At 46.7% G+C, this 276322-nt stretch overlaps 20 protein-coding genes across 34 annotated transcripts in view; 13 read left to right on the top strand and 7 right to left on the bottom strand.

Annotated features, from left to right (window-relative positions):
* ZDHHC9 (zDHHC palmitoyltransferase 9) overlaps window positions 1–4300 on the bottom strand; it is a 14803-nt gene extending 10503 nt beyond the window's left edge. The window contains exons 1-2 of one of the 3 annotated variants that reach the window (XM_081336736.1): window positions 4140–4300; window positions 1774–2039 (exon numbers count right to left, since the gene is read on the bottom strand). In XM_081336736.1, the coding sequence (XP_081192862.1) occupies window positions 1774–1940 (167 nt within the window). In that variant the 5' untranslated portion in view covers window positions 1941–2039; window positions 4140–4300. Of the gene's footprint in view, window positions 1–1773; window positions 2260–3957 lie in introns of those variants that run through there. The other 2 variants (XM_081336734.1, XM_081336735.1) reach the window with 2 other exon arrangements.
* Window positions 4301–4658: 358 nt separating this feature from the next.
* Window positions 4659–21645, top strand: UTP14A (UTP14A small subunit processome component). 2 transcript variants are annotated; one of them, XM_081336368.1, is made up of 16 exons: window positions 4677–4729; window positions 4970–5128; window positions 6860–6933; window positions 7041–7105; window positions 8579–8721; window positions 9289–9444; window positions 10586–10705; window positions 10829–10923; window positions 11910–12033; window positions 12164–12241; window positions 12508–12856; window positions 13826–14163; window positions 17393–17583; window positions 17817–17916; window positions 19167–19450; window positions 20390–21645. In XM_081336368.1, the coding sequence occupies exons 2-16, from the start codon at window positions 5057–5059 to the stop codon at window positions 20514–20516; spliced, it is 2316 nt and encodes a 771-aa protein (XP_081192494.1). In that variant the 5' UTR covers window positions 4677–4729; window positions 4970–5056; the 3' UTR covers window positions 20517–21645. The 2 variants fall into 2 exon arrangements, with proteins under 2 accessions (XP_081192493.1, XP_081192494.1); XM_081336367.1 differs by having other exon boundaries at window positions 4659–5128.
* A 26426-nt stretch (window positions 21646–48071) lies between these two features.
* BCORL1 (BCL6 corepressor like 1) lies at window positions 48072–79104 on the top strand. Of its 2 annotated transcripts, none has more exons than XM_081336927.1 (14): window positions 48072–48293; window positions 59255–59387; window positions 61898–61982; window positions 62107–64428; window positions 66276–66414; window positions 66684–66764; window positions 68042–68449; window positions 70013–70233; window positions 71540–71725; window positions 72198–72364; window positions 74307–74452; window positions 74944–75021; window positions 75932–76085; window positions 77537–79104. In XM_081336927.1, exons 2-14 carry the CDS (start codon window positions 59302–59304, stop codon window positions 77817–77819), a joined length of 4356 nt encoding a protein of 1451 aa, XP_081193053.1. In that variant the 5' UTR covers window positions 48072–48293; window positions 59255–59301; the 3' UTR covers window positions 77820–79104. The 2 variants fall into 2 exon arrangements, with proteins under 2 accessions (XP_081193053.1, XP_081193052.1); XM_081336926.1 differs by lacking the exon at window positions 48072–48293 and adding an exon at window positions 49416–49553.
* A 1920-nt stretch (window positions 79105–81024) lies between these two features.
* AIFM1 (apoptosis inducing factor mitochondria associated 1) lies at window positions 81025–97327 on the bottom strand (the record flags this gene model as incomplete). Its single annotated transcript, XM_081336363.1, has 17 exons — window positions 81025–81273; window positions 82455–82651; window positions 83771–83895; window positions 84694–84836; window positions 85868–86008; window positions 86369–86457; window positions 87372–87479; window positions 87950–88058; window positions 88444–88520; window positions 89554–89638; window positions 90139–90229; window positions 90818–90948; window positions 91044–91162; window positions 92180–92209; window positions 93044–93134; window positions 94334–94473; window positions 97144–97327. The coding sequence occupies 17 exons, from the start codon at window positions 97325–97327 to the stop codon at window positions 81202–81204; spliced, it is 1932 nt and encodes a 643-aa protein (XP_081192489.1). The 3' UTR covers window positions 81025–81201.
* Window positions 97328–98758: 1431 nt separating this feature from the next.
* LOC308673343 (uncharacterized protein) lies at window positions 98759–102642 on the bottom strand. Its single transcript, XM_081336957.1, has 4 exons — window positions 102424–102642; window positions 100801–100940; window positions 99709–99805; window positions 98759–99008 (listed from the first exon to the last, which is right to left on the bottom strand). Exons 1-3 carry the CDS (start codon window positions 102494–102496, stop codon window positions 99710–99712), a joined length of 309 nt encoding a protein of 102 aa, XP_081193083.1. The 5' UTR covers window positions 102497–102642; the 3' UTR covers window positions 98759–99008; window position 99709.
* Window positions 102643–102718: 76 nt separating this feature from the next.
* MARS2 (methionyl-tRNA synthetase 2, mitochondrial) lies at window positions 102719–109611 on the top strand. The gene is made up of 3 exons (XM_081336870.1): window positions 102719–102989; window positions 104219–104553; window positions 107420–109611. Exons 1-3 carry the CDS (start codon window positions 102737–102739, stop codon window positions 108560–108562), a joined length of 1731 nt encoding a protein of 576 aa, XP_081192996.1. The 5' UTR covers window positions 102719–102736; the 3' UTR covers window positions 108563–109611.
* Window positions 109612–111703: 2092 nt separating this feature from the next.
* Window positions 111704–118928, top strand: RAB33A (RAB33A, member RAS oncogene family). Its single transcript, XM_081336297.1, has 2 exons — window positions 111704–112253; window positions 118348–118928. Exons 1-2 carry the CDS (start codon window positions 112059–112061, stop codon window positions 118801–118803), a joined length of 651 nt encoding a protein of 216 aa, XP_081192423.1. The 5' UTR covers window positions 111704–112058; the 3' UTR covers window positions 118804–118928.
* Window positions 118929–120967: 2039 nt separating this feature from the next.
* On the top strand, window positions 120968–126824 carry RBMX2 (RNA binding motif protein X-linked 2). 2 transcript variants are annotated; one of them, XM_081336642.1, is made up of 6 exons: window positions 120968–121024; window positions 121897–122012; window positions 122134–122185; window positions 122971–123100; window positions 123454–123634; window positions 124432–126824. In XM_081336642.1, the coding sequence occupies exons 1-6, from the start codon at window positions 121020–121022 to the stop codon at window positions 124842–124844; spliced, it is 897 nt and encodes a 298-aa protein (XP_081192768.1). In that variant the 5' UTR covers window positions 120968–121019; the 3' UTR covers window positions 124845–126824. The 2 variants fall into 2 exon arrangements, with proteins under 2 accessions (XP_081192768.1, XP_081192767.1); XM_081336641.1 differs by lacking the exon at window positions 120968–121024 and having other exon boundaries at window positions 121633–122012.
* Window positions 126825–128027: 1203 nt separating this feature from the next.
* Window positions 128028–141994, top strand: SLC25A14 (solute carrier family 25 member 14). 2 transcript variants are annotated; one of them, XM_081336790.1, is made up of 9 exons: window positions 128028–128250; window positions 130547–130694; window positions 131472–131566; window positions 134091–134176; window positions 135418–135513; window positions 139241–139365; window positions 139977–140112; window positions 140416–140496; window positions 141543–141994. In XM_081336790.1, the coding sequence occupies exons 1-9, from the start codon at window positions 128187–128189 to the stop codon at window positions 141582–141584; spliced, it is 873 nt and encodes a 290-aa protein (XP_081192916.1). In that variant the 5' UTR covers window positions 128028–128186; the 3' UTR covers window positions 141585–141994. The 2 variants fall into 2 exon arrangements, with proteins under 2 accessions (XP_081192916.1, XP_081192917.1); XM_081336791.1 differs by lacking the exon at window positions 128028–128250 and adding an exon at window positions 128724–128826.
* A 3411-nt stretch (window positions 141995–145405) lies between these two features.
* On the bottom strand, window positions 145406–146398 carry GPR119 (G protein-coupled receptor 119; the record flags this gene model as incomplete). The annotated part of the gene is made up of 1 exon (XM_081336859.1): window positions 145406–146398. One exon carries the CDS (start codon window positions 146396–146398, stop codon window positions 145406–145408), a length of 993 nt encoding a protein of 330 aa, XP_081192985.1.
* Window positions 146399–148210: 1812 nt separating this feature from the next.
* On the top strand, window positions 148211–176204 carry ENOX2 (ecto-NOX disulfide-thiol exchanger 2). Of its 3 annotated transcripts, none has more exons than XM_081336923.1 (15): window positions 148211–148310; window positions 156386–156508; window positions 157894–158025; window positions 159792–159947; window positions 160241–160447; window positions 161532–161765; window positions 163222–163434; window positions 167107–167213; window positions 169989–170100; window positions 170315–170496; window positions 171486–171593; window positions 172549–172605; window positions 173165–173273; window positions 173640–173725; window positions 175258–176204. In XM_081336923.1, the coding sequence occupies exons 1-15, from the start codon at window positions 148247–148249 to the stop codon at window positions 175390–175392; spliced, it is 2025 nt and encodes a 674-aa protein (XP_081193049.1). In that variant the 5' UTR covers window positions 148211–148246; the 3' UTR covers window positions 175393–176204. The 3 variants fall into 3 exon arrangements, with proteins under 3 accessions (XP_081193049.1, XP_081193048.1, XP_081193050.1); XM_081336922.1 differs by having other exon boundaries at window positions 172549–172632; XM_081336924.1 differs by lacking the exon at window positions 148211–148310 and adding an exon at window positions 151336–151451 and having other exon boundaries at window positions 172549–172632.
* A 125-nt stretch (window positions 176205–176329) lies between these two features.
* Window positions 176330–178519, top strand: PIN4 (peptidylprolyl cis/trans isomerase, NIMA-interacting 4). Its single transcript, XM_081336925.1, has 4 exons — window positions 176330–176465; window positions 177062–177135; window positions 177955–178074; window positions 178339–178519. Exons 1-4 carry the CDS (start codon window positions 176426–176428, stop codon window positions 178495–178497), a joined length of 393 nt encoding a protein of 130 aa, XP_081193051.1. The 5' UTR covers window positions 176330–176425; the 3' UTR covers window positions 178498–178519.
* Window positions 178520–179436: 917 nt separating this feature from the next.
* Window positions 179437–188626, top strand: GLA (galactosidase alpha). The gene is made up of 7 exons (XM_081336732.1): window positions 179437–179628; window positions 181979–182153; window positions 183304–183481; window positions 184280–184371; window positions 184994–185155; window positions 186343–186540; window positions 187137–188626. Exons 1-7 carry the CDS (start codon window positions 179444–179446, stop codon window positions 187419–187421), a joined length of 1275 nt encoding a protein of 424 aa, XP_081192858.1. The 5' UTR covers window positions 179437–179443; the 3' UTR covers window positions 187422–188626.
* Window positions 188627–188748: 122 nt separating this feature from the next.
* RPL36A (ribosomal protein L36a) lies at window positions 188749–193814 on the bottom strand. The gene is given in 6 exon segments (XM_081336733.1): window positions 188749–188901; window positions 189610–189732; window positions 190291–190358; window positions 191564–191669; window positions 193691–193769; window positions 193771–193814. Coding segments are annotated over 6 exon segments (426 nt in total). The 5' UTR covers window positions 193800–193814; the 3' UTR covers window positions 188749–188880.
* A 2407-nt stretch (window positions 193815–196221) lies between these two features.
* Window positions 196222–213542, top strand: BTK (Bruton tyrosine kinase). Its single transcript, XM_081336878.1, has 19 exons — window positions 196222–196438; window positions 198878–199070; window positions 199608–199706; window positions 200136–200201; window positions 201272–201353; window positions 202571–202699; window positions 203427–203494; window positions 203619–203800; window positions 204574–204636; window positions 205192–205246; window positions 205889–205971; window positions 206542–206669; window positions 207498–207572; window positions 208325–208496; window positions 209150–209366; window positions 210071–210135; window positions 210284–210402; window positions 211234–211391; window positions 211878–213542. Exons 2-19 carry the CDS (start codon window positions 198930–198932, stop codon window positions 211947–211949), a joined length of 1974 nt encoding a protein of 657 aa, XP_081193004.1. The 5' UTR covers window positions 196222–196438; window positions 198878–198929; the 3' UTR covers window positions 211950–213542.
* A 1062-nt stretch (window positions 213543–214604) lies between these two features.
* TIMM8A (translocase of inner mitochondrial membrane 8A) lies at window positions 214605–217786 on the top strand. The gene is made up of 2 exons (XM_081336366.1): window positions 214605–214842; window positions 216809–217786. Exons 1-2 carry the CDS (start codon window positions 214711–214713, stop codon window positions 216968–216970), a joined length of 294 nt encoding a protein of 97 aa, XP_081192492.1. The 5' UTR covers window positions 214605–214710; the 3' UTR covers window positions 216971–217786.
* A 1569-nt stretch (window positions 217787–219355) lies between these two features.
* LOC308673005 (magnesium transporter NIPA2-like) lies at window positions 219356–225348 on the bottom strand. 2 transcript variants are annotated; one of them, XM_081336365.1, is made up of 6 exons: window positions 225265–225348; window positions 223127–223265; window positions 222453–222509; window positions 221957–222047; window positions 221544–221704; window positions 219356–220656 (listed from the first exon to the last, which is right to left on the bottom strand). In XM_081336365.1, exons 2-6 carry the CDS (start codon window positions 223263–223265, stop codon window positions 220052–220054), a joined length of 1053 nt encoding a protein of 350 aa, XP_081192491.1. In that variant the 5' UTR covers window positions 225265–225348; the 3' UTR covers window positions 219356–220051. The 2 variants fall into 2 exon arrangements, with proteins under 2 accessions (XP_081192491.1, XP_081192490.1); XM_081336364.1 differs by lacking the exon at window positions 225265–225348 and adding an exon at window positions 224049–224158.
* Window positions 225349–225881: 533 nt separating this feature from the next.
* On the top strand, window positions 225882–238139 carry TAF7L (TATA-box binding protein associated factor 7 like). Of its 4 annotated transcripts, none has more exons than XM_081336920.1 (12): window positions 225882–226927; window positions 227873–227946; window positions 228063–228141; window positions 229293–229426; window positions 230586–230712; window positions 230952–231010; window positions 232327–232399; window positions 233148–233264; window positions 233544–233735; window positions 233848–233957; window positions 235458–235517; window positions 236874–238139. In XM_081336920.1, the coding sequence occupies exons 1-12, from the start codon at window positions 226915–226917 to the stop codon at window positions 236916–236918; spliced, it is 1083 nt and encodes a 360-aa protein (XP_081193046.1). In that variant the 5' UTR covers window positions 225882–226914; the 3' UTR covers window positions 236919–238139. The 4 variants fall into 4 exon arrangements, with proteins under 4 accessions (XP_081193046.1, XP_081193047.1, XP_081193045.1 ...); XM_081336921.1 differs by having other exon boundaries at window positions 225890–226927; window positions 233547–233735; XM_081336919.1 differs by having other exon boundaries at window positions 225894–226927; window positions 233845–233957.
* Window positions 238140–239715: 1576 nt separating this feature from the next.
* Window positions 239716–247290, top strand: LOC308673036 (uncharacterized protein; the record flags this gene model as incomplete). 2 transcript variants are annotated; one of them, XM_081336413.1, is made up of 6 exons in its annotated part: window positions 239716–239811; window positions 240820–240999; window positions 241484–241672; window positions 241992–242168; window positions 243597–243738; window positions 245361–247290. In XM_081336413.1, the coding sequence occupies 6 exons, from the start codon at window positions 239716–239718 to the stop codon at window positions 246767–246769; spliced, it is 2193 nt and encodes a 730-aa protein (XP_081192539.1). In that variant the 3' UTR covers window positions 246770–247290. The 2 variants fall into 2 exon arrangements, with proteins under 2 accessions (XP_081192539.1, XP_081192540.1); XM_081336414.1 differs by lacking the exon at window positions 239716–239811 and having other exon boundaries at window positions 240983–241003; window positions 241491–241672.
* A 5446-nt stretch (window positions 247291–252736) lies between these two features.
* On the bottom strand, window positions 252737–273511 carry DRP2 (dystrophin related protein 2; the record flags this gene model as incomplete). Of its 2 annotated transcripts, none has more annotated exons than XM_081336361.1 (22): window positions 273378–273511; window positions 272611–272767; window positions 271237–271357; window positions 269345–269613; window positions 268250–268396; window positions 267828–267906; window positions 267441–267501; window positions 266429–266490; window positions 265756–265830; window positions 263703–263904; window positions 262740–262825; window positions 261617–261774; window positions 260739–260905; window positions 260553–260664; window positions 259379–259515; window positions 258869–258934; window positions 257776–257841; window positions 256997–257140; window positions 255952–256180; window positions 255097–255217; window positions 254544–254630; window positions 252737–252929 (listed from the first exon to the last, which is right to left on the bottom strand). In XM_081336361.1, exons 1-22 carry the CDS (start codon window positions 273434–273436, stop codon window positions 252910–252912), a joined length of 2625 nt encoding a protein of 874 aa, XP_081192487.1. In that variant the 5' UTR covers window positions 273437–273511. The 2 variants fall into 2 exon arrangements, with proteins under 2 accessions (XP_081192487.1, XP_081192486.1); XM_081336360.1 differs by lacking the exon at window positions 252737–252929 and adding an exon at window positions 253502–253554.
* Window positions 273512–276322: the final 2811 nt, after the last annotated feature.

The raw sequence follows: 276322 nt of genomic DNA, 5'->3' as shown, positions 1-276322 counted from the left end.
CAAAAGAAATTAAATGGCCAAATGCTGAATCTTGAGATTCAATTTTCACGGATGAGAAGCGGGCACTCAGATCAGTCTGCCCCCCCCCTCACCAGCAAATGCTTGAATGCTCATCAAAGTGAGTTGAAAGGCATGAGTGCCAACATATAAACATTTGTGTAACAAGACTGATCAATCACTCTATTAATCTCATGAACGCAACAGTCATAAAACCCTAAGGAACCCGTTGCAAATTGAGGTAGCCAAGATTGGGAAGAGTGATGCAGTGTCACTAAAGGAGATGGAGGTAGACAATGTCAGAATCAAGATATATAAGATTGGCCTTGGATATACACACCAAGCACCCAAAGGAACATAAAGGATACTACGCTTCTATAAGTCCCCTTCACATTCAACAAGCTATCTTATTACAGAATGCCAGGAGAACTAGCAGCAAAGTCTGTATTTATATATTAAAAATGAACAAATAAAAAAAAATAATAGTCCAAAGCAACAGGTGAAAATAGGCATGGCAAGATGATCTAAAATATTAGAAGTAAATCTTCTTTAAAAAGCATGTAGATTTTTTTTTCAAAAAAATCTTTTGGTAGAACTCTAGATAACTGTTCCAAAACAGAGGCTGTGGGAAAAGATACTGAAAATAAATACCTGTTCCTACTAACCACAACTGCAGCTGTGGATTTCAGATATGCTCAGAGCTTTAACAGAAAATATGAGAAAAGGTATTCATTAGATACTGTAGTTCCAAAGGATGAAGATATGGGGGGCAGTGCCATACAAGCCAGTTCCCTCTGGTGTCCACATTCCTTCATATCAGATTTAGTTCCAAAAAAATAATAATCCTGAGCCAATGAAGACAGCAGTCTACCAGTATAACTAGAATTCCCCTTCATCTGCAAAAAAATGACCCCTGCATATGCTTGTTTCTATATAATATGCATTAAGCCACATCCTTTTCCAAAAATGGTCTTCCTTTGACCAGCTGACCAGGTTACGAACCTGAGAAGCAGAAGTGCATAAATTTCAGAAAAACACACAAAAGCGTACGGGCCTCACAACTAAGCAGTTCCAAAAAAGGTTCCTGCAAAGTATGCTACAAACATTATTGGCAGAAGACAACCAACATCCTTTTATTATGCCATTTCCTAGTTCTGTAAGCCACTCCTATCAGAATAGTCTCCCAAAGGTGAACCATATTCTGGGAAACACATACTGGTCAATAACAAATCCTGCCCAATCCACAATGGAACTCGCATTTCTCTAACAAGGCAAATGCATCCAGTCTCTACTATTCAAATATTCAAATATTCCATACCGGGAAAGGATCCAAGAATTTTCTTCACTTTTTAAAAGGGATTAAACATTACTGTATTAAATTCCTTCATTTGATTCAGCTCTTTCAAATAAGAAACCACCAGAATGAAAGCAAGTTTTAAGCAGAGTACGTTTCCAAACAGAATTCTGACATCGTTTAGCAAATCTTTCTTTAAAAACAAATAAACAATGGAGATCGATTGTTGGTACGTTCTGCTTTGACCATTTGACCTTTGGTAGGTTCTTTGAAGTATGTACTGGTGGGGGGGGGGGAAGAGACAACTTCACTGCTTTCATCCAAAGCGATCAAGGGGAAAAAAAGCATATTCATCTCTACAAGAAGCCAAATGGACTGTAGCACGCTAGAGCAACTATAATCTATAAGAATGTGGGCCGTTAATGAACTCCAGTCTTGTGAATAAAACATTCAAGCAAACAGGCCAATCTTTATGAACTTACTCAAAAGCAAAGAAGAGAGCACACGTCCCCACAATGAGGAAGAGTGTCAAATAGAAGATGCCTTTCTGACGGGCCATCATAATGCGCCCATCGCAGCAGAATGTATTCCTTCCTGGCAGCTTCTCCCATTTCCGCGTCACCTTCTTCCTTGCTATCATCACAGACATGGCTGCACCTTCACCAAAGGTGGGATAACTCGGTAATGGCCTGTCTCCACTCCGGCCACTGGGAAGCACACACCATCCTCAGCAATCCAGCCTCAGCCCCTGGAAAGATAAGCAATAAGGAAAGGTCAACACAATTCCTCACAAGGCACTTAGATTAGGAAATTGTCCAAGCTATTATTACTGGAAGCAAATCCTTTCTGGCACACCCACATCCTACATTTAGCTTTAGTCACCGTACAATTTCCTTAAGCAAGAGAAATGCCTGACAAAGGAGGAAAGAATATGTGCCGTGATTCTCGGAATGAAAGAAACCTGCCTGATCCAGGACTAATTGATCATGAGTTCCTCTGGCAAATGAGACTAGTTTGAAACCATCCAAACTCACTTCGACTTCAGTGCATTCCTGACAAACCTTTCCCCTTATTCAGAGGATAAACAGAACCGCACCGCAGTGTTTTATGCAAGGTTTGTTTTCCCTCCTCTTGACATGTCAAGTGTCTGTGCTATTCCATCCAATCAAAATAATATTTCATCACTTACATTCCACCTGTAACCACAAAATGCTACATGGATTTCCGGGCACTCGTCACGAAGTTAACACCCTGCTGCATCAGAGAGTATTCGCTAGCACAAAGCCTTTGGACCAAGCCCAGACGTCCGCACGCTGGCCTTAGTATGACTCCAAAGTTATCCAGTGACCAAACCCACCTCTTTCCTTACTGAATCTGGATCCAGAATTGTTAATAATTCAGCTCGCTCTCTCTCCTCTGTCTCTCTCTGCCCCACCTTTCCTCCCACTTGCTTTAAGCCGCACAGACTGACAATGAGAATAAATCATTTTTTAAAAACAAAACAAAACAAAACATCTTTTCTCCCCCCCAGCTTTCCTTTTGCAAAGCGTCAACCGCCCACAAGTCTCCTGACTCTTCCCCAACCAGGATCCTGAACTGGTGGTAAGCAAGGGATGCGCTTGACCGGGGCAAGCCGTCACAAGACCCACTCAAATTGGGAAGTCGAGGCTCAAAATAAAGGGGGCTGGGCTGAAAAACAAGCACGAGATCCCACTTTTTTTTCCTTTTTTTTTTAAAAAAGGCTCGTCTGGGCGACCCTTCCAAGAAAAGGAGGGTTAACCCGCGAGAGAAAAACGACACCCGCTTGGTTAAGATGAAAATCAAAACCGGGCAGGACCGAGTCTGCATTTTTTTTTATTTTTCAACAGCGAGGAGGTTCTTTTGTTTGCTTGCTTGCTTGCTTGCTTGCTTTGGGGGGGGGGAATGAAGGGTCTGGATCCAGGCGCCTCCATCCAGACGGGCATCCTCCCCGCCACCCTCCAAGCAAGCCCAGACAGACGAGACAAAAACACGGGGTCAATTCAGCCTCTCCCTTCCTTGGTTGGCACATCTTTCTTTCTTTCTTTCTTTCTTCCCGGAGGATAAAAGGTCCCCTCCAGGTTGCCTCTTTTTTCCTGCAGGAGGAGCCCCAGCCTGCCCGGCTTCTTCTCCATTATAATTTTTTATAATGTTCCGAGAAGCCAACATTATAAAAAAATAAAAGAAAATAAAATAAAACCCTCCCCAGGGCAGACAAAGGCAGGCGGGCGCCCCCCACCCCAACGCCCGAGACAACAGCCCCGCAATAACAGCCCCACACACGGACACACAGATCGCGATTTCCTGCGCTCCGCCAACCAGACCAATCCCCCAAAAGCCCCGCTCGACACGCGTCCGGGCATTCTCACGTGCAGCGCGGAAGGCGCGCCCTGGGTTCCCGCGGGAGGGGTGTGTGTGTGTGGGGGGGTTGTCCTCTCGCAAGGGAAGGGAGGCCGGGCGGGCGGGCGCCCCCACGTGCGGCCGGGCAGCCACACCCCCAGGCGGGCGACAGCGCGGCCGGAGGTCGGAGAAGGGTCCGCACGACCACCACCACCACCCTCCCGCTCCAGCCAGCCACCCCCTGGCAAGGGCAGAGACGGCAGCGCCGCCTCTCCTTGGCTTCCCACCCCGGGCGGCGCGGCTCTCACCTGCCGCTCGGCGCTGCCGGGGCCGAGAGCGGGTCTGGCCGGGGCCTGGCTGCTCTGTCGCGGCGCGGCTCCGAGGGAGGGGGAAAGAGAGAGAGACGCACTGCTTATTGGCCCAGCCGCGCCTCCGCACCGCCTCCTGGCCGAGCTGGGGGCTGCGATTGGCCGAGCCGCCCCTCACTCACGCTGAAGAAACGCAGCGGGCGGGGGCAGGAAAGAGGGCGAGGCTGTTTTTCTTCGGCTGGCTTCGTTCCCGCTCGGTGGGATTCTGGGCGAGGGAAGAAACAGGGGCCGCCTGACTCAGGCGACCCTCCCGGAGACCGAGAAGGCCGCTTCTTCTCCAAACGGGAGCGGGATAAAAAGGTGGACTTCGTCCCCTTAGGCAGCAGCTGATGTTCTGTGGAGACGCCTTCTCGGTCCCAAGCCAGCCTTTCTATTGGTCAGCTGGCCCGTCTGTCGGGAAGAGCGGCGGGGCGACCTGTCAAGTGGGCGGGGACAGCGGGCAAGAGCTGTCCATTTTTCCTTGCGCCAATTAATCGAAATGGATGGGCGGGCCGACGTTGAATTCCTACCGTTCATTGGATCTGGTAAGCCGCGCCCACGCGGTGGCCTAGATTCTAAAGGAGGCGGGGTCAGCTGTCGCCCCACCCACCTGGTTTAAATGGCCAGGCACCTCGCCTTGCTTCTGCAGAATGCCGGAGGAAGCCGGTGGGGGGAAGCGGATCTTGGCTCCCGCCCGCCGTTATCGGAACCCTTTCCAAAGGCGTGAGATTGGGTAATAAATAAATAAATAAATAAATGCCGATTTGCATAAATTTTAAAATAATCAGCATAGGTAAACACCCGTGAGGCATCCCCGCACACGGGACGAGAACAGCCCCCTGAACTGTATAATTCCAGCCCAGGAATGGGTTTCAATTGGGGAAAAGGGCGGAACTGCTGCAAAAGGCTGGCTTCAAAGGCGGAACTGCGGGCGTGCTTTACGGCTGAGAGGGCTCTCGCACGTGTTCCCTAGCCTGTTCGGAGGAGGAGGAGGCGGCGGTTCCCGTGTTTGGCTGGAAGTGGAGAGAAAGAGAGGAGACTTTCGGTGACTTCGCCCCCAATGGCGGCTGTCGGAGAGGAAGATCCCTCCGAGCGGGAGCTGATCCCGAGTGAGGAGGACGAGGGGGAAGAGGTGAGCTTCTCAAAGAAATTTATTTATTTATTTTATTTTAATTCCATTTATATCCCGCCCTTCTCCGAAGACTCAGGGCGGCTTACAAGCTTAGCAGTAGAAATGATCCCTTGGTCCCTTCCGGCTTCAGCAATCGGTCCCGACCCTCTTCCTAATTCTGGAAGTTTTGATTTGTAATCATTCTCGAAGGGACGCGGTGGCTCAGTGGGTTAGGACGCTGAGCTTGTCGATCAGAAGGTCGGCAGTTTGGCGGGTCGAATCCCGAGTGCCGCATAGCAGAGTGAGCGCCTGTTACTCGTCCCAGCTCCTGCCAACCTAGCAGTTCGAAAGCACGTAAAAATGCAAGTAGAAAAATAGGGACCACTACGGTGGCCACTACTGAAGCAGTAGGCGTGAGCTTAGATGGACTCCAGAAGATGATAGAAGACAGGAAGGCCTGGAAGAACATTGTCCATAGGGTCGCGATGGGTTGGACACGACTTCGCATCTAACAACAACAACGGTGGGAAGATAACAGCGTTCCGTGCGCCTTTGGCGTCTAGTCATGCCACCCACATGACCACGGAGACGTTCTCAGACAAGTGCCGGCTCTTCGGCTTTGAAATGGAGATGAGCACCCGCTGGTAGAGGACAGGAAGGCCTGGAGGAACGTTGTCCAGGGGGTCGTAGCTAACAACAACAACAAATCATTCTCTGCACGGGATCAGCAAGGATGCATTCCCACGACCGGCGGCAGAGGGCTTGCCTTTTCGTGCATTTTGTTGTTGGTTAGTTGCAAAGTCGTGTCCGACCCATTGCGACCCCATGGACAACGTTCCTCCAGGCCTTCCTGTCCTCTACCATCTTCTGGAATCCATTTCGTGCATTTAATTGAGTTTAATTGGGAAGTTTTGCAACTTTTGAGTTAATTGGGAAAGGCTCTGCAACTGTAGCGTGTTTGGAGGGGGGGGAGAAATGTCCTATTACATAAAAGTTAGAAAGGCACTTCCGTATAGCGGTTTTAAATAGACCCTCTTCTGTTTTGTTTCTCTGTGTCATAGAATATATGTGGGTATATGCAAAAAAGTTTTTGTCATATTTATGTATGTAGTGTATGTTGGAGGTGGTGACCCTTTCAGAGCTGTATGCAAAGCAATTTTGTTTTAAGTATGCCAGTTGGTGTACATTTAAAGTGACAAAGTTATTCTATTCTGGCATAATTTGACTTCTCCTTCTCTTTCCTCTTTTCCATTCTGGTTTTGGATCTACAGTAAATGCTGGATTTGGAACAACTTATGAATCCGTTTGCTTTCCTAGCAGTTGCTTTTTTCCCCCTTGAGGTAGCCTGTTAATGTTAACTCCAGAAGAGAGGTGGGGGGGAATGCTGGCGTGCTATGGTCGGTGGGGTTGCAAAGAGTGGGACACAACTTAGTGACTGAACAACAATGGACAACAAAAGCCTGTTGATGCAGGGATAATTTTCCACAACTTGTTACAATGGACAACAAAAGCCTGTTGATGGGGAGTTAATTTAGGGTTTTAAATATTTGTATATTTTATTGTTTTATTTCGGGCATTAATTTAATTCTATTTTAACTTTTGTATTTTTGTATTTTTATTATATGCCCTGTTCACCGCCCTGAGTCCTTCGGGAGAAGGGCGGTATAAAAATTTAATAAAACTAAACTAAAACTAACTAAACTTTCGTCTGGATTTATGAGTTTTTGCTTATTGGGAGTCTTTGTTCCCCAGGTGGACCAGGAAGGGGCAGCCAAAAAGCACCAGCAACTGGTAGATGCCCTCACCGCCTTGGTTGGTGGGAAGCGGTAAGAGAAAAAGTCCTTGGTGGGGGAGAAGAAGAACGAGCCACCTTCAAAGGGTGTCGTGTAATAATCCTTTTCCACTAACAAGTTGGTTACTGTCATTCCCGCAGACGGCGAAAGGCTGAACGGACTGAGGCCAGCGCGCAGATTTCAGAATTCGATGTGGGTGGCGGAGGTGAGATTTGGGGGTGGCTTCTCGCTGTTAAGTCCATACAAGACCTTTTGATTAGGTGCTATCAAGTCGTTTTTGACTCCTAGGGACCACATGGTAAAATTTTCTCTGCAACATTATTCCCGTGGTGGGGAACCTATGGCATGAGTGCCACTGGTGGCACGCAGAGCCCTCTCTGTGAGCACGCGTGCCGTCACCCCAGTCCTAGGCCTTCAGCTGGGTTTTATAAAGCCTTTTCGCTTTAGGCCTCCGCCACCATGTGCCAAAAAAAAAGGTTCAATCAATTTCACCTTCTCGCGGGGAAAAAAAAATCTCACAAAGTTAGAACTGATTGATTGAACTTGCTAGTCCCACTCAGTCTGCCGTTACCACCGCAGCCACGCCGACCCAATGGGCCCACCCGGCACATGATACGTGTGTTTTGGGTTGCAGTTTGGGCACTTGGTCTCTAAAAGGTTCGCCATCACTGGGTTGTTGTTTTTTTAAATCTCCCAGCAGCATCCCCATTGCCACTGTAACAGAGACCCTCCGCCTTGCTGCCCATCGTCCTCTGTCCTTCCACCTTTCCCAGCATTAAAAGCTTTTTCCAGAGAGCCGAGTCTTCATATGATGTGTCCCAAGTAGGATCATTTGAGCCTGGTCATTTGTGCCTTGAGGGGGAACTATGGGTTGGCCTCTTTGGTGATCCTTTGGTTTGTTCCTTGGCTATCCTCTGTATTCTCCAACACCAAAGTTCAAAGGCATCGCTGCTCTTCCTGTCTTGCCCTGCAACATCTTTATCCCTACAGTAGGTAGTCCTTGACTTAACTTGTTTAGTGACCATTCAAAGTTACAACAACACTGGGGGGAAAAAGCAGCACGGCCATTTTTCACACTTAGGACGGTCACGTGATTAAAATTTGGACGCTTGGCCACTGGCATGTCTTTATTTTTATTTTATTTATTTTAATTCCATTTATATCCCGCCCTTCTCCGAAGACTCAGGGCGGCTTACAAGCTTAGCAGTAGCCTTCATTTATGACGGTTGCAGTGCCCCCGGGGAAGGGGTAGGCAACCTCGGCTCTTTTATGACTCATAGACTTCAACTCCCAGAATTCCTGAGCCAGCTATGCCGAGATTGCCTACCCCTGCCCCAGGCTCATCTGATCACCTTCTGTGATCTTCTGACAAGCCAAGTCAGTGGGGAAGGCAGATTCGCTTCATAACCAACTTAACAGCTGCAGCGACTCACTTAACAATTGGGGCAAGAAAGGTCATAAAGTGGGTCCAAACTCACTTAACAATTGTTTTACTTAGCAAGAGAAATTCTGCGCTCAATTGTGGTCATAATCAGCGAAGGTAACTCCTCTTTGCTCAGTTAAGACTATTTTCTGCGTTTCCAATGCAAACTTACCTGGGCCAATTGCGTGTGGAAGAACAATGCGAGGTTCCATAGTCCCTCTAGTCCAGACTCCGAAATGTCATTTTCTTCTGCAGGTGCCAGTGAGAAAGTCCAGCTCTCGGACTTGCTGCAACCGGTTTCTGCCGTGTCAGCTCTGCGCCCTGTTCAGAAACAGCTGAAGAAAGCCCAGCAGAAAAAACCAACTGAAATTCCACTTAGCAAGGAGGAGACTGAACGGGTAAGTTCAGAAGGAAAGATTGGATGAGTTATCATTAGTTGGAGTATGTATCCTTGGTAGGATTTTGCATTCTGCTTGAGAGTTTCAACCCTATCTTCGTTATAGGGCACTTCTAAAGAGTTATTTTTTCTGTGCCTTAGGAATTGTCGCCACGTTTAAACAGATTAGATCCTTTCTTGCTGCTCTCTCAAAAGCCTTTCTAGACTAGCATCTGCCCTGAATTGTGACTGTCCTTCCCATTGCGTCATTTATTTATTGATCTCATGTTTGAAGACCACCCGTCTCCCTTACAGAGCGATCCTGGGGCAGTGTACACATGGATTTTAAAAAAAAACATTAAAAGCTATGAATAAATAAATATTACAAAGCTAAAACTAATGTAAACAATATAAGGAAAACAAAAACAAGAATAAAAATAACTAAAATTCAGAATTTTTTTTTAAAAAAGGCAATCAAGGGCCTTTGGTCTGTAAAGTGTTATCGGAAATGAGTTTCTGTCATTGATAACTGTCTCCTTGATGGGATGTTTTGAAAATTGGGACTCGTGGTGATGCGTTTTCTCTGCAGGTGGTGAGGGAAGCAGCTTACACTCAGACAGCCGAAGCGCTGAACAAATGGGAGCCCGTCGTGAAGCAGAATCGACGGGCTGAGCAACTGATCTTCCCACTGCAGCAGGAGAGTGTGAGCATTATGCCCATTGAGGAAGTGATGTCAGCTTGGCAGGTCAGTGTTATCTGGACTCTATGGTAGTTGAAGTTGGCCTGGTCTAGCTGCACCAGTGTGCTACTCTCCGAAGTGTATATAGGCTGTGCTGTATGGACCATTTACTCATGCTTTTCCTAGCCCAGGGGTAGGCAACCTTGGCTCTTTTATGACTCGTGGACTTCAACTCCCAGAATTCCTGAGCCAGCCATGGTGAGGGGAAAGGGAGAAGTTTCCAAGCTGAGCCATGCTGGCTCAGGAATTCTGGGAGTTGAAGTCCACGAGTCATAAAAGAGCCAAGGTTGCCTACCCCTGTATCTAGCCCATGACCCAGGCAATTAGAGAGGCTGGCGGCTCTATTCACACAGGATGTGTGATTGTGCTTCTTCTTTCTTCTTCATTCTTTTTTTCTTCAAGTCACATTGACTCCAGGTAACTACCTGGAAAAGTTCCTGCATTTGGGGGGCAACATTTTGGAAATGGCTTGTTCTTGCCTTCTGCCAAAGAGAGAATGACCGGCTCACAGTCACCCACATAGCTTCCATGTCTCAGCCAATATTAGAACTCCCAATCGTCTGTTTTTAATCACAGAATATTTTACCACTTGGCTGGATTTTCCCATCATATTAATCCATGTTGCCAAAGTGCCCGAAGTTCGGTTGCGTGTGTGTGTGTGAGAGAGAGAGAGAAACCATTAACCATTGGCACTTAAAATCCGGTTCATAAGTAGCCCCAAGGTACATGTTCAACTTTGAACGGTCGCAAGTCAAGGCCTATAGTTGTAATATTTTGATTGCCTCCAACTTTATTAATTTCAGTCAATTTAAGGCAGGGGTGTCAAACTGCCGGCCCGCGGACCAGTTTCATCATACCGAAGCAGCACCCACCCCAATGCAAAAAGAGTTGCGATGCGTCATGACATGTCACATGACGTGGCGAGTTTGACACCCATGATTTAAGGGAACAGACGTACTTCTTCATCCCTCAAGTCATCTCCCAGTGCATCCTGACTCCTACTTTAAGCTAATTTTAAACCACCAAGATGGTCCCCACCATTCTGTAGTCTGCCTTCAACCATAGCAGCCACCTTGCTGGTTTCATCAGCCTCCCTCAAACCTAGCCTGAACTTACGTGGCTTATCTCCTACACGTCCACTTTGCAGGCACGGACCCCCTTGGAGCAAGAGATCTTCAGCCTTCTCCACAAAGGTCAGCAGCCAGTGAAGGATCCACTTTTGACCCCACAGGAAAAAGTCTCCTTGAAGGCCATGAGCCTGGAAGAGGTAAATCTTGACCTCGCTGAGCCCATTCCATTCCTTACCTTGCCTGCCTTGCCGTGCTTGACTCTAGCGTGACCTGAACAAAACTTCCAGCCAGCTGTTCTTCGCTTCTTCCATGTATTCCAGGCTAAGCTGCGCAGAATGGAGCTCCAGAGAGCCCGGGCCATACAGTCTTATTATGAAGCAAAAGCCCGACGGCAACGAAAAATTAAGAGTAAAAAGTAAGCAGTATTGGAATGCCACGGATGGGAATGTGTCATAATGTAAGAAACAGGTGCTTCCCTTGAACGGGGTGGGTAAAATTGAAGGTTTCCCCTGCCCAGTCATTTCCAGTCAGTGGGACCCTCCACTTCTTAGCTGAAGGAGCCAGTGTTGTCCAGAAGATATTTCCATGCTCATGTGCCCAGCATGACTACATGACGAGCAGATGGAACACTGTTACCTTCTCACCAAAGTGATACCTATTTATCTACTCGCATTGGCAGGCTTTCAAGCTGCTAAGTGGGAAGTAGCTGAGGCAAGGAACGGGAGCTCACCCCATCGCGTAGCACTCAGGACTCAAACCTGGGCTGTCAGCTTTGCCGGCTGACAAGCTCAGTATCTTTAATCGCTGAACCACTGCATCCCTTGAATGGTGGGGTAAATCATGGGCAATTGTGTTCTCCCTCCCCTTTTCCCAAAGGTTTGGGAAGGAGTGGAACACGTGACTCACTCATTTAACTGAGCACGAGTTGAGCGCAAAGATCTACTAGGGCTTAAATAGGGGAGAAATCCAGAGATTCCTCAGCAGTGGAAGAGATCCTTTTGGTAGCCCTTGACTTAGGACCAATCATTTAGCAACTGTTCAGCTACGATGGATTCCCTGCCGAAGGAACTTAAGACCTGGTTCCATTGGCCAGGGCCCGTGATCACATTTCTGGTGCTTGGACATCCGGCCTGCATTTGTGATTGTTTTCAGCATCCCACAGCCACACAATGGTTTTGTAGGCTCCGTTGTGGTTGTAATTGAAGACTTACCCGTAGGATGGGAGATGTAATATGAAAACATCTGGAGGATGAGCGGTTCCTGGCTCTTCTCCAGTGCTTTGTTCTCTTGGCTTGTGTTGCCTTCCTTGAATCCAGAAGTGGCTGCAACTCTTCCTTTCTTTTTTTTCCTTCGGAACCTGGGTGATTACATCCATGGCCTTTCTCTCCTTCTCACCCCAAGGTTTCACAAAGTGCTTAGGAAGGGGAAGAGTCGGAAAGTGCTACAGGAGTTTGAGACGCTACGGAAATGCAATCCCGAGGCTGCCCTGGAGCAGCTGGAGCAGATTGAGAAAGCACGGATCGAGGTGAGGCTGGTCTTCTTCCAAATGAAGCTGAAACGACGCCTCTCTGCTTTGAGATGAACATACCGACATCCTTGCTTTGGGGGGCACCCAGTGTTCCGTTGTGTTGACAGTTCTGTCTTTCTTTCTACAGGAGAGGATGAGCCTCAAACACCAGAACAAGGGCAGGTGGGCCAAGTCAACTGTCATCATGGCAAAGTACGACCTCCAGGTGAGAGAGCATTGGAGGAGGCTCCCCCTTAACATCTTAAGCTGTTAAGCTGTGGTGGTGCAGGAGTTAGACTGCAGTATTGCAAACTAACTCTGCCGACTGTCAGCAGTTTGATTCTCACTGGCTCCAGGTTGACTCGGCCTTCTATCCTTCTTGTTCCTGGCTTTGATCGGTGGTGATCTCTCAAGGTTTAGATAAAAATAAGTCAAAGGGAGACCTGTTTTGCGTTCGGCCGCTACATGGCGATTCCTACTTTGGTTCCCCAGGCTAGGCAAGCAATGCAAGAGCAGCTGGCTCAGAACAAAGAACTAACCAAGAAGGTCTGTCCTGCCTCAGAAAGCGAAGAGGAAGACCTCGGCAGCCCGGAAGCACAGAAGGATCTTGTTCCAGAGGTTGTCAATGAGAGGCATATAGGAATGGATTCCAGCAACCCCTGGATGTTAGGAAAAGGTCCCGCAGAAGCCAAGGAGAAGTTAAATCTTCCAGCAGAAGACAGCGGAGAGAGTGAGGGAGAAGGAGAAGAACCACTCGTGTCCAGCGAGAAGGATCTGCCTCAAGGTTCTGATGGACCATGGCAGAGCCTAAAATGTCAGCGAGGCACTGCTGGGCTTCAAGGTGAGCTGCCAAAGTATCCAGAAAAGCTTTAATCATAGTTGGGGCGGGGTGGAGGTGTCCTTTATTTCAGGAGTCTCCAAAGTTGGCAACTTTTAAGACTTGTGAACCTCAACTCCCAGAATTCCTCAGCCAGCCACGCACCATCAACTTGTAACTGGGCTGGAGAATCCTTTGCCCTGCAGATATTGGTGAACTAAAATTGTTATGGTGGGTGAGGAGTGTTAGATGACAACTAGAAACCTACAGATTCCCCTTCACTGATACTTGTGCACTCTTCGGTTTGGTTTGGATATTGTATAACACACACACACACACAGTTTACCTGCAGAACTTGAGCCAGTTGGGTTGCTACATAGAGCCATTAATCAGAGCTATGCTGACTGTAATCCGCTTAGGGCTGCAAAGCACTATGAAGCTGTATATAAATCTAAGTGCTATTGCCATTGCTATTTTGACTAACTTTGCATGGCACAATAGGCTAAAAATGTTGGCTAGTCTGGGTGTTTGAGTGTTTGCACATCCAGGTAATGCATTTGTGTCAGCCTTGAGAGGTAGTCCAGACAGGAAGCACACCCAGATGAAGTATGTCTGCTCTGTTGCATAAGGTTAGCTTAACAGAATCTTGCAGGTCCCCTCACCTTTACAGCCTGAGAAACTAAAGGGGGGTCCCTTCTGAGATGCTTACCACGCCCCTATTCTTTTTGTGGGCACAGCTGCCTCTTATCTGACTATCATGTAGTCTTCCCTTCTGTCTCCCAAGGTTCATTCTACATGCCATTAGGAACCCTGCCGGATGAACCCAACTCAGACAATCGAGGTGATTTTGGCTAATTAGGGGGGTGTCTATCATGCAAACACAGGCCATTTCCCATTTTATCCTAGCATGTGTGAACCTGTCTGAAACGGAGCTTTGCTTTAGTCCACCCTGGCTCTTCTCCTATCACGCACACTCTCTTGATTCTGGCGCAGAACCTGGCAAAGAAGAGGTCCCACCAGACGCTCCGCCGAGCCCCCCCTCAGGGGAGCAGCCTTTCCTGAGTGAGAAGCTGAAACGGGTCCGCACCCTGGAGGACCTGGAGGAGGAGGGGGTCCTGGAGCTGGAAGACGTTTCACAAGAAGACGAGATGCTGCAAGCCAAAGAGACCCAGTCTTCCCAGTCGGTGGGAGAGGAATCCCTGCTACATCCCCAGATCAGCAAGTCCAAGAAGTCAGCCAAGCAACAGAGCCTGATTGATCTCAAGGCGGTCCTTGCAGGAGCACCACGGGTCACACAGTGCCCGCTTGTGCCTGCTGCCGTGCAGGATGAGGTGAGCGCCATCAGGGAAAGAGGGCGACCTATTCGGGTAGAGGGCAAGGAAGAAGAAGCACCCATTTGGTAGATCTTTTTCCAATAAAGAAGAATATTTGTAGCTCAGGGTTGAAATGAGGGATCCTTGGTGCTCTCTGAGCTTGGTGGCTTTCTTGTAAACGTTTCATGGCCCAAACTAGGCAACCTCGTCTGTACTCATTGGGGAGCACCGATGATGTTACCTAGTTTGGGTCATGAAACGTCTGCAAGAAAACCACCAAGCTCAGAGAGCACCAAGGACCCCACAGTCCTCCTCCTCCTCCTCCTCCTCTCCACAAACCGCACTCCCTTCTATCACTGATGATGTTACCTAGTTTGGGTCATGAAACATCTGCAAGAAAACCACCAAGCTCAGAGAGCACCAGGGACCCCACAATTATCCTCCTCCTCCACTTCCTCCTCCTCTCCACAAACCCCACTCCCTTCTAGCATTGATGATGTCACCTAGTTTGGATAATGAAATGTCTGCAAGAAAACCACCAAGCTTGGAGAGCACCAAGGACCCCACAGTCCTCCTCCTCCCTTCTCCTTCATGCCATAAACCACATTCCCTCTAACACTGGTGGTGTTACCTAGTTGGGTAATGAAATGTCTGCAAGCTTAGCACCCTATATAGTCCTTCTCCTATCTCCTCCTCCTTCCTCCCTTCCATAAATCACATTCCCTTCTAACACCGATGATGTTACCTAGTTTGGGTCATAAAACGTCTGCGAGAAAACCACCAAGCTCAGAGGGCACCAAGGACCGCTCATATTATTTTCTTGACGTGCTTAATGCTCTTACCCTCGCTTATCTCCACAACAGTCCAGTAGAGTAGGCTGAACTGAGAGAGCAGGACTGGTCCAAAGTCATCTGGGTAACTTTCTATGGCTTGGCCATTTCATCCTCCTTATCTTTCACACCAGCTTGCTAGGGCTGCTATAAAGTTTTGGGGCCCTTCTGGAACTGCTGTCAAGTTGGCGGAGATGGGACATCTCTGCGTAAGAATTCATTGTTTTGGAAGACCATCGCTCCCCCTCCTGTGTTGTGTGTTAAGCCTATTTTATATCTTTGCCCTACAAACCTTGATAGTCTCTTTCTTCCCTCACAGTGGCCAAAACCTACATTCCCTGCGTTCAGCAGCTCCAGCAGAGTGGCTTTGAGGACTCTTTTTTTTAAATTCCATTTATATCCGGCCCTTCTCCGAAGACTCAGGGCGGCTTACAAGCTTAGCAGTAGCCTTCATTCTATGTATATGCCTGCTTATTAGGGCTTTCACACACACACCCCCAAGCGGCATTATTACAAAGTCAGCTTAATTGCCCCCAACAATCTGGGTCCTCATTTTACCTACCTCGGAAGGATGGAAGGCTGAGTCAACCTTGAGCCTGGTGGGACTCGAACCTGAACTAATTGCAGGCAGCTGGTGTTACTTAGGGTGGCCTTAGCCCACTGCTCCACCAATCCTCTCTTGAAGGGGATTGGAGGACTTCCTTTTGTCTTTGGGGGGGGGGGTTTGATAGGATGTCCATCTCTCTTGCACATTCCACTTCACTACTTTTTGTTTTAAGTTTCCTTCCGGTTTGGAGGAAACCTCTCTTGGTCGAGGGAAGAAGCGTGGGATGGAGAAAGCTGGGCTGTGCTCTCCAAGATGTTTGCTTCGTTACGGTGGAGGCCTCGTCCCAAGTCACCCTACTTTACAGAAAGGGTTAGTGGTGGATTGTGGGCTTCAGACAGAGAGGAGCATCCTAAATCTGCTCCTTGTTTTAACTCCTGTCCAAAATGGATCGGAGCAGTAAGAAAAAGAAGAAACCCTTGACTGAATCTTTTAAGAGTTCCACTCTTGTCTTCTTCTGACAGAGCTGACCAAGCAAACTCTGATCAACCGTTTTAACATCTGAACCAGAAGTCCTGAATTGGTCTTCCTTTAACAAGTCATAGGATAAAAGATCCTCAATGGTCTCTGGCTATGGTACACTGGAAGAACCACGGATGGACGCTACTTGGCTTATTTAACTGATCTCGCTAGTGGCAGGAACCATCCAGAACCCCCCCGATGCTTGTTTGCTTGGGTCTAGCAACTGGGGCATAAGCTCAGCTGAAACCGGTCAGAGTGGGCAGTAACAACTCCTCCATCTGAGCTTGCTCCTTTCGCTCATTTAAACGTTGAGTCCAGATCACACTGACCCAAATTAGAAAGACAGGACAGGTCAGAACCCGGCAGCTGCTGTGGGCTTCTTTCGTGCAGGCACGAGTGGAAGCTGCGCTTTTGTTCTTGAACTGCCCACATTCCTCAAGTTTCTTCTCGGCTGTGGAATACTAGTACAGGGGTCTTCAAACCTGGCCCTTTTATGACTTGTGGACTTCAACTCCCAGAATTCCTCAGCCAGGCACGTGTGCCTGGCTGAGGAATTCTGGGAGTTGAAGTCCACAAGTCATAAAAGGGCCAGGTTTGAAGACCCCCTGCCCTAGTATGAGGTGCATTCAGGACAGCTCAAAGCACAGCTCTCTGAGACTGGATTCGCCAGGAAAGCAAGTTCTAAGAGTTGCATGGAGCCACCTTGGGGTTGGTGATGAAAACACCTGACTCCAAGCCAAGAGACGGTGAGTTTTAGTCTACCCTCCTAGGCCCACCTCTGACAGTTGAAGCCAGCTGAGTGACCTTGGGCCGCTCACACACACTCCCTGCTTTAGGAAGTGGGGAGGCAAGGACAAACCACTTTGGAAATCTTGCCAAGAAAACGGCAGGGATTAATGCTGACATTCCAAGGAGCTGATGCTCATTCAAAGGCGCACCAAAGGAAGGAAGGAAAGAGTAAGAATCTGGGCTGGTCCTCAGAATAGAACCAGATTAAAGATTTGCCCCCAAGATGAATTAGCACGGGCTTTTTTAATGTGTTTTTTTTGTGTGTGTGTGTGTGTGTTTTTTAGCTTACGCGGGGCAGAGGCATTGGGAGAGACAAGTTGCAAAGCCGCTGTTAGCTTCTGCATTCCATACAGTTCTGTCTCCTTTTAGGGCCCAGCAAAGATCTTTCAAGCGAGGTCTAAGCTTCCTGTAACGCAGTCCTTGACCTTTTTTTTTTAAAGAATTCACATTTAAAATAGCTCGGGAGAGCCACGCTTATCCTCTTCACCTGCCACCTTGCCTGTGGAACCGAAAACCTATCGGGTTCTTCCTCACCAGAGCCTGTTTTGATTTCCTTGGGTAGCTGGAGTCCGCCGTGAGCCAGCGGCAGATGATCCAGGAGGCTTTTGCCAGCGACAACGTCCTTGATGACTTCCTGAAAGAGAAGCGAGCAGCTGAAGAAGCCGGCAAACCCAAAGCCATTGACCTGGTGCTTCCCGGATGGGGTGAATGGGGAGGCGTAGGGCTGCAGCCAAGCAAAAAAAAAAGGAAAAGGTACTTTGGGGGATGAGGTGGGATGATGGCTGTCAAGGCCCCTGCCTTGTTCTCTGCTTAATCTCTTGCTTCTCTTAACAATTCACTCGTGGAACGGCTTGCCTCCAGAAGCTGCAGGTGCTCCATCCAAGGAGGTTTTTAAGAGACTAGACAGCCTCATCTCCGGCTTGCACAGAGGGTTAGTAAGACTAGAAGAGCTCCAAAATCCCTTCCAACTCTTGTTATTTTCTTAGGTTCCTTATCAAGCCAGCACCCGGACCGCCGAGGAAAGACCGGCACTTGCCCCACGTCTTGCTGAACGAACAGCGGAATATTTTACTTGCAGCTCATCAGGTGAGATCCAACGTTCCTTTTCAGGATGGTTCTTCCCGGTCAATTTTGTGCGTTTAATTGTATTTATTGATTTGATTGATGCAGCCACCCTTCTCCCAACAGAGGCTCCCATTTTAAAAACAAGCTGGGATTGGCAGGTCAGCAACGCAGAGCTAAGCAGAAAGATTCACAAACCACACTAACTCCAAATCAAATAAAACCACGCGTTCGCTGGTTTTACCCAAAGCACTTAATTTGGTCTTTGAACTAACCTGCTTCCTAGGTTCAACCAATACAGTGAATTGTAAAAGAATTGAATGGCCTGAGTTTAACCAACATGAAAAGCTACCAAAAATATAACCACATTTAGAATAAGAATGCCGTTACTCCATTTTTAACCTGGTTTAAATGAATTGTGCATGCCCAGCCAGTGGTATGCAAGGAACAGGAACGGCGCCTATGATATGCTTACGTAAAAGCCATAGGAATCCAATATTATAGGAAAAAAAATACATTTAAAAGCTTTTTTTATTTCTGAGAATCTTATATAATTTTCAGAAATCATACTAAAATCATACTGAAGATTGCATGGGTGAGTGTTTTGAAATATTGCAAGATTCTGGTCATTTTCTTTTTTTTTCTTTTAGATTTTGGCTGAGCAACTACCTGAAACAATTTCTAAATCTTAATAGCCTGTATAAATCAGGCCATTATTTTATATGTTGCTGAGTATCCATGTTTTACAAATTGTGAACTTGGGAAAGTAAATGAAGACACTTAAGTTTCAACAATAATCACTAACTCAGAAGGCAGATATGCCTCTTCTGCCTTTCCTGATGTTGCGGTGGCTTGAATGAGCCCTGGTGGCTTAGTGGTTAAAGTGTATTGCAGGCTAACTCTGCCCACAGCCTGGAGTTCGATCCTGACAGGGCTAGCGTATAAGTCTAGTGCAGATTGCTAGTGCCAATTCAGACAATGTGATGCTCTGCTTTTCAATCTTACCTTTCGGGGCCGACCGTGATACTATCAGCCTTCCCAGATAGACCAGCTAGGAAACATGACCAGATAAATTAATTCTGTTGTGTTTTTTATTGCAAAGCTACATTAAGATAATCTTGCCAGTCTGAAATGACACCGTCTCTTTTGCAGCCTGAGCGTCTGTTGCCCCACCCCACTATCCAGGTGGGGACTGTGCTGTCTAGACAGCATCTGAGCCTCCCTTCTCCCAGTGTCTGTCTCACCTACCGTGACGGATCCCTTTCTTCCCACAGGTGAACCAGCTCCCCTTCCCCTTTGAGAACAGCCAACAATTTGAACGGAGCGTCCAAGTGCCGGTGGGCTCCACCTGGAACACGCAGCGGGCTTTTCAACAGCTGACAGCCCCCCGGGTCATCACTCAGCCCGGCCAGATCATCCATCCCATCACTGCAGAAGACACCAACCTGATCCATCAGAAGGACAGGTCAACAGCCACGGCTGGACAGAAGCCAGATTTGGAGTTAACCCTTCCTCTTCGCCAGCCTCATCCCCGCCATATCCCAAAGAAGAAAGGCCGGTAGGAGTGAATTTGTGCTTATTCGACCATGGGCCACATTGGCATCTTCTTGGCAATGTCCAGAACTGGACACTGCCCTTCTTTGAGGCTCATCCTATTTATATGAGGATCATACGTACCGAGGCTGCGTCTACAGAAATGGAAGGCATAACTGCTTCCTTTCAAACGATTTGGTTTTCTTCCCTATTCCCTCACCCACCCCTCCCCTTTTTATAAAAAAAATGCTAAAGAAGCTAGTTAAAACTCTTTTCAACTCGTCCCTTCTTGATGAGTGAGCTCCCTCAGGGGACAAGCAGTCTTATAACCATGAGCCTTTTGCAAGGCACCCTAATAAAGTCTGAAACGTGCCTTAGATCAGGGGTAGGCAACCTCGGCTCTTTTATGACTCATGGACTTCAACTCCCAGAATTCCTGAGTCAGCTATGCTGACTCAGGAATTCTGGGAGTTGAAGTCCATGAGTCATAAAAGAGCCGAGGTTGCCTACCCCTGCCTTAGATCTTACAGAAGGTTAACACACCCTTGTCACCAGTTAAAAACCTCAGCCCTTGTCTCGGAATAATTCGGTTGATTCTTCCTTTTTTTTGGGGGGGGGAGTGGAGGTTAAGGCGCAAGCCCCTTCAGGCACCCCCAACTCTGTCTGGGGGAAAGAAAAAAAAAAGACAAACTTTTACTCCACTGCCAATTTGAGACATCTGTATTATTGTTCACAATTCCATTGTCCTTAAGCAGGGCAGAGGAGAAAAATGTAACGCGCACCCACGCCAAAAGCAAAACAGTGCAGTTTAGATGGAGGAAGAGAAGGGGGAGTTTTCTTGCAGAAAGCCAGGTCTTTTTATAGCAGGTAACCAACAAATAGCAAAAATGACCAGAAACAGCCAACTAATAAAAGGATCTGTGTATTTTGGAAAAATGTCCTATTTTTCTTCATTCTTTCTAAGGCAGGACCGTGTTTTTTGTACCAAGGGTGAATCTGTGATTGCCTTCTCTTTCCTCCTAATTTTCTCAACAAGATGCAAAGAAAAAGGACAACGAACGCCCTTCAAAATTTGCAGGCGTAACTTTTAAAAATGGTGTGTGTGTGTGTGTGTGTGTGTGTTTGCCAGAGCTTGAGTACCTAGACATCAGAAATAAATTAGGCTGCTTGCTTAAATGAGTTGTCTTCTAAAGTTGTCACTATTTCCCTGCTTGGTTATCTTCTTGATCCACAATTCAACATTGTGAGAACCGTTTTGTTTTTCTAAGTTTCCAGTCCTTATGACTGAAAAGATGATTTAGGCACTGCTGATTTTTCAGAGGCTTAGGAAGGTGAGTGGGTAAGACTGAACAACATTTTTAGGAATCCGCAGGCAACGTTTTCACATCTTTAGATGCTTCCCCCTTCTCGGTGACAGGAAGAGGATAAATTTTGCAAACAAAACAGTTGCATATAAATTGACTGTATTGCATCATTTTATGTGTCTTGCTTCATCAAAATAACATATTTTGGTTAAAGTCTAATAGCTTCAACGATGGTTAAATAGATGGGTGGTCCTGCCTCCATGGGGGGGGCAGGAAAGCATTTCCTCCATTTCTCCTTGTTTTCTCCCCATTTTGAAGAACATCAACGAAACATATCAAGCCATTGCTAAGCACATCAAAAAGACCACCTCTGTGGACAAGGATGCTAAAAATGGATTCAAAGTAAATCCACCTTCAAGCAAATGAAAATACTACCGGGTCTCCTAAATGAGTCACAGATGAACCCCACAGAGGTGTGGGGCTTAATTCTGCCTTCCTCCAACCCAAGGATCCTGAGAGAGGGTGGGGTTACAATACTCATAATGCCCAGCAAACATTGCTAGCTAAAGCTAAGATTAGCCAAAAACATCCACCAAGTAAATCAGGTTGTAAAATTTGTGCCAGACTCATTTTATTTGTTTTCCCCCTATGAGAAAGCTCCGAATACAGGGAATCCTGGACTTATAACCATTCTTTTAGTGCCGAAGTTACAAAAGCGCTGGAAAAGTGACTGACAACCGTTTTTCAGACTTAACGATCGTTTTTCAGACTTATGACCACTGCAGTACACACACACGCCCATGGTCACATGATCAAAATTCAGCCACTTGACAACTGACTCATGTTCATGACGGTCACAGTGTCCCAAGGTCATGTGATTCCCCTTTAGCAACCTTCTGACAAGCAAAATCAAAAGGAGAAGCCAAACTCACTTAAGAACCGTGTTACTAATTGTTAACAACTGCAGTGATTCCTTTAACGACTTAGCGAGACAGGTTGCACAACGGAGCAAAACTCACTTGACTTTAGTCTCACACTAGCAAGGGAAATTTTGGGGTCCCTGGTGATCGTAAACCGAGGAGTGCTTGTGTTTTCCAAATACACTTGCAGACTTGCTTCCCAAGGCTATTTTTCACATGACTTATGAACCCTAAGGGAAGCACATCCGTGGATCATGAATCCAGAAGGCAGAAACATGGGTTCAAATGCTTGACTGTGCATTGGATAGAGCCTGGAGAAAGACTTAGGATTTACCTTTGTTCCTGGCCAGGATTAGATTAGTACAGGGGTCCCCGACCCCCGGGTCCGTGGACCAGTAGTGGGCTGCTGCATGCTAGCAACTGGTCTGCACAAACAAGCAAAGCCCCATCTGCGGGATGCAGGCAGCACAAAACCACGCACCCTCCGGTCCATGGAAAAACCTCTCTCCACGGAACCGGTCCGTGGCGGTGCCCAAAAGGTTGGGGGACCTCTGGATTAGTAGATGGTGAGAAAACGTGCTTAGAGACCCTAAGAACCGCTGCCTGAACGTCCCTGTCGAACAGCATTGGATAAGCGACTGACTGACATCTTAAACTAGGTTGAAACGTAGGTGGCTAGCTTGTGGCTTAGTCTGACACAGCATCTCATGCCAGCACAGTCAGGGAGCACACATCTGGTTAAATGGACCACCAGTACACCTTTGACCACAAATGGACCACAGGTACCAGCATGGGCTTTGAGGTGATCACCACAAAGCCCATGCTGGCTTTTGTGCAGCAGTCCTCCACTTAACGGCCACAATTGGGACTGGAATTTCCATTGTGAGTCATTGCGGTCATACTATGTGCTTTGCTTAACAAGTGTCGTGAAATTATGTCTAATTTTACAACAGTTGTTAAGCAAAGAGCATCGTCGTTAAACAAACGCTGCTTCCCCCGGAGTGGGCTTGGGTTTTTTTTGCCGGAAACCGGCAAAAAAAGGTAAGAAATTGCAATTCTGCAGCCTCGGGACGCTGCAAGCCGGTTGCCAAGCACCCAAATTGCGATCAAATGACTGGTCCAACAGTCGGGTGTGAGTGCAGGTTATAGGTCACATTTTCCAAGGCCATTTTATAACTGAATCACCGTTAAAACGGTCGTAAGTTGAGAACTACCCATATGCTAGAGGCTGCCTTTCAAAAGTGCGCTTGGCCCTTAATTCCCCCCCCCCCACACACTTTCCCTTTCATTTTGTGGTTTAGTTAAATAAGTGTGTTACTTTTCAGGGGTGGGATTGTCATAGCCACTCGCCCTACATGGTTGTTGTCGTCTCCTTTGCCATCCTTCCAAACAGAAGGTTTAAACGGATGATTTAAATCTGTAGCCAGACAGATTGCAAGTGATCCTTGACTCCACTCCAATGTCTCGTCCCCCCTCTCTGCCCCCCACCCCGTCTAAATCTGTTCAGACCTCTGATAAATCTACTGCAGCTGGCTACTCAAAAGCCTGATGACCACACCGCCTCCCCCCCCCTTACTTGTTCCTGTCTCATCCACCAGGAATTATCTCGACTGAAAAATGGACGTTGACCTAATTGCTTACATCTCACCCAGATCCATTTGGGGCAGTATCTCTCTCTCTCTGTCTCTGTCTCTGTCTCTCTCTCTGTCTCACTCTCTCTCTCTTTCTCTCTCCCTCCCTCCCTCCCTCCCTCCCTCTCTTTCTTCCCCCCCCCTTGCTTTGATCTGGGGGTAGCCCCGCCTGGCAGTCACTGCTGCTGTTGAATTGCAAGGGCAGAAATTTTGTGCTCAGTTGTGGCCGTAAATTGAGGACTACCTATAGTTTTAAATTGCCCAACGATTTCAGAGGATTAGATCCAAAAAGGGTTGGATCTGCTCATCGGTCAGAGAAGGGAGACTCTGGAAAGAGTGCAGAGAAGAGCTACAAAGATGATCAGGGGATTGCAGGCTAAAACATATAAAGAACGGTTGCTGGAACTGGGGATGTCTAGTTTAACGAAGAGAAGGACGAGGGGGGACAGGATAGCAACCTTCCAATATCTCAGGGGTTGCCGCAGAAAAGGGGGGTGTCAAGCTATTCTCCAAAGCCCCTGAAGGCGGGACAAGAAGCAAACGGACGGAAATTAACCCAAAAGGGAAAGGCAGGATAGTAACCAAACAGCTGGGAAGCTTCACTTTACCAATGCACTACGGGTAGTCCTGAATTTACGACCACAACTTTAGCCCAAAATTTCTGTTGCTAAGCAAACAATGGTTAAGTGAGTTTTGTCCCATTTCACGATCATTCTTGCCACGGTTATTAAGTGAATAGCTTAAAAACTAGACTGGAAGGCTGGACTAGAAGACCTCCGAGGTCCCTTCCAGCTCTTATTCCGATTGAATCACTGCGGTTGTTAAGTTAGTCACCCGGTTGTTAAGTGAATCCGGCTTCCCTATTGACTTTGCTTGTCAGAAGGTCGCAAAAGGGGATCACGGGACCGCAGGGAACGCGGCGGCCGTCATAGGTATGAACCGGTTGCCAAGCATCGCGTGATCGTGGGAGTGCTACGACGGTCATACGAAAATCGGTCACAACTTTTTCTCAACGCGGTCACTGAATGAACGCTTTAAGTCGAGGACCACCTGTACTCTTTCAACTTGACCCCTCTGGAGGGAGCGTGATGTGAATCCGAGCAAGCTGGCTAGCGCATGGCTTAATGCACTGAACGGGAAGCTGTTGCCCCTTGCCCCACTCTTCCGCCGAAGAGCAGTTCCGAGGTAGACTGTTGCAAGCTAGGGAAGCTCCCCTCATCTAAACAGCCCTAATAATAGCCCGCAATACAGGGGCCGACTTCGTCTCTTCCAGACGTTGAGAGTTGCAACACATCCAGCCCAAGCATCAATCCTCATCTGGACGGTATATGGTGGTTGAAAAAGGATGGGACTGGGTCCCACGCACCTTATGACTGGGTATGGCTCTTTCCTGCCCCCCCTCCCCCCACGTGCAAGGAAGATACCCCCAAACACCGTTTTGTTCTACCTGCCCGAAGGTATTTTAGAATTAAAGGTTCCATTTTTTTTCTGGATTCGGGTTTTTCCCCCCCTATCTATGCCACCTTTTCTGCAGGAGAAGCCGGCCTCAACTTCTCAACGGAACTGGCACGGCTAAGGCTGGGCCAGAGGCTGTATCCCCCAGGGCTCTAACCACTACACCACCCGGCCTCTCCCAAGATCGGGATTTCCGGAGCCCGTGACGTCGCTTCCAAGTTTTTTTCCCCCTCGCCTTCGCCCAGGCGGGCTCTATTGCGCCGGAGCTCCAAATGCGGAGCTCGCCTTTGGCACCGTCTCGGCCCGGAGCGAGCCAAAGGCGGCGGCCGCGGCTCCGGCCTCTTCCCCCGCTTGCTTTTCAACGGTGCCGGGAGCCGAGCTGGGCTTTCGGCGTCACGAGCCTCCTTCCTTCCTTCCTTCCCCGGTGCAAAGACCGGAGCGGCGAGCGCCCTGCAGCCGGCGACGACGGAGGAATCGTCCCCGCAGCGAGGGAGCCCCGGAGGCAGAGGCCAGCGGGCCGGCCAGGAGGCGAGTGGCCGGAGCGGCGCCTTTCGCGCCGGCCGGCCTACTTTCCGCCAGCCAGGTGGGGCTGCCCAACTCCGCCGAGCAGCGCCGGGGAAGCGAGAGGCGACCAGCGCCGGCTCCCGGGCCAAGCCGAAGGACGCGCCTCCACGACTTATTAGGGACATTCGCCCGACACGCATCTCCCCAACCCGGGTCTCTGCCTTCACACGTGCAGTCTCGTCCAGCCTCTTGGCTGCTGCAAAGGAAAAGGGAATGTGTGCGTGTGTGGGGGGGTGAAACCCGCGTTCTGGACGCCAGCTTTGCAACGCGCGGGGAGGCTAGTGGTGGTAATGGTGATCAAAGTGACCGTTCCGAAGACCATCTCTCTCTCTCTCTCTCCCTTGCCCGAAGGGGTCTCCTCCCACTGGGTGGTAAGAAACCCGTGCGAATCAGCTCTCCGCCCCCGCCCCCCCCCCATCTCCCCTCCCCCGGTTCTTCCTGTCTTCAGGCCTGGCCTGGCCGCTTCATCGATTATACACGTGTCTGGGGACGAAAAGGCTTCCAACGTGCACGTGCAGACGCGGATCGCCAGAGCTTGGCGCCAACACGCAAGGGGAGGGAAGTTTTCCACCCGCCGGGTGGGCTTAACCCCCGCTCGGGGAGATTCCCCGGAGCGTCTGAAGATCGTTACGGCCACTTCCGGGATGAGGCTGTCGGAGGCAAGGAAATCGCAACAGCCCTCGTGCGTCGAGCAGGCTCGGTCTGGGTGGGGAGCCGAACACGCGTCGGTTTCCTTCCAGGCCGGTTCGGCTCCCTTAGCGGCGGCGGCGGCGGCGTCTCCAGCAGGTCGAGCGAGCCGCCCGTCCGCCCGCCTTTGGAATCTGCCGGCCTCTTTCTTGTCCCGCGAGCGCTTAGCGAGCGAATGTCGAACGTGTGAAACCAACCCCGGTTCTCTAAATAGGGTCAAACTCCGGAGTGGGGGGGGTGTGGGGAAAAAAAAAACCAAACCTCATTTGGCGACGAGTGTCCCAAATCGGGACGATCGACGTGCATGAAACGCCTGTGTTTTCCAAGGATGATTATGGCGTGGCTGGCTGCTTTGAAATTGCTGGAGCAGGGTAGGATGTAAATATTCATGCGTATGTAAATAAATCAGCTAATAAATAAATGAAAACTGAGCAAGCAGATGGAAGGGTATGGGATTTTTTTTTTATTTTTTTTTTAAAGAGCTGCATCGAAGAGCCCTTCCTGTCTCATAAACTCATTCCGTGGCCCCAATCGGTTGTGTGAACTGAAAAAAAAAAGATGTTAGAACTGCTTGTGAGCTTGGTAGATCTTCTGTACCTGCCTAGACAGATACAGGTTGTCTGGGAGGAGGCAATTAATAAATAAAAGCAAGGGCTGAGTACTTCTGGCCTTGTCATATTGGGGGGTGTTGCATGCTGGCACCGCCCCACTTCAACCAGTAAGGCGTTCCCCGGAGAATATTCTGTCTGGACTCTGCCATCTATCTACCTGTTTTCTAACTGGTTTGCAAAATATTTCCAAGCAAAGCCTCTTTTAAGAAAATGGCTTTGGAGTTGCTGTTGTTTAAAAAAAGAAAAAAAAAGTTGTTTGTTGCTGCTTTAGAAGAAGAAACACACATGCCTAACACATATACGCTGCTTATTTCTGCTGGTTATGACCACAAGGGGAAAAATAATTCTGTCTGCAACATATTTTAGAGGCTAGTCCAGATGGAACACCAAATCATCCTTGTTGCTATAAAGGTCTGGACCTGGAAATTATGAATGAGAGAATCTGGAAGTTTCTCTCTGGATAAATTAGCCTTCCCCTCCCCCCCTTCCCCTCCCCCCCTCCCCCCAAATTGTGCCTGCTTGAAGAAGGACAGTGAATGCTCAAGTTAGGGGTATTAAGGTCCTTAGATCTTATTTCCTGTGCCTCTGACGGCTTGAGAACTGATGATGGCTTTCTAAAACACCTCTTTTCTAACTGGACGCCTTTCCCCGTTTGCAGCCAAAATAGCCACGGATGGCAGCCATCTTCCCAGGTACTCTGGAAACACTTATTTAAGTCTTTCGGACTTAAATCTGTTTAATCTCCTGGAGCGTTGGCCTCGCTTTTCAACATTCTCCAGTTCAAGGTCTGTGACAATTGAGGAAGGTGATAACTAGGGCCAAACACACCTGGCAGGCCATTGGCTAGAGGAGACGGTATTGAACGGAGGTGGATTGAACTGAATACTTGATTAGACGCACAAGGAATTTGTCTCCCGGTACAAAAGCACTCCGTGCGCACGCAAAGCAACAGAATAATCATTGTTATTGTTGATCATCACACAGTCAGCCAGATGTTCAGATGGGCTTTGGCATTTTTGTCTACCTATCGAGCCCCTACCAAGGACCCTTGATAGGCAGATCCGGAGGTTTGGGGTATTACAGATATTGTCACAGGATGGAAGCTGTTGCTAGTAAGGCTGCCTTTTGCAATTGACACGTGGTGAATTTGTCAATGCCAATGGTGTTCCAGTGGTGCTCCAGTTGTTTGTTTATTTATTATTATTATTATTATTATTATTATTATTATTATTATTATTATTATTATTATTATTACTATTACTATTATTATTATTAATTGCACAGTCAGCCAGATGTTCAGACTGGCATTGGCATTTTTGTCTTCCTACCTTACCAAGGACCTGGGATAGGCAGATGTGGGTGTTTGATGGTATCACAGATATCGTCACAGGATGGAAGCAGTTCGTAGTAAGGCCGCCTTTTGCAATTGACTAATGGCGAATTTGTCAATGCCAGTTGTGTTCAAGTGGTGCTCCAGTTGTTTTGGGATATTATTATCATTATCATTATTTTACTTCATTACAAACCAAAGATATCCTTGGTCATGATTTCTGACTCCAAAAACCATATGTAAAATCTTCCCCAATCTTCCCTTAGGCTAAAATAATTGAGAGTCATCCACAATCTGAAGAAGATTGAATACAGACTTTCCAACTGTGAGATTCTTAGCCTGGAGTAGGGGCCATAATTCCAGCCGTTATAGGCCAGATGTTTTTAGCAAGTAGTGCTTTGAAGAAGGAATAGTCCTATCAGAGTCCAGAATCTTCTTTCTTAACTTCTCCATGAGCACATGAGGTTCTAGCTGCAGACCTGTCCATCTAGTAGTTCATCATCAGCCACATTAATCTTCTCCAGGTTGGTGTGTTGGCCAAGCGGATATAATATGTAGGAACTTTTCGACTCCCAGGCAAAGAGACAGGATGTGCAGATTTATTTATTTTTGATCAACATAACAACCATGTGAGATGGGCACAGCTGAGAACAAGTGGGCCAAATCACTCAGAAAGCTCCATACTCAGGTAGAGATCTGAATCTGCATCTCCCTTAATCACTACACTGTATTGGTTCTGCAGACCTACACTGCAAGGAGGGCTGGTCGCTTCTTCTGATCTTGCCTTTATTACCCCCTCAACTGGAAGGCAGTGCAGCCCACAATGGATAACTGGTCTTGTAGGATTCAGCCTTCAAAAGAGGAGCAAGACGCCACTTGCATTTTAGGATAAATTTCTCTGAACTTTTAGGGAAAGATAGAACGAATCCTTCTCTAGACAAGATGGGCAGCACATACATCTAATGAATAAATTCACTAAGGGAAGCATTTTTGCAGAAAAGTATCTTCCGCAATATACTTTTTAAGAGACTCCTGAGAGCCCTCCGTGGGTTATGGTTGCGTCTCTGGAGTTTCCTGCATTGGACGGAAAGGCTGTGATGCTTACAAGATCGCCTTGGATATAGATTCTACAGAACTGATCTGCCTTCCATGATTTTATTAGATCATGTTGCGTGCTAATCGTGCCTGCTAGTGAGGCTGCAGAAATATTTCAAAAGCAAGGTGTTTTGAGTTGTGTAAATTTATTTGTATTTATTTTTAAATTTATTTGTCTTCTCAAAACTCCTGCTGGGTCTGGTGCACATAATTTCAGCGGGGAAAGCAACCGCTGTTTATAAAACCTTTCTTTTTTAAAAAATATACTTTGCATGAAAGTAGTCATAATCAGTAAGCCAAATTCAGGACTCCCCTGCTAAATGAATTTTGCACATTTTGCAGATGTGATACAAAGCTCAATGGCTTATCAAAGCCACGGAATGAATCATTCTGAGGCTGGATTACATGTTGTGGGTCTTAAGGAACTGAAGTTCAACAGATGCTGTTTTTAACCTAGTGGCAACACTTTCAAGACAACACCAGTTGAATTTCTCTCTCTCTCTGGCCACAGCTAAAGGCCCAGCACTCTGACCTTCTCCTGGGAGAACAGCTGAAAATATATATTGTGGTCCCTCAATAGATAAGAGGTGTCTTTGCATAGGTTCCCAACAACCCTGATTATCCTGATCAACTCACCTTGGCCAAGGCTGTGCACCTTGCTGTGTGAAAGACTTTATTAATCTTCTGCGCCTAAGGATGCTGTTTATGTGGCACTTGGACATTCAGTCAGATTTTCTCAATTATTGCATACTCTTGCAGGTAGGCAGGATGCTCACCTGCAGAATCACCTGTCATTTAGCTGCTAAAACAAGAACGGGCAGTCTTGAACCCTTAGGTTGCTCAAAGTCCCCATGCTAATTGCAGAATCTTTCTGCAAGTCATCTGTTCAGCTATCCGGCATCTTTCCATTCCTTAATACCTGCTGTGTTGAAGGTATTAAGGAAGGAAAAATGGACACCGAGTGTCCAAAAGAAGGGGGTGGGAAGGAGATGTGAAGGAGAAAGGAGGTTTGAATCCATTTGACTCCAGCCTCACCCACTGCTTGCTTCAGCACGGCTCATGGATACAGATGTGTGCCCCCTCCCCATAATTAATCCAGGATGGAATGGCCTGAACCGGACCAGGTTGCCCCCTTTTCAAGAAGGAGGACCCATAGCTGTAAACTGGTGGTGTGTGAAGCCCCTTTTCTGCACTAGGGACATCCCTTGTTGTGTGGTTTGCAGAATCATGGTTATGGGTGGCCACAATTTGATTGTTGGCATCCCAAGCAGGCCAAGAATGCTCTTCGGTATCTCGCAAGGTGGCTTGGCCAAGGAGATGCTGACACAGAGAAGACAACCTGGAAAAGGTGGCTGTAACTCAAAGCCCACCCTGGTTCCCTCTTGGGTGCCACCAGTGTGTGTGTTTGTGTGTGTGTGTGAGGGGGGGGAGGAGTTTCGTTTTTTAAAAGGCCTTTCCTTCCCAGAGATTTCAACTTCTGACAGTGTTAGCCCATCCTTCCGGACTTGTCACCTCGCGTTCCTCCGAGAATGCCTTCCCACGGCCTTGGGTCTTCAAAGTAGCCTTTCACTCCGCCCTCCCGCCTCCCCTTTGAATCTTGGTGTGGGTGGGGGGAAGGGAGTCAAATTAAAATGAGGGAATCTCCCTTCTTAAATCTGCATTTCCAAAGCCGAGGCGACATGGGGGGACGGTGGATCAAGCTTGCTTGCCCTGGAGCCCAGCTGAGCAAAGATCCCTGGCCAGGAAGGGAGGCGTCCCTGCCGGGGACGATGGGCGCGGTAGTCCAACGCCTCTTTAAAAGAGCACCGGCTGGGCGGAAGGCCAGCTCGAAGCGCTCCTCTGGCCGGGGGGCGCAGGAAAGGCTGGCCGTCTCCACGCTCTTCTTCTTCTTCTTCTTCTTCTTCTTCTTCTTCTTCTTCTTCTTCTTCTTCTTCTTCTTCTTCTTCTTCTTCTTCTTCTTCTTCTTCTTCTTCTTCTTCTTCTTCTTCTTCTTCTTCTTCTTCTTCTTCTTCTTCTTCTTCTCCTTCTCCTTCTCCTTCTTCTTCTTCTCCTTCTCCTTCTCCTTCTCCTCCTCCTCCTCCTCCTCCTCCCGTTCCCCTCCCGCAGCGGTGTAACTTGAGAACTAGCGCCTTGGATCCCCTTCGGCTCTGTCCGGCCGTCCTTTTGTTCTCTACCCTGGGGTCCACGAGCGACCGGGCGCCCACCCACCCACCCACCCACCCCCGGGGCTCGGGAGAACTTCGCAGGCTGGCCGGGCGACCCTGGGGGGGGGGCGGAGAGAGAGAGCCCCGGCCAGGCTCGCCGCCTCCAGCCGGAGCCGGCCGTGCAGCCCAGCCCAGCCCAGCCCAGCCTCTCTGGTGGCAGCTGCCCCCACGGCTCTTCTCGGCCTCCCGGGAGGGGGGAACGTCAAAGGCCCCGCGGCTCTCCCCCCCCCCCGCGCCCTCCTTTCACACGTTGCCTCGGTCCGCAGACCCCTCCCCGGCCGTCGTCCCCCGATCTCCCACAATCCTTTCTCCGAAAGCCAATCGCGCGGAGCTTGCTTGCGTACAAGGCTGCCCCAAACTCCGCCTCCTTCCCGCTTCGTGCTCCGAGCCTTACTGGCGTCCAGGATGCCGCCGAGCCCGGCGGAGCTCGCCCGAGGGGCGCCTTCCCGTGTCAACGGCGGGCCAGCCTGAGAGGACACGTGTCGGCCCTTCGCTCGCCCTGCGCCGCGCCAGGTAGAAGCCCCGCTCGACCGCCTCCGCCCGCCTGCCTGCTCGCTCCGCGGGCATCGGCTGGGCTGGGGACCCCGCTCGGCGTCATCCCGAGCAAGCCGAGGCAACTTTGCGGGGTTGGACGGGGAGGGGGACGGGAAGGGAGGAGGAAAAGTTTCCGGGCACGGGGGGCGCAAGGCGCAGAGCCGAGCGATCCAGCCCTCTCGTCCCGCGTCGCGCTAAGCCGGGCTTTTCTCAAGCCGGGATTTGGTGGGAAAGGTAGTCGTGACACGCGGAGCCCCCGGCCGGGACTGCGGTTTGCTAGCCCCCCGCGGGGAGCTTTGAGTTCACACAAACAATACGGCCAAGCCGAAGCGCGTTATGTTTCTTGGGGCGCCGTCTTACAGGGCTCCCCCCCCCCGCCCCAGCCCTAGTGTGGATCGCTGAGTGGGCTTTAGCTGAGCTTCAACCCGACGGGCTGGAGAATGAGGGGGTGCCTTCTAATTATATACTGTAGCAGGATCTGATATGCCTGCCCACTGGAAAGTAAAACTCGCTAAGCTTAATGAGATGCATTTTTTTTTAAAAAAAAAAAGTGTGTGTGTTCGGACTGCAGCCTGCCAGGGCAAGCCTGGCAGGGTTGTTGTTGTTGTTGTTTACAAGAGAATAAGCCCCCTTGGACTCTCCCCGTTTTAATCCGGGGGTGGGGGGCAAACCAAAGGCGTTTGGATGCCAGGTCATGTTATGCGCAGAGTGGCCCTCTTCCTTTCATTCCCTTTACAAGCCTTTCTCTCTGGCCTGGCTGGGAGAAGCGCTTGGGTTTTCATTCCTGTCTCTGGGAATGCAGGGCTCAGAAAACTGTGCTGGAGAGGGATGGATTTGACGAGAGAGAGAGAGAGAGAGAGAGAGAGAGAGAGAGAGAGAGAGAGAGAGAGAGAGAGAGAGAGAGAGAGAGACAGAGAGAGAGAGACAGAGAGACAGAGAGAGAGAGAGAGAGAGAGAGACAGAGACAGAGACAGAGACAGAGACAGAGACAGAGACAGACAGACAGACATCCCAGCGGGAGGGAAGCAAAACCTGTCAGGGTCGGCCAGCTTTCACAGATTCTGCTTCAAAGGCTTTCGCCGAGGCAAAGGGGGCTTCTAGGCAAAAATCGAGCCCCGGCAAGTGAGTTGGGGGGAACCACCACTGAGAAGGCCCCCCCCCCCGGCCCTGCCGATGTGCTGTCCGTTATGGGAGACAGCTGGAATCAAACCTGGCAATTTGGATGCATGGTAAAATTCGGCTTCCTTGCTTCCCCAAGGTGTGTGTGTGTGGGTTTGGGGGGGGGTCCTCAGTCAGTAGACCGAGATGGACAGAATACACAATAACAGAGTTGGAAGGGACCTTGGAAATTTTCTACTCCAGCCCCCTGCTCAGGCAGGAGACCCTATACCATTCCACACCGCCAAGGTTGGAGCAAACCACAGCTTCTGGAGGGGAGCCGCTCCACTGTTTAATTGTTCTCACCGTCAGGAAGTTTCTCCTAAAGTTCTAGGTTGGGTCTCTCCTTGATTTCTTTCCGTTACTTCTTCTCCTGCCTTCAGATGCTTTGGAAAATAGGTCAACTCCCTCTTCTCTGTGACAGCCCCTCAAATATTGGAAGAGAGACTCGTGGACTTCAACTCCCAGAATTCCTGAGCCAGCTGGCTGAGGAATTCTGGGAGTTGAAATCCACGGGTCATAAAAGAGCCAAGGTTGCCTACCTCTGGACTAGTCCCTTCTCTTTGTTAGACTAGACCACGGGTAGGCAACCTCGGCTCTTTTATGACTCATGGGACTTCAACTCCCAGAATTCCTGAGCCAGCCAAGCTGGCTCAGGAATTCTGGGAGTTGAAGTCCATGAGTCATAAAAGAGCCGAGGTTGCCTACCTCTGGACTAGACATATCTGGTTCCTGCAACCGTTCATCATATACACTTGTGGGAGTAGTGCTGAGAAATTGGTTCAGGTTGTGGGTAGGCAGCAGAAGCAACAGGGCCAAGCATGGGGGTTTCTGGGCCAGGTGTAATGCCCCCTTCCCTCATACATGCGTGACCAGAGCCACCCAGTTAATTTCTCCTTTAATAATAGCCAGCAGCATCCATTGCTGAAATGGCCGTCATAATAAATGAAACAGCCATTGGCTTCCGGTTCAAAGCAATCTGCTGCCTGGCTGTGCCTCATTTCCCCCAATGGTAAAGCTAGCCAGGAGAGAAAAGGGTTATTTATCCCAGATTATTTAAATCAGAGGGCCCCAATCTTTTGGGCACCAGGGACTGGTTCCATGGAGAGACGTTTTTCTGCGGACCGGAGACTGTGTCGTTTTGTCTGCTGCCTGCATCCCGCAGATGGGGCTTTGCTTGTTTGTGTGGACCGGTTGCTGGCATGCCGGGGGTTGGGGACCCCTGATTTAAATCACCTGTTCACCACTAAAACAGAAATGTTAGCCGAGCAGATCGCATACCTGAGTTTTGTCTCCCTACACAAGCCGGCAATTCATCTTCTTTACAATCTTCTTCGCTCACTCAGGTGGGTGATGCCACTGACTGCTAGTGAGCTGAAACACGCCTGCGGAGGTAGCGCCTTGCACGGACCGGACCGGGATAAATCACCTGGGGCAATTGTGCATCATCATAATTGTAAGTACCAATGAAGGGCGTTCAAAAGGTGAAGGAATGTTGGGAGGAGAGGTCTGGAAAACGGGGTTTAGGAGAAGTTAGACCGTGTGTCTCAGTAGGATCCTGGCCTCTGCGTGGAGATCTGTAACGGATTGAAGCATCTCAGCTGCAAGGAAGCATGGCTGGAACTTTTAACGCGTTTCTATCATCTCTGCTGCTCAGAGCAGTGTTGCTCAACCTTGGCAACTTTCAGATGTGTGGACTTCAAGTCCCAGAATTGCCTAGCCAGCCATGCTGGCTTAGAGATTCATGCCAGTTCTGTTTTTCTGGGCCAAACCCATTTGGTGATTGAGGTTTGGAGTTCAAATCCCTAACTACCTAATTCTACTTCTAGCTCAGGTGTATAGTTCCAATCCTGCCCTTCAGCCAGACTACACAACTTCCCAAGATTGGAAGACATAAAAATTAGAGAAGGACTATTAGAGACTTTTTATTAACCAACGGAGGAAACAGTAGTTAAAATATCATGAACGGGTTTACCAGATGTCGGCATTTATTTATAGGGATAAAAGTAACACTTGTACATTAAAATCCTCCTCTCTCCAATATTCAGGGGGGAAATTAGCCAAACAAACCAATAAATAAATAAATAAATAAATAAATAAATAAATAAATAAATAAATAAATAAATAAATAAATGCAACAGAGTTTTCAGTCCAAGGCTGCTTTGCCTAAATGTGACAATTAACCACCTCTCCACTGAAAATGGGGGAAAAATTAAAGTACTGATGAATTCCCACCCTCCTCCATGGAGATATGATTTCTATTTGGGTCTTCTTTAGCACTCTACACTTTCATAAACCTCCAGACATGGTGGATTACAACTCCCATCACCCCAGACAGTATGGTGGAAGGGGAGAATGGATGCTGCAGTCCAACTTATCTTATGGGCCAGGTGATGTTGTGTAGGTCTCTGGTCCATAATCTTTAGCATTTGTTCAAACTCATCAAAATAATTGCTTCTATCCAGGAATGTCTTTTCCCATTTAATGTCTTTTCTTAATGGCTTGGTTGCAATCTCCATAGTGTAGTTTCAGCCATTATTAATATTTGCTACATGTTACTTTTTATTTTGGAAATAAAAAACAATAAGAATCTAGTTTTTTAAAAAACAAAAGTTCCAATAGTGTGGCAGGTGCTTCTTTATAATATTAAAGTAAGAATTTAGAACAGGGCAACCCCAAATAGAATAGAATAGAATAGAATAGAATAGAATAGAATAGAATAGAATAGAATAGAATAGACGGGACCTTGGAGGTCTTCTAGTCTGGCCCCCTGCTCAAGCAGAAGAACCTATACCATCTCAGTCAAATGATTGTCCAGTCTCTTCTTAAAAATCTCCAGTGATGGATCGCCCACGACTTCTGGAGGCAAGCTGTTCCACTGGTTGATTGTCCTCACTCTCATGAAGTTTCTCCTTAATTCCAGGTTGCTTCTCTCCTTGATCAGTTTCCAACCATTGTTTCTCGTCCTTCCCTCTGGTGCTCTGGTGAACAAAGTGACCCCCTCTTCCTTGTGGCAGCCCCTCAGATACTGGAATACTGCTGTCATGTCTCCCCTATTTCTTCTTTTCTTTAGACTAGCGGCTAGCCAAACCCAAGTCCCGCAGCCGTTCTTCATATGTTTTAGCCTCCAGGCCTTTGATCATCATAGTTGCTCTTCTCTGAATTTTTTCCAAACTCTCAACATCTTTTTTGTGATATGGTGACCAAAATTGGCTGTAGTATTCCAGGTGTGGTCTTACTAGGGTTTTATAAAGCGGTACTAATGCTAAAGGGGTTCTTATCTATTGTACTTTCTTACAACATGCAGGCTCCTGTTTGCCATAAGAATAAATTCACAAATTCAGTTGGAAATCTTATTCTGGTTGAAAAAGCATTTCCCTATTCACTAGGCAGCAGAGAGAATTTGAAAGAATCAGGTTTTTTCTGAACATGAAAAATGGTTTCCTTGTACAGAGGTAGCACTATGTCTCTAACATGCACGCTGGGGCAATATTTTCTTAAGTCAACTCAAACTTTACACAAACCTTTCATGATCAAACAAGCAAAGCAGAATCAATCTCTGGTACGAAGCATAATTATTTTTTTCTTTTTAGCCCTCTTATTGAGAATGACCTTTTTCAGTGTGTAATTTCCTTCTCAGCAATTGGTAAACCTGCCAAATGAAGAGTGTCTGTCTCCCCACAGTATGCTGGCCTATGTGGTTAATTAAACCATGGTTTATTGAACAAACCCAATTGCTTGGATTTGCAACATGCAGTAAACAAGAAAGTAACAACATTGGGCAGATTTGCCCAGTGAGGTGCAAAATAGCTTACCATATTTTAACATGTTGTGCGAAACTAATCCCAGCGTAAGTATGGAATTCCAGATTCAAGTTCCCACTTTATTTTGGGGCTCCTCCAGCTGCTGTTTCTCCCCCCAGGTTTATATCCAGAGTGGCTGTTGTGGGAATACCAAATAAGAAAATCATTGCAAATCCCACATTCATTTCCAAGAGGAAACACGTTTTATAAACATCGTGTGTCTTTATTTAAAATGTCAGGGATCACATTGGCAAGGTGTAACCCAGCTCCCATTTTTTAAAATATGAGGAATTAATTCAAACTTATTCCTTGGAAATCAAAGCATCTTTGAATAATGTTAAAACTTTTGCTGAAGTGGGTGGTCTGGGACTTCATCTGACCTTCAGGAGAAGAAAAATGGTTAATTAATTTGTCCTGCAGAGTGGCAGAAACATAATACCCTCAAGGCTGGGGACTTGCAGCTCTGCTGAATTTTGAAATCACCTGAAAGATACCCAGATGATGAAGATGGTCTTAAATATTATTCCTAGTTTTTGCCTTTATATTATGTGCGTTCTTTGGCTCTGATTCTGCCGCCCCCCCCAAATCTCTTTCATTTCTAAAAAAAAACAACACACCAAACCCTGTTATGGTACCATGGGCAATTTTCTAGAGTCGACCAGTGTTTCTCAACATTGACAACTTGAAGATGTGTGAACTTTTAACTCCCAGAATTTCTGGGAGTTGAAGTCCACCCATCTGCAAGTTGCCAAGAGAAAGAAACGCTAGTCTAGAATCTGCCGCTAAATTTTAAAGCCCGCTTTTAGAATAGTCTGATCTGACTGGCGTTCAATTGCTGTTTTCTTGTAGCAAGATTTAGGGGTTGGGAGATTTCCCTCTGTCTAAATGTTAAAGTGGGGGCACTTTGTTTTCTAAACATGCTTTTCTCAGTTTGAGTTTAAGACGCTTCGATTTAACTCTTTAAAAAGCCGCTTGGAGAGGCCCATGAGGCATGCTCTGTGGCATTCTTGCCCTTCGTGCAATTTTAACCTTTTTTTTTTTGGCTGGGCTTTCATTTTGCATGACGGAAGACCGCAAGCGGAGTCGGCAACCCAATTAATGAAATAGGAACTTTAGCTCCTGTTTCAGTAGATCATGATTCTCATCTCGTTTCTAGCTTTTCCCCCTGCTCTGATTTTGGTCTTATACGATATTGCAAGAAGGAACCGCCGCAAAATATTGCTGTATAGATGTAGCACCTGCGTACCATTTGACTGAAACGGTGAATTGAATTGAGACTCACGTGAATTGAGCGTGCCTTCTCGTTATGTGAGGTTTAAGTTCCCATATCCTTCTGTTCTTCCTTTCTGCCCCATATCATCAGCCAGATTCTATGACGACTGGACATCCTCGTTTTTTTATTACTTTTACGACTGGCTTTTATGACTGTTTTATAACTTTAGGGCTAGCAAAGAGAGCCAGTTTGATGTTGTGGTTAAGGCGTCGGGCTAGAAAACAGGAGACTGTGAATTCTAGTCCTGTCTTAGGCACAGAGCCAACTGGGTGACCCTGGGCCAGTCTCTCTCTCTCAGCCCTAGGAAGGAGGCAATGGCAAACCCACTTCTGAAATCTCGCCAAGAAAACAGCAGTGACTCGTGCAGGCAATCTCCATGAGTTAACCTTGACATGGAGACACCCCAAACAATTTATTCTTAGGGGGGGTTTCTACTTCTTTTATTATTTCTGTTATTTCTGAAGCCATCTCCTGTTCTCAGCAAAATGATTGTCCTTCTTTGCCATTCTTTCAAGTTACAGGGAACTATGCTTGAACTTCACAAATAAAATAATAGTGGAATCTGTCCTTCTGACACTTCCGTCCTATTCTTCCTGCAAGGAATCAAAGCAGCTGTCGTGGACCTGTTCATCTGTCTTCATTCACACACAACATCTTTGTCCTAGATTCACTTTATCATGCCAAGCTGTGACATGTCTCGTTTCATCTTAGCATGTTGTAAGAACTCAGCCATTTTATAAACCGTATTTATAAATCAAGCCCTTTGGGACTGATTTATAAATGATTGTTTTTGAAGTCCACTTGTTTAAAGAAAAATCTTCTGTCTTTTAATATATCTAATGCCAGAATCTCTTATTAGATGCTATCTAAAATATATGCAGGGACGCGGTGGCTCAGTGGGTTAGGACGCTGAGCTTGTCGATCAGAAGGTTGGCAGTTCGGTGGGTCGAATTCTGAGTGCCGCGTAACAGAGTGAGTGCCTGTTACTCGTCCCAGCTTCTGCCCACCTAGCAGTTCGAAAGCACGTAAAAATGCAAGTAGAAAAATAGGGACCACTACGGTGGGAAGGTAACAGCGTTCCGTGCACCTCTGGCGTCTAGTCATGCCAGCCACATGACCACGGAGACGTCCTCGGACAAGCGCTGGCTCTTCGGCTTTGAAACGGAGATGAGCACTGGCCCCTAGAGTTGGAAACGACTAGCACGCATGTGCGGGGGAACCTTTACCTTTACCTAAAATATATGCTGATGCACAAAGTTCCTCCAGAAGGATAGAAGAGAAAAATTAATTTTTCCAAGCAGATAAAGTTAAGAGCACATGAAAGATCTTGGCAAGGAGGTCTAGAACTGACACAGTTTAAATTTGGGATATGAGCAAAAATGACGGGATTTCCTCCAATGTACATTTGCTTCTGCTTTTCCTTTAAATGGAAAAACAAAACAAAAACCTTTATATTATTGGAAGCCCAAAGCAGGTATCCATTAGCTTGGTGATGTAGGCGGAGGTTGCCAGAGCTCCAGATAATAGCATGAGAACAAAAAAAATTGTGGCGTCCTTGAGGGTACGTTCTTAGTTTGTCAGAAGGGATGCTTTTCACCTTTCCCACAGTATAAAAGAAATATTTTGGCTCTCCAGACACAAGTATTCTCCTCTCTGCTGGTTGCGTATTTTCTTTTCAGCATCAGAGAAAGTTCCTGGAAGCATAATCTTGCTTTCAAGCTGAGAAAAATTTACTCTGCTTCTTTATAGCCCACAGTAAGATGGGACATGTACCAAATTTGGCTGATCCCTTGAAATTAACATATTAACAGAGTTGGAAGGAACCTTGGAGGTCTTCTAGTCCAACCCCCTGATCAAGCAGGAAACCCTGTACCCTTCCAGACAAAGGGTTGTCCAATCTCTTCCAGTATTTGAGGGGCTGCCATAAAAAAAGAGGTGGTCACGTTATTCATCAAAGAACCAGAGGGCAGGACAAGAAACAATGTGTTGGAGACTGATCAAAGAGAGCAGCAACCTGGAATTAAGGAGAAACTTCCTACAGTGAGGACAATTAACCAGTGGAACAGCTTTCCTCCAGGAATCACTGGAGATTTTTAAGAAGAGGCTAGACAGTCACTTGTCCGAAATGGTATAGGTACTCCTGCTTGAGCAGGGGGCTGGACTAGAAGACCTCCAATGTCCCTTCCAGTTCTATTCTATTCTATTCTATTCTATTCTATTCTATTCTATTCTATTCTATTCTATTCTATTCTATTCTATTCTATTCTATTCTATTCTATTCTAATTTCCTGTTTCTGTTATTCTATTCTATTCTATTCTATTCTATTCTATTCTAATTTCCTGTTTCTGTTATTCTATTCTATTCTATTCTATTCTATTCTATTCTATTTCTATTTCTATTTCTATTTCTATTTCTATTTCTATTTCTATTTCTATTATTTCCTGTTTCTGTTATCCTATCCTATCCTATCCTATCCTATCCTATCCTATCCTATCCTATTCTATCCTATTCTATTCTATGTGAAACACCTACAGCCTCTGAAGGCAAGCTTTTTTGTTGATTAATTGTTGCAACTGTCAGGAAATTTCTCCTTAGTTCTAGATTGCCCCTCCCCTTGATTCGCTTCTATCCGTTTCTTCTTGTCAATTGAGCAAATCCAGATGTGATTTAATACTTGGATGGAAGACCAAGAGGAAATCCTTCAGTTATAGCTCAACTGGGAAGTCCAAACAGACATAGATACACACACAAACCCCCGTCCTGGAAGAAGACACTTCCTATTCTTAACCAAGTAGCTTTGCCTGGATGTAACTGCGTAATCACCATGAGTCACACTGGAGTCATTTTTACTAACTGGTTACAAGAAGCTCTGGAAGGAGGACAGGCTATAAGTATGGAGTTCATATTACAGGTAGTCCTCGACTGACGGCCACAACTGAGCCCACAATTTTCTGTTGTTAAGTGTGACATTTCTTAAGTGACTTTTGCTCCATTTTGCGACTTTCCTTGCCACGTTTGTTAAGTGAATCGCTGCAGTTCACAAGTTAGTCATCTAACTGGTTGATAAATCAACCTTGGCTTCCCCCGTTGACTTTGCTTATCGGGTCACAAAAGGAGATCACGTGATCTTGGGACGCAGCGACGGCCATAAAGATGAAACCGTTCCCAAGCCCGCTGGCTGAGGAATTCTGGGAGTTGAAGTCCACAAGTCATAAAAGGAAGGGCCAGGTTTGAAGACCCCTGCGCTAAACGAACTGCTGTAAGTCAAGGACTGCCTGTGTTTGAAAGAGGACTGGGGGAAGCATTTGAGGAGAACGGCAAGGCCTCTCTTTCCCATTTCAGCTTTGGGCGGAGGCTTTGAGAGGCTTTCCGCTTCGCTGGGTTTGAACCCAGGAGCTCAAATCGGCTATCCCCATCGGGATCGAGATGGGTTCTTCCGCTTGGAATAGATCCCCTGCTTTGGGTTCTGGCCGAGCAGGATCGGTTCCTCAGGGAGTGCTCAACCGGCTCAGGAGGGGCGAAAGTCTTTGGCTGCTTAAGCACAGGATGCTGCGGAGGCCATGTTGCTAGCCAGCCTTAGGGAAGCAGGCACTGGAGGATGGCTTCAGAAATGGGGCGGCAGGAACCCAGCGCATGTCAGAACACGCAGGAGAGCGAGGGACACCTGCAGCGAAGAGCTCCAGCTCGGGCTGATCCCCTGGAGAATGCCAGCCGCTTGTGGTGCCCTCTCTCAGATCACTCCATTCGAGTTGCCTCTTTCTTTTCCTTTCCTTTCCTTTCTTTTCCTCTTTTTTCTTTTCTTTTCCTTTCCCCTTTTCCTCTTTTCCTTTCCCTTTCCTTTCCTCTTTTCCTCTTTTTCTTTTCCTTTCTTTTCCTCTTTTTTCTTTTCCTTTCTTTTCCTTTCCTTTCCTTTCCTTTCGTTTCCTTTCCTTTCTTTTTATAAAAAAGGTGTCATCTGTTCATTTTCTACTCAGTAGATTGAGTTCTCATTAGGCATTTCAAGTCTTCTCTCTCTCTCTCTCTCTCTCTCTCTCTCTCTCTCTCTCTCCCCACACACCGCCCGCCCGCCCTTTAGAGAAGCACAACCTGGGTCCTTCGTGTGACTTGAAAACTGCCTTCCACCTGTCCGCCGTAGCATCGAGGCCACACTTTCCAACAGTTGTTACGGGGGAACATATTTTAAATGGACAAGTGGAGACTACAGGTAGTTCTCGACGTACCACAATTGAGCCCCAAATTTCTGTCGCTAAGTGAGGCAGCTGTTAAGTGAGTTTTGCTCCATTTTGCGACCTTTCTTGCCACCAGTTGTTAAGTGAGCCATTGCATTTGTTAAGTTAGTAACACGGCTGTTAAATGAATCTGGCTTTCCCCCCCCCCATGACTTTGCTGTTCAGAAGGTTACAAAAGGGGATCCACGTGACCTCGGGACACTGCCACCGTCATAAATACGAGGCAGCCGTCAAGCATATGAATTTCGATCACGTGGCCCTGGGGATGCTGCAGCGGTCTTCAGGGTGAAAAACGGCTGCAGGTCACTTTTTTCCAGTGCCGTTGTAACTTTGTAGCAGTCACTAAATGAACTGCTGTTAAGTCAAGGATTACCTGGACTGTAAGCGTATTAACCAGATGAAATTTAGCTGTAAATGTGTAACATTGATTGTGGCTGCTGCCCTCATCCCAAACATTGCTTAACCTTCAGCCCGGAAGATTGCACATCCAGGACCCAAAGATAGTCCTCAACTTACGACAGGTTGCTTAGTGACCTTTATGAAGGACCTTCCCTGGGGTATTTATAATCCAGTTGTGAAGTTCTGGTGGTCACCCCCTCTGCGCAGTCACGTGACTGCATTTTGGGTGCTCAGCAACCAGCCTGTGTTTATGGTCATTTGCCCTGTCTTCGGGTCCCTTGAATGCATTTTACGTTTTTTGCCAAAAACTGGCACTTACTTCGATACCAAAGAATTGTTTCGCATAACAACTGGGGTGTCACCTAATGACTGCTGCAAAAGAAAGGTTGTCGCATGAGTCACCTGCTTTGTGTCTGTCATAGGCTGGCTCCATTGCATTCGTAAGTCAGTTGTAATTGTATTTCTGCAAAAAGTCAGACTTCCCCAGCTCGGCACCGCTTTGCACCTTGCGTGTGTGAATGGTTCCATCTTGGCAATAGGAGTCATACTTGGCTAATTGATTTTTGCTGTTACCTTAAAGGATGATGGTCATAATGCACCGGAGGTTAAGTAACACCAGCTGCCTGCAATTAGTGCAGGTTCAAGTCCCACCAGGCTCAAGGTTGACTCAGCCTTCCATCCTTCCGAGGTAGGTAAAATGAGGACCCAGATTGTTGGGGGCAATAAGCTGACTTTGTAATAATGCCGCTGGGGGGGGCAAAAGCCCTAATAAGCAGGCATATACATAGAATGAAGGCTATTGCTAAGCACATTGATTTGTGCTTTAAATTGTAAGCCGCCCTGAGTCTTCGGAGAAGGGCGGGATATAAATGGGATTAAAATAAAAAATAAATAAATATGGGATTCAGATCCTTGCCATCCGGATCTCTGCCAACAAGGAACTGCAGAAAACCATTTCCCTTCCTTTCTCAAACGAACGGTACCCAAAGATGCTTTTTCCAAAAGGTAACTGGGCTTTCTTTCTTGTTTTTTCCCTTTGAAAATGTTTCGCTTCTCATCCAAGAAGCTTCTAGAACTGAAAAGTCTTCTTGGATGAGAAGCAAAATGTTTTTAAAGGGGGGAAAAAACCCCAAGAGATTTCCACTTGCCTTTTGGGGCAACTATGACCTGGATGATGGAGAATCTCCGCAGACTTTCAGAATTCACCTGTTTGAAATCTTGGTCTCCATCTCCCTGGCCTAAACTCTTGGAACCTGTGTAGCACTGTGGGAGAAACTCTTTGCACATGCTCAGAGGCACTTTTCAACTCAGATGAGCCTTAGCTCAAACTCAGCTAAAGGTTTCTTACCACAAACCATGCTGCTCCTCTCCTAAAGGAAATAGTTCTCCAAAATGTCCCTCCCCCAATTCTTTCTTGCTTCCAGCATGCAGAGCCAGATTCCAGCAGCCCTCAATTGGAGACTGACACACACACACAGATCCTTTTTTTTTTTTTGCCTTTGCGTAGACAGGCAAGGAGCGATGCGAAATGTATGCAGCTTTGTTCTCTGCAAGACTTCGCCTCCATGCCAGGAAGATGGTGCCTTGGTTATCCCGCAGGATAACTAAAAAGGCCGTAACTGGGGTCACAAACCCCCAAGGCAGGAGAAGGGGGAAGAGGGAACTTTGTTTCCAACAACAAAAAACCCACAATGCTTTATAAGTCCGCTCCATCCAGTAGCCCTTGAACTGCGAAATTTAAGTGGCATTTTCTGATCAGCTAAAAGTATACATCATCACCAGCAACTCCCCTCTGCTCCAGGTCAGGAAAAGTGCTGCCCTTCGCCAGAATCTAAGAACTGGAAGTAAACCAGGCTAAATGTAAATTTAACAGAAACCCTCCCTTGAAACTCAAAAGAGGATGGGCTGGAATCACCCATGCCCAGTTCTAAAAAGATGCAAAATTTGGAAGAAAATGGTTCTTGATTACACGGTTATGCCGATCATTCAGATCTCTTACAGGGCTGGGTTCGTATCATGTGCTTTGTTAGATTTGGAACCGGTATGCGGTGGGTGAACCTGGTCAGTGGAGCTTGTTAAGCAAACCGTGGCTTGTTGGGATGTTGAACTGAGTTGATCTAATCACCTACCTGGCATCTGCTCTGCTGCCTTAAAAGATGGGCATCTGATGGGAGAAACAGTCTGCGTTTGCATACAGCCTCCCTGTCTGTTCGGCCCTTCTAGAAGCGAAATCTAAATGAAAGGCAGGCTTATGAATTGAAAAGCAGTGCCATGGGTTGATAACCCTATCACCCTGCCTGCAAACTGCATGCGCTAATAATTGGATATTGCAGATAGTGAGCCAATGTAATTATTACATACCTGCTTGTTGTTTTTTTTCTCCTGTCCCTGGCGTCTCCACTTTCAGAGGAAAACTAGGAAAATATTTTCCTGAAAGACCCACTGCCCATTTGGGCACCCTATCGGCCGAGAAACAGTCCTTTTTCAAATGCGTCTCCTACTCCGGATTATTAGGATATATATCTTTCCAGAGGCTTTGCATCTTTACATTCTGTTAAAACCATTCGGTTGTCCTGTGTTTTTGGTCTAGATTTTTCCAGCCTCCTGAACCAATCCGGGCAGTGTGATAGGTGAACCAAATCGCCACGTTTTAGCTGCTGCTTCTTTTCCAAGTAACGGTGAGTTAACCTTTTTAGCGATGGCAGTTCGTACCTTCAACAGTCCACTGTGACCTTGTGTTTCTATGCTTTTCGCTTGTCGCCTGGATCCTGCAGTCATAGGAAGCGTCTACCTTAGAGCTCTTAACCAAAGGATACCAGAATTCTGCTGGTGCCATCTGATCCATTGTGCCTATTCACACGTGCAAGCTGATGAGGGGGTGTCATAGATCTCAAGTCGAGTGTAAGATTTTCTCAGCTCAGAAAATAAATTGGAGAATGCCAGTGCAAGGATTTCTACCAAAGAATTAAGTTCTTAAGACACTTGCAGACCTGTCGCTGATGGAAGTTAAATGATCACCTTCCCAGAATCAGTACTATTATTCATCCAGGACACTTTTTAACAACCAGGTGACGTTGCTAATTGGGACCCCTCATTTTCTTTTGCTTGCAACTTATCCATCCTGAGCTGTTCTCACAAACTTAAGCGAGAGGCATACCAAATTGGGGTTTACGTGGGCTGGGCACTTAACAATTTCATTACCTATTGTGCAGTGGCAGAGTGGTCAGGTCTTTTAAAAACATCTTTTAATGCAGCCAGGGTTTCCTGCATGGAATCTTGCAGACTCTCAGTGAGTAATACAAGTCCCAGGTTGGGATCACCAGGCCAAAACTGTGGACCTCAGATTCTTATATGAACCAGCCCATGCCATTAACTTAAGATTCGGTGCAATTGTGCACATAGTTCATTAACCGATATTATTGAATTAAATGGAATTGTTCGGATCCACATAAATTTAATGGTATGGGTTGGATTCACCCAATAGGTTGATGCACAGACTAACCAATGGCAGTTTGGCCTAATAAATTGGGACTCACGTCCATTTTGTGTGTTGTGCAAGCAAGGTGAGTTGGGCGTTGGTTTAACGTGTTGAGTTGATCCAGCTGGCTGTAGTCTGTAAACTAACAGTGTGTGTGTCTTAGTGCACTGGAAATATCCAAACGGCTGTGGGTATATTGTTATGGAATACAAGTTAAAGAGGTTTTGCCTTAATGCAGTATGGGAATTGGGTCAGTCAGTACAAAGGACACAGGAGATATTCTTCACGGTAGGAATCCATAGATAATTAAGTACTTGACTCTTCTTGTGATTTGCAGTAATGGGAAGAAAAAGATTTCTTTTAATAGTTTCGTGTCTATAGCTCTTACAACCACTTGGTGAGGTATATGAAACTACTTCCCTGCAAATGGCATAGGGAAGACAGCAGCAAAAACGCTTTGGAGTTTTCAAGATTCTCACTTTAGACTAAGTTTCTTCCCCCCTCTGTCGTGAATTCAGCCAGGCGGTCTGTAAGCCACAGTTTATGGATGAGTGACATGCACAAGGCTGCCAGGGCCTGTTTGCTGGATCGTGGCTTAAAACAAGCCTCCGTCTAGCTAGCCCATGGTGTAAATCCAGATGATGTATGTGGGCGGTGGGGGGGGGCGGGCAGAAGGGATAGGATTTGGTGTGGAAGTAATCAACCTGTTCTCTGAGGCTTGGCATCGGACATCCCAATCCAACTTATTTAAGGAAGCTGAAAAACACGGTGAAGGGGATATGTCTGAATTGGCCATTCCCCGCCTAAACCAGCTGGCAGCCCACATCCAGGACCAGGAGTCGGAAGCCAGGACTTCTTGCATTTTGACAGCCACGGTTGCTTAGTGCTCCTTCTTCCGCTCCAGGAAGTAGTTCTGTGCTTTTGAAAGGAGCGGCAAGGAAAGCGTAAAAACCATTTTGAAAACCCCTGGTTCCTCCCCCCCCTCCCGCCCCGTCCATTAGGAACCTCGACCCAGACTCCAGGTTGGGACTCTTCATGCAAAGCCTCCCTGGATGGACCGTCTGAAGGGAACCCAGCTAGGATGCTTCCCGATCCAGGCCTGCTGGGTAGCTTAGCGATCTCTTCCTCCAGCACGCACTGCCCGCCCCCCCCGCCCCCGCCCGTTACCGTTAAATGGCCGAGCCAGGGTCCCCGAAACCCTCCCCCCTCCCTCCCTCCCCGTTAGAAAAAGTGCCGCCGAAGCCGCGGGAGAGCGTGGCAGCCCGGGGGGTCCGCGATGTAACCCCCCTTCTTCTTGGTTTCAGGGCCCGCTGGAAGAAGGCAGGAGGCCGAGAAAGTCGCTCTCTTCGAGTCGCCACCGCCTGTAGGAAGTCACGCCGCGTCGAGGTGGTTGATCCGGCGGGGCGGGGAGCGGGAAGGACCGGGCACACACACACACACACACACACACACAAACACACAGACAACCCCCCCCCACACACACACAGAGAGACACACCGCCGCCACCCCTTCCCCTCCCGCCAGCCTCGGGGCGGAATCGAGGCGGCAGGAAGAACGGCCGCGGGGCGGGCGAGGTAGAGGGGAGCCGCCGGTTGAAAAGCCCCGAGCATCGGCGCGGGGAGGGGAGGGGGCGGGAAACGCAGCAGGAAAAAGGCGGAGGGCGCCCCCGCCCCGTCCTAGACGGTCGGCCAGCCGGAGCCCGAGGGCGGGGGGGGGGTGGGCGAGGGCAGGGGGCAAGACGCCGCCCGCGGTCGAGCTGGGCAGGCACCGTGGGGAGGGGGGAGGAGAGGAGGGTCCCAGCCCGGCCGAGGGGAGGGCCTTGGGCAGTGGCGAAGACGGGCCCAGGGGAGGGGAAGCCGGACTCGATCGCGGCCGAGACGGCCCACAGGGGGGCCGGGCTGAGCAGGGCGGCGCGCCGCGGCGTGCTGGGGGCGCTCGGCTTCTGCTCTGCCGCCGCTGCCGCCGCCGCCGCGAGTGGCAGCAGGCCGGGCCGGCGATCGGGGCCTTCGAAGCAACTTCTGCGGTGCGGCGTGGCCGCCCTGCCCGGACGGCGTCGGGAGGAGCGTGGCCGGCCAGGCGAGGCGGGCGACGGAAACGGCCGGCCGGCGGGGGGTCAGCCCGAGAGGCGATCCTCCGGCCGAGCTGGGGCGCCTCCCTCCGGCTGCATCCCCGAGAGGAGGCGACGGAAGGCGGTAAGCAGGCCAGCCAACCGCTCCCTGGGGAGCGCCGCCGGTGCCGAGCAGGACTCGCGCCGCCTGGAAAGGGCAAGCCATTGGGAGGCAGCCAGGCTCGGGCGCCGCGCTGCGCCACGGATCCGAGGGTGCGCCCAGACAACGCAGGTGCGGAGCGAAAACCGCGCGCAGCAGCAGCTGCTCCGGCCGGGCCTGGCGGGGGGCGGCGGGGAGGAAAGGAGGCGACCTCGGGCCGCGCCAGGTAACGCCGACCCGGGGCTGCCTGTCCGCGCAGGGCGACCCCGCGGAGTGCCCGGCGGGCTCTCTCCGTCGGTGCAGCGGGACCTCCGCGCCGGGCTCGGCCGCCCTGCCCTGCGCCAGGCGGTGCGCTGCCGGAGCCCGCGCCGTCCCGTGGGCGAAGGCTCCGGGGCGCGCACCTGGCTGGCTCCTCGCCCGTCCCCTCTGCCTGCCTGCTCGGCTGCCCTGCGCGCCCCCTCCCCATCTTTTTATTTCCGATCTGCAGCCTTCTCTTTCCCCCCCCCTCCCCACCCGCCCGTGCACGCTCCGGCCCCCTCCCGCTGCCTCCGCTCGGGTCCCGTGACCTTATCGATGGGGAGAAGCCGGCGCCCCGCTTAGGGATGGGTGCGCGACCCCCCTCCCACCCGAGCTTTGCGCCGTGCGTGGGAACAGAGAAAACCCCCCCCCGGGTCGGGGGGTCGCGCGGAGCCCGAGCGTCACGGCTGCCCCCAACGCTGATCCCTCGACCCACCCCTTCTTATCGCTCCCTCCCCTCGGGTGGAGGACGGCCCCGCCCTTGCCCGGCCCCTCCCCCTCCCCGGGCAGGGCGCAAAGCCCCTCCTCTCTCCTCTGGCTTCCCCCCTTCTTTCCCTCGCCGGACTCGGCTGGCTCAGAATAACCCCCCCCCTTCCCCTTCCCATACGGGCAGGGCCTGCCGCGGTGCAGCCTGGGAGCAGTAGTCCGCAGGGCAGGGCCGGGTGCGGTGTGGGCGTGGGGGGCCTCCGGGCGGCCGGACTACACTTCCCGGCAGGCCCTGCAGCGGCAGCGGCAGCAGCAGGACTCGGCAGCAGCCGTGCCTGGCTTTTCGTCCTCGCACTCTCCGGCTGCCAGTGCCGCCGCCGCCGCGGCTGGAGAGCGAAGAGGAGCCGGCCAGCTCGCCCGCCGCGCCGTCCGGCCCTCCCGCTCCGGCTCCGCTCGGCTGGCTTCTCCGGGGCTCCACCCGGACGTCGCCGGTCCCTCGGAGGGGGCCCGCCCCGGGAGCAGGTGCGTCTGAACGCTCTCCGCCGCTTCCCTTCCTCAGGCCCGCCGCGCTCGCCCGCCTCCCCCCTCCGCGCCTCCGCCGCCATCGGGGAGGGAGAGGGGGGGCGCGGCGTGTGAGTGAGGTTTCCATGGAAACAGGGAGCGGGCCTTGGACCGCGGCCCTTTCCTCGCGCGCGGCCCCCCCGCCTCGTCTCACCCCCCCTCCCGCCCGTCCGTCCGTCCGTCCTCCCGGCCGGGGAAGGTCCCGTGCGAGACCGACGGGCTGACAGCAGCGCCCGCGACTCTTGGAGGGGGGGGGAGAAGCGATCCCCGGCCGGGAGGAGTGCGGGGAGCCCCTTCCGTCCAGCAGGAAGCAGGTCGACTTTCCAGCGCGGAGGGGGGGGGAGAGCAGCTCTGCCCGGACGGCTGCCCCCCTTGCCCGGCTCTGGCTTCCCTCGACGGGGCGGGCGCAGCGGCGATCCGGGAAGAGCCTCCCCCATCTCTCCCTCTTTGCCCCCCCCACCTCCAGTTTCTCTCCGCTGCCGCCTCCGGCACGTCGAAGGTGCGGAAAGGGGGGGCATTTCTCCCCGGGGGCAGCTGCCCGGGCCCAGGTCCTGCGGGGTACGAAGCGCCGTCGGAGCCCTCTCCGTCCCTTCTCATCCCTCCTTCCCAACCCCAGTCCGGGCAGCTTCTCCTCTGCCCCCGTTCCCCCCCCCCCAAGGAGAGGAAGGAGCCGTCGGAAGGCCCGGGACCGTTTCCCTTTCGTTTCTGGGAGACTTGGCGGCTCGGGGCCAGGAGGGAGAGAAGGGAGGCTCGTTGGCTGGGCCGGCTTTCCCCTCCCTCCCCCCCGCCCCCCCCAATAGCAGAGACGAGGGCGATGCCCGCGACGGCCCCGAGGGAGCGGGCAGCCTGGCGGGGAGGCGGGCGGGCGAGCGAGCTGGAAGGCAGCGGTCGGTGCGCGCGGGCGGAGGCGGAGCCCATCCGCCCGGAGGCGATGCCGCCGAGCTCCGGCGCAGACCCTGAGCGGGGAGCGGGCGAGGCGGAGGGGAAGGAAGGAGGAGGAAGAGGAGGAGGAGGTTCGCTGCTCCGGGGCCTCCGAGCAGGGCGGGCGAGGCAACTTTGGCTGGCTGGCTGGCTGGCTGGCTTGGCCGGCCCGGGATGGCCAGGGAGTTTGGCGGGGGAGGGCCGCCTGGGCTGGCTGGCGGAGGAAGGTTGCAACCTGGCCGGCTGCTTTGCGGGAAGAGGGTCCGTTGAGCCCAGGCCTGCCGGGGCTTTGAAAGGAAGCAGCGGGGGGGGGGAGGAGGAGGAGGAGGAGGAAGCGGCCCTCGGGGAGGGATTGCACAGCGGTGCAAAGGGACGGGGCACTTGGCGAGGAGTTGCAGAAGCCGGGCCCAGCCCGAAGTGGCTGGCCGCCAGGCGGGGAGGAAAGGTCGGCTGCACCGGGCAGGCTGGAGCCGGAGGTCCCTCCCTGGCAGGTAGGCATTTCCCTGCCTCCCAGATGCCAGCCTCGGCTTGTTTACTGGCCTTCCTTGCCCTGCTGCCTGGAGAACCACAGCCTGGTGGCAGAAGCCAGAGAAAGAAGGGGAGAAACGATGCTCCTTCTGCCAGCCCCCACCCACCCCCCCATCGGTGATGGCTGGAGGCATCCTGGCTTCTCGGGGACAAAGTCAGCCTTCCAAACCCAGAGGCCGGGGAAGGCTGGGGGCAGGTTTGATTTCTCCCCAGTTCTTCCAAAGGGTCTGGGAGAGAGGCTCCCTTCCTCTCTCACCCCCACCCCCCCTTTCACCGCCTGTGTTTTTCGAATCATGATGCTAATTTGCAGCTGCGACAGGTTTCCACAGTGAGGTTCCTGCAGATGGAGAAAGGGACACTAGCTGTGCCCGTTTGCAGAGAGAGAGAGAGAGAGAGGCCTCGGAGGGCCCGAAAGTTTGTGTGGGGTACTTGCGGGGGAGGGGGGGGCGTTGTGAACGGGAGAAAGGAAACACCCCGCTGCATTTTCTTGGAGTAGGAAGCACGTTGAGCAGGACCTAGCTGGCGTGCAACTGCAAGTGAAGATCAGTCGTTGTGTACACACGGTTGTTGTTGCCTCCTTAGTAGGGAAGGATGGGCTGAACTGGGCAATTCTACCGCTGGAGAGGCCTTGCGGCTGTTAAGCCTGCCTTCGATGACATCTGGCAGATCCCTCGTCCTGCCGCCGCTGCCGCCGTTGTGCTTGCTGAATCGGTTGTTTTCCGGAAGAGAAGTTGGCAACTTCCAAACCTTGGAAACTGGCTTTTTTATTTGTTATTATTATTATTATTATTGCAGCAGCCTGCCTCGGCTTCTTAAATGTAAAGAGCAATCCGTGCCCTTTCCCCCTTGGTGAGGGCTATGCCTTAGCGCGACTTAAGCTCCCAGCACCCGCCTTTGTGAATCAGTAGAGGAAGTCACATCAGCACATAGGACTGCATTGTCTGCCTTTCGCGTATTCCTAAAGTTTTGGGAGCACGTCAGCTGCTCGATTTATTGCAGCGCTGTGACGAGGTGATGTCGCTTTTTTTTCTGGGGGTGGGGAAGAAGGGGGGGCTCCTCCTTGAGGCTGGTTTATATGCAGCGTGTCTCTGCTTAAGAAATTGTAAATGAGGAATGAACTTGGCTTTAGTGACAGATCTGAAAACTTGCGAAGGACTGTCAGTCTCTAGCTTTCAGCTTGTGTTAAAAAGCTGAGGTATCGTCGATGTCATCTTTTGGGGGGCAGCCATTGAAATTCTCAAGCACCGAAGTATTTCCGGCGGGATCTTTTTCTTTCTCCTTTTAATTTAACATGCTAAAATGCGATTTATTTCCTTACTGAATTTCTAGGCTGCCCAGTTCCAGAATGGCTCGGGGCAGTTTCACAAAATGTAAAAAAAAAATAAAAAATTAAAACAAGCATTTTATGAAAAGGGAAAAAAAGACAACACTCGTTTGAAGAAACAAACAGCTCTCTGGAAGCACACAGTGGCTAGCAGATGCTCATTTTCATGCATTCAAAGAAAGAGTGTTGGATCGCTGGGAAGAAAATTCTATTCTTCTTGTTGGCTTAAGTTGTTCTTCAAGGGTATGTCCACACTGGCATGCAAGCTGACCTTCCTTTTGGAGACTGCTCCACAGATATCGTCCTACCTGAACTGAATGATCATTTTGGTTGACCTGTTCAGTACCTACCTGTAGTCCTTGACTTTCAACTACAGTGGAGCCCCAAATTTCTGTTGCTCAGTCAGACAGTTGAATTTTGCCTCATCTTACGACCTTTCTTGTCACAGCTCTTAAGTGAATCGCCACAGTTGCTAAGTTAGTGATGGGGCTGTTAATGAATCTGGCTTCCTCCTCGACTTTGCTTGCCACTGCAACCATCCTAAAGGCATGCGCATTGCAGTGGCCAAACATCCAAATTTTGATCATGGGACTGGGGATGCTGCAGTGGTCATAAGTATGGGGGAAACAGTCATGAGTCATTTTTTCCAGCGCCGTTGTAAGTTCGAACAGTCTCTAAACAAACCTGTAAGTCGAGGACCACCTGTGTCACATCCTGTTCATGTTGGTTCTTCCTTCCTTGCTTTGTTTTTCCCTGCCCTTATTGAGGCGAGACCCCCTTGACTTCTGAAGGAAGAGTAAGTGATATTTCTTCACCCACAAAAGGCCACTTGTCTGCCTCTGGAATCCGGTATCCAGAAGACTCAAGCGACATGTGTCAGGTCCTCCTCCACCTGTTTACCCCGTTCAAAATTTGTCTGGATCCCTTTGATAACAAAGAATCCATGTCAGAATGTGCAAGAAGCCCCTAGGGGGGGGGGAAAGCCCCTTTCTCCAAAATTTAGATCAGAGGCATCCACCCAGGTACTTGCAGATACCTTGCCTTGATTGTGAGTCCATAAGTCTTGTCCCTTGGTAGATATGCACGCATTGTTTAGTTGTGTGTGTGTGTATCCAATTGTGAAGTATCATAGGATTAAGCCTTTTAAAGATTTCAATATCCAATTTTCAGTAAACACCTCACATATTTGTGCGATAGTTGGGTTAAATACAGCAGGAGCATCTTGATGTTTGAAATGGGTGGCCTGCCAGACTCATTTTAGTCTGTTAGGATGTAGCTAAATGGAACTCAGCATTTGGAAATCTAGCCATGAATGTTGGGTTAGCAGTTTGTGATCTTTTGAACAATGCCTTCAAAAGCTTATCTAAGGATGAGGATTTGTTCGCAATTACCATTTGATCATATGCTGCCTTGACTTGAAGGTATTTGGAGACAGGAGCACGAAATTGTCCCATTTCATCTTTCCGGGTTACTTAGAAAGATGCCCAAGATGTTTTGGGGGGCTGAGCAGAGATGCCAAGCCCAGATGCCCAGCTATAATAATAATAATAATAATAATAAATTTGGAAGGGACCTTGGAGGCCATCTAGTCCAACCCCCTGCTCAGGCAGGAAACCCTATACCAGACAAATGGCTGTCCAGTCTCTTCTTAAAAACTTCCAGCGTTGGAGCATTCACAGCTTCTGGAGGCAGGCTGTTCCACTGGTTAATTGTTCTAACAGGAAGTTTCTCCTTAGTTCTAGGTTGCTTCCCTCCTTGATTAGTTTCCATCCGTTGCTTCTTGTCCTGCCTTCAGGCGCTTTGGAGAATAGCTTGACTCCCTCTTCTTTGGGGCAGCCCCTCAAATATTGGAACACTGCTCTCATGTCACCCCTCGCCCTTCTCTTCGTTAAACTAGACATACCCAATTCCAGCAACCGTTCCTTATATGTTTTAGCCTCCAGCCCCCTAATCATCTTTGTTGCTCTTCTCTGTACTCTTTCTAGAGTCCCGACATCTTTTTTACATCGTGGCGACCAAAACTGGGTGCAGCATTCCAAGTGTGGCCTTACCAAGGCATCGTAAAGTAGTATTAACACTTCATGTGATCTTGATTCTATCCCTCTGTTAATGCAGCCTAGCACTGTGCTGGCTTTTTTGGCAGCTGCAGTACACGGCTGGCTCATATTGAAGTGATTGTCCACTAGGACTCTAAGATCCCTCCCACAGTTCCTACTATTGAACAAGGTACCACCTATACTATACCTGTGCATATACCTGTGGTTAGAACTCTTACAAATCCTCCAGGCCTAGATGACCCACTGAGTTCTTGCTAGTTCTTGGCAAGAATTCTGGCCTTACGGGCCTTTGCCTCCCTGTGGATTATTTCGCTTCGGAAGTGTGGACTCGTGACCCACCGCAGTTGCGTTTGGAGCCCCCTCTTGAGGAAATGCTTGCTTTAAGAGCATCTTGCTGTTCTGTCAACAACTCACCCAGCCGTGTGGGGTTGCAGAACTGGACTTGGTTGCTCGGCTGGGTGAAATTGGGGCAGGGGGCCCGCTGGGCTATTCGTAGTGCCGTCTGGAATGTGGCTGTAGGAGTGGCTGTATTCAGCAACACCTGGCATGGTAAAGTATAGGCAGTATATATGGGCTATATGGGCCTTGGCTGATCCACCAGGAGGATCTTCTAGCCTAACGAGGAGTTGGGAGATCAAAGGTGGAGAAGTTTTCTGGGCTGTGTAGGCATCTCCCCTCGCCCTTCAGACTTTGCTTTCAGACCTGGCGGGAGCAGCTGAAATTAGGTAAAGTGGAGATGTTTCTCCATTCGGCTTTGAAAAATCTATACGTCCATACTGTCTGCACCTCTCCCAGTCTTTCGGAAGAGGGTGGGCGTAATTGCTTTGCTGTGCAGCAAAGCTATCTCCACCTCCCATTCATTAGCCTCAGATAAGCCCATGTGGGGCTGTTGCCTTTCAGTTGGGACTTTGGCAGCCCTTCTTCCATTGAAGTCAGACCCGCGGCCAGCTAGCTCAAGAGCCTCGGTGCCCGCTTTCTCCACCCAGGTGGCTTCTCAGGAATTCTAGGCGCCTTTTCCTCCCTCGTCCCTCCCCACCTGGTGCATTGGGAAGCTCTCGGTTTGAAGTCTGAGCGGCACTTGCAACCCCTTGAAAGAATTTTGAACCAGAGCTTTGCCCTTCTTCGCTGAAGCCAGTCCCTCGCCTTGTTTTTATTTGTTTGTTGTTGGTTTGTTTGCCTACCCTGTTTTAAACCTCACCTGTCTGTTCAGCCGGCATTATCCCTTCTGGTGATGTTTGTAAGACAGGCTTCCGGCAGGATGAACTGAACTGTGGCTTGGGAGTTTGTACAACAGGCAGGCTGGCTCCATATATCTGGCACGGCTAATATTGGGAGGCTAGCTAGCTTGTGGTTCCCGCTGTCCTGTCAAAGCAGGCTCTGAGTCACGCCTGGGTGTTCTTCCACCTGCCTCTCTGGATCAACTACTTCAATCCCTTTTGTTCCTCCCGATCTCTTCCTTGCAAGCGTTTTGCACCAGAGACGTAGCTTAGGTGACGGGCTTTCAGATATTCTTAATAGAACGGCTCTGCCAGCTTACTGTCTAGACCAGGGGTCTTCAAACCTGGCAACTTCAAGACTTGTGGACTTCAAGACTTGTGGAATTCTGGGAGTTGAAGTCCACAAGTCTTAAAGTTGCCACGCTTGAGGACCCCTGGTCTTAGACTGAAACGGGGATGGAGAACACTGGGAAAGCCAACTTCCGTTGATGATGAGGGATGAGTTAGATGCAGCCTGGTCTGGGAAAGCCCCTGAAAAGATAAATAAGAAAAATGCACATGGACAACCAGCAAATAATCCTCTCTCTCTGTGTGTGTGTAATCCTGAAGTACGTAGAATACAGAATACTAGAGTTGGAAAGGACCTTGCAGGTCTTGGGGACCTTGGAGTCCCACCCACCCCTGCTCAACCCTGCTATACCATTCTGGATAACAAGTGGTTCCACTGACGGTTTTCATTGACAGAAAATTTCTCCTTCGTTCTAGGTTGGCTCCTCTCTTTAATGATCTTTCACCTATTATTTACGGTCCTGCCCTCAGGTGCTTGGGGAATAGATCAACCCCCTCCTCTCTGTGATGGCCTCTCCAATATTGGAAGGATTAGGTCACCCCTAGCTCTTCCCTCTACTTCTCTTTAGCTTCCCTTCCCTTCCCTTCCCTTTCCTTTCCTTTTTAAATTCTTTCCTTTCCTTTCCTTTCCTTTCCTTTCCTTTCCTTTCCTTTCCTTTCCTTTCCTTTCTGACTTCAGCTTTGGTTGAAGTCATCTTCTGCATCCTGAAATGAATCTGGCTGAAATCTCCCCAGCCTTGTTCTAACAGGAGAGGTGCCAACTCAAGGGGATTCCTTGCAAAAACCATGATTTGTTCAATTCAGGGGGTGATGTTGACCCTTGCAAAAGAATCAAGGAGTTGGTTCATTCCCCTCTCCCCAAGAACAAAGATTTCTTAAACTCATCTTTCTTAAGTCCAAAGCACTTGAGCTCTTCTCTTCTCTCCTCTCCTCTCTTCTCCTCTCCTCTCCTCTCCTCTCCTCTCCTCTCCTCTCCTCTCCTCTCCTCTCCTCTCCTCTCCTCTCCTCCTCTCCTCCTCCTCTCCGTTTTTCATGTGGGCACCATCCATGCCTTCCTCCCTGAAAAGATTGGGCAAGGGACATCTGGCTCCTCTGACCTCTTGCTCAGCCATGTGACTGACCCCAGGAAAAGAGGAGGGTCCACAGGTGGTGGGCATTCCCCAGAGGGTCTCCCCCTCTCTCCCAGTTGCGACGAGAGCCTCTCTCTCATTGGGGTGTCTTCTCAGCGGCCTTGGTCCTCTGCAAATTCCTTTGGGGGAGCCTCCGGGCTGGGCACCTCCCATTCCTGCTGCCCGCTTCCCAGGAAACTCCACCACCCCCCCCGCCCCGAGTCTTCTTAAAAACATGCCCTTGTGATGCCATAGCTTTGTGCACCCATGTGCACACTCTCGGCTGTGTGCGTGTGTGTTCTTCCCTCTCGCCACGGCCCGCCCCCTTTCAGATGTTTGGATTCTGCTCAGCTTGGGAGGGCTGCTGCGCTGCTGCTGCTGCTGCTGCTGCTTCTTTCGCAGCTTCCTGGGAACGCTTCTGTCTGGCTCATTCCCTGGGAGAAACGAAAGAAGAATGCGCTGCTGCTACCATCTCCGTTTTTGGTGCATGCCTTACTAACCAACGTGTCTCGGTGCAGCTGGTGAGGCGGCTTCCCTTTTCTGCTTCTAGCGGCCTCTCTTTTTTTTTTAGGGGGGGGTGTCTGCCAGGGACCCCCCTTTTGCTGCCCCCCACCACCCCTCTCCAGACTGTGGGTTAGGGTTCTGCTGGGGCTGGAGCTGTGCCTTCATCTGATGCTGTTCCCCTCTTCCTTCTGGTAAGACCTTGCCTTTCCACGGGGGCCTCATGAAAGGACCGGGTCATGCGTCAGAGGGAGGGTCTGCCTCGGTTCGCCCTCCCCTCTCCCTGTTTTATTTCTATTTTTGAGGTTTCGTAGTCTCGTAGTCTCGACCCACCGGTCTCCGGAGGGGCAGAAGGGAGGGCCGAGGGGAGGATTCTCCTGTAAGGTCAGTTGGGCTAAAAGAGGGGTCTCCAAACGTGGCAGTCTTAAGCTGGCTGAGGAATTCTGGGAATTGGAAGTCCACAAGTCTTAAAAGTTGCCAGGTTTGGACACACACACACACACACACACACACACACACACACACGGGTTAAAGGAATAGCTGGCCCAAAGCTACCACTGGGATGCCTTTCCCTGGGCCAGTAAAATAGACTGGTTTTCCTTCATTCTTTTATTTACCATAACAATACACACTTCACATCTGTTCCGAACTAATGAAGGAAACATGCCTGATGCTCTCTTTTGTCATTTGGTTTTCTTTTGTAGCAAAATCACCCCACTTATCCCAGCCTCTGCCCCCTTAGCTCCAAGCTGACATCCATAAACCGTCTCTAGCATTTCCCAGCCTGGCGCTCTCCAGATATGTTAAAACCCTCAATGCTGGTTATTCCCAGGCAGGGAAAAAGAAGTACATGTGAAGCCATGCCGGATGTCCCTGGGTCTGAATTCCTTGTGAGTCTTGAAGCAGCGCCAGCTCTCCATCTCGGGAGAACCAAGTGGCTTTTAATCGGTTCCCAGAGCTGCTCCGAGTTGCAGATTTGACAGCTCAGATCTTGCACAGCTCAAATCTTCAGCTGCTCGGATAGTTTCTTCCCTGAAGTGAATTTCAGTTGAAGAATGTGCGGTCCAAATGCAATTCCTGATTTCCCAGGGCCTGTTTTAGCATTGGAGGGGCCGGGATGCCTTCAGTGTTTGGCTGCACTGCAGATAATCCCCGCCTTAATGACCACAACAGAGCCCAAAATTTCTGTTGTTAAGTGAGACATTTAAGTTGAGTTTTACCACCTTTCTTGCCACGGTCGTGAAGTGAATTGCGGAAGTTCTTAATAATCTGGCTTTCCCCGTTGACTCGGCTTGTCCAAAGGGTCGCAAAAGCGGATCACGTGACCTTGAGACACAGCAACGGTCATAAATATGAGCCGGTCGCCAAGCGTCTGAATTTTGATCACGCAATCCTGGGGACGCTGCAACGGTCGTCCCTTGTGAAGAACGGTCCTACGTCACGTTTTTTCAGTGCCGCCGTAACTTTGAACAGTCGCTAAACCAACGGGCAGTTCACTGTTTTGCTTCCACCCTTCTCTGGGTGCAGAGCAGCGTCTCCGCCTAGCTGGCGGGGTGTTGCAAATGGGCTTCCCTTTGCTTTGGGAACTGCCGATCCAGCAGGCAGCAACGCTGGAATCCGAGCCCGACAACGGTGTGTGTTTATTTTGCCATTCCAGGCGGAGCCCCTGACTGAACCGGACGTGCTTGGTGTGGAGCGGCTGTCATGATCTCTGCGGCACCTCTGTACAGCGGGGTGCACAACTGGACGGGTGCCGAGCGGCTTCACACGTGCAGCCTCAACGAAGAAAGGTGGGGCCGGGCGTTCTGCAAAGCACTCGTTTCTCGTTTCTCTTCGGGGATGTTGCCTCCCATGGCCTCCTCTCCTTCCCACTGAATTCATCTGTGAACCAGAATCCCAGGGTCTGCGGCAACTCGCCCCGGGACAAGAGTTACACTAATAGCAAAGAAATAGCGGGGGGGGGGGAATAGAATCATTAAAGAAAGGAGGCAGAAGGAGGGACAGAATGAAACGCGAATGGCACAAATTAAAATGATTTTAAATCATTAAATTGAATTGCTGGCCACGGTGAAGATGGCTGCATCGAGTTGTCCCATTCGGGAGATGCCAAATACTGTCAAGCTGCTTGCAAAATAATTGGGGTTTTTCGTTGACGTGTGTTCGTGCGCATTGGCCTTCTCAAGCAGAAGCTTTTTAAAACTGGTGGGCAATTAATTTTCCCAAGGAGCTGCATGAGAAACTGGGACTGTGTTGGAAGGCAAAACCAACAGGTCTGTGAAGGTGCGAAGGTGCACATGCACACATATAATGTAAATTGGGGGGAAAAAAATCCCGGTATAGTAGTCCTCAACTTACGACCACAAATGAGCTCAAAATTTCTGTTGTTAAGCGAATTTTGCCCCATTTTACGACCTTCCTTGCCCAGTTATTCAGTGAAATCACGGCAATTGTTACATTAGTAACATGGTTGTTAAGTGAATCTGGCTTCCCCATTGCTTGTCAGAAGGTCGTAAAAAGGAGATCACCTGACACTGCCACTGTCATAAATATGAGTCAGATGCCAAGCGGCTGAATATTGATTACGTGGCCATGGGGATGTTGCAACAGTCACTAAGTGTGAAAAATTGTCTTAAAGTCACTTTTTTTCAGTCATGTCGTAACTTCAGACAGTCACTAAGTAAGCTATTGTAAGTTGAGGATTATTTGCAGCTGCCCATCTCACTAAAAGCGACGACAATGGTTGCTCTGTTTCTCTTCCGTTTCCCTTACTCTCACAGCAACCCTGCAATGTAGGCGAAGCTTCAGCTGCCTGGCTGAGTCAGGATTTGAACTAAGGCCACACACACACACAGACACACCCCTACCTCCTTTGATGTTCCACCCCACAAGAATCATCATGCTTTAAAGTAACGTTTAATATTCCACTCTTCAAAATGCGTGAGCATCCCTGCCTTCCCAAACGCCTGTGCGCCCTGACAAAATAGCACTTCTAAAATTGGATCTAAACATTAGAAACCCCAAGTGGCCGTTGTGGAGGCTGCAGAAGCGCCAGAGTTTGCGGAAGGTAACTTTTGCGGAGGCAAAGGGATGTTTTGCGCCTGTTTAAACTCTCCAGGGTGCGGCGAACTTTTGAGGAATACGTTTCTTTATTTTATGACCCATTTTACAAGCCACATAAGCTCAGGCTGGCTGAAATGACTTTTGAAATGGTCTTCCCCAATCTGTAGCCATTCCCAATCTGGCACACCTTTCAGGAGCCTGAGAAAGTTGTTGGACGCTCTGGCTTAAGAACGGCTTTCTATTCAGAATGGTTTATAAAAGGGAGGAGGAGGACTGTGGGGTACTAGGTTTCAATATCAAACCAGTGCACTGAGGATGTTACCTAGTTAGGTAACAAAACACCTGCAAGCTCAGAGAGCACTATGGACCCCACAGTCTCCATCTCCTCCTCCTCCTCCTCCTCCTCCTCCTCCTCCTCCTTCTCCTCCTCCTCCTCCGTTCTATAAATCATATTCCTTTCTAACACTGATGTTACCTATTTGGGTAACGAAAAACCTGCAAGCTCAGAGAGCACCATGGACCCCACAGTCTCCTCCTCCTCCTTCTCCTCCTCCTCCTCCGTTCTATAAATCATATTCCTTTCTAACACTGATGTTACCTATTTGGGTAACGAAACACCTGCAAGCTCAGAGAGCACCATGGACCCCACAGTCTCCTCCTCCTCCTTCTCCTCCTCCTCCTCCGTTCTATAAATCATATTCCTTTCTAACACTGATGTTACCTATTTGGGTAACGAAACACCTGCAAGCTCAGAGAGCACCATGGACCCCACAGTCTCCTCCTCCTCCTCCTCCTCCTCCTCCGTTCTATAAATCATATTCCTTTCTAACACTGATGTTACCTATTTGGGTAACGAAACACCTGCAAGCTCAGAGAGCACCATGGACCCCACAGTCTCCGTCTCCTCCTCCCTCCTCCTCTCACAAAGCCCACTCCCTTGTAGCACTGATGATGTTCCCTAGTTGGGTCGTGAAACACCTGCAAGAAAAACACCCAGCTCAGAGAGCACCCAGGATCCCTCATTTCAATCCTGAGCTACAAATATTCTATCAGCCAGAGACTATTTCTTCCTGACTTGATCCCCTTTTAAGATAAGGCGGTTGAAAAGCTTGTGGCTCCGGATGCGACTTTGGCCCCGGACATACTACACCGGCCAGATCAGTGACTTCAGCCCCACCGCTCTGGATAATTTTTCCAGGTTTCTCTCTTCTTTTTCTTTCTCCCCCTCCCCCCACCGTAGGAGAGCCCCACTTTCTGATGAAGAATCTGACACCAGCAGTTCCCAGCACCTGGGCTCGCCTGAGTTCTGCAACAGTTTTCCCAAGGTGAGATGGTGGGTCGGGGAAGGAAGAGGGAAGGAGGCTGGGAATGCTCAGAGAATGCCCTCTGCCCTCCTCTACCCGAAGGGGGCTGAACTGCCACGGTCCTCATCCTCTCTCGCCTTCCCAGGTGGAGATCACAGCAGTTTCGGGAAGCGGTGGGGGCGCCGAAGGGTTTGAACCGGAGGGCACCGTGGAGGAAGAACCCGGCCCCCAACTTCGGGAGCAGGCTCACGAGCCGGACGGTGCTCAGAAGGCCTTGAAGGGCAGCGATGCCAAGACTGGCAAGCTTCAAGAGCCAGAAGCGCCCCAGCCGGACAACGGCAGTAGCCGCAGCCTGGACGGCCCGTGGCCCTCTGCTGGAGAGGCGAGGGAGGTGACCCCGTTTTGCCCCAAAACTCTGGAGAGTGAACAGATGGGAAAAGAGAAGGCTCTGCCAGCGCCCGGTGCCTCCGTCAACCCCATAACTGCTACCAGCACCAGCAGTTGCAGTACGGCGGCCCCGGCTCCCACCACCTACACCCTGAAGAGCGTCTGTTTTTCGACCTCCCAGGCCCCCCCTATGCAAAAAATGTCCCTCTCTCTGCCCCCAGGAGCCACCGTCCTCGCTCCCAGCCAGCCCCTGGTTTACGTTCCTTCTCTTTCCAACACGCTGGGGGTCTCGCCCGCCCTTGCCCTCCCGGTCTTATCTTCCTTCCAACAAGACCCTTGCCTGCCCGGTCTTCACCCCTATCCGTACGCTTTCTCCGTGAGCAGACCCCTGGCTGCTGACCCCAAAGCAGCCTGTGTCGAGGCTGCTCAGTTAAGCTGCCCTCCATCTTCCGGAGAAAACAGTAGCACCCCTGCGACCCCAGGCTCGGGCCCTCCTGCCATCGGCCCAGAACTGGCCTCCAGCACCCCTGCCTTGGCAGCCCCCTGTGCCAGCGCTGTCCCCCTCTCAGGTCCTGCCACTGTGCTGCCCCGCGTCCCCGAGCGGCTTGCGGCGGGGGTCCTGGCATCCATCTCCCCGCTGAAGTCCCCCCCGCAGCTGGAACGTGAGATGGTCTCTTCCCCGGAATGCAGCGAGATGCCTCTGGATCTGTCCTCCAAGTCGAACCGCCAGAAGCTGCCTCCGCCGAGCCAGCGCAAGACGCCCCCCATGCCCGTGCTGACCCCGGTGCACCCCAGTGGCAAAGCTCTGCTCACGCCGGTCTTCTCCAAGAGTCAACGGGTGGCCCAGGCCGCCACCTCACCCTTTGTCATCTTCCCAGAGCTGCTGCGCAATGGGGAGCAGAGCACGTGGGTGAAGAACCCCACGGCCTTCATTGGCACCATCCCAGGCACCTACATGGGGGTGGCCAACCCAGTGCCAGCGTCGGTCTTGTTGAGCAAGGATTCCGGGGCCGACTTAAGCAGCAGGGACCCCCGCCATCTTCCGAAGCAGGAGCCCATCTGCATTATCGATCAGGGAGAGCCCCGGAGCGCCGGGCTACCTTCTGGGGAAAAAGGTGGGGCAGAGGGACAAGCCGACCCCGTGAGGTGCACTCTGGCTGCCCCGTTACGCCCTTCCAAAGAACTCTCCGTCTGGAATCCCAGCCAAGCAAACATTTACTCTCGGTGTTCGGTCAACAGGAAGCCTGCCAGCCCCCAACTCCTGCCCATCGGGTGGTCCCATTACCACCCGGGCACCCTGCTTTCCATTGGCATCTCGGCGCTCCCTAATCCGGTCAGGCCCGCTAAGACCCCTGGCCCCAGTGAACCAGCTGTGTGCCCTGCTGGGCAGCTGGCAGAAGCTACCCCGGTGGTCCAGAAGCCCCCCGAAGCCCCCTCCCAGGGCAAGGGCTGTAAGGCAGCCCTGCCCAGCACTGAAAGCCCTTTGTGCGTCTCGCCAGCTCTCCAGGCCAGCCCGCCCGAGGCAAAGGGCCTCGACCGACGAGAGGTGGGTTCGGCCGCCGAGAGCGCTCTGCCCCCACCCGAAGCTCTCCCGGAGGGTTGCGCCCACAAGCACTCCGGGGACTCCAAAGCGAAGAGCCCATTCTTGACTGCCCATCTGCCCCATGGCCTGCCCTTAGCTAGCCAGGCAAGCCTCCGGGTCACCGCGGAGTCGGCCTCCCCTGCCGAGCAGCAGTGCCGAGAGCGGCGAGGCGAGGCTTCCCGCAACCCACTGAGTGCCGAGATGCCCCCCTGCCCCGGGCATCAGGTGGACCTCAGCCGGATCAAGAAGGAGCGGGGGGAGCTTGAGCCCCCCTTTGCCTCGGCCACTTGCCTGCACGCGGGGTCCACCCTGAGGGACCCTCCGAAAGCCAAGCTCAAGGGGATGGCCCACATCAAGGTCGAGGGGGGCTTCCCGTGCAAATCTAAGCGGCATCACGAGGGGCCAGATCGGCCGGCCCACAAGAAGCCGAAGAGCCGCGCGGGAGAAGAACTGGGGCCTCCCTGCAAGGCGAGCAGCCAGAATCAGCACAGCCGCAAGGTGGGTGGCAGGGCTGGCGCAAGAGGGGAGTCGGAGGCAGAGGGGTTGGGGGCCTGCAGGATGGACTGGGGGCGGGAGTGGGGGGAGAACAATGGCAGGGCCAGAAAGGAAACAGAAGTTCTTGGAGGTTTGGCACCGTTTTTTTCTTAAATGAAAAATGGACACAGTGCTCCTCGCTTGTTCGCCACGCAGCTGGGCTGATGTTTATAGTTCACCGTTCTTGCTCAGCTCCTCTACGTTGGGCCATTTAGCCCGACTTTCCAAGAAGGAGGATCCTCAGGCTGTGATTTAATTAACAGTGTACAGGTAGGCCTCGACTTACGAGCACAACTGAGTCCAGAATTTACGTTGCTGAGCGAGAAATTCGTTATGCAAGTTTTGGGACTTTCCTTGTCAGGTTTGTTAAGGGAATGACTGCAGTTGCCAAATTGGTTACCCCGTTGTTAAGTCAATCTGGCTTCCCCCTCTGACTTTGCTGGTCAGAAGGTGGCAGAAAGGGATCGCGTGACCCCGGGACACTGCAACAGTCATAAGTACGAGCCGGTGGCCAGGCGTCTGAATTTTGATCACGCGAGCCTGGGGGATGCTGCAACGGTCGTAAGTGTGAAAAACGGTCATAGGTTGCATGTTTCAGTGTCCGTTGTAAAATCAAACGGTCCGTAAGCAAACGTTCGTAAGTCAAGGACGGCCTGTATTGCCCTGAGGCGGCATGCGATTCTAAGCATGACCTTAGGGCCCTTGGGGAAGGGTGCCGCTGTGTTGTGCGAAGTTTATTTTATTTTTATTTAATTATTTAATTAGTTTTCTATACCGCCCTATTCCCGAAGGACTCAGGGCGGTTTACAGGGCAGCATATAAAAGACAATATAAAAAGATTATATAAAATTAAAATGAATTAAATTAATTAAAGCCCAACAATTAAAAACAATATTAAAAAGCTAAAACCCCTTCAGTCCAGGCCTGATAGATCGAAAAGCCAGGTTTTCAGGTCCCGGCGAAATGAACGCAGATCGGGGGTGGTCCGGAGTTCCACAAGTAAATCATTCCAAAGGGCAGGCGCGCCCACAAAAATGCCCTCCCTCTGGGGATCACCCGACGGCACTCCCTAACCGGCGGCACCCTAAGGAGGCCCTCTCTATGGGAGCGCACAGGACGATGGGAAGTTGATGCTGGCAGCAAGTTGTGGGATTTCTGTACAGAATGGGAATGTATAGGTTGGGTAGGCAACCTTGGCTCGTTTATGACTCGTGGACTTCAACTCCCAGAATTCCTGAGCCAGCATGGCTCAGCTTGGAAACCCCTCTCTTTCCCCTCAGCGTAGCTGACTCATGAATTCTGGGAGTTGAAGTCCACCAGTCATAAAAGAGCCAAGGTTGCCTACCCCTGGTATAGGTAATCCTCAACTTAAAACTGTTTATTGACCGTTCAAAGTTACTACAGCATTTAATAACTGGCATCCCCATGGTCACGTGAGCAAAATTCAAGCGCTTGGCAGCTGGCTCATGTTTATGACGGTCACAGCGTCCCGCCATCCTGCGACCCCCTTTTGACGCCTTCTGATGAGCAAAGTCCATGGGGAAGCCAGATTATCACTTAACATCCATGTTGCTAACTTAGCACCTGCAGTCATTGACTTAACAACTTGTGGCAAGGAAGATGGCAAAAGGAGGCAAAGCTCACTTCCCAACTGTCTCGCTTAGCGACAAAAATTTTGGTCGTAAGCCGAGGACCACCTGTAGTTAAAGAACATCCGGGGTGCAAAAGAATTCAAACCGATTTAAAAACCCACAGAGCGAGGAACTTGCCCAGGCTCACAGCTGGCTGGTCTCTTCTGTTTGCACCCACAGTGGCGGAAGCATCACGGGCACCTTCACGAGGTGGCGGATGAGGGCCGGCTGGGCTGTCTGAAGGAGCGGGGGAACCTCCGTGCCAAGCGCAAACGCCGGAAGTTGTCCCCAGGCCACCGGGGGCACATCTGCGAGGAAGGTATGGGGGTCTCAAAAGCTGGGGAGTGGCCGTTCCTTCTCCTATCCAGGCCTGTCCCGTCCATCCGAGGAGCCCCTTGGAAGATCGAGCCAGCTTCTCCAGTAGATTGCTAGAGGGATCCCTTTGGGCACCCGGAGCTCTTTCTTGGGATTTTGGACGGGGCAGAGAATAACCGAACTTTCCAGGTCCCCAAACGAAGCCCCCTCTCCAGTGGCCGTTTCCTGAGACCTCTTGCGCTTGTATTCATTTTTTTTTTATTATTCCTTCAGCTTACGTGGAGAAGAAAGCCAAGAACAATTTCAGAGACTTCATCCCCATCGTGCTGAGCAGTCGGACACGCAGCCAGTCAGGTTGGTGGCTGACCCAGGAGATGCCTGGGTCAAAGGCCAAGGGATCCCTGGCGACTGTGGAGGAGAGGGAGAAGGGCAGGATTAGGATTAGGATCCGGCCACCCTGACTTGGGGGTTGGTGGAAGGCAACGTTTCGCTTCTCATCCAAGAAGCTGCTTCAGTTCTTCTTTCGCTTCTTGGATGAGGAGCAAAAGGTTTTTGAAGGGGGGAAAAAACAACCCAAGAAAGTTCAGTTGCCTTTTGGAAAAAGCAACTTTGGGACAACCACGACCTGGATGGCAGAGAATCTCCACAGAGATAGGGCCTCGCTTGGTCCCCTGGCAAAGCTACCAAACAAAACAGCCAGTAATGGGATTTAAGCTTGCCCTAAACCGTGGTTTGCTTAAGCATAGTCTGCTGGAGAAACTGCAGTAGTTGTGTTCACGCTTTACAAACCACAGCGGTTATGTTCCCACAAGACACTTGAGTCAAAACCAAGCAAGCGTCATTACAGTTGAGGATGATGTGCAAGCCAGAGAAGTAACTTGATTTGAGGGTCTTTCATTCTTAACTGGAGCACGCTGCCTTTTGAATTGGACATCCTTCCATAGGTTGGATTTCGAAAGAAACCATACATTTTCTTCTCCCTCCCCCCCCCTAGGATTTTAGCCAATTTGTGCGTTTGGGAAGCATGATGGTACCAGAAGAAGAGAATTTTTGTAGCTCAAGGTTGAACTCCGAGCTTGGTTGTTTTCTTGCAGAGGCTTCATGACCCAACTAGGGAACACCATCCATCCTATAAGGGGTTTATGAAGAAGGGGGAGGAGGACTGTGGGGTCCTTGGTGCTCTCTGAACTTGGTTGTTTCCTTGCAGACATTTCATGATCCAAGTAGGTAACAACATCAGTGCGTTAAGGGCAGGGGGTTTACAAGTCACTTGTATATAAAGAGAAAGCAAACCCCTCTCCCTTTTAACACTAATGACGTTACCTAGTTGGGTAGTGAGATGTCTCCAAAGAAACAACCAAGCTCAGAGAACACCAAGGACCCCACAGCCTTCCTCCTCCTCCTCCTCCTCTCCTTCCCTGCACACCTCATTCCCTTCTAACACTGATAATGTTACCTAGTTGGGTAATGAAACGTCTGCAAGGAAACAACAAAGCTCGGGGAGCACTAACAATGCTGTTAGCCAAATAAAGCCGCCCCAGAGTGGAGCAGGGATGAAGCTCACATCCTCTGGGTGTAGTGTGTGCTTCCAGTTTGACAGTTTTTCCTTTTCCCCACCCCACCCCCTGCAGGGAGCATGGGGGGCTCTTCCACCAGCATGCTAGGAGACTGTGATGGAGCCGGGCAGGAGATGGTGCCGCTGCTGGAGGAGGCGAACGACGAAGACGAGGAGTTTCCCCCAAAGCATCACCGGCTACGCAAGTCCCACCGCCTCTCGCCTCACTCCGGCTGCAAGGAGCGCTCTCGGTCGGAAAGGGGCATTTTTCACCCGAGTAAGAATCAGGGACTGCTCTGGCCAGGAGAGGCCAGCAGGCAGCTGTGGAGCCGCAAGGAAGTCGAAGAGGAGAGCAGCCACGTCAAGAGGAAGAAACGGAGGCGGCAGAAAAGCTGGAAGTACCAAACCGGAGAATATCTGATCGAAAGGGACAAAGGAGACCACTTGAGCTGCTGCCGCCATAAGAGACGAAAATCCAAAGCAGGTGAAGGGGTGGGCCACGGGGGGGGAGGCGGCCGCGCTCGTTTGCCCATCTGTGCTGGATTGCAGCTCCCATCGTCCCCGGCCTTCCAGCCTCTGGTCAGGCTGGCCAGTCGGAAGAAGAGGGCCAAGCAAGGGACGGTTGGCGGCTCCTAACTCGCCGCCGGCTGGGGAAGGCGCAAGCAGCGGCACAAAGGAGATTCTCTTGGCCAGCTGGAGAACAAAACCATCCACTTCCTGAATTGGCTAAGCTGTGCAGGAGATTGCAACACGCCTCCAGGCCTCAGCACCCCAGAGATGCCCACCCCAGCTCCCTCTGCAGAGCCTCTCTGGAGGTCGATCTGCCTCAGCAGCCACCAAGGATTGAGGGGGGGCCCCCTCCTCCTTCCCTCCCCTTCCCCCACCACGTTGGAACATTTCATTCTGTCTCAGCCTCCTTCCTGCCGTTGAAAAGCAGCAGCGGCGGCAACAGGGTTTTTAGAAAGTTGAAAAAGAGTCCCCGTTTCCCCCCCCCCCCAACTCTCTCTCTCTCCCTTCCTCCCTTGTGGCGTTGCTGTTCTTATTCTTTTCAAACCGTAAGGATCTTGGGCAGGAGGGAGATGGCGGCTTTTACAGATCGGCTCAGGCAACCCAGGTCGGGCTACCGCAGGGCCTGGCTCTGCCGCTTTGCGCTCAGTCCGAAAATAGAAGCCCGCAGCCTCCCGGTTGGCAAGAGCCACCAGGGGGCAGGCTTCTCCCGCACAAGTTCCGCGACAGCCGCAGGCAGAAGAGGCTGCAGCGGGGGAGACAGAGAGGAAGGGCTGCGGGGATTCGGGGGGGGGGGGAGAGAGGGAATGGGGAAACGGGGATCCATGGAAGGTGCAAGCTTAGGAAGGTGGAAAATGGGCGGGATGACGTCCGTCTTCTTCATCTTCTGCGCGGGAGACAGATTCCTTGTGTGTCAATCACACTGGGCCAAATGAAGTATTCCGATTCTGATCCTGATTTCTGAAGAGTCCTCGAGGAACTTCTGGGTTGTAGTTTTTCCTCCTCTCTATTTCTTGCAGGGTGCTTTAGTCAGAAGGCGGAAGTTGCTTTTTTTCCCCCCCAGAATCCTTTGCTCCTGGGCCTTTACTTGAAGGGAGCATCCCTGTTTTCCCAGAACCCTTTGCTTTGGAATCACATTCCTTTTGCATTCAGTGAATGCAGATGTAAAAGTCTGAAATTTAGCCCTTGACCTACATGTATGCTATAATTCAACCACTATTTGTGTGTGTGTGTGTGTGTGTGTGTGTGTGTGTGTGTGTATAGTATACCGTATGTAGGAGTGTACATCACAGCACACGGTCAGGGTTCTTCCAAAGATTAGGATTTATTTCACGCCCAAAGTGGGCCGCTATACAAGTCAGCCGCTGAGCCCAAGGAGCAAATTTTCAAAAAAAAGGCAGCCTGGTCTTTGTTTTCTGCTGTTGCTGCTCCCTTCCTTCTTTTTCTTGACCCTCCCTCTCTTTATGAGACAAATTTTGGAGGGCAGAACCTTTTCTTCGAGGGCACCTGTAACCTTTCTCTCTTTGTGGTCTGCCTGTAGACTTCCGGTACAGAAAGCACAAAAGCTCAACTCTGGGCAAAGGCTCTGAGCTCTGCTTGAGGAGCAGGCTCTCCCCGTCTCTCCAAGGCCACCTGGACTTCCAGAATGGCTTCCTGTTGGATCACTCCGATGTGGCTCCAATGCAAGAAGGGCTGGAGAAGCCTTCCGGGAAACGCAAGTGCAAAACCAAACACCTGTCAGGCATTTGCGAAGAGGGGAAGGTAAGGAGAGGTGTCTCTGGAGAGCCTCAGTCGTCTCCAGGCCATGCTTGTCCCAACGATGCTTTTTCGAAAGGCAACTGGACTTTCTTGGTTTTTCCTTAAAAGATCTTTCGCTTCTCATGCAAGAAGCTTCTTCAGTGCTGGCTGAAAAGTTTCAGAACTGAAGAAGCTTCTTGCATGAGAAGCGAAACGCCTTCACAACCTGTTTTCCTTGTTCCCTTCTGGGAGGAGGGGGCTTCGTGGTACCCGTAGCAGAACATCCAGATTCAGCCACAGTTTCATTCCATACAACATTGACCTTGTGAACTCTCAAGCTTCTTCCTTCTGTTATATATTCAAGATGGACAGTACTTAATATTTATTTGTTACGTATATGTAGGGGTGTGGGTCTGTACATATGTTGTATATAGTATGTTTTAGGTGTGCGTCATGTATGTGTTTCACTTTGAGAGCGGGCAACTAAATTTCATTTTTGATGTGTGCCGTTGTGCCCACAGTAAAAAAAATAACAATAAAGATTATCTCATCTTATCAAAGAAAGTCCAGTTACCTTTTGAAAAAGCACCTTTGAGGTAAAGAGAGGTGTTGGGAGCGGGGCGGTCAGTGGGACCAAGTTGGGGATTGATATCCTTTGAGGGCTGTATTTATTCATTTGCTATATTTCTATATGGCTACTCTTCCAAATACTTCAGGTTACTTTACCCTATAAATACAGAATAAAAACCATTCCAAAAGAGAGCCAGTATGGTCTAGTAGTGATTAAAGCATCAGGCTAGAAAGTGGGAGACCGTGAGTTCTAGTCCCACCATAGCCAGCTGGGTGACCTTGGGCCAGTCTCTCTCTTTCTAAGCCACAGGATTGTGGTTGTGGAAAAATAGGAGGAGAAAGGCATGCTGGATATGTTTGCTGCCTTGATTATTTGTAAAAATAATAAAGGTGGCAAAGAAGAAAAGGGAAAGAAAGAGAGAGAGAGAGAAGAAAGAAAAAGAAAGAGAGAGAGAGAGACAGAAGGAAAGAAAAAATGAAAGAAGAAATATATATCAGAGCAATTAAGAATGTTAACTAAAGTTGTTATTTGCACATGGAAATTGGTTCTCTGAAATGCAATGACCACTTAGCAAGGCACTGCAAGGAGGACAAGCAGCCTTGACGTACATTTATTTCAGGTTCATAATTTATTCTGCCTGTTACTATTCAGAAGGGATGGTTGGGCACACAAGGCAACATCCTGCTGTTCTTCCTCCGTGAAAGCAAGCCTCTTTTGACTTGTCTGCTCCAACCAAATTCCATGTCTTCCCGTGCCCAGGCCAAGTCCCGCTCTCCAAAGAAGTCCCGGGAGCACAGCCCCTTTGGCAAAGCTCGGCAGCACAATGTGGAGAGGGCCCCCGAGACCCCCGCAAGTCCGCCCGTGCCCCCCGAAGCTCGACGTCTGATCGTGAACAAAAACGCTGGGGAAACGTTGCTGCAGAGAGCAGCCCGGCTTGGTTACAAGGTAGGCGCCATGGGGAGATGAAAGCCAACAAGGTGGCAGGGCAGCGTTTACAGGTAGTCCTCGACTTATAACCATTTTCACGACCGTTTGACGGGACAACGGCACTGAAAAAAGTGACTTGCAACCGTTCCTCACACTTACGACCATTTCAACATTCCTACCGGTCCTGTGATCAAATTTGGGTGCTTGGCAACCAGCATGCGTTTACGACCGTCGTAGCACCCTGAGGCCATTTGCAACTTTCCCGGCCAGCTTCTGACAAGTCAAGTCTTATGCGGGAAGCTGGATTCGCTTAACAGCCACAGATTCACTTAACAACGGCAGCCATTTGCTTGACAACTGTGGCCAAAAAAAACAACCCTCATAAAATCGGGTGCAATTCACTTGACAGCCATCTAGCCAGGCCGTGGAAATTCTCATCCAGTTATGTCTTTGTGTTTAGCTGTTCAAATGGTGGGTCTTCCATTCCCAGGACGTGGTGATGTACTGCCTGCGGAAACCGAACAACGACGTCAACCACCGAGACAACGCCGGCTACACTGCTCTGCACGAGGCCTGTGCCCGGGGCTGGGTCGACATCCTGCAGATCTTGCTGGAACACGGCGCGAACGTGAACTGCAGTGCACAAGATGGCACCAGGCAAGTTGGCATCCTCCTGGGGGAAGCGGGGGAGGGGGGGAGGTTTTCATTCGTCAGATGGCACCTGAGATCCACGATTGCCACCTTTGAATCTGTAGAGCCCACCCTGGTTAAGCCTATTGAACTTGGGTAGCTGGGAGGAGGTTTTACTTTGCCTCCAGACCCCTGGGTGAATTTGGTATAATCTGAGAGTGAACATCATCCACGTCTAATCCGTTGTACTGGCCCAATTCTGGAGAACCCATGTGACCGTCAAGGGCAGGAAATCAGGAATCCGGGCAGTTCAGATGAATATATAGGCTTATTGCATGCTAACGCACTCTGTAAGAATCCGAACTACTAACCATCAAGGCAAACCTGGCGGTAAAACAGAGTCAAAGGAATTCGAGGGGGCAGGGGCTGGACTTGGATCTCTTGTGGGCGTGAAGGTAATTCGAGACGGATGACGTGCTTGACCCCCTCCCCTCGGGCTCAGCCTGGTCATCTCCTACAATGGCACAATGTTTGCGAGATCGGAGCTTGGCTTGAGAAGACACAAGTTCAAATCCCCAGCCGGTCCTGAAGACTGCTGAAAGGCCTTGTTGACGCAAGGATACAGATGCTGCTTTGAATTCTTTTAAGGAACCGCAGGCCGTAGGTGGAGCCGAATAAGTCAGCTTCGGAATTATTTCATCCCCAGAGTGTGAACAGTTTCTGCTGAATTGCACCTGCTTAGACTTGAGCTGGATATTTTTTCTTTCTTTCCTTTATGACACAAACTTTTCAGCCTGTGTTTAGAAGTGGTGTACTCCTGGTTCCTCTGACTCTGGAGACGATGAATGAGAAAGTGTTTCCCAGCAAACCTCAGATCAGGCCACGATCCACGCATGTCACCTCCTTATGTGTAGAAGGAGAGCAACTCCTGTAACTGTTCTTCCTAACTAGCTATTGCTCTCCCCCTCCCCCAAGAGATGGACACGGCTGCTTGAATTCTGATTTCTAAGCCCTGCGTTGAATCTGTGTACAACACCTACTTTTCTCCCAATCCCAATTCATTGTCCTATTATTTTACTTCTGTTTACACTCCGTTCACTTTTCTTCCTTTTTATTATCGCAAACCACCTAGACCAGGGGTAGGCAACCTTGGCTCTTTTATGACTCGTGGACTTCAACTCCCAGAATTCCTGAGCCAGCCATGCTGAGGGAAAAGGGAGAGGTTTCCAAGCTGAGCCAGGCTGGCTCAGGAATTCTGGGAGTTGAAGTCCACGAGTCATAAAAGAGCCAAGGTTGCCTACCACTGGCCTAGGCCTAGGCCGCTTTATAACTCGTGGACTTCAACTCCCAGAATTCCTGAGCCAGCCATGCTGAGGGGAAAGGGAGAGGTTTCCAAGCTGAGCCAAGCTGGCTCAGGAATTCTGGGAGTTGAAGTCCACGAGTCATAAAAGAGCCAGGGTTGCCTACCCCTGGCCTAGACTAACCTCACAGTGAGATAGGCGGCAAATAAATTTAACAAATAAATAAGTAAACATCCCTGCAACCCAGTATTTCTTAAGAATTCAGCAATTGCTCAATTACCAAGGACAGAATCACATCTCTTTCTTCACTCAAGAGCAGGGGTCTCCCCTCTTGACAACTAAGACTCGTGGACTTCAACTCCCAGAATTCCTCATGCTGGCTGGGGAATTCTGGGAGTTGAAATCCACAAGTCTTAAAAGTTGCCAAATTTAGAGAGCTCCCGTGTTAGAAGCAATGTTTAGAAAGGAGTTTTGCCAAAGGAGAACGAAAACCAAGAATATTCAGAATGTGAATTTCTTTCACGGTGTAAAAATGTTAGCCAGAGGGAACCAAGTTGCCGGTGATACTCTGCTACTTGTGCTACAAAAGAGGAAGTCTGCAAAATGTTTGAGCTGTTCTAAGGAGCGGAGGCCATGAAATTTATTTTAAAGTTTTCCCCTGCCACCAGGCCGGTACACGACGCAGTCGCAAACGACAACCTGAAGATTTTGTGGCTGCTTCTCTCCTATGGTGCTGACCCAACCCTGGCCACCTATTCGGGGCAGACGGCCTTGAAGTTGGCCAACAGCGAGGTGATGAAAAGCTTCCTGACTGGTGAGTTGCTTCCTCCTAAAAGCGAAACCCGTCGGGTTTTTTAGCTGTTTATTTATCCACCCTCCGTCCATCCATCCTCCCATCGGGATGGAGAAGGCACCCAGAGACTGCATTGAAATGGAAAATCTATTTCAATTTTGTGGGAAGGATGACTGATTTCTAGGAGATGAACGCTTGGACTCTGAACTAGCTAGGACGTCTTGTTGTTGTTGTTTTTCTCTCCGAAGAAGGCCTGAGATGGGTTTGAACGCAAAGTCTGCGCGGTGGGTTTTGCAGGAAAGCTTCTGGAGCAAGAAACATAAAATCCAGCAAGAAAGCAACTTGCAAAATTGTGCTGGATTTATCATGCCAGCCTGATTTTGTTTTGTTTTGTTTTGTTTTTAAAATATATATATATATATATATAGCTATATTGCAGGGCTCTTTCCCATGACCCTCGGATCAAGAGAATCCACCTCAGCTTGCTTCTTCCTGTATGGTCTTTCTTGTAGATTATCTCTTGGACCTGCAGGGGCGACTTGATGGGGACCCCCATTTTGCCTGGGATTTTTACAGCAGCTCGGTACTAGGTGAGTAGAACTAGCCCCTGCCTACTTTACCCTGTGGGCAACACAAGTAGTTGTGGTCTGTGTCAATTATCCTTGAGCAAGAGGAGAGGAAGCAAAGATGGGGTTCTCCCCTTTCCTTCCACGGCTTCCTAATTCAGGTCGTTTCCTTTCCTTTCCTTCTTTCCTTTCTCCTTCCCTTCCCTTTCCTTTCCTTTCTCCTTCCCTTCCCTTCCCTTCTTTTCTTTCTTCCTTTCCTTTCCTTTCCTTTCCCTTCTTTTCCTTTCCTTTCTCCTTCCCTTCTTTCCTTTCTTCCTTTCCCTTCCCTTCCATTTCCTTACCCTTACCTTCTTTCCTTTCCTTTCCTTTCCTTTCCTTTCCTTTCCTTTCCTTTCCTTTCCTTTCCTTTCCTTTCCTTTCCTTTCCTTTCCTTCTTTCCTTTCTTCCTTTCCTTTCCCTTCTTTTCCTTTCCTTTTCCTTTCTCCTTCCTCTGTCTTCTGCATGCAGACTTCACTGTCCTGCAGAAACACAGATGGGGCAGATGTGCAAAAATTTCTCTTCCTTCTGTTTCTTGAGCTTTTTTTTTCATTTACAGATGTTGTTACTAGTATTGCTAGTCGAATAGGAGACTATTCCTCAAGTCCCCCCACCACCACCGCAGGGGGAAAAAGGGGGTGTGTGTTGCTTGTCCACCCTGCAGCCAGAATTAGGGAATGAGTTGCTTTTCTTTTAAGCCAGCTTCAAAGCAATGTGAGCCTGTAATTTGGGCTCCGCCGGCTTCCTGCCACGGTTCTTGCCGATTCTCACTCTCTGCTTCTGCCTTGTCCGCCGTGGCGCTTCTGCTGCAGCCACTAAGAGTGGTAGTGGGCCAGGCATCTGCAGACTCGCTGCCTTCATCTTCCCCCCCCACCACCGTCCGGCTCTTTTTTTTCAGAGACGAAAGAGGAACTCGGCTGCGACCTTTTGCTCGACCCTCCTGGGGGCTCTGATCAGGACGAGGAGGAGTGGGACTCGGACCACTTAATGTTTGAGTTCTCGGAGAAGCCTCTGCTTCCCTGCTACAACCTGCAAGTTTCCGTCTCCCAAGGGTAAGTCTGGGGCAGGAAGGTGGAGACGCACGCTCTGCTGGTTTGAAAGCGGAGCCGCGTCTAGCGAGGACGCTCCGGAAACAAAGAAGAGCCGCTGAGAGCATCTTTGGAGAAGGTCCCGTATTCGAGAGCCATTTCTCTCCCTCTGCCCGATTTCTGAGCTTTCGGGCAGAGCCGGTTGGGGCTTGCCAGCTGCTTTTGAGAGGGAAAGGGCTGTCGGGCAACCCGCTGTGGCAAATGACAGGCTGGCAAAAACCTGACACAAAAGAGTGGGATTGATTGGGGGTGGGCGACGGAGGCCCGTTCTTACGCACTGAGGGAAAGCGGTACAGCGATTCCCAAAGGACTTTAGCGGGGCTTGGGGAGATTAAGGCAGGCAGGGCAAATGCACAGCCGGATCCAAGCTCTGAGTCTTACGGCCTTAACCACAACCTGCACGCGTCTTTTGAACCTCGGACACCCGCCCACCCACCCCGTTCATTTAGCTTAGCCTGCCAGATGCATTTAACTTCCCAAATCTTCCAGCTGGCATCTCAATGAAGAGGAAAGACCAAGCCAAAGCTGGGGAGAGGTGGGCCCCACCTCCCCCAACAGGTGCAGTTGTGAAGGTAACAGCCTCAGTGTCATCTCAGAGGGAGCTTGGCAGCTGTTTGCTGTCTGCATTGGCAGCCTCAGAGATGGGAGACAAGGGGGGGCGGCTGAGGGGGGTCTAACAAAGTAGGCACCAAAGTCCCATAGTTCTCTGACGAAAGGATTTGCACGGTGAGCACTAGAAACACAGGTAGTCCTTGAGTTTACAGCGGTTCGTTTAAGAAATGTAAGAGTGGTGCTAAAAAGTAGTGCTAAAAAGAAACTAGACCGATGATCCTTTTTCACACGACGGTTGCACACACCCCAGTGGTCACCTGATCAAAATTCAGACGTTTGCCCATCGACTCCCATTTATTGACAGTTGCAGTGACCGGGGGACATGTGATCCCCTTTGGCGACCTTCTGCCAAGCAAAGTCACTGGGGAAGCCAGAGGCACGTAACCACCCTGTTACTAACTTAAAACAACCACAGGGCTTCACTTAACGGCTGTGGCGAGAAAGCACTGCCTCGCTTAGCAATAGAAATAATTGGGCTCCGTTGTGGTCGTAAGTCAAGGACTGCCTGTAAACAAAGGGGGTCCTCAGACTTGGCCACAGCCTGGCTGGGGAATTCTGGGCGTTGAAGTCCACAAGTCTTTAAAGTGGCCAAGTTTGATGTCCCCTGCTGAAACAACGAAGGGGACATCATTCCCTTTGAAAGTGGATCCGAATCGCAACTCCCGACAAGGAGAGAGGAGGAAGCTTTTTCCTTGTCGGAGAAGATTCTGGAAGCAAATGGCGGAGCCAGACCTCAGGGTTTCTCTCCCTCCCTCCCCCAACCGGGGCCGCTGACCGCCATGTCCCTTTTGTCCCCTCGCCAGGCCCTGCAACTGGTTTCTCTTCTCGGACGTCCTCAAGCGCCTGAAATTCTCCTCCCGCATCTTTCAAGCTCGCTTCCCGCACTTTGAGGTGACGACTCTGCCCCGAGCAGAGTTCCAGCACCAGATCTCGCTCAGCCAGGTCCTGGCTCCCGAAGAAAGCCAGCAACACGTGTCTCCCTCCGCGGCTCCGGGGGCTGTAGAGACGGTGGAGCTGGTGCGCTACCAGCCGGAGCTGGTCCGGTTGCTGGGCTCCGAAGTGGCGTTCGAAGCCTGGAGCAGCTGACGGGGGGATCCGACAGGCCAGCCGGAGAAGCCCCCGCCACCGTCAGACTGCACCGCGAGGCAATAACGGACCAACGAGGCGGCCTTCTCCAGGCCAAGCTGGGGGGGGGCACACAGCCCTTCTATTGACTTGTGGCGGCTGGTTGCTCTCTTCCTGTTTTGCGTGGGGGGGGGGAGAGGGCCAGGAGCTGACTCCTCTCTCGCCTTCCTCCCGGACTTGAAGTTTGCTGCCCCCCCCCCCCCCGGCCCTTTCCTGCAGGCCTTGGTGGTTTTGAAGTGGAACCCGTCTCTTCCCCCCCCTCCTCACTAAACCCTGTCCCCAAGTTCTTCCAGGGTATTTATTTAATTAGTATTTAATTTGTGGTGTTCCTTTTGAGTGGGGGTGGGGGAGGGGCAAGGGAGGGGATTTCTGCTAGGTCTGTATCACTGTGATTCTTGGGAAGAGTTGAGTTGCGAGAGAAGGAAGCGGGGGGGGGTTCGTCTTCCGGTAGCCGCCCCATCCCGGCTGGACCAGACCGCTGCTTCCCTCCCCTAACCTGGATTTCAAGGAAACGGGAGGAGGGAAGGATGGGGTGCCCCACACAGCATTCCTTCTTTCATTTGGAGGGACATTTCAGTTTCTGTTGGGGCAGGGAGGGAACGATTCCCTCTTTGGCTGCCCTCCCCCCCCCCAAAAAAAGATTTTTCTCTTCTCTGCTGTTTTGGAGAGACGAACAGGGACTGAATTGGGATGGAGCCGAAGGAGTTTCAGTATTCCGGGCTAACTTTTTCTCCCTATTTTTTTTTTAAAAAACTCTTCCCTTGGTTCCATCCGTGATCCAGCTAAGCCAAGCCGTGGAGAAGCAGCGCAGCCGGGGGCAGGGAAGGGGCACAGATGGTACAGTTTTAATGTACAGGTGCTAACCAAGGACTGGACAATCCATTTTACTGGCTCTCCCCCTGTAAGGAGATGGGGTGTTTGGGTGCTTTTTCATTCTTTTGTGTTGCAGTTCACCTCATCCCACCCTCCCAGTTGGGGAAGCTGCATTTCCTTCTGCTTCTCTCTCTCTCCCTCCCCCCCCCCTCTTTTCCAAGGAGGCTGCCTCTTCAACAAACCCCCCCCTCCTGGTCCCTAATAAGCAAAATCATTCTGTTTTTCCCTCCCCTCCCTCTTTCTCATGTCGAGGCATCAGCCTTTGGGTGTTTATTCTGGCTGCTGGCTCCACCCTTTCTCTTGATTTGTTTTATTCTTGAACAATGCTTTGGTGTCAAAAACACTTCTGTACAGAAAAACCTGCATCAGGGCCCCCCAGTCTCCTGTGTCTCATTTTTTGGGCGTGGTGTGGTGTGTCTTGCACGCAAAGTTTGGTCGGAGAGCATGGCCTACCAGGCTACACGGCGATTCGGAAGGCAGAGGGTGGGCTGCGAATCCCCCTGGTGAACGGCAGCCTTCTGTAGCTTTATCCTGGCCACGGAGAAATTGGGGAAAGGGGTGTTCTCTCCTTGGTCAGAATTCAGCCTCCTTTCTCTCTACACCAGACATGTGGATCCGGCCCGCAAAGTGGTTTCATGCGGCCCGCGAAGCCATCCTGGAAACAGTGAGGGAACGGCCCCCACTGCCTTGGCCCTGGCCCAGAGACCCTCCTCCTGCCAGAGACCCCCAGATCTGTCCCACTCCTGCCCAGGCCCCCATAGGCACCCTTGATGCAAACGATGTAGAGTTGGCCATGCCCACCCAGCAGGCCATGTGCACTTTAGCCATGCCCACCCGGCCCCTTGAGGGCAACCGCAATGCTGATGCGGCCCTCAATGAAATTAAGTTTGACACCCCTGCTCTACACGCTGGTGTCGAGCCCGTCTGGGGTGGTAGGGAGGGGGGGGGAGGAACGAGCAGGTCCTTCCGAGGGACTGGGCTGAATTTTGCTCTGCTTTGCAAACAGAGAAGGGTGGAAGGGAAATAAGTCAAAGGCAAACAGAAAGGTTGGTCAAGGAAAATGGGACCGATCCATGCTTCCAGCTTTCTCGCATAGGCAGCCTAAGCAGTTGGCGCCTTTTGATTCTGCCCTTCCCACCAGCCGAAGGGAATTATAGTAAAAAAACCTTTGGGGGCTCCCGTTTAGAGCAGCCTTTAACTCTTGTGTTTCCTGCCTATTCTTTTAGAAGTGTCTACTCCACAAAGATCGCGAAATTCCAAGCCAGAGCAACCTGACAGCAGTTCTAACCATTTAAGCCAGGGCTCTCCCACTTTGGCAACTTTTAAGATTGGTGGACTTCAACTCCCAGAATTCCCCAGCCAGCCACCAGACTTAAAAGTTGCCAAGGTGGGTGACCTCCAATTTAAACAATGCCAGAGAGCAGTTTCAGCTGCGGAGCTGCCGTTTTTAAGACACCCTGCCGAGACCCTTTGCATTCTTAAGAATCCAGACGCGCTAGTCGGTTGAATTTACAATGTCCTGGCCATCTTTAAAATGAAGTTATTAAGGGACCGCTGTAGAAGCAGCCTCAGCCAGATGAGAAAACTTCATTAAAACAGTCGTCTTTTGGTCTGAACAGATTTGACAAAAGGAAGGCAGGGGGAGGCGTTGTTTCTAGCCACTGGAAATGTACTCAACAGGAAGCCACAGAGGTGGCTTCAACCTAGCTTACTCCCTCAGCACATCAAAGGGTTTCTCCAGGACCTAAGGCAGAGGTCTCCAACCTTGGCAACTTTGTGGACTTCCAACTCCCAGAATTCCTCAGCCACAATTGTAGGAGTTGAAACCCACAAGTCTTGGGAGACCCCTGCCCAAGAAGGCCATAGGTGGGAAAGTTGCCCTTGTGACTGCGCGTGGCTTACAGAAGTGTTTCCCCCTGTGGTTCTCATCATTGCAGCGTTGTTGGTTGCCGCAATGCACATATGGGCAGATAGCACGGATAACCTCAGATATGTTGCTTTTAAGCGGGGGGCGCGTGTTCCCTCAACCTGTGCAAATTTTCCCTGTCGCTTTTTGATACTGAAAAACGAACCTCGTCTCGAGATGAATTTTCAGCATCTCGGCAGTACCAGGAAATTGTCCAAAATAAAAGTTCCTAGTTGGCATCTCTTAACCTGCTACTCTGCCCTAAAAGGTCTCAGTAGCGGGGAAAGATTGTACACCTGGTTTTGATGAGCGCAAACCACTTAGCTGTAATCGCCGCACCGCTTAATGCCCAATTAAGAGCAAAGAAGTGGTAATCCAAGCCGGCTGGATCTTTGTAATAGCAAAGTTAATCTCATTTAATTCAGGGTGCAAAAAAGGGCTGGGAGCCCAATATTCACATTTGCCCAGAGTGGGAGGAAGACCCACAAACTGAGACCATACAGGCTGTGCCCCACTCTTGGCACTCCACTTGCAAAATGCAATCCAGACTGCCCCACCAGACGTTCATTCTTCATGGATGTTGAAAAGTTTGGCAACTTCGTTCAGGTCAGCGTGTTCTTCCCCGTCCTTGATAATCTGCAGGAGAAAAGGAAGCATTTTTCAGTAAAAGCCTTCGGGGGTAGGCCTATCTCTCTGTTGGATCTGTTTTGCCTCACCCGGCCAAAGAACCAAAGACCAGTTAGAAGCTGGACCATCTGGTTATCGGCTGCTTCCTTTATCCGCGAAGGGCAAGAAACGAGAGAAGAAATACGCTGCACTTCGCTGTATCTCACTCGTCCTTCAAACTCTGCATTTTTAGAACAGTTTTAGGTTGCCTACTACTCAAAATGGCTTTAGTTATGGATTCTTTGCCACTGATGAATCGTGGAGTAAGGGCAGAGACAGGATGAAGTCAGGGGGAAAAAAAAGAATTAACCCAATCCATAATTATAAGGTCAAAGACTTGGTATTATGAGGTGGAAGAGGAATTTGCTACTGGAGCACTGTTCAGATTTTCACTAAAATAGTCTCTCCACTTCATCTGCAAACCCTACCTGCCAACATCTGTATTTCCCACTGCCAGCCTATCACAAGATTGGGCAAATATTTCATTCTCCCTTACCATCATCTCTAGGCTGGAGCTGACTTCCTTGGTCTATTACTATGCTCCTCTCAAATAAAGCAAATGGAGATTTTTGACCAAGCTAATAACCTCTATCCCAGCGGCTCCCAACCTTTTCTATACCCGGCACCCCTAGAACGCTTCTGATATATTCTCGCACCCCTTACAAAAGTTCGAAATAACGGCAATGAATTACGCGCACACACTTGAAAATCAAGTTTTCGCATCCCCTGGAATATCATCTCACACCACCAAGGGGTGCAAGCATGCACGGTTGGCAATCCCAGCTCTATCCTGAGGACTAGAAATTTTCTACAATTGTGTCCGATTTTTACAGATTGCACGGACTAGTCCCTTCAGAAGTGGTTTGTCATTGCCTCTTTCCTAGGGCTAAGGGAAAGGGACTGGCCCAAGGTCACCCAGCTAGTTTTGTGCCTAAGGCGGGACTAGATCTTACCATCTTGCAGTTTCTAGCCTGATGCCTTAACTGTTACACACACACACACACACACACACACACACACACACACAGTAAATCAGCATGCTAAAGAACTCCAAACAAGAGTAAACTGAACGCATTCATGCTCCTCTTCCTCAAACCCAGCTGATTGTGTGCATGCACCCTCTTCCCAGAGCAGAGCTCGTGCAAGCTGACCTTCCGAGCGATTGGCATCCGGTTGAAGATGTTCCACAGAACGATTCCTACCACCACTTTATCCCGGAGGTAGAAAATTACTCCTTTCCCGTAATCCTCTCCCTGCTGTGGAGCTTGCGGAGCGGAAAGGGAGGCTGCTGAGACTCTGAGTTCCGAGGCTTCCATTTCGGTTTCACTCTCCGAACGGATTCCAGTTCCTAGGTGCAAGTCAGTCGGGGTCAACATTTGGCTCCTCGGAGGTCTTGGAGCCCCTTCCATCTCTCACCATATCGGGGAGGCCCTGTGCTTTCAAAAGAAAGCGGTTTCCCTTCCACCGAGTAGAAACAAGTCTCTTGTTCAGGCCTAGAGATGCCGCGGCTACGCCCCAAACCTAACGAAATCCCACTGACCGGAGTGTGTCCAGAGGACAGCGCTAAAGGCTGTAAGGGCCTCGGCAGGAATACCTACTGGCAACGGCTGACATAATTGGGCATATTCAGTCTGAAGATAAAACCAGGATGATGGCAATGTTGAAGCACATAAAAAAGTCAAATATGAAAAACCGTATGTGCAGGAGGCTGAGTGGCAGAACCTGGCGGTGGAGTTAAAAGAGGGCTCAGCCTAGAATCTTTATGTAGTCATAAGCAGACTTAAGTCTGACCCTGGAATTCCACTGATCCTTATCTAACTCCAAGCAAGGTGCTGACGGTTAATCAGGAAGATTCCTGTGCACAGGCACAGAGTATAGGCATAAATCAGTTTAACTGGACTTTCACGTGCGAACTTGGTCTTTAGTGCCCGACAGGTGGCAAAAATTATTCACAGTGGCTTCCAAAGATAGGACAAAACGGGAAGTAGACATTGGCTAGGGACCGGGTTAAAATTCCTCATGGTGAGAAGATTGAGCCACAAAGGAAGAGATTGCTTTAGGATGGGTAGGCAACCTTGGCTCTTTTGTGACTCGACTTCAACGCCCAGAATTCCTGAGCCAGCATGGCTCAGCTTGGAAACCTCTCCCTTTCCCCTCAGCATGGCTGGCTCAGGAATTCTGGGCGTTGAAGTCCATGTCATAAAAGAGCCAAGGTTGCCTACCCCTGCTTTAGGAGATGGTAGCCTCTCTGCTGAGGGGGCTTCAACAAAAGTCGGATAACCATCTGCCTGAAATGGACTGGCAGGGTCAATGAGGTTCCCTCCCAATGCTTACGCTCCATGATTTGGGATTTCTGGGTTCATGCATGAAGGAAGGCTTACCCAAGGAAACCAGGGTATGACCTACCCGGGTAGCCTGCTGCACACAATGGAGTACAACACCCATAGCACAATTTAGGAGTCTTAACCTGATTCCTCTGTGGCAGATTTTGGGGTGTCCCTTGCTGTCCCTTTAGCAAACACCCCAACGGTGGGCAAGCTGCTGTCCACAAGGCCAATAGCTTCGTATCCAACATCTGGACCCAGGTCGCTCCTAAAATGAAAGCAGGAGAGTATACAATGTTGGAATTAGCTTAGAAAGGGATGATGAAATAATGGGCATCTTGCTATTGACACCAAGGGAGGGGGTCTTGTTTTTGAACCTATGGACTTAAAATGAACATATCCTGGAACACCATCCTCTTTTGGTGCCACGAAAAAAGAAAAAAAAACCTTCCACAGATACAGAAACACTCAAAATATTGATAGTTTTTTCTGACCATCTACTGACAAAAGGCAGGGGGAACCAAAAGTCCAGATCACTGAAAAGTGAATCATTCAAGTATAATTAAGTTGATTAAACATAATTAATATGATTCCTTTGTTACGTTTAGTGTTTACAAGCAGAGCAGAGCCAGACAGAAACAAGACTGGCAAAGCGCATCCACTAGGGCCTCTGGAATTCTTTCCAGCCTTTCACAGCTGTGGCCAGAGGTGTCTGCGTTTTCTTCCGTGCTGCCTGGGAAGCACATGTTAGGCTACATATATGTTCTGTTCTGGCTCATGGGTCTAGGAAGGGAGGGGTGAAGTCACCAAATTGTGACCTGTTGCCCAGCTGCCTCCCCAGTGTGTAAGAAAGGACTGGTGAATTTTTTTTCCTGGACTTCTTTTTCTGCAGCCCTTGGCTGGATACAATCCCCCTTTGAGTTCCCGTCTTTGGTAGCTTCTCTCTGCCACTATTACTTCCCTCTCTGCAGAGTATTCTCCTGCTGCCAGGCACCAGCCCGTCCGCACTGTTTTCCCCAACAATCCAATCCCTGGGACTGAAAGAATGAAAAGGAATTAAAATTACCAAAACATGGACTGGTGCCAATATGGCTTTGAAGCTCCCGTCATATTTTCCCCTGCCAACCTTCCGCTCACGACCGCGTGATCATGATGCTCCACTCGCCTCCTGCCTAACTTGATGTCATAAAAACACGCGGCATCTCCCGCCTGCATGGGGGGGGGAAAGAACAAGAAACGTGAGCCGAGACATTCAAGAGCAAAAATGCATTTCCCCCCTCACTTTTAGCTTGCTGGGATGGCTTCACTTTGGTTTTTTTTTCTTTTCTCCCCACTTGGGAAAAGGAGCAGAAGACTGACAAATTTATGGTGCAAGGATGGAGGACAGAAATCCTTTACAGCCATTTTTTTCCCCCTGCTGGCTTTGCTTGTTTGTAGGGGGCAACAGAGTGAGCGGGTCGAATCCCGAGTGCCATGTAGCAGAGTGAGCACCTGTTATTCGTCCCAGCTTCTGCCAACCTAGCAGTTCGAAAGCACGTAAAAATGCAAGTAGAAAAATAGGGACCACTACGGTGGGAAGGTAACAGCGTTCCGTGCGCCTTTGGCGTCTAGTCATGCCGGCCACATGACCACGGAGACGTCCTCGGACAAGCGCTGGCTCTTCGGCTTTGAAACAGAGATGAGCACCGGCCCCTAGAGTCGGAAACGACTAGCACGCATGTGCGGGGAACCTTTACCTTTACCTTTACCTTTAGGGGGCAAATAGGAAAGGAGCACAGGCAATCCTCGACTTACAATTCATTTAGTGACCGTTCCAAGTTACAACGGTGCTGGGGGGAAAAAAGGACTTATGACCACTGCAACATCCCCAGGGTCACCTGATCAAAATTCAGACGCTTGGCAACTGACTGCTACTTATGACGGTTGCCGTGTCCCGGGGTCACGTGATCCCCTTTGGTGATCTTCTGACGAGCAAACTCAACAGGGAAGCCAGATTTACTTAACCGTGTTACCAAACAACTGCAGTGATTCACTTAGCAGCTGTGGCAAGAAAAGTCGTAAAATGGGGTAAAACTCACTCAACAACTGTTTGGCTTAGCGAGAGAAATTCTGGGATCCGTTGCGGTCATTAAGTCCAACGGCTAGCTATTGAAGCTTGACGGTGGATCTGAGATGCTCCTACCAGATTCCCCCGACTGATCCACAGGCTTGTGGGTCTCTGGGATGCCATCCAGACTTACCACCCAGATATTGGAGCGGGCCTGCAGCTCAGCGTTAACTCTAAAGCCCCCGAAATCAGAATCCACCTCCAAGCCAGCTGACTTTGCCAGCTCCACGTTGGGCTCCAAGCCCACAGCTGCCACAATGTGGTCCGTCTCCACCTAAGCAGAAAAAAAAACCAGACATCACTGTTTGTACTACCCATTTCGAAGGGGATTTTACGAGGCAATGAGAACAAAGAGACGTCTCTGCCCCGGGGGGCAGGTTACCCAGCGGAACAATAGTAAGATACATGGAAGGTGACCGGAGAATATGAATTCCTGTCCATTTCACATGCTTGGACCTGCGGAAGAGAGCCCTGTTCTCTAAGCTGGGTCCCTTTAGAAGTTTTACAGCTTCCTCAAAGACGCTGCAGAACAAGCCCCCCCCCACCCCCCAGAACTCCACGAATTTCACAGCAAATGGAATTAACAGGCATTTAACCCTAGAGAAATATGCAAGCCTTATTTTGCCTTACTCACTTTCCTTCCATCCTTCAACTGTATTAGCAGCCGATTCCCAGCTAAAGATACCGACTTCACAACGGCGTTGGGTATTACGTTGACTCCCTCTGAAAACGGAAAGGCAGAAGAAGTACAGTCTTAGGATTGAGGAGAAGCAGGGTTGACATCGTCAACAACTGCAAGCTCTCTACAAGGAGAAACAGGGAGCCTTTGTGCTCTCCAGCTAGCGTGGCAGCAATGTTCAAGAGTCTGACTGTACCCAGCTCCTCCTAAGACGACAAAACGAAGACGGTTGGGCCTAACTCGCCCTTCATTTAATGCCACCAGTCATCAAAAGATACGTTGGCAGCTTACCCAATACATGTTTGCTTAGCAAAGAATAGTCAACCGTTCTTTTCCAGGGGCAAGACTTTTAGATTTTATTTTTTAAAATCTTTTGAGACATGCAGGAGCACAGCCATGGTGCATTAAGGACATCTATGTGGGCAGACCCCCAATTTTTAGGTTTGCCATCTCGGTGCAGTGATTATTTCCCTTAGAAAACATTAGCTCAGGGGTCTTCAAACTTAGCCCTATGTCTCGTGGACCAGTGTGCCACACTGGCTGAGGAATTCTGGGAGTTGAAGTCCACAAGTCATAAAAGGGCCAAGTTTGAAGACCCCTGCATTAGCTGTCTGTGCTAGGAAAACACAGAAGATATTTTACACATGGCATTGTGGTTCACTCTAGCCACCTTTGCTGTTTTCAACAGCTCTATTGCAGATGGAGCTGGAGGATTGCTATGGTCCACCGACTCTAAGGTCTCCAGATGAAACCAGCCTGGAATCTTGGCTAAGCTTTCCAGAGATGACCTGTCACTCAGCGGGTAAAGGAGAGCGCAAGGTGGTGGAGACAACTCTTTACCAAGAGCAGAGAGCAGCTTCGAAAAGAAGGCCACGCCAGCTGAGCCCCCCGATTGCAAAAAAATAGCCCCCAGCAGTGCTAAAGCAGTAGTGGAAAAGACAGTGGTTGACAGTCTCACCTTGTTTGACTTTGTTGGTGGTCCAGTTGCTCAGATATTCAGGAAGGACTCTGCCCATGTTGCCATTCTCTGGGAACATTTGGATGACCTCAAGGCCCCTCGACTGCGCTGCAAAGGGAAGGGAGAGCTTAGGCTGCCTACTTGATTTTTCAAGGAATGATTCGTTCAATCTGGAATTTGGGTGCCAGGGGCCTCTGTGGGCCCTGCAAACATGCCTGTTTTAAAAGATGGCCATTGATGGCTCCTTTCCAGTTTTCCTACTAGGCAGAAAGTAACCAGGAAAACAGCACATCTGTTTGTTCCTATTATTATTATTATTATTATTATTATTATTATTATTATTATTATTATTATTATTATTATTATTATTATTATTATACACAATCCTGACAATTCATAGAAAACAAGAAGAGCTGTCTTCATTAATATAACCAATGTTCTACTGATAGATGTGTTGAAATTTCATGAGGTAAAAGAAGGATCTGGATACGTTTGAGGTTACTGGTTCCAACGTCTTAATAAAAGAAAACCTAACCGCCACTTAAATTCAGGTCTTACAACTGATATTTCACACTCACCTTTTCGCCCCAAAGCACAGGCCAACTCACTTCCTAAGAAGCCCCCACCAATAATAGTAATTGACTTGACTTCTCTGGAAATTTTCTCCAGCGAACGGAAATCCTCAATCTGCAATGAGATTGTGCAAATTTGTATTAGTTTTTCTTTTTCATTGTAATGTTTAATAAAATTCCTATTTTTTTTTAAAAAAAAAGCAAGACCAGAAACTTGCCACAGAAACAAATTTGTCTTCTATAGTAGGAGAGTGAGACCTCTGAAAAACCTGCTGTTTATCCCAAGTTTTGGCTGAACATCGAATAGAAGAGTTGTATTTTTTTCTCTTGCCGCTCATTTAAATGCAGCGATCAGCCAAATAACATAGAAACGAAACAGAATCAACTAAATTTTAATAAGATTTTTTTTTAAAAAAATCATCCAATACTCTGTTAATTATAGGCTTATCCAATTAAAGAGGTGGATGACCCCAAACAATAAAGGTACCTCGTCAGATTACCTTTCTGAACAGCGTGAGTCTTTTTTCCACCTCTTGACCTCCCTTCTCAAGCACGGAAAGATTCCTTGGAGAACCACCTAAGAACAGAAAGTAGAATAAACTTCCATCTGGACTAGTAAACTAGATCAAAGCTAGTAAACTAGATCAAAGCTCTCCAGGACTTGGGTCAGTTGGCCGTCACCCAAGAGCGTCTTTAGCAAATGGCGGTGAAACCGGAACAATTACACACAATGATGTCATCGCACAAATGTCATTATAGGAAGTCTTCGGCTTTACCACTCGTTCGAGATGTCTCGAAGGGACGACAGCCTCGGAAAAAGGGACTCGCAACGTGAGGCCCCTTCGAACCCCTGCAGGGTCACGTGGTCGCCACTGAGGCAATTGGCCACTGGCTTGCACTATGCTGCTTGCAGCATCTCATGGTCACCTCAAGTCGCGCTTGGCGACTTTCCTAGCCAGTTACCAGCAAACCGAGTCAATTGGGGAAGCTAGATTCATTAGCAATCCTGTAATTCTCTGAACGAACACAGCGGCTTGTTTAACAACCTTGGCAAAAAAATAAGTCATTTTAAAATTGGGTCTGATCAGGTGACGACTCGCCTTACCACACACATTGACTTACGACAGAAATCACGGTCCCAGTTGTGGAGGATCATCTGTATGCATATAATAGCATTTGTCCCTATTGGGGTGCTCTTGTTATCACACACCCCTTCTTCCCCCCTGAAAATGGAAAGTCCTGCTGGACTGCAGTGCCTTAGACCACGGGTCCTCAACCTTGGCAACTTTTAAGACTTGTGGACTTCAACTCCCAGAATTCCTGGGAGTTGGTCCACAAGCCTCAAAGTTGCCAAGGTTGAGGACTCCTGCCTTAGACCAGCAGCCCCCAACCTTTTGGGTACCATGGACCGGTTCCATGGAGAAAGGTTTTCCCCGCAGATCGGAGGGGCCGTGGCTTTGCATGTTGCCTGCATCCGGTGGGTGGGGCTTCACTTGTTTGCGTGGCCTGGTTGATGGCATGCTGTGCCGGTCCATGGATCGGGGGTTGGGGACCCCTGCTTTAGAAGCTCAAGTGGATGAGGAAATAAAGTCAGCCTAGCAGGCCCTCACCTGTAGCAATTAAGCATTTGTCATAGGAGATCTGCAGGTCGTTATCCAGCTTCACAATGTTGCCTCTGACATCCATGTGGACCACCTGCAAAGTCAAAGGCGTCTTGTGTGTTCAGAATCACTCTGGGCACCTCTGGTCCAATAAATCTAGGCATCCAAGTCGAAGCTAAAAAGAGCGTCAACCCCACCTCTATCGAAAACATTACGCTGGCAAAGTCATGCCCACGCACAGCCATAACTGCTTTAGCTTTGACTGAATTATCGGGGGGGAGGGGGATACCAGCTGCTGAGATTTATGCAAAATAGTCCAACGTTCAGCACCAGGCTACCATGGCTTGCTCAAACGAATTCTGGTTTACAGCAAGCGCTGCTCTTTTTTTCCACCAAGTCGGAACAACGGCCCATCTGGATCGCGTTACTAGGGGATGGCCAGAAAGCATTTATTTATTTATTTACGGCACACCTTGAATGTTTTGGCTGTCCTGGCATCCAGAAAGAAGAATGAGTGGGGACAGAGGAAAAATCGGTTACAAACCAAAGGCAGCTGGAGCTAAGATTAACCGTTCTGATTCCCGTTCCACTCACCTTCCTTCCGCTGAGGACGGCAATTCCACCGTTCTCTACGAACATCAGGTCGCGCGGGGATGTGTAGAAAGACGGCGGCTGAAAGTACACGCTGCAGGAAGAGGGAGAGGAAGGAAGGTCAGCAAGGAGAAGGAAAGGAGGACTTTGTGAGGAACTGCCATGGCTTCCTTCAGGGAAGCTGAATGCTTCCTTGGGGTGCAGCCGTGTCTTCTCCGTGGACCCCTGGGTGAAGGTTTTAACCTTGGGCAGCCTCAGCTTACAGCCACAACTGAGCACAAAATGTCCGTTGCTAAGTGAGACGCCGAAGGAGGTTTGGCCCCATTTTACAACTTTCCTTGCCACAGCTGTTAAGCGCATCGCGGCAGCGGTTAAGTTAGAAGCACGGCTGTGAAGTGAATCTGGCCTCCCCCTGGATTTTGTTTGTCCAAAGGTGGCAAAAGGGGATCAGGCACGTGACACCCCCCCACCCACCACTGGGACGCCGTGACCATCATCAATACGAAGCAGCTGCCAAGCGTCCAAATTTTGATGATTTGACGCTGCAACGGTTAGGAGAAAAATGCTCATAAGTCACTTTTCGCTGTAACTTCAAACGGTCGCTAAACGAATGTTTGTGAGCCGAGGGCTGCCTGCATCATTTTTGATCGATGGGGGGGGGAGGGAAAAGCCAAAAGCCCACCTCCGCTCCTTGCCATTCCACTGCTTGAACCGCAGAGTTTCGGTGACATCCGCATCTTCCGAAAACCACAGCTCCTTGGAGAGAGGAGGGCGCATGTAGGGAAGTTCCGGGTCTTCAGACACAATCAGCACCTGAAGCGCAGGAGCAGAGGGACGCACCACTCAGCGCCTCAACAGGCCACAGAAAAGCCACCAGGTAAAAAGAGGGAGAAACTCGGGGCGCTTACCTGAGCCCCAGGATCTCGAGCCCGGATGGATCGGGCAGCAGCAAATGCCGCGGTGCCTCCCCCGATCAGCAGGAAAGGAACGTGGGGTGGGACGTCTGGACGAGGACCTGCTGGCAAGGCTGCGTGCAACAGCAAGGCATAAAAAAATATCCTGAACAAAACTTAATTCCTCACTTTCCAAAAAAAAAAAATAAGGAAGGAAAGGAAGGAAGGAAGGAAGGAAGGAAGGAAGGAAGGAAGGAAGGAAGGAAGGAAGGAAGGAAGGAAGGAAGGAAGGAAGGCAGGCAGACTGAAATGTAGGAGCGCTGAGCCTTATTCTTTTCTTCCTGCTGCCAATGAGTTCCGTTCTAGGAAGCAGCTAAACATGCTTTTGTTTTGAAATAATGGGAAAAGTTCATTCAGCGGAGACTTCTGCTTCCTAAGTCAGCGGCATGGACAGCAGACTAATTGGCCAACAGCAGTGGCAAAACCCAGGTAAGATGGGTCGGCAGGCAGGCAGGCAGGCTGGCTGGCAGGCAAGTGGCTCAACATATACGTACCAAATATGGGACACAACATGCACAAAACTGCAGTCAGACTTTCTCCATATCTACAAAAAATGCCCCTTGGATTTAACCGACATTGGATAAAGAGAATTCCTCCCCTCAAAATAGTTCATTAAAGCAGCGATTTAGCCCAGTGACACATTTTATTTATTTATTTTTTATTTTAATTCCATTTATATCCCGCCCTTCTCCGAAGACTCAGGGCGGCTTACAAGCTTATACACCCCGTGTGTGTATAATTCTTTTATCTTCTGACGACATTCTTAGTTTAGTAGCAACTTGTAAAGGGACTCTGAAAGGATCAAAGCCACGAAGCTGGGAGGCCCAATGAACTTATGCAATATTAGGCATTTCCCGAATTCCCCAGTGGGTCCAAAATCTCCCAAACGATCAGCTACCAATCCCACAGAAGCAAAATGTAAAATTCCCAACTGCCCTTTTTCCTCCCCCCCACCTTTGCTGGATCAATCTTCATCACAGTGGAAGAAGAATTGTTTTGTTATCGCCAGGTCTTATAGGACAAAAAGGCTAAACTTAGTCGAGGTGGTGGGGGGGACGCACGTTATCTTGCTTTTAAGGACTCTTGCTTACCTTTAGTGGCCGGGGAGGAACCATCGCCTTCTGAAAAGAGAGAATGTACCATTTGGTAGGATATCAAGGGCAGGTCCACAGGATGCATCTTACGACACAGAACATACAATTTGCTTGTTATTTACAGCTGTCTGGTGCAGCTGTTAAGTGCGGAGTCCTAATACCGTGATACTTGACTCCATTTCCTTTGCTGCCATGAAGAGTTTCTCTCCATTAGTTTCCTTCATTCCATGAGCTTCCCAGAGTTGCTCAGCGGTGAGCTGGGTGGCATATAAATGGAATTCAATAAGGGGAAACCAGTCTCCGTGCATCCCATGACTGCATCGAGATGAGCTGCACAACCACGTCTGAAACTTTTGCCTCACGTTCTTTCCTCAGGCTGTGAGTAAATTTAGCTTCCGTGTCTTCCAACATGTTTCTAGTCCTCTTTTGTTCTGATGCTTACAGTGCAGTGTGTTGCATTGCCAGGAGTTCGATCCTGACCGGCTCAAGGCTGACTCAGCCTTCGGTAAAATGAGGATCCGGGTTGTTGGGGGCAAATGTGCTGACTCGGTAAAGCGCTTAGAGAGTGCTGTAAAGCACTGGGAAGCAGCAGATAAGTCTAAATACTATTGCTACGGCTGCTTTGTTTAGTATTTTAAGAACTTCAACATTTTGTCTTCTCTGATCCTCCAGTAAGTCCAGTCAGGGTCTATTGCTCCAATTTCTGAACCTACATTTGTGGACAACTAGGGCTACCTTAAGATTTCCACTGAAATTTCCTGCATTCTCCAGGGCTTAAAAGCCAGTAAGAATTCTTCCTTAAAATAGAAAACCTACAGATCTTAGCTATAAAAAGACTGTCCGCCACAATTTGGCTCCTACCTAAAAGCGATTTCATCTGGCTATCCATACGTGCGTTCCTCTCCGCACGGTCTACGTCTCGCTGCCGAGCCCTCTTCAAAATCACGTATGCCTGTACAACAAAAAGGTAACATTTTTCACAACCCCACAGGGGCACCGGGGAGCACCGTTCCCCCCCCCCAATTTTGCATTTTGCTATAGCTTAGCTGAGCCTGCTTGCTATCCTATCGGCTAAAGCAGCAGCTGGGAAGACTTTTCCTACAACTCTTGAGAAGCTGAGAGCTTCTTTCGGAAATAGCTAAATTGGACATCAGCAACTATCGAGTTGTGGGATCCAGGTTCATAAAACCAGAGTCATTTTTTTATCTTTTTAATGCAACTGGAGAAATCCATGCTATGGTTTTAGGACACTGGACCATTTGGGATGGGGAGGAGTCCTTGCGGATTTTACTTCACTAGTCTTTGCTGATTCCAGGGGACGGTGCTCGTCTGTTTCAAGGCCACTAAGCCAGCGCTGTCCGAAGACATTTCCACATTCACGTGGCCAGCGTGATGTCACGGAGCGCTGTTGCCTTCCCACCGAAGTGATACCTATTTATCTACTTGCGTTTGCATGCTTTCAAACAGCTTGACTGGCAAGAGCTGGGACAGGAGCTCACCCTCTCACGTGGCACTTGGGTCTCAAACCTGGACTGCTGGATTTCCAGCCAACGAGCCCAGCACCTTAACTACAGAGCCACCGCGCTGCTCATTTGGGATATGGCAGCAGAGGGGGTTTTTCCCCCAATCATTCCAATATTCCCAATTTGTCCTCAATATTTCTAACTTCCCGCGGGGGGAGGGGGGGGAAAGAACCACGGGAAGCAAGATTACAAGCTAGGATAGCTACCTTGTTAAGAGCAGATTGGGTTCCTTTTCTTGCTCACCCAGAGTCTACTTAAAAAAAGGTAAAGGTTCCCCCGCACATGCGTGCTAGTCGTTTCCGACTCTAGGGGCTGGTGCTCGTCTCCGTTTCAAAGCCAAAGACATCCTCGCTTGTCCGAGGACGTCTCCATGGTCATGTGGCCGGCATGACTAGACGCCAAAGGTGCACAGAACGCTGTTACCTTCCCACCGGAGTGGTCCCTATTTTTCTACTTGCATTTTTAAGTGCTTTCAAACTGCTAGGTTGGCAGAAGCTAGGACGAATAACAGGTGCTCACTCTGCTACATGGCACTCGGGATTCGACCCGCCAAACTGCCGACCTTCTGATGAACAAGCTCAGCGTCCTAACCCACTGAGCCACCGCGTCCCATTTAGAGTCTACTTACATAGTACGCATTTCCAACTGCGAAGATGCTCAATGCCACGGAGGTATAGAGAGTTTTGTTGTGCTGCCATGAATAATTGGAGGTGGTCATTTGTCTGCAGGGTTGTCTTTGTGAGGGAGGTTTCCATCGCTGAAAAAGGCCTGGAACCACAATTTATTAGGAAGGGAGGTTGTCAATAATGCACTTTTATTAAACCATTGATGAAGAGAAGGCCAAGCCTCCCACAAGAAGGCTTTGCTCCCATTACAGCCAGTTGACTGGCCAAAGATGACAGTGCCTGACATCACAGGCTTCCAGCATGCTGGCTGGGGAATTCTGAGAGTTGAAGTCCACAATTCTTGAAAGTATTCAAGGTTGAACACCCTTTTTTTTGGAATCACTTAAAATTGGTCCCAAACACTGGCTGACAACGGTAGCCCTCTTTTCAGAAATATGGTCAGAATAAAAATTCACACATCCATTTTCATTCACTTCCGATTAATCTGTGCATCTATAAGTCACTAAATGTATTATGAAACAGACGGTCTCACGCCAGCAGGTCCAAAAGTGCTTAAGCTACAGTTCCCAGAATGCCATGTGCAAGCAGGAACACGCCATAGCAAACCTCAGGTTCATGCTCTCTCCCAAATTTTTCACATGGTTAGAGTTTAGAATGTTTAGATTAACTGGTCTATTATGCTCAATGAAAACTAGAAAGAAGAACTTTAATTCTTTTGGGTTGCCTGCAAGAAGCAAAGTGCATAAGGTGGGCTAAAAAAACTGTTTAATGCAATGCAGGACGGCAATCTTCATGCTGGGTTCAGAGTTCTAATAAAATAGAATTTAGACAGGAGGAGCCTTTGACCCTCTTATTATTTTAATTATATTAATGTGGCTTCTTTAATACTTAAATGCTGCATTTCACCAATTTCTTGCTGGGTAACAGTTTTAACTTGGTAGCTTATTATTACAAGTAACAGCTTTATTATAACTTGTTCCATATAAGACATAGAGGGAAAATAACTGAAATGATATCCGGATGGTTTTATATGCAATAGTAAGTTTTATCCATTTCTTTCTCAACTGGCGACACTTGGCAAACACACTGCTCTGGGAGATAGTAGTTTTAACTGTAAAATCTAAACACTTAGACATGTAAACCACATGTGCAACATTCCCTATGCACCGAGACTTAACTCAAGAGGTCAGTATAACCGATGAGAACAAGCATTGATAGAATATACAACTCACAAATACCAACAAAGGCCTTTAAGGAATAAGCTTTAAAAACCCCAAACTACAATTACAAACAGCTTTGATGTCCCTTTAGGATCTCTGTTCTGAAACTTCTAAAGAAGTTTGGCTTCTCTTGATTGGAAAACTGGCATTTTGCAAAGACGAGGCAGAGCAACAGCTGGAAGTTTTTAACAACCCCTGGATTTCAGTCCCAAAGGTGCTTTTTCAAAAGGCAACTGGACTTTCTTGGGGGTTTTTCCTTGAAAACATTTCGTTTTTCATCCAAGAAGCTTTTTGCAAGGGAAGCCAAATGTTTTCAAGGAACCCCCCCCCAAAGAAAGTCCACTTGCCTTTTGGAAAAGCACCTTTGAGACAAACCTGACCGGGATGATTGAGAACCTCCATAGACATTTAGCCATGAATTTCAGCCTAGGCGATCTAGCAAACAAGCCCAGCCTGTGGACAAAGCCTGGACGTTCACCTGACACTGACACACACACACACACACACAGAGGTTGTGCCAGGAGGCTCCTCCAAACTGTCGCCCAGCAGGGCTACTGTCTCCCCTCCTCTGGGACAGCGTTCAGACGTCCCTTCTTCCCCATCCTCCCAAATGTAGGGAGGTCACAGCTCTTTCATCAAGTATTGGGGGGAGGGGTCCGTTGGGACGTTGCTCGGAATGAGCAGTCACCTTAATTTTTGGAAAACATACAACTTGAGCCTTGGTGGAGCAGTGGGCTAATGCCTCCTTAAGTAACACCAGCTGCCTGCAATTAGTGCAGGTTCGAGTCCCACCAGGCTCAAGGTTGACTCAGCCTTCCATCCTTCCGAGGTAGGTAAAATGAGGACCCAGATTGTTGGGGGCAATTAAGCTGACTTTGTAATAATGCCGCTTGGGGTGTGTGTGTGTGTGAAAGCCCTAATAAGCAGGCATATACATAGAATGAAGGCTACTGCTAAGCACATTGGTTTGTGCTTAAATTGTAAGCCGCCCTGAGTCTTCGGAGAAGGGCGGGATATAAATGGGATTAAAATTAAATTAAAATTAAATTATTATTTTTTTTAAAAAGGGCGGTATATAAATCTAATAAGATCTAAATCTAAATCTAAATTTTACTTAAGGTCAGACCAGGACGTCCCGTTGTGCAAGGAGTCACACACACACACACACACACCTCCAACCTGGCGCCCTCCGGGGCTGCTCCACTGCCCCCCCCTCCGGCCATCCGCAAAGCCCCCGCCCAAAGCGGGCTTCCCCCCCCCCCGCCGCCTTCCCCCAGCTTCCTCCCCGGGAAGGGCGCGGGATCGGCGGGGCGAAGCTGCCCCGTCCGGACGGGCTCCCGCTTCCGTCCCTGCGCCCGTCACGACCTTGGCGCCGAGCGGCGGGCGGCCCTTCAGCGGCTCCTGCGGAACTGGCGGCCACGGGAGGCTCGGCGCCCCTCTCGGGCTTCGCTCGGGACGGGGGGGGGGAATCCCTGCGGGCGGGGGGGGGCTGGGACGAGCAGACGAGGAGCGCTAAAGACGGCGATGGAGCTGCCGCGCTAGCGAATCCCCCCCCGCCCCGGTGAGCCCCCTCCCAGCAGAGCTCCCCTCACCTGGCCCCGCCACAAAACGCGACCTTCGGCCGAGCACCTGCGCCACTCGCGCGCCGAGACGGCAGCGGAACATGACGGCCGGGGCTGCGGGCTCCCAGCGTGCTCCAGCGGCCACCCCCGGCTCGCCCTCCCCGTCCCTCCAGGAGGACTTTTTTTTCCCTTTTCCCCTTCTGCGCACGCGCATCGCCGCCTGTGGCCTGCGCACGCCCGGCCGCGCGCGCGACGCCCGGCTAGCGGCAGCGGACGTTCTAGGCCCTCGTACTCTACGCCCGAGGGGGGGGTGTGGCGTGGCGAAGGGGCGTGGCTGGCTCGGGCTACAGCCCGTTTGTCCTCCCGCGGCGATGCCGCCCGGCGCTTGGCCGAACCGGGCGAGGCTCCGCGCCCGGAGTTCCTACGGGAGCTCTAGGTGAACGAGCCGCTCCACAACGGTCATCTCTCTCTCTCTCTACTCGGCGGTGCTGGCTGACGCTCTGCAGCGGCGCCGGGAGCTGCTGGGTTGCGAGGAAGCGCCGGGGAGTCGTGTGGACGAGAGTTCAGGGCTTTTGCAGACGCGTGTCTGTATTTGGAAGCAAGGGAGCCGTAGGGAGTCGGCTAGACACTCCTGGGTCAAAGGTAGACCGACGTGGATGAAGCCTTAGGGAACTTGGTAAGCGTGTTTGCTTGAAGCGCGGGGCTTGCAAAAATAGCATCCTTTCTAACAGATTTGATTTGTGCTTAGATTGTAAGCCGCCCTGAGTCTTTGGAGAAGGGCGGGATATAAATGGGATTAAAATAAATAAAAATAAAATAAAAGAGCTATAAATGGAGAAGCAAAGACCTCATTTTCCTTGGTCCACTTGGTAGAACGCAGTTGTATACAGTCCTGGGGCGTGGGCGGTGGTGAATTTTGGTGCAAAGAAAAAAGGACTTCAGATCATCAAGCTTCTGTTCTTTGCAATACTGTAATCCGATTGTAATTGAAGGCAAGCCTGATTGACGAACATCCATTCAGGACACCTTGCTGGTGCACTTTTGACATTTGGCCCTGAAAGGACTGGGTTTTTTCGGGGTGGGTGGGTGGAAGAAATGTTTAATCTGGATTAAATTGATCGGAATGTGGAAGAAACTGATTCACCGCTGATTTGATTTTGGTTTAGTGTGTGTTGTATGAATGGTTATGGTTTAGCATGTAATATGATCCCATCTGGTTATGTTGCATCAGTAAAAAAAAAGTGGTCAAACAAACCTCAGCTTAATACATCAAATAAACCTTTTTCAGAAATGCTCTGTAACTTCCCCAACTCTCCCAAAGAAACTGGTGAGTGGAGAATATTTTGTTAGAAATATCAAGCATTATATCAAGGAGAAAAAAAATCTCCATAATGATTCATTTCATATGAACGAAACAACAGAGCTAAAGGAAGATGCTAAAGTTAATTCTTTTGACAGTGGGATTAAAAGCCAAGTAGCCATTTTTCCCCTACTGCTGTACAAGAGGCTTTTCTGTCCTTTGTATTCATAGATATTTATGTCTCCATCTTTATAGACGACAGAATATAGAGGCTAAGAGAGAAAAACAATCCACAATTACTGCCACATCTTCTTGCACTGTAACATACCACAGGATTCTTTGTTCTTTCCACATGTTTTTATTACTCGACACTGCTTCTAAATATAACTGTGTCACTGTGAAAAGTTTTATGTTTAAAGTAAGGAAACTGCCACCAAATCTTTGATTGCAGTACTCAACTGATCTTCATGGCTGTTTCTGTATTCTGGAGTTACGTTCCCCATATTAATTGATTTATTTACCACTGTGAAGAGCCAGGGGAGATGAGTAATTGGATGTGGCTTTAGTCGATATTACTTCTGGTGCCGTCAAGCTCCTGGAAGAAGATTAGAAAGTCAACAAACCTGCAACTAGTAAGAGAATATATTAACTGATCAAATGCCAGTTTTACTTACGTGTCTTTAGGTTTTTGAAAGCCATAAAATTCTTGGCTCTTGATTGTTTTTGCTCACAAGGAATGATAAAATTTCACAAAAAGTATTTGCCTGACAGCGGATAATTTGTACAGGCAGGTTCTTTAAACTTTTATTAAAAACTCAGACATATAAATATTGCACAGAGGGAGATGGAGAAAAAAGAATAGGACAAATGAGATTAAAAAAAAAGATAAACATACTGCATTTGAAAACTATGGTTGTAAATTAATTGGTAACATAGCATGCAGAAATTAAATAATTCTACATGAACTTCCACAGGAGTAATCGCAGAGAAAGAAAATACTTTGCCATTGAACGATTTGGATGAGGTGCTTGGCCTCTAATTGTTGGACATCCTTGACCTTTCTGAGCTCAATAAATGGCACATGCAGTATGGCAAAGCTCCAAAGCACTAAATATTTCACACCTAAATCCCTGGGTGTTAATTCTTCCAGAACCACTCCAAAGGTTGGTCCTCGCCCTATTACAGTTAGAGATCGCCAGTCCCTAGAAATTTGCATACTTAGTCTATTAAAGGCCATTTAAGAGTTCCTCCTCTAAGTATACGTAAAAGCCAATCTGCTACAACTTCACTTTTACCTTAATAGTGGCGTGCCTTCATCTGGGCATCCATGCGTGCGTATCTCTCTGCACGGTCCACATCACGCTGTCGAGCCCTCCTCATAATTTCATATCCCTGTGTAACCAAAAAGGTAATATTTAACATAACAATATAGGGGGCGGGGTGGGGAACTCCCATTTTTCCAAGTTTTCATTTTGCTATAGCTAAAGTAGCTCTATTTTACAAATAAAAATATTTCAATCTCTTAACAAATAAGCAGTCATCAGATGGAGAAGAAAGCACAATAATTTCTATAAACAGAAACTGTTCTTAAGCTGCTTCAAACAGATGGCAAATTTATGATCTGAAAGGTAGAAATTTTTCCAGTGTGGTTGTGTGAACACGTGTTCATCCTCCATTCCCTTGCCTACGCAGAGTGTGATGGACAGTTTGAAAAAGTAATGGTCACTTTGGGTTTGCCAATCCATACCAATTTCTCTTAAGTTAAAAACAGTTTTGGGTTGAATGGCAACCAGCAATAAACTCAGTTGGGATAAAGAAGCCTGCCATAAGCCTACAGCAATCCTGTAAAAATCTGCTTCGACCTGAGCTTGAGTTAGATGATGAGAATACAACTTCCTTGGTGGACAGGAAAAGGCCAGTGTCGACAAAACCATGCCATCACCCTTCCAGACTCAGTCTGTGACATTCTCTAGGTGGCTGCCTCCATGAACACTCCTTGCATAATGGAGTAGCCCACTTGGATTCTCATTGCCAATGTCAGGGCCACAGCCAGCTGAGATTTCCAAAGTGCACAACACCAGAGTCTAAAAACAATGAAAACTTGATTATTCTAGTGTCTCTGATATCCGGGGATCTGGTGTCTGCAAACATCTAGGACTGCAAGTTGGTTTTTGTACACCAAATGGTGAGAAGGCATCATTTCATTTTCTGCATGTCTTCCAGGAAATTAATCGAAACGACGAGAGGAGAAAGTGTAAGTCTGAGCCAAGCCTACCCCTGGCTTCTTAGGTTTTAAGCTTCCTCTTAATATTCTGCAGAGAAACAGGGGCACCCATAGTAAGTAGGAGTACAGGTTATGGCGTGAGACCGGATTTCTCTCAACTTACATAGTACCCATTTCCAGCTGCAAAGATGCTCAATGCCACGGTGGTATAGAGTGTTTTGTTGTACCGCCATGCAAGACTAGAGGTGGCCATTTGTCTGCAGGGTTGTCCTTCTGAGGGAGCCTTCCATTGCTGAAAGAGGCCTGGGAACACAATTTATGAGGAGGGAAGAGTGTCAGTGATGCACTTTAACAAGCCACAGGTGAGAACAAAGCCAGGCCACCCGTGAGCAGACTCTGCTCCCATTACAACCAGTTGACAGGCCAGGTGACAGTGGTTGACACCACAGTGGTCAGATAGGCACCAGGTTATTCTGGGTAATATCTTCCTGTCTTTTAGTGTTCAGAAAAGTCAACGGTTCTGGACAGTAAGTAAAGCTTGGGGTCCTAAAGGAGAAGCTGCTGCCTGGATGGATTGATACACTAATAGAGGAGGCAGAGACACAAACACAACTTCCCCTCCAAACCCTTGTTTTTTAGCTCACTTTAATTTTTGTAAGTCTGATTCATTTTTATATTTACAATCATTGTTATACAGTATATCTTTTCATCCTGATGTAAGCCGCTCAGTCGCCTGAATCGCAAGATGGGCGGTAAATAAATGTGATCAATATCAGCCCTCCAGTTAGATCTAGTAGGGGAGGCTCTTCCTATGTCCCCTTGATCAGAGGCTGCCAGCCAAAGGGCCAGGGAAACGTGCTTTTTCAGGCACTGTCTCCCCTCCTCTTTTCAGGCACTGTCTCCCCTCCTCTGGGACAGCGTTCAGACGTCCCTTCTTCCCCATCCTCCCAAATGTAGGGAGGTCACAGCTCTTTCATCAAGTATTGGGGGAGGGACCATTAGGACGTTGCTCGGAATGAGCAGTCACCTTAATTTTTGGAAAACATACAATTTTAATTTGTTTTAAAATTAAAATTTAATTTTAAAGGTCAGACCAGGACGTCCCGTTCTGCAAGGAGTCACACACACACCTCCAACCTGGCGCCCTCCGGGGCTGCTCCACTGCCTCCCCCCTCCGGCCATCCGCAAAGCCCCCGCCCAAAGCGGCCTTCCCCCCCCCCCGCCGCCTTCCCCCAGCTTCCTCCCCGGGAAGGGCGCGGGATCGGCGGGGCGAAGCTGCCCCGTCCGGACGGGCTCCCGCTTCCGTCCCTGCGCCCGTCACGACCTTGGCGCCGAGCAGCCAGGCCCTTCAGCGGCTCCTGCGGAACTGGCGGCCACGGGAGGCTTGGGAGGGTCCCTGCGTGGGGGGGGACGGGCGGTATAGAAATTAAATTAATAAATAAATAAATAAATCGGGCAATGAAAGAAGGGGAAGGGGCTCCCAGACGACCCCCCCCCACACACACACACACACAGAGGGGAGGACACGGGGGGGTTGTCCAGGCCAGCGTTTCCCAACCTTAGGAACTTGAAGATGCGTGGACTTCAACTCCCAGAATTCCCCAGCCAGCTATGCTGGCTGGGGAATTCTGGGAGTTGAAGTCCACGCATCTTCAAGTTCCTAAGGTTGGGAAACGCTGGTCCAGGCTTCCCCATAAGCCCCTCCCCCTGGACAAGCCCCACCCCCTCGATCCCTTTCCAGGTTTCTCTCCCCACCCCCACCCCCGCCCGGCGAGGCTCCGCTCACCTGGCCCCTGCAGGAAACGCGACCTCGGGCCCAACGCCCGCAGCAGGGTGGCTCCCAAGCGGTAGCGGGACATGACGACGGCGGCGGCGGCGGCGGCCCGCGCGAGCTCCGAAGCGGATCACCTCACCTTCCTTTCCTCCTCCTCACCGTCCGCTTCCAGGGACGGACCTCTCCCTCTCTTCTGCGCACGCGCGCCAACGCTCGCCCGCTTTGCCCTTGGGCGCGCGCCGCCGCGGCGCCGCCGCTCTAGGCATCCGCACTCTATCTTCCCCCGCTGGGATGGAGGGGCGGGGCCGTCCCGGGAGCCGCTGCCATGCCGGCGTGGAGGTCTCGCGCCGCGCGCGCTTTCCTCCGCTGGGCGCTTCCCCGGCGCTTGGCGGAGCCCGGCGGGGGTCTCCGGCGGAGTTCGTGCGGGTCCCGGCGGCGGCGGCGGCTGCTCCTCTCCACGCCCATCTTCTACGTGAACGGCCCGCCCCACATCGGGCACCTCTACTCGGCCGTGCTGGCTGATGCTCTGCACCGGCACCGGGAGCTGCTGGGCTGCGAGGGAGGGCGGCTGGCTACAGGTCGGCACGGGGGAGCCGTGCGCACGAGGGTTTTAGGGGCTTTTGCAGACGCGTGTTCTGCGTTTGGAAGCCAGGGAGTCGTAGGGAGCCGTCTAGAAACTCCCGCGTGAAACTGGTATTAACGTGGAGGAAGCTTTAGGGCAGGGGTCTTCAAACTTGGCTCTTTTATGACTTGCGGACTTCAACTCCCAGAATTCCTCAGCCAGGCACGCTGGCTGAGGAATTTTGGGAGTTGAAGTCCACAAGTCATAAAAGGGCCAAGTTTGAAGACCCCTGCTTTAGGGAATCCCAGTGTTTGCTTTCACGAGTGGAAGTGCGGGGCTTGCAAGGATAGAGAAGTTTCTTTCTAGCGAGGATGCCTAAAAGGTGCTATAAACGGAGAAGCCAGCACTTCATCCTTCTTTCCAGCAACCTATGGTCCAGGTGCAGTGTTTTTCAGCCTGGCCAACTTGGAAGATGTGCGGTGTGGGGAATTCTGGGAGTTGAAGTCCACTCAGCTTAATTGCCCAGGTTGAAAAACACAGAGCTAGCATAATATTATTGCAGTACAATGCATTATGCACAGTGTTGGAGTGGTGAATATTGGCCCAAAGAAAAGTGGGCAACAGATTATCATCTTCCTGTCCTTTGCAATAGTCCTGTTGTATAGATGGAGAATAGGTTGATTGATGAAAATCCATGCATGACTCTCTTAACATTGCACCCCTGGTTTTTGATTAATTTGGACAGCAAAAATGTAATAGGGGGGGCTCTCTAAAGTTTTAGGAATGAATTTTTGCTGGAGGGAGTGATTTTTTTTAAAAAAAAATAGAATACAAAACAAGCTTGCTTTTCCAGAGTGTCTCATTTCCCCCAGAAAATTGGCAAATATCTCTTTTTGTAACCTCACTTTTCTGATGAGCTTTTCCATCCTGGCTGATCACATTACATGTGAACAAAGCTGCTAGGATTATTTCAATAAACCGTGCATTTGTGTGGAAAAACTCTCAAAGTTTTCATCCATTATTAGCTTCCACAACCTCTATAAAGATTCTGGAAGCAGTGTTTGCAGGAATGGCTGCGAATGCTTGCTGGGAATGAACGCATTTATGTGTTATTCAAATTTATATAGCTGCCCATCTCATCCTTATTAATCTTGGAGTAGCCCTGCCAGCACAGGGGTGGCAGGGGTTGGAGAAGGCTACCGCTCAGCTTCTTAACCAGTTCACTTGTCCTGTTTTCCTTGCCAGGAACGGATGAACACGGCTTGAAAATCCAGACAGCAGCGGCAGCCGCAGGTATTTCTCCGAAAGAGTTCTGTGACGGTGTGTCGGCCGAATTCCGGGAGCTCTTTACACAGGCCGGCATCTCCTACACCCATTTTATCCGCACTACAGAGCTACGGCACCGGCAGGCTGTGGAGTTCTTCTGGGCTGCCTTGCACGATGGAGGCTGGCTGTATCAAGCTGACTACGAAGGATGGTATTGCACAGCAGAAGAGAGCTTCTTGGCAGCGTCTCAGTTGACAGAGTCTCCTGATGCCCAAGGGAACAAGCAGATGGTTTCCATAGAGAGCGGGCACCAGGTACAGTATGGTGAAGCCTGGCAAATTCTGTCGGGGCTTCAGTCACTCAGCTTGCTATGCCTTCGCACGTGGTTTGGTCGTAGTTAGGTTTTGTGAATCCGGCTGTTCTAGGCTGTGCTTTTAACATTCAGCCAATAATATGCAAATGCCCAACAGTATCATATTGTGGTTATTTATTAATTAGATGTATTAATTTATAGGTAATTCATACCTAATACTCCTTCCTCCTCCTATTTATTTATTTATTTATTTATTTATTGATGGGATTTATATCCCGCCCTATCTCCTGAAGGACTCAGGGCGGCTCACAATAAAACATATAATAAGTGCATAAATCAAGATAAATGAAATTGAGAACATCAGTGCAATAAAAAATTAGAGAATTTAAAAATGAATTAAAAATACTAAATATAAATTAATTAAGATGCCTGTCAGTCTAGGTCAGCTTGGTGGAACAGGTGTGTTTTGAGGCCGCGGTGAAAGGATTGGAGGTTTTGGGCTATCCGAAGCTCAGGGGGGAGCTGATTCCATAGGGTTGGTGCTCCCACAGAGAAGGCCCTCCCCCTGGGGGTCGCCAGCCGACATTGCCTAGCTGACGGTACCCTGAGGAGGCCTTCTCTGTGTGAGCGTACTGGACGATGGGAATTTGTTCCCGGCAGCAGATGGTCCTGCAAGTATCCCGGACCTAAGCCATGTAGGGCTTTAAAGGTAAGTACCAGCACCTTAAATCTCACCCGGAGGGCAACTGGTAGCCAATGCAGCTCCCGCAGGAGGGGTGTAATATGGGAGTATCGGGAAGCTCCCATCACAACCCGCGCAGCTGCATTCTGCACCAGCTGAAGCCTCCGGGTGGTCTTTAAGGGCAGCCCCATGTAGAGAGCATTAGAGTAATCAATACGGGAGGTAACGAGTGCATGGGTGACTGTACGTAGGGCATCTCGGTCCAAAAAGGGGCGTAATTGGTATATAAGACGAATCTGGGCAAATGCCCCCCTAGCCACGGTTCCAATGTGATCTTCAAAACTGAGTCGTGAATCTAGGAGGACGCCCAGATTGCGTGCTTTATCAATGGGAGGTAACATCTCTCCTCCTATAGTCAGAGATGGAACCTCTTGGACTAAACGAGATGACGGTATGTACAGCCACTCAGTCTTGGCCGGGTTGAGTCGAAGCCTGTTTTCTCCCATCCAAATCTGTACCGCTTCCAGACAACGGGACATCACATCGAGGGCATCACTGGGTTGGTTCGGGGTGGAGATGAATAGCTGGGTATCATCAGCATATTGATGATATTTCACCCCGAAGCTACGGATGATCTCTCCCAGCGGCTTCATATAGATGTTGAACAGGAGGGGCGAGAGCACCGAACCCTGAGGCACTCCACAATTAAGAGGCCTAGGGCTTGACCTCTGCCCTCCTGCCAACACCGTCTGCGAACGGTCCGAGAGGTAGGAGGAGAACCAACGCAGAACGGTGCCTCCCACTCCCAGCCCCTCAAGACGACGCAGTAAGATACCATGGTCGATGGTATCAAAAGCCGCTGATAGATCTAATAGGACCAGGACAGAAGAATAACCTCTATCTCGGGCCCGCCAGAGATTTACCCCCCAGTATCATCCCCTGTCAGGTGGGCTGGGTAATGGTCCAAAACACTCAGCTGGCTTTCATGCCTAAGCTGAGACTAGAACTCACTTTCTCCTGGTTTCTAGGCCTACGCCTTAACCACTGCACCAAACTGTCTGTAATAATATAATGTGTCTCATGTCTACAGTACATTCCGATTGGAGAAGCCACCTCTAAATAATCTACAGAGTCTCTGTATTATTATATTATTATTGTTAGATGCTTATTTCAGTTACTTATTATTATTATTATTATTATTATTATTATTATTATTATTATTATTATTATTATTATTATTATTTAAATTTATATACCGCCCTATTCCCGTAGGACTCAGGGCGGTTTACAGGGAAAATTAAAAAAACATAGCATACAAAAATTAAAATCAGTTAAAACTATTAATTAAATTCCAGTCCCTGAAATTAAAACTAAAACCCAATTAAATTAAATTAAATTAAAACCCCTCAGTCTGGGCCAAACAGCTTGAAGAGCCAAGTTTTCAAGTCCCGGCGAAATGAGCGAAGGTCGGGGGCAGTCCTGAGTTCCGTGGGAAGTTGGTTCCATAGGGCCGGCGCGCCCACAGAGAACGCCCTTCCCCTGGGAATAACCCGCCGGCATTCTTTAACCGGCGGTATCCTGAGAAGGCCCTCCCTGTGGGAGCGCACAGGACGATGGGAAGTTGATGCCGGCAGCAGGTGTTCCCTTAGATAATCCGGACCCAAGCCATTTAGGGCTTTATAGGTCATTACCAGCATATACATATGTAGGTCAGCTCGAGGTGGTGAACTTTCCAAATACTCCCGCTTCCTCTTTTTCCCACAACCGCCATGTGAGGTAGGTTGAACTGAGAAAATGACAGGCTCAAATTCACCCAGCTGGCTTTCAGCCTAAGGGAGGTCTAGAACTCAGTGTCTCCTGAATTCTAAGCTGACACCTTTGGCATCACGTCAGACTCATAAGCAAGGATCGCCAAAATAGAAAAGGGCAACAGCGAGAACAAAAGATGTAGCCCCAGAAAACTGGGGAAAAGCAGACTGAAGGCCCGGGATGCTGCTAGCTTTCTGAAGCTAAGATGATGTGATCCTTGGTGGGAGGCAAGTTTTCTGATGCATGCATGCGGCCTTCAGCTGTAAAGAAGGAAAACTAGACATTAATATAAACGCTTGGGTAAATATATCTTGTTTTGGAGAGGTTGATGAAACCAGAAAAAAACCCTTGTGATAACTTCTCTCCTGCATCTTAGGTGCACTGGACCAGGGAGAAAAACTACATGTTCAAGCTGTCCAAGTTCCAGGAGCCATTGCAGCGATGGCTCTACAAGAATAAGGACGCCATAAGCCCTGAGCCCTTCTATCAGCAGGTCCTCCAATGGCTGGAAGGGGACCTCCCAGATCTCTCTGTATCCCGTGACCGAAACCGGCTGCATTGGGGCATCCCTGTCCCTGGGGACTCGACACAAACCATCTATGTCTGGGTGGATGCTCTGGTGAACTACCTGACGGTTGTAGGTTACCCGGAAAAGCACCAGGCCTGGTGGCCCTCCGTTTGCCACATTGTGGGCAAAGACATCCTCAAGTTCCACGCCATCTATTGGCCTGCCTTGCTGATGGCTGCAGGTCTGGAGCCCCCCCTGCGGATTTGGGTCCACTCTCATTGGACGGTACAAGGACAGAAGATGTCCAAGAGCCTGGGCAATGTCGTTGACCCGAAGGAGTGCTTCCGGCACTACACGGTGGATGGGATTCGGTATTTCCTGTTGAGACAGGGGGTCCCAGAGCGGGATTGTGATTACTACGACGAGAAGGTGATGAAACTGCTCAACTCGGAGCTAGCCGACACCTTAGGGGGTCTCCTGAACCGGTGCACAGCCTCTACCCTGAATCCCAGTGGGACTTACCCCATCTTCTCTGAAACCTGCTTCCCTAGGGATCTGGGGATTCAAAGTGGATCTGGAAAGGCCTTAGCAGAGGATTACAAGCTAGTGTCATTGGTCGAGAGCCTGCCTATGAAAGTGAGCGCCTCTTTTGATCACTTCCAGATCTACAAGGCTCTAGAATCCATTATGGAGTGCGTGAGGCAGACCAACGGCTTCATCCAGAGGCACAGGCCGTGGAAGCTGTGCCCGGAGGATCCCACAGAGCGACAGTGGCAAGGGACCATTCTCCATGTCACTCTGGAATGTCTTCGGGTGTATGGGCTCTTGCTGCAGCCGGTGGTCCCAGCCATGGCTGACAAGCTTCTCTCAAGGTTGGGTGTTTCCCCTACTGAAAGATCTCTAAAGGACTTGAACTTCCTCCCTCGCTATCATGGCAGAACATGCCCCTTTGAAGGCAGAAAGCTCGGGCCGGATCCTGGTGTCCTGTTTCCCAGGCTGAACAAAATCTGAAGCCACCAATTGTACGGATTCTTAATTTTGTTTTAAAGAGAAGAAACACGGAACGAAGACTTCTGAGAGTGTGCAGTTGGGGTGAACCAAAATAAGCAGGAAAGGCTTCATATAATACGCAGTTAACTCAGATCTCTGCGTTGTTGTTTTTTTAGCTTTCCATGTGGAGACTCCTTGTGGCGTTACATTTTTCTATTCTAGTGTAATTTGCTTCTCAATGTGTCTTCTCAAGATCTATGGGATTAAGTAAATCAAGTAAAGAATGATTATTCTATTCTAAAACTGAAATAACCATGGGGAAGGAAAACAACCTTACAGGTGCACAGTGTTAAGGGTCACATTTATTATTGTTTATATTTCACCACCCATTGCCAAGGCCTTTTAGCGTTGCAACAAACAGCACAGTTCTTTGTTGTTCCTAGAGATATTTTTTCTTTCTACACATGCACTGTTGCTTCGTACTCTTGCTTTTTTGTTCTGGAGTTACAGTCCCCATATTAAGTGCTTGATTTATTTATCACTTGGAAGAGCTGGAGGAAATGAACGATAAAATGTGGTTTTAGGTGATATATTCCTATTGTGGTGCTGAAACTCCCGTAAGAAGATTTAAAGAGGCTGCAAAAGCTAAAATCACAAAGAGTGATTTCGGCTGCCTTCTTATTGAGTGATGAAATGCCATTTTTACATGTGTGCCTTCAATTTATGGATGCTATAAAAGTCTTTACAGCAGCTAATTCTTGAAGTTGTAAGAGATGAAGTAGTTCTTTAATTTCTCCAGAAGGCAGTTTGCTGCCACTCATGTAATTAAACATTGGCATGCAAATAAGCACTGAACAGTGCAAGCCTAACCACATTTATTCCACGAACTTAAATAGGAGCCATTTGTTCAAAGGTCTTTAAAACTGCAGTTTGAAATCTTACAAGTGAACTTCCCTGTACTTAAAAATAAACAAATTCTGAGATTAATGCAGTTTCAACGGGGCGAAACTTCCAAAAGGCTAAAGGAAGTTCAGCAAGAATTGAGAATTAACCAACTAAGCCACACACTAAGGGCCAAAAGTGATAAATGTTTCCCCTCAATCCTTGGCGCTAATTTCCCAATCATCTTTCCAAAAGATCCTATTACGGTAGGTTAATTTTTAATTGTCACGGAAGGGAAAACGTATGAAATTAACGGCCAGTAACCACATTAGGTATGGCTAATACATTATTTTTTGTAACATGCCAATGTGATTTTTCTCTAGCGTTACATCAGAGATCAAGTGTTCATTCATTTCTAACAGAATGTCACCTAAGTGTTGTTTTCAGGGTGTAATTCTCACAGTTCAGGACCAAGATCCCTTTTATAGCTGGGCCTAAAAACAGAAAATTGTGATTAAGGAAACACGTGCGCCCCATATTATTATCAGACACTGCTGCTTCTCTTAAGTAAAATCTCCTGGCTCTGTTCTTCTCACTTCTGAATAAATTTGGGGGGGGGCAGTCTGGCCCCCAGATTTTGAACTTCTGCTCTTACCTGTTCAACTTAGGATGATAGTAGCCCCAAATAAGCATCCTTTCCCTTCTCCTACATTTTGGGAGCCTGCCCTCTTGATGTCCATGTCCCAATGAGCTTCTTATTCCAATATAGGTCATCCTTGACATACAACCATTTGTTTAACGACTGAAGTTACAACAAAACGGGGGGGGGGGAGGGAATTGTGACCGGTCCTTGCTCTTAGGACTGTTGCGGCATCCTCATCAAAATTCTGACGCTTGACAACCGGCATGTATTTATAACAGTTGCACCATCCCCGGGTCACTTGATCATCATGTCTGACCTTCCCAGCCTGCTTCCAACCAGCAAAGTCAACGTGAGAAGCGCGATTCGTTTAACCACTGCAGCGATTAGCTTTAAAACCTTGGCAAAAAAATAAAAATAAATCTTAACATTGGACTGGAATCAGCAACTGCCTTGTCTAGCAATGGGGCCCATAATAGGAACAGAACAGAACAGAATAGAATAGAATGACAGAGTTGGAAGGGACCTTGGAGGCCTTCTAGTCTAACCCCTTGCTCAGGCAAGAAACCCTTTGCCATTTCAGACAAAACGGTTGTCCAATCAAGTCTGAGAAACCTCCAGTTTTGGAGCATCCACAACTTCTGGAGGCGAGTCGTTCCGCTGATTAATTGTTCTAGCTGTCGGTGTCAGAATCCATTTATATCACATTTCATAAATGTATAGGTAGAACAATGTGCTTATTCTGGGGATGCTGCCATCTCTCCGAAGGGGGGGGGAGAGGATAGACTTAAGGCGATCTTCAAACAACAGGGGAATGGTTGAACTGGGGGAGGAAGGGGGAGACACACATCTGGATCGCATCTTCATTTACAACTGAAAAAGGAAGAAGCAATAACCATACAACCAAGGAGAGTTCCCCTTTCCCACGGAAGGGCCTGACACCTAAGCAAATGATGAGAGCCTGACCAAATGGATGAGGGGAGGGGCTAAAATGGGAATGCTTTATATGGGATTGAAATGTAACTTTGTTAGATTCCGTCTTGTATTGCCACAATCGATTCCATCCTAGTAAACATTTTCCTTTTGGACTAAACTTGCATCCAAGAGTTCTTATTTCCTAAGATGTGGATTGAGGTGGGTCCTGACAGTCGGGCAATTTCTCTTTCGTTTTAGGTTGATTTTCTCCTTAAGTTTTCATCCGCGGTTTCTTGTCCTGCCCTCTGGTGCTTCGGAGACTAGCTTTGAATTTGTGGCTGTTAAGTCGAGGACTACCTGTAGCGGACGGCCCTTCGTAACCAGCGGCAGCCCCCTCCCTTCCTTTTAAAGCAGGGGTCTTCAAACTTGGCCCTTTTATGACTTGTGGACTTCAACTCCCAGAATTCCTCAGCCAGACAAGGTGGCTGAGGAATTCTGGGAGTTGAAGTCCACAAGTCATAAAAGGGCCAAGTTGGAAGACCCCTGCTTTAAAGCAACGGCACTCGTTCTGCATCCGCCCAACCCAGCCCAGCGCCCGTCTGAACGCCAGAAGGAAGCCGAGCTTGCGCAACGCCCTGCCTCGCTTTACACGGCTCCTCCGCCTTTGCAAAGCAGCTGCCCCGGCTTAGTCCGCCACCCGCGGCTCGGAGCCGGGGGAGGGCAGGAGAGAAGCGGGCAAAGGGGCCGCCCTCCAGCCCTCCCCGGCCCGCCCAGCATCTCCCCGTGCCGAGCGGCGCAGTTCCAGCTGCGGCCAGCTGTAGCTCCGCCTCGCCGGGCTGGGAAGCCGGGCTGGGCGGGCGCCCGACAGCCAATGGCCGCGCGAGCCCAGGGGCGGCTCCCGGGCCGGCGAAGCGAGGCTGCTCCGGCGGCGGCGGCTGGGTGGGAGCCCGCGGCTCGGCCGACCCTCCGTCATGCTGGCTGAGCCGGAGCAGCGGCGCTGGTGAGCCCCGCGCGGCCGTCCTCCTCCTCCTCCTCCTCCTCCTCCTCCTCTTCCTCCTCCTGCTCGCCCGCTCCGCCGGGATGGAGCTGGAGGCCTCGCTGGAGCAGTCGGTGCAGGCGCGCATCTTCAAGATCATCGTCATCGGGGACTCGAACGTGGGCAAGACCTGCCTGACGGTGCGCTTCTGCGGCGGCACCTTCCCCGCCAGCACCGAGGCCACCATCGGCGTGGACTTCAGGGAGAAGGCGGTGGAGATCGCCGGCGAGCACATCAAGGTAGCGGCGGGGCGGGGGGCGGCCGAGGCCGGCTGTCCTTCTCCCACCCATCTCTCTACCCCCCGGGCGGGAGCATCTTTCCCCGGTGGGCGCCGTCGGAGATGCTGGGCTGCCCGTTTAAGGAGGCCCTTCCTCCCCTTCGCCGGCCGCCGCTCGCTTTTGCGGCCGCTCTCGCTCGGGTCTGAATCCGTCGGAGGGGGCGGGCGAGGGTGGGGGGAATCCATCTGGAGGGCTTGAGGTTGGCGAGCCGTGGCTTCGTGTCATCCACCCTACGAAGCCTTGGGATATCATCTGGTTAGCCCATAATCAGCCTTGGTGGAGCAGTGGGCTAACGCCTCCTTCAGTAACACCAGCTGCCTGCAATTAGTGCAGGTTCGAGTCCCACCAGGCTCAAGGTTGACTCAGCCTTCCATCCTTCCGAGGTAGGTAAAATGAGGACCCAGGTTGTTGGGGGCAATTAAGCTGACTTTGTAATAATGCCCCTTAGGGGGTGTGTGTGAAAGCCCTAATAAGCAGGCATATACATAGAATGAAGGCTACTGCTAAGCACATTGGTTTGTGCTTAAATTGTAAGCCGCCCTGAGTCTTCGGAGAAGGGCGGGCTATAAATGGGATTTTTAAAAAAATGAAAAATAAGCAGGCATATACATAGAATGAAGGCTATTGCTAAGCTTGTAAACCGCCCTGAGTCTTCGGAGAAGGGCGGGATATAAATGGGATTAAAAAAAAAATAAAAAAAATAAACCGCGATGCGTATATTTCCAGAAATATCTGGGGTTTGGGTTTAGAAGGTCGTGTGAATGCAGCCAGAGCGGGGAATTTTTGAGACAGAACGGGAGAGGCGAGGTGATCTCACTCTCTCAATGGCTGGAAGTTCTCCAGGAAGGATCACTCAAGGAGATGGTTTTCCCTGCCCTTGCGCTGGTGGGGAGGTTTGCTGGCTTTGGAGCTACCTGCTGGGAGAGCTTTAAAGGTAGTTCCTGAGTTATCCGTGTGTTTATTGATATGCCTTGTTCCAGGAATACTCCCATTTCCCCCCACAACCTTGTGAGGTTGTGCAACCTGGGAAAGTGACTAGTGCTAGCCCAAAGTTACCTGTTGAGCTTCTGTGGCTGAGCCCGGAGTTGAATTTTAAACTAGCAACTTAACTTAAGCATTGCTCAGCACTGGTTTTCAGAATCAGGATCTTGTATAGTTGTTCAGTAAACCTTAATTAATTCTTCTAATACAATGTGTGGCTAATGCATCGTGAGGCTCTAGTCTGTTTTTCAGCTAAGTCATTGATTTCTTCTCTTCCACCCTGCCCCATTTCCTCCCCACAGCCCTGCCAAGTGGAAAGGGGGAGTGTGAAAACCACTGGCCTGAAGTCATCTACTGAATTGTGTGACTAATTAGGGATTCAAATGGCATTTTTCTGGTTTGGCCCTCTTTACAATGGTTTCCCCAGTTTAATATTTCTGGAACTGTTGTACCCCACCCAGTTACCAAGGGACCCAAATTTGCTAATTTCCACTGAGAAAATGCAATAAATTTGCGTGTGGTTTGTGTGTGTGTGTGTGTGTGTGTGTATAGTGTGCATTATATATTTGCATATAATTATTAATATATTTTTGTCTTCCGTTCAAACGTGACCAATTCTCATAGACTTCCTGGACTGTTCCCTGCAATTTTCTTGGCAAGCATTCTTAGAAAGTAGTTTGCCACTGCTTCCTTACTAGGGCTAAGAGAAAGTGACTGGCCAAAAATCACCCAGCTGGTTGTGTGCCTAAGGCAGGATTAGAACTCACAATCTTCCAGCTTCCAGCCTGATGCCTTAACCACTACACCCAACTGGCTTTTTGTTTTCTACTATAATGTATGGTTTTTTTTGAGGTTTTATTGACATGTTGGAGGAATAGACTATAATCTGACATGCTAATCCAATGTGGGTTGACAGATATGATCGGTGTTAGTCTGGGGTATCCATCATGGCCTGTTCGCCTTGAGTGACCTTCTGGACATAAACACGTCTGACGGCATAGCCCACAATTTCGTTTACTCACACAAGCCCCCTCGCCTCATCAAAAGCCCCGATCATAGAAGGAAATATGTGGAAAAGGCCTTCATCCTGCAGCAGAGAGACAATGGCTAGATTAGGATGATATTAAAATACCTTTACACATATTAAGGAAAATCAAACTGACTGCCTCGAACATGCTTTGCATTTACATTGATTAGTTACTCAATGCTAGGACTGAGCACGGATTTCCAAGGTTGCCTTTGGGATAAATCAAAGCTTGAGCTGTCATACTTCCTTCAACATAGATTGCTGTTTTGCCAGATCAGATGATTTATTTTATTTATTTGTTTTAATTCCATTTATATCCCGCCCTTCTCCGAAGACTCAGGGCGGCTTACAAGCTTAGCAGTAGCCTTCATTCTATGTATATGCCTGCTTATTAGGGCTTTCATACACCCCCCAAGCGGCATTATTGCAAAGTCAGCTTAATTGCCCCCAACAATCTGGGTCCTCATTTTACCTACCTGGGAAGGATGGAAGGCTGAGTCAACCTTGAGCCTGGTGGGACTCGAACCTGATGATGATGATGAGGCATGGGCGAACCGATTCAGTAATGTTTGAATGCACTCATGATGAGGGCTTTATTTATCCCATTGGCAAAAATCTGATAAAAATGGGGCAAGGGGGTATTGGCAAAAAGGAAGAGAAATATGAGAACACCAAGATTACAAACCCATCTGTTTAACACAGGTACCATTGAGCGTCCTTCTGTTATGTTCTCTGTGGAGGAAAACAGAAGAGATGCTTAGGAAAAGCTTCATTTTTCTTCCACTTTACATCTTAGAGAGGTCATCTGTAAATTGTACCACTGTTTATATCTGCTATATCCTGTCTAAGGTAAAGGTAAAGGTTCCCCCACACGTGCGTGCTAGTCGTTTCCAACTCTAGGGGCCGGTGCTCATCTCCGTTTCAAAGCCGAAGAGCCAGCACTTGTCCGAAGACGTCTCCGTGGTCATGTGGCTGGCATGACTAGACGCCAAAGGCACACGGAACGCTGTTACCTTCCCACTGTAGTGGTCCCTATTTTTCTACTTGCATTTTTACGTGCTTTCGAACTGCTAGGTTGGCAGAAGCTGGGACGAGTAACTGGCGCTCACTCTGCTACGCGGCACTCGGGATTCGACCCGCCACACTGCCGACCTTCTGATCGACAAGCTCAGCGTCCTAACCCACTGAGTCACCGCCTCCCTTATATATCCTGTCTAGCCAGTCAGAATTCTAGGGTGAATGGATAAATAGTCTGGAAGAGTTAGAAAGATACTTCATTGAAATAACTGCAGAAGGATGCAGGTTTTTGAATTGCCCTGAATTCTGGAAGAAACACAGATTCTGTAGTCTTCCATTGTTTCAGAAGTGGCAATAATCTTTAGTTCCTTTAGTTTAAAAAACATGTTATTTTAAAAAAAGAGAGAAAATTAAATGAATAGAAACCAACACAGAATAAGGAGAACAAAGAGAATGAAAGGGAAAAAAAATGCAGAAACAAAATATAAAAAAGAAATAGAAGCATCTGATTTCCTTTGCAGCAAACAGAAAATTTTCTCTTACTATATGATTACAAAAAAGCTAACTTTTTCTATTATCCAAACCACAACTCTTCAATGCATTTTTTTCTGTTTCATGCAAAAAGTCCACATGGGGTTTCCAGTCAGTTATAAATGTGAATATTATCTTTTCTCTAATCAAAGATGTCGAATTAGCCATCTCTACAAGTTCCCTTATCTTCTCCAACCATTCCTCTATTGTGAATTGTGTCAAACCTTTCCACTTCTGAACATCTAACAATCTTGCTGCAGTTGTCATATAGACAAAGTTCCATAATTTTTGCTCTAGCTGCCTGCCCACTTTTATTTCCTATTTGTACCATCAGACCCACATATTACTCAAAAAGTATATTCCTATATTTTAGACCTGGGTTATGGGAGCACATAAGCAAATCCACCATATTCTGGTTTGATCAGAGGGCTTCGTTCACAGGTCATGTGGAGGCAGGGGTTAGGGTCCATCCATGATATACAGCAGGGGTCCCCATCTGATATCAGGTTGTGGCATGCCAGCAACCGGTCCGCACAAACAAGCAAAGCCCCATCCGTGGGATGTAGGCAACACACAAAACCACACACACTCTGGTCCACAGAAAAACCTCTTTCCACTGAACCTGTCCCGAGTGCCCAAAAGGTTGGGGACCTCTGATATATAGAATTTGCAAAATGTGATCTTAGCCTACTCTCTACCCTGTGTGGAAACGCATTCTATTTCTGTTTTGTTCCTGTTTCTTCTCTCTGTGTTGCACAGATGTGGATGAGAGCAAGATGACCTCACAGTATTCCTGCAGGAGGTGGGAGGTGGTTCCATGGAACACTGCTGCTTTTAACCTTTTGAGTATCCAGGAACTACCCCAGCCATCAGAGGGAGAGAGAAAAACAATCTTTCTTTGCCTTTGATTTCTTCCATTTATTTATTTATTTATTTTTGCAAAATGAGGGAGGTGTTTCTGGACAGAGAAGTATTTGATGATCTGCCTCCATCATCCAGTTGTAGGCCTGAGGCAATATTATTGTAAAATGTCTTTTAAGTAAAGAAAGAATTGAAGGATCTTCAGGAGATGGGAATAGACTTTAAGGAGTAGGCATAAGGCTGAGCCTTTTTTAAAATAATAATAATAATTACAGCTCAAAAATGCAAAGATAAATGAGTAATGCAAACTGAGAAAAATATAAGAAATAAAAGAAAAAGAAAAATGCCAAAGGTTGAATATATTCTCTCTGATGAAGCCCTGTGTCCTTCCAAGATGTTTACTGTTCCTTTGTTTGATGGTCTAAAGTGGCTTCTCTCTCTGCCCCTTACCTGAAATTCTCTTTCAGTCCAAACTATTTTATCACCCTGTTTTGCTCTATGGTTAGTGCAATCTCACACACCCTCTGGGGACAAAAGATAGCGTTGTAGCCCCAAGGAGCTTCTGAGACCAGAATACAAAGGCCAGCTTGTGCAAAAGAGCCTTGGCTGGGGAAGGAATGAGATGAGGGGAGTGGCAGTCTCTGTTTGCTGAGCCAGGCTGTGCTGAGTTATGAAGATGGGGTCAATGCTGTCTCCAGAGTGTGCAAATCTCCATGTGCAAATCTGCTGTGGAGGTCCTCAAGTGAGAGTGAGCCTCTCCCATCCAAAACAAGAGTTGTCAGGAGAATAAAATGAACAAGGAGAAACATTTGCATTATCCTCGAAAGAAGAGCATCAGTAGGTAGAGAGTCCTAAGCTTACAACCATTCACTTAATGACCATTCAAAGTTACAACAGCACTGAGAAAAGTGAGTTTACGACTAGTCCTCATGCTTATGACTGTCACAGCATCCCCAGGGTCACGTGATCAAAATTCAAGCACTTGGCCACTGGCCTGTATTTACAGAGTTCCGATTTACACGATTGGCATTCGTGACCCTCCCCATTGACTTTTTACAAGCAGAGTCGATGAGAAATCCGGATTCTCTTAATGACTGTGTGATTCACTTAACCACGCTTAGCGAACATGGCAAAAAAGGTCGTAAAATTAGATGCGACTCACTTTACTTGGCAAATGGAAATTCCGGTCTCCATTGTGGTCATAAGCCGAGGACTCTGTAAATGCAAGGGCCAACGCCATCAGTGTATCTGCCAGATTCCTGGCATCAGAAATGCATATTGCTGGTGCTTCTCTCTAGGACAGGGGTCTTCAAACTTGGCCCTTTTTTTAATGACTTGTGGACTTGACTCCCAGAATTCCTCAGCCAGCGTTTCTGGCTGAGGAATTCTGGGAGTTGAAGTCTACAGGTCATAAAAGGGACAAATTTGAAGACCCCTGCTCTAGGACTTCTAGGGTTGCCGTTTGAAATGCCCCATTTCCTAGAACCAAGAATACATCCTGGTAAAGGGAATTATAGCAAGGGCAAATGGAAAAGAGTTAGGGATCCCGCAATGGAGCAAAGAACCCCTGGCTTAAAACTGGAAGAGGCAGGAAAGCTGTATCGATAGGCTTGCCAAGTGTTGTGCTCTCTTTTGCAGGTCCAGGTGTGGGACACAGCCGGTCAAGAGAGGTTCCGGAAGAGCATGGTGGAGCATTACTACCGCAACGTCCACGCTGTGGTGTTTGTCTATGATGTCACAAAAATGGCGTCCTTCCTCAACCTGAAAAACTGGATTGAGGAGTGCAATGGCCACTCGGTCCCAGCTCTCGTCCCCAAAGTGCTTGTGGGAAACAAGTGTGACTTGCGGGATCAAATCCAAGTCCCATCCAGCATGGCCCTGAAATTTGCCGATGCCCACAATATGCTTTTGTTTGAAACCTCCGCGAAGGACCCCAAAGAGAGTCAGAACGTGGAGTCTATTTTCATGTGTCTGGCCTGCCGGCTGAAGGCTCACAAGTCTCTGCTCTATCGGGACATGGAGAGGCAGCAAGGGAAGGGACAGAAAATAGAGCTGGCGCCGGCCTCTGGCAATAGGAATTCCTGTCCTTGCTGAAGGACAGTCTTGACCGTTGAACCGGGAGGGCTGGGCAGGTGGTTGTGTGTGCCTCAATAAACTGAATCAACGTTGGTCGTTTCCAGTGAATTCTGTGTTGAATTAATAAACATTTGTATGGCTCACACTTGGTTTGGGTGTGGCTTTTTCTGTACCCTCCTCAGAAATCCATCACAGATAGTCCTCGAGTTTTGATTGTAATTTAGGGGTCCTTGCTGCTCTCTGAGCTTGTTTTCTTGTAAACGTTTCATTATCAAACTAGGTAACGTCATCAGCACTGATGATGTTATCTAGTTTGGGTAATAAAATATCGGAAGGAAAATAACCAAGCTCAGAGAGCACCAAGGAGCCCTCATTTCAATCCTGAGCTACAAATTTTCTCCTTTATTGGATTGTAATTGAGTCTACAATTTCAGTCATAAGCTGTGACAGTCATAAAGTGGGTCAACATGGGACCATGCCCGATTTTATCACCTTGTTTGTGGCAGTCATTAAGCAAATGTGGCAGTCGTGAAGTGTAAAATTCATTAATGAAAAAGAGTTGCGGTGGTGCAGTGGTTAGAATGCAGTGTTCCAGGTTAATTCTACCGACTGCCAGCAGTTCGATCTTGATTAGGACCCAGATTGTTGGGGGCAAAATGCTGACTCTGTTAACCACTTAGTGAGGGCTGTAAAGCACTAGGAAACAGTATATTAGTCTAGGTGCTATTGCTAAAATTGTTTGCTATGGGGTGGTTCGCTATGGGGCAGTTTTTGCTGGAAACCCTAAGTAAACACCAGTTTCCAACAAAACCGTAAATTGTGTTCACATGACTACAAGATGCTGCAAATGGCCGTAGATGTATGTCAGCTGTTGAGAGCCCCACATACTATCCCAGGGAGATGGAGGTGGCACAGACATTGTAACTTTAAAACCGGGTTGTAAGCCCTATTTTCCGTTGTAATTTTGAAGGGTAGCCAGTCATAAGTTAAGGGTCCTCGGTATCTGGGCTGCTTCGTTTCCCTGGCTGGATTCACCTGATGATGACCTGGTTCACACTTGATGCTAAATCTTATTGTAGGTTTATTGAATGAACTGTGTTCAACTGGACTAGATGTAGCTTATCAATGAAAAACCACATCATGGCCTATGAATCCAGGCAGCAAAAACATAAGGAACATTTTGCTGACTGGTTGAAGGCTGAAGTTCAGTTAGTTGTTTTGCTTGCAAACAGTGATTCAGCATATGATGGGCAATAAGGATGTATGAAGTGGAAAACAGCTACATTTTGTGGCTTTGTGCTCCTTATGTCAAACCCATTAACAAAAGGTCTGTCCCTTTTTTAATCATCATGGTAAGATGATTGTCTAAGAGTGTTTATCAAAACTTGATTTACCAACAATAATCTTGGAGGAGAAATGTTGTCACATAAACTGTCTTTAGAGTGCTAGGAGACTAAGATCTTGACTCATCTTTATTATATGCATTGCTCATCTTATCAAGCTACGGTATTCAAGCCATCCAGGCCCATTCTGTCTTCACTAATACACAAGTAGATCTGATATAGCTTAATTTTTTTTTAATTGGCCACCTCAGGTGCTGCAGCTGGGCCAGTCCACCAAATATCTCTTCAGGAATCAGATTAGCAACCAACTATTCCAACACTAAAATTTATTTGGCTCTTTCCCATGCCTTTTTATTATGATTATTTTGATGCCAACGTCTGGTTATCTTTTTAGAATGCATTGACGTTTGTCTCGAGAGCGTGCCTATTCTTTTTTTAAAAAAAACATCAGGGCTAGTGGCCACATTCACATTGTTCAAGGTTTTAAGCATGGATGATGCATGGCAGGCAACGAATTCATAGGCAACACGTGATGCGCAATTAGTGCCCCAAAAATGATTTTAGGAGCACTTGGACCGCGAATGCAATTCGTTTGCCAACTTCCAAGGCGAACTGCAGAACTTTCACCATCGATAAGCGTCCTAGATCGGCGACATCAGAATAACGGTCTTTCCTTCCGCTTTGTGTTATTCTACCCATTTCTATCTCTATGGTTCCCCGCTGAACTTCAGAGGGGGAGAGAATAGGAGATGAAGCGGAAGGAAGGGAAAATCGCCAATCATTACAGCTCAGGAGACGCAGCCTATCGGAGAGAGGGAGAGGCGGGCTCACGCTTGCGCAGTACAGCGGGCTGTAAGGCCGCATGTGCAAATCCAGGAGGACACTTTCAGGATGAAGTAAGCGGCAGTTGGATAATGAGAAAGAATAGTATTAATAAATAGTTTTATGGAGGCGGGAAAAGGGGGAGCAGGGCTTCTTTTGGGATAAGTATTCAACTTCGGAACTACATTGTGAATAAAGCATGGAATCGATGAAATACTAATGCGGAAGAGTGTTTCTGGGCTTACACAGAGTGCGTTTTCATCTAGCAATATTTATCATTGCTATTTTTTCCCCGCTCCCCTTCTTAAAGCTAAGCCTTGAGCTGTTAGGAGGAGTACATTACCCTGTTGTGGGCTGGAAAAATTCAGGCCCCCTCTTTCAGCTTGACCACTCTTGCCGGCCTAGTGTGTGGACGTGGAGGGATACAATTTGTGTATGTAGTACAGATCTCTGGGATGAAGTTGGGATAAAATGAATCAACTTACCACAGTTCATTTAGTGACCGTTTGAAGTCAAATTGGCACTGTAAAAAGTGACTGATGCCCATTTTTCACACTTATGACCGTTGAAGCATTCCCGTGGTCATGTGAACAAAATTTGGATGCTCGGCAACTGGTTCATATTTATAACGACTGCAGTGTCCTGGGGGTCATGTGATCCTCTTTTGTGACCTTTTGACGAGCAAAAAATCAATGGGGAAGCCAGATTCACTTAACCATGTGACTAACTTAACAACGGCAATCGCTCACTTAAAACTTGCAAGTAAAGTCGTAAAATGGGGCAAAATTCACTTAACAAGTGTCTCACTTAGCAACAGAAATTTTGGGCTCAATTGTCGTAGGTTGAGGACTACCTGTATAAGTAATTGTTGGGATCGCCACCTCTTGCCGGAAGATCACTGTTTAAAAGGGTTAAGACTCATTGTTTTTATTCTTTCCTTCCATAGCCCATTAACCAAAGTGAAGCTGATCAATGAGCTGAATGAGCGTGAAGCAGAGCTGGGAGTGCAGGATAAGGTTTCCTGGCATGCAGAGTATAGTGGCAGTGCCTGGGTATTTGTGGGTGCGTAATGTGCCTAGAGACATCTTACCATGTCACGCCCTTGTGGCATCAAACTTATGATTTGTCATATAGCAAAATGGCTAAACATTTAATAATCCCTTCCCTTCTTTTCTCTTTCTAGGGGGATTGCCATATGAACTGACTGAAGGGGACATTATCTGTGTATTTTCACAGTAAGTAAGAACAATGAAAACTTAACTTCAGAAAATGAGGTGTTTCTCTGAGATTGCTTTGATGTTGCTTTTTCAATTAAAACCAAACTATAATGCAAATAACAATGAATGGGAATAAAAGGGTAACTTGCGAATTAGCTTTAAACTTTTATAGTGAAATCACCTACATCTATTTGGAAGCAACTGCTATTGAATTGAATAATGCTTACTTCAAAAGAGTGCAGTGTAGTCTTGAAGTTTTACCAATAATTTTGTCAGCTCTTGTCTTTACCACAATACTGTCAAGGAGATGCTCTGCTATTATAGGCTTTACAGTGTAAATGTGATATTTCCTCTATTGGGTAAATCCATGGACACCATGTTTTTTAAAAAAGCTCTGAACAATAAAAAATGTTTATTTTATTTAGCTAAACTGATGCCTTTAGTTTTTACTAAAAGCATCAGATTAGCTGAAACAAATATGAAAAAGCACTTTGGAACAGCATCTATTCCAGGGCAGTTTTTCCCCCCCTGAGATTATTCACTAAAGTACTTGTTTAGAAAATACACTGCTTCAGGGAGGTTTATGAATACTTGCAGGTACCTACTTGATTGAAAATGCTGGATGAGGTGTAATCTAGTAAAATGATTCTTAGTCTCAGTGTATGGAAAAGGGCTATAGTCTTTAAGCCCTACATCAACACTTGTATTTCTCAAAATTATCCCTGCTTGTTGCCATTTCCTTTTTTTTTTTTTGTTCTTTAGACCTAAGACTAAATACTGTCAACTTCCATTTTTCTGTTCAGGTATGGAGAAATTGTGAACATAAACCTGGTACGTGATAAAAAGACGGGGAAATCCAAAGGTTTCTGCTTCATTTGCTACGAAGATCAGCGAAGCACTATTCTCGCAGTTGATAACTTTAATGGGATAAAGGTTAGTTTAGCCGTTGAAGATCCTCTGGATATTTTGCTGCTCTGATTGGGCTGTGACCCAGTTTCACATAAAATATATATTTAAAAACAATAAGGCCTTTTATGAAAGAATGCAGTGAACCTATTTAGGACTTTATGGACATAGCAGAAAGGGAGCAGCAGGCAAAAAATCCTCTTTTCATATCAGCAAAAATAAAGCCTTTTTCATAATAATCCAAAGATTATCTCAGGCTTCACTGTGTCTTAAGCTAAAATCTTAATTGCTTCTATTTGATGGTTACCTGGTCATGTAGCTTCAGTGGGGGGGGGGGAAACAATCGTTTCATAATGTTCATAATTTCATCATGTTTGCAGATAAAAGGAAGGACAATTCGTGTGGACCACGTGGCCAACTACCGCCCACCAAAAGATTCTGAGGACATTGATGAGATTACAAAGGCTGTCCGAGAGAAAGGCTGTGGTGTTAAAACTCCTCCTCAGAGTTCAGCTGAATCCTCAGAAGAAGATGAAATGGAAGTAAAAAGGCACAAGAAAGGTGATAAGTCTTTTTTTTTCTTTCTGTGGCCAGAATTATACAAATTGGAAAACTAATCACATTTGATCAAGTCACAGCTGACTTGGTTCACACAGTATGCTGTGCTACAATGTGCCTTATTTAAACTAGGCTGTTGTATGTTTCTATGCTGTATGCAAATCTCATTTTAAAGCTGAGGGAAGCTTCCAGATGTAGGAATACACAATGTATGCAGCATTTCGGTGAAGAAGAATCAGCTGGAGGTCCAGAATCCTGTTAGTTTTCTGGCGTGTGAATTATGTCTGACATAATAGTCAGAATTGTACCTGCATTTATTTATTTATTTATTTATTTATTTATTTATTTATTTATTTATTTATTGGATTTATATACCGCCCCTCTCCGAAGGGACTTGGGGCGGTGTACAGGGCAATTAAAACACTATAAATAACACATAATGTATAAAAATTAAAATAGAATTAAATTAAATAGCAAAAGACTGAGCAAAAGTGAAATGGAAAGTGCTGGCCATTTCTGTTAGAGGAGGTACAATAAATATTAAGGGTTAACAGTCAACACTTCTAGGTAAGCAAGAGAAATACAGAATTAAAGAAAAATGGTCAGGCAGAGTGGGGCAAGACGGTTTTAGGAGCACTCCCTATCAAACCGTTCAGAAAGAAAGTCGCATCCAATTTGAAAGCTAGGAAAGAGTTTCTGGAAAGATAGAATACCAGGAAATGCATAAAGGAGGCATATAGAAGCATCTGAACGAGATATTTGTGGAAATCCTTTTCGATTTGCATTTCTTGTAATTTCAGAAAAAAAGAAGAAGAAGAAGAAGAAGGAAAAGCGAGAGCATCGGAAGCGTCTGAAAGAGGAACCTGGTAGAGATGGGCTTTTCCCCAAATCCAAGATTAAAGTGGAAAAGGAGGACCCAGACTATGAACGCTATGCTGGCCCAAACCAGGAAACCTGGGGTAGCACATCTGGGCACCAGCACCAGAGTAGGATGCCACCAGGACAAGAGCTCAGATACGAGAGTGGGGTTGAGCCATCTGGAGAAAGAGGCTCAGAAAGGGACCGATATGAGCGCAGAATGCCCCCCAGGGTGGAGAAGCAGAAGAAAACGGAGGCCATCAAAGATAGACAGCCCACATCAGAAAGCCGATCACGTGATCGCTCAAAAAACAGAGACAAGCCTTCCCGGGAGAAATCCCCAAATCGTTACTAACTCAACTGCTGCGTTCTCTCCTTGCGCGCAAGAAAGGGCAGCTGTAGCCTGTGCTGTCAGAACATTGGCTCGGTGAAACAGGCGGGGTTTGGCGGGGGGGGCAGTGCAGCATTAAATTTTGGAATTGGAGGAAGAAACTCAGGTGCTGTTTGGAGCAGCGGTTTTTTCTCTCCGGAAAGGAAAACCACAAGAAACAAAATCAAGGTGCTATTTTGCCTACCCTTTTGCAGTAAAGGCCTGAATTCCAGAGGCAAAGCAGCCGTGTGACCCATTCTCCCCCCCACACACACGCACGCATGCACACTTCAAAATCTAGGCTTAATAAGTCCACTTTGAACGGTTGCCACGTCTGCAGCTTCACGTGCCAAATTCATTTCTGCTATTTGCACTTTTTGCACTTATCCTCCTTAAGTTGCGGTATAGAGGTGCGATGGCTTAAAAGGAGAAGATCTGTGCTCTGGCAGTTTGAGTCCTACTTCCGTGCGGTGGGGTGAGTTCCCGTCACTTGCCTCTTGTCTCCTGCCAACCTAGCACATCAAAAGCCCATAAAGGCAAGTAGATAATTAAGTGCCACTTCTGTGGGAAGGTAACAGCGTTCTGTGTTTTGCCGTTACGTTTTGCAGTGCGGCGTGATGTCATGCTGGCCACATGATGTCAAGAATGTCTTTGGGGAGCACGGGCTCAGTGGCTTGAAGAAAGACATATGAGCACCGCCTCCTAAAGTCTGCCACGACTAGCAAAGTTCCTACCTGCAGGAACACCTTTACCTTTGCTTCGTTGCAGTATAATTGTATGGCAAGAGAGGAGCAGTCTTTTTCAAGGCAGGGGCTGCATTCCCTTGGCTAAGCAATCAGGATATGCATATGCATATGAGGTTGATTGGAGCAAAGCTGAAACTTTGGTTCATGTCCTTTCTCATCGCATCAATTCATCCATTCATCCTCTCACTCACACATGCACCCTTGCATCTAACACGGTTCCTCTCTTGTGGGTGTGCATCTGCCAGTTTGCATTCTCTCACCCTCTCTTATTTTGGCCGGCTCCTTTTCTACTTTTATTTTTTTTTCTTCCTTCAGGCACTTTTTTTTTACTGGCAGTGGTGGAAAATGTACACAACACGCTGTTTCTGTTTGCAGAGGCAGCTGATATTTTTTTTTGTCCTGATAAGGGAGATGTGCCATTTGCAGCCTTATCGGGAGCAAAAGGCCCCATGGAGTGTGACTTAAGCCCTTATCACCACTAGCTAGGCTACTGAACATATTTTAGATGCACATGCTTTTGAATATTGATACAAAATGCAGCTAACCACCCCAGCATTGTGAGCATTGCATTGGCTTCCAGGTGCATTTCAAAGTACTTATTGTAATTGATGAAACCCCTTTGATCCCAGATTTCTTCCAAGGCTGCCTCTATGTGAAATTCACTTGTTTTGGACCTTTCTCCCAAGGGGAGATACAAAGGTTAGGTGAGGTGGGAGCTCACCAATAATGTGTTTTGGGGGGAGGGGGCTCTCACCTTGCAGAGCAGCCCCCCCCCCAAGTGGCCTGGTTGATATTCACCTTGGCATCCTTGCAGTGTTATAGGTAATTAAGCAGAACTTTTCTAGTCTTTCAATAACTTGCTGTGCACATTAGGGATGACAATGGTGAAGGTAATTGTTCATTGATCAGTGAACACTGCATCTTTGTACTATTTGATTGTTGTGCTGGTAAACTGTCATGAGCTGATCTGATCTGATGGTACATGAATAGGCTGAGCAGAGGAAGTATGCAAACTGCTAGGTTGGGCACCTGAACAAATGTGCCCAAGCCAAGGGCTGTATTTAGCCCCCCAAAGGCTTGTTGTAAGTCTTAAGGAGCTCTAAATTATCAAAGTATAATTCTGAATATATGTCAGCGAGACATTTTTAAACATACAGACTAACTGTATGACTGTGTTATGTATTCATTATATTTTTAATTTTAAAAAAAATAGTGGAAAACATCCATGAATTTGTCTTGGCTTCCCCAACATTTTTTGGGAGTGGGCAAATACATAAAGTAGAAATGCAACAAGGAGCACACCTCTATGCTAAACCGTGAAGATCTGATATGTTTAATTGACACAGAAGATAACTGTGTTTTGGATAAAAAAAATACCTTTGTAATCTTTGAATCCCGTTTCCCTCCCCTGCAGAGAAGAGATTAATATTTTATTAAGAACTCCCTTCTAACACCCATGTTACTCTGGGTTGGTTAATGAAAGGTCAACCCGGAGCTACCAATATTCTTTTCTGTCTTATTGGCAAGATGAGAAGGTGCATTTCTTCTCGTCTTCAACTAAAACGCTGTACCTCAAGACATTTCGCAAGGGGATGGCAAGCGCTGATAAACTGAAAGGAGAGTGAGAAAACCATTGAGGGCGATAATCCAAAATACGTTTGCAAATGACAGTTTACACAACCCATTTTCTGAGAGGCTGCACACTAGACTGATCCCTAAACTAATATAATGGCTTCACTTGCGAAGGAACACATCTGCTATATCAGGGGTAGGCAACCTTGGGTCTTTTATGACTCGTGGACTTCAACTCTCAGAATTCCTGAGCCAGCAAGCTGGCTCAGGAATTCTGGGAATTGAAGTCCACGAGTCATAAAAGAGCCAAGGTTGCCTACCCCTGTGCTAGATAGACCTTCAGCACTTGTGGATGCAGCCGGCCCCTCCATTCTATCCCTAAGGCTGTACTTCCACTGGTGAATGCCCAACCGGGGGGAACCTGAAGAAGCAAGATTGTCCCTATTGCAGATGGGGGCGCCCTCTTGAGCTGCTGCCTGCTCTTCCATCCTTGCCATAGGATTCCCCCCCACACACACACACAAGATGGCTTCTGTGCATTTCCTGCAGGTCTCTTGTTCCCCCATTTGCGGGTGATGGAAAGGTGCCCTTGGCAAGATCAAAGCCTTCTCTTCCCGCCGGGCTCCGCCCCCTCCTCTTCAGCCACGCCCCCTTGATCTTGAAGAGAACGCCTCGCCAGAGGAGGAGGGTGGGGCAGCGGCCCTCGCCCAGCCCAGACTTTTGGGCTCCGCCGCTCTCTCATTGGCTACTTTTAGCCCCAGCCCACCAGCACGTCCAATCGCAAGCCTCGAGATTCTCCTCCGCATTTTTCCCCAGCCCGCTGAGAGCGAAGCCCTTTTTGTTTTTTTCTTGTTAACACTTTTGGCCTTTCCCGGCTGCCGTCCGGACCCAGCGCGAATCCTCTCCGGCCGGGGAAGAACCGAAGGAGCGCAGCTGGCGCGCAGAAAGAACGAAGGTGCACCGGGAAAGGGGGGAGGGGGCCCGCCGGCTCCCTTCCTCCACAGCCGCGATGTCCGCCCTCAGCTGGAAGCCGTTCGTCTACGGTGGATTGGCCTCGCTCGTGGCCGAATTCGGTGGGTGAGATGGAGAGGACAGGCAGGGCCAGGCGCGCATGCGCGGGTTCTCGGACGCTCCCCTTTCGAGTTACCGGGCAGTAGGCCACGCCCTTTCCCTGGCGCCTAGCAACGCCCCAGCCCGGCTCTACTGCGCGGCGGCCCGGCTGCTCCGCCTCGGTCCGCGGAGACCTGGCGTGGAAGGGCAGGGAGGTCCGCTGGGCGGACAGGCCTTGGTCCAGCTCCCCGCCCTCCAGTCACTGTCCAGCAATTGACCTTGGGTGTCCAGTCCTTAGTTGGGAGAAGAGCACCGCAGCGCCGCAGTTCTCCCTGTGCAAATGCAAATGTGGCTCTTTGTTTTCACAGGATGATGATGATGATGATGATAACTTTATTGTCACTTTGAATGTACACCAATCGGATCTGACTTCGCCCTAAAATTATCATCAGTCCTCGACTTACAACCACAACTGAGCCCCAAATTTTTCTTGCTGAGTTGTTAAGTGAGCTTTGCCCCGTTTTACGACCTTTCTTGCCAGAGTTGTTAGGTGAATCGCTGCAGATGTTAAGTTTGTAACTGTCAGAAGGTCGCAAGAGGTGGGTCGCGTGACACCCCCCCCCCCGTGAGAGGCTGTAACCGTCGTAAACATGAGTCAGTTGCCAAGCGTCTGAATTTTGATCGCCAGACCGCTAGGAAGGCTGCAGTGGCCTTAAGTCGCTTTTTTCATACTGCCGTTGTAACTTGGAACAGTCCCTAAATGAACTGTGTAAGTCGAGGACTTATCTGTAATCTGGAACACCTTCCCACCAGTAATTGTGGGTGCAGCAACGCTGAAGGTTTTTAAGAAAAGATTGGGCAACCATTTGTCTGAAATCATGCAGAGTTTCCTGCCTGAGCGGGTGGGTTGGACTAGAAGATCTCCAAGGTCCCTTCTAACTCTCTTCTGCTAAAATGTTAACTTACCTTTGCTAAGTAAAAAAAATGGGAGAGGCAGGGTGTGTTGCAGGTCTTCCCCACTGAGGAGGTCCATCTAGTGGGAACAAGAAAAAGGGTCTTCTCCATGATGGTTCCCTTTTTCTGCAACATCATCCCTGCAAAAATAAGATTTCCCCACCCTGATGCTCTTTTGAAAGCTAAGCCATGAAAATGTTCTGCCAATGGACCTGGGCAGCAGGGAGATACAGAGCCCATTAAGTGATTGGCTCGGTTGTTGTCCACTGGGGTTTGTTGGGTTTTATATTTGGGGTTTTACTTCTGTAACCTATCCAGGATCGTTATGAGTGAATTGGGCAGCCATATATATTTTCTTAATAAATTAATAAGAGTGGTACCCACCGGACTTCTGAAAATCAGAAGTAGTTTGGTATGCTGGTCTGACAGCCGCAGATAGGAAGGCATTACACAGGGTGGTGAGCACAGCACAAGACATTGTGGGCTGTTCCCTGACACCACTGGATGACCTCGCCAGGGCTCGTTGCCTTGGAAGAATGAGGAAGATTCTCAGGGACGACTCACACCCTGGACGGTATCTCTTTACTCTCCTACCATCCGGTAGGAGATATAGGAATATAGCCAGCCATACTAACAGGCTGAAGAACAGCTTTTATCCATGGGCTGTTAGGCTTTTAAATGGGACATAATCTTATGCAGAATTGACTTGGGAGGCCGGTGTGTGGTGTAGTTGGTTCACATAGTGTGGTGGGATGGAGGGTTTGTTGTCACTGTGTGTTGGGGGGAGAGAGCACAGGGGGAGGCTCAGCTAATCTCAATGTACACATGTTGTACTTTGACAATAAAGGTTTATTATTATTATTATTATTTATTATTATTATTATTATTATCAGTTAGTCTGAGTCAGCAGAAAGCCTAAGGTGGAATAACAAAGGTCCAAAAGTTACTTTGAAGCAGACTCCTTCATTGTTAAACTAAAGCATTATTAACCTGCATCATTAAATATATACTCTGAGAACGTTTAAGAAGAGACTTGACTCTCTTCTTCCCAACCAAAAACTTAACTGTCTCTTATTCCTCTGGACTCCCTGTTGGGAATCTGGCCTACATTTCACCACAAAGACCCCTGGAGAATCCCCTGATGTTCTTTACAGCTCTTGGGGTGCTGGTAGCGTGAAGAATTTTATTAGATCAAGATGGATAATTTGGCTAGCCTCAAACCCCCTTCGGCTCCAGGAGGGGAAAAGGCAGGCCTGTGACTGCTGTAGTCAGTCCTACAAATTGCGGAACAGCTAACATGTTAGAGCAGCCATTAGATCACTTCTTAAGTATCGCTGTGTGATTCAGCAGCTTCTTCTTTCCTAGGGACCTTCCCTGTGGATCTCACCAAAACACGACTTCAGGTCCAAGGTCAAAGCACTGATTCCCGTTTCCGAGAGATCAAATACCGGGGCATGTTCCATGCCTTGTTCCGCATCTCCAGAGAAGAAGGCGTTCTAGCATTATACTCTGGGTAAGTACAGCACCCCTCTGTTCCTCTCCTGTGTGCACAGCTTCTTTCCCTACCCTACACAGCTGGTCCTTGACTTAACCACAGTTCATTTAGGGACCGTTCAAAGTTACCGCAGCACTGAAGAAAGTAACTCATGACCATTTTTCACGCTTATGACCATTGCAGAACCCCCATGGTCACATAATTTATATTGGGATGCTTGGCAACTGATTCATTTATGACGGTCGCCGTGTCCCAGAGTCAAGTGATCCCCTTTTCCAACCTTCTAACAAGCAAGGTCAATGGGAAGCCAAGGTTGCCCACCCCTGACCTATAGAAAGAAATGGGTGGAATGAAGGCCTGAATTTTGCTTGCTGCAGCAACTTTGCCCTCCGTGACCAAGCATTTCTCTTTATCACATCTGTTTCATCTAGAGAAGCATCCATGTCCTCTCTAATACAAACATCTGTGTAGGCTTCACTTAACTGTGTTACTAATTTCACTTAACTGTGTTACTAATTCACTTAACTGTGTTACTAATTTAACAACTGCAGTGATTCAGTGAGCAAACGTCACAAGATGGGTCAAAACTCACTTAACAAATGTCTCACTTAGCAACATAAATTTTGGGCTCAATTGTGGGCCTAAGTGGAGGACTCTCTGTACAGCAATGTGGTTGGGATCACATGACCCATGAGTTACTTGGTTCAGGATTGTTTGTTATGGGGCTGGGCTAAATGAAGTGGGGGAGTGCTGCTGTTTTCCTAGCTAGATCATTGTTGTTCTTTGTGATTACAGCATCGCACCAGCATTATTAAGACAAGCATCTTACGGCACCATAAAGATTGGTATATACCAGAGTTTGAAACGACTTTTTGTGAACCGTTTAGAAGGTTGGTATGCAAAGGAAACATCGTGCATGTTTTTTTTCCCATTTCACAAAGCTATGAAGTGTCAGATAGATTAACTAACTGATAATTAATCAGTCTGGCTGTGGCTCATCTGAGCTTCCTGGACTTTCAGATTCCCAAAGTGGGCAAAGAGAGAACTAAAAATGCAAAAGATGTCATAAAGATGGGATAGAAAATCACCTGTGTTCTATTAAGTGCTTTCTTACTATTTTTTTTTACCCCAAGAGAGTTTGAGTTTTTCTCTCCTTAAATCTTTACTTCTGATTCTTCCTACATCATTTTGAGATGTATTGTGCCTTGTTTCATTGCACTTAGACCGCAAATAGTGTGCGTTATCAATCTTCATCAATAGCTGCTGTGTGAGGCAGTTATGTAAGCCTACACAGATGTTTGTATTAGAGAGGACATGGATGCTTCTCTAGATGAAACAGATGTGATAAAGAGAAATGCTTGGTCACGGAGGGCAAAGTTGCTGCAGCAAGCAAAATTCAGGCCTTCATTCCACCCATTTCTTTCTATAGGTCAGGGGTGGGCAACCTTGGCTCTTTTATGACTCATCGGCCACGCGAGTCGTGATGGGGGTCCCCCGATACTCCCATGTAACACCTCTACTCCGCGAGCTGCATTGGCTTCCGGTTGCCCTTCGGGTGAGATTCAAGGTGCTGGTGATGACCTATAAAGCCCTAAATGGCTTGGGTCCGGGATATCTGAGGGAACACCTGCTGCCAGCATCAAGCTCCCTTCGTCCAGTGCGCTCCCACAGGGAGGGTCTTCTTAGGGTGCCGCCGGTTAAAGATTGCCGGCGGGTAACACCCAGGGATAGGGCCTTCTCAGTGGGCGCGCCTGCCCTTTGGAACCAGCTGCCCGCGGAGCTTAGGACTGCCCCCAACCTCCGTTCATTCCGCCGGGACCTGAAGACCTGGCTCTTCGAGCTCTCTGGCCCAGGCTGAGAATTTTTATTTTTTAATTTTAACTGGGGTTTTTATTTTCTCTCAGGGTTTCACTTAAACTTTTTTTAATTGTTTTAACTTTTGTATGGATTTTCTTTTAAATACCCTGTAAACCGCCCTGAGTCCTTCGGGAAAGGGCGGTATATAAATCTAAATAAATAAATAAATAAATAAATAAATAAATAAATAAATAAATGAACTTCAACTCCCAGAATTCCTGAGTCAGCATAGCTAACTCAGGAATTCTGGGAGTTAAAGTCCATGAGTGATAAAAGAGCCGAGGTTGCCTACCCCTGCTATAGGTAGCCCTCGACTTACAATAGTTCATGTAGGGACCATTCAAAGTTACAACATCACTAAAAAAAAGTGACTTAGAACCGTTTTTCACACTTACGGCCATTGCAGCATCCCCATGGTCACTTGATCAAAATTTGAATGCTTGGCAAGTGATTCGTATTTACAGTGTCCCAAGATCATGTGAGATTGCCTTTCTGATAAGCGAAGTCAATGGGGAAGCCAGGTCCACTTAAGGACCACGTTACTAACTTGACAACGGCAGCGATTCGCTTAGCAGGGGTGGCGAGAAAGGTCATCAAATGGGGCGAAACTCGCTTTTTAACAACTCTCTCACTTCGCAACATAAATTTTGGGGCTCAATTATGGTAGTAAGTTGAGGACTACCTGTACTTGTTTTCCTCTTGATCCATTTTTTTTGACGTTTTCATAAATCCAGATCAAGTCTCTGGATGCACGGCGCTCCTATTTTCCTTGAGGAAGATTAGAATCCAGTGCTTTTCTTCTTAAAACACACACACACATACACACATCTGAATGCAGTAATGTTGACGCTTGTTCCAAAATTCAAAACACGGGAATATCATGCTGATAAAAAAAAATAATCATGTTATGCTGCCCTGCCTGCCTTTTCATTGCCCACCGAGTTGTCTCTGCCTACACACTATCACACATGCTATGTTGTGGTCTCTGCTTATGGGAACTATGTCTTAAATGTTTGTTTTCCTGCAGGCCCTGGGCAGACAGTGACCCGGTCTCTTTGGAGATTGCTGCGGTCAGTACCCCTGCCCTTCTCAGCCTAACTTTGCTCTAACTCTTGGCTTTTCCTTTCTGAACTAATTCTCTAATCTCATTGGCTGGGGTTTTTTTTTGGTTCCAGTTCTCAGATTCTACTGAATCTCTATCAACAATCCTTTCTGCATATACTTCCCAGGAAGCTTAAGGGATTGGTTGGCATTCCTTCAGAATCTTAACAATTCTGGGAAAAGCAAGGAAATTGGTAATCTAAAATTGGTAATCTAATCTCCCTGCTTTAGTTTTAACAGTCTGGAGAAAAAAATGGCTTTGATTGGAATCTTTGCAGTTTTACGATACATCCCTGACACCTTAGGCACAAGAAAGAGATAAATAAATTTATATATTTAAAAGAGAATGAAAATATATATTCTCTCATCTTTGCTTTTCCTTCCTGAAATCTACTCCTGTCGCTTTTTTCTTCTTGAGCAGAGTTTTGGGTTACATCCTGTCCTTCCTAATTGCAGATGAAACGTTATTGATCAATGTCATCTGTGGGGTGATTTCAGGGGTCATCTCCTCTACTCTGGCTAACCCAACAGATGTACTAAAGGTAAGAGGAGTCTTCCTTGCGGGATACGTCTCACTGTCTGTACTCATTGCTGGTCTGTTGATGCTTCTTTTTTTTTAACTTCCTGGCAGTTTTCAAATTCTGTAACTTGATGATTCTAACAGTCCCGCTCTATCAATAGATTGCAGCCCGTCCTTGACTTACGACTAAAATGGACGTTAGAATTTCCTTCATCAGCCATGATGTCGTAAGTCGAGGCATCCATGTAACCGACCCGGTTTTATGACCTTTTATGCAGCAGCCGTTAAGTCAGCCCCATGCATTCCTATGGATATTTTTGGCTGGGGAAAAAACTAGGTAGTGTCTGGCCAAAATATCGTAAATCATATCCTGTGACCATGGGATGCTGAAACCACCTGTAAAGGTGAGTTGGCTGCCAAGCACCTGAATTGCAGCTACGATGTGTGTGTGTGTGCGCGTGCGTGCGTGCTAGTGTGTACCTTTTGGGGGTGGAAATCTGTTCTAGCTTCAAACAGTGGCTAAGCGACTACAGGTAGTCCTTGACTTACGGCCACAATTGAGTCCAGCATTTCTGTTGCTAAGCGAGAAATCGGGTAAATGAGCTTTGCCCCATTTTACGACCTTTCTTGCCACAGCGGTTAAGTGAATCACTGCAGTTGTTAAATTAGCAACCCGGTGAATCTGGCTTCCCCCATTGACTTTGCTTGTCAGGACATTGGCAAAGACGGATCACGTGATCCCGGGACACTGCGTCCGTCATAAATACATGAACCGGTTGTCAAGCATCTGAATGTAAATCACGTGACCACGGGGATGCTGCCAGGGTCATAAGTGTGAAAAACGGTCCTAAGTCGCTTTTTTTTTTCCCCCAGTACCGCTGTAACTTTGAACGGTCACCAAATGAGTAAGTCGAGGACTACCTGTAGTTCCTATGCGAGGACTTTTCCTCTATCCTAAGGAATCCGCCTATGGTAACTTTTAGAGTAGGATCTTGCGGACTCGATCCAGCTGTGGAAAGGCTGGCAGTGGCCTTTCCCAATCTACGCTAGCGTTGGATTCTAGAAACTCGGATCTCTACCCAGCTAGGAAGCACCAGGGGGAAGAAGGCAGGCTTAAAATAAAAAGATTATAGAGATGGCAGGATGCCGCGGTAGAAGCTTGGGTGACCCAACAAAGCCGGGAATGAACATTCATGCGTAGTTCCTTGGCCTCCGAGCAACCATGTTGGCTTGCATAGGTCAACGGGCTCTCTTCCTTTTCAGATTCGAATGCAAGCTCAGGGCAGCCTGTTTCAGGGAGGCATGATTGGAAGCTTCATCGACATCTACCAGCAAGAAGGCACGCGGGGCCTCTGGAGGGTAAGGGCCTCTTGGGTTGCCTCCCACTATCCGTGTGTTTTGCGGTTGCTTCCCAAGAAAAAGGGGGAGAAGGCATGTCTAAGATGGTTTTTTTCTTTTGGTTATATTCTGCCTTTCCTCGGGTAGTCCTCGATACCGTCTGAACTTGGTGGTTTCCTTGCAGGCGTTTTCATTACCAAACTAGGAAACATCATCCATGCTACAAGGGGGGGGGGTTGCGGGGCGGCGGAGGAGGAGGAGGGCTGTGGGGTCCTTTTTGCTCTCTGAGCTTGGTTGTGGTCTTGCAGGCGTTTTGTTACCCAACTAGGTGACATCATCAGTCCTCTGAGCACTCACAGTAGTGCTCAAAAGAATCACTGTCCCTTCAGTTCATTGTCACTTCAAGCCTGTGAGGTTGGTCGGTCTGAAAGAGAGTATTACTGCCTCAAACTTGGCCAGGGCCTTCCACTATTACGAGCTGTGGCGGCACAGTGGTTAGAATGCAGCATTGCAGGCTAACTCTGCCCCACTGCCAGGAGTTCGATCCTCACCAGCTCAAGGTTGACTCAGCCTTCCATCCTTCCGAGGTCGGTAAAATGAGGACCCAGATTGTTGGGGGCAATACGCTGACTGTGTAAACCGCTTAGAGGGCTGTAAAGCGTCAGGAAGTGGTATATAATTCTAAGTGCTACTGCAGTTGCTAAGTGCTATTAAGTGGAGACTTGAATCTGCTGTCCATCAGCTTAAACAATTTGTTGAATTTAAGGCTCAGCCCTTTAGGCAGATTTGACAACTGGTGGCTGATTCTAGAATTTTTAGTATCACAGTTGTGTCTGAAAGGAAGTTATAAACATGGTGGTAGCAGTCATCAAAATTATTTTAAAAAATGTTGGAAGAGAGATCTCTAGCAGTGAATAGTTTTAATCCTGTTCCTCAATTGAAATATCCTTTTTCACCAAAATCCCTTATTTTTAATTTTCAGGGACCAGCCAGTAAGATCTTAATTCTCTAGAGCAGGGGTAGGCAATCTCAGCTCTTATGTCAGCAGGAATTCTGGGAGTTTTTTTATTTTTTTATTTTTTTTAAATTCCATTTATATTTATTTAGTTACATTTATATACCGCCCTTTCCCTGAGGACTCAGGGCGGTTTACAGGGAATTAAAAATCCAACATACAAAAGTTAAAAACCAGATTAAAAAATATTAAATTGACCCTGTACTCTTAAAAACCCCGATTAAAAATTTCTCCTCAGCCTGGGCCCGAGAGCTCAAAGAGCCAGGTCTTCAGGCCCCGGCGGAATGATCAGAGGTCGGGGGCAGTTCTCAGCTCCACCGGCAGCTGGTTCCAGAGGGCAGGCGCTCCCACTGAGAAGGCCCTATCCCTGGGTGTCACCCGCCGGCAATCTCTTACCGGCGGGACCCTGAGCAGACCCTCCCTGTGGGAGCGCACTGGACGAAGGGCGTTTGATGCCGGCAGCAGGTGTTCCCTCAAATAACCCGGACCCAGGCCATGTAGGGCTTTATAGGTAATAACCAGCACCTTGAATTTCACCCGGAGGGCAACCGGAAGCCAATGCAGCTCATGGAGAAGAGGTGTTACACGGGAGTATCGGGAAACCCCCATTACAACTCGCGCGGCCGCATTCTGCACCAGTTGAAGCCTCCGCGTGGTCTTCAAGGGCAGCCCCATGTAGAGAGCGTTACAGTAGTCCAAACGGGAGGTCACAAGCGCATGAGTAACTGTGCGTAGGGCGTCTCGGTCCAGATAGGGACGCAACTGGCGCACCAGGCGAACCTGTGCAAAAGCCCCCCTGGTCACGGCTCCTATATGGTCTTCAAAATTGAGCCGTGAGTCCAGGAGGACGCCCAGGTTGCGAGCCCTATCAACGGGGGGTAACACCTCACCCCCCATCATTAAGGATGGAATAACTTGGTTAACCCGAGATGCCGATATGCACAGCCACTCAGTCTTGGCGGGATTGAGACGAAGCCTGTTTCTCCCCATCCAGACCTGAACCGCCTCCAGGCACCGGGACATCACGGAGAGGGCATCACTGGGTTGGTTCGGGGTGGAAAGAAAAAGTTGGGTATCATCAGCGTACTGGTGATACCCCACCCCAAAACCACGAATGATCTCGCCCAGCGGCTTCATATAGAGGTTGAACAGGAGAGGCGAGAGAACCGACCCCTGAGGAACTCCACAAATGAGAGACCTCGGGGCGGATCTCTGCCCTCCTGTCAACACCGACTGCGAGCGGCCCTGGAGGTAGGAGGAGAACCACCGTAGAACGGTGCCTCCCACTCCCAGCCCCCTGAGACGCCGCAGCAGGATACCATGGTCGATGGTATCGAACGCCACTGAGAGATCTAATAGCACCAGGACAGAGGAACAACCCCTGTCCCTAGCCCTCCAGAGATCATTCACCAGCGCGACCAATGCCGTCTCCGTGCTGTGTCCGGGCCTGAAGCCTGATTGGTACGGGTCCAGATAATCAGTTTCCTCCAGGAACAGAGGGAGCTGATGCGCCACCACACTCTCAACAACCTTCGCCAGAAAGCGAAGGTTGGAGACTGGACGGTAGTTGTTTAAAACAGCCGGGTCCAAAGCAGGCTTCTTGAGAAGGGGTCTCACCACCGCCTCCTTCAAGGCGGCAGGAAAGACACCCTCCTTCAAGGAAGCAGTTATTACTGCATGGAACCAGCCTCATGTTCCCTCCCGAGCCGCATAAGCTAGCCAGGAGGGGCATGGATCCAACAAACAGGTGGTGGTGCTCAGTCTCCCCATGATCCTGTCCACATCATCAGGGGAAACAGGGTCGAACTCAGTCCAGATAACGTGCTCAAGACCGCCTGATTCCTCCACATCAGACTCTGCCCAGTCAGAGTCCAAGCCGGTCCGGATCCGAGCGATTTTGTCCGCCAGATGATGACTAAACTCCTCGGCTCGTCCCTGCAAGGGATCCTCCCTCACCTCCTGGTTAAGGAGGGAGCGGGTCACCCTAAACAGGGCGGCCGGGCGATTATCTGCGGATGCGATAAGGGCGGCAAAGTAATTAGACTTCGCCGTCCTTATCGCCGCAAGATAAGACCTTCGAAGACTCAGGGCGGCTTACAAGCTTAGCAGTAGCCTTCATTCTATGTATATGGCTGCTTATTAGGGCTTTCGCCCCCCCCCCCCCAAGCAGCATTATTACAAAGTCAGCTTAATTGCCCCCAACAATCTGGGTCCTCATTTTACCGACCTCGGAAGGATGGAAGGCTGAGTCAACCTTGAGCCTGGTGGGATGCGAACCTGCACTAATTGCAGGCAGCTGGTGTTACTTAAGGAGGCATTAGCCCACTGCTCCACCAAGGCTCTTTTGAAGTCCATGAATCATAAAAGAGCCGAAGTTGCCTACCCCTGCTCTAGAGGAACGAGAGTGGTAAAGCAAGCAAGCAAATAAACCAGAATAACGCATAGCAAATAAGAGATTTTAATTTTTGGCATTAACATTTCTTAATGAAAGCAGGATTTTGCCAAAAGAGAAGTTGATTAATCAGATGTATAGATCAATCTTTTTAAAGCATATTGTAAGAATCTTGAGATCAGACCTAAGAGCCAGTGGACCGTGTTTTTTTCCCCCTTTGAAAAATGAAGCAACCTGCCAACTTCAAAAGAGTTAAGGATGGGATGAATGGAAGTTAGTAGGTCACTGATTGTGATGTCGTGGTTAAAGCCATTCTAACTATTGGTCTTTTCTCTGGCTAGGGTGTGGTTCCCACTGCTCAGCGAGCTGCTATTGTGGTAGGAGTTGAGTTACCGGTCTATGACATCACCAAGAAACACTTAATACTTTCAGGACTCATGGGGGACACAATTCTCACACATTTTATGTGAGTACCTGCTACTGTTCTGGTTGTTAACCTAAATGCATTCTTCTCAAATTGTGTTGGCTGTGGGCGTGGAGTAGTCAAGAGCTCACATTTTGGCATTGTGGTGTTTTTCCCTGTGATTTCTGGAGAGCGTGCATCCTTCCAGTGGGTGGAGACTGGCATTGCACTAAGCAACATTGTGCACTTGTTTAGTTTTGATTTAGTACGACATGTTAATCCAGCTACATAAACCAAGATTTATGGCCCGATATTGTGTGTAATCCGTAGCTTGTAGCTTTTAAAACACAGCAAAAACAAAATGTGAACCTCTGTTAGAAATTGTAAGGAGCAAAGAGACTTAGCCCTGCTACGTCAAACCCGTCTTCTGGTGAGGTGCCGGCATTACTGTTCTTAAAATTTTACGTGAGTTGTGGAAAACCCAGAGGAAGAATTGGGTCATTCTGCTACACGCAATTAAAACCTGTGGGTTTCTTCACACGTTTTCTGCCAAGAATTGTACTAGGCCTGTTCCTGGAACCAGAGCCACCTAGAAGGAAGAAATTCACAGTCTCTAGTTACTCTGCTGAAATCCACCTGCCTTTAAATGGTTTCTTCGATGCTTGTCTGTCCAGTTCCAGTTTTACCTGTGGACTGGCTGGTGCCGTAGCTTCCAACCCCGTGGATGTGGTTCGAACGCGCATGATGAATCAGCGGGCCATCGTGGGAAGCGTGGAGCTCTATAGGGGAACAATGGATGGCCTGGTAAAGGTAAGTAGTAGAGTGCACCCATTTTGAGGGAGTCAGGATAGTGTGGTGTAGTGGTTCAAGTGCTGGACTAATAGCTGGTTCATTTCCACCCTAAGTCACGGAAATGCGTTGGTTGATTTTGTCCTCCTCCTCCTCCTCTACAGCCTATTTTTCTTGCTGAGGTGGGAGCAGTAGCTAGGGCTGAAAATGGGGTGCTTTGAGCTCCTGATTAAAGGCAGGATGTAAGCTTAGTAAATATTGGGGACAGCACAGAAAGTATGGACCAGGGTGTATTTTGAATGTGGTTTCTTATCGCCTTTGCAGACTTGGAAAAGCGAGGGCTTCTTTGCACTTTACAAAGGATTCTGGCCAAATTGGTTGAGACTTGGTCCCTGGAATATCATTGTATCCTTTCTGTCTGCAAAGCAGAGGCACTATCACGGTGGGAAGGCTGGGGAATATTTTTGAAGCCATTATCGATCGTAGCCAAGACTTTTGTAGATAACGGCAAATTTCCTGCCAATACTGAATTTTAAGTTACCCGTTCTGATGTATGTGGTGGGAACCAGAACAGTAACTCATTTTTACTGAGCTAGGTGAGCGCGTGAACGTGCCTGTTAAACAACATTTGCTTTAAGTTAATTTGGATGGCTACATCAACTCTTGTGTTTACACAACGTTTTGAGTGATTACCGTAATCAGTCACGTTTGACTCACACAACTTGCTGAATCACAACAGCGAAGAAAGCTAGGGTCAAATTTAGGCAAAGGGAGCTTCTGAATTTTTAACTGATACGATTAAGGGCCAATTTAGCCTTCCCGAACGATTTGTTCCACAGAGACCTTTGAACAGTGCATTTTTCTTGGGAGTGTGCTGATGTAAACAGTACATATGAATTTGTGAGTTGTATAATTCTACACACTTCAGGGGAGCAGAGAAGAACAACTTGGGTATATTCTATCCTTACCAAATCCAGTTGCTGACTCTTTTAAGGCTTGGGAAAGACTCCTGCATAAGTGACTGGAGAACTCTGCCAAATTTATAAGGCACCTTCACACATTTATGATGCACTCAGGCTATTAGCTCATCTTTGGGTAGCTCTCCAGAGCTGTTCCTTCCACTGGAGCGATATAAAATATCCCTATTTTCTTATCACTGTTCGCCTGCGTTAGTGTCATGGAGATGATGATCAACTGTTATAATTCCAAATTGGGGCGGGGGGGGGGAGAATCAGAGCTGTTAATTTGTGTATTGCTTTTAAATTTCCCTTCTTTTGACACTAACATATTCCCTTGATTTCTGCAGTTCTAACCCTGTAAGTCTGCTTGGGCTCTTGGGCTCGTTGAAATGCACAACTAGACATGTTACTTAGCTGGAAATGAGAGCCAGAGGAGGGAGGGAACGATTAGAAATTCCTCCTTTGAAAGATATTTCTTTAACTCAGTGGCAGTTTTTTATCACCTATGAGCAGCTGAAGAGGCTCCCTTTTTAAGATGCCCATTCGGATTGGTAATCCAACTGTCTTGCTCCCCTCCATTTCTGCATCTTCACGTATTTCCTTTTTTTTTGTCTACATGGACTTTGTTTTACCCTCCATGTGCTGAGTGCTCAGTATTGGGAGGGTGGCTTCAGGGGAAGGGTAGAATGGGTCCACAAATGCAGTATTCAGAGCCCAGCGCACGTGCTTTCTGCCCCAAGGAAGACGGTGGAACGTGGAGGGAGAGCACTTATGTCTGTGTTTGTATCTTCCATGAAGAGAGCTTTGAGTCAGAAATCCTTTTCACTGCAAGGCAATCCCCCTCCCTTTGGCTAATGCCAAAGGAAAAGGGGAAATAATGGGGGCTGCTGCAGTCCTCCTTCCAGTGTCATGTAACCCTATTAAAACTATTTATTGGAATCAAATCCTGTGATGTGCGTGTATGTATATATCTGCAACCCTCGTCTCTTCCCTCCCTGAGGCAGCTGACAAAGTGAGAAAGAGCCTGTGGCCTAGAGGTTAAAACAACTGCCTAACATGCAAAGCAGCCCAGGTTCGAATCTCAGAAGGGTGTGGCTGACTGATGAGAGCAAAGAAGCTTGAAATAGCTATATCAGTCTCCCTTTTAATTCTTTGTCAGCAGTCCAAATTTATTGAATATATCTGCAACTATAACATTTTTCTTCAAATAGGGCAGGCGCCTACATGTTTAAACGACAGGTCTTTCTTTGAAAGGAGGAAATAAGAATGGCCTGTCCAGCTACGTGATTTGTACACCTGCCAGGGTTAAATTAATGCTCCCCCGAATCCTGACTTGGTACCGTTGCAAACCACTTCCAACTCTAGGGAAAGGATCACCCGGGTAATCCTCAAGATTCATCCAGTGAATTGTAGTTTCTGGTTGACTGCAGGATAACTCGCACACTAAGACCGAAAAATCAGAGAGAGACTTGATTTTTAGCAACTCACAAATAGCTTGCTCCTTTTAATAAAATCTCTTAGTTGAAAAGATGGCATTGGACCCGAAGCCTGATTTTTGGCTACAATCAATCAACATGGGTTCTCTCCTACAAAAAACAAAAAAACAAAACCCCTTACACTTCCCATCACCATTTAGCAGATAAAAATAGATTTTTTAGGAACGGGGGTATCCAAGACATGGTACAGATGGAGATGTCCTTAGGAAAGGGAAATGAATCCTGATGATGCAAATCAACTACAGCAGGTGCATGACAACACAGTGGGCAATAAAAATAGCCACGCAGCAGGTGCCTGGGGAGAGGGGGGTCTTACTATTATGAAAGAAAATAGAAGAGGGTTCAACCTTGATGGATTCTTCAGCCCTTAAGCAAGCAAAAACGTGTGTGACAGTTCTGTGCATAACCGAGATCTCCACAATATCAGTCACAAGCTAGCAAATGTATAGAACTGAATGATCCTCTTGACTTCCCTGATCCATCCGAAGTGGTTGGTGGAACTGGCATTGGAAGTTTTCCCAGTCACAATAGTCCTCTGCCCACACTGGTCAGATGGACTGGCATCTTCTTTGTCACGTTTTTGTGGCAACATGCCAACTGCTGTTGATGAGAGATCCGGCCTCACAGATGGGCATTTCAGCTCAATTCTCCCTAATGGGCTCCAACATATTTGCTAATATTCTTCCTTTCGGGGTTTCTTCAGCATGGTTCACTCCTCCATATGTCTGTTTTTTGAAAGGGCAAACACAATCAAAGGGCAATAAAAGTGATTCAACGGGTAATTTCTCGGAGCTCTGTTTGCGTATGCCAGACTTTCTTGGCATCATTGGCGCAATTAAACGCCGAGAGTTAATAAAGTTTGGATAAAGGCTCTCCTTCCTTAACAACATCCCACAATATTTTTTGCTAGCCAATGGTTTGCTTACGGAGAGTGGTTGTTTATCACCTGGAAGGAATAAAAAACAAATAGGCCATTAATTTCCCCCCCTGCTCTGTCTCTCCAAAGTTAAGATCACCTAGATCTGAGAGTTCTTTACAGGGATAACCAAACGATAATACTGCCAGAAAACCCTGTAAAGCAGAGGTCTCCAGCCTTGGCAGCTTTAAGACATGTGGACTTCAATTCCTAGAATTCCCCAGCCAGCAGAATTCTGGGAGTTGAAGTCCACAAGTCTTAAAGTTGCCAAGGTTGGAGACCTCTGCTGTAAAGCATTGTTGCCTTTCCTTCTAGGCTGCAATCTGCAGGGTAGAATAAAGCATCCCTATTCATGGGATTACAAGATTTGGAGAACATTGACCTTAGCCCAGGGGTCTTCAAACGTGGCAGCTTTAAGACTTGTGGACTTCAACTCCCAGCCAGCTGAGGAATTCTGGGCGTTGAAGTCCACAGGTCTTAACGTTGCCAAGTTTGAAGACCCCTGCCTTAGCCTGTCTCCCATTCTCCATTCGCATGCTTATTTTTTTTCTGGTTTTCTTCCCAGGAGTTAGAATGTCAATGGACCTAATTGTTTTCCTTTTGCCCTCACAGCAACATTGTGAAGTAGATTAGCTTAAGGCCTTCTGCTCAGGATGGGCCAAGGCAAAAAAAAAGCACAAGCCAGGAACGTCTGACCTTCATCCAGGAAGAACAAACTTTAGCCCCCTAATTTTGGTGGGTCTTGGAGTCTCCACTGACAGTTTGCTGCCGTTCTGAGATGCAAATGAATTAAAATTATCCTGCAAATATATCAGTTTGAAATACTTGGGCATCAACTGAAAACTCTGCCATAGGGAAGGAAAAATCTTCCAATGTTAAAACATGGCCATTGATCAAGAGATGGACAATCCCCACTTTAATCTCACACTGCACCAGACATGAATTGGAACATTTCCCACTTTGGCCTTTATGAATTTGGCTTGCTTGATCCTGCTGTACCACGTGGCCTATGTTGTCACTGTTAATGCACAAACAAGGCTAATCTAGTTTGCGTTCAGCAAAGTGTGGTTCCTGTCCTCCGTTTCCATAGAGAAGAAATGCAAGCATTATATAATTACAGCTTTTGAAATCTCCAGGTTCCACTTCTTGCTTTTCCAAGGCTCATTTATCAGGATCCAAGCTATTAATGGTCGGGGAGTAAATAAGCTCCATCTGCCAATCTAATTCGACAGGGAATCGTCAGGATACGATCTCTTCATGAATGGCGGAAAAGTATAACCAACTGTATAAGCTTAATGGAGTGGATCTCCACGTTGGTTTGGATGCGTTGTAGGAATAAACTGTGTTTCTTTTTTCATCATTTCTCCCCGTTTTTCTTTTTATGGTATGTTTATGGGAGACAAAGAGTAAAAACCTCAAGGCTGTTGACCTCAACTGACCATAAGGATGCATCCTTAGTTGACCCTGTTCTTGTAAAAAGCAGCAGTTCACCGTCTATAGATAACCAACTGTACATTATGACTAAGCTGCTGTTACTCTGTCAGAACCCATGAACCAATAAATGGACGCATATCTTCAAGAACTATCCAAACATCTCTAGATGATCTAAAATGGGAGCTTCTTTGGAACCAAGGTTTTTGATTCCTTTCCAGTGCTAGGACTAGAGTTTGAGAGTCTCTTGGCACTGCCACCATTGCCTTTTAGAGCTTAGTCATAATGCACAGTTAAGAAAAAATAAATAGCTTTGTAAGTTAGAGATATAGTCTTCAAAGTGGCCCTGAACCTCTTACTGCTATGGGGGGGAAAACAAATCAGGAAAGTTGATTTCTGCACCCATTTACCATGGAATAACATTGCTCCTGGACAGAAGACTTGGTGAAACATGTAAGAGAAGAACCTTACCAGGAGATGCTCTCAGAGTGACATTTTTAAAAAAACCTACATCAGTCCTTCAGTTGGGCTAGTGAGATGATATAGAGTGGTCCCCCAGGCTGGGTGACAGCAGCATCAGGGTGGCTGTCAAAGTGAAAAAGAGGAAAGATTTTGTTCTTCAGGCACAAACACATCTGACAGATCTCCAGGCGAACTTCCTTCTGCCAATATCCATAGATTAGGGGATTTGCTAGAGAGTTGCACACGCCCAATACCCAGAGGTAGTGTTCTAGCAGGCGATGGAGGTAACAGCGTTGGCAGGCAATCTGGACAATGCTAACCACAAAGAAGGGGGACCAGCAGAAGGCAAAACAACCAACCAGGATGGACACGGTACGCAATGCTTTGGTATCATTGGCAGGCTGAGAGGCTGGGCAGGTGGCTGGCAGCCCGGCAGGTTCCAGTTCTCGGATGTGCTGGATGTGCAAAGAAGCAACCTTGAGCAAGCGACAGTGGAAATAGAGGAAGATAAAGAACACTGGGAAGAAGCTGACACAGAAGACCACCAGGGTATACGTGGGCTGAAATACTGCAAAGAAGGTGCACAGACCTTGGTAGTCCTTCTCCTGGAAGCTGTGGACCATCACAGGTACGAAACCGATCAAACAGGCCAGCAGCCAGGGGCCTCCGATACAAATCCCGACCATTGGGCTACCCATGATTCTGAAGTAGCGGAAAGGATGCGTAATAGCCAGGTATCGGTCAAAGGTGACCAGAATCACTGTGAAAATGGAGGCAGCGGAAGGGCAGGTGATGGAAGCCATTTGCAAGACACAGTATCGCTGGGGGGTCTGGTGCTCGGGACCAGACAGTTCTTCGTTAACCAGACCCGTAATGGTGAAGCCCACCAAGGAGTCAGAGATAGCGAGGTTTAAAACAAAGCGTAGGCCAGGGCAATGGTTTTTCCAGATCAGCCGCACCAGTGCAAGAACCACCACACAATTGATTAGCATGATCAGTGAAGCCAGCACAGCAAGGATTACGCCAAAGGTAATATTTCCCATGTTGATGATTCTTTTCTGTAGCAAGGTGGGCGTAGTAGAATCCCTTAGAAACCAGTCTAAATGTAGACCCTTCTTGAACCGTCTTTCAAGAAGGTTCTCCAGGTTGGGTAGCCAGTTGGTAAACGTTCAGAACTCAAGAGATGGAAGGCTGAGTGCATCCTTAGGTGACCTAGCCTGCTCTTTTCTGCAGCCTTCAGCTGAGTACATACGGTAGGGCTACTAATGCTCTGCCTAGTCCCACCCCTGGTTTCCAGACAACGTGAAGAGAAGCCACTTCCTGCATTTAGCTCTTCAAGTATATTTGAAAAATGGTGTTTGGCCTCTACACATGACCTCCCGGTACGTGTGTGCAGATGTCTGAACTCATCAATGGGTTTATTATGTCCCTTACCCATTAAAATGAATTCTGTAGAATTAACACAAGGAGCAAACCTGTTCTAAAAGGCTCCCCGATAAAAAGGCACCTCCTTAGAAGAAACACCCCCCCTCTTTTGGGGGGGGCACCACATCCAAAGACTGCCTCATATTCTCATTTTATTTCTTCAGAAACTGTTGAGTTCCCACATAGCTGGAAAAGAATTATACTGACTTCAACAACATACCTTTATGTATTCCTTTAAACGTATTGACCGACCAACTCCAGTCGACTTTAATGGTTAGCTGGGTGTAAATACAGAATTTTGGAAATTGAGAAGAGTAGTTTCTTACCCCTATGACAAGCGTGTTCATTAAGGGGGCAAATTGTTGAAACACTTCCTCCGTGATTTCTCAACACTCGGACCAAGTCTGAGTTTATGAACTAAGTTGACAACGGACTTGCCCGCTACCTCTTCGTTGTTTACATCTACTCTCCTTTCCATTCTTTTTTCAATCCTCCCAAATGCAGAAGACATCAACAAGGGGTCTCCGTACTCTTCTGCAAGGAGGACAGGTGCAGAGCTGTGGTGGAACTACTGGCCCAATTCTGAAGGATATCAGAACCAGGTTTCAGCACCCTTATGCAACAATTCAGGCAAGATGTAGGAGCTTAGAAGGACCACAGTCACTGAGGACATTTTCATAGACAGTTTTAAGAAATCTTTAAGCTCTCTTGTAGGAAACCACTTTCTAAAATCTTTTACGTTTCCCACACAATCCTTTTCTTCCTCTGACTGTCATTTTGTATTTACTATACAGTCTTTTCATGTCGGCAAGGCGTCTTCTGTCTTGCTCCAAATTGTGCATGTTCTGAAGTTCAGCCTCACATGTCCTAGAATCAGGTGTAGGCAACCTTGGCTGTTTTATGACTTGTGGACTTTAACTCCCAGAATTCCCGAAAGTTGAAGTCCACAAGTCATAAAAGAGCCAAGGTTGCCTACCCCGTCCTAGATAAATGATGCTCCCAAGGTACCAATCATCTAGCTGGAGGCCACATCAGCCACCCTTTTAAAGGATTTGTTGGATTTCATCATAAGGAAGGAAGACTAGCACCATAGAGCTGTTACAGAGGAAGTGAGGAAAGTGACCAAAACGCCCAATCTCCCCATGAGGTGAAGAAAGCCTATTTCTCCCTCTCTCTTCCTCACCCCCTCAAGCGCTTTTTCTTAAACTACATTGCCCAGAAACCCTGAAACCAAGCGGCTACGTAGCCTCTCGAATGGACCAATCAGCGAGCGCGGAATAGAACTTTTTTTTTTCCTTCCGCGCGTCGGCCACGCTTCCATCATTGGGTCTCACTCTCGGTCAACGCCCCTAGAGACCGGGCACCAATGGGGGCGCGCGCAGGCCGCTTGGAGGCGGGGCCAAGGGAGCGGGCGAGGCCTGGCCGGCGGGGCGGAAGCAGCGGGGGAGCGGCGGGCGGAGAGCCTGATGTCTCTGGGGAGTTGCGGCCGGAAGCCGGTGGGGCCGGTCGGCGTTCGCGTGGGAAGGCAAGGTGAGGGCTGTTGGCGGGGCACGTCCTTCCTCCCATCCGAAGGGGACGCTCCAATGGCCTGAGCCAGCTGCCCGACCTTCCAGGTGCTCCGGGACTACAATTCACCTGGTCCACAGCCCTCCAGGGCAGATCTGGAGGAGGGCTTGCGGGTCTTGCCGGGTGGGAATGAAAGGAGCTGCCGTCTTGGCACTCCTGGGAGGCGCCAGCTATCCCCAACGGCCTGCCTCCTTTGGCTGGGAAGCGTGGGTTTTGTAGTCCTGGTTGCATCTAGAAGGCGTGCCCAGGTGTGCCCGTCTGGCCTCCTGCATTGCAGGCTTGCCTCCTTCACTGCCACCTTCTGTGGGGTTACTTCCAGTCCATGGGGAGGGATGCTGCAGTTTTGGCACTTAAAAAAAAAAAATGCCGCCGGGGCGCCCCCCCCAAATGAGATGGAGAGATCCGAATTCAGATCCTGTAAAAATCCGTGGATGACTTTAACCAAGATTTATATTCTCTGTTAGGCCAGCCTATCTCCTAAGAGGGGTTGAGAGTTGGGCGGCATAGAGGTTTAATTTATTATTATTGTGCTTGGTTGGATTTGTACATTTTCAAGCCACCTATCGAGTCCTTTCCCAAGGACCTGGGGTAGGCAGATGTTGTTTGATGGGTGTTAAAAGTATCGTCGCAGGATGTAAGCTGCCCTTTGCAATTGACTGGTGGTGATTTTGTCAGCACTTATGGTTTCAAACGGATGCGTCATTGTTCTCGCTCCTGAATATATTTTATCATCATCATATGTGGATAGATCCGTGGCCAGTTTGTGGAGTTCCTGCAGGAGTAGCTTATCAATTTTATACAGAAGTTAGGGGGAAGGATTATATTACTAAAGTCCTTTCTGTATATAGACATCCATTCCTTACCCTGGTCCCTTCAGAAGGACTTTTATCTCATCTGTCTAACAACTGGTTGTCTTGGTGGGACACAGAACTCAACACATATGAAGAGCATCAAATTGGGTGCAGCAACGGTCAGATTCCTGAATGGCTAATGTGGTTTTATGCCAGTACTCTGTAAAAGCACATATATGTTTGCTAAGATGCCCACAGTTTCTCATCCTGTGCTCAAAAGTACATGCAGTATATCTCAGTTTTTAAAGATTTATATTCTGTTTGTCCACTTCTGAATTCAGTATCAGTCAGCATTAGAGAATCAAAGTGGTATAAAATAACATTTGGGTATATAACGGGTCCAAACAGAAAGGTTTTTGCTATAAGAAAGAGTGCCAATTATGCCATCCAGGGCTAAGAAGTTCAAAAGTTAGACTTTATGATACTTTGATGCTTATCATACTTAACAATATTTAAGACTTTAAATATTATGAAAAGGCCTTGTCATCGAACCTGGAAACAATATTGACAAGCAGTGCGGACCTAATATAATGCCACTCAGTGCAAGACCTAGGAACTTTGGTGCTACATTCTGAGCAAGTGCAGTTTCCAAAAACCCTTTCCTTTGGAGCATGTTATAGTAATTGATTGTAGATATAATCTGACCAGAATGTCAAATTTGATATCTTGACCCCCTTTTTTATGAGGTTTTAAGAATGCAGGATAAAACTCTACACAGTGTATAGTGTGAACTGTGAAACTTTGATATTCTTGGCATGATAATTGGATAGTTACACCTGTTCCAATTTTAATCTGCGAAGAGTGCATGGCATCTGTCTGAAATCAGACCCTGAGATGGGGAAGGCATTAATTTTAAATGTGCTGGCCTTAATCTTTGAAATTATTATCAGTATTAGGCTATACAACCATTTCTATAAAAGCCCAGAATTACTCCACGGTAAGTGGGGTGGCCCATAATTTTTACAAATAAGTCCATCTAATGAAACTTACTTAGCCCAATGGATAATTGAGACTTTTTGACCCATCCTTTCTCCCTTCCTGTATTGATTCTGTTCAACACAACGTGGCAAATGCTTCCTGAGTTTTTAATAAGCCACCCCAAATTCCCATACACGATAGGAGCAGGATGAGCAGGATGCATTGTGTGTATTTTGCATTGTGGATGCTAGTAGAAAAGGGAAAATAAATAACTGCAACAGTATTTTTTGCACCCCAATCCCATGATGCTAAACTTTGCGCATCTGTTGATCAGTAGAGTTTGATTTCTCTTGCCTATATCCCACTCCAGGGGAGTACATTTGGGGTGTGGAGAACTCTGGTTTTGAATTGCAAATTTAAATTCAGTGACTTGAACATTGAATTTCACACTGAAAAGCCCTGGGTTCTTTGGGCTGTCAAGTCAGGGTTTAGCTTGTCCGTTAAGATGAACGTTTGCAATAAATGATAAATTAACAACGGAAAGTAAATTTTAAAAAGGGATGATTAAAGTAAATAATTATAATGAAATATGGGGTGATTTTATGAAAACAGTCTTGGTGGAAGGCCTGCTCAAGAATATATGCTGTTTTGGACGGGATAAGGGCACAATTGAAATATACTGTATATTGTTAGTTGTTATATGAGAAGAAATATAGGTAATAAGAATGGTCTCCAGGGGTGTGGGTGCACTGTAGTATTTGTATTTTTTTATATTGTTTTTATTTAGATTTATGTGTATTACGTTTGTATTATTTGTATTTGAATAAAATACAATTTAAAAAAAAGGAAAAGATGAATGCTTGCAAGTTTACTGAGTGAGATCAGGGCTTGCCAACTGCCTTCTGTCTTTCAGTAATTTAAGGTCCGAAATCAAATCCTTTGCAGATTCACAGATAAGCATCCTGTTAACTGCTTCTCCACCTGCTCTCTGACTGCTTTCTCCGCAATACTCCAGGACTCGGTCTGCAACGTATCACGGATTGGTAACTGACAAGGACAGATGCGGAACTGGGCAGCGGTCCAGAGCATCCTGGTGTGTCCAGTTGGCTGCTATTGCTGTGGCTTTATTGACGTTAAGCTCTGCTCTTGTTACTCTTATTCCTGGCACTTGGTTTTTTTTTAAAGAAGTTCTGGATACTTGATGTGTCCACCCGAGGGTTGGAGTGTGATCCTTTTGAATGATGTTTGTATGTTGTTGGGTATATTGCAAAATATTCCCTGGGACTGAAAGGTTTGCCTGAGCAGGGTCGCTCCATGTTTGTGGTGCAGTTCACAGGTAAGGGTGCGAATTCTGGAAGAGTGGGATAAAGCAGGAAGTCTTGGTTTTTAGCAGTATTTATCAAGGGCTGGTGATGTTAAGCCAAACCAGGTAAAATCATTATTCCACGTAGAGTGCCTGTGTGCCCTCAAGTGTAATACTTAGTCTTTGATCCCTGCTCTTTATTCTCAGATTACACGAATTTTGCAAGAGTACCATTTAAAGGTAACATTATTAAATTAAACCTGCACTCGATTGAATTGGTAATTACGCCATCCTGAAGGCAGAGTTCCCGTCTTTTAACTTTCCAAATCACTTCTGGATTTACAGAGGGTTTTATCTTCAAAAGAATGTTCCGTAAGAACGTTCTTAACTTCAATTTTTTTGTGTCATAGCCTTTTACATTTCTTGATTCTTTGTGCATTGAGATGTGTGTCAGCAAGGGATTTAAAATCCCTTTTAACTGTTTCTCTTGCACAGATAGATGTTGGGTGGAAGATATTTCAAGATGGGGCTTGAAGTGCAGAGAACTGAAGGAAGTAGGAAATTTAAACTTTGAATTTCAAATATTGAGAAATAAATACCGTACTTGCAAAGAGCTCAGCTTTCTTTAAATCACTCCTATTGAAAACTAAATATTTTATGCAGTAGGCCGTGGAAATGCTCCATGATAAATAACTGTCAAAGATATAAAGTTATCTTAGAGGGTCCGTATTTTGAAGGCTGATTCCATTCTTCACAAACTTGCAGTATGAATATCATAGGTTTTTTTTCTCTGAAAATTGTTGCTGTTTTGATGGTAGGCGATAAACCCTACAGATTTACAGATTCTAAAGTATATAGTTAAGATGTCCTAAAGGTGTTTTTTTTAGCCAGCTTCTACAGACGTCAACCAATCTAAGCCATTACTGTATGTACTTTGATTAATTTAGAATTAGCATGATTTGCGATACCAGTCATTGTGGCTGGTAAATCATGGCTTCTGGCTTAATTATGGGTTGCATCTAGCTACTGTTGTTTGTTCAACAAACTATTTTTAAAACAAGTGGACTGCTGTGTCAACGCCACCTTAGTCTGTAGACTAGTCATGTTCGTTATAAGATATTCTGGCTGAAAAATGAGATCAGCAAAGTGATAATAGAAATCCCAAAGTCATAAATATCTTTTTCCTAAGAACCTTTTGAAAATGGTGGAAGGTCTCGTTCTAATTCATACAATGCCTGAAAAAAGAGGATTTGGATAAATACTGAGCGAATAAGGCTTTGTAAGGGAAACTGCAATAAGTAACAGTTTTAAGTTCTACTTCAAAAGGTTCTAGCCAGTCAAATAGAAATCTCCCTAAATTTACTGGATTTTACTCCCACTTATTGCATGTAGGTGATATCAGATGCTGGCCAAGGAAAAAAATGTAAGAAAATGATGAAGGTGCTATAATGAATGTTCATTGCTGAAAATAGTTAGCATTAGTTATTCTGACTTGTCATTTATCAATGATTATATTTTTTTCCCTTAGGGAATATCAAAATTAGCTGCCGAGAAAATTACTGAATTAGAGGAAGATGCCCTGTTGTACTTCAGTGCTGTGATTTAATGTAAAGCTCTTGCTGCTAATTTGTGCTAAGAATGTAGTAGTTCTTAGATGCCTGGACAGCTCAGCCGATCCACGAAAGATTTCTTTTCCAGTTGTCTTTTACTGGAAAACAACAACAACAACAACCTAGGTGTAATTCATCCTTCCACCTCTCCCAATTTTTAAACATAGCTCTAAGAGAAAGAATTCTGTGTCATTTACTAACCCAGTAAATATTGTCTGACTTCTAGAACAGCTACACGACTAACATTTAAATTCAGGCATTGATATCCGCATATTGTAGTTTTCCCAGTATGAATTTTCTACAGCTAAGTAACAACTGTGGCAAGAAAGGTCGGAAAATGGTGCATAACTCATTTAACAACTGTGTTACTTAGCAATGGAAAATTTGGGGTCAGTTGTGATCGTCAGGCGAGAATTACTACTAACTTGTACAAGTATGTATCTTTCCCTCTTATCCTAAGCTGTTATATCATGGAATGATAGACTATTTATTTATTTTATTAGATTTATATACCACCCTTTCCCGAAGGACTCAGGGCAGTTTACAGGGCATTTTAAAATCACACCAATACAAAATACAAAAGTTAAAAAACAATTAAAAAGATTAAATTATCCCTGAAAATAAAAACCCCAGCCTGGGCCGGAGAGCTCAAAGAGCCAAGTCTTCAGGTCCCGGCGGAATGAACGCAGGTCAGGGGCAGTCCTCAGCTCCACGGGCAGCTGGTTCCAGAGGGCAGGCGCACCCACAGAGAAGGCCCTCCCCCTGGGTGTTATCCGCCGGCAATCTTTTACCAGCGCCACCCTGAGAAGACCCTCCCTGTGTGAGCGCACTGGACGAAGGGAACTTGATGACTAGAAGTTTTTACAAGTGCAAACCGGTTACCATATGCTATATAGGTTAGTCCTTGACCTTACGACCACAATGGAGCCCAAACTTTTTGTTGTTAAGTGAGACATTTGTTAAGTGAGTTTTATGACTTTTCTTGCCATAGTTGTTAAGTGAATCGCAGCGGGTGTTAAATTAGTAACACAGTTGTTAAGTGAATCTGCTTTCCCCCGCTGACTTTGCTTGTCAGAAGGTCGCAAAAGGGGATCACGTGACACACACCCACACACCCCGGGACGCTGCGACCGTCATAAATACGAGTCAGTTGCCAAGTGTCTTAATTTTGATCACATGATCATTGGGGATGCTGCAGCGATCGTTAAGTGTGAAAAACAGTCAAAAATCACTTTTCTCAGTGCCGTTGTAATTTTGGCCACTAAATGAAGTGTTGCAAGTCAAGGACTACCTGTATAGGACTATTTGTGTGAATATTAAAAAAAAAACAACCCAAACATCTGTCATCTTGAGCCCATTTCTATACACGAGCCTTGTGGCTGGAATTTTTTGATGGAGAAGGACCGAAAAGCAGTTAAATTAAGAGTCATGGAAGATGGTGTGACCTTAGGTAGATGCTAAAAGACTCAGCACGTGTGAACTGCAAGGAGTTTTTGGCGAATGGTTATCCTTTTCTCTGGATATCTCTCCAGATGTAGCTCTGGAAATGATCTCTCTACTGCAGATAGCTATGTTTCTGCTTCTTCCCCTCCCCCCCTTTTGAGATAGCAAAGTCAGAAGACTTTTTAAGACTTAAGACGTATTCAAGAGGTCGGTCGCAGCTCCTCTTGTAGACAGCCCTTGGTTATAAGTTGGTCATTCATTCTAATCACGTCTGCTCTTTGCTAGAGAAGACGTAGTTGCTTCCTCCGTTTTCGATTCCATACGGGAAGCCGAGGCTTGATTCTCATAGTAAATGTTTATCATTCTGAAGTGGTCTCTCCAGCCATTCCAGGCATGGCTGAAGGCCGTTGCTGCTTCTCTCTTGAGGGCTTCGGGATTAGCATGGTGTGACTTGACACCATCATGTACAATTCTGTCAGCAAGAGGCAGGTTTGGTTGAGATGGGACTTGACAGCAGATCTTCCCCTCCAGGGGGTCATTTCAGTAGATTCCGAGAAGAAATGGTCAAGAACGCCCGTTTATCCAGACACCTTCTCTGGCATTGGTGGTCTCCCAGCGTGAGCTTCAGTCAAGGAAGATTTCCTGTAGCTCAGAGGTCCCCAACCTTTTGGGCACCAGGGACCGGTTCCTTGGAGAGAGGTTTTTCCACGGACCAGAGAGTGCGTGGTTTTGTGTGCTGCCTGCATCCCACAGATGGGGCTTTGCTTGTCTGTGTGGACCGGTTCTTGGCAAGCCACGGCCTGCTACCGGTCCACGGACTGGGGGTTGGAGACCCCTGCTGTAACTTTCCAAGCTTTGCAGGATTGACCAGGTGATGGTCCTCGCATTGTACATCAGCTAAATTATAGGTGGTGTTGGAGATACCCAGGTTAAAGCGCAATGAAAGTTCCAGAGGGTGTCATTTCAGGTGACTGAATGCAAGGCTGCAAGAGAAAAGTGGATTTTTTTTTTTTACCCATTGAAGCCCTGGACAACGGGAAATAATCGAAGAGTAGGTTTGTAACCTTGGGTTGAGCTGTGGGGTCCTTGGTGCTCTCTGAGCTTGGTTGTTTTCTTGCAGATGTTTCATTAACACCCACCCACCCCAGGTTACACCATCATCACTAAAGAGCCCACACATCTGGAAACAGCTGGGTTGCCCGTTCTCATATTTGGGAATTGTTAGAAATGTTTCTATAGCTGCTTCTGAAGACCTGAGATTTGACGGGTATCTATGAAGCAACCAGGGAATTGAATGCAACCTTCCAGAGTAGAGGCAGGCAACATTTTAGAGCAGAAGGCACACTAGGAATGTTACATGTTTTGTGCCAGCCATGGCAGTTCCCCAAATAGGTCATCAGATGGAGCAAAGAGGCTTCTTTGCTCCCCTGCAGCAGCCCCATTGGCGAGAGAGTTTTATGGCTAGGGAGGGGCCGAGACCCCCCATAAATACCTCTGCCCAGGGGCTGTTTCTTTGTTCTTCTAATCTTTCTCTCTCTCTTGCATGCATTCTCTCTCTATCATACAAGCATGGATGCCTCCATGCCAGGCAAGTGGGCAGGGAACCTGCAGGTCATCAAAAGAAAGGGTTTTTTTGGGGGGGGGACATTAATATCATAAGGTAACTCATGCTAAAGGTACTCACCCCAAATTCTTTGGGGCGCCAAGTGAAACCTCCTTGATGCACCCAGTTGTTTATGTCCCTCTTTTTAGGACTTTGACATTTTCTGCTTCTCAAATTGTATGACCTGCCTTGATTATATTGTTTTATCTTGGCTGCCCTGGCTTGAATTCTTTAGAGACTTTTGCATGTTTTAATTTTGCTGTGTAGGTTACCTGGGAAACATTGGTAAGCCCATTTTCCATCTCTCTTAGGGCTAAACCAGCTGCCCTCTGACCTTGGAAACAGCCACCTCGTGCCATCAAACAGCAGGGCAGGATTTGCTGAAAATGGAGGGCAGACAAGCCAGAGACGGAAGAGAATTAACCTGCTGCCAGGTAAAGTGGTAAACTAGGCTGCCTGTTTTGGGAATGTAGAAAACGAGCTGAGCGTGTTCCTTGGAGACATTTGACAGCAAAGTGGGGAGATATAAAGAATACAGCCTTCTCAGAATTGAGAAGAAGGGAGTCTTAATATTTCTAGCTCATTCAACGGCCTGAATTCTGAAATTTCTGTTGCTGGTTGCCCATTAGCTAGAAGTCAACAAGGTAAAACTTTGTCCATGCTTCAGTCTGTATACCTGGGCTTATTTTGATTGGTCAGTTTGATCAACTGGATAAAATTAAAGGATTTGTGATCCTAACCCTCATTTGGAAAGACCCCCAAAGCGCCACAGAGACTGGGTACAAAAATACAGCATTTACTCTATTGGTGCCACAAAGTAGGAAAGAAGAAATGGTACCGTCTAATAAATTATCCTAAACTGATACCGATTTGGCTGCTATAGAACAGTTGATTGGAGAAGACAGTTCCTTGGTGGCTGAGAATTGGTTTGTGCAGTTCTCCAAAAAGATGTGTTTTAAGGCTGGGATGGAAGCAGGAGTCCCAAAATAACCGGAAGACCGCTGGATCTTCTTTTGTGTTCTAGCCCTTCAGGCTGTTAAATGTATGGGCCAGAAATCCAGAGGGCAAAATCTTACCTGACGCATCCCTGAGCAGAGTGTCAGGCCCCAATGCTTTCTCTTTGCTGTCAGAACAAGAAGAGAACTCTTAAGAATAATGGAAAGAAACCGAAAATATTTTCCTGATGAAGGCAAAAATTCTGTGCTGTTGTCCTATGGTTGAAAATCACCACAGCAGCTCTTTCCCTTCCCATCCCTTGGATCCGTTTGAATTGTAGAACGCTGTAGAACAGAGACGACCTTTCTCTGTTCTTAATTTGAGTCTGCTTTTTCAGATCCAGAGTTTGGCAGCAAGAAGCCTTCTCGAAGGGAATTTTGCCAAAGGGCTTCTTGGGTGCAAATAACACATGTGCGCTGCTCTGGATCGTGGCCTGCGTTTTAGGGGGTTGTGCACCTGCCACCGGGGGGAACATTAGAAGCCGTGAGAGGTGTCTGCAAAGTTCTGTTTTGTAAACATCTATTTTGAGCTTGAACCTTGACACCTCGAGTTCTGGTGTTGTGAAGACCACGTCCTTATTCGAGTCAGGGGGTGTATATTTTCCATGAAGTTCTTGTGGCGTAGAGGACTTTGAATCTCTTGTTACATTCTGTTCTGTAATTGGAGTTCGTCCCTGCTCTTTATCCAAATAATGTTTTCTCTCTGGCTCCATCGCACATCCTCCCCCGAAGAAAAATACCAGCTTAAATATATTATATCCCTTCATTTTTAGTAGGTTGAAAAGCACCTTGGCCCCTTTTGCTAATAATGACCTTCTCTGCAGACAACATCCAACCTCTGAGTCTTGACTCTTCTCCAATGGACTTGGGCATGTCTGACCCAACAGCCTGGAACACCGCGATGAATAATTTAGGAATGGCTCCAATTGGGATGACAGCAGATCCCCCTCTACCTAGTAAGTGGACTCTTGATCCAGAAGAGTGCAAATGGATCAAATGTCATTGTGCTTTGAGAATACCCTTTGAGATGCCTGACATCTCTTCCCTGAAAGATGGAGCCCTTCTTTCTTTGAGGAAAAATAAATATATTTGAGCTAACATGTTGCAGAAGCGCTGGAGATACTCCAGTGCTTTCTTTTTTTTAAATTCCATTTATATGCCGCCCTTCTCCGAAGACTCAGGGCGGCTTACAAGCTTAGCAGTAGCCTTCATTCTATGTATATGCCTGCTTATTAGGGCTTTCACACACACACCCCAAGCGGCATTATTACAAAGTCAGCTTAATTGCCCCCAACAATCTGGGTCCTCATTTTACCTACCTCGGAAGGATGGAAGGCTGAGTCAACCTTGAGCCTGGTAGGACTCGAACCTGCACTAATTGCAGGCAGCTGGTGTTACTTAAGGAGGCATTAGCCCACTGCTCCACCAAGGCTTTCCTACTCCCCATCTCATTTTCATTAGGAAACCAAGTCTAAACTGGGATCTAATCTGCGTCGGAAACTAGGACCACAGATTTTGTCTCCTGAGCTTTTGAACTTCTCCAGCCCATCGTCAGAGAACGTCTCTCTAAACTAGCCTAGAGACAAGTTCCCTTGAAGATGGGCTCCAACATGGATCCGGAAGCTCAGAAGACAAAACTTCTGGTCCAAGTGACCGGCCCAGATTGGATCCTGCAATGTTATCCTGGGACACGTAGATTCGCCTTCATTCATAAACTGAGATATTTAGCCACTTACAAATTGTTCTCTATTTTTTTTTCTACTTAGTTTCACTGCAACTCGTGACTTGGTTCATTAGCTCAGGTTATGATGGGCTATTCATATGCATGGACAGTCTTTTTGTACTTGGTTTCTTGGAGGGTAGAACTATCCATATTGTGGGTAGCCTGTACCTCGGTGATTCTTATCTTAACCAATTTTTGTCGTACGGATTCTAATCGGAGGGTATTGAAAATGCTGGTTTGGGCAGCGTTTTGATGCGCAAAAGGCTGTTTTACTCTCCCCAGTTCAAGCTCCAGTTTGCTTTCCTCTCTTCTTTCAAGTGGGTTGGGGTTCTTGGTGCCTCCAGCTTGGAAGCCATCTTCTGTGAGTCTTTATTTTTTAAACAGCAGAAAGAGCAACCCGTCGGGATGGAAAAGAAGATGGGAAAGTAACTAAGCAAGTGTTTCAGCGGGTCTAGGATAACTCGCCAGGGCCAACTCGCTGGAGGAGAGGAATTACGCTAATACTGAAGAAAGGGTGGAATAGAACCATGAAATAAAGGATGCCAAAGGAGGGACAAAATGAAATGCGAATGACAAAAAGTAAAATATTTTTTTTAAAAAATAATTAAATTGAATGGTTGAATTGTCCCCTGGCGAGTTGACTGAAGGGAGTTGGGCACTACAAGCTGTCCCATTCTGGTGTTCAGCATATTGGCAACCCCAGCTTTCATTTTAGCTGCACAGCAGGAAGAAAGGATGGAGGGCAACTCGAGAAGGGACTAGACAAACTGGGGGTGCTTCCTCTTCCAGATCTCCTACTCTTTCTTCCCAAAACTGGAAGGTCCAGTTTTATGAGATGGTTCCATGCTGACAAACGAACTTGGCTTTCCCAAGCTGGTCGTCGCCTTAGGAATCTCTCACAATCTTGGGCCTCTTGATTCTTAATGGACGTGTAATCTGCTTGGAATCTTCATTGGCATTCTCCTGCGCTTACGTCTGAAATCCTTTTGTGTCTTTCAGACTTTGACCCTGCCCTTGGCATGATGACGGGGATCCCGCCAATTAATCCACTGATGCCCGGCTTGGGAATTGTGCCGCCGCCTATCCTGTCTGACATGCCGTTGGCCAAGGAGATCATTCACTGCAAAAGCTGCACCCTCTTTCCACCCAATCCAAGTGAGCTTGGCTTGAATGTTTGGGACGGCACCCGGAGGGTTTGCGGGAGACCCTCGGAATTAGAAAGTCAGCCGCCACTCTTGCCTGGGATTAACAGTAGATCAAGAAAAAGGATCATGAGGTTACAGAGATCTGGTTTCAGAGATCTTTGAAGGAGTTGGGTGTGTGTGTGTGTGTGTGTGTGTGTGAGAGAGACACCAGCTGCAGGCCTGGCTACGGAGCAGTTGCTGTCAGCTTATAAATGAGCACCTGATCCCTTTGGCTCACGGAAGGCTTTCCTCTCGTATTCCTAGACCTTCCGCCTCCCACGACAAGGGAGAGGCCTCCTGGGTGCAAGACGGTGTTTGTTGGAGGACTGCCGGAAAATGGGACGGAAGAGACCATCGTGGAGATTTTTGGGAAGTGCGGGGAGATCGTAGCTCTTCGGAAAAGCAAAAAGCACTTCTGCCATATCCGTTTTGCTGAGGAATATATGGTGGATAAAGCAGTTTATCTGTCTGGTGAGTATTTATTGTCAGCACTTCAGATTGTTCAGAGAGGGAACACACTTTCTCCATAATTTAGGTATAATTTAGGGACAATCGAGGGCATCCTGTCCTACAGCATCACAGTCTGGTTTGGAAGCACCACTGCTTTTTGTCTTCACTGTGTATCGTGTTGTGGGGGGGGGTACACGAAGGGAGGCTCTGCCAATCTCATTGTACACATGTACTTTGACAATAAAGGTTGATTTGATTCAGACAGGAAGGCGGTGCAGAGTGTGGTGAGGATGGCTGAAAAGATCATGGGCAGTTCCCTCCCTCCCATCCAGGACATAGCACAGAAGCGTTGCTTGCCCAGGGTCTGTAAGATTGTCTGGGACACTACACACCCTCTTCACAACCTGTTTTCCTTGTTCCCTTCTGGGAGGAGGGGGCTTCGTGGTATCCGTAGCAGAACATCCAGATTCAGCCATAGTTTCATTCCATACAGCATTAACCTTGTGAACTCTAAAGCTTCCTCCTTCTGTTATGTATTCAAGATGGACAGTGATTAATATTTATATGTTACTTATATGTAAGGGTGTGGTTCTAAACATATGTTGTATATAGCATGTTTTAAATGTGTGTTATGTATCTGTACTTTGAGAGCAAGCAACTAAATTTCATTTTAAATGTGTGCCATTGTGCCCACAGTAAACAAAAATGACAATAAAGGTTATCTATCTATCTATCTGTCTATCTTTTTTACCCATAATTAAACATATGTTTAATCTATAGATGTTCCATTTAATAAATCCAATCATCTAATCTTTTAACTCTATATAAAACATTTTTTTAAATTATCCGTTGGGATTTTCTTAAAGCCAATTACATTTAAATATCTAAAACATTTCCTTTATGTTGACCATCCCAAACATTTTCGTGTTACTCATATCAAAAAAACAAAAGTTAAAAAAAAGAGAAACAAAAGAATACTATCTTACATTGGGGGGGGGGTCATCCCTCTTAATCTAAAATCTTTCTATTTCTTCAGCCACATTCAAATTAGTATCTAATTTTTAAATATCCCCTCTGCAAGAGACCTAATTAATTTGTCCACCAGGCTATCGCATCCGGCTGGGATCCAGCACCGACAAAAAGGATACGGGACGCCTCCACGTGGATTTTGCGGAAGCCCGGGACGATCTCTACGAGTGGGAATGCAAGCAGCGGATGCTGGCCAGAGAAGAGCGTCATCGCAAAAGAAAGACGGAAGAACGGTTCCACCCACCCTCCCCGCCTCCCGTGGCGAACTATTCCGACTACGAGTGCAGCCTGGTGGTTGAGAAGCTAAAAGGTAAATGCTGGAAGTACTGTTCATCGTGAAGGTGGTCCTGAAAGCCTAAACTTTGGCCTCTGTCCACTTAGCAGACAGTGATCGGCATCACCTATCCTCATTCTTGGTGAACCTCCACTGGCTGGCTCACCCAACCTATGACAGGTAGTCCTCGGCTTACGCCCACAATCGCCCACAGCATTTCCATTGCTAAGTGAGACGCTTGTTAAGTGAGTTCTGTCTGATCTTACCACCCAGCTGACCACGGTTGTTAAGTTAATCACTGCAATTGTTAAGTTAGCAAAAGTGGATCTGGCTTTCCTGGTTGAGTTTGCTGGACAGAAGGTCACAGGAGGTGATTGCGTGACCCCGGGGGACTGCAACCGTCACAAATCCCTGCCAGTTGCCAAGCATTTAAATTTTGATCACCTGACTCTGGGGACGCTGCAATGATTGTAATTGTGGGAAAGAGTCCTACGTCACTTTTTTCTGGTGTAACTTTGAATGATCACTAAACGGATGGTTGTAAGACAAGGAGGACTTGTGTGCCATTTACAGACCATAGCAGTCCAGTTCCCATTTTTCTCAAGATGTATTAGACTTAGTTTTGATTGGGCATGATGCAGTGGGTGAGCTCAGCTGATACTTCTCCAGGATCTCCAATAGGGATCAGAATCAAAATAGAGCTGGAAGGGACCTTGGAGGTCTTCCAGTCCACCCCCCTGCTCAAGCCGGAGACCCTAAATCTCCTCATTAGCTGCACTCTGCCTTTTTTTTGGAGTGGAATGCTATGAATTTGAACCCAGGACCTTCTGCAGAGATTCTATCCCTGAGTTTTGCAGCTCAGCACATAAATATAGTGTCCACATCCATCTCGAGAATCCAAATAAACTTCCAGATTAATTCTGTTTCGGAAAATCTTAGTTTATTGAATACACTGGGTGGTTATGTCAAAGTAAAACTAACTCTGAGGTTCCCACACCAATTCATAGACTTAAACAATACTTTTCCCAGCCAAACCCCCAACGTCTTACGTAATCCATATCAACAAGCCCACTTTGTTATGGGAACCGTCTGCTTCAGATCCACACCTGTTTTGGTGTCCTTGACAAGGCTTCAGGCTCCCACAGTCTGCAGCTGAATCGAAGTTTCTTTTCTCCTTCTACCCACTTGAGAGTAACACCTCCCCTCCCGTCTACGTAAAGGCAAGTTGAAATGCAGAGGCACATAGCTGCCAAAGTTTCGGGCTTTGACATATAGAGGAGAACATTGCAAGTGGCGAGAAGGTGAGCCTCCTCACCCAACTTTGCACTTTGCTTGAGTGGACAATTCCACCTAAATGGCCCCCTGTGAGGAATCTCTCCCTTTCATGTGCTTTTTAAAAGATATCCTCACCAAGGGATGACTTGCTTTAATCCACGTGCCCAGCAGACAAGGCTGTGCTTATAACTGAATTGGGGTTTTCCTCTTCGTCCAGTGGATGCCAAGTTTTTGGAAGCAGTTCAGACGTTGCTGGCCTGGCTGGAGCGGGGGGAAGTGAACCGGCGGACGGCCAACAGCTTCTACACCATGGTCCAATCCGTTAACAGCCACATCCGCCGGCTGATGAACGAAAAAGCAGCCCACGACAAGGAAGTGGAGGAAGCGAAGGACAAATTCAAACTGGCTTTGTCGGGGATTCTTGCTCAGTGTAAGTGCCGGGGGATCGCAACCAGGTTGACTTGCTTAGCCTGCAAAACGTGGACGTTGCTTTGTTAAGGCAAGAGAAGAGCCAGAGGAGGTGGTAGATCTAAACCAGGGGTAGGCAACCTTGGCTCTTTGATGACTCGTGGACTTCAACTCCCAGAATTCCTGAGCCAGCATGGCTCAGCTTGGAAACCTCTCCTTTTCCCCTCAGCGTGGCTGGCTCAGGAATTCTGGGAGTTGAAGTCCACGAGTCATAAAGTGGCTTAGGGAGCCTTGGCTCTTTTAATGACTGGTGGACTTCAACTCCCAGAATTCCTGAGCCAGCCACGCTGAGGGGAAAGGGAGAGGTTTCCAAGCTGAGCCATGCTGGCTCAGGAATTCTGGGAGTTGAAGTCCACCAGTCATAAAGCGGCCTAGGCCTAGGACAGGGGTAGGCAGCCTTGGCTCTTTTATGACTTGTGGACTTCAACTCCCAGAATTCCTCAGCCAGTGTGGCTCAGCATGGAAACCTCTCCCTTTCTCCTCAGCATGGCTGGCTCAGGAATTCTGGGAGTTGGAAGTCCACAAGTCATGAAGGGGCCTAGGCCTAGGCCAGCGGTAGGCAACCTTGGCTCTTTTGTGACTTGTAGACTTGTAGACGAGTCATAAAAGAGCCAAGGTTGCCTACCCCTGATCTAAACTATGCATGTACCTGCTTAGGGAAGGTGCTTAGATCCATCTGTTGTGCATGTCTAACATATTCTGCCATCCTAAGAAAAGAGATAAGATACATGGAGTGTCTTCCGGATCCCAGGTTTTCTCCCTTCTACCCCTCCTCCCCAATTTTTGATGGGTAAGGGGGAAAAAACAACAACCTCAAAGTCCAAATCCTTCAGCTTAAAAGATCTTTCCGAGCAGGAAAACGTGTAGGTTGCAGAATCTGTGCCCTTCCTTCCCTTCTGCTGATGACGTGACCCCCACTGCTTTTCCACTGAGGCCAGACGCGATGGCCGGTTCCAGAACTAAGGTACGTGAAGGCCACGTTCTTCAGGCACTTGACGTTTGAAGGCAGATACCCAAAGGCTCAGCAGATGTACATTGCTCTTCTTCCAAGCCATTCACCCCATCAGAGGGTCGGCTACAGACAGTCCTCGACTTAACAAATTGCCATGGAGCCCAAAATTTCTGTCGCTAAGCGAGAGGTGCGTTAAGTGAACTTCGCCCCACTTTACGACCTTTCTTCTCACCGTTGTTAAGTGAGTCACTGCAGCGGTCCAGGTGATTAACACGGTGGTTAAGTGAAACTGGGCTTCCCTGCTGACTTTGCTGGTCAGAAGGTCACAGAAGGGGATCCTGGGACCCTGCAACCGTCATAAATGTGAGTCAGTGGCCAAATGTCCGAAGTTTGATCGCGTGACCGCGGGGAGGCTGCAACGGTCGTAAGTGTGAAAAATGGTCACAAGTCACTTTTTCCCCATGCCCTCGTAACTTCGAACATTCACTAAACAAATGGCTATAAGTTGAGGAATGCTGTGCTTTTTTTTTGCCGTGGGTGATGCAGCTGGCCACATCTGGAAGGCAGCTGTGTTTTATGCCAGACTAATTTCTGAGTGATTCTAGGAGCAGAATTAAGGCCACGCGGGTCTTCCCCCCCCCCAAAATGTCTCAGCTCTGTTTTCTGCCTTAGTGATGGGGCTTCCCGCAATCTTCCCTAAAATTCTGCTGACTGGAAAGGGGCTTAGGCAGCCAAGGTAGGTGGATAGCCCAGTCCCCCTCCCCCTCCCCTTGTCACTTGAAGATCTGCAGGTCATTTTTCTAATTGGGAGGTTTGAGACTTCCAGGTAACGTAATTGCATTGTGGTTTTCCCCTCCCCCCTCTCCTTTTCCACGTTCTGAACCCTATTATGGCCCTTTAATGCTTTCTCCACCCTTGTCGATGCTATGCAGTTTTCACTCTTCCCTTTCTCCCTGGCATCCATCCTCTTAAGATCCACAGAGAGTGGCTAGAGCCCTCCATGCAAGGCCAAGTTCTCCCCGGACTACGTTGCCCCTTGGATAACCCCGAGCCAGTCCCGCCTTTATACAGTTGTTGGGGAAAGGGTAAAATTGAAGGACTTGCCTGGCCAAGCTGCTTTGAGTTTTCAAAAAAAAAAAAAAGGGGGGGAGATGGGATTATTATGGAATAACCGTCTGAACTCTCAGCTCCGGGGAGGAAGAAGTGTACACTGCTTCACTCTTCACAAAACTGCTCGGGACAGCTAGCTCCACCAAGTGAAGACTTTGCAGTTGTCGTAGCTGGAGGAAGGCCCCCAAATGAGATAATGGGGGTAAAGGAGGATGCGGAGAGGTCCAAAGCCTGTCCCCCGAGGTGCCCTAGGATGGGGAGCGTCCCCGCGCACCAAGCTGCAGTCGGTTCCTCCTGCTGTAATCTGAGACAGACAGAAATTGAGGAAGGAACCATTCGTGAAGCTCACCTTTGTAAGGCTGATGGGCGGGGCTTCAGATGAGCTGGTAGGTGTAAGTCAGTGTTCCTCAACCCCAGAAGATGGGTGGGCTTCGACTGCCTGCTGGAAATTACGTTCATTAATTGTATCCCGACAGGCAAAAGATGGGCGTGGAAACTGAATAGTAATGGAGCTGGGGGTTTGCATTTGCAAGTCCAATCTTTTCCAATTTTCCCAGTCCTAAGTACGATCCTCTTTTTTTTTTTTTTTGCAAAACGCGGGCACAGTGGCTCAGCGGTTAAAGACACTTGAGCTTGCCAGCTTGAGAGCTGAGAGCCCGGGTTTGAGACCCTCGCTCCACGCCATGGGGTGAGCTCCAGTCCCTGCCCACCTAGCAGTTCTAAAGCATGCAAATGTGAGTAGATAAATAGGTACCATTTCACTGGGAAGGCAACGGCCTTCCGTGCACCTTTGGCGTGTCGCCTGTGCTGACCACAAAAACGTGGAAATTGTCTTCGGACAACCCTGGATGCCTCGGCTAAGAAACAAAAGATGAGTACCTGAGAGTTGGACACGACCGGACAGGGAAACTTTTCCCGTCACTTTTGCAAACGGGAGCTTCTTTCTGCTTAAGCCAGGGGTAGGCAACCTCGGCTCTTTTATGACTCATGGACTTCAACTCCCAGAATTCCTGAGTCAGCTGATTTAGGAATTCTGGGAGTTGGAGTCCAAGAGTCATAAAAGAGCCGAGGTTGCCTAGCCCTGGCTTAAGCAATGCTTTTTTTCCCAAATGTCTTCCTTCCTCTTCAGTTTTCAGAGACATCCCTTCTCCTTTTCCCATACATTGTTTTCCCTACTTTTTCTGCCGCCCTCCTTCCCCTCCTCTTCTCCTCCTCTTCCCCCTCTTCTCCCTAATTCTCCCTCTCTTTCCTACTACTCTTCCCTCTATCTCCCCCTCCTTCTCTTTTTTATGTCTCCCTGACTGGGCCAAATCCCCTCAAATCAAATTCCTACAGGTGCTCCATGCTGCTGCTGCTGCTGCTGCTGCTGCTGCTGACGATGCTACCTCTGCAACTCTGAATATTTCTCCCCTGGGGACTCCACCTTCTCTAACACACATCGTATTTTTTTTAAAATAAAAATTACGCTTTCTTACTCCTTTACTCCTTTTTCTTGCCCCCCCTCCACCCCCACCCGTTCCCCCTTTGGATGATATTGTGGTCCGGTTTTGCCTGCTGATTTTGAACCTGCAGTCGAGCAGATAGTGGCCGTGTACCATTCTGCCTGCAAACAAAAGGCGTGGGACCATTTTACGAAAGCGCAGCGTAAGAACATCAGCGTGTGGTGCAAGCAAGCTGAGGTGGGTACCTTCCAGTGCGTTTCTCCTTAGCTGCAGTAGCGCCTCTAGGTTGGCTTATAAAGGATGGACTTATTAAAGCCTGGACCTGGAAAGGTAAGTGGCAGCACACACACACACACACACACACCAATAGCAGTAGCACCCAGTGCTTTTTTTGTAAAAGAAAAAGGTGCCGGAACTCACACATGTCATACCACCCGCCTTGCCTACGCTACAAGGTTCCATCCAAAAAAGGTGCCGGAACTCCATTCTGAGCGTTCTATGACAAAAAAAGCCCTGGTAGCACCTAGACTTATATACCGCTTCGTAGTGCTTTGCAGCCCTCTCTAAGCAGTTTATAGAGTTAGCCTATTGCTCCCAACAATCTGGGTCCTCATTTTACCAACCTCAGAAGGATGGAAGGCTGAGTCAACCTTGACCCCCGTCAGGATCGAACTGCAGGCTGTGGGCAGAGTTAGCCTGCAATACTGCATTCTAGCACTGCGCCACCAGGGCTCCTAATTGCATTAGCAGTAGCACTTAAGACTTATATACTGCTTCGTGGTGCTTCACCACCCTCTCTAAGCAGAGTTTATCAGAGCCGGCATGTACAGAGTTTATCAGAGCCGGCATGTTGCCAGGTTCTGCCGTTCCTTCCCCTGTAATTGGGGATCTGACATTATTCCATAAACTAATCAGTATGGCCAGGGTGCAGGCATCAGGCTAAGCCATTGAACAAGCAGATGCCCAGCTCAACCGTGCTGTCATCTGAATGCAGCCACTAGGTTGTAAGTGATCTGGCTAAGTGTGTTGTGCAAGCACTTTATTCAGTCAGTTTTGTCCAAAGTAGCATTGCTGACGTCCACGTCACGGTGACAGCCGTCAATCAAAAGGCCTTTTCATCTGGCCTGGGAAGGATCAGTAACTGCACAGCTGATCCCTGGGGGGCGGGGGCGGGGGGAATCAGTAGGTGAAGCCAACTAAAATAATCACATATAGAATGAAGACATTGCAGTCAACAGAAAGTTCAGGTAAGTTGTCTGACAGGTAACCTGTCCTTCAGGGTGAGGCTTTTGCCTGTAAGAATTCATTGTTTCTATTTCGGTAAAGGGAATAAAACTGAACGAAATGCGGATCCAGCCTAGCGAGGATTTAATAGGCTTATATCTAGAACATTTTCATCTCTCTTTTTTTATAAAAAAACATTTGGGACTCACTGTTCTTTAAAAAACAGGAACCAATTCTCCTTCTTCCTAGGGACCTCTCAATTCCATTAAGAACAAAATGAAATGAACAATGGAACGTAAGCTGAAAGATACAAGTTGCTATAGTAGAGACAGTGGGCATTGGTTTGAAAAAGATACATCTTTGGGGGGGGAACAGTGTGGAAAAACAAGTCCAGAGGATTGGAAGATTCTTTTCTCGGGACAGCTGTTCCCCAGCGATGGTGCTGTTATTTTTATTACAAAAAACAAAAAACGCTGCGTACCGAGCAGCTTTCTAGAGGTTTCCATCCCCAATTTACTGCATTTTGCACCTTTTTTGCACGCAGAATTAAATCTCTGCAATTATTTGGCTCTGGACTGAAATAAAAGTTTTAAAATGGGGGAAGTGTGTGCTTGTGGGTGTTTGTGGGCCTATGTACGTATTGCATTAGGAAAGCTGGGAGAAAAAAAAATTACTCGTCTGAAACTTTGCTAATCAGATAACTAAGCACCCTCCAGGTGCTTTGGCCTTCCCTCCTGTAATCCGCTGCTGTAATCCAAAACTTCTGGAGGTCTCTGGAGAACTTGCTCTGAGATAAATCTACTCAGCTTAGATGGAGCCTCTGTATCTAAGCAGGATATTTACAGAATAGCAGCCTCTGTTCCCAGGAGGGTCTGTTCATTTTGGTGGCTGATTCTTGTTCAAATGCAGAATGAAAGCGAACCTAGCAGACTTTCCTATTAATTTTACATCAAGGCTCTTTGCAAAAATGTGAACAGGGTGTTCAAATATTGGAGTAAATATGCCTCGTTTTCCAATCATGTTTATGAGGACACCCCTTAACGCCCCCTTCCTTAACCTGGAGTGGCGGCGGGGGGGGGGGCTTCCCTATTTGGTGGAGCAGTGGGCTGATGCCTCCTTAAGTAACACCAGCTGCCTGCAATTAGTGCAGGTTCGCATCCCACCAGGCTCAAGGTTGACTCAGCCTTCCATCCTTCCGAGGTAGGTAAAATGAGGACCCAGATTGTTGGGGGCAATTAAGCTGACTTTGTAATAATGCCGCTTGGGGTGTGTGTGAAAGCCCTAATAAGCAGGCATATACATAGAATGAAGGCTACTGCTAAGCTTGTAAGCCGCCCTGAGTCTTCGGAGAAGGGCGGGATATAAATGGAATTAAAATAAAAAAAAAATAAAAAAAAATATTTATGGAACTATGTCTTCCATCATTCCCAGCCAGGATGGAAGGCATTAGATTCCCAACACATGCCTGGAAGCCTAGTTGTGATCAGGGAGGCTTATCGAACGCAAATCAAGAGCCGTTTTCACAATGGCCAAACTGCACGGCAGCATAACAGAATAAAGCGAAGCATTCAAGTGGTTGCTGAAGTGACTTTGATTTTGGAAGACCCAGAGGAAAACAGGGTTTTATTGGAATAAACAGTAATATCTGGGAGATGTGAGTCAAATGCGGACTGGTTTGGTTTTATATTTTGCAGCTTCAGTTTATATGCCATTTTTCAGGATGGACTTTGCCCGAAGTAGCTCATAACAAACCTTTTTAAAAAGAAGAAAACATCTTTTAAATCCTAGGAACTCCGTAACCTTCACAACGATGAACTGATGGACATTCGCCGAGAGGAGGCAATGGAGATGTCGGATGATGAAACAGAGTTAGCGGAGATCAAAGACGCTGAAGAGTCAGGTATTCATGCCAATGGGGCCGCTGCTGAGCCATCCTTGGAATTGGTTTTCCCATCAGAAGGGAAAACCCCCACCCCCAATGCTTGGGATAGGCTGGTTTAGAAGAAGACCAGCTACCAGTAGAAGATAATTTTGCGCAGAGTGGATTTCTGACCTGAAATTCGTGGTAAGGAAAACTTAACTCATCTCGGGTTTTCTGCCTCCCTGTTTCCCAGCTTTAGTTTCACAAACAGAAGCGCTGAAAGAGGAAAACAACAGCTTACGGTGCCAGCTGGACGCTTACCGAAATGAGGTCGAGCTCTTGAAGCAGGAGCAGGGCAGAGCGGGGCGAGAAGACGACCCCGGCAAGGATCAGCAGCTGAAAATCCTCCAGCAGACTTTACAAGGAATGCAGCAGGTGGGGGAAGGGGGAAAGGGGGGAGAGGATTCTCTTGTGATGCAGGAAACGTCCCTCAAATCAGGGGTGTCAGAGTGCCGTCTCGCGGGCCGGAGGTGTCATGCGGAAGCTGCACCCATCCCAGCTCCGGCAAGGGGGGAAAAAAGTTGTGATACGTCACAACACGTCCCGTGCCATGGCGAGTTTGACAGCCCTGCCTGAAATGGTTCCTTTCTGCCCTCTTCTTTGGAGCACAGCTTTGTCTCCTTGGGAGATTGGTACAGGTAGTCTTCAACTTACAACAGTTCATTACAACGACCATTTTTCAGGCTTGCGACTGTCGCAGCATCCCCGTGGTCACGGGGTCAAAATTCAGAGGCTTGGCAAGTGGCCTGCATTTACGACCGTTGCAATGTCCCGGGTTCACGTGATCGTGTTTTGCCGACTTTCTGAACAAGCAAAGTCAGCGGGGAAGCCCGGTTCCCTGAAGGACCGTATTACTAACTTACCGACTGCTAGGGATTCACCGAACAACTGTAGCAAGAAAGTTCATAAAACAGAGCAACATTCCTTTAGCAAACTGTCTCGCTTAGCAACAGAAAATTTGGGCTCAGTTTGCGATCGTAGGTTGAGGCCTCCCTGTAATTTATCGTAAACCTTCTTTCCCAAATCAAAGAGGCAGTTGGGCTCTGCCTTTTTTAAGGACCAGCTCGGATGACACACTGCAGTAGGCAAACGCTCGAGGTCTCCCCAGTTCCTCATCAAAAAAAGAGGATAATTAAAAAAAACAACAACAAATGCACAGGAACAATGAAAAGAAGGTTGAATCTTCCCAAGATGGGGCTGTAGATGTAATAATCTTCTCTAGAGCTAAGCTTGGCCTTCGTTCTATTTATCCGTGCGTTATTTAACTTTTCATTGTCTGGATTAGAGTTGTCTGAAATTACCAGGTGGCGTAGTAGTAATATAAGTAGCACATTGCTACACTGCATTTTCTTCCTCCATTCCAGCATCTCCTGAAACTGCAGGAGGACTGTGAAAGAAGAGATGCTGAATTGGAAAAAGCGAAAAAAGAAAAATTACAGCTTGACAAATTGCTTGAGAGACTGAGGGAAAAGGTACGAATCGTTCTTAGCTAATGACCTTACAGCGGTAAGATTTGTCAGCCTTGGCAATTTTAAGATATGTGGGCTTCAGCTGCCGGAATTCCCCAGCCAGCCATTACAATCTTACAGGCTACGTTTTCCATATCAGACTTTGGACAGTGTGATTCTCTGCTTTTTCAGGATAGGTGGCTGTCATAGACAGTGGTGTCTTCTGATGGATCTTTTAATAGTCCATCGTGCAGTTTTGCCAAAAACAAATAATTTTGCAGCATACACTTCTGTCCCCCTGGGATTTCAGAGAATATGAGTTTAAATATATGAGCAGTAACAGCTCAGAAATCAAACTTGGCAACATATTCTGAGAAGTAGGTGGCCCATATTCCATAATTATGGTTATACTTCCTCTGCAAGAAAGAAAGAAAGTAAAAGAAACTGTGTACTAAAAGGTCTAGATTTCTGTGCCATATGCAGACGTTTCATATGTCTGATTATTTGAGTACAGTAACACTTAAGTGCCTGTTAGTTACAATATTTTCACTGGAGAATTTGGATGTTTTTCATATACAGAAATCTTAGTTTTGTCTTAGAGCAACACTGTTTTTTATACCAACTTGCCTTTTTATAGAAGGCTTCTCAGCTGCCTATCTCATCAAGGAACTCTGTAAGGCAAACAGAATTAAAATGAAATGAAACAAGTATAAACATTACAAAAATGAAAATCCAAACCCAGTCAGGTCACTAGTACAATTAAGAAGCGGGTCCCTGCACGCGTATACTTTGAAAAAGATTAGCTGCTATGTTAGCTTTTGTTTCCTTGAATTACCAAAATTAACTTACCGATAAATTCCGTATTAAACTTGGCAGCAAAGCTAAAGTTACTTGAATCATCAGGAAGGCAGAAGAATTCTTGTATCAAGAATTATACGCTCTGGAAATTATAACTTTTCCTTTTTCCAACCGAATGCAGCAAGAACTGGCAGATGGACCTGACACAGGGAAAGACTCAACGGAAGCTAAAGATCGATTAGGTGGTCTCCTGAACAATATGCATGTTAGTACTTACCATGCTTGTTGTTTTCTTCTTGTTTGAATCCATTGCACCTGATATATTTATTTGCTATTCTATGTTAGAAGGAATGAGAGCTTCATCCCGGAGTGAAATATAAAGTTGCTTCTTCTCCCAACCTGCTTTTTAAGGGATGTCATTTAAGTTAATTGCCTATGGCAATATAGTTATTCCAATGTCTGCAGAGCACAATTAAGAAATCAACATGTTGTTAAGAGACAAATCTTGGGTAACATGATGATTACCCTTAATTCTGTAGAGTCCTTGTTGCTCTCCAAGCTTGCTCGTTTGCTTGCAGATGTTTCATTACCCGACTAGGTAACATCATCAGTGCTACTGAGAAGGGAGTTTATATACAGTAGCTTGGTCTGCTTGCATTGCTGATGGTTTTCTGCTTAGTAATTCCTTCATTGGGATACTGTTTTCTTCTCGATCGTTTGTCTGATGTTAATCCCTGCTTATCTGGATGTTGACTGTTGACAGAAACTCTTTTGTTGGTCCCCTTAATTCCTTTTAGGACAATGACTTGTCAACCATTTGCTCAAAGAGTCCAGAGAAGGAAAGACTGCTGGAGACAGGACTTCACCGCAACCCTTTAAGATTGGAGAGGGAAGCTTTACTAGTGGGTAAGGAATTCTGAGTTTGCAGGATTCTTGAGGTTTAAGATTTGAATTAGGACCATCAGACGCTGCTTTGCACAAGGTGCCATTTAGTCACCTCTGAGAGGTCCACATATTGACTAAGAGAGGCCTACGGCGCAGGGCCATTCCTCCTTGGATCTGAATGTGATTGAACATCTGCTGAAGCAAAGCCTGTGGGGCCCCATTTTATTCCATCCATAGAGATTGTGCATGGCTATTCTGTGCCCAATAACCTTCCCACTTAGCCCTCCAAAATACCAGGGGGGGGGGGCTCTTGTAAGAAATTCCGGTGTGCTCTATGCTGGCATCCTCATCTCTCGGGAACAACACCCTCCCCGATTTTTTTTTTAGGGATAATCTCAACTTTTCTGCACGTTCATCCTTTTGGGGCAAGCATCGAATACATCTGTTCCTACCTCCAGCGCCTGGACAGTAAGGTAGGCAGGCAGATTAAAATGTAAACTTCTAGGTGGTTCACCCACCTTTAAATGCATCTCAAGCTTTTGCTACCCAAAGAGCCTTTTCTGCTTTTAGAGTGGGTTAGGACGCTGAGCTTGTCAATCAGAAGGTCGGCAGTTTGGCGGGTTGAATCCCGAGTGCTGCGTAGCAGAGTGAGCTCTTGTTACTCGTCCCAGCTTCTGCCAACCTAGCAGTTCGAAAGCACGTAAAAATGCAAGTAGAAAAATAGGGACCACTACGGTGGGAAGGTAACAGCGTTCCGTGCGCCTTTGGCATCTAGTCATGCCGGCCACATGACCACGGAGACGTCCTCGGACAAGCGCTGGCTCTTCGGCTTTGAAACGGAGATGAGCACCGGCCCCTAGAGTCGGAAACGACTAGCACGCATGTGCGGGGGAACCTTTACCTTTACCTTTTTTCCACCCGAGTGGTTCCTCTTGAGCCAAGTACAGGTAGCCATTGACTTACGATCACAACTGAACCCCAGATTTATGATGCTAAGTGAGGAACTTCTTAAAGTGAGTTTTGACCCCTTCTACGACCTTTCTTGCCACAGTTGTGAAGTGATTCACTGCAGTTGTTAAGTTAGTAACACGGTTGTTAAGTGAATGTGGCTTCCCCATTGACTTTGCTTGTCAGAAGGTCGCAAAGGGGGATCACATGACCCCGGGACACAGCAACGGTCATAAATATGAATCAGTGGCCAAGCTTCTGAATTTTGATCACGTGACCCTGGAAATGCTGCAATGGTCAAGTGAAAATCGGCCATAAATTACTGTTTTCGGTGCTATTGCAACTTTGAACTGTTACTAAATCAACTGTTGGAAGTTGAGGACCTGAACCCCTATGGACTGGGTTTGCCCCTCATCCTAAGACGTTACAATTTTTTTAATTTCATGCAATCTGATAAAACCATGGCTTATCATTTCCTGTAATGTCTGGTTTATTCAGTAGGCCAGGCTCAAAGCATAACTTGATGTGCCATGCAGATCTCATCATAGTGCTGTACAGGACACAGCTTTTGGCTTAGCATAATGTGAACTCCTCTGATTGTAGTTTGTTCAGCAGTGTGCTAAGACGATAGGTTGTGAATTCAGACACTGAGTAATTGAGGATGCTGTGGGTCTGTTACAAAGGCCTGCACCCTTCCTAAGCACCCTATGGCAGGGATCCCCAACCGTGGCGACTTTGAGACTTATGGACTTCAGCTCCCAGAATGCTGGGTGCCTGAGGAATTGGGGGAGTTGAATTCCACAAGTCTTAAAGTTGCCAAGACTGGGGACCTTTTGCCTTTTGGTTAAACAATAGAGACTAGTTTTCATCAGTCAGTACCGTTCTGTAAAAAAAGATCCTGTGTGAGATGTTCTTCAGAAGGCAGAAACAAATGTTATCTATTCAGATCTCTAACATGGCAATCAACTTAACCATTTGATGGCGATTTTACCATCCCAAGAGATTATCCCAGTTTGTTAAGTTTTAGTGACATGCTGCTTCTCTCTTTTTTTTGTAGATTTGTGCCACTGAAGTGGAAAACCTCATGACACGACTCCAGCATACTTTCAAACAAGAGATGAATGGGGTTGGAGCAAGCCTAGAGAAGAGATGGAAATTTTGTGGTTTTGAAGGATTGAAGACTATAACCTGAACTTGAAGCCAGGAGTCCTTTGAACTCTTAACAGAATGTGCAATATTTGCAGTACGCATAGATACAGTTTCCTCTTAGGAAAGCCAGTCCTTGAACTGCATCAAGAAAATTGGGGGCCAGTTTTTAAGGACTGTAAGGTTGTGGTTGTTCTTTTGTTTGTTTGTTCATTACCCTAACAAATCCTTTTGCAATGGACTGTCATGCATACTCTTGGGTTTATACTGACTCTGTCCTTTGGATCTTTGATACTTTTTACAACTCCCTTGGCTAAAGACATTTTAATAGTTTCTTTGAACATGACACACTCAGGCCTCTGTTTAACGTTTTTACCATTGAGAGCAGCTAAAAGAAAACAAGTACAATACAATACAATACAATACAATACAATAAAATAATGACACTGGAGATATTTCTTTTATGGCCTCACATCGTTTCATAATATTGAGATGCTCAATATTTAGAAGCAGAAATTTCTGCAACATTGCAACAAACATGAGTTTGTGGGGTCGGTGTCAAAAGAGTGAAGTTTTCAAACTTGTTCAAATTTGGAGTAAACCTTTTGTGGTGGTCAGAGAAAAAAAAAAGCAAAACAAATCCAGATCAATCGCTTGAAAGTGAGAAGGGAACGGGATGCTTTTACAAAAATTGCAAACTTAGCTTCTGACGTATGTTCCGTTCCTCAAAAGCTTGGGAAAGTATTTTAAAAAATAACCTCTCAGCGTCCCACTTCTGAAATGGAATAGCAGTAATGCCCTACTAGGAGAAGAAAAGAAAAAAAAATAGCCCTGTAATGAGGGATCGACCACTGGAATATTTGAATTATAAAAGCTTTTCTGAATCAATGGGGACAAGAAGTGGATTTGCAATCTCGGGCGCCGAGATCCTTTTTTTTTTTAGTAATTAAATTCTGCCTGCAGGCATCCCCTAGGACGGTTGCGCCGTGGAGGGCTTGCTTGTCTCAGTCGCGTGCGGTGACGTCATAGGGAAGCGACTTCCCCCCCGTGCTGTAGAAAAGCAGGAAGAACCCGTGAAGATGCCTCCGAAAGGGAAGGGCGGCGGCAAAGCGGCAAAAGGTGAGAGATGGGACCGGGGCCTCCGAGTTCTTCCCTTTCCCAGTTTTCGCTTCCCACTCCCAGTGGGAGAGGAGCCGACCATTTCTGCTCGCCCAGCATGAAGCGGTCTCGCCTTAAGGTGGCCAGGCAAGGAATTGTGGGAGTTGTAGTTCTTGCAGATTCTGCCTGGAATTGGGGCTCGCGCTGGTTAGCTGGGACAAATGCATCGCTCTTCCACCCTTTTTGTAGCATCGAATATAGAAGGTAGAAGCAGTCAGCTGGGATGTGCAGGGCTTCCGTTCGTCCCATCAGGACAGCCCAAAATTCACAAAATAGGAACAAGCTTTTCTGTCAAAAATGTCCCTTTTAGGCTGGATGCTAAGTGAAATGGTCCTTATGGGTACTTGTGCATGGGGTGGAAGCCCCAGAGGATGACAAGCATGATTGATCTGACTTTTATTTTTATTTTTTGCTTGCTGTCTGATTCCACCAGGTGAGGAATGATAGCCTGGAGCCCAAAACATTTAGTCCAGCCGTGCCCATCAGATTCAGCCGATGGTGGTGCAATCAGACTCCCCACCCGTATTCACTTGCTTTCCCTTCTTGTGTCTTTAAAGGAGGAGCATCTTCGGGCAGTGACACAGCTGACAAGAAAGCGCAAGGGCCAAAAGGAGGGGGAAGTTCTGTGAAGGTGGGTCATCTGGTCACACACTGCTTGAGGTGGCATCTAAGGATGCCATTCCAGTCACGAACAGGGTATGAGAGTAGAATGAAGCGTCATTCTCTCAAACCCAAAAAAAAATTCAGAGAGGGGAAAAAGTCCAGAGATAAAGTGGCAGAGATCTGGATTTGCCCCTCAAATGCTCAATATCCCAAATGTGTTAATATGTTTATGTTTAGTAAATAAAATTAGAGACAACTCCCCGCAAGTTTTCTTGGTAGCACTTTTTCAGAAGTAGTTGGTCATGACATCCTGAAAGAGTGTGAAAGAGAAGGACTGGTCCAGAATCACCCAGCGTTCTTTGTGTCTAAGAAAGGAGTAGAACTCATGCACTTTTTGTTCTTTTACACCAAGCTGGGTCTCTCTTTTTTACTGCATGTTTATATGAAAATTTAAACAATAACTGAACAATGCTTTGGGATGAGAGAAAAATCAGATACTATTGCCAAATAAAGTTCCGCTAAATCAAATCTCTGGTTGTTTGTTACTCAGTCTTTATCTGAAGAAGATGAAATTTTGAATCTTTGTCTGCCTTCAAAGGCACTCTTTGACAATCAGAAATCAATTACCCTGGATTAAAATGGCTTTCTTCTTAGCCTCTCACCATCTTTGCGAAACTGAATTAGGGCACTAGAAACTGCATCAAGTCAAGAATTAGTCAGCAAAAGAAAAATGATATTGTGGCTTGGCTTACCAAGTATTGAGAAAGGTAACTATATGAATATTCTTAAGCTAAATGTGGAAGGACCTCTATATGTATCTAGTTTGTTTCGGACTGTTTTTTTTTAGGTAAGGCATATTCTGTGTGAGAAACACAGCCGAGCTCTGGAAGCCTTGGAGAAACTCAAAGCTGGAGTACGTTTCAGTGAGGTAGCTGTGCAGTATAGTGAAGACAAAGCCAGACAAGGGGTATGTCCTTTTGTTTCTCCAAAGTAGAGCAACAGCATTTGCAGAATCATTTCTTAAGACGAATAAAGCGTTTTCTCCAGTTGCATGACTAATCACTTTACCTTTCCTCTTGTTTTGCCCAAACTTAGGTTGCCTAAGTTACTTAAGAACTGAAATGCAGAAATAATGCATGTACATATAGAATATTCTAGCAAATGATTTACATAGGGTAGAATAGGTCATTTTCACCGTCCTTTGAATCATTCCCTTGTGCTTGTTTTCCAGGGAGATCTGGGCTGGATGAGCAGAGGCTCCATGGTGGGGCCCTTCCAGGATGCAGCGTTTGCCTTGCCCGTCAGCAGCATGGACAAACCGGTGTACACTGACCCCCCTGTTAAAACCAAATTTGGATATCACATAATCATGGTGGAAGGGCGAAAATAATAAACATGAGACGCTATGCCAGGAGTTTTTGACTCATTTTTTTTCTCTCCTAGTCAAGCGTGAAAAAAGGACTTGGCTTTTCTTTCAAGGGGTGTTGTGGCTGAAAGATCAACTTGCTCCAATCTATATGACATTATTCTGCATTAAATAGGTCACTTGTCTTGGGACACAGTATGCACAGAAATAAAAAAGTAGTTTGTTACCCACTTGTGGCTCCAAACGGAAACTGAGTCTGGGTGACCATCTACCCCAGCTATCCAAACAAAAGAAAAGCTGAAACGTGCATATGCATTTATGTATTTATCCTGCATTTTCCTGGTTACACAGTTTTGCTTGGGGATTATTTTTTGTCGGAGCAATGGCAATAATTGTGCGTTGCACCGGTCAAAAATGAAGTTATATTAACGTTGAAGGTGAACAGTTAACAGCGGGGTCCTCCAAACTGGGCCCTTTTATGACTTGTAGACTTCAACTCCCGGAGTTCCTCAGCCAGGCACGCTGTATGAGGAAATCTGGGAGTTGAGGTCCACAAGTCATGAAAAGGGCCAAGTTTTTTACACACACACACACACACACACACACACAGACAGACAGACACACACACACACACACACACACACACCTCAGAGCTTCATTCCTCTCAGTGAACGCTGGCTGAGGAATTCTGGGAGTTGAAGTCCACAAGTCATAAAAAGGGCCAAGTTTGAAGAGCCTTTGGTTAACAGGGGGCACTCTGCCCAGTCACGTGACACGCGCGTCACACGACCCAACTTTCATCACAAGAGGGAGAAGTTTTTCAGCTTCTTTTCCTCCTGCGGGAGGCGATTGGCCGAAGGGCCATGAGCGGCGGGACTGCGATTGGCCGAGAGGGAGGAGCGGAGGGCTGCGATTGGCCGCAGCGCATCGTTCCGAGAGTCCCGGCCTGATTCAGAGGAGAGAAGCCGGAATGGCCGGAGGGCGAGAGCGGAGGGGCGCGCGGTTGTGGCTGAGCGCGCTGCTAGCGGCAGCGGCGGCGGGTTTGGCCGCCGCGTTGGACAACGGGCTGGCGCGGACGCCGCCCATGGGCTGGCTGCACTGGGAGCGCTTCCTCTGCCAGACGGACTGCGAGCGGGAGCCCCGCGACTGCATCAGGTAGGACAGTTGGCCCCTTTATGACTGGTGGACTTCAACTCCCAGAATTCCTCAGCCAGCGTGCCAGGCTGAGGAATTCTGGGAGGGGTCTTCAAACTTGACCCTTTTATGACTGGTGGACTTCAACTCCCAGAATTCCTCAGCCAGCGTGCCAGGCTGAGGAATTCTGGGAGGGGTCTTCAAACTTGACCCTTTTATGACTGGTGGACTTCAACTCCCAGAATTCCTCAGCCAGCGTGCCAGGCTGAGGAATTCTGGGAGGGGTCTTCAAACTTGACCCTTTTATGACTGGTGGACTTCAACTCCCAGAATTCCTCAGCCAGCGTGCCAGGCTGAGGAATTCTGGGAGGGGTCTTCAAACTTGACCCTTTTATGACTGGTGGACTTCAACTCCCAGAATTCCTCAGCCAGCGTGCCAGGCTGAGGAATTCTGGGAGGGGTCTTCAAACTTGACCCTTTTATGACTGGTGGACTTCAACTCCCAGAATTCCTCAGCCAGCGTGCCAGGCTGAGGAATTCTGGGAGGGGTCTTCAAACTTGACCCTTTTATGACTGGTGGACTTCAACTCCCAGAATTCCTCAGCCAGCGTGCCAGGCTGAGGAATTCTGGGAGGGGTCTTCAAACTTGACCCTTTTATGACTGGTGGACTTCAACTCCCAGAATTCCTCAGCCAGCGTGCCAGGCTGAGGAATTCTGGGAGGGGTCTTCAAACTTGACCCTTTTATGACTGGTGGACTTCAACTCCCAGAATTCCTCAGCCAGCGTGCCAGGCTGAGGAATTCTGGGAGGGGTCTTCAAACTTGACCCCTTTATGACTGGTGGACTTCAACTCCCAGAATTCCTCAGCCAGCGTGCCAGGCTGAGGAATTCTGGGAGGGGGTCTTCACACTTGACCCTTTTATGACTGGTGGACTTCAACTCCCAGAATTCCTCAGCCAGGCAAGCTGGGAATCAATCAGGTTTATTAGAAATGTTGGGATTTTTTTTTAAAGGACTGGAAGGTTGTCACTGGAATTCTGCTAGTGTTTTCATCAACCAAACAGCTGAAAGTCATGGCATTTTGTCAGTCCTGGCAATTTGAATGGAGGCTGTGATTTTTCTTCAGCAGGATTTATTTATTTTATTAAATTTATATGCCGCCCTTCTCCCGAAGGACGGCGCACAACAATAAAAATTAAAAACATAAAATAGAAAATTTAAAAAAGAATTAAACAATAAATACAATAATTATATGACCATTTAAAAACCAGTAAAAAGCTAATTAAAATCGTAGTCAGTCCAGGCCCGCTTGCTGGAACAACCGGCTCTTCAGGTCACGGCTCTCGCCCTGGGGGTCGCCAGCCGGCATTGCCTGGCCGAGGCACCCTGAGGAGGCCGACTCTGTGGGAGTGAACCGGGCGATGGGAGGTTGACAATGGCAGTAAAGTATCTACCATAGATCCGTGGGTCTTAAAACTATTTGACCCAATTACTCCTTTTCCTGATCTTGAATGTCATTACTCCCACAAAAACCAAAACCACAGATTAGTAACTCCAGCATATTGTCAAATTACCCCCTTGTGTAATTACCCCCAGCTGAATGGTGGAGATTGTGTTTGGGAATTTCTAACTTCTGAGTGGAATCTAGGTAGGATGCAGTCTTTCCAAGTGTTTTGTGGTGAAAAGGGCTCCTGTGGCCCCTTATATTGCTCAATCCTTCTTGTGTGTATCCAGCCACTTCTGGTTTATTCACCAAGCAGGAGTAAGCCAAGTGCAGGGAGACCACAATTTGCGACCACAATTTGACGTTGCTAAGTGAAACATTTAGGTGAGTTTTGCCCCATTTTACGACTGTCCTTGCCACAGTGGCTAAGCGAATCATTGCCCCTGTTAACGTGGTTGTTAACTGAATCAGGATTCTCCATTGACTTTCCTCGTCAGAAGTTTGCAAAAACTGATCACGTGACCCACCCCCCCCCCCCAGGAAAATGCAACCGGCATAAATATGAACCAGTTGCCAAGCACCTGAATTTTGATCACCTGACCACGGGGATGCTGTGTAAAAAACGGTCAGTGCCATTGTAACTTTGAATAGTCACTAAATGAACTGTTGTAAATCAAGGACTACCTATATAACCAATTACAATGTACCAATCAGGCCAGCCTTGGCCTTCAGACTAGGAAGGCAGAACATCAGTGGTTTGGGCTAGGTTAGAACGTGGCTACTTTGGGTAGGAAATGTCAGACCTGTTGCTATTCAGACAATCTGAAGCTTCCCAGGGAATGAAAGACACAACTGTTCTTTTCTTTTTCCCCAGTTTCTACATCCTTATTCCCTTCTGACCTTTTGCCCTCCTTCTCTGCTCCCAGTGAACAGCTCTTCATGCAGATGGCTGACCGGATGGCGTCGGAGGGATGGAAGGACGTTGGGTACCACTTCCTGTGCATCGATGATTGTTGGATGGCTCCCACCCGTGATAAACAGGGACGGCTGCAGCCAGACCCCAAACGCTTCCCCAGTGGGATTAAGAAACTCGCAGACTATGTGAGTGGGTGCTTGGGAATTTTCTCCTGGGGGCTTCTTCCAAGTTGGGGAAGCTGGAAGTTAAAAGTTGGAGGGATGGAAGGACGTTGGGTACCACTTCCTGTGCATCGATGATTGTTGGATGGCTCCCACCCGTGATAAACAGGGACGGCTGCAGCCAGACCCCAAACGCTTCCCCAGTGGGATTAAGAAACTCGCAGACTATGTGAGTGGGTGCTTGGGAATTTTCTCCTGGGGGCTTCTTCCAAGTTGGGGAAGCTGGAAGTTAAAAGTTGGAGGGATGGAAGGACGTTGGGTACCACTTCCTGTGCATCGATGATTGTTGGATGGCTCCCACCCGTGATAAACAGGGACGGCTGCAGCCAGACCCCAAACGCTTCCCCAGTGGGATTAAGAAACTCGCAGACTATGTGAGTGGGTGCTTGGGAATTTTCTCCTGGGGGCTTCTTTCAAGTTGGGGAAGCTGGAAGTTAAAAGTCAGGAATGCCAGATGGATGGCAACTGTTGCTGCTGCTGTTGTTAATCCGATTTCCCTCGAAAGAAGGTGGGAGAGATTTTCTAAACAAAAGCTATTTTTACTTTGCCTTCTGTATAAACCATAAATTACTCTCCTAACTCACTTTCTCCACAATTCCATAAGAATCATTCTGCTGGATCAAATCAAAAAGTTCTAACTTGGGCTGGAGGTTGACTCTCTGTCTCTGATTGTTTTTCTCAAATCTTGAAGGCAGACCATAATGGGACTTCTGATTCCTTGCTCTCTGTTTTCAGCAACTGATATTTAGAGGTAGGCTGCAACTGTGGGTGGTGGTTTCACCTGGATATTTCCTCTAGTATGTGTTGATAAAACTAATCTGCGCCTGTAATCTAAATTTCTGCTCCTGCTGATTGATGGCATATATTTTTTTTGTCTTTCTCGCCCTCTCTCTGTCTGGGCCCCTTAAAAGCAGATATTTTAGAAATATAATTTTGCATTCTATACTTGCTGGGGATTTTTGAGTATATAGGCCCAGACGTCTGGAGATTGCCAGGTTGAGAAAGTAACTTGAGTATGTTTTGTTTTATTTTTTTGAGGAATGCTTAGGAAATGTAACTTGCCTGCTGTTTTTTGATCTTGCCTTTGCTTTTTCTGTTGGCATCCGTGATTCAGGTCCACTCCAAAGGGCTGAAGCTGGGCATTTATGCCGACATTGGGAATAGAACATGTGCTGGATTTCCCGGCAGCTATGGCCACTACGAACAGGATGCAGAGACCTTTGCCAGCTGGGGGGTGGATCTGCTGAAATTCGACGGATGTGACTTTGGGACTCTGGATGAGATGGCTGAAGGTGTGTTTGCGACAGGAAGCGGAGTCAGTAAAGGATGTAACTGTGAAGTTCATGCAACCTGCTAAGCCTTGGCTGGTTTTTCCTGTGATCTGTTGAATAAGCCACAGCTGGAAGGATTCACACAACCAATATCTCATAAAGCAGGGTTGTCCAACATTGACCACTTGTTGGCTGGGGAATTCTGGGAGCTGAAGTCCACAAGTCTTAAAGTTGCCAAGGTTGGACAACTCTGTGATAAAGTGTAGCTGACAAGCCACCGTTGGCCTCTAGTTTGTTAGTTTATCTGGAAAGCCTTATAAATATATACCAGCTAGACTTTGGCAATTTATATTTGTGCTTTGCTGCCACCTGTCTGGCACTATGCTATCTTAAATTTTCTGCCATTTTTAATGAGTGCTTCTACCATCTTCTGGGAAGATGGCTGGGCTAGAAGATCTCCACGGCCCTTTCCAATCCTGTGATTCTGTGTCTAAATAAAGAGTCCTTATCTAGCAACTGCCTCGTTTAGCCACCATTCACAGTTACAATTAAAGGGCAATTTTGCAACTCAGTCCCTTCATTCCTGACCTTGGGAGGCCTATAAGCAAAAGAAAGCTGACGCAAGATTGTAACGGTTGGAGTTTCACTTAGCGACTGCGTCGCGTAATGATGGAGTTGCCAATCTGAACTGTGGTCACTAAAGGAGGACTACCTGTAGTCCAGAGAAGTCGAGCTTGGCTGATGTACGCCTTCCTTTTGTTGCAGATGTTGGGAAAGGCTGGAATATTTTAACGATGGGGTGTTTCTTTCTCCTACCAGGTTATAAGAAAATGTCTTTCGCTTTAAATAAAACTGGCAGAAATATTGTCTATTCCTGTGAATGGCCACTTTATCAGAGACCCTTTCAAAAGGTAAGGGGGGATTCTTTTGATCTTTCTAGGAGAAAACAGTCACCAGGTTGTACGTGTCTGGTAAAAATGCTTACCTGTGTCAAGCCGGGATCTGACCCCGTATTAAAGCAGCTTCCTAAAATTTCTCAAGTTTGTTCAGTTGTACTGCTTGTTTGGGACACGGTGGCTCAGTGGGTTAGGACGCTGAGCTTGTTGATCAGAAGGTCGGCAGTTTGGCGGGTCGAATCCAGAGTGTCGCGTAACAGAGTGAGCGCCTGTTACTCGTCCCAGCTTCTGCCAACCTAGCAGTTCGAAAGCATGTAAAAAAATGCAAGTAGAAAAATAGGCACCACTGCGGTGGGAAGGTAACAGCGCTCCGTGCGCCTTTGGCGTCTAGTCATGCCGGCCACATGACCACGGAGACGTCCTCGGACAAGCGCTGGCTCTTCGGCTTTGAAACGGAGATGAGCACCGGCCCCTAGAGTTGGAAACGACTAGCACGCATGTGCGGGGGAACCTTTACCTTGTTTGTTTATGAGATTCTCCCATTTGCAACTTGAAAAGCCTTTTCTGATTCTTGACTCTCTTCTACTCAATTTTTAAAGGCTGAAGATATGAAATTAACATCTTTTTTTCCTGGCAGGTCAACTATACAGAAATTAAGCAATACTGCAATTACTGGAGGAATTATGCTGACGTCTCTGATGCCTGGACCAGCATCAAGAATATCTTAGATTGGACTTCTTCACACCAAGACATTCTGGTTGACGTAGCAGGGCCGGGCGGCTGGAATGATCCAGACATGGTAAGAAAACCTGCCCTGGGGCCAATTGCCAAGCCGGTGTAAATGCCTCTGTTAATTGGCCTGCTTATTCATCAAACCAAAATGGTAAAATCAAAGTAAAATCAGTAGGCTGACACATGATTGATTATTGCTTTAAATTGTAACAATTGGAATCTCAAAGGTGATTTTTTTCCCCCACGCAAAGGCAATTGGATTGGTTTTTTTCCTTGAGAAGAAGACATTTCGCTTCTCCTCGAAGAAGCTTCATCGGTTCTGGCAGGATAGTGGGGTGATGGACCTGCCAGAACCGATGAAGCTTCTTAGATGAGAAGCGAAACCTCTTCTTTCTCAAGGAAAAAAACCCAGTCCTTACCTTTGGGGGGGGGAAAGCACCTTGAGACAGCTATGACTTGGATGACTGAGAACCCCCACCAGACATTTAAAAATTGGAGCGCTGAAGTAATAGCTTTGTCCCATGGACAGTATCTAGTTTTATGGGGGTTCCTGTGACATTTTGGGGAACTTGATGTGTTCCAGAAGTAGGGCAGGGAGGCAAAGTGGGTGAGGTCTTTTTAAAGGTTTATTCATCTTATCAAACCGTCCACGTCGCCAGTCTCACCAAAGCAACTCCTGAGCAGTTGACAAACAAAACCTTGCTGTCAGGCTTACTGTCCTATTACCTATTTCAAAATGGCAGGAAATTTCAGCCAAGTAAGTTTAGCAAGAGTAGCCATCAGAGCACCCTGGGAGCAGAAGAAAGTGGCCCTGGGCCTCTTAAGGGGCCCAGTCAGCAACTAGTGAAATGCAAGAGTTGGTTTGGAGGAAAGCGGCGGCAGACCCACCCGCGTCCCCAGTGCATGGAATTTGTGAGTCTTGTTCCCTTCTTCTGCGCCAAGTGTAAAAGCTGCAGAAGAATTCACCGCCCAGCATGAGCTGGAACTGGCAGGGAAGGCGTTCCAGACATTGCACTAATAACCCATAACCTGGTTTCTTTGGATTTTGGCTTAACACAATGCATGAACCCAGCTTCCAAGAGATCACCTGCAAATTGTTTTTTTTTTTTTTGAAGGGGAATCTCCCAGGGGTTGAGTCAGGAACTCCTCTGTGATCCTTTTGTGTGCCTGGGCAAGGAAACTTTCATTGCCAGGCTCTCTCAGTTCCTACTCTCCAGCTGAATTTTGTAGTGTGAAAGGCACTTTTCTTTCCAGCTTGTGATTGGAAATTTTGGACTGAGCTGGGACCAGCAAATAACACAGATGGCGTTTTGGGCTATTATGGCAGCTCCGCTGCTGATGTCCAATGACCTGCGTCAGATCAGCTCCAAGGCCAAGGCTCTCCTCCAGAACAAGGAAGTGATAGCGATCAACCAGGATCCTCTGGGCAAGCAGGGCTACCGAATTACCAAGGTAAGACCATCCCTGGGGTTTTCACCTTGCAGGTCAAGGAGAGAGTTATATTACACTGTAATTGTGATTTAAGATACCTCCCTCCCCTATTTATTGGATTTCGAATGCAACCAACATTTTCATCCTTGAATAAACATACAAGCCCGTTGCACCCAAAGCAGCCTTGACAAAGCCCTTAAATTTATGTTTACATTGCTTGCATCGTTTTGCCATTTGCGTGCCATTACACAAATGATAAAAAAAGATCACCATGAATGACATATTTTAGAAATTAATAGATCCATCGTCCCTGAAACATTCCATTAGCTTTAATGTATTTTGTGTAATAAATGTACTCTGAAATACACGCCTGGTTAGAAGGAATTGATACGAACTTACGAGTATTCTTCTATGTATCCTTGGTGATGGTTAACTTTGAGAACTAAGGAGGTTACGTTTCAATGCTTATCAATTTTACAATTATTAAATGATGCCCTCCGTAACAAGATCAAAGAGGTAGACTGGATTTGTTTAATGCATCCATTCTTGGCCTCTTACTGTGTAATCTGATTAAGGGTGCATTCGTGCTTCTTCTGACTTGAGGTTACTCTCCTTAGGACAAAAGCTTTGAGCTGTGGGAACGCCCGCTCTTGGATGGAGCGTTTGCTGTTGCTGTAATAAACCGGCAGGAGATGGGTGGGCCACAGTCCTATGTCCTTGCTACCATGATCCTCGGCAACGGCTTAGCTTGTAATCCCAGTTGTTTGATCCAGCAAATTCTTCCTACCAGGAGAGATTTGGGGCTACACAACTGGGTTTCATTTTTGAAGCTGGTGGTGAACCCAACTGGGACTGTATTGCTGAAGATAGTGGTGAACCCAAGCACACTTTTTCCATTGTAACGTGACAACATTCTCCCCTTGCAAATGCCTTCAAGAGGATCTAAGGCAGCCTAAGAAACCCTCCCAAAGGAAATCAAAGGAAAATCCCTCAGGAAGCCGACGGTCAAGAAATGCGGAGATGGTCTTTTCGGAATTCTCGGATTTTAAACCTCAAAAGGATGACTTTCTTTTTTTCTGGAGGCACAGCTGGAAGCAAAATTAGCTCTGATTGTTTACAAACACAACTGTTGTGGTACAATAGCAGCTTGTTTTCCTGTGCTGTGGGCTTTGCCAGGACACACAAAAAAAATGACTGCAGTTGTATATACTTGCAACTGCTTCTCCACCATCACTGGATCAAAATATGCGAGGATATGTGAGGATGCAATAGCTCCGGGTTAGGCAACCTTGGCTCTTTTATGACTGGCGGACTTCAACTCCCAGAATTCCTGAGCCAGCAGAGCTGGCTCAAGAATTCTGGGAGTTGAAGTCCGCCAGTCATAAAAGAGCCAAGGTTGCCTACCCCTGCAATAGCTCTACGGGCAGATTGTGCAATAACTGAAGAAATTCTTAAGAGGATTTGGGCGCGCTTTTGTCAGTCCACTAAAATCCAACACATAGATTTAAAAAGTACTATGTAACTCGGTGCAACTTTTGGTGAGTTGCAGAAGTCTCTAAAGTCTGCACCTACCTCCCAATGGCACTACCCCACTTTGACCTTGAGAATTCCAGCCCTTAACGTCTGAACCTGAATTTTGCAGTTCATTAAAATGCTTTTTGCTCCAAGCTGAATAAATCTTTTCTGCCTCACTGGCGTGTGCTACCCGGTAGCTTTCCCCAAGGCAGCCACTGACTTGAGGGCCCAGCTTATGATCAAGTCAGCCAAACTGTCACGTTTATTCCAGTTGCTGTTAATGCTTGAAGGAAAATGAAGACAAAAGGAATCTAACCAATTCTTTTGAGCCAGTTCGCAGAAGGAGAATAAAATGTCAAAAGTTTTGTGCAAGTTTTTCTTCAAGCAGAAGATAATTTCTATCGCGCTCTTTTAATAAAAATGTACATTAAAAATTGCAATGGATGTCTTGAAAATAAAGAATGTGGAGCAGTTTTACTTTTTTTTGCTTTTGAACTTATTTTGAGTAGATTTTAATATGCTTTAATATGATATGCTTTTGAATATAATGTACTAAACAGTTTAATGTGTAAATTAAAATGTGTGGTGGAATTGGACAGAAACTCTTACCCAAAAGGCAAGAGACAACTGAAAAAGCCTTCCCTCCCACATTTAATTTCCCAAATCAGGAGCAGTTTCTTCAGCTAATGACATGCCTTATTTTGTTATCAATGTGCACTTTGTGGGAAGAACAGTCTTCGTATCAGATGAACTCTTAAGGATATCTCCCAACAATGAGCAACAAAGAAAGTACAACAGATCATTGTGTTCTGATAGAATTTTAATGGGTACCATACCAAAGAATATCTAGAACTGGATGACCTGGCCCTGTCAAAAGAGAAATAAAGACATCAACTGAGGATCTGCCACAGTGACAAATGAAAACACATTTCATTTGATAAATTTTCAATTTGAAAAGAATCCTCCTCTTAGAAAACTGAAAATATACCCAGACTTCATTACAAATTTATGCATTCGGGATCTTGGGAGATGAGATTCTAGGAAGCCCCAGATACCATTCTCCAACCTGGTTTTTTTCCCCCCAAGTGTGATAGGCTGCAATCCCTATTCCCTGTGGTTTTATGACAAGTTGGACAGCATAACTCTAGGACTGTCTTATTTTATCACCATATCCAGACAGATGTTATTTTAAAAAAGAACAAAAGATGTAACTTCAAATATCCTAGTAAAAGAAAACTCTCAAATTGATCACATTTCTCTATATTCCTTATTAAATGCTTTCTATTTATTGTTTGCATTCCACCCAATTCAGCGGCTAATCTGGTGTTCCAAATGAAAGCTGCCATCTCCCAGAACTGCTAAGCACATCATCATCCAAACAGGCCAGTCTTGTTTGGTAACACGAAACCAGGGCTCTTCAAACCTGGCAACTTTTAAGACTTGTAGACTTCAACTCCCAGAATTCCTCAGCCAGCCCTGAGGTTGAAGTCCACAAGTCTCAAAGTTGCCAAGTTTGAAGAGCCCTGCGCTAAAGTAACGGCTCAACCACTGCCCAGAACATAGCTCAAGTGGTACCTTTCTCTTCTTGTCTCCTCCTAACTCGAAGTGCTTGCATCTCTTAATGGCCAGCATCCTCTTCGACCTGCAGTTCGGTTCCACGCACTCCAGTCTCAGCACAATCTTTTTTGTGGTCTTGGCCTGCAAGCAGGAAAGAGAAGGTGTCATAACAACATCAAGCCAGGTCATTTCAGAAACATTACCCTTGTCGGCCTTCTCCACGTCTGCTGCGAGGCAAAGTGGTGAGATGCAGAAGTGGAAGCTTCAGACTTTGAAAGCTACTAAACCTTGATTTTCTGGAAAATCTTTCTTGACTTGGGGCCTACTCAACAATGCCACAGTCCAACAAGGTAGACCAGACTAAAGACAGCAACGCCATATAGTCGAGGACTACTTTTATTGCAGCTGCGGTAAATGTATCTTGCCTGTCTGAATGTGCTCTCCTCCTTCACTCGATCTTTGTGTAAATTATGGAAGGGCTTCTGGGGACATGTTATTTTCTTGGCCTGGGCCCAAGATCCTTTTATCGGACTGTTGCCTTCATGGCAACTCTTCAAGGCCATTCCCCTATGCCCTTGACAGTCTCTGTTAGCATCCTAACAAAGAAAAGGGCTCAAATTCTCTCTCTCCCAACATTAATTCTTCAAATAAGATTCAACAGTCTGGGCAGCATACAGGGCCCCCCAGATGGAAGCTTACCTTTTTCCGGAAGATGGGCTTTGTTTGACCACCATAGCCGCTGCGCTTACGGTCATATCTCCTCTTTCCTAAAAGAAAGTTTCCTCAGATAAAACCACGGTCTGTTTCTTCTCAACTGCAAAACTCTCAGCCTCCCGAGTGAACAAACAGGACCAGTTACTTCCAACACAATCATCCTTATTTACTGAATTTTTGTATACTACGGCCCCCAAAAGTTAGAAATTTACACACCCGTTATTGTTTATGGAATGTTTCAATGCTTCCCTTTGGCCCCTGGGCTTTTCAGAATGCCCAACTGCACAATTTTCCCAGCCCCTCCCCTACTTTTGAGGCTTTTTGTTCTTAATACAGAGGCTTCACTTTCTTAGGGTCTTGCGGAAGAACAGGGTAGAACAATGGCTAATGACCCTCTTATTGGTCTACTATAGAGAGCGTCCTCTCGTATGGTATTGTGGTTTGGTACGCTGGTCTGACAGTCGTGGACAGGAAAGTATTACAGAGGGTAGTGAGCACAGCACAAGACATTGTGGGCTGTCCCCCGACACCACTGGATGACATCGCCAGGGCTCGTTGCCTTGGAAGAGTGAGGAAGATTCTCAGGGATGACTCACACCCTGGACGGTATTTCTTTACTCTCCTACCATCCAGTAGGAGATATAGGAATATAGCCAGCCGTACCAACAGGCTGAAAAATAGCTTTTATCCATGGGCTGTTAGGCTTTTAAATGGGACATAATCTCTGTGAACTTATGCAGAATTGACTTGGGAGGCCGGTGTGTGGTGTAGTTGGTTCACATGGTGTGGTAGGATGGAGGGTTTGTTGTCACTGTGTGTTGGGGGGAGGGAGCACGGGGGGAGGCTCAGCTAATCTCAATGTACACATGTTGTACTTTGACAATAAAGGTTTATTATTATTAATACGTACAAGCAGTTTAAAGATTTATTTTTTTTTACAAAGAGAAATTTAGTACAATGTGAAAGCTGTGTGTCCTCTGTATCTCTTGTTTGGATGGAAATGAATTCAGAGGGTGGCTCTTTTCTCCTCTTGAAGAGAAGAAACAAAGGCTTTTTATAAAAAAACAAAACAAAAAAACCCACGTGTATATATTTAGAAACTGATGCAAACGGCAATTGTGCCCAAGAATAAATCAAAGCGTGGAAAGGAAACAAGGCCCCTTTCTTTCATAATTAAAAGAAATCGGGAAGTGAGAATGCAGTGCTGTAATGCATGGAGGGCTAATTAGAGACTGATGCGCCAAACAACACAACTCACCTTGAGCGTAGAGAGACTCTTTGCCCTTCTTGTACTGGGTGACTTTGTGGGGCTGATGCTTCCCACATTTCTTGCAGTAAGTCCTGCGGGTTTTGGGGACGTTCACCTGTCAAGGAATCCGTTTTACACCAATTAATAAAACTCTCTGGCCACATAGGGAAAAACATACAAATATTCCAGTGAGACTTCTCTCTTTCTGAATGTGGACTTCAATTCCAGAACGATGGGTCTGTTGCTTGGAATTTTGAAGTCCCTAAGTTTGGAAAGCACCCTTTTGGCTCATCAGAAACAGGGTTTCTTTTATTAGATTTCGATTCCTGCCTGTATTAATTTATAAAATAACTCAAGGCTGCAAAGGGTTCACCAGCTTACTAAGATAAAGGGTCTTTCCTGCAGCAAGCAGAAAGACAAATTGCCAGCCTCAGTTTTACTCTACCATGTGCAAACTCTTGCCTCTGTAAAAGGCATATAAATGTAATAAATAAATAAATAAATAAAATATGGTTAGCTAGTCTGTTAACTGCAAAACTTGCTGCAGACGATGTCATTCTTTTACGAGTAAAAAAACAAACGCAAATATTTTGCATTTGGGAGCACTTTAGGAACACGGCTAATCATCTCAGCACCTTGTAAGAATAATATTACATTCTGGGTCAAGACTAATGTTTCTTGATTGTGGCATTCGGGACAATAAGAGTTCCCCACAATGACAATAAAGTCTCATAGTCACCACAGCAGGGAGAAAGCTACTCTTAACCCAGTTTGTTGGTTTCTATTTAAGGAGGTATTCAAATAAGGACACCCAAGGGAATTGTCTCATTCTTTCTCCGCCATGCAGGAGAAATAGCTCGTTTTTGTAGCCCTGGAGCGACGGATGTGCTTTGTCCAAAGCTCCGTTTTTCACCCTTTCACTGCACTGCAAAATGACCCACAATCCGCACTCATTTCTGGATTGGATCTGGATGGGCAGATTCACTGATCATTTCAGAGATCTGTGAGTTGCCTAGGATCTTTCCATCCCTGCCTCACAGGAAACGTGAGGAAAAGCCAACACTGAAAATTCACCGCCGATGCAGGTAGTCCTCGACTTACAACAGTTCATTTAGTGACTGCTGAAAGCCAAAACAGCACTGACAAATGTGACTTATGACCATTTTTCACACTTACGGCAACTGCAGCATCCCTACGGTCGTGTGATCAAAATTTGGACCCTGGCATGTATTTACGACCGTTGCCATGTCTCCTGGGGTCACGTGATCCCCTGTTGTGACCTTCCGACAAGCAAAATCAATGGGGAAGCCAGATTCACTTAACAACGGTATTACTAACTTATCAGCTGCAGGGATTCACTTAACTGTGGCAAGAACGGGCGTAAAATGGGGCAAAAATCACTTAACAAACGTCTCACTTAACAATAGAAATATTTGGTTCCACTGTGGTTGTAAGCCGAGGACTACCCGTACTTTTGCCAGAGCGCATATACTCAGACTTGGGCAGGGGTGGACTTCAACTCCCAGAATTCCTGAGCCAGCTTGGCTGGCTCAGGAATTCTGGGAACTGAAGTCCACGAGTCATAAAAGAGCCAAGGTTGCCTACCCCTGGACATGGGGATCAAGAGCTAAGACCAGAAGTAGGCAACCTTGGCTCTTTTATGACTCGTGGACTTCAACACCCAGAATTCCTTAGCCAGCTTGGCTGGCTCAGGGATTCTGGGAGTTGAAGTCCACAAGTCATAAAAGAGCCAAGCTTCCCTACCTCAAGCTAAGAATTACAATGGAAAATGCACGACGTAAGAGGAAAACGGGACAGGGAGGGAGAAGGAAAACTGAAGTTCAGGGATCAGTTCTTTTAAGCATCACCGAGTCTTTGAGAGAGATCTGATTGGCCGCTGCACTGAGAACTAGGCCCAAGCCAAGGCAGTGCTGTTAGTAGTTAAAGAGAACCACGTCCTGAATTCCTTCCATATTTTGCTCCGGCTTTGCCAAACCTAAAACCACGTTCCTTTTCTCCACGTCCCACGGGAGCCCCACAGCCGCGGCATTCGGCCTTGGCCGCTTCCCTCGGCTCCGCTCCGAGGCCCCAACCCTCCGTCCCGGCGGCGGATGAAACCGGATTGGCTTAACTCACCATCTTGCCGACGTTAGCGGCGCCCAAAGAAAGAGCCTCTCGCTGGAAGCGGAAGTAAAGACCATAGAGCAGAAAAAAAAGGAAGGAAGCTTGGAGGATAGAGCGCCATACCCAGCCCACACGGTTTGGAGGAAATAAGGGAACCGCGACTGCCATCTGTCCGAAAAAGCAGGAAGTGCAGGCGACGCGACAGCAAGTACTGTAGGCAAAGAGGTTTGTTTATTTATTTATTTATTTATTTATTTATTTATTTATTTATTTATTTATTTATTTATTTATTTATTTATTTATTTATTTATTTATTTATTTTTGGGACTTATATGCCGCCCTATCTCCCGAAGGACTCAGGGCGGCTAACAACAATAAAAAACAACAATGCAAAAATTAAAAAAAGAATTAAATAACAGCCCCAAAATAAATTAACGACACAGTTAAAAATTAAAACATATTTAAAACCCATCATCAATCCAGGTCAGCCTGATGGAAGAAGAAAGTTTTGAGGTCGCGGCGAAAGGACCGGAGGTCCGGGGCCATCCGAAGCTCAAGGGGGAGTTGGTTCCAAAGGGCTGGTGCTCCCACAGAGAAGGCCCTCCCCCTGGGGTCGCCAGCCGACATTGGCTGACGGCACCCTGAGGAGGCCCTCTCTGTGTGAGCGCACTGGGCGATGGGAGGTCATCCCCGGTAGCAGATGGTCCTGCAAATATCCCGGGCCTAAGCCATGTAGGGCTTTAAAGGTAAGTACCAGCACCTTAAATCTCGCCCGGAAGACAAGTGGTAGCCAATGCAGCTCACGCAGGAGGGGTGTAATATGGGAGTATCAGGATGCTCCCATCACAACCCGCGCGGCCGCATTCTGCACCAGCTGAAGCCTCCGGGTGGTCTTCAAGGGCAGCCCCATGTAGAGAGCATTGCAGTAATCTATCCGAGAGGTAACGAGTGCATGAGTGACCGTACGTAGGGCATCTCGGTCCAGATAGGGGCGCAACTGGCGCACCAGGCGAACCTGGGCAAATGCCCCCCTGGCCACGACTCCAATATGATCTTCAAAACTGAGTCGTGAGTCCAGGAGGACGCCTAAATTGCGCGCCCTATCAACGGGAGGCAACAGGTTGGGATAATTCCCTTTTGTTCATCGTTTCGTGAAAGCGCTGTCAGTGATTTAGGTTCAAATCGCTCAAATGACCAGAGAAGGAACCGTATTTACGTGCCGGACACGCAAAAAAGCAGAAGGGTAGTTTCCCACTCCTGTCTCTTTTTTTTTTTTGGTAGACATTTTTTTCTGGGAAAAAAAAGATATCATCGTTTCTTTGTAGAGAAATTCGCGAAAAGAGGAAGCCTTGATGGCTTTGCAACCTTAGGATTTTTTCTTTCTTTCTTTCCAGACTTCATCCGAGTTGAGGCCAGGCTTGCCAAGGCTTGTGTCTCTCCACATGCACAGAAAGAAGGTCGTTGGTTTATTTTTATCTTAGTCTGTGGTTTGAAATCAGTCAGATGTGACTTCAGTCACGATTGAAGAAACCGTGGCCAAGTGACATGTCAGAATCCAGCCTACTGAAGCCAAGTCAACGATGTCGACAAGAGACCTCATCGAATTAGACCAGTTTGGAAAAGCCACGTTTTAATTCGGATCGATTTGCTCATTGCAAAAAGACAAGGCAGGCTGTGGCTAAAATCAGTGGCTAACAAACACAGTAACTACCCAGGGTCAAAGACAGTTATTACACAAGACCCTGATAACCAGACCTTTTACAACCAACATTAAACCCCAGTTCAAGCTGCAAAAGGAATTTCCTCTGTGGACTGGCTTTGTACCACACACCAAACCATAATTGGCGTACCCCTAGGTTTACTGAATAAGCTTCATTTCGCTGGGTTATAGGAACCATACATTTCAGGGTATGGAAAATATGAATTGGGACCACATAGTACACAGCTAAACCCAAACCAATCCCAGGGCTTAATGTGTGTGTGATTGAATCCAGTGTTTACCCAAAGTAGGGGACATCATCCGTGCTAGCTCTGATGATGTTCTCAAGTTGGGTCATGAAACATCTGCAAGGAAACAACTAAAGCGCAGAGAGCACCAAGGATCCCTCATTTCAACCATGAGGTACAAATATTCTCCTTTATTGGGATTGTCCCCCGTTTCAGTTAAACTCTTCATGCCAACCACAGCTATTTTGGTCTCTTGTGCTTTGCTGTGCCAGCCGTTCTTTCGATAGGCCGTAGCTAACGTAGCAAACTTTTGAATTCCACAGGACGTTTCCAATCCAACTGTTGGAGGAAGAACGCTGTGCAACTTTAGGTGAAAACCTTTTGTTGGTCCCTTTTGGTCTCCATGCTTGGCTTCCACGTCTGTCCAGCAGTCCTTTCACACCTGGAGACGATTTCATGGCCTTTAGAGGAGGGGGGGGGAGCAAAGACTAGAGATTTCTCCTTCCCTCCCCCCAAAACTAAAATATTCTTTCTTTACAGCTGTGTGGCCTCTCGGTGAGAGGAAACAGAGACAGCTCGGTCAGAAAGTACGAAAAGAGGAACTGAAAGGGTGGGGTTGGCTGAGATGAGAGCTGGACTGCATGTTGTTCAATGTGGCTCTTCCAATCCGTCTCCGGCTCCTGTCATCGCTGTCACCCTCTGCTCAAATATCAGAAAGGCAGTGTGTGGGGGGTCACATCTCCCAGGATCTGGGGGGGCCTCGCTGAAAGGATTGCCTGTAATCTGCGGAAGGAAAGAAAGAGGAAATAGCCAGTAAGTGACTTTGTTTCTCTATATCTATCTATCTATCTGTCTGCCTGCCTGCCTATCTATCTATCTATCTATCTATCTATCTATCTATCTATCTATCTATCTATCTATCTATCTATCTATCTATCTATCTATCTATCTATCTATCTATCTATCATCTATCCAGGGCTTTTTTTCTCACAGAACGCTCAGAACGGAGTTCCGGCACCTTTTTTGGATGGAACCTTGTAGGGTAGGCAAGACAGGTTGTATGACATGTGTGAGTTCCGGCACCTTTTTCTTTTACAAAAAAAGCACTCTATCTATCTATCTATCTATCTATCTATCTATCTATCTATCTATCTATCTATCTATCTATCTATCTATCTATCTATCTATCTATCTATCACTATAGCTCTACTTCTATTTCTACCTCTTCTTCTTCCTCTTATCATGTCTCTCATCTCCTTCCTTCCTTCCTTCCTTCCTTCCTTCCTTCCTTCCTTCCTTCCTTCCTTCCTTCCTTCCTTTCTTTCTTTCTTTCTTTCTTTCTTTCTTTCTTTCTTTCTTTCTTTCTTTCTTCATTCTAGCAAAGAAAGAACTTTTAAGCAATTAAAACAATTGTTCTATATCAGTATTGGGTTAATGCCCGGAGGAGAATTAAATACAAACATTTTACATAATATTTACATCTGTCTGATGCACGCTTCACTAACGTGGCACTTTTCCGGGAACCCAGCCTTGTAAATCTCTGAGAATGCAGCTGTCCACTATAGGCAGATTAAAAGCTTACAGGGCATGCAATGCAAGGTGATTCTTGATTTTTTTTAAAAAAAATTACACAGAAGAGGCAGCTGCACTCACTAACAGATGTGTGCATTTTCAAGAGAGAAGCTCTCTTTTCTTCCTATTTGGCATGGACATTTTGTAGAGGCCTCGTTTTACTCAGAAGCAAGTTCTGTCTACTTGACTTTTGTAGGATTTCAGCCTTCAGTCTCCTACACAGCTGCTCTGGCTGGGTTCATACATGCCACTCATCTTTGTAATATGCGGTTTGCAAAGCACAGTGGCCAAATTCACATGATGTGTAAAATTAAACCCCAACACAAAGATGCAAAGAAGGGCAGACCAAAGGTAGATATTGGCTACAGTTAGCTTGAAGGAAAGATGATCAGGGCAAGGATTAGCAGTGTACAATTGGGCTTTTTCTGGAATCTGAAGGCACCATGCGTCAACCTTTCCTTAAAGTTAGACTTTAGACGGAAGACTCCAGTTATTATGAAAATCATCCTGGCAGGAGCAGCATTTTGACAATAGAGACATTCATCAGGGGAGATGGTTTAGGACTCCAGACTTCCCTTGCTTAATGTTAGGGTTGCATAGCCCCAATTTTTTTCATAAAGCACATTGGTACACAGTAGGTGCTGAACCAGTGCAAAAATGGGCTTGCAGGGTATGTCAAAATGATAACCATTTCCCTGACTGGAGGAAACTGGTTCAAGGAAGTACTTTAGCACTTCCTTTTCCCCCCTTTTTAATTCAAGCTGTTTTCTCAAGATGTTAGAGTCTAATATCTAATCATAGTCTAATTGCATGCCAAAACAACTAGACACAAAAGCAGTTTTCCCAATGTGCCATCACTCTGCTGAACACCTAATTCCCACAGCACTGACTTCTACTTAAAAATATTTACCCATGTAGTAGGGCCGTATTGCTATTATCCTCCTCATATTCTCATCTTTCTCATCTTCTCATTTCTCAGCCTTTCTTATCTTCTCATCTTTCCTACCACCTTCTATTGGTAACTTAGGATTTATTAGTTGTTGTTCGTATCTTATGATTGATTGTAATTATTATTTATGATCTATGACGTTGTTTGCATGTATACTGAGAGCTTATGCACTGGAGACAAATTCCTTATGTATCCAATCACAATTGGCCAATAAAAAATTCTATTCTATAAGCACTATGGTCTCCATCCCTCCCTCTCTCTCTCTCTCTCTCATTCCTGGTTAATAGATAAAAAGACAAATACATATATATATATATATAATTAGACAGAAATAAATCCCATTGTTTGTGCAACCACCCACAATAATATATTATTAAAGCAACAAGCTAGAAAGTGGAAGATGGTGAGTTCTAGTCTTGCCTTAGCCATGAAAGCCAGCTGGGTGACTTGGGGCCAATCAATCTCTCCCAGCCCCAGCCTACCTCACAGGGTTGTTTGGGGAAAAATAGGAGGAAGGTATGAATATGTTCGTTACGTTGAATTATTTGTAAAAATACTAAAGGCAGGAAATGAATAAGTAGGATAAAAACTATTAAATCTACGTGGCACCCAAATGCCAGCAACTCTACAGAATTGAGCACTTCTGGCTGCAGAATGTGGCACTTCCGTATATGATTGGATGGAAACAAATCTGTTCAATTTTCCTTAGTGTTTTTAATGATTGTTGGCAGCGGCAGTCCAGCAAATTGATCACGGAGGAGGAAGAGGAGGAAAAGAGGAGCCATGTCCAATGTTATCCTAGAGAGCATCTTTCTGAAGCGTTCCCAGCAAAAGAAAAAGACTTCTCCGCTGAATTTCAAGAAGCGCCTGTTTCTGTTGACAGAAAGCAAGCTCTCTTACTATGAATATGACTTCGAACGTGGGGTGAGTCCCGGAGAACTTAACAACCAAGATTGGTGCAAGGTCTTCTTTAACCAGATTTGTTGAAAGGGCAAAAAGGATTAGGTCTCTGAAATATGAACAACTGGATACTCTCACTTTATCACCCATTTCATCCCTATGTTTGTTAGCGCTGTATGGAGGTTTCTTAATTCTCTTGCAAATATAAGTGTTTGATGATGGGGAATTTGCTTAATCTTTTCCTGAGAATGGAAGAATGTGCAGATCTCCCGAACTAGCCAATGTTATGCAACTGTCATGAAAAGTTCTATTGCCTTTTTTAAAAAAATGGGTTTTGGAGGAATGCAGGGTCAAGGGCATGTATTTTGGGGTTCAAGAATGAAGTCATCATCTGGCTGACATAATCTAGTCGCTGTGCAGAACCGTCTTCTGAGATCCCTCCTGCATTAGGTCACTGTATCTTACCCATCTCTCCAGCTGCACAAATTGTAGGTTGAAATTTTAGGCCTCTTAAAAAAAGAAAAAAAACCCCTTCCCAATATTTTCACTTTCTTCCTGCAGCGCAGGGGAAGTAAGAAAGGGTCTGTGGACATCGATAAAATCACTTGTGTCGAGATTGTGGTTCCAGAAAACAATCCCCCTCCAGAACGACGGATATCGGTAAGGAGACGTTGCTGCCTCTTGTAAGAATGCTGGTTTAATCTCAAAGGAGTGGCGTGCTGGTGGAAGCTACCAGTCCAATGATTAAAAAAAGCATTTTTTTACTTTTTTCTTTGTTTGTTTGCTGTTCTATCCAAACTGGGATCCTTGGCTAGGAATGAAAAGCCAGCCACAAAGAATGGTGTCTGACTGGCTTGGTAGGAGGAAAATTTTACAGTCAGATTATGAAAATTAAGATGTTTTTGCATTTTGCATATGGGAGCCAGGAGGAAGGCTCCAACTTTCCCAGATGTGTGTTGTGAAAGCATAGAATTAGCTTTGATGTACTCATTGTATGTATGTATGTGTGTGTATGTATGTATGTATGTATGTATGTGTTATTTATTAATTTAATTCAATTTAAATTAAATTAAATTAATTTGCATGCAGCGAAAAGAAGATGCAAATGAACACGAGCAGATTTCCATTATAGAGCGGTTTCCTTATCCCTTCCAAGTAAGTTTCTTTTCTATCAGCTTTCCGGTCCTCACTGATGTATCGTTAACAAGGAAGCTTGGGCTTCTGTGTCAGGCTAAGGCCTAGGCCAGGGGTAGGCAACCTTGGCTCGTTTATGACTCGTGGACTTCAACTCCCAGAATTCCTGAGCCAGCATGGCTCTGCTTGGAAACACTTCCTTTCCCCTCAGCATGGCTGGCTCAGGAATTCTGGGAGTTGAAGTCCACGAGTCATAAAAGAGCCAAGGTTGCCTACCCCTGGCCTAGGCCAAGGCCAAGAGTAGCTAAGCTTAGAAAGTTGGGAAAATATAGTGCCGGGATCTTTAAATGGCTGCTGCTCCATATTGTGTGAATGAAGTTAGAAAATGTATAACCAAAGGCCTGATCATTGGAGATGCTTTTGGTTCTGAAGATCTGTTGTCGTGTCTTCTTAATGCCGCGTTTCTCAACCTTTAAGAAGCGTGAACTTCCCCAGGTAGAGAATACTGGAAGTTGAAGCCTAGGCAACTTAAAGTTGCCAAGGTTGAGTAGCACTACTCTAGTGGTCCATGAATGAATGAAGGAACCTTTATTGTCAAAGTACAACCATGTATACAAAGCAGGCATGAAATTATCTATCTGTCTATCTGTCTGTCTGTCTAATCTATCTATCTATCTATCTATCTATCTATCTATCTATCTATCTATCTATCTATCTATCTATCTATCTATCTATCTAAGATTCAGACCAACTAACCTTAGACATCTTCTGATTATTGTGTAACATTGTGTAATTTCTTTCCAAAAAATGTTTGTGTATGAATACGGGCCGCAGAACTCATTGGATGACTTAAGAGAATCACTTTCTTTAGCCTAATCTGGGTAAAATAGAATAAAGTTGGAAGAGACCCTGGAGGTCTTCTAGTCCAGCCCCCTGCTCAAGCAGGAGAACCTATACCATTTCAGACAAGCGAGCACGCTCCTAGGTAAATTTTCTTGACAAAAGATGGGGTATTAAAAATACATCATTTATATAGAGGACTATCTATACTTTAACCACTGTTCTTTATCTCTGCTTTGTGTGTCCCCAAGGTTGTATATGATGAAGGACCCCTTTATGTCTTCTCTCCCATGGAGGAATTACGGACCCGCTGGATTCACCAACTGAAGAACAGTCAGTGTCCATGTGGTTGAAACATCTGTAATGCTGTGGCATCAGAGAAGGGCCGTCTCTGAAACGTATCAGGGTGTCCATCAAACAAAGCGCAGAGACACAGAATTCTGGGGGGGGAGGGTGACCCAAATGTATTTGTAGACCATCAATTTTGGGGAAAAAGTTCTTTTTAAAAAACTGAACAAAACACCCTGGCAGTTTTCTAAAGATCTAAGACTTTAATTGAAAGTAGCATTTCAGTGCTGTCTATCATTGTAGCTGCTTCCTGTTGTTATTTATTTATTTATTTATTTATTTATTTATTTATTTATTAGGCTTTATATCTTTCACTAATTCACAGGTTCAGCTTCTGCATCCCCTAATCTGATTTTTATGGGTTTTCTCATTGTGATTAAAGCCATGGCTTAATTTTACTGTTGTAATGGGTTTGAACGACAGAGAATGAGGTGGCTGGATGGAGTCACTGAAGCAGTAGGCGTGAGCTTAAATGGACTCCAGAAGATGGTAGAGGGCAGGAAGGCCTGGAGGAACGTTGTCCATAGGGTCGCGATGGGTCGGACACGACTTCGCAGCTAACAACAACAATGGGTTTGAGCACAGGATTTTTGTTGTTGGATGGCCGGATAAAAATGTTGGGGAGAAACAAATGAAAGAAAGATTTATTATGAGGTTGATGGTAGCCACCAAGCAAGGGCCTAGGGATAAGACTGGTATAATGGCTGGGTTTGTACAATATATCAGACTCAACTAAATTGATAGCTTGCGTTGTAGGTAATAGACCTTTTCCAAGTAGGTTATGTGAACCAGGCCATCAGGTTAAAAGCTGTAAAATCATAGATTGATTGGTTTAGGCCAGGGGTAGGCAACCTCGGCTCTTTTATGACTCATGGACTTCAACTCCCAGAATTCCTGAGCCAGCCATGCTGAGGGGAAAGGGAGAGGTTTCCAAGCTGAGCCATGCTGGCTCAGGAATTCTGGGAGCTGAAGTCCACGAGTCATAAAAGAGCCGAGGTTGCCTACCCCTGGTTTAGGCAATCGCATGATAAGCAAACACAGTCCTTGTGTTTCATTCACTCAGGATTATAGTGGTCTGAACGTAATGAACATAATATTGAATTGCTAAGTGAATGTTTTGACAAATAAATCGGACCACAATGTCTGAGTTAGTTCTTAGCACCCTCTTCAGAAATCTCCTCTCTTATTCCATCTTGCTGCAGTGACCTACTATAACAGCAACCTGGTGCAGAAGTATCATCCTTGTTTCTGGACAGATGGACAATATCTTTGCTGCTTCCAGACTGCCAAAATGGCCATGGGTTGCAAACTTCTGGCAGGCAGGAGTCAAAGTAAGAGATCACCTCGGCTTCTCCTTGTCTTCCCTCTGATCTCCGTCTCTATCCTTCCTTCTTCCTGTTGTTGTACAGGTAGTCCCCAACTTATAACCATTTGTTTAGTGCTGTTCAGAGCTAGAACAGCCCTGAAAAAGGGACTTACAACTGGGTCCTCACACTTAGCACATCTCCACAGTCACATGATCAAAAATTAGGCGCTTAATAGCTGGCGTGCTTGTGGCATCCCGGAGTCATTGGTTTTGCGACCTTCCCAGTCGCCTTTGACAAAGGAAGTCCATGAGGGAAGCTTTGATTCACTTAAGGCCCATGTGATTCGCTTAACGACTGTGACAGAAACGGTTGTAAATTCGGACGGGATTCACGTAACCACCATCTTGATTAGCAATGGAAATTCTAGTCCCATTTGTGATCCCAGGCCAGGGGTAGGCAACCTTGGCTCTTTTTTATGACTGGTGGACTTCAACTCCCAGAATTCCTGAGTTAGCCAAGCTGAGGGGAAAGGGAGAGGTTTCCAAGCTGAGCCATGCTGGCTCAGGAATTCTGGGAGTTGAAGTCCACAAGTCATAAAAAAAAGCCAAGGTTGCCTACCCCTGGCCTAGGCCAAGATCTACCTGTAATGGTTAGGAACCTATGGACAGAAGGGCAGGATATCAGCTATATCAATCAGTCAATCAATCAATCAATCAATCAATCAATCAATCAATCACAACTCTCCTTGCAGGTTTCAAAAGTGGACGTTTGCTTCAGAAGCCCGAAAAGCCATTGCCCCCGACACCAGAAGAGAACCAGGTACCTTCATGGGCAGGTGTGGGTAGACTTGACACTACCGATGCCTGGGCAGTGCACAAGTCTTGTGACCAGATCCCTGGAAGGCCTCCCTCTTTTCCTCCTCACTTTCCCAATCTCTCCAAAGGTCGTGAAGAAGCCTCTGCCACCCAAGCCATCACCCAGCATTCCTTCTAAGACCAGGAAGGTGATCGCTCTCTACGATTACGCCCCCATGAATGACCAAGACTTGCAGCTACAGAAAGGGGAAGAATATCTCATCCTGGAGGAGAGCAGTGAATCTTGGTGGCGAGCCCAAGACCAGAATGGGTATGAGATGGGAGGACATCAATGTTTGGATGGGCAGAGTGTTTTGGGGTGGATTTCATCGTGGTTTGGTTTATGGCCTAGATCAAGGGTCTGAAATGTGGCCTCTTTTAAGACGTGTGGACTTCAACTCCCAGAATTCTCCAGCCAGCATGGTTGGTTGAAGAATTCTGGGAGTTGGAGTCCACAAGTTTGGAGACCCCTGGTCTAGATCAGTGTTTCTCAATCTTGGGCACTTTAAGATGTGTGGACTTCAACTCCCAGAATTCTCCAGCCAGCATGGTTGGTTGAGGAATTCTGGGAGTTGGAGTCAACAAGTTTGGAGACCACTGGTCTACATCAGAGTTTCTCAATCTTGGGCACTTTAAGATGTGTGGACTTCAACTCCCAGAATTCCTCAGCCAGCCTTGCTGATCTAGATTGATGTTGGCTTAGCATCCCAGAGACAGAGTTCCCAAGGGTTTATTCTGAAGAGGTGGAGACAGATGCCTTTAATATACTCGCACAACTAAAAGATCTGCCCCATCACGTCTGACTTTCTTTAATCATGGGAAATTCCCAAACAAGGTCAGTTTTGAGCAGTTGTTTGGGATGTTTAGTAAGGCAATGCCTATATTCAACTTACCTATATGAGCATCAAGATTCTCGTTTTTGGATTTGCCATTCTCTTAGATTGAATAACGGAAGACTGAGACATCCTGCATGAGAACCATAGTGGTCTTACCCTCCTTCTTCCTCTTCCTCTTCCCCTTCCCCCTTTGCTTCCTTCCATCCAGGAAACAAGGTTACATCCCCTCCAATTACATCACCGAAACAAGAGATTCTCTGGAGATATTTGAGTGAGTGTCCTCTGATCCATGGGCTGGATCCATTCATGGAGATGCCACATATACTCTAACCCAGGGGTCTTCAAACTTGGCCCTTTTATGACTTGTGGCTCAAGAATTCTGGGAGTTGAAGTCCACAAGTCATAAAAGAGCCAAGTTTGAAGACCCCTGCTCTAACTCATCTAATGGAGTCCAGACTGCAGAAGACTAATGGACTGCATCATTCAGTTCAAGTGCAGGATTTTCTGCCCCATTGTCAGTTTTCATCCTCTAGATGTCCCACCATCATTTGAGATGTAGTTTGTCCATCTGGACTCCAGAGGAAAAAGATCAGCTAGTAATAAGATGGGTAGGAAGGAAGGAACTGGGGCATGCTGAAAAAAAACACACAGATGCTCAACATTGTTTTTCCCCCAATATTTGCATCAAACAGAAGGGCAGCTCTGGGAATGAACCACTAATAAATTCTGGAGAATTTCATTTTCATTCTTTATTTCAAATAAATTCCTCCCACAAGGCTCTTCATCCTAGGTGTTCTTTCTTGACAATTATCTTGTCGCGTTTTAGGTGGTATTTAAAAAACATAACCAGAAGACAAGCAGAAGAATTGCTGAAGAAAGAGGTAATGTCTTGCGTGTGTCTTCCCTCCTCTTCCTTTCATTGCAAGGAATTTGGGTGTCTCAACCCTTGCAAGTTAAAGATGTGTGGGCTTCAACTTCCAGAATTCCCCAGCCAGCTGGGGGGGAAAAGAAAAATTATTGACTTGGGAATTCTGGGAGTTGAAATCTGCACATCTTTAATTTGCCAAGTTTGAGAAACACTGCAAGGAAATTAAGTAAGGATTTGGGGGATTATCTGTGACTTTGAATACACTGAGTGTGTTCTGTACCCCTTTTATTTATTTATTTAGCTTCTGGATCCAATCAGGAGTAGCTAATGACCAGGAACTAGTTTGTTTAGTATATCATTTCATTTTAAGTTCCTAAATTATATGCCAAGAATTTCTATTTGCTTGTGAAGGGTGTAATAGATTTGGATGTAGAGTTCAGGCAAAACTATTTAATTTTACTACCGTAGTACTAACTACTACTACTAGGGCTAGTAATCCGGCATTCTAGGTCAGTGTAGTTTTATCAAAGGGCTTACTCACAAGGGCAAACTCACAACAGGGGTTTGTGAAGAGACCCAGGTCTTGTCTTACACTGAAAAATTAATCATTCTCCAGTCCTCACAACTGAAAAATTTAGGCATTTTTATATTCCAGGGCAAAGATGGCGGTTTCATCGTTCGAGATTCTGTCAGCAAGACAGGCAAATACACCGTCTCTGTGTTTGCTAAGTCCTCTGGGTGAGTGTGACCTGCTGATAAAAAAATAAATGTGAATCCCACACCAGGCTAGTCCTCAAGAAGAGCTCCGTATCAGGAGAAACATCATTATGGTTGACAGTGGGAGAGGCTGTTTGAAGGTCCGTAGTTTTTGTATAGAAAAGTTGACCAAATAAAATGATAATAAAAAAAAAATACAGCAATATCACGATCATCCAGAAGATGGCTTTTAGTTCATCTGGCTTAAGCTTATCAATTATGCAGGACAAAGGCATAATAATTGATTCTTCACCAGTTATAGGTTCCCAATTAATGTAATGATGTAATTTTGTTTCTTGTAGGTCCTCCATTTTATCATTAATCGTTAAGAATTTTAAATATCAGGGGAGGGGAGAGATTCCTACACTGAACAATGGGGTAGACTGGATCTACCCATTCCAGCATCCCATTCCAACTTTCTCACTCTTTCTTTATAAACTGGGGTGGACCTTGTCTCTCTCGCCCTACAGCAATGGCTCCTTTCTCCTGTTGTCCCAGTTTCTCATGCTGCCATCTTCGCTTATCTCGGACTCTCTTTTTAACACCCCTTAGGGAGCCTCAGGGCACCATCCGCCATTATGTGGTGTGCTCCACACCCCAGAACAAATATTTCCTGGCCGAGAAGCATCACTTCAACACTATCCCGGAGCTCATCAACTATCACCAACACAACTCCGCAGGTGAGGAGGAGCGCCTCAGGTAACTCCCTGCGCGAGGCCCTGAATCTCGTTTCGTTTTATTATGTTGTATTTGGTTTTGTTTTCTTTTATTACTTTATATTTTCTTTTATTTATTTTATTATTATTTTACTTTATTTATTTTATTATTTTATATTTTATTTCTTGTTTTCTTATTTATTTTATTATTATTATTTTATTTTACTTATTATTTTGTTTATTTCATTATTTTATTTCATTATTATTTTATTTATTTTAGTATTATTTTACTTTATTTATTTATTATTTTATATTTTATTTCTTATTATTTTATTTTATTATTAGTTTATTTTACTTATTTTATTATTTTATTTATTTCATTATTTTATTTCATTATTTTATTTTATTATTAGTTTATTTTACTTATTTTATTATTTTATTTATTTCATTATTTTATTTCATTATTTTATTTTATTATTAGTTTATTTTACTTATTTTATTATTTTACTTATTTCATTATTTTGTTTCATTATTATTTTATTTATTTTATTATTATATTTATTTCATTATTTTATTTCATTATTATTTTATTTTATTTATTTTATTTATTTCATTATTTTATTTTATTTATTTTATTTGGCAGTAGTTTCAGGAGTAGTTTCCTCTTGCCCCTTTCCTTCTAGGACTGGGTGAGAGGAACTGGCACGAGGTCACCCAGTTGATGCCATGCCTAAGACAGAACTAGAACTCCTAGCCTCCTGGTTTCTAGCCCAGCACCATCAGTTACTACACCAAACGGACTCTTCTTATGTTGAATAACCTCCTAATCACAGCTTTATTTTTATCCACCAGGACTTATCTCCCGATTAAAGTATCCAGTGTCAACACAACAAAAATCTGCTCCTTCCACTGCAGGTCTTGGATATGGTAATACCTGAATGTCCTTAACTGCTTGATGCCTGTGGTTGGGTTCACTAAATTAGATCCATGAACAATTTAGCAGTTGCTAAGCTTTCCTTCCTTCCTTCCTTCCTTCCTTCCTTCCTTCCTTCCTTCCTTCCTTCCTTCCTTCCTTCCTTCCCTCTCCCTCCCTCCCTCCCTCCCTCCCTTCCTTCCTCCCTTCCTTCCCTCTCTCCCTCCCTCCCTCCCTTCCTTCCCTCTCTCTAACCCTTCCTTCCTTCCTTCCTTCCTTCCTTCCTTCCTTCCTTCCTCCCTCCCTCCCTCCCTCCCTCCCTCCCTTCCCTCTCTCCCTCCCTCCCTTCCTTCCTTCCCTCTCTCCCTCTAACCCTTCCTTCCTTCCTTCCTTCCTTCCTTCCTTCCTTCCTTCCTTCCTCCCTCCCTCCCTCCCTCCCTCCCTCCCTCCCTCCCTCCCTCCCTTCCCCTTGTCATTTAGTGGGCTGTGCTCTCTGTCTCTCATAATTCATGTTGGGTGTTTTGTGCCAACCCAGTTAATTCAATAGCCAATATTAAACCAGTTAATTCAAAAGCACATTGAGTGAACATAGCCTTATATCTGATGTGTGGTTGTGACTCAGAAGCCACCCATTCACTTCCCACAGGGCCCTTCAGTGAGATTATGTTAGATGCTTTGGGACATGGTGGGAAGTTGTCCATATGGTCTTCTTCTCCTCCACATGGCTATCCGTTTTCACCCAGCCCCTGTTTTGTGTCATTCCTAGGGGCATGGGAGATTGATCTGAAAGAACTGACATTTCTGAAAGAGCTGGGAACAGGCCAGTTTGGAGTGGTGAAACATGGCAAGTGGCGAGGTCAATACGACGTGGCCATCAAGATGATTAAAGAAGGCTGCATGTCAGAAGATGCGTTTATCGATGAAGCCAAAGTCATGATGTGAGCTGACACCTCCTTTTTCTTCTTTCTTCTATCAAGACTTTCCTTTAGATTGGGGTGAGGAACCTTCCAGATGTTGCTGAACTACTACTCCCAGCATCCTTCCCCTCTTGGTAGGCTTGCTGGGATTCCGTTCCAATTCTGAAAGTCTCTCTGGACTTTCAGATTGCCCAGGGTGGTCCATCACAAATGTTGGAGGCTCAGACTTATTTCAACCCAGTTCTTGGAGCCCTGTCATTAAAGGGTGTTTGGGTAGATACTTCTCAACTATTAACTTGAGGGCAATTCTGTCTGTAGCTAGAAGGAAGACTTTCCTTTGCAATGGATTTGAAAGTTCCTCTTGGACCTTTTTCCTTCCTGCCGCTTATACGAAAAGCCAGTTTAGAGTGGGGTACTGAGTTGGCACACCACGCCAACCAAGGTTGGTTTAGTCAGGATTTATTCCTTAAATAAACTACAGTCGGTGCTTAGTAGAACATGAAGATTTTCTGAATGACCCCAGCTGAGTTCCTGAGACATTTTAAGTCAAAGTTGAACAAAGGATAGGATGGCTTTGATCTGCTCCTTATTTTGTCTGCCACTTGAGGGGAAAAACAGCGATGAAGGACAAAGGTGAATTTCTAAACCAATGAGGCTCTTGCTTTCTTTTTCAGGAATCTTTCCCATGCCAACCTGGTGCAACTCTTTGGGGTTTGCACTAAGGAAAGACCAATCTTGATTATCACGGAGTACCTGTCCAAAGGTTGCCTCTTGACCTACCTGCGGGATACTCGGCGGTCCTTCCAGGCCACCGAGCTTTTGGATATGTGCAAGGATGTTTGTGAGGCCATGGAATATCTGGAATCCAAACAGTTTCTACACAGAGACTTGGTAGGCGACACACTGCTTAACTCAACCAAGGGAGAAAACTCAAGTCAAATGTTTTGGGTTGCACTACCACAGTGACTTTGTCATGGATGAGGCATGGATGACTTGTGGCCTTACAGATGTTGCTGAAGGATACATCTCTGTGAACTTAGCCAATGTATCTACCGGTACAGGATTCTGGAGATGTCTGACAATACTGGAAAACTGTAGTCTCATTCCCCCAACTAGGATGAAAGTGCTATCTGGGACCCTCAATCTGGTGTGATGATGGAGACACTGGAACTGGGGTGAAAGTGCTACCATATCCTCAAATTGGGATAATGATGGAGGTTGGAGGGTCTACAACTGGGTGGAAGTGCCATCGGGGATGCTAAAACTGGGGTAATGATGGAGGTGCCATCAGGGGCCCCAAATTCACACCATGCAGGGACAGGATAGTTTACCTGCCTTGGTGGTTTCAGGGAGTTTATCTCTCCCTGGCACTGTATGAACCTCTTCCTTCTGTCCCAAGCAAATTTATTTGTTTAAAATATTTATTACAGTCAATTCTCTATCCAGAGAATCTTGTAACACACTTAGGCATCCTGATTCTCAGAAGACAGTAATTTTAAGTTTATCCTGGTTCATGGCTGTAACAAACTGATATGTTTTATTAGGGTACCCCACTACTTATATGGCGCTTCCTCTCTTTGTCTTGTCTTCCACAGGCTGCTCGCAACTGCTTGGTCAACGAACAAGGAGTGGTCAAAGTCTCTGACTTTGGCCTTTCCAGGTGAGTTTTGACATCCGTGGGTCTGGCAGGTTGGGACAGTTGCCAAGGTTGAGAAATGGTCTATTTTCTTCCATGGACTTTGAGCCACTTGAGTTGTTGGTTTGAGGCGTACGCTGTCAACTTGGCCAACCTAACCTTCTGCTTGCAGGTATGTCTTGGATGATGATTACATCAGCTCCATGGGATCCAAATTTCCAGTTCGGTGGTCTCCTCCAGAGGTTTTACTCTATAGCAAGTTCAGCAGCAAATCGGATGTCTGGGCTTTTGGTGAGCATGGAAGTTGAGAAATTGGGGAGAACCCATCTAGGCTGATGAATGTAATGACAAAGTATTCTTGGCCATGGCCTCTGCCAGTGATAAAAGTTCCTAGGTCCCAGAGAAGATGTGGGGAAAAGGTGTTCCAAGGCCATCGTTTGGCACCCAATTCTAAGAGGTTGGGGTAGTAGAATCCAGGAATGTTGTCCCTCCAGGTGTAGCTACCTCAGAAAAACATCTCTCAACATAATCTCTCATGTAACATAATCCCACCTGATAATACAGGCAGTCCTGGACTTAACGACCACAATTCAGCCCAAAAATTTCCGCTGGTAAGAAAGACCGTTAGTCAAGTTACTTTTGCCCCGTTTTACGACCTTCCGTTCCACATTTGTTAAGTGAATCACTGCAGTTGTGAAGTACGTAACACGGATGTTAAGTGAACCCCGTTGACTTTGCTTGTCAGAAGGTTGCCAGAGGGAATCACATGACTCTGGGACACGGCGACCGTCGTTAAATATGAAACCAGTTCCCGAGCATCCGAATTTTGATCACGTGACCCTGGGGATGCTGCAAGGGTCGTAAATGTGAAAAATGGTCATCAAGTCACTTTTTTCCAGTGCCGTTGTAACTCAGAATGGTCACTAAACATACTGTTGTAAGTAGAGGACTGCCTGCATAGTTTTTGTCCCGTACATGCAACTGCATTTTGGGGAAGAGAGCAAAGACTTTGTGGTCCAGAGGCCAGGAATCTTAGACGCAGAGCTGAGTGGCATTTCAGAAGAGGCTAAAACTAGCAGTGGTGCTCTGACCTCATGCTCTGGATGCTTTCCCCACGGACAGGAGTTCTGATGTGGGAGGTTCACGCTTTGGGGAAGATGCCCTACGAGAGATTCACCAACAGCGAGACCACCGATCACGTCACCAAAGGGCTGCGTCTCTACCGCCCCCAGCTGGCCTCCGACAGGATCTACGCCATCATGTACAGTTGCTGGCATGAGGTAAGTTTTTCGTGCTACCTTTCTACCTTTGCAGCATCCCCACCACCCCCTGGTCACTTGATCAGAATGTGTACACTTGGCACCTGGCATGTGTTTGCGACGGTTGCAGTGTCCCAAGGGTCATGAGGTCACCCTTTGCAACCTTCTGACCAGCCAAATCATCAGAGAAGCCAGATTCACTTAACAAAAGTGTTGCTAACTTGTAACAACTGCAGCGATTGGCTTAACAACTGTGGCAAGGAAGGTCATAAAATGAGGCAAAATCCACTTATTAACTCTCTTGCTTAGCAGCAGAAAATTTGGACTCAGTTGTGGTCAAGGACTGACTGTATTTTTTTTGATAACCCCTTTACAGCTTCTCTTTCTTTTTAGACAGCCCGCTGAGAGGCACCTTATCTTTTTAAGCACTTCAGAGAAAGATCCCTTGTGCATCTCTTTCAGAAACTGTTCTGTATAAACCATTTCCTCTCTCTTTCTTTCTTCCAGAAACCAGAAGAGCGTCCAAGTTTCCAGGTCCTGCTTGGGCACATTATGGATTTAGCGAATGAAGATGTCTGAATCCCATCGGTTACCCAATATACGTTTTTCTCTGTGAATTGCTGCCACATCCCTCGGTTTGCTGAAGACTTGTTGAATGGACATGGTGAAAACAAAATCAGCAAGAAGGCAGTCACAACCGGTGTACTTCGATCGACTGAGAACTGTCTTCAAGTCGCCTTTTAACTCGCCTTTGGGTTTCTCCTTGAAGCCAGCCAAAACTAACAAGCCAGCAAGTCGGTGTTTAGGTGTTTTCTCATCCAGCAGGATAAGGTGCAGTTTGTCCCCAGCTGTTGAGCTGAAGAGTTATCATCCCATTCCCAAGTCAGCAGAAAAGAAAAACAGCGTGAAATTTTCTTTCCTCATTTCTGCCTTCCCTCCATGATCACTCCCAGATTTTGCCCACCTGGAGATTGACCTTGGATTACAGGAAAAATCCTGCTTAGTATTAGATGGGATCAGTGGGGGGATTCAGCCGGTTCGCACCATTTCTGCAGATTATTTTTTTTTGTTGCCCAAGCCCAGAATGGACTTCCAGAAGCGGCATCCACACAGAGAACCAGTTGTTCACCTATTTGAATCCCACCGCTGGATGGGATGAAGGCGCCTTGTTGAAACGGAGCAGAAAAGGCAGAAAACTACGGTATGATTACAGGCAAATGGCAGTGGCTTTTGGTATAAGAATGTCTAGCTAGTCCAAGATCACTTGGAACAAGATAATTAATAAACTTCTTGGGAATGCAGCTACCCCAAAATGTATTGGGCAGTGATGGATAAAAATGGAAAGAAGCGATAGGAAAGTGAGTTGCATTTCATGAAGAGAAAATAAACTCATTTGCGTCACCTTCTTTCTTGGATCCCTGTGGACTTGTTCACTGGTGCTTTGCTCAACACAAAGATCTGCTTTTAATTTCTGTTTACTGTAGAAGGTACCTGACTAATCTTATATCTTCTTGCCAAATATCTTCTTCCCCTATAAATCAGATTCAAAGTCCTGAAAAAAGTTTCTGCTTGCAAAAACTCTAGAACTCTTCAGATAAACTTTGAGAAAACTTTCCCTTCTTTTAGAAAACACAAAATGGGTAAATGTTGATGCAATATAAGAGAAAGGATAGGGCAGTGCAATGCACGAGACTTCCCATCAAATTAGCCATACCTGAAGTCTGTTTCGCTTTGAAACAGTGAGAAAATAGAAAAGTGAAGTAGTAAACAGGAAGGGAAAAAAAAGAGTCGGCCATAGGATGTGTTGTAGACCAAACTGCTTTTTTGCAAGATTTTGAAAACGTTTAGGCTCCAAGTTATAATTGGTACTTATTAGTTTTTTTCTTACACCTCTTCTATCAATTTGCTCTTGTTTGCGTGGAAATCCTGTTCATTTAAGCTGATGTGTGAGCTATAAACCTGAGCAGTGCATAGAGGTGCTGTATGTGTAGAGAATATGTATATAACATGCAAAGTCAAGGCTGATTTCCTAAAATAGCCTTACAATGCAGTCTATTTATTACTGCACACTGCAAAGGGAGGAGAGCAAGCCAGAGACTGACTTAAGCAACTCTGTAACTCTTAACATGATTAGATGGAACATGTGTGTGCTTGTATGTTCATCCTCAAATAAAAGGGTTCAGAATTATACTGTGCAAGGCTGAATTTGAAAAAAGTGTTTTCAATAACTTCATAGTGCAACCTATTGTGAATTACCCTCACGCTTGTAACTACTTCCCAGATCCCAGATTGGCCATCTATTATTGAACCACCGTTTGCTGGATAAGCCACCATTGCAAGCTTTGCTACCTCACCCCAAGTCATAATGCTTTTTGTTTGGTTCTGATTTAACACACTTACTCCTTGTATTCCAGAAAGCAATCCTTTAAAGTGGATGAAATGAATTTGATTTGATTTGATATGAAAATGTTATTGCAAGTCTCCATACAAGATTTGATCATTTTTTTTATTTGCTTGGCTTTGAAAAGAAAGTTATAAAGATAAATCACTTTTTTTTAAAAAAAACACCTTTCAGATGGGATCTATCTATCTATCTATCTATCTATCTATCTATCTATCTATCTATCTATCTATCTATCTATCTATCTATCTATCATCTATCTATCTATCTATCTATCTATCTATCATCTATCTATCTATCTATCTACACACACACATACATATATACACATACACATATATACATACATACACATACATATACATACGTACACATACATTGAGGACCCAGATTGCTGGGGGCAATTAAGCTGACTTTGTAATAATGCCACATGGGGTGTGTGTGAAAGCCCTAATAAGCAGGCATATACATAGAATGAAGGCTACTGCTAAGCTTGTAAAGCCGCCCTGAGTCTTCGGAGAAGGGCGGGATATAAATGGAATTTTAAAAAAAATATACACACGTACACATACATATACGTACACATACATATACATACATACATATAAATCACAAGCATATACATATACAGTAAGAAAATTACAACGCTAATTACATTGCGTTGGCACTCGTCGAGTGAATACCACTCCAAAACCGGAGAGGGCGCCCCAACGCCTGATTTCCTCTTTTTTTTTTTCCCTCTCTCCCTCCCGGCCCTTCTGCCGCTTTCCTCTCCAATGCTCCGCCGGAAAACGGAAGCGCGCGGGCGCTCGCGGGCCTGGGGAGAAAAGAAGCAGCAGCAGCGGGCGCGCATGCGCGGAGGGCCGGCCCGGGGAGGCACGTGAAGGTCGCTCGCCCGCTCCATTCAGCCGCCGGCTCTGCCCTCCCGCCGGGCCCGGCATGGACCCGTCGTCCGTCGCGGGGGACCTGGGCGCGGCCGTGAACGACCCGCAGGTGCAGCACTTCATCGAGGTGGAGACGCAGAAGCAGCGCTTCCAGCAGCTCGTGCACCAGATGACGGAGCTGTGCTGGGTAGGGCCGGCGGGACTCCCCGCCACTCGAGGGGGGGGGCAGGGGCGGGAGAACCCCCCCCTAGCACGGCGAGTCCTCAACCTACGGCCGGAAGGGAGCCCCAGGACTTGTTACCTGGCTAAGTGAGAAATTACGCCCCCCTTTTTGCACGGCTTTGCCTGCCGCGGGCCAGCGCTGCGGCGCTTAAATTGGCTCACGCGCTGGTTAAGCGAAAGTGGGTCGGTTTCCCCCCTCCCTCCCGGGAGTTCGCTGGTCGGAAGGTCGCAAAAGGGGATCACGTGACCCACCCACCCACCCCGGGTTTGGGGGGGGGGAAACCCCCGCGATCCTGCCACCATCCTGAACGGGAGTCGGCTGTCGAGCGTCCGAACCGTCAATCACGCGACCGCAGGGAGGCTGCAACGGTCTTGAGTACAGCAAAGGTGTCGTAAGTCGGCTGTTTGCTCTGCCGTTGCAACTTCGGCCACGAAAGAGAACCGTTGTGAGTCGAGGACTACCTGTAGCCCCTCCCTCCCCTGGGGGACACACTGCTGTCAGTTGATCTGCCCCCCCCCCGGTTGGGTCAGGGGAAGTTAAGAATGGGGGCGCTGGGGCCATCGGTGCCATTCTTTGCAGCAGCCTTCCCTACCCCCGAGGCTCGCTGGCCGTTCAGGGGTAATAATCCCACCCACCCCACCCCCCCCCCCCCCCCCGGTGTGGGGTGCACCAGTTTTGAACAGGCTGGAATAGAGCCTCCAGGATCAGGAGCATTCTCCTAGGAGTGGAGTTTTAGCTGCTGCTGGCAATCGCAGGATGCTTCTATGGGGAGAAAAGCTGTTGGCTGTGTGCCAAGCAGGCTTGTGGGCGGCATCTAGGAATTGGAGAGGCTGCACGGAGTGGCATTCTTTGGCGTGGTACCTTGGGAGCTCTTGGGGTGCCGGTAGGTAGGGCATTGCCATTTGGCCTTTTTATGTCTTGCGTGTCTGTCCGTGTTTTTCTTTGGAAGGCTCGAAGCAGCTTAGCGGGGGTTTTCCCCTAATTGGAATCACGCCACGGCCCTGTTAAGAAGGACCGCTTAGGCTGAGCCAGGGGTTCGGGGTCATCCCATGAGTGGCGTGATCTAGTGGCTCTCCTTTGGATCTGTGCCTGCCACCGCGTCACGCTTTTACAAGCACCGTGTCGGTGTCAGCGATCCCCACTGCAGGTAGTCCTCGACTTAACAGCCCAAAAATTTCTGTGGTTAAGCGAGACATTGGTTAAGCGAGCTTTGGCCCCTTTTACGGCCTTTCTTGTCACAGTTGTTAAGTGAATCGCTGCAGTTCTTAAATTAGTCACACCGTTGTTAAATGAACCTGGCTTCCCCATTGGCTTGGCTTGTCAGACGGTGGCAAAAGGGGATTGCGTCTCTCTCTCTCACACACACTCACACACACGGGACACTGCAAAATGTCATAAATAGGAGCCAGTTGGCAAGCTTCTGAATTTTGATCATGCGACTGGGGAGGCTGCAAAGGTCGTAAGTGTGAAAAAAAAGGCATTGGTCACTTTTTTTCCAGTGGCTAAGTTCCGTTGTAACTTGGAACAGTCACTAAGTGAACTGTTGTAAGTCGAGGACTGCCTGTATTGAAATCCACTCTTCCCATTTCTGCTTCTCTAAGCAAAATAAGGGAACTTCCATGCAACAATGTCTTCCAATCTGCTTGTTTGCCAGATTGATGCCTGGCTTCTGCGCTTAAGCTGGCTAAGCACCTCATCTTTGTACAAAACCAACATTTGTGACAAATGTTGCCAATTGTGCACGTTGTAAGTTTTTTTGTGGGCGGGTGGGTGGATACGAGCCTGAACAAGAAGGTTTGCAGCCCTTCGGATAGGCAGAAAAACAAAGTCAGACCCATCAGATTTACGTCTTTGCTCATTGTAGGTCTGAAGCCTGAAAGCGCGGGTGCCCTGCCTCTTGAATGATTTCTCTTTTGTAACCCTCAAACAGGAAAAATGCATGGACAAACCTGGCCCCAAGCTGGACAGCCGAGCTGAGACCTGCTTTGTGAACTGTGTCGAGCGTTTCATTGACACCAGTCAGTTTATTCTTAATCGGCTGGAGCAGACGCAGAAGTCCAAGTCGCCCTTTTCCGAAAGTCTCTCTGACTGAGCGGAAGCGCTCGCTTGGTGCTGCTTCCTTCATTTCAAAAGGAGAACGCTGCTTTGAATGGAAGAGGAAGAGGAGAAAAAATAAAAACACACACCGAAGAAAGGATTCCTAACAATGATAAGCTGTGAGGGAGCTTGGCCCCCACGTCTGAGATGGACATCAGGGCGTCCTGGTCACCTAGTTTAGTTCTGGTGTTAAATGCCCACTGGGTGAACATTAATAACCATGCGACATCACACATCTGCTATTTAACCCGGACTTCTGCTGCCCTAGGTTTTAATTTTTCCCCCCTCTGGATAATGGGAGCTTCATAACAGAATGTTGCCTTGACTATCTTTACCCAGCAGTAAGGTGGGGAAAACACACCCCTTCGAAACTTGAAAATGTTCTTTGTGAGATAAGGGGACTGGGAGGCCTCAGATGCTAACGCAGCTCCAGGGAAAAAGTAGGGGTGCAAACGTGCCTTGAAAAGGGCAGGCACTGCCCTTTCAAACGATCCAACTGTCACTTGTTTGAACTTGCAGCCGAGTTAACCTTTGTAAACCGCGGGTGGGTGGATCTTGCCGTTGGGACAGAGGAGCACGGGGTTAGTTTGTAAAAGGGTGCCAGAAGAGATCCGTTGTCTTTAATGAGGTGTTTTGTCAAACCTACCTCAGCACAGTAGAAAGAAACACCCCAGACGTGTGGCTGTTGAGTGGGGTTGCCGTTCCTGTGGTCCAGCGTGTCTTGCCAAGTACTAAAATCAGTCTCGACTTTCTACATTGAATTCCTTGCCTCCTGATCAGTGGAATAAACATCAATTGGATGCATTTTAAACTTTTCTGAGTTGGGTTCATTCCTTCCAGTTCGCCAAAGTTCTGATGTAAAGGGAATGCTTTTAGTAGAAGTTGCACGTTCCAGACTAACCTTCCTAAAAGTGGGGGTCTCAAAGTGAGTGTGATTAAATTCTGGACTCGGCATCGTTCTGAGAACGAGTCCTGGTTCTTTTTAGAACTAGAATGCTCTGCTCTTCATGTTCTCATTTTACATGCAAGTCATATCTTGCCATTGACCTATTGCCGGTCAATTCGTAAAGCAGGCAGTCTTTCTTACCAAAAAATCGTGAAATGTTGATTTCATTGAGAACGGCCAAGTCACTGGATGTGAGGCAAAGAATTTTTGGGGACGTGAATGTAAATAGGAGAAGTTTCTTGTCAAGTTTCTGCTATAAATTATTTCACTAGCTTAGAAATCTGTGTAAGTGTTCCAGATTCCAACACAGATTGCTGTGTTGGTCTGCCGTTGACTGATCAGGAGAAAAACAGGCTAAAAGAAAACATTTCTCTTGCAACCGAATCTTCGGTATCCTAAAGCCTGACACATGCTAAATGTTTCTTGTGGGGCAATCTCGACAATTTTATGAATTACCTCCACCGAGCTTGTTAATTATGACTTTTTTTTCCTCTTTTCCATGCTCTTTATTTACGGCTGTCCTAGTCAAAAAGCAGAAAATTATGGAGGGGGAAAAAAATCCCACTTTCCAAAAGTTCATAAATACCACCACTACTTTTACTAACCTTCCAAGTTTTTTTAGAAAGGAGATCTTGGAATATGGGAGTGGGGTTTTTCCCCCCACTTGGAGCGTGGTTAACTCCTTGGCTGATTGATAGAAGACCCTCAGTCTTTGCCTGGCTATCATATTGTAGCTCCGAAAATTGACATAGTATAAACATATCGAAGCTGTTTTCTAGGAACAACTAAGAAAACTTTCAAAGGTAAATTTTACATGCAAGTCATACCTTGCCGTTGACCTATTGCCGGTCAATTCGTAAAGCGGGCAGTCCTTACCAGAAACCGTGAAATGTTGATTTCATTGAGAATGGCCAAGTCATTGGATGCGAGGCAAAGAAATTTTGGGGACATGAATGTAAATAGGAGAAGTTTCTGTCAAGTCTCTGCTATATGATGGGATGGAGCTGAGCTAAGTAAAAATGGAAAAAGGTGGAAACTTGGCGGTAGCCTTTATTATCACAGATGAGAAACTCAGCACTGGTATCCCTCACTTTTGGACTAAGGGTTTCACTCTCTAGTCTGAAGTCCTAAATCCTCGGTTTTCCTAAATCCTTGAACGTAAGTCTGCACAAAGTCATTTTTCTATACTTAAATAGCCAATCGCCCACCCTTCGTTGCCGCTGCTAGAAAAGAAAAGAGAAGCTGATCTAGGAATTCACTCGAATGATTGATTGCCAACACAAAAAATAGATAGCAGCGCAAGTCCATTTCTAGACGTGAAATAAGGGACTGGTTATTTTCTTTTTTAAGGAAAAAGAAATCGAGCAGCCAAAGACACACATTTGAAAAATATTCTTTAATGCTTTTAAAAGTCACCACTTTTGATATGTATGCTTTCAACAGTGGCTTAATGAGGTCTCAAGGCTATCAAGACGCTCCCAGGTTCCACCCTCTTTCTTGAAGTTGGAAAGAAGAAACTACACCCAATCCCGGAGGCACTGCTTGTTTATCAGCCTGAATCTTAACAGCGCTCCAGCGGATTCATGTATGCTCCCAGTAAAAATACTATTTTTTTTAAGAAAACGGCTCCCAAATAATTCTACATTGCCTGGAAAAAGTTCTTTGGTGAGAAGTGGTAAGAGCTTTAAGGTAAAGGTAAAAGTTCCCCCGCACATGCGTGCTAGTCGTTTCTGACTCTAGGGGCCGGTGCTCATCTCCGTTTCAAAGCCGAAGAGCCAGCGCTTGTCCGAGGACGTCTCCGTGGTCATGTGGCCAGCATGACTAGACGCCAAAGGCGCACGGAACGCTGTTACCTTCCCACCGTGTTGGTCCCTATTTTTCTACTTGCATTGTTACGTGCTTTCGAACTGCTAGGTTGGCAGAAGCTGGGACGAGTAACAGGCGCTCGCTCTGTTACGCGACACTCGGGATTTGACCCGCCAAACTGCCGACCTTCTGATCGACAAGCTCAGCGTCCTAATCCACTCAGCCACCACGTCCCTTAAGTAAGAGCTTTAGAGACTTCCAAAAGAGCCTAATGGTTTTAAATCAACCTTAGCTTTCATAAACTTTGTTGTAACTCTCCTGTTTCTATGACCTCTCTTTCTCTAAGTCCTCTGGATCCAGGAGAGGCTGGTGAAGATACGACTGTTCTTTGTCTCCCTCTCTCCGTGAAGCCACAGGTAGATCTTTCTGTTTGCGTCTCAGGAAGAGAGGCAGTAGATCCACGGTGAAAGGCACGTCTCTGAACGCATGGAGAAGGAAGATGCCCAGGACGATGGTAAGGAAGCCACTTATGGTACCAATGATGTTCATGAGAACCAGATGCTGCCACTCTTTGAACAGAATCGCAGAACAGGTCATAACGGCTGTGGTGAAGAGAACGTAATAGATGGGGGTGACCACAGACGTGTTGAAGATGTCCAAGGCTTTATTCAGGTAGTTGATCTGGATGCTGATGCAGACCACCAAGCTAATGAACAGCATCCATCCCAATGGTTCTTTCCAGGTGGCCTTCCCGGCAAACAGCTCTTTCAGGGCAATGCCCAGGCCTTTGACGCAAGCGACGGAAAGCGAGCCAATGGAGGAACAGATCAGGATGTACACCAAGACGTTCCTCTGCCCGTAGCGAGGTCCAGCCACAAAGATGAGAAGAACCGAGCTGGCCACCACGCAGGTGGCGAACACAATAAATCCTGGAGGAGGAAGGAAAAATAAAGGGATGTTTTGTGTCTCAGATGCTGCTGTTCTTGTCGAAGTTCGAACGGCACTGAAAAAAGGTGACTTGTGAGTGCTTTTCACACTGATGACCGCCGCAGCATCCCCGTGGTCACGTGATCAAAATTCAGACACTTGGCCACTGGCATGTATTTATGACAGTTGCAGCGCCCGGGGTCATGCGACCCTCTTTTGTGACTATCTGACAAGCAAAGTCAATGGGGAATTTAGATTTACTTAACAACCGTGTTACTAGAATAGAGCTGGAAGGGACCCTGGAGGTCTTCTAGTCCAACCCCTTGCTCAAGCAGGAGAACTTACACCAGACATGTCAAACTTGCGACATCGCGCAATGCACTGGAGCTTTTTCGCCACTGCCGGCAATGGGGTGGGCATGGTTTCCCAGTGACGCATCCGGCTCGTGGGCCGGGAGTTTGACACCCCTGACTTACATCATCTTGGACAGGTGATTGTCTAGTCTTTTCTTAAAAATCTCCAATGATGGAGCGCCCATGATTTCTGGGGGTAAGCTGTTCCACTGGTTGATCGTCCTCACTGTCAGGAAGTTTCTCCTTAAATCCAGGTTGCTTCTCTCTTTGATCAGTTTCCAACCATTGTTTCTCGTCCTTCCCTCTGGTGCTCTGGTGCACAAAGTGACCCCCTCTGCCTTGTGGCAGCCCCTTAGATACTGGAACACTGCTTTCATGTCTCCCCTAATTACTAGCTTAGTAATTGCAGTGATTCCCTTAACAAGCATGGCAAGAAGTCATAAAATGGTGCAAACTTTGTGCTTTGCAACAGAACCTTTGGGCTTAATTGTGGCTGTAAGTCAAGACTACCTGCATAGGAACCACGTGTTCTGTACCTGGATCCTTCAGTTTCTCCAACATTGAGTCCAGACTGGCAACCACTTCCTCTTGAGGAGCATGGATCACCATCACAGTAGATCCCAAAATGCAAAGGAGGCACCCGATCTTTCCGTGGATGTTCAGCTGCTCGTTCAGAAAGTAGGAGGCCAAAACCGCACTTTAGAACAAAAGAAAGAAAAGATTAGTTTGCTTGAAGAGAACACTCAGCAGCTACAGAGACGGTCCTGGAAAGTTAAGGAATCGTCTCTTAAGGTGTGTCTGACAACATGAATTTGAGCGCTAGCACTGATGATGTTCCCTAGTTGGGTCGTGAAACGTCTGCAAGAAAACCAGCAAGCTCAGAGAGCACCAAGGACCCCCTGATTTCAACCCTGAGCTACAAATATTCTCTTTTATAGCATGAACTTACCTGACTAAAACGCTAAGGGCTCCTAGAGGAGTAACCAGCGTGGCTGGGGCCAAAGCATAGGCAGCAAAATTCACAGCTTCTCCAATTCCCACTGTAAAATAAAAGCAACTCATCAGAACTGGAAAAAAACACTCCTAAATGATGCAATTCAGTCGTTGCTTGTTCTGAGTTTGACTTGACTCCTTAGTTGCGATCGGAAATGAGACTTTCCCCCCCCCCAGGATACAAAGTGGATTGGCGTCCATTGGGTGGTATAAGGAAGAAATAACGACCTGAAGCAAATCCATGAACTTCCCTTTGTGTCTTTTTTTTTTTCTTATAGGTCGACGATATCCCTAAAATACGATAATATTTAAATGGGATGGTAATCACTTTTGTAGATTTCTTAGCAATCTTTATGAGAGAGGAAGCTGCTCCTTCAAGAACGTCTACATACCACTGGTCCTATAAATTAAAATAGTTAAGGGAAAAGAGACAAGCCTCGAGATGTACTTACTGGATATTAGTCCTCCCCACCATAGCCACTCTCTCAGATATGCATGACCTCCCAGGCCTGGGGGAAAAAAAAGTGATCAGAAACTGAGAAAGTGGCTCACATAAAATGAAAAACTTGTCTGAGAAAAGATTTGACGTTTCTAGAAAGCTAGGCAGTGGACTCCAGTGGCTTTCTTTAAAACCAAGCCAAACAGAACACATTGAGTTTATCTTAAAAAAACTGAATCCAAAAGAGGAGAACACTATCGCGTATCCCTCAAGCAGCAAGCAATCCCAGCCTCCAGATTTAAAACGAAAGGAAATAATGAGTTCCCATTATTACGCAGCATCATAAAACCTATGCCAAAGGAGAACAGGCTGTGTCCCAAAGATGCTTTTTCTAAAGGCAACTGGACTTTGTTTTTTCTTTGAAAACATTTCACTTCTCATCCAAGAAGCTTCTTCAGGCAACGTGCTGTGTCTTTTTTTTTAATGAGCAGATATATCCGTTTTTTTCCAAAACAGATTAATTACTCCTCCTTCAGTCCTGCCCCTAACGTCAGGAATCATACTTTTCCAATTCCTCAGAACAATTTTCTTGACAAACCTTCAGGGCCCAGGAGGACTACAACTCCCAGCAACACCTATATTCTGCTTTTTTTTTTTTAACCTCTCATGTTCATTTGGCTAGCTTACCTGCTCTGACGGCCCCTCGGCTATTCAGCCGCAGAAGTCCTTTCTTCTTGAGGATAAAACTACTTCCAATAAATAGGCTGGAGGTTATAGCCAAGGCCACACCAACGTAGAATTCGTAATGTCCCGTGGACGTCCCCATCTGGATTGTTTTGAAGGAAAAAAGCAGGAGGAGAGAAATCAGAGTTAAGGCTATCCAAGAAATGCTGCCTTAGATCTTCTGGAGTGGGATTGTGCAAGTTCCTGAAACTGACTCATTAATTAATCATCCACCCTCCTCCTACCTCTACGTGAAAGTATGCTGCGAGATGAGAACACTCTATTTCCTAATAGTTTGGGTGTGTAGCCGTTTTGTGAAATGAGCTGATTTAGATCTATTGGGTGAAAGTAGCCACTTGGGTTTCTACCATGTAATTTAAGGCAGGGTGTGTCAATTTCCCAGCATCATCAGTGCTGGGGAGTGTGGGGTTTTCTCCCTGTTTATACACTTGCTAGTATTGATGTTTTCCCCTTGGCAGTTCCTTGGTTGGGCTCTTCTTTTCTCCCTGTTGTCTGGTGTTTAATCCCTGCTTAACTGGGTGTGTCAGCTCTTTTCCTTTCCTCCTCAGCTTTTTCATTGTCTCTCTTGAATAGTGTGCAAAGGTGGTTGAGCTCCATGGGTCTGTTGATAGCCCATTTGGCTGAGTGCCAGGCTCATCTCCAGAAGTCAGGGGTGCTCCCTCAAGAGGAGGCTGGAGGGCCATGTATCCAGACTGATGGGAGGGTCTCCTGCTCTGGGGGCAGGGGGCTAGACTAGAAGACCTCTACGGTCCCTCCCAGCCCTATTACTCAATGTTCTAAGGACTCCACGTTAGGAATACTTTTACAAGGTTGAACCAACATTGGACTTTTTAAGGCCTCTCTCTCAGCCTGGGCATAGCGTTACCTCCCCGGGATTCCTTGCCCGGGCACGATGGGTGTTGTAGTCCAAAGGAAAGCTCCGGGGGAAGACCCGGTCTGGTCCGTTTCGCCCACCTGCTTCCCTTCCAACATTGCCAGACTCGCCCCATCCTACCTGCGCCCCCCTCCCTCCATAGAGATCCAGCCCCCCACCCCACCCACCCAGAGTTACTGCCTCCCCATACATGACGAGCAGGACCCTGCATTTGACAGAGAATTTCAACTGGAAGGATTTTTTCAGCAATCAAAAAATGGTGCATTGTTTAAGCGGCACTGCTAAATATTCATTATAGGTAGCTATTTCATGAACAACCGCAACACCAACTTTTCTTTCAATTTCTGCCCACTAAAGTTTGCAAGAGTGAATGCAGCCAAATATCTTGTGCCGACCCATGTGTGCATGTTCAGTTTCTGACTAGTGAAGTCATTACAAGTACTACAATCTAGACCAAAATAAGATAGTTCTTATTAGACTGCCAAAGGGGCTTCCCATGAATAGATATTTGGAGTACATATTCACTAATGCCTTTGTGAAGAAAATAAGGAAAATTGAAATTAGATTGTTGGACCCAGATTGTTGGGGGCAATTAAGCTGACTTTGTAATAATGCCGCTTGGGGGGCCCCCAAAAGCCCTAATAAGCAGGCATATACATAGAATGAAGGCTATTGCTAAGCACATTGGTTTGTGCTTCTTAGATTGTAAGCCGCCCTGAGTCTTCGGAGAAGGGCGGGATATAAATGGGATTAAAATAAAAATAAAATAAAATAAAAATATTGCTAAGCACATTGATTTGTGCTTCTTAGATTGTAAGCCGCCCTGAGTCTTCGGAGAAGGGCGGGATATAAATGGGATTAAAATTAAAAATTAACCATAAGCCAACCATTACATTAATTGCTTTTTTTAAAAAAAAAAATCAGGGCAAAATTCCTAAGTCGAACGATTTTTACTGTGTACTCCCCAAAGTGATCAGTAATCCCAAGTCAGAAGGACAGAATTCGAGAGCACGGAAAAGCGTATTTCATAATTTGCAGCATGTAAGATGAAATTTGACATTTGGGGGAATGCTAAATCAGTTTTTCCATCTCGATAAAAAAGCAACTACTCTTGACACTAATTGAAAAGTTTCATTTTGTCTGCCAAAAACGATCACCCTCACCCAACCCCGGGCTCATTCCCTCCCCACCGTCCCCTCCAACTCACCCCAGACCTAGAGGACCCCTCCCCAAAAGAGAGGGAGAGCCGAGCGAGGCGGGCAACTCCGGCGCTCCCGATCCGGACGGCAGAAGGAAAGTTGGACAGCGCCGATGGAGGAGCCGGGCAGCGGCGAGCATGCGCAGTACAACCCCCTCTTCCCTACTCCCTCCCCCCCTTTTTTTCTTTCTGGCCGAGGTTCCGCCCCTTCCGCTTCCGCTTCCGCCTCCTGAGCGGCTGGTGAGTCGGATCTGCGGCTGGGCTTCCCGCGGGCTTTGGGGAAGGGTCCCTCGGCTGCTGTCCGGGCGAGCCCCAGCGGAGGGGAGACCCCCGGGAGAAGCCCCTTTGGGGTTTTTTGGGGGGATTCTACGGCTTTGGAGGGCCGGGGTCCCCCGCTTCCTTCTCCCCCCCCTCCATCTGGGGGTCGAGGCTGATTTTCTCTTAATTTGGGGGTGGGGATTGGCGAGTGGTTTTTTTTTTCCCCCCTCTCCTTTCCCATCAGGATTTCTCCAGCTTGGCCACTTTAAGGCGGGTGGACTTCAACTCCCAGAATTCCCCAGCTTGCCAGTTCCGAAGTGGCCGAGAGTGGGGAATTCTGGGAGTTGAAGTCCACCTATAGGGATTGATGATGGGTTTTTAAATATGTTTTAATTTTTAACTGTAGTTAATTTATTTTGGGGCTGTTATTTAATTCGTTTTTTTAATTTTTGGATTGTTGTTTTTTACTGTTGTAAGCCGCCCTGAGTCCTTTGGGAGATAGGGCGGCATATAAGTCCCAAAAATAAATAAATAAATAAAAGAGAATATGTATAACTCAGGGTTGAAATGAGGGGGGTCCTTGGTCCCGCCGACATTGACAGGGCGAGGTGTTAGAGTGCAAACTCTGAGCAGATCCCATTCCTTGCTAGCACTGACCATGTTGCCTAGTTGGGTAATGAGACGCCTGGAAGAAAACAACCAAGCTCAGAGAGCAACAAGGACCCCTCAAGCCCACCGGTCTTAAAGGTGCCCTGAGTGGGGAACACTGGGTTAAATCCTGAGATGCTTGTAAGGGCGTGAACTTTCTGTCCCTGGAATGCATCTGGCCCTACAGCCTACACGGGTCCTTCTAGTGGGCCTATGTCTGAGTTCAGGTAGTTCTGGCTTACTTCTAAATCATGGTTCCACCAAACCTGGTTGATTTCGAGGTTTAATGCAGGAGAGTCCGTGCAGTCTTTTGCCCCCTTTCCCCAAAGATGTTTCAGGAGTTTTGCCTGCTTTTGGATCTACAAAACTGCATTCCTGTCCCAAACTGGTTCTGTATAGATTAAAAAATAGCATTTTGGATCACGCCTCTTAAATTTTGCTGCTGCTGCTGCTGGGAAGATGCTGCAGAGCTGGGAATCTCCTGATTTGCGGGTGATATATTTCTAACACGAAATTCTGTAGGAGACAGATTCAAGGAACTGGCCCGTACGGTTTTTATTATAGAAATAACACAACGTTCCAGGAACAGAAGAGAGGAAAGCCATACGGCGTGTTTAAACCCCCTTAAATAGCAATACGTTGATCTGTAGATACTCTTTGTTTCTTTTTAACTCTTTTTCTTTGCATTTACGTTTAGTATTTTTGAATGATACGAGTTTTTATAAACGTTTGCGTGGATCAAGAAGAGGGAGAATGGCGTCTGCAAGTAATGTGTTTGTTTTACGTTTCTCTGGTGGTGGGTCTTTAGCTCTCTAGAAGATGCGCTGATTTTGATGCAAAGACTACTCTGCCTTTCTGACATGATGCCCAGGAGATTCCTGGGGGTGTGATGTGCCGTGCTTTGCCAGCTTTTACGAACATGGATCGATCATTCCTGTTACCATGGGAACAGATCACTGTCTGTCTTTACGTGCTCTAGCAAGTGGCAAGATCTTTTCTCCAGTGTCTGCATTTTCATGCTTCAAACAATTGAGTTATGCTGTGTTCTTCTTAATGCTCCAAATCAGTATTTCTGGCCTCCCAGTGGCACCTTATTTGAAAGAGACAAGAAGGAGGTTTGCTTTTTTGCTTAAAACGGCCAGGGAGGGTAAGAGTGAGGAGCAGGTGCATAGCTGCCCTTTTCTGCAGCTGTAAAAACATTCATGTATTCTGGTTTAAGTGGAAGCCTCATCATCATCATCATTAGTTAAATAAGGGAAATAAGCAGAGTGGGTTTAGCTAAAGAAACCCTTCGGCTCTCAAATTTAACGGCTTGGCTTCTGATGCATCTATAAGGCTGGATTTGGGCTTCGACACGTATCCCAAAGGGGCTTTTCCAAAAGGCAACTGGACTTTCTTGGCTTTTTTCCTTGAAAACGTTCCACTTCACATCCTTCTGAAGGAAACAGCCAAGAAAGTCCAGTTGCCTTTTGGGAAAGCATCCTGGGACAACCGCGATCTGGATGACTGAGAATCTCCATAGACATTCACTTCAACTCACGGTGTAAGGCCTTAGTTCTCTCCAATAAGGTGCTTCTGGATGGAATGCGTTTGTACGCACCGCTGTTGTGCAGTTGCAGCAGCTCCGCAAGTGGCATAGCGGCGCTCGGGAAAAGCTCTTGCTAAACTGTTGGGTAACTGTGTTTTTTTTCTTGTCTTCTCAACCTGGAAGAAATGAAGATGACCAAGAACAAGGATAATATCCCCCACGAGTTGGAGAGCCAGTTTGTTTTGCGGCTGCCTCCGGTAAGGGCCCCTAAGGGGTAAATGCTAACATCACCTACTGTTTGCTGTGATTCATGCTTATGTCTGGAACGGTCCGACTTTCCCTTGACCCTGGTTCTCGCTGCCTCTCTGCTTAGGAGTATGCTTCTACTGTGCGGAGGGCTGTTCAGTCTGGAAGCGTCAACTTGAAGGACAGACTCACAATTGAATTGCACGGTAAGGGGTCAACATCAGCAGCTTTTAATTTCTTTTTTTTTTTTTAGAGAGAAAGCATATAAACAAACGCAAGCAAAAAATAAAGATCAGCTGCAGGGAGTCCTTGATTTCCAAGCCATTTGTTTAATGACCGTTCAAAGTTACGATGGCACTGAAAAAGGTGGCTTGTGACCATTTTTTTTCACACGACGGTTGCAGCAAAATCAAAACTCAAGAGGCTTGGCAACTGGCATGTACTTGCGATGGTGGGAGTGCCTCAGGGTCACATGATCACCCGCTGACAAGCAAAGCCAATGGGGAAGCCAGACTCACGTGACAGTTGCCTTACGAACTTTACAACTGAGTGATTCAGTTAACCACTATGGCAAGAAAAGTCACTTAACTGATTTGTTTAGCAGTGGGAATTTTGGGCTCAGTCGTGGACATAAGTTGAGGACTACCTGTAATATAAAAGAATAAAGGATGGATGAGTAAGCAAGAAATCTTAAAAATGTCAAGAAGGCTACTCGGAGTTTTCCAGTATATCATAAGTCATTTCCCCCCTTCTTTCTGCAACTGTTATATATTGTGCTACTGAGACTTATTTCTTAGCAGTCTGGATCAACGCTGGCCAGACGTTTTCTTAAAATGACAAGTGTCCTGCAATCATATTTTTAATAGCCAGGTTTTGTGCCTTAGCCACAAGATTTATGTCACATCCAGATTGGTCCAATAAAAGCCCACTCATGTATTAAATGGTCACAGTGTTGTTATATTTTGATGGTATCAGATTGTTTTATTTTATTTTTGTTCTAATTTTATAACTCTTTTGCCACTGCAGTTCATTGACCTTCAGTAGTTCACCCTGTGCCTAGCCTTTTTGGGACAAATGTTTTGAGAATCAAAAGCATCAGAATGTTTTTTAACACCTTATTTCACTGCAGTTTCTAAGATGGGAGGGGGGGAATGAATTAAAAATAAACGTCCTAAATGGAATGTTTCTCATCATATCTTTTTTTTTTAAAAACACACATTTCACTACTTTCAAATCTGGGTCGCCCACACAGCGAAGCGACTTGGCGGTTTGAGGCCAAAGGTTTTGTGCCTTCCCAAATATTCAACTCTTGAATGTTCGATAAGTATCCCATAGAAATTCTCCCACTTCCCTGCAGCGGATGGCCGTCATGGAATTGTACGTGTAGACCGGGTCCCCTTAGCTGCCAAGTTGGTGGACTTGCCCTGCATCATGGAAAGCTTGAAAACCATCGATAAGAAGACCTTCTATAAGACTGCTGACATTTGCCAGGTAAATGATCCTCCGTCCATCTGTTGTGATTCAGGGTCAGCCTGTGGGTTCGGCAGTTGGGTCGGACGACTCAGAGGAGGAGGAGGAGGGGGGTGTTGAAGAGCTTGCTGATGATGGCTTTGAGGCTCCGCAGAGCCCTCAGCCAGGCCCCTCCCACCTGGTGGAGACCCAGCTGTTTGAGCCTGACAGCGTGGATGAAGATGACCCACAGCTGGCCCTGTTCAAGGACGCCCGACAAAGGAGGCAGTCAATCAGGAGTAAACAAGAGGAAGGCAATGGGGCACCTCGGAAGGAGGCAGAGAGAAGCCACGCCCTGAACTGTATAAAAGGGGAATGTGTGGGAGGGCTGGTTTGCTGAAGGCAACCGCTTGGATAGTTCCTGTTTCATAGCTTCTGTTTCATGGTTGGTGTCTGTTTTATGTTAATAAATTTGGCAGGCTTTATTCCAGCCTCTTGCCGTTTGTAAAGGGGTTGTCCCTGCCTTTTCTGCAGGGCTGGTAGCAGGCTGGTACAGAACACCATCAGCAAGATGAACTTTTCTTGCTTCAAGATGATTTCGCTTTTCATTTTTGTAGACCATATCTTCATTTTCAGCTCCCCCCTTTTCAACCTGTAATTTTTTTCCCCCCGTACCACAAATAGTTACGAATTGCAAACATTTAACAGTTCTTTGAGGGTGCAGGATTTCTACTAAATGGTTATCCGGGAGCTTGAAACTTGTCTAGCCCCTAGATCAGGGGTGGGAAACCTTGGCTCTTTTACAGCTTGTGGACTTCAACTCCCAGAATTCCCGAGCCAACGTGGAATTCTGGGAGTTGTAAGTCCACAAGTCATAAAAGAGCCAAGGTTTCCCACCCCTGCCCTAGATTTGATAGAAGCTTGGAAGCCTGGAGAAGGAGATGAGACAAACTGAGGGTGAATAAAACAGGCAATGACAACCAGTTAGGAAGATTCAAGAGTCACTCCGAAGATATTAAAGTCAGTCTCCAATGCTGAGCAATTTTGTGCTCATACGACAAACTTCTCACTGATAACTGGCTGATTGACCACTCTTGACAAAATTTTAGTTCGATCTAACAGTATTTTCCTTGGGCTTTTCCGCCTTCGAATTTCTTTCCGATAACAGTCAGTTGCCCTTTTGTTCTCTTCCGGAGTTCAGATGCTGGTGTGCACTGTGGATGGAGATCTCTATCCTCCTTTGGAGGAACCATCTGTGAGTACCGATGCTAGAGCCAACAAGAAGAAAGATAAGGATCGGGAGAAGAAGTTTATTTGGAATCATGGCAGTAAGTAGCTCTGGGTTCATTCGTCTCCCTACACCAGTGAGCCTTATCTGTGCATTGTCCCCTATCTCCATGCCCTCACCGTTCGTCACGAAGGGTGGTGAGACCCATTGATCTTCCTCTCTTTGGTTCAGAAGGCTAGCATCTCTTCTGCATCCCCAAAGAGCTGCTGGCTGCGCCCTCCTGCCCCATCTTAATTTGCACCGGCTCCGTTTGCGCATTAATTGGTTGTGTCCTTGCAGTTACACTCCCGTTGAAGAACGTCAGAAAGAGGAGGTTCCGAAAGACAGCTAAGAAGAAGGTGAGCCACATAAGTGAGCCTTAAGAGATCGGCTGCGTACGGAAAGCCAGAGCCAACATATCATGCACAATTGGAAGTTTCAGTCAAGGATAGACTGCATCTTAGTTTATTCTTAACAACTGTTCTAGGAAGTTTATTCCCAATGGGAAGTTTTAAGACCTCTGGGCGGAGAACGAAGAAAAAGCTTGAAATGGCTGATGGTTGCCCCTTCCTTTGAGACCCTTTCCATGCACAGCCCCCCACATCACCTTGGGGCTTGTGTGCAACTCGAGAAGATTACGTCCAATTAAATCCTGTAGAGCAGTGGTTCCCAACCTTTTCTATACCCCGCACCCCTGGAACGCTTCTGATATATTCTCGCACCCCTTAGAAAAGTTTGAAATAACGGCAGCGAATTATGCATATACACTATAATTTTGAAAACCCAAGTTTTCACACCCCCTAGAATGGGTAGGCAACCTTGTCTCTTATGACTCGTGGACTTCAACTCCCAGAATTCCTGAGCCAGCATGGCTCAGCTTGGAAACACTTCCTTTCCTCTCAGCATGGCTGGCTCAGGAATTCTGGGAGTTGAAGTCCACGAGTCATAAAAGAACCAAGGTTGCCTACCTCTGCCCTGGAATATCGTCTGGCACCCCCAGGGGGTGCAAGCACCCCAGGTTGGGAACCCCTGCTTTAGACTAGCCGCTTCTTTTGAGGACACCCGTTTGGTCCCACCTCTAAGCTCCTGAGATTTCATCCCTTCCTCTTGTAGTCCAGGTCTCATTCTACATTGACCCTGTTTCCCCATCTCCTCCAGTTTTCGTCACCCCAAAAACCAACTGGAGCAAGGAACACAGGGTGGCGGGTAGATCAGCAGCAAGCTACTAGTTTTTGTGCCTCTCAGTGGCCAGAGGTGGAGGAACCTTTGGCCTGCAACGTGGGAAGGCGGAATGCTAGTGTGAACCCTTGCATAATTGTGCTGAACTATCAAAGTGAATGTGAAAGGTGAGGTTGATGGCTGCGCAGATGTGCCCTACAGCAGGAACTTAGCAGAAAAATAAACTCTTAAGGTGCTCTAGAGCAGGGGTCCCCAACCCCTGGTCCGTGGACCGGTACAGGGCCGTGGCATGCCAGCAACCAGGCCGTAGAAACAAGCAAAGCCCCATCCGCAGGATGCAGGCAGCACCCAAAACCACACCACCTCCGGTCTGCAGAAAAACCTCTCTCCACGGAACTGGTCCCTGGTGCCCCAAAGGTTGGGGACCTCTGCCTTAGAGGCAGAAACTCAGCTGGTAGTATGCGATCTCTTTTTCTCTTCCTTTCCTCTGGCCCAGTATATTGAATCTCCAGATGTAGAGAAAGAAGTGAAGCGTCTTCTCAGCACGGATGCCGAAGCCGTCAGCGTCCGTATCCTTTTTTTTCCCCTCATAAGATTTGAAGTATTAGTTTTCAGCTTCATACTTAAAACTTAATACAGAATTTCCATTGCCAAGCGAGGCAGTTTCTAAGTGGCTTTTGCCCCACTTACAATTTTTTTTTTGGCACAGTTGTTAGGTAAGTGAATCATGTGATTGTTAAGCCAAATTTGGCTTCTCCCCTTGACGTGTCGGAAGCCAGCTGGGAAAGTCACAAATGGTAATGAGATGATCCAGGGACGGTGCAACTGTTGTAAGTACATGCCAGTTGCCAGAGTTTTGATCATGTGACCGTGGGGGATGCAGCAAGTGTGAAAAGCCAACTTTCAGTGAGTTTGAATAGAAGTATGGAAAGCCACTAAAGCAGGGGTCTTCAAACCTGGCCCTTTTATGATTTATGGACTTCAACTCCCAGAATTCCTCAGCCAGCATGCCTGGCTGAGGAATTCTGGGAGTTGAAGTCCACAAGTCATAAAAGGGCCAAGTTTGAAGACCCCTGCACTAAAGGCATCAACCTTGTAAGTCAAGTCAGAGGCGTTAGATTCCATCCGTGAGAATTTGACTGGAATTCTCTTCTCGGGACATACATTTCTAAAGCAGCGCTTCCTTCACCAAATGGAATGAGACCGGTGGGAAAAGTGCCAGGATATTTTTCCAACATGGATGCACATTCTGTTTCCCGATGATGTGCTTCCCTAGTCAATTTGACTTTTCCTTAATGTGTCTGCGCCTGAATTCAGGCTGGGAAGTCATTGCTGAAGATGAAACAAAGGAAGCCGAGAATCACGGGTTACTTTCAGGCCTGGATATTTCTTCTCCTGGCATGACCGGACATAAGCAAGGCCATGGATCGTCAGGTATTGTCACATTTGGGGATGCTAACCCAGGGCTGCCAATTCTTGAAAAGCCACTAGATGGCGGCAAAGGCTTAAGTGTTTCCCGCAGCTCTCTGTCGCTACCTTGTGATCAACTGGAGTTCCGTAGTCGGCTCATGATAGTCCTAACCAAATTGCTCTTCGTCTAAGGAGAGGGGGCCTGGGGGAGTAGAGATCAGACTAGCCACCCTCCTCAGCAAGACGTACACGGGGATACATTGAGGAATGGCTGGCTCCTTTTTTCCTTCTCTGTCCAACCAGCAGAACGCGATGAGCTCCGCGAGATGTTTAATGAAATCAGCAGCAGCAGCAGCGATGAAGACGAGAGGGATCACCATGACGACGAAGATCTGAATGTGATGGATACGGAGGAAGACCTGGAGAGGAGACTGCAGGGCAAGCTGAACGAATCCAGCTCCCAGCAGCCGGAGAACGAGGGAACCAGTCAAATCAGTTAGGAACTGGCGGGGGAAGGAAGCTATGGCGGGTCTGGGCGATTTTGGACAGTCCTTGGGGCAGCTCTCGTATTAGCAGGAGGGTCAGTGCTTTTCTCTCTTGGTAGCAGCCGGGATCCAGAAGCAAATTGATCATCTGAAGGGGAAGCTGCAGGAGACTCAGGAGCGCAGGAAACGCCAAGAAGACCTTATCATGAAAGTGGAGAATCTGGCACTCAAGGTGACTCCGGAATTGTTTGGAATTAATTGGCTTTTAATCCCCCCCTTCATTATTGTTTAGAAATAACTCAAGGTAGTGAACACACCTAATATTCCTTCCTCTTCTCTGTTTTCCCCAGAAAAACAACCCTTTGAGAGAGAACTCACAGTTTCATGGTTTCTAGGCCATCATCTTAACCTCAGCCTAGACCAGGGGTAGGCAACCTTGGCTCTTTTATGGCTCGTGGACTTCAACTCCCCGAATTCCTGAGCCAGCACGGCTCAGCTTGGAAACTTCTCCCTTTCCCCTCAGCGTGGCTGGCTCAGGAATTCTGGGAGTTGAAGTCCACGAGTCATAAAAGAGCCAAGGTTGCCTACCCCTGCCTTAGACCAAAGTGGCTTCTGTTTCTGCTCTAGACGGAGACTGACTTACTTTGCCTGGAATTGGAAAGAACAATTTAGATTCCCCCAGAAATTCAGGGCTGCATGCCTAAGCTCCTCTTTCCGTTTGAAGCACATATCATTCCCCCTCCCCCCCCTACGAGAATGACTGATCCTAAGTCATCCGAACAGTTTCCACGATCGATGGTGGATTTGAACCTGTGTCTCTGAAGTTCTAGTGGCGGTAGCTTAACTTCAGCAGCTTCATGGGGTCTCTCTGCCACAAGGCACCTTAAGAAAAAAAAAAGCTGTCTCTGCAAGATATATAATAGCAAACTAGTAAAGCACATGTTTGGCCGAAAGTCTTAGGTCCAGCTCTTGGATTTTCCAGGTAAAAGGGGGAAAAAAGCCATTTTCCCCCACTCTTGAAATCTTTTCTGCGTGAATGTTATCTCCTAAAGTTCCCAGCCGCTCTGCAGTGGGCCATACTTGGATAGATGGACAAAGTAACTTGGTTACAACCCGGCTTCCTCTATCCAGGCAGCTAGAAAGTCCACATTAACTATAGTTCCTTTTCTAGCCAGTGACGAGGAAACAAAAGTAATTTAAGCACCTTGCATGAAGGAAGAAACTTAGCGCTACTGTTTTCATTTCTTTTTGAGGCCGTTTAACTCTGCTTTGCAGCATGTGGCATCCCTAGAGTGAGTTTGTAGTTCCTTCCTCAGGGCTGGGGCAGACTGAGGCACGCCCAACTTATTTATTTATTTTTTATTTATTTTAATTCCATTTATATCCCGCCCTTCTCTGAAGACTCAGGGCGGCTTACAAGCTTAGCAGTAGCCTTCATTCTATGTATATGCCTGCTTATTAGGGCTTTTGCCCCCCCCAAGCGGCATTATTACAAAGTCAGCTTAATTGCCCCCAACAACCTGGGTCCTCATTTTACCTACCTGGGAAGGATGGAAGGCTGAGTCAACCTTGAGCCTGGTGGGACTCGAACCTGCACTAATTGCAGGCAGCTGGTGTTACTTAGGGAGGCATTAGCCCACTGCTCCACCAAGGCTCCTTCTCCTTTGAAAGCCTTTTAGTATAGAATTCTTGCAGCAATAGGTAACCACTTTTCTGTCGGTCTAATTTCCAGACGCGCCTCCAAGCTGTGCTGGATGAATTCAAGCAGCAAGAAGAGCGAGAGAAGCAGCAGGTAAGACTTCTGCCATTTTGACAAACGCCGAGTGGAGAGAAAGGCGGAAGAACTTTGTAGGGAAAATAAATTTAAATGAGGATTGTAAACAGGATTTAAGACGAGGCAACCGAGATGACCAAGAAAAGAAGCACGATATGGATGTGATTATTACTGGTAGAAATTTTAGGAAAATCTCTATATTTAACTCTTACCTATCAAATTAATAAGAATTGTATTAATTTAAGGTTGCAAAAGAGAATATTATTGGAAGAAAAGAAAATTGAGCAAAGCTATTATGTGGATTTTGGAATATAGAAACTAACTGTTAATGATTTCTTTGTAAATATAAACCTAGACAACACGCTGTTTACCAAATATTAAGGTGTTTATGTTAAAAAAACAATAAAATATTTTTTTTTAAAAAAAGGTGAAGAAACAGGCAAGTTTTGGAAACCCACAAGGAGCAGCAATTTTATTGGGGATGCAATACGCAGAAGTGTAACATTCTAGCCCTGGAAAATATTTACAGGGGGCGTTAAGTGATTACTGAGCATTTGACTTGTAAATTGCTAGATCGGAATTGTTTGCGACTTTCATCCTTTTTTGCATATATTAAGTGGCAACCCATCAGAGCAGCTTCGCAAATGAATCTTGCTTGGCTGAGCTGGCTGGGATTCATGGGGTAATTTGCGTGATATCTATAACCTCTTAGAATAGATTTTTTTTAAATTAAAATTTTAAAATTCACTGTTTTGTGAATTGGACAAAGCTGGATGCAGTTGCTTCTGGGTTGCTGTGTTGTTGTTTTTGAAAGTCAGACTGGTCTGACAATGGTTGAGAAATCCATGAGGAGACTGTTGGCATTGTCTATACTAGGAGTCTTCAAACTTGGCCCTTTTATGACTTGTGGACTTCAACTCCCAGAATTCCTCACCCAGGCATGCTGGCTGAGGAATTCTGGGAGTTGAAGTCCACAAGTCATAAAAGGGCCAAGTTTGAAGACCCCCTGGTCTACACAGCCCTGAGGAAATCAAACAAGGGTTGTGACTTGAGAATGCTTTGACATTTCCCTTCTTTTTCATTGCTACGTTCCCAACATTTCTGCAGAAAAAAAGCTTCACATTCGCAATCTCCCACTCAAGCCCACTTGTGATGGAACTATGGACCTAACGAGAACACTCTTTATAAAATGGGAGGAAAGGATTATTGAACCGGTTGGGAATAATAGTAAAAAGATTGTCTTCCTAGAGATAGAGAGATCAGGAGAACTAATGGAAAGATCCTTGGATCGTGACTTGAAGGAGAAAGGTGGGACTGATGGTAGATTTCATTCTTTAATAGAGCATTTTTTTTTCTTTTTTGCTTGCTCTGCAGCTGACATCTCTTCAAGAGCAGCTAGAAGCTCTGATAGAAAAGTGAACCTCTGGACTTCCAAGAACAGCTCTGATGTTGACTGAGAAGCTCCTTTCTTGGTGCTGTGGCCCGCACCTTCTTCAGCGCAGACTCGTCATAACGTCTGAGACTATTGGCAAGTTCCTCTCGAAAGTCTAGATCAGGGGTCTTCAAACGTGGCCCTTTTATGACTTGTGGGCTTCAACTCCCAGAATTCCTCAGCCAGGCACGCTGGTGGAAGAATTCTGGGAGTTGAAGTCCACAAGTCATAAAAGGACCAAGTTTGAAGATCCCTGTATTAACCTATAAGAAACTAGACCATCCAAACAAGCCAACGACAACAGAAACGACCACCTCACCAGTTGAATTTCACGCCTTGTGAACAATCAGTCACGTGACCAACTGACAACACCACACAAGATCTATATAAACCAAGGGTCTTCAAACCTGGTCCTTTTATGACTTGTGGATTCCCAGAATTCCTCAACCAGCGTGCCTGGCTGAGGTTTTCTGGGAGTTGAAGTCCACAAATCATGAAAGGGCCAAGTTTGAAGATCCCTGTATTAACCTATAAGAAACTAGACCATCCAAACAAGCCAACGACAACAGAAACGACCACCTCACCAGTTGAATTTCACGCCTTGTGAACAATCAGTCACGTGACCAACTGACAACACCACACAAGATCTATATAAACCAAGGGTCTTCAAACCTGGTCCTTTTATGACTTGTGGATTCCCAGAATTCCTCAACCAGCGTGCCTGGCTGAGGTTTTCTGGGAGTTGAAGTACACAAATCATGAAAGGGCCAAGTTTGAAGACCCCTGGTCTAGATAAACATCTACCCAGGCTCCGGGAGTTGTGGCTTACAAATACCGTGTGGAAAACAGGCGGAAAACGTGAATACTTTGTGAAGAGTGGAATTTTCTAAAAGGTGTCCACACAAAAACAGTGTTTGTTTCTGAAAGCAAAATCCGCTTCAGGACAATCTTTGGTGTTTTTTTTTCAGCTCTGCCTCTTTATTTTCTGATGAGCCAATGTTGCACTTTTGGGTTGTTTTAAGAAGCATGAGATGAATTCTTCCTGCAATGAATGAGGACCACGCTCTGCTCTGCATTATCTGTAAATACTAATTGTGCGGATAAAGACAACAGCTTGCTTCTTTTACACTACTTTTACCCATTCATAATTTTGTGTTCAAGGGCATTGTGAAATAAAAATAAAGTTTTCTGTATATATGTTATCACAACTATATTTCCCAGGTTATCTGTTGCTCTTGCAAGTATATTGGCTACAACTGCCCACTGTCTAGCAATCATTCTCGAAAAACAGTTCCAGCTTCAAAAATTGATAGTGGGGAAAATTTACCTTGGCAACTTGAAGCTGTATAAACTTCAGCTCCCACAATTCCCCAGCAGTTTTCCCAGATGTCTGGGGGGAAAACAAGGTATTTTTATCCCCGAAAATTCTGTTTATGATAAATTAGAGTCCTCGTGTTAGGGCATCTCTTGAAAAGGGATTTGGTCTAAGAACTGGAACATACAAAGTTTAGACTTATATTGAATAATAAAAGCATGAAAATAGTCCAAAAGTACAGTGAGGGGAAGAAAAATTAGGATTAGAATTACTCTGTTCAAGATGTTCCATCGTTTAGAGAGGAATTTTTTTGCCCTGCCTAATACAAATGTCCTTCTATGCAGTAATATACAGGTAGTCCTCAACTTACAACAATTTTTCAAACTTCTGACGAGCATCCCAATGATTGTGTGATCAGAATTCAGCCATTTGTCAACTGATTCATATTTATGTCGGTTACACTGTCCTGGGGTTATGTTATCGCCTTTTGCAGCCAATGGGGAAGTCAAATTCACTTTACAACCATGTTACTAAATTTTAAGAACTTATTTATTTAACAACTGTGGCAAGAAAGGTCATAAAATGGGGCAAAACTCATTTAACAAATGTCTCACTTGGTAGCAGAAATTTTGGGCTTCATTGCAGTCATAAACTGAGGATTACCTGTACAGTTAACGTAAGCTTTGCCTGCAACCTGGAGTAACACATCCCAGATCTGAGTTTCTCACTCATAACTTTATTTAGAGCAGGGGCCTCCAACCTTTTGGGCACCAGGGGACGGTTTCATGGAGAGAGATTTTTGTGCGAACCCATAGGGATGTGGTTTTGTGTGCTACCTGCATCCCATAGATGGGGCTTTGTTTGTTTGCGTGGCATGGTTTCTGCCATGCCACGCACTGGTGCCGGTCCACGAACGGGGGGTTAGGGACCCCTAATTTAGGGGACTTATATGGCTGCCAATCTCATACAATGATGCTAGATGGTTAATAACAGTCCATGAAACATGGAAACAAAGGTATGACACACACACACACACACACACACACCTTCCCCATCCTATCCCAATGCTTACAGGAAGAGTCAGATCTTCATAGATCTGCAGCCCTTGCAGGAATTGGCTAGTCTCATTCAGAAAGTTATTGGTGGCACCCTTTGTTTAACCTGATCTAATTTTAAATCGTTAAGACGGCAAATCCTGCATTAACCTGGCTGAAAGAAGATTAGAGAGAGTTAAAATTCTACCTAGCCCTTGAAAAGATGTTCTCAGCCTCTGAAAATTGTCCTTCGCACTGTAAGGAGCTCTAGATAGTTGTCCAGATTCGGTAGCAAAACTGTTCGGACAGCTGTTGCGGCATGTAGGTCCGAATAAGTGGAAATTAGTTACGTCGAAGAGTCCTGTTGTAAAGAGAAGAATTGCCTTCATCCAGATTTGAAGGAAAAGGGAACGCCAGAATCGCCACGTCAGAGCAATGGAAGAAACCTACCTCCTTAATGTGGAAGGAGTCAAGAAAAAGATTTTGTATGGAGGTTACGGGAAGCTGCCTCATTTTCAGGATGGGAGCAAGGTAAATGCACTAACTAGCAGGGTTGAGTTTAAGACAGGAACTGTATAGTAGCCATAATAGCCAAAGGGCTATTTTTTGGAGAGCAGATCCCATTCGTTCGGAATGCAGAGTTTGCAGTGGAGTTTCTGTCTGGAAATATTCTTTACTTCTTTTTCTTAATCTTTTTAATCTTTACTTAAAGATTAAATCGTTACTTTTTCTTATTAATCTTTAGGTGTTTTTTTTTAACTTTTTCTCTAATCCTTCTGTCTTTCCCATTTTTCTTCTATAGCTTTCTCCTCGTTTCTTTTATATTTCTTTGTGTTTAGTTTTTAATTTTAGAAAAATTATTTTAAGAAAGTGTTTGTGTAGACTAGAGAGAGAGCTACCGGTAGATGGATGGATGGATAGACAGAGAGACAGATGGACAGATAGACAGAGAGGCATCAATTCCAAGTTAATTTAATTTAATTTAATTTAATAATTTGATTTCTATACCGCCCTTCTCCCGAAGGACTCAGGGCGGTGAACAGGGCAATACACAATAAAAATCAAATACAAAAATTAAAAAACCATTAAAAAAACCATTAAACATCATGCCCATAAAATCAATACATATTAAGTTAAAAACTAATTTTAAAAACCCAACCCCATCCCGTCAGAGCAGGCCAGCTTGTTCGAAAAAGAATGTTTTAAGTTCTCTTGTCTCATCCCAGTGGCGGTAGGAGAACTCAATGCTGTGACTCCTAAACTGGGAGAGTGGTTCTAACAATGCAGAACTCTCAAACAAAAAACATGACACACACACACGGACACACACACAGATTTTTTCAGGATGGATTAAGACTGTTGCATCTCTCAGGCTGTATTTATGGGCCAATGCCATCCACACATTACTGGAGAAAGAAGAAGAATATACAATCGGGATTCCATCTAGAAACAAACATTTGCTCAACCTTGGGGATAAAGATCTATATTTAGGCAGGCAAGTCCCAAACCAGGATTAACTGTAACCTTCCTTCAATGCAGATCACCTTCCACTTCCAGACCCTGAAAGATGATTTTGAGCGGACAGTAATTGATGACAGCCGGAATAGTGGGGTTCCCATGGAAATCGTTGTGGGGAAGATGTTCAAAATCGAAGTGTGGGAGACGTTACTGACCTCCATGCGGATCAACGAGGTGGCGGAGTTCTGGTGCGATGCTGTAGTGAGTGTTACTAAGGATAGGATAGAAGAGAAGAGAATAACAGTGCCTGATGTATTGTCCATTTTTGAGGGTTGGTTCTGACATCTTTCATTGTAATTATTATGGCTTTTTATGCTGCGACCCACCGAGAGCCTGAATACAATTGCTGTGGGTTGTCATACGTGCATAATATAAATAATAACATCTGACCCTGAGGGATTAGATGGCGATCTTCAGAATAAGAAGGAATATAGACAAGGGTTCTTTGGTTATCTGGAGGTGGTGCAGTTGAAGGAAAGGGGTTGGTGAACCCGTGGTCCTCCAGATGTTGCCCCTGCTTTCTTTCAACACTTAAAGCTCTGCTTAAAAGTTTCCTTCTTCTGCTGCCATCGGAAGTCACCTGTTTTTCTGCTCCTCCTCCTCCTCCTCTATTGTATCTTCATCTGCTCCAGTATCCATGAGCACTTTTATGGGTCCCCATCTTTCCACCCTTCTATGTTTCCAGCATACAGGAATGTATGCCTTGGTCTCCAAAGGCCTGAGGCAAATCGCTGAGGGCAAAGATCCCCTTCACGGACAGAATCACCAATGTGGAATGGGCAACATGTTTGACTATCACAGCACAGGCTACGAAGACCTGGATGAACTACAAAAGACCCCTCAGCCCCTCATCTTCATCATGGAACTATTCAAAGTGAGTTCAGTTCAGAAAGGTGTTTTGAGCTCTTCAGACTGGTTTTTTTTTTCTTTCTTCCCAACCTTGGCAACCTTAAGATGGGTGGACCTTCTTAGATTATAATCTCTGGAACGTTTTCTCTATGCTGGATTCCACAGCATCTCTTCTTACATCTTTACCTTGATTTTAAGTAGCTTCCCTGCTGATTTACGTGTCAGAATGGACTGGTTTGCTGTTCTATCAGTAACTTGCCCTGACAGGTAGTGAAGAATATGATGGGTTGTAAATGAGATAAGCAGGACTTAATAACCATCCGTTGTTTTCCTGATTTCTCAAGGTGGAGGACCCTTCCTCCTACAGAAGAGACACATGGGCTATGAACAATGATGAGAAGCTGGCGGCTGTGCCAAAATTACACACTGAGGGCAACCGGCTGGTCTTGTCCAGGAAATTCAAGGAAGCAGCGGAGAAATATCAGGAAGCTGTCATCTGTTTGCGCAATCTTCAGGTTAAGGTGAGAGATGGAGGGGGATAAGATGTACTTCTGCCTCGGATGTTAAGACTTTTGAGATGGAGCCTTCTTGCGACTTACACTCTCAAGGAAAAGTAGTATTAGTAGAACCTCAGATATGAAATACTTTTTTAAAAAAATCCCATTTATATCACGCCCTTCTCCGAAGACTCAGGGCGGCTTACAATTAAGCACAAACCAATGTGCTTAGCAATAGCCTTCATTCTATGTATATGCCTGCTTATTAGGGCTTTCGGCCCCCAAGCGGCGTTATTACAAAGTCAGCTTATTGCCCCCAACAATCTGGGTCCTCATTTTACCTACCTGGGAAGGATGGAAGGCTGAGTCAACCTTGAGCCTGGTGGGATGCGAACCTGCACTAATTGCAGGCAGCTGGTGTTACTTAAGGAGGCATTAGCCCACTGCTCCACCAAGGCTCAAATACTTCCTCCAGTAGCTTCTGTAAGACTCAGTTCTGGAGAAATGGTCACATTTTCTCTAGATGGTTGAATGTGATTCAAGTTCCTGCAGCCCTTTTAAGTTGTAATGTTTCGTTTTGGTTGTTTGGCCTTGCTGTGGAGATTCATTGGAGAATAGTAAGCCCGTTGTTAACACAAGCTTAAATATTTTCTGGTTTGGGGTGGTGCGCACTCTGTACTTTACATTCTTTTTCACTAGTTTGGACTTTTCTCCGGTCCCTCAGTGGAACCACACCTGTGATAGAAAAACTCCAGTTAGACCTTTCTTCCCTAAATCATAGGTGGCGTGTACAATCTTCAATATTGCTTGCTGGGAAGAAATAATGGAAGAGGGCATCAGTCTCCAGCCTAGGCTTACGGGCTTCTCTCATTATTAGTTATTAGTTTAGTCAAACTGTAAAAGATAGAAAGACCAAGAAAAATGAAAATAATGAGGCAATAGGGGAGGAAAAAGGGAGGAGGGTAAAGGGGAGAAGAAAAAAAAAGCGTTGACTTCCGACTCCTTTTGGCCCAGTAGCATATGCTAGTAATAATAATAATAATAATAAGGTAATAACATACAACCTCAACGTTCTACTTTTACATAATAATATATAACTAGCCATTTTTATAACAACCAACCTATCTAATCAGCAAAACCCAGAATCAAAGTTTTCAATTCCCCGCCCCCCCACACCAAGCACAAAGTCCGAAAGCGGTTTCCAAGTAGAAACAACATTAATTGTATTCTTTTCTTTAATCAAAGCAGGCAATTTAGTCCTGTCTGCTAGTCCCGTCAGTTTTTGCAGCCATTCGTCCATGCTGGGAATCGAAGTGTCCTTCCGTTTTTGGCTTACGGGCTTCTTGATGCATTTCTGTGGGACCCAAGCCTATGGATGGTCTGATCGGAGCTCTTCCCGTGTCCTTCCCGTGGGGCAGTTACCATTTCCTTCTTTCCTGGAACTCTTAACAGGAGAAGCCAAGGGAGGAGGAATGGCTGAAGCTAGAGAACCTCGTCACACCTCTTGTGTTGAATTATTGCCAGTGCCTGCTAGAGTTGGAGGAATACTATGAAGTGTTGGAACACACCACAGAAATCCTCCAGAAGCACAGTGGTATGGCAATCCCTTTGATCTGCTTTGACTGGTTTTGTCTTAATGTACTTAGCCGTTGTGGTTGTAAACCATCATTTATGAAGGTCATATCTGCCTGAGCAAGGGGTTGAACTAGAAGACCTCCAAGGTCCCTTCCAACTATTCTATTCTATTCTATTCTATTCTATTCTATTCTATTCTATTCTATTCTATTCTATTCTATTCTATTCTATTCTATTCTATTCTACTCTACTCTACTCTACTCTACTCCACTCCACTCCACTCCACTCCACTCCACTCCACTCCACTCCACTCCACTCCTATTCCATACCATTCCATTCCTATTCCATTCCAATTCCATTCCTATTCTATTCTATTCTATTCTATTCTATTCTATTCTATTCTATTCTATTCTATTCTATTCTATTCTATTCTATTCCACTCCACTCCACTCCACTCCACTCCACTCCACTCCTATTCCATACCATTCCATTCCTATTCCATTCCAATTCCATTCCAATTCCAATTCCTATTCCTATTCTATTCTATTCTATTCTATTCTATTCTATTCTATTCTATTCTATTCTATTCTATTCTATTCTATTCTATTCTATTCTATTCTATTCTATTCTATTCTATTCTATTCCATTCCATTCCATTCCACTCCACTCCACTCCACTCCACTCCACTCCACTCCACTCCTATTCCATACCATTCCATTCCTATTCCATTCCAATTCCATTCCAATTCCAATTCCAATTCCTATTCCTATTCCTATTCTATTCTATTCTATTCTATTCTATTCTATTCTATTCTATTCTATTCTATTCTATTCTATTCTATTCTATTCTATTCCATTCCACTCCACTCCACTCCACTCCACTCCACTCCACTCCACTCCTATTCCATACCATTCCATTCCTATTCCATTCCAATTCCATTCCAATTCCATTCCAATTCCAATTCCAATTCCAATTCCTATTCTATTCTATTCTATTCTATTCTATTCTATTCTATTCTATTCTATTCTATTCTATTCTATTCTATTCTATTCTATTCTATTCTATTCTATTCTAGTCTAGTCTAGTCTAGTCTACTCTACTCTACTCTACTCTACTCTACTCCACTCCACTCCACTCCACTCCACTCCACTCCACTCCACTCCACTCCACTCCACTCCTATTCCATACCATTCCATTCCATTCCTATTCTATTCCAATTCCATTCCAATTCCTATTCTATTCTATTCTATTCTATTCTATTCTATTCTATTCTATTCTATTCTATTCTATTCTATTCTATTCTATTCTATTCTATTCTATTCTATTCCATTCGTTTTCTCAAATTACATTTCTACCATGGAATCAGATTTCTTTTATTGGACTGTTGCCTCTGTTGCGGCTTTTCCTCCTGTTCCTCAAGTTATTCCTTCTGTCCCCATTATAGTTTGTGGTGGAGGCCCTATTTCCATAAGATTATGTTGTCTGCGTGACAGAATAGACTAATTTCTGCATGATGTGGTGTTCTCATCTCAGTAACCATGGTCCTTGAACATAAATGATTACCTTGGAGAAGAGGTTGTGAATGATCACATTTTACAAGATTTGCTTAGGAACATTTAAACCATCTTTGTTCTTTCCTAGAAAATGTCAAGGCATACTTCAAGCGGGCAAAAGCTCACGCTGCTGTTTGGAACGAGAAGGAAGCCCGAGCCGATTTCTTGAAAGTGGCCCAGCTGGATCCCTCACTGGCGGCCGCAGTGAGAAAAGAGTTAAAGATCCTGGGAGAGAGGATGAGATCGAAACATGTGGAGGACCGCAAGAGATACCGAGATCTGTTCCAGCAGCCTCTCTCAAAAGGGGCAAGTGAGGGATCTGAAGAAACCTCTGCGGAGCAAGAAGAGCAGGCTGGATATGGCCTCACAGCAGAAAAGAAGCAAAACAACCCAGAAGCTACGAAGTACGAGAGAGAACTCGGGGCGAAAAACAGTGGAACAAATGAAGGAAATGTAGTTGAAGAAGAGAAAGGGCTCTTGGTAAAGGCTGAAGAACGAAAGAAAGAAGACTTGGTCCCTCAGAAAAAAAGGGAAGAAACAGCGACTGCAAAACCAAGAGGAACACAAGATGACCCGGAGGAAAGACAATCATTTCCCAATTCTGGAAACTGCATGGTAGAAGGCTCTGAGGATGAACAACAATCAGGCCCAGGGTTACAGGAGGCAAAAGTAGAGGTTGAAGCTGCAGAGATGAGTTCTGAGGTCTGGGATAAAAATGGAGAAATAGATTCTACAACACTGACAGGAAAGCAAGACCTCAGAGCTAACCTTAGTAACTCTGATGGGATGGCAGTAAAGCCCATGAATGTCATAGAAGAAGGATCCAGAGAAGGGCAGTGTGAGACTGAGGTGAAGATTGGGCTGGATATGTCCACTGGAAAGGGAGAATATGAAGGAAGCTGTGAGAGCAGAGAAACTGAAGCCCATAACCATCCCTGGAAACAGGCCAATGTGGATGTTGGATCAGAACACGTCAAGGAAGGTATGAGAGTCAAGTCTTTCGAAGAGGAGGATTGTTCTCAAGCCCGACAAGAAAAGTCCCAAAGAGGAAAAGAAGAGTCAAATGGTTTGGATTTGGCGGAAGAAGTAGCTCTGAGGAAGGAAAAAGGGGAAATTGGTGACCATTCCAAGCCAGAAAAAAAGTTATGCAGGCATGGAGCAAACTGTTATGAGGCAAACCCAGCCATTGAAGATAGTGGGAAAATAGCCATCGCTTCTGGTGCAAGCGTAGAGACTAACAGGGAAGCGAGAGATAACCACGAAGAAAAAGCTGGATGTGATAAGGAAAGAATCAACATTGTGGACAACTCTTCAACACGGGAAAAAGTTGGATGGGATGAGTTAGGGCTGGAATATTTTGAGGCGGAGTTCATTCCCAGTACCGGAGCTAAATATTCCAAGATAGGACCACAAGGAACAACCTCTGACATGGAGCAGGTGGATTTGCAAGCCACATGGGAAGACCCTGAAAAAAGAGAAGGCACTGAACAAATTTGAGAAGAAGTCATTGGGGATGGTTTCAGATGTCAGGAATGCATCAATTCCATGTACTGCACAGAAGATGGAAGACGGCTGGGTTGGAAACAGCAGGACAAAAGGATGGCTCTATCCCAAGTCAAACTGCCTTGATGCAGGAGGAAACTGGTTTCCAAGAAGGAAAATAGTCTGAAAGGAACAGGATTAGAGAGCCAGTTAACCAGCTTACCTTTGGAAACAGGGCCAACGTGAAGATCCCATCTCCTTTGCTGAAGGAGCCGCCTCGACTTCTTGAGAATAGATATCCCAATTCTAAGGTCTCATGATCCCAACAAGTCACTTGGCAGTTCTTTCTTCTCTATTTCATTGCATCTAAACCCAAGAGAACATACCATGACCCCTTGCTGGCCTTTCTTGGTCCGGCAGTGTTTTTGTGAAATTAAATATTGAGCGACCTTTAACATCGTAAATCTGGTGTTGTTGTTTTCCATTAGTAAAGATGAAATTGTGATTGCGAAAACCCAATAAGCTTTACAATAAAAGTGTGCAATATATGTTGGGCTCGGCTGGGCTACTTTGACCTTTGAGCGCTACATTATCCAAAATAGTAAGTGCAGGCTAGGGTAAAAAGCTTAGGTTGGTTTAATCACATTTTCATCAGATTAAACGAATTTTTTGGACAGCTTTCCATTGATTTCATGTTCTGCCTACCAATAACGACTCGCAGAGGTCTCCCTTTGCTTTAAAATGCAATAATATCTGGATCTTCGAATTCTGCCACCGGCCTGAGAAAAAATAAATAAAGTGTTCAAGCCACAGTCAGAGGGGGAATAATTCACTGACTCTTAGCCTCGAAGCTTCTTATAAAGTTTTATAAATGTAAAGTGGAAGAAACTTCCTTTTTGGATGTTGTGGGAAGAGAAGGATGGCGATTTGATGTTCCCAGAACCATTAAACACTGACTTACGAGCACAATGGAGCTTGCTCAGTGAGACATTTGTTAACTGTATTTGCCTCACTTTACAATCTTTCTTGCCATGGTTGTTAAGTAAATCACTGTAGCTGCGAGATTAGTAACACGGTTGTTAAATGAATCTGTAGCTGTTAGATTAGTAACACGGTTGTTAAATAAATCTGGCTTCCCCAGTGATTTGGCTTGCAAAAGGGGATCACGTGACCCAGGACACTGCAACGGTCATAAATGCGAGTCAGTTGCCAAGTTTCTGAATTTTGATCAGGTGTTTGTGGGAATGCTGCAATGGTTGTAAGTGTGAAAAACGGACATAAGTCCCTTTTTTCAGTGCTGTTGTAACTTCGGTCACTAAATGAACTGTTGTAAGTCGAGGACTACCTGTAATTCATTGTCACGTTATGAACAGAAGGTGCAACCCAGAGCTTGGCACTATTTTCTAAGGCAAGCAATAATCCCAACATAATCAAGAGACCAAACCAAACAGAAATACAGCAGAAATACAAATTTATTGTCACCGTTTTCCAGAACAGAAGAAATGGAGAAGACTCGGATGAAGACATTATAACCTGTCAAGATTAGTTTAGCTCCTGGTCTTTAGAGAAAAAAAAACCTCCCTCCCACACTCACTTGATTTAACCCAGAGATTTCTCCCCTCATTCCATCACCAAAACAATCTGAATTCTGAGTTTATTCTTGGCTGGTCCTCTTCTGTGGATGGACCACAAAAGATCTCCTGGGAGATCAAAGGAGAAGAACGTGCTAGCCATCTCTTTGGATGATGCACCTCCAGAGAATCAGTGCTGGCAATGACCACATGCCATGGAAAGATCAGGCCTATCAACACATTGAAAGGGCACCCTCAGCTGCTACGTCCTTCCCTGTTGGGTCCTTGGTTGTCTCTGAACTGGGTCGTTTTCTTGCAGACCTTTAATTACCCAACTAGGTAACATCATCAGTGCTGGAAGGGACTGGGGTTAGGGGTTAATTTATATTCTAGTGGCTTGCCCTGTCAGCGTTGGCAGGAGTGCTCTTGGTGGTTATTTGATTAGGCCAGGGGTAGGCAACCTTGGCTCTTTTATGACTCGCGGACTTCAACTCCCAGAATTCCTGAGCCAGCATAGCTGGCTCAGGAATTCTGGGAGTTGAAGTCCGCGAGTCATAAAAGAGCCAAGGTTGCCGACCCCTGGATTAGGCTGTTGACTGTTTGACTGAGTTGGGAACTTCTTGATTGAGGTGTTGTTTATTGCTTGATCGTTGGTCTAGTATTAATCTTGGGGTCAACCAGCAACACTCTCACCAACACTGACAGGGCACTAAGTCAACTTCTGGTTCCTCATCCTAATACGGTAATTCCAAGAGGGAGTTGAGACAAGCTTCAAACATATCAAGCGGAAACTCTACTAGATTAGTATGAAACGAAGGCCAGGAAAAGAAATCGCTGTTGTGAAATTGCGTCCCCCAGGTTTCCCTGGAGGAAAAAAAAAAGATTTTTGAAATGCAAAAAAGTAGAAAGGGCTGGACAGCTGTAGGAGCAGAATAGCGGGAATGGCAGCCGAACGCAACCATGAATTGCAGGAGGCCGATTTAACATCTGTTGTTCAAGCTGCCATTCAAGCTGGCTTCCCGCAGAGCGTCTGCAATTCCAAGCAGCAGCTCCAGAGTTGCCTCCTTCTATAGCCAGCAACCATCCCAGACAGTCTTTAAATATTTACTGCATGGAACTACCCAAATATTCAAAATGCCGCAGTCTCTCCTCCACTTTACAATATAACCTTACATGCTGCAATATCCTTCTCAGCTTAGCCTACTTTCAGCCTCTGTGGACTTCCTGACAACTCACCATGCTATAATGAAGAACCGTTCTTGGCATCATCAACTGAAAAGTAAAAACCCAGTGTACCTTCTACTGCTAAAGCAACAATTGTAACATGCAAGCACCCCAAACAGGGCAGCTTTCTAAGAGAGGACTCGAAAAGCGCACCTTCCTTTTGAACAGAGAGATGTTCATCGGTCCTTGCTGCTCTCGGAGTTTGTTTTCCTGCAGACCTTTCGTTACCCAAACTAGGTAACTTGTTGACTGATGATGTTACCCAGTTTATTTATTTATTTATTTATTTATTTATTTATTTATTTATTTATTTATTTATTTATTTAATTTCTATACCGCCCTTCTCCCGAAGGACTCAGGGCGGTGTACAGGGCAATAAAAAACACAATAAAAATACAATAGACAAAAGTTAAAAATCAGATTAAATAGAACTAGCCCATTACAATAAATAATTAAAAATACTAAATAAAATACCCCAAACCCATTAGACCAGGCCGGCTTGTTCAAATAGGTAAGTTTTCAGATCACGGCGGAAAGAGCGAAGGTCGGGAGCCATCCGGAGCTCAACCGGTAATTGATTCCAAAGGGCTGGCGCGCCCACAGAGAATGCTCTCCCCCTGGGGGTCGCCAGCCGGCACTCTCAGTTGGGTAATATAGAAACATCTGCAAGAAAAGAATGCAGCTCAAAGAGCACCAAGAACTTCTCCTTTCAACCTGAGCTACCGATATTCTCCTTTGTCGGCTCTTCAGTCCATGCTCTGCAAAGATAAATGCCATATACATCTTGTTCCAATCATTGCACATTAAATTCGACATTACACAAACCGTCCAACGTACTTGACTAAAACCCAAGCTCTACAAGTGTTGTTTCCTTTAGAAAAAAAATCAGAGTTCACAATCTCCAACTAACCCACATTGATGGCTTTAATTCAGGGCTGTAAATACATGCTTCCTAATGAGTAGATATTCCAACAGCCATCATGGGTATACCATTGGTACAGAACTGAAGAAGCTTCTTGGATGCGAAGCGAAACATCTTCAAGAAAAACGGAGAGAGTCCAGTTGCCTTTTGCAAAAACTCCTTTGGGACAACCATGTGCTGGATGACTGAGAATCTCCATAGATTTTTTTTATTTTGTTTAATTCCATTTATATCCCGCCCTTCTCCGAAGACTCAGGGCGGCTTACAAACTTAGCAGTAGCCTTCATGCTGCTCCTGACTGGCACACATGTCAGTACTGTGACAAAATGGGACGCTGTATGCATGTGAGTGATGTGGGTACATAAGACTTGTCTGGACCATACTTTCTATCCCACTTCTGAATTTTGTTTTTCATATAGACACTTTTGTCCATTTTGTTCCCTTTATCCCATAGATATAATGGAATCTGTATCACCTAGCCCGTCTCAATTGGAGAAATTTGGAACAATTTTTCCACCTTCTGTTCTTACACAACAATGTATATTTATTACAGATCAGTGGAAATTTTTTAAAAAAATCTTGAATGATTCTAATCAGAAGCATGTTGGCTTAAGCTTACACTCCAGCAGTGATAAGCATACATAATTTATCCAGTGTGTGCATATGCTCACATCTTCTCGGTCCTTCTGGCCAACAGCAATTTTCCATGACAGAAATAAAATATGCAAAGGATTGTTTCCAAGAAGACAAAACTGTCTGTTCAGAAGACAGTTTCTAGAAAATCTGTTTGGAATTTCTGGAGTCCTTGGTGCTCTCTGAGCTTGGCTGTTTGATTGCAAGTGTTTCATTACCCAGCTAGAGAACATCAAGACACATAGAGATGAGGCATGTTTACGCGCCATTCAAAGAGACAATAACAAAGCTAAGAAGGAAACATAAAAAGACTAAAACAGTCTTCCCCAGCAACCGACATCCAGATAAGCAGGGATTACCACCAGACAAACAAGAAGGAAAGAATACCGTAGTAAAGAAACTACCAAGGAGAAACCACAATCCCACCAAAACTGGAAGGGCAAGCTACTATATATAAACAGGGAGAAAACCCCATTCCTTTCTGGCACTGATGATGTTATCAAGTTGGGTAAGGAGACACCTTCAAGCAAACAAGCAAGCCAGCTCGAAGAGCACCGAGGACTCCACAGTACAAAACTGAGCTATTGATATTCTCTGTTGTTGGTGGCGCAAGACTCTGAGTAGCATTTCAATCAATTATGCCTTAACTCTACTCCGTACTGAAGGCGCAGGGGAAGAACTCACCCCATGCATTTTCTCTGACCTCCTTGATCCATGGGCTTCATGCCGCAATGTGCAGATCAACCAGAGGGATGGAAGGAGGCCCTCAAATCTCCCTGCTCCAGAGTCATTCCAGTGGAGAGCAATCCAGTGCCAAAAGACAAATCTAGCTTTTTTTTAAAAAAAAACAAAACCCTGCTAAAGCAAAAAAAACGGGGAGACAGCAGAGATTTTTCTTCCATTACGTTAAAAACAAAACTCATCAGCATTTGAAACAGACTGAAAGAGGCAAGGCAAAATAAACATACAACCAGGAATTAGAATTTAATGCATGATGGAGTCCATAACAACACTTAAATACAATATAGACAACATTGTATTTGTGTGTCTGTTTCTGTGTGTGTGTGTGTGTGTGTGTGTGTGTGTGAGCGCACGCACACACAAATAAAACTATAAGGCTTTTTGTTATAAAGCTTATCACTCATAAGGCTGCTGCTGCTGCTGCGGCTAAAATGATGTATTTTCAAAATCTATTCTTTCTCTTCTGAGTCTGTGAGATTTCTTTCCACTGAGCGTGTTAGGTATGGAAATACGCAGTCGTTTCACAATATCCTAATCTCTAAACGTAATTTTCTTTTCACGTCCTTAAACTGTCTTTTTTTTTATAAAAAAAAGGTATCTGTCAATCAGTTCTTATGAAAGCAGTTTCAGTTCCTGCTATCTTAAACTACTACTTGACCGGCTTAGGTCAGATTCTTAGCAGGTCACCTCAATTCCAAAGTGATCTCACAAACGGCAACAATTCACAGACCATAAAAGAGAACAGGCCACTGTTCGTTGGTGTTTTGCTGGGAAAGATTTGTCCCCTCGCTTTCCCTGTGCCCCTTCAGAGTTCCTTAAGCCTGGGCTTCTTTTGGCACCAGGTTTTGACTTTGTTTTGCTGATCCTAGATCACTCTTCCGGCAAGTCCCCTAAAGTCTCTAAGCAGAGGTCTCCAGGGAATCCAAGCTTGCACAGATCCTGATTAACTCTCCATGGAGGATGTGAGTGAGACCCACCACATGAGGGAAAGATAGAAGTTAAGAGGAAGGAGAACAGCAGTTGGCAAGAACTGGTTAGATAAAGCCTGTTGCCTTCAGGAGATGTTAGATTAAGGAGGTTGGACCTGGAAGAGAAAACAAAATAGAGTCATATCCAACGATGTTCGTGGTGGTGCCCGCTGGTTTATCATTAAGAATACAGCTGGGGAAGCAGCAATGTTGAACTTCTGGGAACCGATTGTGTCTCTTCAAGCAGCCACAGCATTTTTCAACTCCCACAGAAGCTTGGAAAAAAAAAGAGCTGGCTGGTTTAATGAAGAGCAGAGACACTACATTGGTGTGAGACCCAAGGTTTGGGGGCCAAACATTTTTGAAGTCTGTACAGACCTGATTTATTTTAATGAGGGTCATGTCCTTTGTCAGGACTTCATTAAAGATTTCTCACATCTTATATGGGGAGGGACATATCTACACCCTGCGCTTGATTTGAGAAAGGGTGAAGCAGCTTCACCAGGAGGACGGATACATCTTTACGTATGACATCACTGCTGAGCAAAAGTAGGTTTAATATTAACAAGCTGGCAAAGCAATTAGCAAAAGTTAGAGATCGGGAATTGCAGGCCTCAATCAGAAGCCAATGAACCGGAAGCAAATGCTAAGATGGTGGCTTATACCAGCAGCTGCCAATTCTAAGTCTCTAGGAGAACTTGAGAGACTTCTTCCACAAGGCCAAGGGTTTAGGTCTTTGTCCTGTTAGGAAAAGAGAGGATTGTAATTTAAGGCACATCTAAAGGATAAAGTTTGGTTTACTTACATTGGACTCCTGCAGGGAACCAAAAGTCCATTGCTAATGGAATGGGACATACCCAGCAATTTTGCACATCTCTCCACCCCCAGCCATAAATTATTCTTCACTAGCTAAAACCTTGACATGTGAGGGTCTGGAGGGAGTCCCACCAAGGAGCCCTGGGGGCACAGTGGTTAGAACGCAGGATTGCAGGCTAACTCTGCCCACAGCCTGGAGTTCGATCCTGACCGTCTCAGTGTTGACTCAGTCTTCCATCCTTCCAAGGTCGGTAAAATGAAGACCCAGATGGTTGGGGTCAATACGCTGACTCTGTAAACATCTCAGAGAGTGCTATAAAGCACTATGGGGCGGTATATAAGTCTAACTGCTATTGCTATGAGATACTTCTGTTCAGAGTCCAGCCAATGGCTAAGCTCTTTGTTCAAGATACCTTCTTCCATTCTCCTTCTCTTGATGGATTTTCATCACATTATTATCTGCCAACCAACAGCCTATTATAAACCAGGTTCATCTAAACCATGGGTCTCCAACCTTGGCAACTTTAAGACTTGTGGACTTCAGCTCCCACAATTTCTCAGCCAGCTGAGGAGTTCTGAGAGTTGAATCCCGAAGTCTTAAAGATGCCAAGGTTGGAGACTCCTGCTCTAAATCAATATCATCCAACAAAGTGTCATGGCAGCTCTCGGGATTTACAGCCAGAAGTCTAAACTTTCTTAGGACAACTGACTGGCGAAAACATCCACATAAAATATGTATGTGAAAGTTGACTTATGCCTTTCCACATGCGCTGCCAGCATGATCCATTTTTTAAGATGATGCAACCTTGCTGTTGGGAGGCAGACTTCCAACGGATGCCAAGTGAGAGAATATGGGTTCTCAGAAAGTTCTTCCACTTGCACATGCTGCTTTGAGACTGTTCATTGCATTCTACCTCCGGAATTGGGGAAAGCATTCCTCAATTTCTCCATGATATCTTCTAGGCACAGGCTGACATCCTGGGACTTTGCCTCCACTTCATCTGTGAGAAAGGACAAGAAATGCAGTCATGCCCACACTGCAGAAGAGACCAGAGACCTAGAAACATCCCATGCTACTTCCACCTGCCGAAGACTCTCCGGGCAATATACGAGAGCCTGCTCCCACTTTGCATTGCAAAGACCCCTCTCCTACATCCATCAACACAGATGCCTTTATTGTTTCACTTGGCTGCCATGCGTTTTACGTTTTGCACTTACTTTTGCAAATTGAGCGTGTTCTTTCCCCCCCCCCCCGCCCTTGCTGTTCTTCTCTTCCCAGACACGAGTTGAGAAGGGTGGCTTTAAACACTGAGTCAGTGTTCCTCAACCTTGGCAATTTGAAGAGGTGCGGACTTCAACAGGTGCTCGAAAAAGCCCATTTTTAGTGGGGCGCCAAGCCTCAAAATGAGGAACGCTGGGACAAAATACCGAGACGAAGGAGAAGCTTCACAGCGTAACAGAATCTACCTGCCATTTCGGTGTTTGGAGTGCTAGCGTCTTTTTCCCTAGGCTGACTCCCTTCAGATGGTTGAGGAGAAGAAGTCTCGGTGGAAGTGGCAGAGCCTTCTTCTTTGGCATTGGCTGGCGGCTGGGAAGATGGCAAAGAAAATTAACAAAGGCCTGCAGCAGCTTTTGAAATTAAGCCAAGAGCTCTCGGTGAGCCTCGGGTTGCCAAACTGCGTGCGTGAATCTCATCACAAGAAAACATTCTATAAAAGAAAAATAGCACACACAGATTACAGTGACATATCAAGACTTATTAAGGCCCGAGGAGGCAGAAATTAAGATACTCAAGGAAGGACTGTGCTTTTGCTCTCTTTTTCTGCTTGTCGGTTAAATACCAGATTTGCTGGAGGAAATAGGAACAGCATATTTGAACAATTTGGTGAGGTTTGCTCAGAGCGGACACCCTCCAGCTGCATGGACTTCGGTGCTAAAATACTCAGCCATGGCATTTAGAAAGGTGGTTTGAGAAGGTTGAATTGGGCCTTGATCTTTTCTAGGCAGGTTCTGAATTAATGGATAAAGATGGAGGAATGCATAATTCAGGTAAACAATAGTCCAACTCCTCGGCAATAAGATGGTGGATCGGGCTGAGTGAGATGTTGTGGATTCTACTTTCCTGAAAATACCTAAACAACGACCGGAAAGTTTTGGCCAATGACAATAAAGCTGCAGTCTCAATGAAGGCCTTCATATGGATCCAACGTCGGTCTAAATGAGTTTCAGGGTACCTCACCACTGAGCAGTTGGCTATTTCCCAATTCCTCCTACCCCACAAACCCACTCCTTTCTACAGAATAAATATTGGTCTGCAGTTACCTGAAGGAGCAACTCCCTCAGACGCTGCAGCTGAGATTCTAACTGCTTGTTGTGATCCTCCAGGATTTGCATCCGGGTCTCTAGGCGGCTCTTGTGTTGTCGAAGAATGCGGGCTTCGGCTAAAAGTTCCTCACTGTGGGGATCCTGCGCTGTTTCAGGAGCTCCTTGTGCAGACTCAGCGGCCTCTTCATGCTTCCACTTCAGACGTCTCAGCTCTCCTTGAAGGACCCTGTGGAAAGGAACCAGTTAGAGCTACCGGATCTCAATTGCTAGACGCCAGCAGAGAATTAAGGCGCTCATAGAAGAGAATATTTGTAGCACAGGACTGAACTATGGGGTTGTTGATGTGCTCTGAGCTTGGTTACTTTCTTGCAGACGTTTCATTGCCCAACTAGGTAACATCATCAGCGCACTGATGGGACATTACCGAGTTGTGTAATGAAACCTCTTCAAGAAAACAACCAAGCTCAGACAGCCACGGCACCCAGGACCCCACAATTAACATTTTCTCCATCTCTTTGTTGCTATCTAGCGTTTGAATTTTTTGCAGTCTGGATCTGGTAACCCTAGATCCAGCTGAGGGACCAACAACAACCCACCAGATCAGGGGCTTAACATGACCTTTCCTAATGTGATTCCCCCCCCCCCACACACACCGATTAATTTGAGTTCAAAGAAAATTCCAGCCTGGAATATTTACTGGGGATTATGGGAGTTATTTTTGGCTCCCTGTATATTTAGAAACGCAGCTCACGTGAGGTGCTTGCCACATTGTGCTTCAGAGATTACCTTACCAGATGGTTGGATTACCAGATCTGGTCTTCAAAAATTCAGATAACCAGAAGGGAGCAGCAAAAAAATACAGAAAACCAGTTCTTAGCTGCTAAGAATTAAGGATTGAATAGATAAAATAACTGCTATCTAGCAGTTGCCCTGATTTTGGAAGACCAGGTCTGATAGACCTAAGGAAGGACTTCAGGAGCTCAGCAGCAGAGCACCTGCTTCCTGTGCAGAAGCCATCACTCAGTTATCTACACCAGCTCACCTGTTTTCATCCTCCAGGTGGGCCAAAATTCTTTCCAGTTCCCCTTTATCATCTGTCCTGGTGCCATTCTGGGCCTGTTGGCTGGAGATAGGTTCTCCATCTGCGACAGGGCTGGAATGGCGCAAAAGATATTGATCTTCATCCCTGTTGTGAATAGAGCTATGATGAGGTTGAGGTAGTGGAGAGAAGAGCAGCTGGGTTGTGAGGAAGAATGTGAATCCATGGAGAAGAGATGGAGAAGCTAAAGGACCAAAGCTTCCACGAGACAAAACAGGTGGGAACATCTGAATTCTCATGCATTTGCCAGGGTCTATCAACCCCAGAAGGACCATATCTGCCCCGGATTTCCCTTTGAAGGGTTTTCTCCGCTGATCAGCAGGATCAGAAGGAAGTAGCACCAGCAGGATACATTGTCCTGGGGCCAACTTGGGAAGTGGAAAGGGCAATCCGATGCTCCCAATGACCAACTGGCAGAGGAAACGGCCCACCAGAGGATGCTCAGCCAAAAAGTTTCTTAAACTCAGAAGAGACCCAGTGAAGACGGACGGTTGATTTAAGACCTCACATTAGGCCAGCCAAATCAATCTAACCAGACAGTTAGGAATTATGTCCCTCTGCCCAGTGTTTTATGGCTTCCCCATCTTCCATCTTTGCAAGATGAGTTGGCTTAATGGGCTAGATTAGGTTTGTGGGCTGAGAAGGATCCAGCTTGCCAAAAAAAAGGGATATGCAAAACAAGAGAAGAAAATGGGGAAAAAAGGTGAGAAGTTGCAACTCACAAGCTATCATCTGGAGAAAGGTTGTCATTGTAAAAAGAAGAAGTCTGACTTTCCATCTCTGCAAGCCTGTAAGAGAAGAAGGCAGAGTCAATGGACAAGGCTTATCCCCCTTTGTCATCTAGGGTTTGTATCTTTAGTTTTTGTGATGTTTATTAATATGGATTTTTATAGTTTATGCCTGCAGGTTTTTTACATTGTGGTTGTGTGCCACCCGGAATCACTTTTGATGAGTTAAATGTGATTCAATTACTTGATTAAAGAACATTGTCTATCACTTTGCTAGCCTAGAGTAGATCAGCTGAGTTTGCCTCTTCTTCCTCTATCTTTTGAACCTCTTCCACTTACTATGTGACCTTGGGACAGGCCCTCTCATTCAGATGAGGGAGGTAAGGACCTCAGATATAAATGATAGGCCAGACCTGCCCCAATCCGATCCTTTAAGGAAGTAAAACTCTTGAAGGGAAAAAACAAGATACTGACTGAAGGAGAGTCAAGCAGAATGTAAAATTCCTGTGTACCAATTCAGAACTAAAACCCTGGTTTCCCCTAGCTAGCCCTCCCTCTGCGGTCTATGCAGGCATAGCCAATCTAGAACCACCAGGATATTTTGAGAAATGCTGAGGTGTTCGGGCTGGTGAAATTCCATACTCAGGGAAAACGGCCTTGAAGATGCCAGTGCGCCAGTAAGAACCAAAGCACTCTGTTCTTCCTCAACTGTAATTTCCCCCCTCTCAATTTCCCATCACAAAGTTATACAACTTTATTGCCCATTTCTTTCCCCCCCCCCCACTCCCTTCCCCAGCTGATGACAGAACGCCGGCAAGGGGCCAAGCCAAAGCTGGTGGGTCTGACAGGATTTGACTCATGAGAATTGGTGGTTTCAATTTATCATTGCTGTATTTTAGAGTTAGGAAGAGAAGCAGGGGTATTGTGGGACAAAAGCCTTAGAGGGGAAAATAGGACCAATCTTGGGTAGAAGAGGCCTTCATTTGGATGGTGGGAGATATATCAGCTAGTTGGCCTTGGGCAGCAAGGTGCCTTAGACTTTCCTTGCCCATTCCTGGTTCCTTCTTTGAGAGCTTCCATATCTCACCTGCTAGCAAAGTGCTCAATCCGAGAATGGGTGTCAGCATGTGGCAACATCGGAGAAGAGGCTGGCCTGGAAAAGTACCAAAAAGAAGGGTAAAATTTTAAATAGCGAACTAGTAGGACATCAACGAAAACACCTGCTACATTCAATTGAACAAGGAAAAGGTCTCTGAGAATCAGTGCCCAACATTCCTGTTTACATACATAATTTTTATTAAATAAAGTTTTTACAGAGTTGAATGATAAACACAAAACCATATAGAATATAAATGATGAAAAAAAGAGTGGAACACGCATAACAGGCTTCCTTCCCCTTCCCTCATATCCACCCCTTATTAATCAGCAAACCCAGGAATCACCAGTTCGTTCTTACGCATTTTCGGCAAAAAGCCCATAAAAGGTTTCCAGCCTTTGATAAAAGAGAAGCAGTGCCCCAAATGCCCAAATTCAGCTCAGAGGAGCTCTGAAGTGGAAGGCAATAGGATTTCCAGCTGTCTCCCCACTTTCCACTCACGTTTCAACGACGTCGGCCTCCAGCACGGATTGGACCGGCAAGTACCCTCTCTGGGGGTGCTTGCTGAAGTACTGCTTGGAACGGAACTTGTTTTTCAAGGTGGTAGCAAAATCCCTCATGTTCTCACTGGAAGTGGTCTGCGGAGGAAGGGATTAAGAGACGGGCGCCTTCAGTCGAGCACTTGACTGACTCTCAAGAGGAGCAGGACAGGTCTTTTGGAAGGTTATAATCAGGACATGCAAAGCAAGATGCCCGCTGAGCTGTTCTGAAGCCTGTCTAATAGCATCAGCCTTGCAAGGTAGTTCCAGGCAAGAAGTACACCCAGAAGTACTTGTTTCTGCTTTATCGTAAGGTTAATCATAATCATAATAGTAAAGTTGGAAGGGACCTTGGAGGTCATCTAGTCCAACCCCCTGCTCAGGCAGGAAACCCTATACCATTTCAGACAAAGGGCTGTCCAGTTTCTTCTTAAAAACTTCCACCAGTGTTGGAGCATTCCCCGCTTCTGGAGGCAGGTTGTTCCACCGGTTAATTGTTCTGTCAGGAAGTTTCTCCTTAGTTCTAGGTTGCTTCTCTCCTTGATTAGTTTCCATCCGTTGCTTCTTGTCCTGTAGCTTGCAAATCTGAAGATCTCTCCCCCCCCCACCCCCTTGCCTTTAGAGCTCAGGAAACTAGGGAGGGTCCTTACTGTGACGTTTGCCCTGCCCTCGTTCCTTCTGTAGGCTACGTTGCCACTTATCCAACGGTTGCCTTGGTTGCAGCAATTCCCCGTCTCCTAAGGTCATTCCCATGGACCATGATTAAAAATAGCCCTTGAGAAATGAACTATTGGTTGATTTCATTGGTCAATTTTGAGAGACTCAACACACACACACACACACACACACACACACACTTTCAATATTCAATTTGCTGAGGTCAACCTGCCCGAAATCCAGGTTGCACACTCAAATCTGAAGTATGTTTCACTGGATTCCCCCAGTCCTTATTCTTGCTTTGTTCTTTTTTCATTAAATGAAAGGAGAGGATCAGCAACAAGTAGCAAACTGTTATATGCCCAGCCCTATGCAGGATTGCACCACCGGCTCCATAAGGATGCTAAGCAGAGCCGTCACTTAAGCAGCACCCCAGCACTGCGCACAGTTCTTTGCAGACAATGCCTTCCTTCTCTTACCATCGTGTAGTACTCCATGATGGGATAATGCAGCTTGTTGCCTTTGCTGGCTCGTCCCGTCAGGAAACATGTCTGGCAGATGTCCACATTGAACTGCTTGAGGCTGCGGTATCTGGAGCAACCGGGAAATTGTTCAGTTACCCACCAGCCTTCCAGCTGGATGAACTTCTGTGTTTCTTTCCATACCTGAAGCCTTTGATGGGGCATTGCCGGCAGATGGAGCACTTGGTCTGGTGTTTCACTTGCTCAGCAATGGCTACTCGGTGAAGGACGGCCAGCCACACCATTGACTGTGGCTCTAGGTTTGCCCATTCCAGAAACTGAGCTGCCTCAATGGCTGCTTTGCCATTTCCCTAGAAGAAGGAAAGGAGAAAAATCAGACTCCACAACTTTCAAGGCTGTACGCCTTTTCCCTCTGAATCCGTAATATAAAACTCCCCTTTTTATGACCCTGTAACCCCTTAATTCGGGGTAGAATCAGGGCGACTGGATAGAAGTGAGTGTTTACTGGCTGGATGCCCTTCCTGACACCTGTGCAGAGTTCGTAGCAGATCTTATTTCCTCTGAATCCGTGAGATACTATATTCAATTCCTTGGGCTTGAGAACGATTGAACGGGGTTAAAATTATTGGATTTGGATAATTAACAAGTTACACGACAGCAAATTGGATTCAAACAACCTTTGGAGAGTATGATTAGATATGCTTGCTAGTCCCTGCATTTAAGTTTTTTGCTTAGAGTTTCACAGAGAAATCTTTCAGTCTAGCAAATAAATTTCCAGTTTAAAGCCTGACTTTAGCATAACTGTATCGGCGACAACAATTGGAAAGAATGAGTCATGAAAGGAGCTGAACTATTGCAATAGGAAGGTGCCCTGATTCTGTGGCTATGTAACAGTTTACTCCATCTGTAGGGGACCTACTCCCAAGGCTTTGCAATGTATAACATCTATCATGCACAAGCGGTCCTTTGCTTAAAACCATTCATCCTTGCACCTGCCATTCTGATTTTTTTCAATCCCTCCCACAGGTACCCCCGGCAGAAGCCCCACCAGCCTCACTTACAAAGCGGAAACAGCTGCGCACACTGGGCTCCACATTGCTCCCGCCAAAGGCCGCCACCTCCCCCAGCTGTCGCGGGACTTGGATGGCTTCGTGGAGCAAGATGCCGAGATGCCTCTGGTCGCAGAGCCCGTTGGAGTTGGCCACCTGGCTAAAGAGATCTGAAAGCCGGAAGGAAGGGCGTGGAGGAGCCGCAGAGAACAAGGAGGAGAGGAAGAGGGGCTGGAATCACGGCCTTCCTCCATGCCGTCTTCCTGGTCTCGTAGGAAGAAAATAAGCTTGAGCCAAAAACCTAAGTCTGAACTGTTGAAATGCGGAGGGGAAATTTCAGTTCTGTGGAGGCTCCGATTCTTCGGAAAAAGACAGAGTGGCTGATACGTGAGCGTGCATTTTTTTTTGGCCCAGCTACAAATGTTGGCAGTCTTTTGCCAAGCTTTAGATTCAGGGAGTCTTTTCATAGCAAGAGAATAGCAATGGAGGTCTTGCACGTAGCAAGGGGAAGCTTGATCGTGAGGCATCTGCCTTAGGCAGCTCACGCTGGCTGGGATGGCAAAATATGAAGAAACAGGGCAGTGGGTACCAGCCATCCCGATCCGTGGGCTCTAAATTAGTTTGCTGCCCCCTGCCCCGCCCCAAGCAGTGAAAAACGTGCCCTTAACCAACCCAATTTGAAACCAGATGGACAATTCAATCTTATTTGGGCAGCCATGTCTGCCAAATCAGATTTATTGTACTGCTCAGTTTTAATAAGGAGTAAAAGTAAAGATCTCCCTATCCAGGTGTGCTGCTCAATAAGGAGCATCTGGGGAGAAAACAATGGCCTTCTTTAAAACCCTGGTGCATTTCCTAAGAAGTTCTCTTCCTTGGAAGAGAAGAAGACCCCAAATTGGGAGAAGATCTCCCTCTGGCAGGACAGCTCATTCCGGTGCGTTCCCTATAGCAGGTGCAGTAGCTTCCCTCCCCTGCCAAAAATTAAGAGCACCCTCCACGCTGGAGAGCTACGAAATATGGCTGCCACCCAGAGCAAGGACTGTCTCTTGGATGCAGCTGCCCTTGACTCTCTCTTTGCTAAATCTGGAAGCCTCCCCCTCGGATTCCACCAGCCGGCTTCTGCAGAGTGACTCACACTGGAATTTCTCCTTCACCTCCGTGCCGCAGAGACAAGCGATGCCAGTCTTGAAGGAGAGGGCCCGCACCTTCCCGCTGCGCCCACTGAAAGAAAGGAAAGGAGCGGGTTGAAACATTTGTCTTCTGTTCCGTGATGAAGGCTCCCTCTTTGGCGAGCTTGTCAGAAGAATGGGGAGCCCTGCTCAGCCTTGACAAAGCTTCTTTTTTATTTAGTCGCCATCTGCTTCCTTGTAATTGCCATGCATAGTTCTAAGCCTCCCCTCTGGAGCAAGAGAGAGAGAGAGAGAGAGAGAGAGAGAGAGAGAGAGAGAGAGAGAGAGAGACAGAGAGAGAGAGACAGAGAGAGAGAGACAGAGAGAGAGAGACAGAGACAGAGACAGAGACAGAGACAGAGACAGAGAGACAGAGAGAGGGAGGAGAAGCTAACAAATTCCAGCTCAGTTCCAATTCCCATGGCCCCTGCAAGTCTGAATTTTGCTGGGGTTTTCCCCACACTGATAAAGGAAATATAGCAGCAGCCCAGTTTACTTACAAGCAGTAAACCCCCCCCCCCCGATATATATCGGCAAAACTGTCTTCAGGGCCTTAGGAAAGGATGTCAAATTGGGGGCCGGTCTAATTTTCTGCAGAGGTGATATTCCAAAAGGAGGGGGCCACCACGGAGAAGGTCCTTCTTTTGGGTCCCACCAGTTGTAACTCCTTAGATGTGGGACTCGCAACATTCCTTGCTTCCCTGCTCTAGTGGGTTGGGTGGATGTCACCGGCAAGAGACGGTCCCTCAAATCACCTGGTCCCAAGCTACGGAGCTCTTTAAAGGTGACAATGCTTTGAGACAGACCTACAGTAATGGTCTCCTTTGTGCCCCAGGGATGAAGGAGGAAATGACTGCTTTCCTCAGAAGTAACAGTCCCAAAGAGAGGCGTTTTGACAAGCTTTTCTTATGGCTGTCTGTCCCCAATACCTGTCAAAAACATTGAGCAGCCAATTCAGGCTCATGTCCACACAGAGAGGGACGTTGACCAGAACGCCTCTTTCCTCCTCCAGCCGCTCATACAAAGAGGTCAAGCAATGGATCACTTCCACCACGTCCATCACGTGGTCACTGGACTGCAACTCATGCTCATTAAATAGCTCCAAGGCTGTTGCCAGTGTCACCATGTCCACTAGTGGGGGAAAAAAAGAAAAAAGAAAAAAAGGAGGGTCAAAAGCAGATTATCATCTTGGGAGACAAATGAAGAAAGCAGACACAACATAGAAGAGAATCCATAGGGTCGAACAGCGGAGTTCTGGTGTCTTCTGTCGTTTCATTACCCTACTAGCAGGCATCATCAGTGTGAGGGAGTGTGAAGTTTGGTGCCTGTTTATATAGAATCTCTTGCTTTGGAGGTGTCATTTCCTCCTGGGTGCTCCCTGGATTGTTATTATTATTATTATTTTAATCCCATTTACAGTATATCCCGCCCTTCTCTGAAGACTCAGGGCGGCTTACAATCTAAGCACAAATCAATGTGCTTAGCAGTAGCCTTCATTCTATGTATATGGCTGCTTATTAGGGCTTTCGCCCCCCCCCCAAGCGGCATTATTACAAAGTCAGCTTAATTGCCCCCAACAATCTGGGTCCTCATTTTACCTACCTCGGAAGGATGGAAGGCTGAGTCAACCTTGAGCCTGGTGGGACTCGAACCTGCACTAATTGCAGGCAGCTGGGGTTACTTAAGGAGGCATTAGCCCACTGCTCCACCACAGCTCTGCCTGATCGTTGTGATCTTTTATTTCCTGAAAAACTACAGCACTTCAGCAGTCCACATACTGCGAAGCGGGGACCAGCACCAGAAAAACAACCTATCCCCCCAAAACTGGGATAAGGTGGAATTGTGAGATGTCCTTGTTTGTGAGCTGCATGAAAGTTTAGCTCCGGCTATATTCTCAAGAAAGGGACGCAGTGGCTCAGTGGGTTAGGATGCTGAGCTTGTCGATCAGAAGGTCAGAAGTTTGGTGGGTCGAATCCCGAGTGCCGCGTAGCAGTTTGAGCGCCTGTTACTCGTCCCAGCTTCTGCCCACCTAGCAGTTCGAAAGCACGTAAAAATGCAAGTAGAAAAATAGGGACCACTGCGGTGGGAAGGTAACAGCGCTCCGTGCGCCTTTGGCGTCTAGTCATGCCGGCCACATGACCATGGAGACGTCCTCGGACAAGCGCTGGCTCTTCGGCTTTGAAACGGAGATGAGCACCGGCCCCTAGAGTCGGAAACGACTAGCACGCATGTGCGGGGGAACCTTTACCTTTACCTTTACTATTCTCAAGGGCAGATAATTCCCCAGTGCAGCACTTTCAAGACACAAATAATCTGGAGCTTCGGGGAGATCTTGCTGCTTTAGAACAGGCAGAGTTTGACCTGGGATGGGAGACTCCTTCCACAGAAAGTGGGGCTGAACCGGAGTAATTTTCCTAACCCCGCCTCCAGAGCCAGGAGGAGGAGTGACAGGTGCTTTGACAATACCCATCAATGTCTATGGAGATTCTCAGTCATCCCGGTCGTGGTTGTCCCAAGGTTGCTTTTCCAAAAGGCAGCTGGACTTTCTTGCTTGCTTTGCTTTGAAAGCATTTTTTTGCTTCTCATCTGAAGAAGCTTCTTGGATGAGAAGTGACATGTTTTCAAAGAAAAAACAAAAGTCCAGTTGCCTTTTGGAAAAGCACCTTTAGGATAATAGCCACCAATAACACCTTCTCCATCAACCCTGTGTGTGGGGCAAGCACAGTCTGCAGTGAGAAGGATTTCCATTTTTCCCTGGCCTTTTCCATCCTTTTTTCAAACTGGGATTACGGAAGCCCACAGAGCTCTAATATCCACCCAACGCTATCAAGCAGGAGATGGACAGGCAGGCAAGTCAGCACATGCACACCTCCTTTTAAGGGCACACATATTAAGCTCATGGTGCAGACCGATCTGAATTCGCTCAGAGGCAAATACAACTCGAGCGGGCAGAAGGAGCACCAAAGGAATGGCAGGGCTTACGTCTCAAAGCCTTCTGCACCCGCCGTAGCTTCATGGCCGTACGGTAAGCAGAGTACTTGATGTTGTTCAAGTCGGCTGAGAAAACATAAAGGAGAGAAAGAAAGGAAGCCATCAATTTCGCATCCTTTCCCTTGACAATTGGAGATAGTCTTCTCTTTCTTAGGACCATCCAAAGACTGCAACTCCTGGGTTTTCTCAGCAGGTACGCTACCTGGGAATTGTAGCCATAACATATTTGGGGGTGACGTGCAAGGAAAGATTGTTCTAGAATTTATGGACTGGCAGTTCCCCCTGTCTACGACATGGTATTACAGGCAGTTCTCGATGGAGCGTTCAAAGTTACAAAGGCACCGGAAAAAGTGACTTATGACCAATTCTCACACTTACAACCGTTGCAGCATCCCTGTGGTCACGTGATTAAAATTCAGATGCTTGGCAACCGACTCGTACTTGTGCCGGCTGCAATGTTCCCGCGGTCATGCAATCCCCTTTTGCCACCTTCTGACAAGTAAAGTCAATGGGGGAACGCCAGTTTCACTTAACAGCCATCTTACTAAACTTAACAATGGTGGCAAAAAAGGTTGTTAAAATGAGCCCAAACTCCTTAACCAGTGTTTCACTTAGCAACCAAAATGTTGGGCTCAATTGTGGTGTAAGGTGAGGATTTTCTTACCCAGCGTTTGGTATAATTCAGTCATCTTTGGATGGTCCCAACATGTTGTCTGGGCTTGGTGGCTGGAAAAAAAGTATAATAAACTAAGTCATAAGGCTACTTTCAACTATAATTATACATGTCACACAGTTTTTTACATCAGCACAATGTAAAAAAGATGTTGAGACTCTAAAAATAGTACAGAGAAGAAAAACAAAGATGATTAGGGGACTGGAGGCTAAAACATATAGGGAACGGTTGCTGGAATTGGGTCTGTCTAGTTTAATGAAGAGAAGGACGAGGGGGGACAGGATAGCCGCGTTCCAATATCTCAGGGGCTGCCCCCAAAGAAGAGGGAGCCAAGCTATTCTCCAAAGCACCTGAAGGCAGGACAAGAAGCAACAGATAGAAACTAATCAAGGAAAGAAGCAACCTAGAACTAAGGAGGAACTTCCTGACAGTGAGAACAATTAACCAGTGGAACAACCTGCCTCCAGAAGCTGTGGATGCTCCAACACTGGAAGTTTTTAAGAAGAGACTGGACAGCCATTTGTCTGAAATGGTATAGGGTTTTCTGCCTGAGCAGTGGGTTGGACTAGATGACCTCCAAGGTCCCTTCCAACATTATTATTATTGTTGTTGTTTTTGTTGTTGTTGCTGCAGAGACACAAACTCAGGTACCTCGTGGATCTAGGGTGGGAAAAAGGAGTGTCCAAGAAAACCTGCCTTAAGAAAACGCTTACTGAATTTTGGTCATAATAATAATAAAAAAAACTTAAACTGGACGCTTGGATAACATGAGTCCAAGACTCACACAAGTAACAGGATATTTGTCTTGGGCTCCTGCAGAATCCTCATTGAGAACATAACTGATTAGTACAGGAATAAGAAAAAAAATCAACCATATTGATTTCTGCAAAGGGCAGAGTGAAGGTTTAAAGAAAAGGATACGGCAAGAGGGCTGAAGGTTTGCTAAGAATAATGAAGGTCACGATGCAAAAGGAAGCTTCCTAAGGCACAGCCCGATACTCACTTGATGTAGTAAGGGACCTTATTGGGAGAAATAGCTCGTTCCCAGGGGACCTGGACTGAGGCTGCAAAGGAAAAAAAAAGAATATTTCTAGCTCAAGGTTGAACTGTGGGCTCCTTGGTGCTCTCTGAGCTTGGTGGTTGTCTTGCAGACCTTTCATTACCAAATTAGGTAATATGATCAGGGCTAGAAGAGAGCGGGGTGTGTGGAGAGCAGGAGGAAGGGGACAGAGGGGGCCGCAGGGTCCTCGGCGCTCTCTGAGCTAGGTAACATCATCAGTGCTAGAACGGGGCAGACTTGGCTCTCATTTTATGCCACCGGTATATAAAATGCCACAAGAATATAAAAAGAAAGCAAATCCCCATTAAGAAACAACAACAGTGCACCTACTCGAGAGGAAGTGTTGTGATCCTGGCCCAAAGTCCCGGTGGGCATCTTGAAGGTGCTTCAGACGGTCGTTGATGGAGACCTGTGCAGAAGATGGACCCATCAAACTAAGTGGTACGAACAGTTCAGCCTTTCGGTCTGAGCAAGCAGTTCATGGCTGAGCACCTTTACAGCCCTGAATCCCCACCAGAGTGGGGAAGATGGGAGTTGTAGTTCAGCATAAGCCAGGTTTGACAGTCACAGGGAAAGCTGAAGTGGGGTTCCAATGAAAACATACTCAGCAGGTTAGCTATCAAGTCCACAGGTCTATATTTTGGGAAGGTGGGAGGGGGAGGGAGGACCTGAGGCCGGTGTCAAAAGCAGACCAGACTAGGCACCATGTTGAGCCAAGCCCTGTCCAAGGTGTTTTCCTGCCCTTTTCTCACCTGTAATTGTTTCCAGCGTGTGTTGATCTGTTCTAGAGCACGGGAGTTCTCCATGGACAGATGAACATCAGAGATAGCCAGCTGATGTGCAAGGTCGTTCACAAGTTTGACTCCATCTTTCATGGGGGAGAGCTCCTCTTGGAACAACTGGGGAGCCACATCAGCCCAAGAAAAAGTAGTCAGATCAAAGGTGGTAGTGGTGGGGAGAGACAGAGACAGAAAGAAAGCAATCAATCAGTAACCTAGGCCTGGGGTAGGCAACCTTGGCTCTTTTATGACTCGTGGACTTCAACTCCCAGAATTCTTGAGCCAGCCATGCTGAGGAGAAATGGAGAGGTTTCCATACTGAGCCATGCTGGCTCAGGAATTCTGGGAGTTGAAGTCCACGAGTCATAAAAGAGCTAAGGTTGCCTACTCCTGGCCTAGGCCTAGGCCGCTTTATGACTCGTGGACTTCAACTCCCAGAATTCTTGAGCCAGCCATGCTGAGGAGAAATGGAGAGGTTTCCATACTGAGCCATGCTGGCTCAGGAATTCTGGGAGTTGAAGTCCACGAGTCATAAAAGAGCCAAGGTTGCCTATACCTGCCCTAGACGAATGTGCTTTACAAACCATCTTGGTCTCTGCCAAGCTTCTGATATGTTGTGTGAATTCAGTCATTGTGGTTTGTTCAGCAAACCATCACTTAGCAGAGGAATGCACAAAGTATAGAACAGTAATTTTATGAAGCTATTATGAACAAACCTTTTCTGTCTTCAGGGACTTTTTTTTGCATTTGGGAAAAGTTGGGGCGGTAAGGAATCAAATGGATGCCTTGAGCCTTGCAGCGTTGAAAGCATCTACTTCACTCCTTGAAACTCCTGGGTTCTTCTCCACAAACTCTTACTCTGCTGATGTTTGGCACATATCACTTAAAACACTTCTGTCTTCAAAGTGGTAAATGCTCTACAGCCCTGATTCAGCAGAACACTGGACCCTAGTCACTTTACGTGCTTGTACAGTTAGTGCCCTATTGCACATGAGATGTTGAGTCTACATCTCCTTAACCTTACCTCCAGATCACCTGGACAGGTATAGGATGAGTTAGAAAGATTACCTTGGTGGCCTGGATATGCTCCGGCAAAGAATCAATGAAGAGATCTCCAATGGGTTCCCATGACTCTTGCACACTTTCAGCTTGGTTGAGGGTGGTGCTCAGCTCCTCCATGGTCCCTTTGATCTCCAGCAGCTGCTCTAAAGTCCTTTCAATGTGACGATGCTGGTCAACACAGCGGGCTGTTAGCTTCTCCCATAGTTCGCTGGCCACCGTTGCCTGCTTCCACACAAAACGGCTGATGTTCTGGATCCGGTGTCTTGGGGAGACATCTAGAAAGAGAGCATCAAGGAGGGTGAAGACCTGATGTTACGTTTCCAGGAATGCAACTGCGCCATCAAAAAACACCGATGGACTTTCAAAAGACAGAGCGGAGAGCAGAACATTAGAAGAACTTGTAGGATCAGACCAATGGTCATCTAGCTGAACATTCTGAATTATACAACGGTGTTCAGAAACTCACAAGCATGGAGAGGAGGGTGAGCCCTCTCTTCCACTTGTGATTACCAGCAGCTGGCATTTAGTTTGTGCTGCTTATGACTCAGGAAGTTGTACATATTTCAGTGATATATAAATTAGCAGTAGATAAAAATAGAAGGCAAACAAGGTTTGGGAAGAACAGGAAGAAGGAGGAGGAGATGGAAGGAAGGAAGATTGGATAGCATTGTCTTCACCATGGTTCCAGGTTAACATCCACAAAGGTACACATTTCCTCTGCATGAATGGTGGGGTCTGCTGAGATTATAAGCTTACCAGAAGACTCATCTCATGGATACAGCAGAAACGTGCCTTGCATTGAATCTCAGGTTTAAATGTGAAAAAGTATAAAAATGTATTTATGTGAAAGGAGGAAAAATCTGTGGACAGTGAGGGGAAAAAAAAACCCCTGAACATTCAGTGAAGACAGAGCATGCTTGATGGATGTAGAATGAGAGATAATGATTTGGAGAAGAAGAATGGAATGTAATAATATCCATGAGAAGATCATGGCCAGCTGGCTGGCATCTCAGAGAAGAGACAACACAACAACAGTTTTGCAGTGTTGTTGTTAGTTGCGAAGTTGTGTCCGACCCATCGCAACCCCATGGACAACGTTCCTCCAGGCCTTCCTATCCTCTACCATCTTCTGGAGTCCATTTAAGCTCTCGCCTACTGCTTCAGTGACTCTATCCAGCCACCTCATTCTCTGTCGTCCCCTTCTTCTCTTGCCCTCAACCTTTCCCAGCATTAGGCTCTTCTCCAGTGAGTCCTTCCTTCTCATTAGGTGGCCAAAGTATTTGAGTTTCCACTTCAGGATCTGGCCTTCTAAAGAGCAGTCAGGGTTGATCTCCTCTAGGACTGACCGGTTTGAATGCCTTGCAGTCCAAGGGACTCACAGGAGTCTTCTCCAGCACCATAGTCCAAAGGCCTCAATACTTTGGTGCTCAGCCTTTCTTATGGTCCAACTTTCACAGCCATACATTGCACCTGGGAAGACCATAGCCATAGCCTGAAATAACTGGCTATCAATTATTTGGGTCCACTAGGCTTCCTAATTCTGAATATTCAATTTTCCTACTTACTTCAGAAAAGTTCTTATTATTCTGGGTAACCTTTTCCTACCAAAGGTCTTTTCCTGAGCTGGGCTTTTTAGCTGTAGGCTATTAATAAAGTTCTCCCTAAGATATCCCTTTGAAAAGCAGAAGGGCATTGCTATGTCCACTAAGAGATTGTTATTATCCGCTGGGGAGATTATTTTTCAAGATGAGAAGTCAGGTTGAAAGACCAATCCACCAGCCGATATACTCCACCCGCTGAGCTGGCAGCCTTTTGAAATTCTGGAGGAGTTAAGAATAAGAGAAAATGTTGAAAAGTACAAGATCAGATGGATTGAGAAAACGAGCTGATTTGCCAACCTTTGCTGTCAAGATTTACATCTTCCACTTCTTCAAATGGGTGCTGAGTCAGGAAAACTTGAGCTGATTCCAAAACAGAATAAATGTATGGCCCCCGAGACTTCACTTCTTCCATGAAGGCCTACATCAGGGAGAGAAGACCAGAAGAACTGAAGGGAAGCCCAGGAAATACGGGGTCCACGCACAAGACAGAGCCCTTAAAGTCACAGTTGTCTTTGGCTGAATCAACTCTTTTTGGATCTTGTGTAAAGGTAAGGTAAAGGTAAAGGTTCCCCCGCACATGCGTGCTAGTCGTTTCCGACTCTAGGGGCCGGTGCTCATCTCCGTTTCAAAGCCGAAGAGCCAGCGCTTGTCCGAGGACGTCTCCATGGTCATGTGGCCGGCATGACTAGATGCCAAAGGTGCACGGAACGCTGTTACCTTCCCACCGGAGCGGTCCCTGTTTTTCTACTTGCATTTTTTATGTGCTTTCGAACTGCTAGGTTGGCAGAAGCTGGGACGAGTAACAGGCGCTCACTCTGTTACGCGGCACTCGGGATTCGAACCACCAAACTGCCGACCTTCTGATCGACAAGCTCAGCGTCCTAACCCACTGAGCCACCGCGTCCCTGGATCTTGTGTACTAACTAGGAATGGCAGCCTAAGGACTCTGGAAAGGGTCAATCTTGTGACTTTCACAATTTAGATTTTGGAAGTGCACTTGAGCACAGCATGAGCTAAAGATGCATCAGAGGAACGTTATTGGGTTGATTAAGTTCGACCTCAACCGATACCTTCTTATCTTCTACTTGGGTGACCAGAAGAGTAAATGGAAGAAAAACCCAATAGGAGTTATTTATAAAAATAGCAAAGGTGGAATAAAAATGTCCCAAAGGTGCTTTTCCAAAAGGCAACTGTACTTTCCTAGGGGTTTGTTTTTTCTTTGAAAATGGTTCACTTCTCATCCAAAACGCTTCTTCAGTTCAGTTCAGTTTAGAAGCTGCTTGGACGAGAAGTTGTTGCTTGGATGAGAAGCGAAAGTTTTTCAAAGAAAAAAACCCAAGAAAGTCAGTTGCCTTGTGGAAAAGGGACAACCATGACCTAGATCAGGGGTCTTCAAACTTGGCCCCTCTGTGACTTGTGGACTTCAACTCCCAGAATTCCTCAGCCAGGAATTCTGGGAGTTGAAGTCCACAAGTCAATCAATCAATCAATCAATCAATCAATCAATCAAACAACAAACAAACAAACAAACAAACAAATTTTCAGCTTTTTCATTCACTGGGGGAAAAAATCAGCCAGGGAGACAGGGGATTGGAAACTTCTTGTGGATTCTGAGGGCTTTCTCAGATCTCCTGTATGATGCTAGGATTGGTGTGGACTGTTGATGCTCACTGTATGCCTCTCTTTCTCCTGCTGTACCAGGGGAACGTCCCCACGGAGTGGTAGCTGGGCAGAAATTTCCTCATCTTTTTGGCTAAGCCAGTCAATGATCTCCTGCAAAGGAATCTGCAGCTTGCCGCTGTGATCTGAGAAGGCCTCAAGGCGAGCCCTGGGAAGACAAAGAAGAGGTTGAACACTGAGAGCTGTTGTGATTCAGGGTCAGCCTGTGGGTTCGGCAGTTGGGTCGGACGACTCAGAGGAGGAGGAGGAGGGGGGTGTTGGAGAGCCTCCAGAGGATAGCCCTGAGGCTCCCCAGAGCCCTCAGCCAGGCCCCTCCCATCTGGTTACGATGCAGACCCAGCTGTGTGAGCCTGACAGCGTGGATGAAGATGACCCACAGCTGGCCCTGTTCAAGGACGCCCGACGCAGGAGGCAGTCAATCAGGAGTAAACAGAGGAAGGCAATGGGGCACCTCGGAAGGAGGCAGAGAGAAGCCACGCCCTGAACTGTTTAAAAGGGGAATGTGTGGGAGGGCTGGTTTGCTGAAGGCAACCGTTTGAATAGCTCCTGTTTCATGGTTCGTGTTTGCTCTGTTTTGCTCTGTTTGCTCTGTTTTATGTTAATAAATTTGGCAGGCTTAGTTCCAGCCTCTTGCCTTCTTGTAAAGGGGTTGTCCCTGCCTTTTCTGCAGGGCCGGTAGCAGGTTGGTGCAGAACAACAACATAGAAAAGAGAAGACATTGAAGCCAAGTTACACTTGGGCCTTTTGGAGCTGCTCACCGAAGGCTGTGTGATTTCTTCTTAATCTCATTCCAGCAGAGATTCATTTCCAGGGTCATCTGGGGCCCAACAGCACCGTTTGGAGGTTTCCTGTTCAGACTGGCTGGTATGGTGCCATCACGGGCTGTTTTAACCTAAGGGTAAACACAGAGAACTTGGTCAAGGAAGGGAAGCACAAAGGGAACAGAATCAACTTGATTCCTGCATCCCCCCTCCATAAATAAGTTGCTATTTATTTATTTAGCAGATTTATATAGCTACTTATCTCATAGAATGTGACACTGGTTGTCGTAGAACCTCAGGGACAATTAAAACAGTAGGACAGGCATTAAAACAGTGAAGTGCAAATTAAAATTGAAAAATTGGAAAACCAGGATTGCGAGAGAATACCAATCGACTCCTATAATGCAGCCATCGTGCAGGATCCCCCCTGCGACTGATGATTATTTAGATCTTTTGAGTTTTAGTTATGTGTTATTGTGGGCACCCCCTGGGCAGAAAGGCAGAATAATATTAGTAACCAAAATTGTGCTTGAATGTGGCAGTCAGAGTTTCAAAGAGAGGAGTACACTTTGTGGAGTGACGGAGTGTCAGCAGCTCATGGCAAACGTTTGCTTGGAGTAAAGCTGGTTCACAAAGGAATGTAGGAAAAAATTGTGCACAGCAGTAGATGACTATGCTATCCAGATCACCATATAGTTTTCAAAATGCAGATTCCTTTCTATACAATAGTACCATGCCTCAGAACAAGCTCTAATCATCACTGTCACTGTCAACATCAACATCAACACTGTCAATGTCAACATCAACATCAATGTCAACGTTGACACCAATACCAACATCAACGTAAACATCACCATCACCAATACCATAATCTGGCTAAGAGATTAGTCAACTATTGCTTCTTTTTCACCTCTTCCTATTCAAGTTACAGAATCAATGTCCTAACTATCAGGCTCCAGTTATGGAACCTGTGGATCCCATTATGACTATATTTGCCTTATGCCTGCCAGGTACCTTGTCTTATCTGATTTTCTTGTTGCAAGTTCTTTTAATGAAAAACAAAAGCATAGAAGATACTGTGCAGAGCATCCATCTAAGGCAGGGTAGGCAACCTTGGCTCTTTAATGACTCGTGGACTTCAACTCCCAGAATTCCTGAGCCAGCCATGCTGAGGGGAAAGGGAGAGGTTTCCAAGTTGAGGCATGCTGGCTCAGGAATTCTGGGAGTTGAAGTCCACAAGTCATAAAAGAGCCAAGGTTGCCTACCCCGGGTATAGGGTCTCCTGCTTAGCTAGGCAGTTGGATTGGAGGACCTTCGGCATCCCTTCCAACTTCTGTTCTGTTCTTCTGTTCTTCTTTCTATGATCACATGTATTCATTCCATCAAGCCCAAATAGCTGGCTTAGGACTTCTAGGAGTTGAGGTCCACAAGTCATAAAAGAACCAAGGTTGCCTACCCTTGATCTAGGGAATATCACCACCTAAGTGTCCTTGGCTGATCTCAAACAATGGAACGGATCTGGGGCTGGTTGATCATTGGACAAAAGGTCATCCCTGGCCGAAGGCTAAAGTGAGAAGTGTTAAAAAAATATCCCAGAAGAAGACATCAGGAAACCACTTCCATGTTCCATATCCCATTTTCCAATAAAGCTATAAAGATGCTTCCATGAAACCATGAGGAGTTGACCTCAACTCAAAGGAGATTTTACCTTTGCCCACTTTTTCTGTTCAGCTCCTTGCTATTCAATTACAGAACACACACACTTTGAATTACTTGTGTTCTCTTATTGCTGTTATTTTTTGACCCAGGGCATAGTTTGTATTCTGAAGCTTTGACCCAGATTATTATAAACCAAGATGTTCTGAACAGAATTTGGAACCCCTTCCATTTACTCAAAAGTTTGCCGTAATGTGTTGTAGGCGTTTAAAACTGGGGAAGGGGACCTTAGGAGGGTATTTCACCATTTGTCTGCCTTTGTGTTAGCTTCTTGCACTGCCTTTTCTCAGATTCACATTGGCTTCCCGCTCTGCAGGCTCCCTTGTGCCAGATCGACACAGAGGGAGTCTGGCAACATAAACACCAAACAGCACCATTTCCCTGTTTCAGCTGGGTGCATTTTACAGCAGCACTTTATTTCAGAGGTATGCATTCCTCAAAATGTCTACTTTCGATTTTCATACATTTGAGCAATCACAAACAAAATGTACCCCAATCGGACCAAATGACTTTTCCCTTAGGTAGTGTAGCAAATTTCCTCTCTAACCAGAGATTTGCAAGCAAAGGACACCTAAGGAAGCACAACACGTTTGTCATCTTGTCTAAGAAGCTGCTTCTCCCGAATCCTTCATTTCAATTATTATTATTATTATTATTTTACAAAAACTACCATCAGGCCGTTGATATTATATGCAAGCCTTTCCCAGTTCAAAGTTGCCTTGAGTCATGAGATGGGCAGCACATAAATAGGATAATAACAACAACGATAAGAGTGGTACCCAGAGTGTCTTTGGTGCAATCCCAAAACAATTGAAGCATCATTTGAATACCACTGGCATTGACAAAATCATCATCAGTCAGTTGCAAAAGGCAGCCTCACTTGGACTAGCTCGCATCCTGCAACAGTATCTTTAATACCGCCAAACGACATTTGCTAACAATGTCCTTGGGAAGGACACAATAGGTGAATAAAAATATCAAATCCAGACTGAATACATCTGGCTGACTGCATGACGAACCATAATAATCACCTGTCACCTGCTTTTATTTATTTTTTTAATCTGCTGAAAAATATCAAAGATGTCAGGGAGGAAAATGGGGCTCAAAAATGGTAGATAGCAACCTGTATTCTTCAGACACCCTATGTTGGGTTCAAAGAGGATCCTGATTTGATTGCCAGTGGGAGATGCAGTGGATCTCCGTAGCGTCAATTAGAAGAGCCTTCC

The sequence above is a fragment of the Vipera berus genome (assembly GCF_964194415.1).
Source record: "Vipera berus genome assembly, chromosome: 11".
Classification (NCBI taxonomy): Eukaryota; Metazoa; Chordata; class Lepidosauria; order Squamata; family Viperidae; genus Vipera; species Vipera berus.
The sequence above is the reverse complement of the archived record's forward strand: the minus strand, read 5'-3'. Positions and strand labels throughout refer to the sequence as shown.

Bases quoted from the DNA above. Each gene is read 5' to 3' on its own strand.
- UTP14A (XM_081336367.1), top strand. From the start codon at position 5,057: ATGGCGGCTGTCGGAGAGGAAGATCCCTCCGAGCGGGAGCTGATCCCG. The intron at 9,445-10,585 runs GTCAGTGTTATC...TCCACTTTGCAG, and splicing joins AAGTGATGTCAGCTTGGCAG to GCACGGACCCCCTTGGAGCA. The intron at 14,164-17,392 runs GTGAGCGCCATC...TTCCTTGGGTAG, and splicing joins CTGCTGCCGTGCAGGATGAG to CTGGAGTCCGCCGTGAGCCA.
- BCORL1 (XM_081336927.1), top strand. From the start codon at position 59,302: ATGATCTCTGCGGCACCTCTGTACAGCGGGGTGCACAACTGGACGGGT. The intron at 64,429-66,275 runs GTGGGTGGCAGG...TTGCACCCACAG, and splicing joins AGAATCAGCACAGCCGCAAG to TGGCGGAAGCATCACGGGCA. The intron at 68,450-70,012 runs GTGAAGGGGTGG...GTCTGCCTGTAG, and splicing joins GAGACGAAAATCCAAAGCAG to ACTTCCGGTACAGAAAGCAC.
- LOC308673343 (XM_081336957.1), bottom strand. From the start codon at position 102,496: ATGTCCCGCTACCGCTTGGGAGCCACCCTGCTGCGGGCGTTGGGCCCG. The intron at 100,941-102,423 runs GTGAGCGGAGCC...TTGTGTTCCCAG, and splicing joins GCGTTTCCTGCAGGGGCCAG to GCCTCTTTCAGCAATGGAAG. The intron at 99,806-100,800 runs GTAAGTTGAGAG...TTGGTTACACAG, and splicing joins CAGCTGGAAATGGGTACTAT to GGATATGAAATTATGAGGAG.
- MARS2 (XM_081336870.1), top strand. From the start codon at position 102,737: ATGCCGGCGTGGAGGTCTCGCGCCGCGCGCGCTTTCCTCCGCTGGGCG. The intron at 102,990-104,218 runs GTCGGCACGGGG...TTTCCTTGCCAG, and splicing joins GGGAGGGCGGCTGGCTACAG to GAACGGATGAACACGGCTTG. The intron at 104,554-107,419 runs GTACAGTATGGT...CCTGCATCTTAG, and splicing joins CCATAGAGAGCGGGCACCAG to GTGCACTGGACCAGGGAGAA.
- RAB33A (XM_081336297.1), top strand. From the start codon at position 112,059: ATGGAGCTGGAGGCCTCGCTGGAGCAGTCGGTGCAGGCGCGCATCTTC. The intron at 112,254-118,347 runs GTAGCGGCGGGG...TCTCTTTTGCAG, and splicing joins TCGCCGGCGAGCACATCAAG to GTCCAGGTGTGGGACACAGC.
- RBMX2 (XM_081336641.1), top strand. From the start codon at position 121,643: ATGGGGAAGCCAGATTCACTTAACCATGTGACTAACTTAACAACGGCA. The intron at 123,101-123,453 runs GTTAGTTTAGCC...TCATGTTTGCAG, and splicing joins ATAACTTTAATGGGATAAAG to ATAAAAGGAAGGACAATTCG. The intron at 123,635-124,431 runs GTGATAAGTCTT...TTGTAATTTCAG, and splicing joins AGTAAAAAGGCACAAGAAAG to AAAAAAAGAAGAAGAAGAAG.
- SLC25A14 (XM_081336790.1), top strand. From the start codon at position 128,187: ATGTCCGCCCTCAGCTGGAAGCCGTTCGTCTACGGTGGATTGGCCTCG. The intron at 130,695-131,471 runs GTAAGTACAGCA...TTGTGATTACAG, and splicing joins GTTCTAGCATTATACTCTGG to CATCGCACCAGCATTATTAA. The intron at 140,497-141,542 runs GTATCCTTTCTG...ACTCAGTGGCAG, and splicing joins TTGGTCCCTGGAATATCATT to TTTTTTATCACCTATGAGCA.
- ENOX2 (XM_081336922.1), top strand. From the start codon at position 148,247: ATGTCTCTGGGGAGTTGCGGCCGGAAGCCGGTGGGGCCGGTCGGCGTT. The intron at 167,214-169,988 runs GTGGGTACCTTC...TTTAAATCCTAG, and splicing joins TGTGGTGCAAGCAAGCTGAG to GAACTCCGTAACCTTCACAA. The intron at 173,726-175,257 runs GTAGGCAGGCAG...TTTTTTTTGTAG, and splicing joins TCCAGCGCCTGGACAGTAAG to ATTTGTGCCACTGAAGTGGA.
- PIN4 (XM_081336925.1), top strand. From the start codon at position 176,426: ATGCCTCCGAAAGGGAAGGGCGGCGGCAAAGCGGCAAAAG. The intron at 177,136-177,954 runs GTGGGTCATCTG...GTTTTTTTTTAG, and splicing joins GAGGGGGAAGTTCTGTGAAG to GTAAGGCATATTCTGTGTGA. The intron at 178,075-178,338 runs GTATGTCCTTTT...CTTGTTTTCCAG, and splicing joins AAGACAAAGCCAGACAAGGG to GGAGATCTGGGCTGGATGAG.
- GLA (XM_081336732.1), top strand. From the start codon at position 179,444: ATGGCCGGAGGGCGAGAGCGGAGGGGCGCGCGGTTGTGGCTGAGCGCG. The intron at 183,482-184,279 runs GTGTGTTTGCGA...TTCTCCTACCAG, and splicing joins TCTGGATGAGATGGCTGAAG to GTTATAAGAAAATGTCTTTC. The intron at 185,156-186,342 runs GTAAGAAAACCT...TTTTCTTTCCAG, and splicing joins GCTGGAATGATCCAGACATG to CTTGTGATTGGAAATTTTGG.
- BTK (XM_081336878.1), top strand. From the start codon at position 198,930: ATGTCCAATGTTATCCTAGAGAGCATCTTTCTGAAGCGTTCCCAGCAA. The intron at 203,495-203,618 runs GTACCTTCATGG...ATCTCTCCAAAG, and splicing joins CGACACCAGAAGAGAACCAG to GTCGTGAAGAAGCCTCTGCC. The intron at 205,247-205,888 runs GTAATGTCTTGC...TTTATATTCCAG, and splicing joins AAGAATTGCTGAAGAAAGAG to GGCAAAGATGGCGGTTTCAT.
- TIMM8A (XM_081336366.1), top strand. From the start codon at position 214,711: ATGGACCCGTCGTCCGTCGCGGGGGACCTGGGCGCGGCCGTGAACGAC. The intron at 214,843-216,808 runs GTAGGGCCGGCG...ACCCTCAAACAG, and splicing joins AGATGACGGAGCTGTGCTGG to GAAAAATGCATGGACAAACC.
- LOC308673005 (XM_081336365.1), bottom strand. From the start codon at position 223,265: ATGGGGACGTCCACGGGACATTACGAATTCTACGTTGGTGTGGCCTTG. The intron at 222,510-223,126 runs GTAAGCTAGCCA...TTTTTCCCCCAG, and splicing joins CCGAGGGGCCGTCAGAGCAG to GCCTGGGAGGTCATGCATAT. The intron at 221,705-221,956 runs GTAAGTTCATGC...TTTGTTCTAAAG, and splicing joins GCCCTTAGCGTTTTAGTCAG to TGCGGTTTTGGCCTCCTACT.
- TAF7L (XM_081336919.1), top strand. The intron at 228,142-229,292 runs GTAAGGGGTCAA...ACTTCCCTGCAG, and splicing joins ACTCACAATTGAATTGCACG to CGGATGGCCGTCATGGAATT. The intron at 230,713-230,951 runs GTAAGTAGCTCT...GTGTCCTTGCAG, and splicing joins GTTTATTTGGAATCATGGCA to TTACACTCCCGTTGAAGAAC.